We start from the raw sequence: 288,358 nt of genomic DNA, 5'->3' as shown, positions 1-288,358 counted from the left end.
TGCAACCCTCAAGTTCTTTAAATATTGACCGAGTAAAGAGGAACCTGAAGAAAACACGCCAGAATCCACAATGCAGCTGCAGAAGGACCTCCTTCAAGCTTTCCATTAAGCCCTTCTTTTCTGGCCATGTTACCTGGCATGTGGGATCTCAGTTCCCCAAACAAGGATTGAACCTGCACCCTCTACACTGAAGTGCAGTCTTAACCACTGGACCGCTAGGGAAGTCCCTCTATTAGGCCTTTCTTAAGCCATCTCAGACGATGAAGAATCTGTACTTCTCTTAAAGAGATCAGGAGAATGATTCCATAGTCAACCACAGTCATGATTTTCAGCAGGGTAACACTTTTCATGGTAGGAAATTCTTCCTTATAGCACTTCTTAATCCCTCCTGGTACAACTGATGAGCATTTCTTTTGCCTATACCCATTGTTAATAAGCAGAACAACTGTTCTACATTTATCGGAATGGCTTATTATCTCCTTTCAACTGTATTTCTGCCAGGGTAAATACTCCCAGCTGCTTTCATCTTTTCACAGGGGTATTAGAGTCACAGAAAATTGTTCAGAATGTCAGTAGGATGAAATTCACCCTTGCCCAAAGAAGTTTTAAAACCATGAAAATGAAAACATTGATCCCTTTTCAAGTCTCTAAAAACCGAACGCTCTTGGTGAATAAGGTCATGCTGTAACCAATCACATCTGCCAGGTAACCAGCTCCAGATATGATGCTGGACTCAAATATCAGTCCTGGGGAGATCTGTACACTGTGATTTGGATCTTTAAAGAATAAAGAAAAACCAAAGTGAATGAGGCACTAAGGAATAGAGATACCCCATGAATTGGGACAGAACTGAGCAATCAAGGAAAAACAGGCAGGAAGGCAGGTGTGGCTGGAATGGAAGTCATTCATTCCTTGCTCTGGAGTTTGGGAGATTATCTAAAGTCAGCAGACATTCATTGAGTAGATTTTTTTCTGATTTTCTTTCAAAATTGACTCTTTTTTAATTTTATATTTTAATTGAAGGATAATTATTTTACAGAAAAAACTAATTTATAGTCAAATTTTATGGATTATAACACATGCATTTACATAGCTGGCAAGAATCATGATACACAACAGTTCCATCCCCACCAAAACAAAACAAAACAAAACAACACAACTGTTCAGTCTATCTCCCTGTAGACACATCCTCTCCTGGCTCATAGACCCTGGCAGTCACCGACCTGTTTTTATCTGTAGCTTTCCTTTTTTGATATGTTATAACATCTAATATGCAACTTTTTGAGGTTTCTTCTTTCATTCATCCAAGTTGTTGCATGTTTCAATACTCATTCCTTTTTATGGATAAGTAGTAGTCCTTGTAAGGATGTACCAGTGTTTGTTTAACCATTCACCCATTGAAAGATTTCTGGTTTATTGCCAGTTTGGGGGTAAATATGGAGTATTATAAATATTCACATATGGATTTGTGTGAACATACATTTTTATTTTGCTAAATAGTAAGGAGTTGAGTTTCTGGGTCATATGGTAAGCATATGTTTACATTCATGAAAAACTACCAGACGTTTTTCAAGTGGCTATTCCATTTTGTATCCCCATCAGCAATGTTTGAGAATTCTAGCTGTTTCACAGCCTTACTAGTAATGGATAGTGACAGTATTTTGTCCGTTTTGTTTTAATTACTATTCTAGTGCTACCACATTGTCATTTTAATTTGCATTTCCCTAATGGCTAATGATGGTGTGCATATTTTAATGTGATTTATTACCTTGTCTATATCCTTTTTGGTGAAAGGCCTGTTTAAGACATTGCCTATTTTTAAACTGGATTGTTTGTATTCATACCAATGACTTTTCAGTTTATTTTTTAAATATCTAAATACAAGTCCTTTTGTAGATATGAGACACAAATATTTTCTGTCTGTTGTGTATCTTTCTCCTCCCTTAACAGTATCTTTCACAGAACAAAGGTTTTTAATCTTGTTAAAGTCAACTTATCAAATATTTCTTTTCTTTCTAGGGGTCATATCTAAGATGTTGCTGTTTAACCCCAGGTCATGAAAACTTTTTCCTATGTTTTCTTCTAAAGGTTTCATAATTTTGGATTTTTATATTTAAGTTTATGATCCATTTCACACTTATATTTGCACAACATGTAAGGATTAGGTTGAGGTTCCTTTTATAAACATATGGATTTCCAATTTTTCCAATAACCATTCCTTGGAAAGATAATCTTTTCTACAGAGAACTGTCTTTATATCTTTGTCAAAAATCAATGAGTATATTCGTGCAGTTCTATTTCTGGATTTTGAGTTCTGTTCCATTGATTTATGTATCTATCTCTTTAATACACTATACTGATTACGATGAAAGTAAAAGTGTTAGTCATTCATTTGTGTCCAATTCTTGGTAACCCCAAGGACTGTAGCCTGCCAGGCCCCTCTGTCCACAGAATTCTACAGGCAAGAATACTGGGTGGGTCGCCGCTCCCTTCTCCAGGGGATCTTCCCAACCCAGGGATTGAACCCAGGTCTCCTACATTGCAGGCAGATGCTTTATGTCTGAACCACCAGGGAAGCCATATTGATTACTAAAACTGACAGTAATTCCAGTATTCAAATTGTTTCAGAGTTTAGAATATGAAATTTCCCAATTCACTTCACCAAGCCAACAAAAACCTTGATACCATGCAATACACAACACAAATTTAAAATACTCTCAACTATGAATGTAGAAGGACTCCAAAATTCACAAATCACATTTTTAAAAATCAATATTTCACCATGAAGTACGATGTTAACTGTAAGTTTTATGTAGAGGTCTTTTATCAACTTGAGGAAGTTCCTTCCATTCTGAGTTTGCTGAGAGCTTTTTATCAAAAATGAATGTCAAGTGAATTTTGTCAAATGACTTCTACATTAGTTGAAATGATTTTTTCTTTTTTAAACTATTTATTTGGAGGAGTATGTTGCTGTCTGAATATTAAACTTATTTTCAATTCCCAGTCATGAGTATTTAAAAGTTTGTTAAATTTCCAGATGTCTGGAAACTTTCCAGGTATCATCAATTTCTAATTCAACTCCAATATGAATAGAGAGCCTATTTTTTTGTGATTTTATTTCTATTAAACTTGTTAAAAACATTTTTTCCTCATAAAAATTAGGTCTACCTTGGTGGGTATTCCATGTGCAGTTGAAAAGAATGTATGTTCTATTGTTTGGGGTTAGAATGTTAAATAAATGTCATTTATGTCCACTTGGTTGATACGAGTTTCATTCTCCCAGTTTTTCAACATACTACCAGATTTTCTACCTAATATTTCTACCAATTTTTGACAGTGTTTTTGAAACCTCCATCTATAATAATGAATATAACTCTTTCTTCTTTCATCTGTATCAGCTTTTACTTCACATATTCTGACCCTCTGCTGTTGGTTACACACTCCCTTAAGATTATTACACGTATCTTATTGGGAAATTGTTCCTTTCACCATCATTTAATTTCCTTTTTATCTCTGGTCATTTTTTTCCCCCTAAATTCTATTTTGTCTGCTATCAACACTGCAACTCAAATTTTCTTTTTTGTTTAAAATTTCCATGGTTTATCTTTTCCCATCCTTTTACTTTTAAAATAGCTAGGTCATTGTTTCAAACTGAGCTTATTTTACACAGCATATTGTAGCATCATGTATTTTTCCTTATCCACTCAAAAATTGATTTTTAATTGTTTTTAGACCACTTACATTTAATGTAAGACTAATAATATGCTTGAATTTAAGTCTACCATTTTACTATTTGCTGTTTGTTCTTTCTGGGTTTTGCTCCTCTCATTTTCCTGCCTTATTTTGCATTCCTGGATCTTCTTTTGGTGTTCCATTTAAATTCATCTGTGTTTTTTTTTTTTACCACACCTTTTTGTGTACATATACAATTTATTTTGTGGTTGCACCAGGGATTACAATATGCATACTCAATTTTCATCTTCTATTTTGAATTAATATTTTATACCTCCAAATAGGATTTAGAAACCATATCTACCATCAGTTAGACTTCTTTTCTATGCCCGTCTTTCTGTGGTAAACATATGAATTATATCTACATATAATGAAGGCTACATCAGATATCAGTTTTTACTTTCAGCCACTCCTGGAGCTTTCTGTTCATGCTGATTATTCCACTTATCAGTTTCCCCAGGTCGAAACTGAGTGTTACCCCAGAGGAAAAACACAGGAAACTCACCACCCCCACTACAGTATTTTCATTTCTGTTTTTTTTTCAATTTATGTGTGACTCTTTACTTCTCAGAGTCTTTAAATATATAATCCACGCATTTGATCCAGGTTTGATAGTTGTATTCAGTGGAAGAGACAGGGCTCAGACCCCTTGGACTATATGTAACCTGTCAGAATCCTTCGTCCATGGAATTCTCTAGGCAAGAATACCGGAGTGGGTAGTCATTCCCTTCTCCAGGGAATCTCCCCAACCCAGGGACTGAATCTGGGTCTCCTGCATTGCAGGCAGAGTCTTTACTATCTGAGCCCCCAGGGAAGTCCCTGTTTACTCCATCTGCCCCAAACTGGAACCTCACTAAAGAGTTCTGAGTAGAGAAAAATATCATAGTAAAGTAATAACTTAGAAAACTGGATCTTGCCATACACAGGCATTTTTGTAAAGAGACTAAAAGACAAAAATCCAACTCTTGCCTTTAATCTTCAGTTGTCAACTTCAGTCACAGCAACCCTTTCCTTATTTTCTTCTAAAAAATAATTAAAAAGTACATAACAATTCTAAATAACTGAGTGTTCTATATTAAAAAATGATTCATCAGGATTGGGAAGTTAATTTAGAATTTTACTCATTGTAAGATAACAGAAATTTCTCAACAATACCATTCATGTAAGCACCAAAGTAATACATAGTAGCAATGGTCATGGAATTCAATTTTTAAACTTCCTGCCTTTAATAGAAAAAATCCTCTTCAATCATCCTTCGTGACAATTTTCTAAAGAAAGTTCAGCAGTACAAACACACCTTCAGTGCTCAAATAATCTACCTTTAAATCAAGTTCTTTTTATATAAGCCTAAATTTAAAATTGTTGTATGCATGTGCGTGTATAAAGCCAGAACATGACCAGACAAACAAACAAACAAAATGTCTTACTAACTGGGATTAATCATTTGTTTGCAATCTGACAAAGGCCACGACAATAAGAGCTGAGAAGAATGAGAAAAAACAATGGGTGCTGTGCATATAGCCAATTTTCTCCTTCAATTGTTCAGACATTCACATGCCAAGAAACCAGTGTTGCCTAAATTTCAGTTGGTAATATGTCTTTTAAAAACACAATAATGCACTTTGAATTCCACTAAATGAAAGCAAATTTTCATTCAGATTAACCTAATACTGAAGAGCTATTATTTATAATATTTATGAGAACTTGAATTAAAACATAAACAGCCATTCAGGTAATAAACTTTAGATTTATTATTAATACTTACAAGACCATTTGCAAGTTTCTTGGACCAGCTCTTGAAATTTGTTAGCATCGTGAGAATGATGATTCTTTTCTTAAACTGGTTTCCTCCAGCGCAGAATCTTTCTTGCAACTGTGACCTTTATGAGGCAAGAAGCAGGTGCTGCACACCAGGATATGAGTGAATGAATCTAGGACAGGAGTTTAGAATGAGTCTGTTTTCTACCCCTGGTGAGTTCAGGTAAAGAGCAGTTTCTGGCCCAGAGAAGGTGCTGAATAATGCTTGTTAAATATTATTACTTTTCAAAAAGTTTAATTTCTACATGAGCCCTGGTATCTATCACATACATCAGTACAATCTCCCTTTCTCGCTTTATACAGCAAACCCTGAAAATAACAGAAACCATTCATATCTGTTTCTAGAAATGTGCTTAAAAACAAAACCTAAAACCAAACCTCTGTGTTTCCATTTTGACCATTCACTGGCAGTTCTTGTGTGCTAAAGCAGGTTATACATTAAGCAAACACACCCAATGGTTTTTTCAGTGTGACCTTTTCTACTGATCTCAACCAAACACACGAAATAAAACAAAATCTAGGATGTAAGTTAAGTTCTTTGAGACTAGATACTAGATTCTGACACTGCATTCTTACTAGAATGATGATCATAGGGTAAGATATACAAAAGGAGGAAAAGACTAAACATCTCTTGAATGAACATTATATGACAATGAAATACTAGTTGTTTCTTTTGCAATATCCGCCTTACTCCTCACAGTAAGCCCTTGAGTTATTTTTAACAGAATTGTACAAGATGCTGAGACTCAGACAAGATAACAAGTAAGTGAAGACCCAGTACATGAATGGAAAATTAAACGAAAAGCAATTTTCATCTTCAGTTTTCAAAGACACAATAATAGAAAGTCAAAATAAACGTCTTACAACTTGGTGATGCTTTGTGACTACAACTAACCATTGCAGATGACTTCCTCTGCCTGTGTTCAAAGCAATGACACATCTCTAGATGGGATTTCTCCCTTCACGTTTTTCTTAGGGGAATCATTTTTCCGATGCTGCTCAGAACGAGAGAAACACCCACCCAAGGAGAAACTTCCAGGGACAGAATTCCTGTTGCACGCCAGCAAAATGAATCTGAACAACAGGTGGGGCTACTTTCCTTCACAACAGATGTGAATTCTCTCTGCAGGCCCGATTGCTCAGAAGAGTACCAAGTCCTTTCTCACTCCTCATCCTTGGTAACAGCAAGACACACTCTCGAGTTTCACAGGCTTCTAAAATCCGTATTAAGTTCAGATGTCCAAATCTGGGGTCATATTTCTTAAAACAGACAACCGTACAGCAGTGATGCATAGTAAATATAAACACTTACTGAATACTACCTACTTCCTCTAATTTCATTAGAAAACACAATGGAATAAAAAAACAAAAACAAGCTGTCATCACGATGATGTAAGCTTCTGTGGCTTGTCTGCTCAGTTCTGCTACTAGCAGGATCTGCAGTATAAACTCAAACTTAGGTTGTTCATTTAAATATTAAGAAGATTGCTACCCAGTTGGAAAAGAAAGCCCCACAAAACAGATAGTGGAGACTGACACTCCACCCTTAGACTTAAGGCTGCAGGAAGAGGGAAATCGGGAAATCGACAGGGTGTGAGACATAACCATGGGGAGGGGAGGGCAGACAGCACTGCTCCTATGCAGTGAGCTCCTGGGGCCACAGAACACAGATCAGAGTTGTGTGGGGACCTCTCTCATGGTTCAGTGGTTAAGACTTCACCTTCCAATGCAGGAGGTGTGGGTTCGATCCCTGGTCAGGGAACTAAGATTCCACATGCTTTGCAGCCAAGAAACCAAAACATAAACAGAAGCAATATTGTAACAAATTCAAAAAAGACTTTAAAAATGGTCCACATCAAAAAAAATCCTAAACAAAAAACAAAGAGCTGGTCGGGAATGACTGTGAGGCTGCCGCCTTTATCTCTGTAGAGTTTTCTCTACAACTACAATAATTAAAGAATGGGGAGAAACTACCTGCCCATCTACAGAAAGAGAGGCGAGCCTGAGGTCTGGGGTGTCCTGGACACAGAGACAGAGGTTGCTATCCCCAGAAACAGAGCTTGGGTGAAAATAAATATGGTGGCAGAAAGCTTCCAACAATGGATGCTGGCACCAGGGGCCAGAGCTGTTGCCGAGGCCCAGTGGGACCACAGCAGCGTATCCCCCGTGAGCCAGGTGCTATCAGGAAACCATCAGACAGCCTTGGCATGGCTTCCTTGGTGGCTCAGTGGTAAAGAAGCTGTCTGCCAATGTAGGAGACGTGGGTTCAATCCGTGGTCCAGGAAGATCCCGCATGCCACAGAACAGCTAAGCCCCTGTGTTGCAACTACTGAAGGCCGAGTACCCTAGAGCCTGTGCTCCACAACAAAGAAGCCACTGCAATAAGCAGCCCATGCACCACAACTAGCGAGTAGCTCCCACGTGTCGGAACTAGAGAAAAGTCTGCGCACAGCAACAAAGACCCAGTGCAGCCAGAAATACATAAATTATTTAAGAAAGGGAAGACTTGGCAGCCAGGAAAGTGATCACTCCAGTGTTAGGGCAGCCAGAGAACCTGCTAGAGGTTTTGATCCAGAAACACAGAATCCTACCAGATATGCTGACCTGGGGAGATATCTGTAACTAAGCTTTGTTAGTACATACGTTGGCAGTTTAACTCCTGCCGGCTCTAATCTTAAATGATGCTGAAGTATGATGGAGGTACCCTGCAGTTTCATCCTTTCCCTACTGCCAATGCTCATTCGCTTGATCCACAGACTTAGTGGAAGGAATCAATCAGAGGCAAAGAGGTAAGAGTAATTCTACATATTATCATCCTCAACCTAGGCCTGAGAGAGATGCTGGCCCCTCGCTACCTATAGACTATTCCTTAGTAGGTTTTTAAAAATCCTCCTCAATAGTAAATGAATATTTCTTGTGAAAGAGGCAGAGGAAGGTCACAGAGGAGAAAAACTGCACAAGTTGCTAAAGAAGTAACATAATTCATATTTTACAAGCAAGGGCAAACTCAGTTGGATGTTAGTACCAGTGTCTGGCCAAAATTTGTTGTTTTCAAATTCATTCTTAGCCTATAGATAACAGAATAGCCAAATTCCTACATTGATGACATTCCAAACTGGAATACTAATAATACTAACAAGGCATTTAATAATCCTAACAAGGCATTTACTGACATTCCCTGCCAGTGGGCAACTGCACAGGGAGCAGAATAGATCTAATGAGTGGAAACCGTTTTATGTGTGGTATATGTTGAAACTGGCCATCAAATTGAAATACAGATGTGTACTTAATATTTGAAGTTTAAAATGCTACAGTAATTAATGACAACTATGAAAGCTGTTAAGTTTAGGTACAAAATCATAATTAAGGACTTTCAATATAAATAAGTAGGAAAATAGATTTAACAGTTAAAGCGACTATGAAGAGAACAAGCTTTATAGATAACCTTAAGAAAAGTATTTATCCTTAGAGATAAATGTCCATGAAATTTCCAAATAACATAACGCGGAAAAATAGATATCAGATTATATCATCATTTAAAATTTTTTTGGAACGTTCTTCATGAAAAACATTCACAATTTTAACTATAATTACCCTTGAGAAGATATTCAATTTTTAGGTATTTAATACCACTTAGGTCATAAGGTTTTCAAGAAAAATCCCTGCTTAGGATTTTTTCATATCCATGAGAAAAAATTAATGATGGCAGAATATGAACTGTAGAACTCAAAATTTCATTAGCAGGAAAAACTAAAATTATGCATGACATCTATCAATACAACATCTTTGATCCAGATGTCATAAAGGATATACAAAATATAAAGAAAAACACATTAGAGAGAAAAATGAGATACCCAAAGAATGTTTTGCTTCTTTAATGAATTTTAAAAAAACACACTTAGAATGGCTTAGAAGACACTTCTTGAAAGTGCTGTGTCTATGGAAGGGAAAGTTTTTACCAAACCTTTTACTGTTATAGATGAATATCACTTTCAGGATTTAATGATATTCTGAAATTCATATTCCTTAATTATGAATCCTGCTACAGAGTTCTTTCTGTTGCAATAAAACATGTTTACTGGAAAGCTATTTTCTCATTTTATTAACTACATTATATAATATGTGCAGTATAGTATATATATTATATAGATGGGTTAGTGACATTTTTAAATATACCAATTGAATATGAACACCTACTTTATATCACAAATATGCTGTGTTCCTCTTTCTACCGCAGGAGGAATCTAGCAACTTACAGTGTTGAAAAATGCTGGTTTTGCACTAGAATGCCAAACTTGAAATTTAACCAACAAAAAAATTAATAAAAAATTGTAGTTATTAATTTTAAATAAAATTTTAGCTATTAATATTGCCAAGGTTAAACTTCATCAATCTTATATTGATCTCACCCAGCCATGTAACATTCATTCATTTGGTACATTTCTAAAAGCCAACCCAAATGTTAATTCCAAATAAAAGTAAAATAATTCAAAACCCTCAAGTAGTCTTTGAAAGTATGTAGACAAATTTCTTATTGTAAAAATAAGGAAACTGAGTTTCCAAATCAAACACTAAATGGCAGAACTGACATCATTATTATTAAAATTCCTGTCCTGTCATTTTATTAGGTAAGTTTCTTCCTTATAGTCAGAAAACAGTTTTTTAAATTCTTACAGCTTTCCCCCACTGAACTGTTCTACATATAATTGAGATGCCTATTTCTAATTGTTTTATGTTTGCTCATTAGAAGAAGGAAACTGTATTCACCAATAGTGCAGCCAAAGTATATGAACCAAACAAGCCATTGGTAATTTTCCTTTCCCAATCATAAGAGCTGTTCTTTAAAATTTTAGTGAAAATTAATGAATTAGAAACAAAATATTAGTAAAAAAAAAAAAACTGGATTATTAAAAACAAACCACAACTAAAACTATGAATGCTAGCTCATTAAGAATCATGCTTTAGAAATCACTGTCTCCTAAAAGGCATGGCAACAAAATGGGGAAATAAGTAAAACTTGATGAGAAGGAAGAAACTCCTCTGTTAAGCAACTATATCTTGGGCCTTACCTGTTATTGTAGCTTAGCCTCTCCTACCCTGAACAAGACATTAGCTGGCTCTGAAGAGAGTGAAGAGTCAAGGTTATACACTGAATTTGAGAAAGCATTCATTATCTTAGTGTATCTTCCCAGGAGACTGGAATAAAACCCATTCTCCAGCGTACCACAAAAAATCATGAGACACAAAAACAACTTCAGGGTGTCTGACATGAGCTCCTCCCTTCTTCATTCACTGTTCCTTAGATTACAGACAAAGAAACAGCCTGCGAAAGAAAATCCAGTTCTCAAAATGTACACTGAATGAAGAAAACCAACAGTATGCAAGGAGGAGAAGCAAGAATCCACCCACAGGATATCAGAGCTAATAAGTTAAATTGACAGATACACCCAAGAATGAGCAGAAAAAAAATGAATGCTATGACAACCCCGATAGCTCAGCTGGTAAAGAATCCGCCTGCAATTCAGGAGACCCCAGTTCAATTCCTGGATTGGGAAGATCCCCTGGAGAAGGGATAGGCTGCCCACTCCAGTTTTCTTGGGCTTCCCTTGTGGCTTAGCTGGTAAAGAATCACCTGCAATGCAGAAGACCTGTGTTCAATCCCTGGGTTGGGAAGATCCCCTGGAGAAGGGAAAGGCTATGCACTCCAGTACTCTGGCCTGGAGAATTCCATGGACGTAAAGTCCATGGGGTCGCAAAGAGTCAGACACGACTCAGCGATTTTCACTTTCACATGACAACTATGTTTGAGTGCCAATATGTTTCACATGCCAATATGTTTGAGTGGAGAAGGAGAGAAGGGAAGGAAATGTTGTACAAAAACTACAAATAAAAATACAAAATAGGAGATGCTCAGTTAAATTTCATACCAACAACACATAACTTTTAAGTATTAGAAGTTTCTAAATATTGCATGAGACCCATTTAACTGAAACAAGCTGTTTACTGTTTCTCTGAAATGCAAATTTAGTAGACAACTTTCATTTGACAACCATACTCCAAACAGCTTCTTCCAAAAGAATTTAACAAGAGAACATGAGTTCACTAAGGCAAGAACTCAAAGGCAAACTGATAGAACAACTGAATGAGATGATAAAGGATACAACTGATTTGAAGGGGAAAAATAACTAAGACCATAGCCCTACAAAACTAATAACTAGAGTAAAATAAGATATAATTAAAAATTAAATTATTGACATAGAGGAATGGCTTAAGATAATTATAGTAAAGGAAGATGAATGACAGATTACAGCAATTAGAAAAAAGCTAAACTTAAGACAATCAAACATGAAGCTAATAGGTATTCCTGAAGTAGGGAATTTAACAAATGAAGAAGAGTATCTATTCAAATAAATAATCCAAGCAAAATTTCTTGCAAAAACATATGAGTTAGCTAAATCTTTAGATTGAAAAATCACTGTTCCTAGAAAATCTAGTACAAAAGAAACACACAACTTTCAGACCTAACGGAGCTCAGCTATCATGCTTTAAGTGAAAGTGTTAGTCCTCTGTTGTGTCCGACTCTTTGTGACCCCATGGACTGGATAGCCTGCCAGGCTTCTCTGTCCATGGATTGTCCAGACAAGAATACAGGAGTGGGTTGCCATTTCCTTCTCCAGGGACTCTTCCTGACCCAGGGATCAAACCCAGGTCTCCTGCATGGTAGGCAGATTGCTTACAATCTGAGCCACCTGGGAAGCCAAGTTTTAAGGATAAAGTATTTTAGGCATCCTGGCACTGAAGAGCCAGTCAACTAAGAGGTACAGACATTAGTTCTACTTCAGTTGTACTTCCTGCAAAACTGAATATAAGAAGAAAATGAAAAATTGTCCACAAATCAAATGAAAGGAATTGTAAAGGACGGGCATTACTGGAACCTAAATTGTGAGAGAAGCAAGCAACAAGTAGATACTGTCAAACATGAAAATAGCCCATTTAGGGGGAAAAAATAACCAAAAGACTAGGATCACAAAATTCAGGCAAAGAAATTAATTCACTTAAAAATTCAAGTAGCCAAGGGACTGAATGGTGGAGAACACCGAACCCATTTGAGTTTATCATGGCTTGGAAGATATCATCATGGATGATAATGCATATGTTCTAAACTTGGAAAATATAAACACTAATATCACAGCCAATATGAGAAGTATGAGAGTGGCAATACCTTTACTTTCATAATAGGGAGTCAATTGATCTTTGTAGGTTAAAAAATGTAAAAAAAGAAAAGAAAAAGAAAAATGAACGCGCTCCATGTTTTTCACTAAGTTAATTTTGCTTGACTCTTAGGTAAATCTTTTAAGAAAAGATATCTCTTGAGGTGAAGAGATTATTATTTGAGGCCAATAGTTTTCTCTGAAAGTAAAACTTTAGTTTGATTCTTCTGTTAAATTAAAATATTGACTCTGCTGTGAGCTGTGTATAAAGATTGAGCTCACCTTCCTCCATCTACCTGTTCCTGCACATCTATTTGTCTGTCAATCCACCCATCCCCTGTTCATTCATCTATCCATCCTTTTATTTTGTGTGTGTGTGTGTGTGTGTTCAGCCACGCCTGGCTCTTTGCAACACACCAGGCTCCTCTGTCCATGGGATTTCCCAGGCAAGAATACTGCAGTGGATTGCCATTCCCTCCTCCTGGGGAATCTTCCTGACCCAGGGATCAAATTGGCATCTCCTATGTCTCCTGCATTGCAAGTGGATTCTTTACCACTGAGCCACTGAAGAAGCCCATCCATTCTTTTACTGATGAACATACAAAGAAATATGTCACAGAATTTTATGCATCCAGTGTTAACTGCAAGTCTGTGTGGTTTGATTTGAGTTTTTGTTTTTTTTACTAGCTTTAAGTTTAAACTGTTTTTAACAAAATTATACAAGTTTCCTAAAAGAAACAAGGTATGCAAGCAAATATGCCCAGATGGTAAATAAGTTTAATTTTGAGAAGAATGTAAATTAATATTTTAATTTAGATGTATTTCAGAATTTTAAACATTAAAAAGCAGAATGTTCCCTCAAGCTCACCAGAGAAATATAAAATGAAATGTAACAGATCTTCTGTATCCTACACCGGAATCCTATTCCCAATCTCCAGAAGTAACTTATGTTCACTTTGCCCTCTTCTTTCTAGAACTCTTCTATGTGTGTATACATAAATACACAGCTATCAATAACAGATATATCTGTTTATATAAGCCAGATCAAACAATTATCAAAACACTTTACAAACAAAATTAAAATGTTATATGAATAGAATTAATATCTTTACTATTCTTTATTTTCTCTACACTTTTTGGATCCTTTTCAGTCATAGTTTCAATGAGATGCTGGAAAATACATGTATTAAAGAACATTTTCTTTCCTAGTCTTTCTGTGACTGGTTTTCCATTTGATTTCATGATTCTGAATTGTTGATTCTTGTCTGCCTCCTGGGTCCCACAGGAGTCTCAGAAATGCCAATTAACTACAGTGCTTGGTAGAGATAGAAAATCAAGTTTGAGGGAATCCTAATTTAATAAATTTCCATTCACTCCCAAGGCACATTCCTGTCCTCTTTCCAAACACACAGGGTAGTGTATAACATTTGTTCCATTCACAGTAACTTCCTGCCAGAATACATTAGGAGACAGGAGAATACTATAGACTTGCTTCATTCCTTCACTCTTCCCTCATTTTTCATCAATGAATTCTCTCCTCCTTGCCCATCACTCAAAACTTAGAAATGGAGTTCCAAGACTTGGCTATTATTCTTTGATTTCTTGAATGCTTTCAAAGTTTCACTTTGGAACTTTCTATCTACTCCTTTTATCAGCAAGGTTCATATATCAGTAGTCTGGGGAAGAAAAAGTCTGTGGCTATAGCTTCTCCCTTCAAGAAATTCATGTAATAGAAGTGTTCACCTGGGGTGAATTACAGAATGAAACACAAACTGCCTGATACATATGATCAGAGATTGCATTTGGGGTCAGAGAGTGAAGCAGAGCATCAGCCCCAAAGATGACCGGAAATACCCATCTATGGGAGGAAGCAGCCAGCATGGCCTCTGGGCTATGCAAAGATTTCCGTTTTGTTTCCTACCAGGAGTTCCTTCTACACCTTGGAGTCCAAACACACAGAACAAAATCCCAACCTAAGTAGGGGGATAGGTGAATGTCAAATCAGTAGTGGCTGCAAGGTTAACACCTCGGAGTTCATGTTCTTCTAGAGAAAGGTTAAGATGAACATGGTGCTACATTCTTCAGCCAGAGACTCTGATTTGACCCTAATTAAAATGAAGCCTAAGAATCCTGCTTCAAGCCTTTTCTCTCTTCTAAGAAGTCTGAGTGTTTGCTTGTCCACATCAAGGCATTGTCTGCTGGTGTCTCAGGAAACTCAGGACCAGCTGGGCTCTGTCTGGGTCAAGACACACTTTCCCTCTTTTCAATCTTTCCCCTAAGACTCTGGAAGGACCCAGAGCTACTCCCGATTGGCTCCCTGGGCAGCTGGTCACCAGTGGGTGCACTTCAGCAATTAAAATGCCAAGCCTGGTTCCTGGAGGGAAGCTGGTGAGGCTTAGCCTGCAGCTGCCAGCTGAACAGATGACCGACTGCTCTGCCTTGGACATCTTACTCAACTGCAGCTGTTAGCAAATTTTGCTTACTTCCTTTCTGCGAATTCCAGGGGTTCTCTGTTGCACTATAAATCAAGTTTCATTCCAACGTTGTTGAATTTTCACTTTTGATATCTTAAGGAATAATGAGGTAACTCTATGCTTAATGATATCTTTCCAGCATTTTCCTTTAGCCATTTCTTTAATCGCATGGCCAGGAAAACAGGACGATGCAATTTAAAAGTAATCTGAAGGGAAATATGAGACTATAGGTGTAAAATTTCATTACCTACAACATCAATTAAAGTGTTCCAAATGTAAGTTCTAGAAATTCCCCGAGATGTGGCTTACTTAAGTATCCAGATTACTTGACAGACAGGACAATAAATGAATTTCCAACACTGAAAATATGCATGCAAATATATATATATACATACATCTGTCTTGGTATTGTTAAAGGTGTAAGGTATAAATGTAATAAGATAATCCATAAGGGTGTAATGAAACAAATTTTGAAAGCTATGCACTCATGCACATTAAATTGTGAGTTTTTTAAATCCCCTAATGTTGTTAGAGTGATAATAACATTTAGCATAGACTCTGAGGTTCAATGGCTAAGTGTATTAAAACAAAGTGTTTTAATATTGTGGACTCATTCATTTCATGTGGAGAATATAAGGTTTTGAGCTTCAGTGAAGAATATAAGGTTTTGAGTTACAATTCGTTTTAGTCTAAGCACTGACATTTATACACGTCCAGGTGACTGCATATGTCATATTAAATGGAGTGGTAGTCAAATAATGTGCCAATACGATTTTAGATAAACAAATACCGCCCTACTTACTCTGAATAGTTCCCTCTCCCTTGCTGTCATTAGTTTTTAGAATAAATTTTCTGTCATGTAATTTGAACATACTTCAGACTACCTAATGGAGCCCTCTGATACTAGATTTACCTTGAAATGTCAAAATTTCAGCATTACAAGTGTATCTACCTATGTATCTCTTGTTAAATAAATCACCTGATCTTAAGCAAGGCAAAGAGGGAGAAATAAAAGCCCTGTTTAAGATAACTGACAGACTGGCTAGAAGTAGTGCTGTCTATATACTAGGGATATTGACTAATACGTGTTTTTTAGTTATTTAGATTAAGAGAAGATTCAGGACACACTCCTATGTCTACCTCTACCTGGAACAAGGATTTAAGTAAATCACCCTCTCTACCTAATGTCTGCCTCTGAAATTCATAGGGAAGTTACTTTCTTCACAGGATTTAAAACCCATAAACAATATCCATAAGATTAAATACCCTTTAGTATATAAGATCAAAAGTAATGTTTATAAAGGTATTGCAGATCTGATATAACAAATGTACCTACGATTTCACTTAAAATTATAGACCTAGGTTTATAATATAATATTTTCAAACACCACTGTCCCCAATATTATACAAATTGCCATGCTAACCAGGGAAATCAGACAACATGGTTAATTTATGGGTAAATAAGAAAAACAAAAAAGAGAAGGAAGGAGGAAAGAAAGAGATGAGACTAAGAAAAGTTAACATTTTTCTCTATGTTTATAGTAAAGGAAAATTATACCAATAAAAATTAATTTGTATTTTATTTTAAAATGTAGAATAAATTCTGTAGTCCATGTGATCAGGTAACAGGAATTTGGTATACTAATATGTAAAGATTGATAGGTACATGTTCTGATGATTACAAATGTATTCAGGAATCTTGTTATGTTTCAAAGCTATGTATGTTTACTTGTCTGGTTACATAATAGTTTATGCTGAGTTAATATACTTTTTAATTGATATTTTTCCAGAAAAAAAATCAACTTTGATTATATTTTGACTATTGACTACAGCAATAATATAGTAAAATGTAGTGCTATTTAAATGGTGATTATAACCAACAAGCAAACTCCAGGAGATAGTGAAGGACAGGCATGCCTGGCACATCGTAGTCCATGGGATCACAAAGAGTTGGACATAGCTTAGCAAACTAAACAACAACAACAATAATGCAATTTTAAGTTTGAGAATAATAAAAAGAATTTATTTTCTCTAAAACAATCAACAAGTATTTGCTGAGAGAAGGCATTCTAATAGTTGCCATTGGGTTCAAAATAAATGTGACATGAATGCTTGCTCTCTTTGAAACTATGTACAAATGTGGTGAAGAAAAATATTTATACAAAAATTGCCTACATTTTAAAGCAGTCACAAATAAAGAGGTATGAAAGCATTGCATTTCATAAATTATGCTTAACACAAATTTTCTAGAATTGAATGTGAAATACAAAGGTCTCATGAAATAAAATTATTTGCTTTCTAAACAGTGGAGTTTGTCATAAATTATATTTGGAAATCATGTGGAGATCAAAGAAATTCAGTTAAATGTGAAATAACCAAATTAAATTGTTGTGTTATTACAGATACAAAGTATGGTTTGACTAGAGAGTTAACAAGATGATGACATGCATTGAGTAAGCCTCCCATTTTGGAAGCATGATAGGAATGAATATCTGTGATCACCCATTCAACATTGCACTGGAGATCTAGGTGAATTCTTTACCTGCTGAGCCATTGTGGAAGACTGCTGGAGATCTTAGCCACTGCAATAAAGCAAGGAAAAGAAAGAAAAAAAACAAAAATTGGAAATAAAGCACTAAAACTATCAACTGTTTACACAAGACATGGTTATGATCAGAAAATACAGAAGAAGATACAAATGAATAGATGAACTTAACAATGTTTTAAGTTAGATCAAAATGCAGAATTGGGTGAATTTCATTTAACAGCCATAAAATTATAATGAAATAAAATATCACTTAATGTAGCATCAAAACTATTAAATACTTAGGTTTAAGTTAAATTTAATGATAAAGTAAATTGAAACCATGAATTTGACACCACTTTACACCTACCAAAATGGCTAAAATTTAAAATATTGACTATATTAACTGTTGGCCAGGACATGGAACACTTGGATCTCTCATACATTGTCAGTGTGAATATAAACCAATTCAGCCACTTGTTAAAATAGCTTGTCAATATCTATTTAAGTTAAATACGTGTCTATGTACAGAAATCCCACTTCCAGGTATAGACCCAAGAGCAATAAACACATACGTCCTCCAAAAGAACTATACAAGAATGGTTGTAGAAACTTCATTTTTGATAGCCCCAGACTGGAAGTATCCCATATGTCCACTGATATTCAATCTGCAGTTTAGCCATATAATGGAATATAACAGAGAAATAAAACAGTACCGATGCATCAAACAGGGCTCCGCAGGTGGCATTATTGGTAAAGAACCTGCCTGCCAATGCAGGAGACATAAGAGATGCAGATTGGATCCTTGGGTCGGAAAGGTCCTCTGGAAGAGGGCATGACAACCCACTCCAGTATTCTTGCCTGAAGAATCCTATGGACAGAGGAGCCTGGTGGGCTACAGTTCATAGGGTTGCAGAGTCAGGCATGACTAAGTCAACTTAGCATGCATATGTCAAACAAAACAGATGGAATTAAAAGGCATTATGCTCAAAGAAGAAAGATACAAAGAATACATATTTTTTGGAATCAACTTGTTCTCAACTCATAAACAAAGCTACTACAAGAGTGGAAGACAGAATGGTAGTTACCTTTCAGAGAGAGGGTGATGTCTGGTAAGGAGCTTAAGGGAGTATCCAGCATAACAGAATTACTCCTTATATTCATCTGGGTGGCGACTGCACAAGTGTAAATATATAAAAACTTTTCAAGATCACTTCACATTGGTGTACTTTACTCAATATAAATGGCATGTCAGTTAAGCAAGAAATGGGTTTAAAAGAAGAGATAGTATGTTCTATCAGTTGAAAACATGAGACACGAATAGTTCAGTGAGTCCAGTTTTTCCCCAATGTTCTTCTGTATCTAAAAGACATATATTAGCTAGAGCTATAGGAAGAAAGCACATAAGGGAAGAGCCTTGGTTGAAATTCTTTTTATCTTCACTTAGAAAAATTGAACTCTGTGTGTATGTGTCCTACAATATGATCGAATGTCTCAGCTCTAATGCTATTTCTGTTGGTTCTCTCAAATTGCAATCACACACAGAAACACAGATAAAGCTTTCCACTTACCTTTTCTGAACCTCAACTCTAAAATGAAGGAAATAGCTGGGCTCTTAGAGTAGACGCTAGCCCTAAATATGAACCATTCCAACATTTTCCTCTAAACTGTGATGGTTTAATGTCTTCTAAATTAAGAGTCTGGAAGCCTACAAATAAGTGTACTTTTGATGCCACTTCTTTTGGGAATCTTGGAGAGAAACATAAAATAACAAATCATCACATAACTCATGCAGTAGCACTGATGCTGGGTGTCACTGCAGAGACTGCTAATTTACAGGCCATGTTCACACAATAGCCACTGATTGTGACCATTTTACTGTTATTACCAAGTTCCATTATCCACCTCCACCTCTAATCACTTTCCTTAAAAGTTTTGTTATTCAGAGAATTGGGGCTTTAATTGTGTTGATGATTATGTACAATACTTTTTAAAAATTAAATTGGGAATGAAAATGAGAACAACAAGGAATACATATTTGACAGCATAGAGAAATTTTTTTAAAATGTATTGTTATAATCATAAGAGAACATTAAAACACAAAAAACAGGATAAAATTGTGTAACCAAAGTTTGCTATGCTTTTAGCATAACAAAATTTAGACAATCTCTTGAAATTTGTTGAAGTATAGTCTGATCTGTTTTGCTCAAAACAGTTTGATAATTATTTTGTGACTATCTTTTTTAAAAAAAGTTTGATGTCTATAATATATTTTTAAAGGATTGCATTATTTCCACCTTCAGGATAAGAAAAATGAAGAAATCTATACATCTGCTTTTCTAATGACAGACTTTGACAGAGCTGTTGATACCTGAAACAGCCCACCTCTCAAAAGAGAATGTCCATCCCTAGCCATCTTAATATTGCTCGTACCTTATTTTCCTATTTTGAGTTGGGTTTTCCCAAAGAATATAAAAGGATAAAATTTTCATTTTAGGGTTCCCTCACTCAATGCATACCTTCACATATTCTATCAATACTACAATGTAAATTACAGAGTTATAGAGTTGCTGTAAGTGAAACATGATTTTTAATTAAATATTTACATTTTAAAATGTAATACAAGTTCAACAGATATGTGTGTGTGTGTGTGTGTGTGTGTGTGTCTGAGTCCTTTTGCTGTCCACTAGAAACTATCACAACATGGTTAATCTCCTACACTCCAAAATAAAGGTAAAAAAAATGCAATGCAAGTTTAGATTAAAATTGACTGATATATTCAAGATAACTCAGAATTATCAAAAGAAAACCAAGAGGAAACTTCTACTGTGAAGCAGCAACTGACTTCCATTACCAGATTTACTTAGGTTCTGAGTAGAGGAATAAAATGGCAAATACATAGAAAGCACAGCAGACAAAGTAAACCCATCACTTACAAAAATGAGGTATACCCATTCTTAATTTCTTGTTATATTTAGCTTTCATATATTGATAGGGCTTCCGCATTGGCTCTGCAGTAAAGCCTCCACCTGCAATGCAGGAGATGGGGGTTCGATCCCTGGATTAGGAAGATCCCCTGGGGGAGGGCATGGCTACCCACTCTGTATTCTTGCTTGGAAAATCCCTTAGAGAGAGGAGCCTGGCGAGTTACAGTTCATAGGATTGCAAAGAGTTGGACATGGCTGAAGCAACTTAGCACACATGCATGCATGTTGATAAGATTTGCCATTTAATAAAAGCTATTAAAAAGACAAGTTGCATTGCACACTACTTCAAGTTGGCTATGGATGTTGGCTATGGTGGACACATTTTCTGTCTCCAAGGCACTGTATTTTTCTCATGACTCCCTGCCTTGGTGTGGTGTTGATGATGGTGGTGGTGAATGGGGCAGAGGGGGACTAAAATAAGCTCCATCCATCAATGTAAGTCAATCCAATAATTAAAAACAATCTCACACTTCCCTTTCTCCCTGTGTTCCCTCTAAGACTGCAAGGGGGACATGGAAACTGCAGTGAGTTTTAAGACCTCAGAATGGGGGACAGATTGGGTCTCTGGATCTATGTCGGACTGGGATGTGGCATCATGCCAATCTCTGGTGTGGGCTGTCTCCTGAATAGTGCTATCTCTGGGATCTGATGCCAGAGTCTGGCAGCCAGTCTCTTGGAACCCAATTAGGGATGAGGGATGCTCCTTGGGGCCCTGGCCTTCCTTTACTTCTCACAGGTCCAGCCTAGTAGTCAACACCTGGGTATCTCATAGAGGGCACAAAGGCACTTCTCAGCTCCATCCATGCCACCATTACTAGCATCATATTCCAGAAAGCTAAACATGAGCCCTTCTGTGCTTGGCTGCATTGCATCGCCTGGTTCACTGATACCCTCTCCCCCTGCACCCAATGGGTACAGAGGTACCCAGCAAAGTGAGTTCCTCCCCTTGCTGCTGATATTCCTTTTAATTAATATAAAATAGCTTCCCCAGTCCTGGACAACATCTGGAGAAGGAAGACTGCCCTGACTTTCCTATCTTCCTCTCTCCTTCTTGTAGTCCTCAGACTAGAAGGGATGAACTTTCTCTCCTTCTTTTTTTTGTCTAAGAAGATCCTCTCTTACGTAAAATGCTATGATATAGTCTGACTTCCCAGGTGGCTCCGTGGTAAATAATCCACCTGCCAATGTAGGAGATGTGAACTCAATCCCAGAAGGAGGAAATGGCAACCCACTCTAGTATTCTTACCTGGAGAATCCCAGGGACAGAGGAGCCTGGCAGCCTGTGGGGTCGCGAAGAGTCAGACGTGACTGAGCACTCACACAAGGAAGGATGATCCAGCCTATCCACTAGGATTCCTAGTAATGAATTTAATAAAGCTTTCCTCTGCTCACAGTCTAACTTTCCTTTCTACTGTCTACCTGTTCCCTGAAAATTCCCATGAGGGACATTAAAAGCTGAATCTCATCTCAATCTCTTTCCATTTCTCCAGGAACAACCCTACATCAGCTCTCTCTGTGATGGACGCCTCAGCTCAGGGGGATGAAAGTCACACATTCATAAAAATGCAAAAGAGAAAGCAATTTACATCTCTCTCTCACACACACACACACCGTCAAATACAATTTCCACAGCACAATAATAAACTATATCATTTCTTAAGCATGTGCTTGCTGCCAAAACACTATGCTAAATTCTTGACTTATATTATCTCATTTAATCCTGGTAATAACTCTGAAATATTGGACGTTTTAGTCCCATTTTTCAGATGAGACAATTGAGCCTTAGAGGAAAGATACTGTTTTTCCCAAGTCAAAAGCAAGTAAAGGACATATGTATACGTGTGGCTAATTCATGTTGATGTATGGCAGAGTTCAAAACAATATTGTAAAACAATTATCCTCCAAGGGGGGGGGGGGAAATAGTGAAACAAAAAGTGAAACCTAAGTAATTCTCTTCTATTTATTTAAAGACAAAAAGCTACACATATCTAAACAGTATTCTCCCTTCTGGTCTCAATATAATTCTTAAAAAGGTGATAATCCGGTAATGGAATCCTACAGAGTCATTCCTAATCTCTCCTGAGATTGATACTGTCCCTGAAACTGTGACCAGGGATTCTCTCCCTGATGTCACCTTGTCCCTAAGAACTACTGGCAACTCTCCCCACTTAATCTTTTTTTTTTTAACTAATATTTATTTATGTGGAGAAGGAAATGGCAACCCACTCCAGTATTCTTGCCTGGAGAATTCCATGGATGGAGGACTCCAGTGGGCTCTGGTCCATGGGGTCGCAAAGAGTCGGACACGACTGAGCGACTAACACACATTTATTTATGACCGCACCATGCAGCATGTGGGAGCTTAGCTCCCCAACCAGGGGTGGGACCAACACCTCTTCATTGGAAGGACAGTCTTAACCACACGGTCCTTCATTGGAAGGACCAGCAGGGAAGTCCTGCCCGCACTTAATTCTGACACTGATACACGTCTTCTCAAACATTGAAGATGAATTATCATGGATGCCCTCTTGCCTAAGCACTTTGTATACCTAGTAAATATACTTGCCATCAACAGCCTATTAGCATGCAGCAGCTGCAATAAAACAAAAATGAGGAACAAACAGTTGAAGCTCCAGAACTTATAGAAGTCCGTAAACAAAGGGACTGACAACGTGCGGCCGGCTTGCCTCCAGTACAAGCTTCTTGCTTTCCTCCAAAGGTCAACTTGCTTACCATAATGTAGCATCTATAATTTCAGACCCAGCAGGAGGACTTTAGGACTTTGCCTAAATTTCTAGTGACTCACCAAGTTCTTCCTCAGTCCCTTCCTCCCACAGGCATATATGTGTGTGTGTTATATGTGTGTACTTATATGGGAATATAAATAAAACGTATAAGTAAATAGGCAAGGCATATCTAAGTATATAAACATATTTATATACCTTACCATATACATATATATATACATATATATGTATATATATATACATATATATATATATGCCTTCAGTTCAGTTCAGTCGCTCAGTCGTGTCTGACTCTTTGTGATCCCATGAATCGCAGCACGCCAGGCCTCCCTGTCCATCACCAACTCTCAGGGTTTACTCAAACTCGTGTCCATCGAGTCGGTGATGCCATCCAGCCATCTCATCCTCTGTCGTCCCCTTCTCCTCCTGCCCCCAATCCCTCCCAGCATCAGGGTCTTTTTCCAATGAGTCAACTCTTCCCATGAGATGGCCAAAGTATTGGAGTTTCAGCTTCAACATCAGTCCTTCCAATGAACACCCAGGACTGATCTCCTTCAGGATGGATTGGTTGGATCTCCTTGCAGTCCAAGGGACTCTCAAGAGTCTTCTCCAACACCATAGTTCAAAAGCATCAATTCTTAGGCTCTCACCTTTCTTTACAGTCCAACTCTCACATCCATACATGACCACTGGAAAAACCATAGCCTTGACCAGACGGACCTTTGTTGGCAAAGTAATGTCTCTGCTTTTTAATGTGCTATCTAGGTTGGTCATAACTTTCCTTCCAAGGAGTAAGTGTCTTTTAATTTCATGGCTGCATTCACCATCTGCAGTGATTTTGGAGCCCAAAAAAATAAAGTCTGACACTGTTTCCACTGTTTCCCCATCTATTTCCCATGAAGTGATGGGACCAGATGCCATGATCTTAGTTTTCTGAATGTTGAGCTTTAAGCCAACTTTTTCACTCTCCTCTTTCACTTTCATCAAGAGGCTTTTTAGTTCTTCTTCACTTTCTGCCGTAAGGGTGGTGTCATCTGCATATCTGAGGTTATTGCTATTTCTCCCGGCAATCTTGACTCCAGCTTGTGCTTCTTCCAGCCCAGCGTTTCTCATGACATATTCTGCATATAAGTTAAATAAGCAGGGTGACAATTTACAGCCTTGACGTACTCCTTTTCCTATTTGGAACCAGTCTGTTGTTCCATGTCCAGTTCTAAGTGTTGCTTCCTGACCTGCATATAGGTTTCTCAAGAGGCAGGTCAGGTGGCCTGGTATTCCCATCTCTTTCAGAATTTTCCACAGTTTATTGTGATCCACACAGTCAAAGGCTTTGGCATAGTCAATAAAACAGAAATTGATGTTTTTCTGGAACTCTCTTGCTTTTTCGATGATCTAGCGGATGTTGGCAATTTGATCTCTGGTTCCTCTGCCTTTTCTAAAACCAGTTTGAACATCTGAAAGTTCACGGTTCACGTATTGCTGAAGCCTGGCTTGGAGAATTTTGAGCATTACTTTACTAGCATGTGAGATAAGTTCAATTATGAGAGTCCCTTGGACCGCAAGGAGATCCAACCAGTCCATCCTAAAGGAGATCAGTCCTGGCTGTTCATTGGAAGGACTGATGCTGAAGCTGAAACTCCAATACTTTGGCCACTTCATGTGAAGAGGTGACTCACTGGAAAAGACTCTGATGCTGGGAGGGATTGGGGGCAGGAGGAAAAGGGGACGACAGAGGATGAGATGGCTGGATGGCATCACCGACTCGATGGACATGAGTTTGAGTAAACTCTGGGAGTTGGTGATGGGACAGGGGGCCTGGCGTGCTGTGATTCATGGGGTCGCAAAGAGTCAGACACGACTGAGGGACTGAACTGAACTGATGTGTGTATATAAGTAAAATAGGTAAGGCATATATATATATATGTGTGTGCAAATATATATACACATATACATACATACATACATATATATATATATATATATATATATATATCTTACCTATTTTACTTTTTTTGTTTTTTGGTTTGCTGTTTTCATTTTTTACTTTTTTTTTTCATTTATTTTTATTAGTTGGAGGCTAATTACTTTACAATATTGTAGTGGGTCTTGTCATACATTGACATGAATCAGCCATGGAGTTACATGAATTCCCCATCCCGATCCCCCCTCCCACCTCCCTCTCTACCCGATTCCTCTGAGTCTTCCCAGTGCACCAGGCCCGAGCACTTGTCTCATGCATCCAACCTGGGCTGGTGATCTGTTTCACCCTAGATAATATACATGTTTCGATGCTGTTCTCTCGAAACATCCCACCCTCGCCTTCTCCCACAGAGTCCAAAAGTCTGTTCTGTACATCTGTGTCTCTTTTTCTGTTTTGCATATAGGGTTATCGTTACCATCTTTTTAAATTCCATATATATGCGTTAGTATACTGTATTGGTCTTTATCTTTCTGGCTTACTTCACTCTGTATAAGGGGCTCCAGTTTCATCCATCTCATTAGAACTGATTCAAATGTGTTCTTTTTAATGGCTGAGTAATATTCCATGGTGTATATGTACCACAGCTTCCTTATCCATTCGTCTGCTGATAGGCATCTAGGTTGCTTCCATGTCCTGGCTATTATAAACAGTGCTGTGATGAACATTGGGGTGCACGTGTCTCTTTCAGATTTAGTTTCCTCGGTGTGTATGCCCAGGAGTGGGATTGCTGGGTCATATGGCAGTTCTATTTCCAGTTTTTTAAGGAATCTCCACACTGTTTTCCATAGTGGCTGTACTAGTTTGCATTCCCACCAACAGTGTAAGAGGGTTCCCTTTTCTCCACAGCCTCTCCAGCATTTATTGCTTGTAGACTTTTGGATAGCAGCCATCCTGACTGGCGTATAATGGTACCTCATTGTGGTTTTGATTTGCATTTCTCTGATAATGAGTGATGTTGAGCTCTTTTCATGTGTTTGTTAGCCATCTGTATGTCTTCTTTGGAGAAATGTCTGTTTAGTTCTTTGGCCCATCTATTTTACTTTTCGTTTCATATACAATTAGGTTGACAGGATGCTATTCCACAGACTCTCAGAGTTCATTCAAAAAACAAAAGCTCACATAAAAGTAAGCATAAATTATGAATAAATGAGTGAAGAAAATTTCATGTAATAGTATCTTTTAGAATCAGTTACTTGGAGTCCTCCAGCTAAACTTCCTCGGCTCCCCAGTCAAGCAGCATAAAGACAAAGCAAGGCTCAGCCCCTCCAGGTCTCGGGATTTCCTCCCGCTTTCTCCTCCACTGTCAATGCTCGGAGAGAAGATGGAGAGGCCTCTGTGCTCAGCACTGTCCACAAACAATGTTTTGTAGCCTCGGAAAGCAATTTGGACAACAAGCAATTGTGATAACAAGGTACAATTTCTTGACAAAAAAAACCAGTAATAGTCAGTTGCAAAAGTGACAGGTTGCAGCTAGAGAGAAGAAGAGATTAAAGAGGAGGGGCTGATAAAAGGGCTTTTAGGGTTGTAATTTTAATCATTCTGACATTTTGATGAATGCCTACCCTCATCAAATAGGAGAGGTTGAGGTGTTCATCACGGAACGTGGAAAGGTGGTAGCTGCTGGCTTGGAGACTTCAACAAGAACATGCAGCAATGTTCTGGGAGCTCAGTGCTAAAGTGCTAGCATCACAAGCAAATCTCACTAATACTTAAATGTTTGCAGTTGCTGTTGTTTTGTTGTTTAGTTCCTAAGTCATGTCTGACTCTTTTGTGACCCCATGAACTGTAACCTGCGCAGGCTTCTCTATCCATAGAATTTTCCAGGCAAGAATACAGGAGTGGGTTGCCATTTCCTTCTCCAGTACTCATCTGACCATCAACTACCATAATATACAAAAGAAAAATAAATGCATGGGCTCTGCAGCAGAGGTAGACACACCTTCTTTTTTTTTTTTTTTCTCAAACCACCTTAATGATATCATGAGTTAGGACCTAAAGGGCTGTGCCACCACAAAACAGCTTTATATGTAATGTGTTCATCATTTATGGCACTGTGCTATCCTATTAGCATGGTGTGGCCAACCAGTGATTTCAAAGATAGCTTTGTCATTACTTTTCTAATATTTTATTTCAAAGCAAATGCCTACAACTCTAGTTGAATAAGGGAGATTGCTTTCTATACAACTGAACATTCAGCTTCCAGTTGCAAAAAATTTCCATCATCCCTCCCTCTAAAACATTGTAGGACATCCTTTTACTGAGACTTGAAAAATAAAACAGATTCCTTTTACTCTGTCAACTGTAACTTTCCAAAGATGATATCAGGTACATTTAACATCAGACATTCCTATAACATATCAATGCTAAGGGATAAATTATTTTCCAATAAAACAGATCAGCTGGAAACAATGCGATGATGGGCACTGCTGGGTGGACCAAGTCATTGAAATGAAGGCAAAAACAAAGTAATGACAGTTTCAATTTCACCAATTGACATTCTTAAGCAATAAGAAATCACATTAAAGACATGATCAAGTCACCATTCTTCTCTGTTAAATCATGTGAAGGTTAAAAAAATACAGCAGGTATATGCTTCCCTTGCCTGAAATTAGTGGCTAGTTTAAAAGAAAGCAAAAACTGTATACTGTACTTTTCTTCATTGCCCTATTTGTAGGTATAAGAAAAACTAATAGATAGGGGATGGGGAGAAAAGAAGTGAGAAAGATGTATCATCAATCTCCTGCCAGCCTCACCTGGATGAGGTCCCAACATAACCTAATGGTTTATTCAGTGTATATTATAATACACATAAATTGCTTTGTTTTCTTTTCAGGTATCATCAACACATACTGAAATCTTTCATGACAACTTGTGTTACTCTAATTATGATGTGATTCCTTCTGTGGTAGCTCAGATGGTAAAGAATCAGCCTGCAGAGCAGGAGAACCAGGTTCAGTCTCTGAGTTGGGAAGACTCACTGGAGGAAGGAAATGGCAACCCACTCCAGTATTCTTGCCTGGAGAATCCCATGGACAGAGAAGCTTGGTGGGCGACAGTCCATGGGGTCGCAAAGAGTTGGAAGGACTGAGCGACTAATACTTTCACTTTTTTTTTTTCTTTCCATAATAACAAAAATATATTTAACCTACCTGATTTGGGGTGTCGAGTAACTAATAGTAACTCAAGCTATTGTTGCAAGAGACTTGTCCATAGGAAGTACTTAGAAATGCTGTGGGACTGATCAGGAGGGGAATCTGGGTTCAGGTAGAATTGCAAGCCGAAGGTAACTTCCTTTCAGAGACGTTTGGTCACCAGCTCTTACCATGAATGAGAAGGCCATGTTGATCTCAGCCATAATGCAAAACTGATAAAGGAAACTCAGGAACAGAACACTGGGTGGAGGGGGCAGGTGAGGGAAGGAGGGGAAGCAGAGTACATATGTTCCCTAAACAGTTCTGTGCTTCTGACATAGGTAGATACACTGATCATGAAGAAAGATAAGCCTCAGCAGGAATCCACTGAAAGAGGATGAGGCATTTGAACACATTTCTAAACAATGGATAAGATCTAGTATGAAGAGTCTAAGATGACAGCTGGACATTCAGGCCCATAGAGGACTGCAAATCATGTATGAGACACTCCCCAGAACCTAGAAAGAAGATCACAAAGGGACCAGAACCACTCCATTGGTCACAGTCATGAAGGTTTTTCAGGGATTACTAATGAGGAAACATTACTTTACATTAAAACTTACTCCATATGATAGTGAACCAGCCAATCTCAGAAACAAAACCCAGCAAACCTGAGTCCCATCATAAAATTCCAAGTAGAAAAATTACTTTAGACATTGTCACATTATTTGACAGCAAGACCAAGTGAGCACTGCTCACTGCTATGCTAAGATCTTAGTTTCCAGATTGTACCAAGAAAATCAGCCGCCACGCATACAACTCTGCATGTGGCTTATTTCTGACAGGGTTTGTGGCAGTGTCTTTCCTACACTGATTATGAGTGATTTTAATTAATGGTTCTGTTTTACTGCAGCGTTTTTCCCATCTCATTAACATCTCCATCTTTCTTTCTTTTTTTTTTTTCTTCCTATCTCCATCCTTCTAGTCAACAGGACCAAAACTTTGGAGTCATCCTGGGCTCCTTTTTCACCTCAAATCTCACATCTAAACCATGAGCAAACCTTCATGGCTCTACCTTAATAACCACAAGCTGATTACTTATTTTCACAGCTACTGTGTTGGTCTAAATCACATTTTCCTGAATTTCCTCTTTCCTGAATTACTGCCATACCCTCCTGATTGCACCCACGATTCCACCCTGCTCCTGCCCCCAACATGCTTTCTCAACATGGCCAAGAGAGTGAGTCTTAACAATATGAAGCCAAATCGAGATTTCTTAAAAAACTGGAAATAGAACTGCCATATGACCCAGCAATACCACTTCTGGGCATACACACCGAGGAAACCAGATCTGAAAGAGACACGTGCACCCCAATGTTCATCACAGCACTGTTTATAATAGCCAGGACATGGAAGCAACCTAGATGCCCATCAGCAGACGAATGGATAAGGAAGCTGTGGTACATATACACCATGGAATATTACTCAGCCGTTAAAAAGAATTCATTTGAATCAGTCCTAATAAGATGGATGAAACTGGAGCCCATTATACAGAGTGAAGTAAGCCAGAAAGATAAAGAACATTACAGCATACTAACACATATATATGGAATTTAGAAAGATGGTAATGATAACCTTATATGCAAAACAGAAAAAGAGATACAGATGTACAGAACAGACTTTTGGACTCTGTGGGAGAAGGCGAGGGTGGGATGTTTCGAGAGAACAGCATGTATATTATCTATAGTGAAACAGATCACCAGCCCAGGTTGGATGCATGAGACAAGTGCTCGGGCCTGGTGCACTGGGAAGACCCAGAGGAATCGGGTGGAGAGGGAGGGGGGAGGGGGGATCGGGATGGGGAATTCATGTAACTCCATGGCTGATTCATGTCAATGTATGACAAAACCCACTGCAATGTTGTGAAGTTATTAGCCTCCAACTAATAAAAATAAATGAAAAAAAAAATATGAAGCCAAATCGTATTCTATTCCCCTACAAACCTGCCAAAGGCCCCTTCATTTTTCATGGGATCTCAAAGACCAATACAGCCCAGCAACTCCTCCACTGTTCATCTATGACCCCAGTTCTTCCTATCCTTTCCTATTGCTACAGACAAGATGGCTCCTTACAGTTCTTCAGACATACCTAGCATGCTTCCCCCTCAGGACTTGGCACTGGCTTCTGCTTTTGCCTGGAATATTCTTTTCTGTGTACCTGCATGCCTTGCTATTTTACCAGCTTGCACATTTTTGCTCAACCATTACTATCTCAACAAGCAGTTATCTGGACCATTAAATCTTTTTTCTATTCCCTCTTCCCCCCAAAACCCTACCTCATTTCCTACTTTATCTTTCTCAAGAGTACTTATGACATCCTAATATATTATACTACTTATTTCCTTATTGCCTTCCTCCTCCCACTAGAAGTTTTGTTCCAGCAGAGCAGTGGCCTGTTTTGTTCATTGCCTGCCCCCTAGCACTCCAAACAGTGTCTCTCAAGAGCAGACACTCAAAAACTGATGTGCTGGTCAACTGAATGAATGAAAGTAAACGTAACCATTGTATACACCACTGGGAGTAAAAATATATCTTTAGGTCAACAGACTAAGTTTCATTCACCAAAAGAGCAGGGGAAGATGAAATGGTTAGAGAGCGGGGAGGGATGAAAGCAAGGGGAAATGAGATGTCTGAAACAGCTACTAGGTTCTTGACATCTACGGGGATCTTATATGGTCATATTTTCCATGATGAATTTCTCAAGAATCTTAAGAAGTACACTGTATTTATCATCTTGATTTTACAAAAGTGTCAGAGGAAGCTCTGAGAAAAGAACCAGCAGGACGAAGGCCACCAGAGTTCGATGCGGAAGTCATCCACAGAGCCATCTAATCTCCAGCCATGTGCGGAAGACAGAGCATCTTAGAGCTGTCCTACCTGTGATCTCCTGGATATCTGAATATACTGGGATGATGGGGAGGGAGGCAGGCTGGGTGGTAAGCACACTGTCTCAGTGCTTGGCTAGCTAACACACTGACAGTGATGAAAAGAACCAGGACACAGGATCAGAAAGCACTATTCAACTTCCCAGACTTTTCTGGTGCTTTGAGTCAAAGTGAAAAGGCATTTCTCAAGACTTACACAATTCCCCAGGAAGCTAGAGGATGGTCTGCTCCCTTCTGTCCCGAGGTTGATTAGGATCATACAAACCATGAACCTGACATATTCTGGCCAATGCATTTGTAACTAAAAGTGTCACTTTCATATTCAGAGGCACTGAAAAATTTCAATATTTTTTAAAAAACACTCTCATCTTTTTCATAACTGTCTCACACAGAATATATATATATATATATGTACATACATACATACACACATATACATATAATGTATAGTGTATGTTCACTATTTATGTAAAAACATAATACTTAACATAAGTACTTAATATTTGAAATAGTCACTCTGAGAAACAGAACTAGGTACATCAAAGCATAACGATGAATCAATTCCCCAACAAAGCTGTTTTTTTTTCCCCCTAGCAGTACAGAAGAAGAAATGTTTCCTTTTGTTTCTCTTATAATTAAAACTTGTTTGAAACTCCTGAAGAGATGTGAAGGGGAGGGTTACATATGTCTAACAGCTCCCTGGCGTCTGGCCCTCAATGGATCTCAGATCCGGTGGGGAAAATATCTGAGTTTAAACCAGCTTCAAAAAAAAGCCAAGCTTCTACACATCAGGAAAGCATACTCTAATAAATACATGAAAGAATAAAGCAAGCTGACATTCATCTTCACAAAACAACATATAAGCCAAAGAAATAGGATATGTCTTAATGGTTCAAGGGACTTAAGCAACAGACACATTCTTTAATGTGCCAAATAGATGGAGAAAACAGCAGAAGTATATCGGCCACAGTTGTTCTGAGGGCAAGGGAGGTGTTTTATTCCCAGAGCTATTTTTGGACTTCATGACTCAGCATATCTTCTCATGGTTTCTCCTAAGCCCTGTAAGGTTTGGGAGTCAGGAGCGGGCAGTGAGTAAGGGACTAAACCATTGTTTAGTCACACATAACAGGATTGGCTATAATTCCCATCCTTCAGGTATGTAGCATCATGGGTTTCCCTTCCAACCAAGCTTAACACAATTCTGGAGTCAGACTAATGTTAAAATGACTCTAAAAACTGGTAGCCCCAGGGACTTCCCTGGTGGTCCAGTGGTTAATACTGGACCTTCCATTGCAAGGGCTGCAGGTTCGAGCCCTCATCTGGGATCTAAGATTATGCCTTACGGCCAAAAAAACCATAACACTGAACAGAAGCAATATTGTAAAAAAGACAATAAAGACTTTAAAAATGGTCCATATCCAGAGAAATTAAAAAAAAAAAATTGTAGCCCTGGAGAATATCATAGCTTCACTCTAAGTCATGGATATTCCTGCTGGAAGCATAGTGATAACTCAGTAGTTGTGAATATATTTTATTTCTCAAACTGGTGTAGGTGCAAGTTCTATAGAATTGATACCTGTCAGCACAATTTAGTGTAAAAAAATACTGGAAATCAAGAGACTCACATTATAGTTCTCACTCTGCCATGAACTAGCTGGGAACATTTGAAGTAATAATGGCACCTCTTTGAGCCTCGTTTTTCTCAACTGCAAAGGATGACCTTGAATGAGCTGCTCGTTTTCTCTGGACTTTATTTAGTTGTCCATTAGAAGCAATGTTCTTTTATGATGCTACTAGGGAGACTCATAATAAAGATTTTTAAATCCTGTCTATGTCTCTACCCTTCAATAGATGCTTAAAGAGGATTCTGTGCAGAATTAGCCAAATGATCAAACAAGTACAGTATCTCTTTAGAGTTGGGATTATTTTCTTAGTCAATGAGAATAGGCAGCTCAGAGGCAATGTGCCTTGAGGGGAAAGGTGACTGAGTGAGAAATTCTGCATCATGGCTTCTAAGACCAGTTTTACTTCCTGCTACCTGTATTACTTAAGTAAGTGGTTAGATTTGCAAGACCCCTTATGAACAACAACAACAAAATATTTACACTACATATCTTAATAACTGAAATTTTAAATGACTTTTAATCCTTTCTGTGATGTCTGAGGGAGCCTGTTTTAACCAAACTAAAAGTAAAGTCAGTGGGATGTGAGGAAAAATCGGCAAGCACTCTGAAACATCAAACACTGGAATGGGATTTTCTTTAGCACCTCAAACCATCAATGGCTACCTGTCTTAGATCCTGTATTCACTGTCCACTGTTACATGACCAATTCCCCAAACCTTAGCCCTGAAAACAACCCCTATACATCACTGCACAGTTCTGTAGGTGAGAAGTCCTGCAGGGTGGGCTCAGCTGGACTTTGCTCAAAATATCTCAAGGTCAAAATCAAGCTGCTGACAGTGCTAGGCTCTTTTATCTGAAGGCCGTGGAAAAGAACCCGCTCCCAGCCCCTCCAGGGTGTTGACAAAATCAGGGCGACCTGAGGCCCAATATCCTCTGCTAGCTGTCAGCTGAGGCTCGTTCTCCCAGGACCTATGGCCACCCACATTCCTTCTCATGAGGCTCTTCCATCTTCAAATGGCAACAACAGGTCAAGTCCTTCCTACATTTTGAATTTCTCTGACTTTCCCTTCTTCCCTCTTCTGCCACTTGCAGGAGAATGGTCTCTGCTCTTGGCAGCGATGTGATTAGATTAGGTCCACTGGGAGACTTGACCCTTTTTAAGGTCAACTGTGCCATATAATGTAACATAACTATGGGAGTGATAACTCACCACATTCAAAGACTCTGGTATTAATCATGTGAAATTGGGGGGCCGTTTCTAGACATTTTCCTTAACATATGCTTTATTTATATTTTTTCTAGAGTCACAAAGCCTGAATAATAATGACTTTTTGCCAGGCTGTTAAATATAAATTTTTTTGCAAACAATAAATAGTGTTCTGTCCAGGCAAACAATGATAAATGAGTATCTTCTATTTTTTTGTGGAATTCAGAGGTTCTGACCATTTTTATGACCAGAGCACATTGCCTAGTAGGAACTTTAAACAAACATTCCCCAGCTCACCCACATCTAGTCCAATCAGGATTCAAAAGCAATTCATGTTCACATAACCAACATCAAATTAGGAAGTCAGCGAGTATCAGAGAATATGATCCACACAAGTAACCCAGTTAAATAAGTAATGTAAAATATTACACCAGAAACTAATACAACACTGTAAATCGACTACACTTAAATTTTAAAATTAATATGAAATTAAACTCCTAAATGTTTTCTTTCCTAAATGTATGAGGTCATTATCTTCTGAACAGTTATCTGAATAATTTCCTTAAAACTCTCTACTTTAATTTTTGTGGATGCAGCCAAAGTATAAAAAACGAATATCTAAATCAGTGAATTGGACAGTGAGAAAATCAGAGAATTTTAAACACATATGAATTATAACAAAGAAGCTTCTGGTGAATGGGATTTCAAAAACTCCTTTTAATGCTCCCATTAGTGACCTTTATTGTATTGGAATACTTGTGCACACATGTAAAGGATGAAATGGAAATAATACCAGCTTATGGAGTTACATAAGAGCAGCCAAAGTTCAGCTCATTTTTCTACTAAACAATAATAATTTAACACACATCCCACAGAACATTTTGTTCTGTTCATCTGTTTCAAGGAGGCATTTGAATTCTTGTAGAAAACTTATACTGTCAGTCAAGTGTCTGAAGTATCACACCAATTGCCTCTGAAATATTTTAAAGATAAATTAAGTAAAATATAAAAATGCATAAAAACGTCTTTGATCCTTACCAAGAATCATCACTCAATAACACTACTTGATAGCAATGCTAGCCATTACACTAGATTCCTCAGATGACTGTTTCAACAATTATCATTTTGAAAAATTTTTCTCATACAAATCTCTCATATTCATTCACTGTTGACCAGTCTAACCATTTTTATAGGAGTGGCTCACATAGAATTGCATACATACTACAAAAAAATAACAAAACAAATAAACAAACCAAAAAAAAAAAAAAAAAACTGTTGCACAACAGATCCAAGTTCTAAGATACCTTCCATTGACTTTCAATTACAAACTTCACTGACAACTGAAGAATCTGTAAGGCTAAAGGACTCTTCAGCATCTGCCCCTCGTGTTAAGCCTCGTCACTCCCATCCCCTCAATTCACCCAATCTATAGAATAGCTACACACCTGCTCAATACTTTCTGACCATGTTTGGACTTCCCTTCCCCTCTCATTTCCCCTGACTCCTTCCCTCTCTCCCCCCACTTCCTCCTTCTTTTCCTCTTTTCTTTTTTCTTTCTTTACTTTTCTTTTCATGAGACATAAGTTTTGTTCTAGTTTGAGAGTTGAAATCTTCAAATTTTATTCTTCCTAAATTACTCCCATTTTATTCAGAAAATACTTGTGATGATTTTCCTTACCATTTTTATACATATTAATACAATTCTACGTTGCACCTAAGTCAAGTTCCCTAGTATAGTCTCACCTCTCTGAGGGCTCCTCATGCTGTTTCTTTCCACACTCCATCCCATTCCACTAAACTGGATTTTTATCTCAAAAATCTCTAGATTATTTTAGATATAGCTTTTTTTCTCTTGGTTCTTGTTAATTTACAAATCATAAGCCTTACTGGTAGTTTTCTCATTCATAATTCCCATATTTTCTTGTGTTCTGGATTTTTTTTCCTGGAATACATTTTTTAAATTAATAGGCTTTTAAAGAACAGTTTTAGGTCTACCAAAAAAATAAAATTGAACCAAAAGTAAAGAGATTTCCCATACATGAATACTTCCTTCTCCCACAGCACAGTTCTTCCCTATTACGTATATCTTACATTAGTGTAGTACATTTGCTACAACTGATGACCAACTTTGATATATTATTATCAACTAGAAGCCCTGGTTCATGTTACGGTTCACTCCTTGTGTTATATAGTCTTGTTGGTTTTAACAAATGCATAATGTCATGTATTCACCATTATAGCATCATACAGAACAGTTTCACTGCCCAGAAGTTTCACTGAGCTCCCGTATTCATTCCTGTCCCTGCTCCTTCACCTGGGACTCCTGGACAGCACAGATCCTTTTACTATTTCTATGGTTTCGCTTTTTCCACCTTCACTATAGTAGGCAGCTTCTTCAGACTGATTCTTTATATTTATTAGTACACACTTAAATGTCTCTGTTTTCTTCACAGCCTTTTAACTCATTTATTTTTATCACAGAATAATATTCTCTTGTATGACCATTCTACTCTCAGTGGCATTTTTAAAGAATATTTTGAGTGGTAAAACTAATCATTTGTTTTATATTCACAATCAAGTATTTTGATCAACAAATTTCCATGAAATCCCTTTCCTTGAACAATATACTACTCTCACGTATTCAGCATAAAAAGTGAGAAATATGATAGCACTCTAACTCTTGTTCCTTCCTAGAGGACCCACTGTTCTCTTTCCTGGGAAATTTTAGTGTATTCTCTTTGTCTTTGTTGTCCTAAAATTCACAATAGTGTATCTATCTATAGGCTTTTCTCGCTTCTATTTTGTCTATATTGCCCTTTAAGAAACCTTTCAGTTTGTATTCTTACTCTTTATATCGGTTCATTTCAGTCGCTCAGTCGTGCCCGACTCTTTGCAACCCCATGGACTGCAGCACGTCAGGATTCCCTGACTATCACCAACTCCCGGAGCTTACTCAAATTCATGTCCATCACATCAGTGATGCCATCCAACCATCTCATCTTCTGTCATCCCCTTCTCCTCCTGTCTTCAATCTTTCCCAGCATCAGAGTCTTTTCCAATGAGTCAGTTCTTTGCACCAGGTGGCCAAAGTAATGGAGTTTCAGCTTCAGCATCAGTCCTTCCAATGAATATTCAGGACTGATTTCCATCCAACCATCTCATCTTCTGTCATCCCCTTCTCCTCCTGTCTTCAATCTTTCCCAGCATCAGGGTCTTTTCCAATGAGTCAGCTCTTCGCATCGAGTGGTCAAAGTATTGGAGTTTCAGCTTCAGCATCAGTCCTTCCAATGAACACTCAGGACTGGTCTCCTTTAGGATGGACTGGTTGGATCTCCTTGCAGTCCAAGGGACTCTCAAGAGTCTTCTCCAGCATCACAGTTCAAAAGCATCAATTCTTCGGTGCTAGGTTTTCTTTATAGTCCAACTCTCACATCCACACATGACTACTGGAAAAACCATAGCCTTGACTAGATGGAATAATTTCAAAAATTAAAATCAACATTCTTCAAATATCTCTTACTCTTAATTAATTTATTGCTGCTTCTACTTTATGGATATGAATGTTTTAAGATATAGCTTCTATGTCACCTTTATCTTTCATTTATTTATCCTTTCTGTATACTTTCTAGAAAAGTTCCTCAAAGTGATCACCATTCCTTTGAATTTGTTAAGGCATGTTTAAACGGTCCTGTGTACAATCTACTTGGTGAATTTTTCACACAAGCTTAAGAAGAATGTGCATTCTGCTGCTATTAGATGGAGTAGTGTACATGTGTCAATTAGATCAAATTGATTGACAGTGCCGTTCAGCTCAACTTACTAACTGTATATCCTTACTAATTTCTTTATAGTGCACTACTGTAAAACCTTAATAATAAGAGAAACTGAATATAGATTATATGTACTACCTTTGCAATTTTTCTATAAATCTAAAACTGCTTTAAGAAAACACAGAGCTTATTTTAAAAAAGCAAGAAAGTGCATCACAATGTTATTTGTAAAAATAAAAAAAAAAAACTGAAAGCAACCCCAATATCCATTAAAGAAATTGGTAAATAAATCATAGCTCACTGACATAAAAAAGCAGTAGTGTTCTATTTTTTTAAAAAGGACTTAAGTGCCATATAAATTCAGTGATCAGTATAGTTTTCTCTGGAGAACAGAAGCAAAAGAACAAGCAGGAGAGGAGACTCTGTTTTCAGTGCAAGACTGCACTATTTCATATCTTAATCACAAGCATATGAACTTGTCAAAAATAAAGTTTGTTAAGAGAAAGCTAAGATGGTGAGGATGTCAGAGTCACTTTCAAGGATAAGCTGTCATGAAGGTATTTCATTAAGGTAGTGGCCCTGCAAAAACAGGCAGCAACTCTGGGCACGTGACAACAGTCATCCCCAGATACTGTAAACTTACAAAGCTTGTTCTAAGTAGTTTGTCTCAAAGTACATCATTAGAGTTCAAAATCTGTATTGTTCGCTTCTACTCACATAATACAGTCCATGCATTTCGTAGGATTTTAAAGAATTTTCCAACCTGATTTCAACAAGCCTTTTCCTAATGATCTCCTATCTCGCTGTCATTTGCAGAGCTGTACTTCAGCCGTTGGCATTCAACATCTGCCTTTCCAAACCTCGGCTTCTTTTTTCACAGTTCTCTTTTCCTCCAATGTTTCCTTCACTTCTCCAGTTTTTAAAATTCTGCTCAGAGTTCAATTTTCAGATCAAACTTCTCTTCAATAAATCTCATTTAGATTTCAGCAAATAGGGGGCAAGTGCCCTCTTTTTGTTCACATAGCTCCTACTTTTCAAAAACATACAACAGTTATTTTAATTTATTCTACTTTAGAATTATAGTCTACATATCTACCTCCTCACTTGATTTGATTCATTTGATTGTAAAGGTCCTGTTTCTTCATCTGACTGTAAAGTCCAGTGGCATGAAGCTATCTTGTTCATCTTGCTATCCTTGCTTCCTCTTTAACTAGTGCTTTATACAAGTTGAGACCAATTAATGGTGGTGATAACACACCTGAATTCACTGAAATGGATTCCTTTGAAGAAATTACTGGTGAACCTATTTTCTGGATTTTACTAAGATAAGCTGCCAAAGTCAAGCATATGGACGACAATCTCCTGCCTCTAAGTTCCCTGAAAATGAACACTGAAACTTTTCAACTAGTACATCTTTTGGGAATTAAATTGTACTTCCTCTTTGGCATATGTCAAAATCTATATATCCACTGTTAACTTAAAACTAGTGGATCACTTGATTCTGACCAAGAGACGTCTTAAAGAGAAGATATATTTAGACAAATGACTTAGGCTTATTCACCTTTACTCCTCAGCTGCCACTGGTAGTTTGTAGGAAAAATGAGTACAGAGTTGCTTAAGTGTGATGAGGACACTTAATAAGAAATGAACTGCAAACAAAATTCATTCAACTCTTGAACATAACCTTGAGGCTCGGAAATGAAAATACAATGTTTTCTTCTTAATCATGATTCTTGACAGTCTAACAATATACCTGTCAATTCCCACTGGAAAATTCGTCTAGTGTTGTTTTTGTAGAAGAGCAATCAATTTCAGCAAAGAAGTCCTCTCTCGTGATGTTAACAAAAGAAAGAACAAGCTTAGGTTTTTAAGAGCCACTGATCAAAAACATTCTCCAACAAATGATGTGAAAGTCTCATCTCTATTGCCCTTGAATTTCCAGCTTAATAAGCAAAGTGAGAGCCACAGAAATTCATTCAGAATTTATATTGATTTAACAGTAATCAAAATGAATGTTGGGTGCTTACCAAAAAAAGATATAAAAGTAGATATAAATAACTGCAAGAATTGATTCTTTGAGATGGGAAAGATTTATCCTTCCTAATATGCCCAATTAAATACTCAGGAGAACCCTTCTTCAACAAATGTCAGTGCAGTGGTTTCTCTAAGCACAGAGTGCTTTAAAATAGATGTACTTTATTTTCACAATCACATAAAGTCCCTACTGATTCATAAAGTAAGTTCTGTAAACTTTATACTTGATGAAGTATCCCCAAAGAACCCATATACAGTTACACCATGTACTATAGTTTGCCTTTTCCTCACTTTTACCCAAAGACTAGCTCTAAGGCTACTGTTTCCATCAAGTCTCCCCTGTTTTCTCCATATTAAGGGAACTGTGCATGTTTCCATGAAGTTTTCTGCCTTTAGTGGGTTTAACAAGTACCTGTTCAAAAGTATTTCTTTTATTAGATTTTAGGCTTCACGTGGATATTATCCAAGCACCTACCACAGCCCTTGAACATAAAAAGTTTCAATAAACATATGTATAGTTGACTAAGCAACTGATATACTACAGTCTTAGTCTCAAAACTGGTAACTATATGGCAATAGCATTATTCTTCATACCTCCCAAGATCTAAATTCTAACAGAACACACATTTCAGTTTGGTTTATCCACTAGGAAATCATCTTTTTTGGAAAGTGGTCCAATATAATGATTACTGAAATTCTTATTGGTATAAGGAGTATCTAGAAAGTCATCACCAAAACCATGCTGTTGATGAGAAAAGTTATTTATAAAATCTTTAGGAAGTTACCATTTCAGAAGCAAAGGATGGCGACTAAGCATATGGTCTCTCAAGGTAAACTGAGACATATTTATTCCTTTTACTGGCTATGAGACCTTGGGCAAGTTATTTAAGTCCCTTGTATATAGAATAGAGAAAATAATCTGACATGTCTTATGAAAGTGAAACTGTAAAGTGAAAGTGAAGTCACTCAGTCGCGTCCGACTCTTTGCAACCCTATGAACTGTGTAGCCCACCAGGCTCCTCCGTCCATGGGATTCTCCAGGCAAGAATACTGGAGTGGGTTGCCATTTCCTTCTCCAGGGGATCTTCCTGACCCAGGGGTCGAACCCAGGTCTCCCACTTTGCAGACAGATGCTTTAACCTCTGAGCTACCAGGGAAGTCTTATGACATGCCTTATAGGTGTTATGCAATACATGCAAATACTTAGAACAGTAAGCACTAGGTATTCTAAGGCAGCATGTTAAGGACACTAACTAGTTAGTTCAACAGGTTAGAACATAGTTCAGGAGAAGACGACAATGTAACGATGTATTTTTTGTTGTTTGGTCGCCCAGTCAGGAAAGACTCTTTGTGACCTCATGGACTGCAGGCCCACCAGGCTCCTCTGCCCATGGGATTTGGGGACCCAAAAGTTCATTCAGGTTTTCCTCTAAGCTGTTACGGAAAAATCTGAACAAATTTTTGGATCAATCCAATAGAGAGGGCCCTGAAACAAAAGTAAGAAAAAAATGGATTTAAGCCCTGGCTCTTACATACCATGTCTTCAGCCAAATCATTGCTTCCTTGAGCATCAATTTCCTCATGTTTAAATGCAGAAAATAATACCTAATTCACAGCATTGTTTGTGCAGATTAAATGAGGTAATGAATGTCAAAGAGCTTTGTGAAATATTTTATAAAAAATGAAGTGTTATCACTATTTTCTCGTCAAATGCATACCAAGGAACACTGGCACTCTATTGTCTAACTGGGAAAAGGACAGTAAAGGTCTGTGCCAAGCCATCCTGCTATTAGTTCTGCTATTAATAGTTAATGACAGCATAGACATTTTAAATCCAAAGGAAATACATTCTTTCTTTGGACTCTAACAAGCCTAACAGACACTCTGGAAAGTGAACTGTGAACAAGCACTAAAAATAAAATGAAATTAATGCCTTCATAGCAAAAAGGCAGTTACCACAACAAGGGTAGTATTTTCTCAATATATTTTGGCCAACTGGTAAAAATATATATGTATTACCTTTCAAATAATTTTAAAGATTAAAGGAGGTAATTTAACCAACATGGAGAAAACTCTTGAGTTTTCATTTTTATTTAATGATAAAGTAGAATAGAAATAAGTGATTGCATTAACAAATGTGACATTCTGATTGGAATCTGAGAGAATCACTATACTAATTATATATGTAATCTGAAAGAGAAAAACTATTTGGGTACTTATACTCCCTTCATAAAGATGGGGTGTGGGGTAGGGCAGCTTCTCTTAACCAAAATACAGCCTTCACAGGTCTTTTATACAATTGTCCAAATGGTAAAATGTGGATAGATTGCTGAATCAATGCAACCCTTTAAGGTGATTCATATTCTTCACTTAAGACATTTAGTCAATTGAGCTAAGTTTATGTGTTTTCAAGTAGGTCAGAAATCACTTGCTTCCTCTTTATGCATTGTTTCGCTCTCCTAAATGCTTCTTTCTCTGATAACAAAATTTATTCTCAGTCTTTCATGCTTTCTGCGATTTTTACTTCAGGTGTTATCTACTGTCGAGCATTTGTGTCTTGCATCTGCTTCCTTCCATGGAAATGAAAGTTTCTCTAAATATTACTCAGATGGGAGAGATGACAAATGGGACAAGAGAATCTTCCCAAAGGAGGTGATATTCTCTGAAATCCCACTGAGAGGTCCTTACTCTTTGTGAAAGTGCTCATCACGTTTTCTGTGTGTGTGCATTAGTCGCTCAGTGATGGCCGACTCTTTGCGACCCATGAACTGTAGCCCACCAGGCTCCTCTGTCCATGGGATTCTCCAGGCAAGAATGCTGGAGTGGGTTGTCATGCCCTCCTCCAGGAGATCTTCCCAACTCAAGGATTGAACCTGGGTCTCCTGCACTGCAGGCAGATTCTTTACTGTCTGAGCCACCAGGGAAACCCATCAAGCTTTCTACCATCTTCTAAACATGCCCTTTTGTTTATGTGGGATGACAATACAAAGCATATGGAAAAGATGTGGTCTTAGCCCGTCAGATGCCCATGACTTAGAGTACAAAGACTTCATGAAAGAAAGTGGACTCTATTATTACTGGACTCCTAACAGCAAAGAGATGAAGTCTGTGAAATGCAGAGGCGAAAGCAAATCATAGGGGAATAAGCAAAGATGCAAGCAGGTTTCATAGCTAAGAAAATGAAGAAAAACATGCACACTTCACGAGAGATGAAGCAGGAGAAATGGGTACAATGAAAGAGCAGAAGATGGACAGGTTCAGAGTACTGAGAAAGTAAAACCATTTTTCATTATAGAATTTCAAAAGAGTCTTGAAACAGACAAATTAGGTCAACACAGAGTATGCAAATAGAAAAAAAAAAGGTAATTTTGTAGGTAAGCTGTCTAGGAAAAAAATAAATGTCGATAAGATAAAGGTAAATCAAATAAAAAGATATTTATATGACTAGGTAATTGCAATAATAATATTAGTGTTATTCTTCCTAAATTTATTCCCTCTCCAAGTACACTGCTAAGAAAAAGGTACACTCAACCCTCCATATCCACAAAGTCTGTAATCAAGGATTCAACCAACTACAGATAGAAAATACTAGGAAAAATATTCCAGAATGTTCCAAAGAGCAAATCTTTCATTTTCCATGCACCAGCAACTACTTATATAGCATTTACATTGTATCAAATATACGTAATCTAGAAATGATTTAAAGTACATGACAGGATGGGTGTATTAATAGGTTATACAAAAATATTGTATCATTTTATATAAAGGACTTGAGCATCCTCAGATTTGAGTATTGGGAGGAGGTATGGTCCTGGAAACAATCTTTCATGGATACTGAGGGACAACTGTACCTCTGTATTCATAAAATAAGATTCAAAGGGAAGTGAATTATTTGAGAAAACAGAAGTAAAGCAACTGCTTTAAAGTCTCCAAATTTCAGACATAATGCAAATGCTCTGCTGTCAAAATCAGGTCCAGAAAGAGAGCCTCCAGCTATGACATATGTGAGGATGAGACACAGTCCAGAGAACTCTTGGTACCCCCACTGCTGCAAGGGTATCCCAGGTAGACAACTGCTATTATATGATTTTCAATGTGATCTTTATTTTAGATAAAAACAAACCCTCAATTCTTTAGTGAAAAAGTTTGAAGGATTCTAGTTTTCAGAATAAAATCAAGGGAGGAATATAAGGAGGATTTACCCAAGAAAGCAAAACACCTCATAAAATAATTTTTCAAGTGCAGTAACAGCATTACATATACTCTCAGTATACACCGAAGTGAAAGGGATTAATTCAGCTTGGGATAAAGGACAGAGCAAAGAAAGCTGCATAGAGGATGTGATAAGAAGTCAAGCTTAAAGTCTTAGCAAGACTTTCGCTGGTGGAGAAATCTCTTTAGCACCTCCCGCTGAACTTCTAAATGAAGAAAGATGCTGGTATTTTCCCTTCTTTCCAAACTCAGTCTTTCCAATGGATGTTTCCTCCAGCACAGGCAGCAGGAACATGGCCAGAAACTGAGCCATACCTAAAGGGCTCACAATACCTTTAGAATCCAGATCAAAATGATTTCATTTTTAATCAAATGGGAACATTGAGTACATAAAGCACTGAGAGATGTGAGCTATCTTCCCAGCACCCAAGAATTCAACGTCCATGGCCAATGTCCATTTGGCCATGGCATCAAGACAGCTCCTGTAGGCTGATATCTACTAATAACAAATAGGTATGTGAAGATCATTAACTGTTTCAGGAAATTTTCTGAACACTCATAGCATGAGAAAATATGCAAATTATGATCCATGTGTCTATTACATGATTTATGCAAGTGAATATGAAATCAAAGATCCTTTTAAGTCCTATGGTTTACTCATAAGGAGGGAAAGAAAAGGTATATGGGGTAGGTTTTGAGGAACTCACTTGTATATCACGTTTCTGTATTTATAGCCTAGCCTCCTACAAACCACTGGAGAAGAAAATGGCAACCCACTCCAGTATTCTTGCCCGGGAAATCCCATGGACAGAGAAGCCTGGCGGGCTACAGTCCATGGGGTCGCAAAAGAGTCGAACAGGACTTAGTGAACAAACAACAACTCTTACAAATAGTCTACTACTTTTCCAGCCTACAAATTTAAGAAAACAGAGTAACAAAGAGAAATTGTTTTTGAACATAAAGGAAAAAATAACTGAACCAAAACTAAAGGGTAGGGTAGTCACTCTAATTGTTACTCTAGTTGTGAATTAAATTTAGCTGTGGACTTCCTGGTAGCCAAGGAAAAATGAGAACTCTCATGGATTACTTACAGATCACTAATGAATGAAAACTTATGAGACTGTCTGTAGGAATACGTCATTTCTGGGCATTAAGTCCTTGGAAAATATCATCATGCAAATCTTTGTATAAGGAATTTTCCATCACACTAAACAAAGTCTTCAACTGCAGTTTTATAGAAAATATAAATTGGCTCTTCCTGTGCTACTTCGTACAGTGACCCCATAAAAAATCTAAGGACAAAACATTAAAGTGTTAACTCAGGGAAGGAATTTCTATGAGGATGTAAAGTAAAATATATTGCTCTTTGGTAATATAACATAATTCAAGAATAAAACTTAGAAAAGCAAAAGATGTTATTAGATAACATGTCACTGAGACGTTCAGAAATTGTTCAGCTTAACCAATTCAACACTTGAAGCACTGGAGCTCTTCACTGTAAAAGAAAGACCTTTAACTATAACATATTAATTAAAAGCTAGTGATCATTTAATATTTTAACCTAAAGCCAAGAGTCTTGATTTGTATTCTCAAGAGAGAAATCTTGCCATTTCCAAGTCAGAGTGATTCACATGTTTTCACCCTAAAGATTTTTGAGGCCACCCAAGTCCTCAACTGCAAAGTGAAAAGCCCAGAAGGGAAAGAAAAGGTATTATCAACCAGTCTTCTTTTAGGTGAACTACTGGAGGCATCTAATCCATCAAACTACTTTGGGCTACACTTAGCTATGTTAACATCAAACTTAAATTCATTCCTAACTCTGCCCTTGACATTCACATCCCGGAGACCTTCCACTGATCCATTCTTAACTGATTACTACCCCCTTACCGTCTGAAACACTCTATTGAAGAAATAAGAATACTCTTCAGACCCACATCTTATAAATTCATGTGGTCCAATAACTTCGTTTAAAGCTCACTGGAATTATCCTCAAACTTTCTCTTCTGTCTTGCTACAAAGCTCTCTAAATAGCACCATACACGTTTTAAAGAAGGCAACCAGCAACTGGAAAATTGAATTAGTACATCACTACTTTTAGAATTGTGAAGACTAATGTTTTAAATCTATTAAATCAGAAAATCTACTCTCTATCTCTCTGCCTATTTCCTCTGTTAGGTTTGAACCTCAACTCTATTTGGATTCTGGCACAATCACTTCTTGTTTTAATGGAGTCAATTAGTTAGTAGTGTTGGTTGTGAGCTATCTGGTCCATGTCACTGCGTCAAGCTATAAGATACAGCACAGTAAGCAATTCCATGGGTGCGCAGTTGTGTTTATCACCAACTAAAAGAGGCCACAGGGCAGGTACTCTGTTTATTATAAGACCAGTGAAAGTATAAGTGATTTTGTGGCAAAGTCTTTAGTCCACAGATCCAAAGCGGATCCAAGAATGAGACAAGCAGAACTCAAGGTCATAAATGAAGCTCTCCATTCTTTTTCTGGCCGGCCTTGTATTTATAGCATCTTGCTCACGTATCTTTCCTGTAAACCTTCCATGTACCCTAAAAGAGCATGCCAGTTTTCTTGGTCTCCTAAATCATCAAAACCCTGCTCCTTAGATTTCAATTCCCTCTGGGATCCAACTTCACTCTACTTCTTTCATTTTGCTTTTCATCCTTTCATCTACATTCTCCTTCTTGCCTGCCCTGTTCTCGCCTCCTTAAGCATACTACATTTAATACCACTAATGGGACTGCTCACATGGCATGAACTGAGACGGCCCTTTTCTCAGTTCACAGTTTCTCACCTGTCCAAGCCCTTGATGAGTATGTTGAAGTGTAGGTTTCATCCATGAAGCTTACTGCTCACCCTCTACTTAACTCAACAACACATGCTTTGTAACTCAGGTTCAACCTCAGTTTCTGTGCATTGCTCCTGTTGCTCCTACTAGAATGTAAGCTCCCCTAGGGACGGTACTAATTTTTATAATTCATCTGTATCCCACATCACAGTTAAAAGTGTGAGCCTCAATAATACACATGGGCTATTCAGTTAATTAAATATATTGTGGAGTAATACAATGATAACTTGTTATTCATATCATTTTGGAAGAGATGGCACTTGAGTTTCTCTGAGTTTCTGAAGACTTTTAAGTGCTTCAATACTCAAACATTCTTGGGAAAACTAGCTCACATTTGTCAACATTTTATATTCAGTTGTAATCCTATTTCATAACGAAGCTGCAAATTGCACCTGCCAATAATTATGACAAATGTACTATCTTATGTAATATCTTTTGTTCATCACTGAAATTAGAAGTATAGGTGGCAACGATACTTTCAAATGTGGGACGAAAGTGAGTGATATATGACGAGAATGTCTTTCAGAAGAGATGAAATCTTTTTAGCTTAATTAATGTAAGTAGGAGTCAGGTAGCAAAAGCCTTTATTTCCTATGGAAAATTCCATCCTTTCAACTCTAGTTCTCCTCCTCCCGCAGTGGGCCCTGCCTGTACTTGGCTCCTGGTTTTATCATCAAAAGTTGTTCTTACCAGTTATCCTTCCCCCTCTCTCACATCTGGGAGATGATACACATGGTTAGTTTAGCATCGTACAAGCAGAGGTGACGTCACAGCAGTGCAGGCATCTTCAAAGGGAACATCAGACGCTCCTGTTCTTAAACACCATTTTGGTAGAGCAACATGTCACTTGGTTCAGACACTCCATTTTGGGGGGACGCTTTTCCTTTCTGAAATCTAGCCCAATTCAATAAAAATTGAATCCCTCCTATTTTCTTTTTGAAGCAAACCATCTCTTGATCGCCCTTCCTTGAATGTTTAGAAGCTCTTGGTAAACTGCAGCATGTCATGAACTTGGGGTCTTACACTCTCTCCTTTCCCTAGTAGGTCTACAAGGGAAGGGGACAGTGAAAGGGTGTTATTTTATCTTGGATAAAATGTCTTACGTAGCCCAGGGCAAAAGCATGGAGCCATTTTCAGTGATGTATTACAGGTAATCAAAACCTTAAAAAAATAAAAAGCTTAATTTTAGAAGTAGATGGTCTTCTATCTAGCTGCCATACAAGGAGCCCAGCCCGGTGCTCTGTGATGACCTAGAGGGGTGAATGGGAGGGGAAGGGAAGCTCAAGAGGGAGGGGAGATATATATAAATATGTGTGTGTGTGTGTGTGTGTGTGTGTGTGTGTGTGTGTATTTACAACAGATTCACATTGCTGTACAGCAGAAACCTATACAATGCTGTGAAGCAATTATTAACCAATAAAAAATAAATTTTACATAAACTGAATAATAAAATAAAAAGTAGATGACCTTCCTTCTATCCATGGGTGAGGGAGAAACTTGAAACACACTAACAGCATATGGTTTGAAAACAGCATGGGCTTTCAAATCTGATAGCTCCGGTGTCAAATTTGAGTTCCATCAGAATGTTACGTTGAGCCTACTTTCTCTCTCAGACTCTAAGTCCTGTATTTCAGCACTTGTGTTAAAGAACGGTGTAAAGAGTAGAATGAAATCTGTAAAGATCTTGGTGCAGCACGTGGACACAGAAAATGCTCACTAATTGGCCACTGAAATGATTGTGGTGATGACAACGCTGCTAATGTCAGAATGAAGTGATTTTGTCCCTGAGAAACAATTAATATACAGGAGGCTGAGGGAGTTTGTTTACTCAACATTTATGAACTTGTCCTCCAGCGTATAAATAACTCCCTAGGATGAAAAGGGTAAATGCTCTAGGATCTAATCTTACATAGAGGGTTGTAAGCATTCCTCTAGATTTATGCGATGGAGGACCCCTCATCAGACAGAAGAGAGAATGCTGTCCTATGGTTATGCGAGATGAAGAAGCTTACAGTCAGGGTGAAATAAACAGACATTGGCAATTTTTAAAAATTGTTTATTCTTCCTACTAGAATTATTGCAACATATATTTTCTTCCTGAAGCAGCAGCTAACAGGGAAGGTGATAGGAGGGAGCTAATAACATTTCTAATTGACCTGTAAACCCATGAATCAGGATGGTTTAAAAAAACAATTATATTTCAATTTAAAAAACAAAAATTAAAAGTAACAATCTAGGAGTACCAATTATTCCTTGGCTAGAACTTGCCCTTCTCAGTTCATTAATTTTTTTATTTTTTTTTATTTTTTGGCTTAAAACAATAGAACTTTATTCCCTCACAGTTTATAGGGCCTGAAAATCCAAATTCAGTGTTGGAACACTAAGCTTCCTCTAGAAACTCTTAAGGGGATAGTCCATTCTTTACCTCTTTCAACTTAGAGTGGCCGTCAGCTTTCCTCGCTTCCTTGACTTGTGGCCACATCCCTCCAGTCTCTACCCTGGACTTTATGTTGCCTCCTCTTCTTTTTTTTTTTTCTTTTCATCTATTTTTGTTAGTTGGAGGCTAATTACTTTACAATATTGTAGTGGTTTTTGCTATACATTGACATGAATCAGCCATGGATTTACATGTGTTCCCCATCCTGAACCCCCCTCCCACCTCCCTCCCCATCCCATCCCTCTGGGTCATCCCAGTGCACCAGCCCCGAGCACTTGTCTCATGCATCCAACCTGGACTGGCAGATGACATGATCCTCTACATAGAAAGCCTTTCTCAGTTTAAATGATTCTCATCCTACCTGATGGAAAGATAAAAAGGAATCCCATCCTGCAGTTTCATCTGAGCCCAGGGTAACCATACTAACATCGTCTCCTCGGTGACTTGACAACCATGTGTGACCCTCTTTTACAAGAACAAAAAAACATGGCAATCTCAAAGGAATTTTGATAAGAACCCATGTCACTTCGTATTGATACTTCAACCCTGTCCAAATCTAAGATGAGGGTTAGGATGGTCACACAGAAAGGAAATGGATGTCACTTGATGCCAGGCAGCTTAACAGACAGAAAGCATCTACCACAACATGTTCTTTTTAGAAGATTTGTTTTGCCTTATGCTAAATATTACCAAAAAAGGGAAAACTTATTCAAGGCTTACATATTTTCCTTGTCTAATACCGCCTACCACTAGAGTGCAAAACTGCAACTAGCAATATCCTGTTCTTAGCCACAAAAGTTCAAGGTACAGTAACCCTACTTGTATTTATCAAAATAAATCAACTAAGCATTAATTTCTTTCAGGTCTGTCTTGTCTGCACATTTCTACCTATATCACCTATAAGACTCTCTCTTCCATATCATAATGGAAAAACTTCAAAAGTGATACGTATGATTAGCAACTCAATAACTCTTTGATAAATGCAACCTAAACTGAGTATTTCATTTATAATTCAAATAAAGTAAAATGTAACATAGCTTGTTGAAGCAGCATAATCTAGATTAGGATATGCAGTTTTCACTAGGGTATCTGCCAGTTACTTGCTTTATCACTTAACTACAGTTACCGGCTCTCCATCTTCCCATCTGTAAAACAACATTTTTTAATATTTGAATTCAGAAAGCCACACAGGGCTCAATGAAAATAAATGAGATGTGTATTTGGTACCATGAAGTCCTTGGAGTTACAAATTTGGACATTCCCTTGTTGCTAGGTAACATCAGAATGGATAACAAATCAGAGCCTCAAACAGCACTAATCTGACTATATTTTAACACATTCATAGGATAACTGCACAGATACAATTTATGAGAAATTTAATACCTTTGAGATGTAGAAAACTCACAAAGAGTCCAGAATGGCCAGTGCATATATCAAGAAGCAGGAGGGATTCCAGTCGTAAGCCAATCTTTCAAAATGGTTCAGACTCAGTCAACTTCATTGGCCTGCCGTGGAATAGGAGGACTAATATATCAAACAGAAAGGGGTCACAAGGGCCTTGAACGAAGAGTAAGGCAGAGGGGTTTGCAATGGCATCTTTAGGTTAGATGACTATTCTCTCCCTGTGCAGACACAATTCTTTTTTTTACTTAGAAATAGCCAAATTTCAGATCTTCTTCCAAATTTTGTCAAGAGTGATCCAAGAGGACCATTTGAAGGCAGATACTTAAAGGTTAAAGGAAGTTTTTGAGGCATAACAGCTTCAGAAAGGTACTTGGAGAATCTATCATTTTCGCCTGATGCTTCATGAAAAGTGATGTAAACTGGACTGTCTACCTAAACAATCATGGTAAATGTGACTGGCACTTAGAAAACAAATATTTGGAATGTGACACCCCTGTTGAGAATCTCTAGGCTTTTCCCCATACACCCAAGCATATTAGGTTTTCTTCTGGCATAAGCAAGGTGTCATACAGGCATCTTCAAAAAAAAAAAAAAAAAGAGGACAAGTTACTATAAAGATCCTGTGATAGTAAAGATTAAGAATCTCACTGAAACTCAGGATGGATAAATGGGCACACCCAGACTTCTTGAGTAGAAATGAAAGAATACAGGATGTAAGACATGCAGTTATACAGGCTAACATCATTCCCTCAGAATCATAAATGTACTGCTGCTCCCTTTTGTGATAGGCAGTTTTTCAATGGGCCTCTGGTCTCACCACAGCTGTTTTGTCTAATCCATATGCATGTGTGCTTAGTCATGTCTGACTTTTTGTGACCACACGGACTGTAGCCCACCAGGATCCTCTGTCCGTGGGATTTCCCAGGCAAGAACACTGGAGTGGGTTGCCATTTCCTCCTCCAGGGGATCTTTCTGACCCAAGGATTGAACCCAGGTCTCCTGTGCCCCCTGCATTGTCAGGAGATTCTTTACCACTGTTACCACCTGGGAAGTCCTGTATCTAACCCACATCACTCCCCTTGAAAGTGAAAGCATTAGTCACTCAGTCGTGAGCAACTCTTTGCGGGCCCATGGGCTACAGCCTACCAGGCTCCTCTGTTCATGGGATTTCCCAGGCAAGAATACTCTGTATATATTACTTTACTGCCTAATCATTCTGTGTGGGACTTCTTACGGCCCCCTGCTACCTTGAGGCCTCAGATTTCTTGCTTTCTTTTTGTGTATTTATAACACCATCATAAGAGAGAATTTGATTGGCCCAGCTAATTAATTGCTCATCATTCCAGTTTAGATAGAAGTTTTCATGGTAACCTACCTTTAGTGTTTTGGTCAATCTACAAACTGACTGAATGGGTCACTGACCTTGGCTCACTCACTAATAGGGGTGGTTACATGAGCAGAACCTTCAGTGGAAACTGTGAGTCTAGCATTTTCTATTTGAAGACGGCATGGAGAAGATGGTATTGGGTTTGAACCATCCAAACACACCATCCCTCACAGTGTTCATCTCTCTTATGGCCAAATTTTGAAAAGTAAGAGTGCCAACCAGTTTCCAGGGATGAACCCAATTGTCTGTGGCTTACCTACTCTGCACAAGGCACTGAACTACATATGTCAGTTAATATACCATTTGCTCTTAGAGATGAAAGTCAAGTTTCTTGTTTCCTAATATTTAATAAGAAAAGCTAATACAGAAACATCTGGATTAAAGGATGTGAGTGATTCTAAAATGGAAGTCAAAGATATTATTATAGTTAGTGTCCTAGGAGGCAGTATGGTATGGAGGAGCAAGTATTGAATTTAAAGTTGAGATCTAAAATTTTGTCTCATCTCAGAATATAAGGATTTTTGCCCTAAATTTCAGAGTAACCTTAAATAAGTTAATTTATCCCATGACGTCTAAGTTTCTTCTTCTTAAAATGAGTGTGAAGACCTAAAGGTATAGCTTAACTTTTTGAAGATTTTTTGGCATTACTATTATTACTTATCCAAACAGGATACTGAAAAAATCCTTTAAAATGCTGATGTTACAGAATAATTTCACACCTATCTTCTAGGCAAATTACATCATATCATAAACTTACTGTAATCCATTTCAATTGCCTGATTTTTTTAACAGTATATTTTGATTCTTATAGTAAAGAGTTAGGTTGTAGTACTCTACTAGAATTGTCTATTTATGACTTTGGCCTTTTGAACGTAAAAGTCAACTAACTTAATGCATGATTCTAATTTAAAGAACAGCTCAAACTGAAATGCATACCATGGTTACCTCAGGTTTAGATTCAAAATAACTCAAGTACTGAAATAATGAGTCAAATAACTCAAAATACTCACAAATGAGTATTATGGCTGCCTCAGGATTAGACTCAAAATACCAGAGACACACAGAAGCAGAGAGTGTATTTGCATCCCAGAATGAAATGGTCATAACGTTTGGTCCTCATATGTGCCTTATTTCAGCCACTCTGCTTGTCTTATGTGTGCAAAATGACATAGACAGCCAGACAATTTGTACTAAAATCACATATTCATTTCTCATGCTGTTGTTTAAACATTAACCAAGAAAACCAAGTGAAGTCAATACTTTGATCTGCATAACTAAGAAATATTTCGTGTTCCACTGTTTCCAATCACTTTGCAGAAAAAGTGTGATGTTTAGGAGCCAGTCAGAACTGTGTCAAATGCCAATTTCATCATTTGCCAATTGTAGAAAGTGTCTTGGGCAAGTTACTTGAAACCTCTGGTCTCTGATTATACCCAGATTTCAGAGTCATTTCAAAATGTACAGAAGGCAACATGTGCAAGGACCTGGCAAGATGTAAGCTGATCTGACTGTGTGCAAGTGCTTCTTCCAAATCCTCTCCCATTGGTCTACCCACCTTTTTCATTCTTCACAAGCCAACGATACCCACTGACCCACACTTTACATAAATCACATCCTATCCCATACTCACCCCTGTAATCTGAGAAATCTACTACAAGAAAGCTGCCTCCCAGTTACATGGAATCCACACAAGATGGTTAAATGAACTTCACAGAAACCATCCAACTGAACCACACAGCAGCCCTGAGAGCCAAGCAAAGACAGTAATTGCTACAAAAAATTTCATAGACATGAAACCAAGACACCAAGTGATTGATTGAGATCACTTAGAGGGTAAGTTATAAATGGATATCTAATAATATAATTTACTAAACGAGTCAATGCAATGGTATTATAGAGCCATTTCCCCAGAAGGTACACTGAAGAGTTCAAATTAGGAAGCACTGTTTTGCCAAGTGCCATACTGCAGACCCAGGGTACATCATCAATAACTACAAAGAAATGCAGTATGTCTACAACAGTGGATGATACGAATTCTGTAATCATTAAAAGACAATTGGAAATCTAATCTCTGCCTTTTAAAGGCCATCAGTGGATTGGATTTTTTTTTAATGTAAAATAAGTGTACACAGAACCAACTAGAAATCATGAAATATTTGAAACTGTTAAATTTGATATTTTTCTTTTCTTTTGAGGTTGGAAGTACTCCCAAATGTCTTTATAAATTCTACTCTTAGTATCTAAAGTTAATTTTTTTAAAAAGCCATCGAAGACTGAAAGACGATATCAGTTCAGTCGCTCAGTCGTGTTCGACTCTTTGCGACCCCATGAATCGCAGCACACCGGGCCTCCCTGTCCATCACCAACTCACGGAGATTACTCAAACTCATGTCCATCGAGTTGGTGATGCCATCCAGCCATCTCATCCTCTGTCGTCCCCTTCTCCTCCTGCCCCCAATCCCTCCCAGCATCAGGGTCTTTTCCAATGAGTCAACTCTTCGCATGAGGTGGCCAAAATATTGGAGTTTCAGCTTCAGCATCAGTCCTTCCAATGAACACCCAGGACTGATCTCCTTTAGGATGGACTGGTTGGATCTCCTTGCAGTCCAAGGGACTCTCAAGAGTCTTCTCCAACACCACAGTTCAAAAGCATCGATTTTTCGGTACTCAGCTTTCTTCACATTCCAACTCTCACATCCATACATGACCACTGGAAAAACCATAGCCTTGACTAGATGGACCTTTGTTGGCAAAGTAATGTCTCCGCTTTTTAATATGCTATCTAAGTTGGTCATAACTTTCCTTCCAAGGAGTAAGTGTCTTTTAATTTCATGGCTGCATTCACCATCTGCAGTGATTTTGGAGCCCAAAAAAAATAAAGTTTGACACTGTTTCCACTGTTTCCCCATCTATTTCCCATGAAGTGATGGGACCAGATGCTATATAGAAAAAGTCATTTCTATTCATCTATTTCTGGTCCTCTTAATAATAAATAATAACAACTGATATTAAATCACACCTTTCTTTTGGTGGCCATGATACGTTCCTAGAGTTTTTTCATGAATCTTTAGAAGCACCAAGTATATTCAACTCGGAGAACTTTGTGTCTCTTTCTATAAAAGCTTGCTTGTTATGGATACAAAAGCTAGGCTAAAATTTTGTAACTCCTTTACTTTAGAGTCAAATGCAAGATGCATGAAAAAAAAACAAAAATAACATGGAGATTCCTGAGTGCTTGTTGCAGGATCAAACTGCCCTACCTATTAACCTCTCTTCTTTCTCCTTTTCTCTTTCTCTTCTTGTAATAATCCCTTCAAGTAAATATCTGCATTTTTTCTTGTCTAAATAAAGCTCTTAAATCTCACAATTCTTCTTTATAAACACTATGACACTTGAGTGTTAATAATTATTTAGCAATTCTCTCTATCGCACTCAAGATCATCTCTTAGTTAAAACAAACCAGAAAAAAAGGAGGATAGTTTCATCTCATTTGCAGAGTCTGGGATGGGTAAACCTCCAAGGAATGTGTAGCTTTAGCAAATAAGGTTAAAAAATAATTCTTCTCTTTCCAAAAATGACCCTCAGTGTCAATGCTGTTTAACAGCTAATTTCACTGCTGAATAATCAATATGAGGCAGAATAATCCAAAATTCTTTTTTTTTTAATGTATCATGTGCTTACAATACAAGATGTCAAATACCTCCTTCATGCTTTCTGACCAAGGTACATGGAGGCAATGAGCCTAATGCAGAACGTGCAGTGCACAGACTTATCATGACAGTTGCCTCTTTTCTCTTGACATACTTGACAGAAAGAATTGGAGAGACTAAGCTGAGTGGTTTTCAGCAAGCACCAGCATCCCAGGGTACAGATTTCACCAAGACCCCAACCAGGGGACCTGATGCAAACATGATCTCAGGTTTCCCTACACAGGGACACTAGAAATGGGACCAGTACTGCTCTGTTCCTCATTTTCAGAACAAAGCTATATCTTACCCAAAATAACTTTATTATACCTCAGCATTCAGGATGAGTTCCAAATGTCTTAGGGTCACCATCTGTCTAGTTTTAAAGGAGATAACCTGCCTGCCAATGCAGGAGACATAACAGACATAGGTTCCATCCCTGGGTCAGGAAGAACCCTTGGAGAAGGAACTGGCAACCCACGCTAGTGTTCTTGTTTAGAAAATCCCATGGACAGAGACGCCTGGCGGGCTACATTCCATGGGGACACAAGAGTCAGACATGACTGAAGTGACTTAGCACTTCTGGCATTTCGGGATTCTAGTAGAGATATATCAAATAGGCCTTGATAAAGGCCAACTACAACCATGAGGATGGAGACCCATGAGTAACTGGGGTTCTGTTCTGTGAAAGGTAGCTCAAAGAAAAACCTCTCCGAGTTTCCATAGCCTTTTTAAGGTTTATATCATGGCAATTATTTTACAGTTTTTACACTGCTCATAATTCAATCAGAACTGTACCTTTCAAAATTTCCTATTCTACACTTTATCACACTTATTCCGAGTAAAAATATTTCAAGGGTATATCACTTATGTCTCTTTGGTCTTTGTAAGATTTTAGATTTTTTAAGGATTTAAAAGCTATTTATCAGAGACTCCTTAATTTGGAAGATAAAACCCTTGATAATACGGCCTCTGCCCACTTCCACAGTTTTTCACACTACTCAACAATTTTGTCATCAAACTTACAATTGCTTTATTTTTCTCTTTTCCTTCTTCAGTCTTCTATAAACACTCATTTTTTCTTTTTTAAACATGGCAATTTCACTTCAATCTCAAAGACTCACCTAGAGATCACTTCTCTTGTATGGCCAGCTCTGACTCTTCCTGGTTAGATTAGGATTTTCTCCTGTATGCTCCCTTAACATCTTGTGTGGGTCCTTAACCTAGCCTGTCTCAGTACCTGCTTTTTTGGATTATTTCCCTCATCAGTTCACTAGTTCTCCTTGAACAGTTATGTATTATTTACTCACTTTTATTAGCATAGTCCAGAACTGAGCATATAGAAGTCATTCCATAAATGTTTACTGTATAAGTTAATCCATGATTCATGATGGAAGAATTTATTCTGATTTTTAATATTTAATTAAATATCAATAAAATGTGGCATAGATGAGGAAATTAAGACTTGTGTGATTTAAATGACTGGTCTATAATACAAAACCTAGAAGTCAACAGATCTGGTCAGAGCAGGAATTTAACTCCATGGATTGTAATTTTACCATGTTTGTTGCTATTGTGAGTTGCTCAGTCATCTCTGACTCTTTGTGACCCCATGGACTGTGGCCCGCCAGGATCCTCTGTCCATGGAATTCTCTAGGCAAGAATACTGGAGTGGGTAGCCATTCCCTTCTCCAGAGGAATCTTCCTGACCCAGGGATCAAACCCAGATCTCCCGTACTGTAGGCAGATTCTTTACTGTCTGAACCACCAGAGAAGCCCAGTTTCACCATGCCACTAGTTAAATACCTTATAGCAGAATTCGGCAGTTAAGCACAAAAATGTTTTCTACAGATGACTAAATAATGAACGTGAGGAAATACGACTACTGAACTCCAGAGGTGCTTCAATTATTGACTTAATGTTCTGAAAAGATTCCAGGAATATATGACCATGTCACTAAAATATAAATATTCTACAGATTTTGTCCGGGCACTAGGTGACCTCTAATGTCCATTTTAGGCTTAAAATTTCATGGCATTATTTATATAAATGAATGATACTGTGCGCCAACCTTGAGTGAATCACTCCAGAAAGAAAATAACAGCCCAGCCCTCTCCTAACAGAGGCAAAAGTTCTCCTTCTTCAGTCTTTAATAACTCCTGCCAGGTTGAAACTGGCACTGATTATTTGGCAGCAGTAAATTTCCATCTTGCTTTGCCCAAAATAATCATGTTGGTTATTAACAATTACTTACTAGGCATCTATGCCCAATCGCCTCTGGGAGCTAAATGAAAGATAATTAAAAGTCTTAGACGAAAAATGGCTGTTTCTCAATTAATTTCATATGAGGCATGGAGCAAGAGTTGACCGGGTACTCTTGTTCATAACCAAACCAACTAGACAATAAAAGAAAACAACAGACCATGGATTTCAGGTGGAGAAATAGAGAAAAGAATAATCTTTCAAAGTCTGATCATGTTACTAACTTAACTGAGACTCTTCAACAAGTTTGCATAGCTCTATCTTCAGAGCTATGGACATTGATAACTAGATAATTGATAGAATTCTAACCAGAGTCTACAAGGCACCACATGACCGTACCAGCTCTTATGTCACCAGCTCACTTAAGTCCCTTCTCCTACCTTTCCTTGGCTGTGACCGTAGTTTTCTTTTCTCAAAACCTCCATGTCCCTACCTACCATGAGACATATTGATAGACACTGTTCCATTTCATGACAAGACCTTTTCTTACCCATCACCCCTACCACTTTGATTAGATAACACCCATCTATTACCTAAATATCAACCCATCCCCAGCACATACACACCTGTTAACTGGTTAATATCCCTTTGTCTAGGTTCTAACCCCCATAACTCCTTTATTGTAAGCTCTTATTTAAAACTACCTTTAATTATGAGATTAACTGATCATTATTTGTGTCCCTCACAGGGCTATAAGCTCCAGTAGAGCAATGACCATGATGTTTTCACTCAAAATTTCAATAGGCCAGGGCAGAATACTGGTGAAAGAGACAAAGGATAGATTGAGGTGAGAAATATACAAGTCAGGAAGACCAAACTGGAGGCTGCCATAATATTTAAAGGAAAAAGGAAAGAGTAGTGAACAAGGCAGGTGTTGGTAACAATGGAGGACAGACAACGGAGAAAAGGAAAGGATGTTTCAGTAAGATGATGATTGACAGAGGACAGAAGGAGAGAGAGTTCAGAGTTGACTCAGACTCTAAGCTCATACCACTCTTATGGCAGAAAGTGAAGAGTAACTAAAGAGTTTCTTGATGAAAGTGAAAGAGGAGAGTGAAAAAGTTGGCTTAAAACTCAACATCCAGAAAACTAAGATCATGGCATCTGGTCCTATCACTTCATGGCAAATAGATGGGGAAACAATGGAAACAGTGACAGACTTTATTTTCTTGGGCTCCAAAAATCACTGCAGATGGTGACCGCAGCCACAAAATTAAACGACACCTGGTCCTTAGAAGAAAAGCTATGACAAACTTAAACTGTATTAAAAAGCAGAGACATTACTTTGCCAGCAAAGGTCCATGGGTTTTCTAGTAGTCATGTATAAATGTGAGAAGTGGGCCATAAAGAAAGCTGAACACTGAAGAATTGATGCTTTTGAACTGTGGTGTTGGAGAAGACTCTTGAGAGTCCCTTGGACAGCAAGGAGATCAAACCAGTCAATCCTAAACGAAATCAATCTTGAATATTCATTGAAAAGACTGATGCTAAAGACTAAAGCTCTGATACTTTGGCCACCTGATGCAAAGAGCCAACTAATTAGAAAAGACCCTGATGCTGGGAAAGATTGAAAGCCGGAAGAGAACAGGATGACAGAGGATGAGATGGTTGGATGGCATCACCGACTTGATGGACATGAGTTTGAGCAAACTCCGGTAGATGTTGAAGGACAGGGAAGCCTGGCATGCTACAGTCCATGGGGTTGCAAAGGGTCAGACATGACTGAGCGACTGAACAAGCAAGCTCACAAGGCCAGGAGAATGATGTTAAGTCTGATTAACAAATAGAGAAAAACAGAATAAGGAAGTAGTTTTATGAGAGAAGTGAAATAACCACATGTAAATTTCTAGCACACAGTTGGAAATCTTGATACAGAGAGTTTATTTTACTGGCACAAATGCTCAAGACATGGAAATGAATAAAATCACTATGAAGAATTTACCAGTGTCCCTCAAGGTGGTAGTCATATTGTTGAGGGAATCTGAAAATTATCAGTCCTTCCCTGTCTCCATTAAACTTTTACTATGGGAGAGGAGTGTTTAGACATGTGTGCTGGTCTAAAAAAGTTTCAGTACATTCTATACCCTCAATCACCTCCCCATCTAATCCAATGCCCAGATTGAGAACTGCGATATAAAGGAAGAAGAACAAGAGGCTAAGGGCCAACATCCACATTTAAATCAGAAGACACACAACCAGTGAAAAACTCAAGAAAGAAAGATCAGGGAAATAGGAAAGGAGTAAGATAACATAGTGTACTCAAAATCAAGAATTTTAAGACCAAGAGTTCTTAAAAGAATATCATATTCACACATACATGTGGGATCTTGAAAAATGGCACAGATTAACCTATTTGCAAAGCAGAAATAGACACACAGAAGTAGGGAACAAATGTAAGGACATCAAGGAGGGAAGAGGGAGGCGTGGGATGAATTGGGAGATTGGAAGTGACATATATACACTATTGGTACTATGTATAAAATAGATGACTAATGAGAACCTACTATATAGCACAGAGAACTGTACTCAAAACTCTGCGGTGATCTAAATGGAAAGGAAAATTTAAAAAAGAGGATATATATATATATATATATATACATATATAGCTGAGTCACTGTGCTGTACAGTAAAAACTTACACAACATTGTAAAGCAACTATACTCCAATAAAAAATTTTTTTTTAATTAGGGAAAGATCATGTCTACTTATCAACTATTACAGGAAACTCTGAAAGTGAAAATTTGAACCACTGAGTTCAGCTGCTGGGAACATCTTACAGTCAACAGATGGAACTTGCCCATGGTGGGGAGGTGAGAAGAATTCAATGACGGATTTCATATGAAGTCCTTATCGATGGATTAGTCACTCAACAAAGAAAACAGTCCGGTATAACCTTCCATCTCCAAGTGAATTGCTGCTTAGAAAGACACACAATTTGCAACAACAGATTTAGGTATCCTGAACAGAAGATTTCACTCTTGGCATAGGCATTAAATCACAAATAAAAATTTGGAATATCCACGATGCTACATCATGGAACAGGCATTTTGTTGTTTTTGTTGTTCGGTAGCTCAGTCATATCTAAATCTTTGCCACCCCCACAGACATTGCCACTTTGCCACTTCCCCACAGGGAAGCATACCAGGCTTCCCTGTCCTTCACTATCTCCCAGGGTTTGCTCAAATTCATGTCCATTGAGTCAGTGATGCTATTCAACATTCTCATCCTCTGTCACCCCCTTCTCCTCCTGCCCTCAACCTTTCCCAGCATCAGGGTCATATTTTAGCTTTTCTTTCCCTCTCCACGTAAAATGCAAAAATATCCACTCCATGGTTCACTCCACAGATCTCAAGACAAAGATGTAAATGTCTTCTGGGTTAGCACCTCAGCTCTAGTACACAGGAACCATTAGTTGAGAGCAGTTGGTCCAATTCTCCACCTCATAAAACACTACTCTTTGGTGCAGTTAGTGGATAAAAGAAATGTTTTCTCATATACATAATTAATAATGCCTCTTCAGTCATTTTTACATTGCTACCTACATCGAACGCTGTCACTTTGCATTATGAGGAAATTGCAACATGTTAACTCTTTGTAGATAACTACCCATCAGTTCTTTAAATTCTTCCATCTAGAATGAAGTAAACCATCATGAAATATGTATGTGTGTGTGTGTATGTATATATATATATTTATTTTTTTAAATTTTTTGGCTGCACCACGTGGCATGTGGGATATTAGTTCCCTGATCAGGGATCAAACCAACACCTCTCGCATTGGAAGCACAGAGTGTTTACCACTGGACTTCCAGGGAAGTCCTATGAAATATATTTTTAAGAATCAGGAATGCAAGAGTAATATATTACTCTTAATAATGATTATGCCAAAATCTATGAAATATCATAAAGAAAACATGGAAACTCAAAGACTTCTAACTTCCAAAGAAGACTGACTGCAAGTAATTATCTAATCTAGACGTAAACCCTCATGATGATTTTAGAGAAAACTAGGAACATTACTGATAATAGAATTAACTACATTTGATGTTTACACTATTTTAATGTTGCAACTAATACTCAATTCCACACTTTGGTTGCAAAAACACAGCCAGTCTACACACCTGAATAAAAGTATTTTTTAAACTAAATTGCAATTTTCCTTTAGGTATTAGGAAATGTTAGCAATTAAGAACCATAATCTTGTGCTTAAAGGGAGGAAATTTTTTATAAAGGACAAAAGGCTAAGTTAAAAAATTCAAGGAAACCTACATTTCAAAAAAAGGGAAAGCAGGAAGAGGAAAACAGATTCTGAGAAGATGGGAATAGCAGCCTGAACTCAAAAAGTGAATCTAGAACCCAAGGAGTGATAAACTACTTCCCACCATTGACAGAAAGGGAGTCCCAGGAGATTCATAAGTAAGGGGTGAGTGGTGATTAAGCCAACAGAATTTGGAGATAATTTTCAATGCTGATTAGTAAGAGGCAGAACTGCTTCATTCATTATTTAGGGAAATTCTGTCCAGTTTATACACAGATGGAAAGATAATATGTGCTCCATGAGAAGAGTGGTTTTAAAGAAGAGGGCTGGGCACAAATGGTTCCTGTGGAAAATTGGGAGTCATTGAAGAGCCGATAATGGTTGCTTGCTTTTAGGCTGAACCCCTTTTATGTTGATTGCTTCAAAAGACGCTACTCTTTTATACAGGACATTGGGCATGATAGCATATCATGAGAATGGTGGCCCATGGCAAAATGGTCATCAGAAAGGAAAGTCTCATAGAAGGTGGATTAGACAATCCCTTAGGCTTTGAATTCCTGTCTCTTCTGTGTATACCAATGAAGCCCTGACATAGTATCTTAACTGTGTATTTATTTCTTTTTACTAAAAAGTAAATGCCTCGTTTTCCTTATGTGATTTAATAGTCAACCTATAGGGATATCATAAACAGAGAAAGAAGCCTAGTTCTCCGAGAAAGTCACTGTCTAAATCCCACAAGCACAGCTGTTACAAGTGAAGGCTCAAGTCGTGACACTGACCAGCTCTGTGATTCTGGCCAAGTTACTTCTCAGCAAAGCAGTTGTCTCGCATATAAAATAGGGATGGTATTAATAACTGTACACACTACAGAGGGTTGACTTCAGGATTACTTAAGGTAACATTTGTAAAATGCATAGACGAGTATCTAGCACATACTGCACACTAGCATTTATTAAATTAAAATGCCACTGATTCAAACCAGATGATAAGGAAGCTATAAAGAACGAATGAAAATTTTTGAATAGAATGCTTTACTGAAAAGGCACGTTATACTTAAGTTCTTGTATCTATTTTAAATGAGTGTAGGAAAACCCTGGGACCCCACATTTATTGAAATACAACATTTATTAATCACAGTGTGCCCAATCTGGAGCGGATGCATAGGTAAGCTTGGTAGGGCAAGATCAATACTTCCCGCCATGTAAGTAAACAGAGCATGTCAGTCATCAGCAATTACAGCTACGGGGCAACAGTGAGCCCTGAGGGAACTCAGGAAGGAAAAGAATGCAATCCATCCAGCAACCATCAGACTGGAGCCACTCTCTATGGTGGTGAATCCTGAGGATGTGAAAACACAGGATGCTGGCCCCTGAGAGCTGAGGTGCATATCAAAGGAATGGTTTCAGTGGGCCCAGACATTTGCATTTTCCCATGCAAAGAAAACTTCAGATTTCTAGTTTTCTTTAATTAACAGTCATCCTTTGTTCCTACTCCCTGTCCTTTGTTTCAAAACTCCTATATACCCTAGCATCCCCTTCACCTTTTCCAAGTAGTTAGTTCTCTCGGGATTACTTAAGATGCTGCCTCTCCGGCTGGGCTTGAAGTTCTAAAAATTCCAGCTGAATAAAACATAACTCATACCTTTTAGGTTGTGAATATATATTTCTTAGTCTGGGCAAGTAAGATGAAGCCTCTTCGGGGGAAGATCTTGAATGTCAGGCTAAGGAGTTCTGACTTTATCACATAGGCTATCAGAGCCACTGAAAGGGGTGTGTGTGTATGAGTGAGTGCGTGTGTGTGTTAAAGGGAAGAAACCAGAAAAAAATAATATAAAGCAAGGGACAGACCACTCTTTTTCAACGGGAGACCTGTGAAAAAGTAGGAGTTGGCAACAACCTAGCACTTAGGAGATTTAAACTACAAGCTTAATTATGGTTCTCATAAAAATTTTATCATGTTCTTAATAGTTCTCACATTTTCAAACATCTTACACACATAGAACATGTAGAGTGGATAGGGTGTTATTCAGTTCAGTTGATTAATTCACACATAATTTGCTTATTAGTGCCTTATATTTTATGACTTTATAGTTCTTCTTATCACTGCTTTATTGTGCCTAATAATATCAGTTCACACAAAATAAACTAATGACTCAAAATCAATCCATTGAGCATATAAAGTACTAAAATATGAAAAGACTCTTATAAATTATGTACTATAGTATGGCATAAAGTTGTCAAAGTAAATAGAGACGTTTTCAGAAAGAAGAGAGTGAATCTGTGCACAAAACAAAGTTCCTGAGCAATGCATGATGTTCCTGAGTAGTGAAGGAGTCTTTGGGACTAGAAAAGAAAACCACGGTCTCAAAGGACCTTGCTGAATCACCTAACTTTGGAGAAAACAAAACCGAACTTTAGGTCCCGCCCTGATGCTCCAGGCCAGTTGCATCTATCTGGGACTTATCAACCCCTGCCCAGAGGACTTCTCACCCCCTGCCCAACTCCAAATGCCATCTCAACTAAAGAATACCCAAAACATCCCTTATCGCTTCCACACACCTCCCTTTAAATATGAAGCCTCCCTGATCCCTCTCGCGCTCAGCCTGGTCCTTAGGCCATCACCCCTCCTTGCCTGAATAAAGGTAACCTATCTCTGTTGAGGTCATCACTCCTTCTTTTCTGCCTTGGCTGGAACTATACCTTACAAGTAGGGTGAAAAGAAAATTGCAAACAGGAAATAGAGCAATGAAAATCTCAAGACTGGATCTTCTGGACCAGCTATTTTTCATCACTGGTCCTCACTGTGCTGCTTGTTATAGAGTTGGATAGTGGCATGAAGACATTAAAGCTATATGGTAATTTTCAAGGTGGGGTTCAGGTAAATCTATGGAGTTTTTCCAAAACAAGTGAAAAGTAAAAGCTTTTAAGTAAGATACTGATGAGCTGTCCCACTAAAGGCAGAAAAGAGACTATAACTAAAGAGGCATCATTGAAACTTGCCAAGAAGTTCAATAGCAATTAGCAATACCCAAGAAAAGCAAAACTAATTTCAAAACCCTCTATGAAGTGACACTGTTAGAAGATGAATATCATCAGTGGAATGCAATGTGAAAGAACATTTACTATTTATCATTATGTTTTCACTAGCAGATATTTTTCTTCTGAGCTGTACAAAATCATAGGTTCACAGCATAAAGCAGACCATGTGTGTAGAAGGGAAAAAATGATAAAGGATTACTTGTTTTCTTTCATCACTGAGACTAATGCCAGAGTGTAAGAGATTTCCTGTTTGTTAATAATTTTGTCAGCCCTGATGTAATACAAAGTGCATTGGGATCGATATTAACTGAGTACCATCACTGTGTACAGCAAAGTAAAATGTCACCACATGAATGACAGAAACTGGACCTCAGGGCAATCCAATACTTCTTTATTCACAGTTGGCAATGTTTGCCTCCTGAACTTGACTGAAGTTTCAACCAAACAAGGAAAGCTGTGAATTTGATCAGATCATCGCCAAGAATTTTCAGCATGCTGTGCAGAAAAAAATGAGTAAAGAACAGAAGAGTCTATTTCTTCACACTCAAGAACTCTGGCTGTCAAGAGTTAGGCTCCTCAAATAAGTTTTTGCAAGAATAAGTGAAAAAAGTCCAGTAAAACTATTTCTTTAATTTACAAAGGCTTCTCAGTGGTATATTCACTACATGGAGGGGCCTGAATCTATTGCTTCATAGACAAAATACCAAAAAATTTAACACTTGTGAAAAGAGAGGGAAAGTTCCCAAGAAGGTTGACTGTTGATAAAAATGGATTAGTTAGCAAAGGTTCTTTCTTACTATTTAGAGATATCCAAGCTTATTGCAGAAAGAAACCAGTGCTGTTATTAGCCATATTTAATGCATGTGAATGCCATAACTGAACATCAAAAATAATTCCCACAAACAAAGCTAACTAAGAATTCATAAGAAATCCATCTGCCAGTTATCTTCTCTGTTGATACATCAATATTCCAGCCACTTTTGAGAAATGCGTTCCCTCAACCTAATTAGCTCCCAGTAGGGCAATGAATGTCTATCAGTGAAATCTCTGTAATATCTGATTCCTTGCATAATCCGAGAAGCCAGAACTTGCTGACAGACCACCGAACATTTGCTTTGCTTCACAATGACTTGTAATTGAAGACTTTCTGTATAAATAAAAAATAAAGGAAGAAATAGACTCAGTAGAAAGTATAATCTGTGTTCAAATTCTCTTAAAGCTGGTTACCTGTATTCTGGCGAAAGACTGAAAACAGTCTCCTCCTCATTAATATAACTATTGCCTTTTTCACTATTATAATTTCTATTATTACCATTTTAATTTGTGTGTTACTGTTACTTTTTAAAATTGCGGCACATACTTTAAGAATTTTCTATAATCACCCAGGTATACCCCAGATGTCGATTAAGTGATTTTCACAAGTCAAAAGATGGAGTAACTGATGCACCGGAGGGATTGAAGGAAGAAAAATGGTAGGCAGAGAGATGAAAATAAGTCCAGGGGGTTAGTAGAGGTCTGAGATGGAGGTGCCAGAAATGAAGCTAAAAATATAGTTGAAAAACAGTATTTCTGGATATTGTGACAGGATGGATATGCTTAACATGAGAGGGTTCATAGGAAGACTTTGAGTTTCCAAAGTAAGAGGTACAGTTCTATCAACAATAAAAGGGGTTAGTGAGCAGATAAGACTCATTTATCCTAGAAACAGGGAATTTTAGGGTAAACATGTTGGGTTTGAAGTTAACATGATAATGTCCAAGTAAAGAATATTTTTACATATAATTAACATAAACTTTGTTGGTATATAGAAGCTTCTAAAATGTTTGAAGATGGTTTTCTGAATGACAGTAAGCAAATTACATTGATCATTTGCCTAACAAACTGGCTTCATAAACAGACAAAGATAAATAACAGCTCATACACCAAATTAGCATGGTTGAAATTTAAACAAATATTGCAAAGGAATCATCATTAGAATTAAATGTTATTGTACCATAATACAAACATTTAGTCTTCATAAATAATAACATTGCCCCTATTTTGAATAACTCATATAAATCTTTACAGTTTTCAGGATTTTATTTGTAGGTTTCCACTGATGCTTTCCAGTATTTTTTTTCCTAGCAACAGATAAGAAATTCTCCCCAACAGTTGGCAGCAATACAAACACCACTTTACATTCACTGTGAAGTGTCGCCTGTTTCCCTTCACTTGATCATTTGCCTTTCTGAGATAATTAACAACCATCACACACACACAGCCATTTCAGATCCTGGCCCACTGACCCCAAACAATCCCACAACGTGAAAAGAGCTGAGATGGAGTAAGAATTAGTGAAAAGCGTTAGTCTGCTCAGTCGTTTGCGACTCTTGGTGAGCCATGGACTGTAGCTCAGCAGGCTCCTCTGTCCATGGAATTCTCCAGGCAAGAATACTGGAGTGGGTTGCCATTTCCTTTTCCAGGGGATCTTCCTAACACAGGGATCAAACCCAGGTCTCCTGCATTGCAGGCAGATTCTTTACTGTCTGAGCCACCAAGGAAACCCTAAAGATTAGTAGTAAGAGTAAAGTTTGGGCTTCCCTGGTGGCTCAGGGGTAAAGAATCTGCCAGCAATACAGGAGACACAGGGTTCAATTCCTGGGTCAGGAAGATACCTTGAGGAAGGTACGGCAACCCATTCCAGTTGCCTGGAGAATCCCATGGACAGAGGAGCCTGCTGAGCTACAGTCCATGGGTCACAAAGAGTTGGACGTGACTGAAGCAACTGAGCATGCACACACAAGGTTAAAGTTATAAAACAAAAGGTTTCCCTCTAGATGGATGGGCGATTTCTTCAATACTTCGATATTTCTTTCTAAAAACATCTATTAAAATAAGCTAATTTCATCTCCTGTAACTGAAGTGAAGTGAAAGTCGCTCAGTCGTGTCCGACTCTTTGTGACCCCATGGGCTATACAGTACATGGAATTCTCCAGGCTAGAATATTGGAGTGGGTAGCATTTCCCTTCTCCAGCGGATCTTCCCAATCCAGGGATCGAACCCAGGTCTCCTACACTGCAGATGGATTCTTTACCATCTGAGCCACAGGGGAAGTCCTGTAACTGAGTAGGACCCTAGGCGGCCTTTCCAAGACAGGCCTTCCCTCTTATCCTCTGCTTTAGCTCCTCTCTGAAGTACCTATTTAATTGATGTTGTTTTTCAGTCATCCAGTCATGTCCAACTCCTTGAGATCCCATGGACTGCAGCACACCAGGCCTCCCTATCCCTCACCATCTCCTGAAGTTTGCCCAAGTTCGTGTCCATTGCTTCAGTGAAGCCATCCAGCCATCTTATCTCTAACGCCCTCTTTTCCTGCCCTCAATCGTTCCCAGCATCAGGGACTTTTCCAGTGAGTTAGCTGTTCACATCAGGTGACCAAAAGACTGGAGCTTCAGCCTCACCATCAGTCCTTCCAATGAGTATTCAGGATTGACTGAATAGATAACAGTATTTAATGCACATTTCCTGAGTTGTTTTACAGATGTGAAAACCCCCCACCAAATGGAAAAGTTTAACTACTTCATGACCATGAGGATATGTCCCCAGGCCTCTTGGAGCTTAAGGACTGATAGTGTTTACTCCTGTGACACCACTCTGTTCCTTCACTATAAGCCAGTCAGAGAATTGTGCACAAGCTGATATGTTCCCTGAGATTCCCCCTCCCTCACCTGGCTCTTAAAAATGCTTTGATGAAAAGCTTTGAAGAGTTCGGGGCTTTTTAGGGCATGAGCCACCTGTCTACTTGCAGGGCCTTGCAATAATCTTTCCTCTCCTCCAGACTCTGACATTTCTGTTTGGCCTCACTGCGTTGGGCACACGGACTTACACTAACACTCCTACCAAGACCCACATGCACCATGTCAAGAGAGGATGATGTCATTGAATGTCCAGTGCGTGGGGTCTTTGTCACTGGACTCTTCTCTGAGCACATGGTGAATATATGGTATTAGCTTCCTAGGTGAGTAAGCTAATATAAAATAGCTCAGAAACCTCAAAGATGAAAGGAGACCCAGGCTGAAATAAGGGTAGGGAGTGAGGGACTGAGGAATTATTCAGGCATGAAATCTGTCATGTTAACATTAACCAAACAGTTGATTTCATTACCAAGGAGCCCAAACTGGAAGTCCTAATCTTTTACCCTATAGTGGTCCTTAGCCAGAGAGCAGCAGACATCCAGATTTGTTCCACATCTAATATGGTAACCTTCAAAATGAGTTCTCTATTAGAACACATGAGAAATTACATGAAACTCTATATACAATGTCTCATCTAAAAACGATTTAATTCTGGCTCTATCACAGAGTCACCAGGTAGCCCTCAAGGGTCCCTTTGTCTTTCTGAGGTTGTTCCCTCATCTTGAATACATAATGCGGACATGATAACACAAATCACCCACGAATCTATTGCTAAGGAAACTTTGAGGAATACGCATATAAAACAAATATAAGAGCTAAGCAGAACTGTTAAGTTTAGATGTGAATAACAATACTTTGATTTATATCATACGGTCTCCTGAGAGACTTTCTCACCTGGAAGTATCAATTTAGGGCACTTTCTCTGTAGACTCTGGCTATATGTAGAAATAGTTAACTAAAGAGATATAGAGAATTTCTTGCTCACTGAAGGCTGGGTTATCTGACTACCCAGAGGACAAGTATTGGATCAGCCATAAGTACCCTAGAGAGATTTTTTGGCAGGACTGGAAATTGTAGTTTTATTTCTTCTTCTTCTTCCTTTTTTTTTTTTTTGTAAACTGTCACATTATCTGAAGTCAGTCTGCTCTCCCTTTCCACGGTTCTTTGCAGTACTTGTGCAGAGATGGCATTCAAAAGAAAATTCCAGCTCCAGGAGACCACTCATATCAAGTAGGACATCCTCTAAACATTCAAAATTCAGCTTTTAGAAGATTCTTCTTTAAAGATTTTTTTTAATGTGGACCATTTCAATAAAGGCTTGAAAAATGGCTTCAAAAAGCCTTTATTGAATGTGTTATAATATTGCTTCTGTTTGTTATATTTTGGCTTTTTTTGTTTTGGCCGCCAGGTATGTGGGATCTTAGTTCCCCGATCAGCGATTGAATACACACTTCCTTGCATTGGAAGCACAAATCTTAACCACTGGACCAACTGGGAAATGCCAAGGCCCTCCTTTGACACTGACCCATGAGAACATAATCCCAGTCCCACCTGCAGCCCCCACGTCCTAATTCTCCTCTGTCCCAGGGCTGGTGGGGGTGACGTGTGCAGTGCAATCAGTCTCAACCCCAGCTTTGGAGACATGGGAATCTGGACCTCCTCCCTGCCCCGTGTAGTTCTGTGACATGATGTAAACCACCTCACCTCCCCGGGGCCTCCTTTTTGAAGTGAAGATATAGTAACAGAGGACTGGCAAGGTGACTGAATTAGAAAATGTCTGTGAAGTGGCTAGTAGACAATCTGACACCTAGTAGGTATCTACTGAATCCTAGCTATGATCATAATTTACATAGAACTGCAGAGTCCCAAAAGGAAAAGATAACATACACAATAAAGACCCTGAACCCAGTACTTTTCTGAACTGCCCCCAGAAAACCCAGAATTGAAAGCAATTTTTTTTCCAAATGACAGGTATCCTGTGATATAAAATCGCATCACACACTGACAGAGCTGAGGTGTTCCTGGGTGGCGAGGGGAGGGCGGGGGGGACTGTCTTGAAGTGTCCATATTATACATATTCTGATGGAATTATACCTTCAAGGACTCTCTTCAAAGAGTTTTTGGAATGCATGCAAAAGATCCAATCAGCTTCTTAATAACCAAAGAATTAGCTGGCTTGAAGAAACGTTGTTCATTCTCCTCTGTTTTCAATGAAGGTCATGGAGTCCACACTGAGTTATCTGGAGGGATGAACACACAGGAGATTCGGTGGTTTCCTGCTTGGACATGGAAGGCCCACACATCAGATTCTCCCTTTATTCAGCCCCTGGAATCGTGCTGGCATAGAACAGATGCCCGACAATTATCTGATGACCGAATGAACACAGTGGGATTCAGGTCAGTTTGGAGACAATAGAAGAAAGCAAATGCACAAAAATCTGGCAGAGGATAACATTTGACAATTAGATCCACAGAAGCCCCATTACGAATTGTAAATGGGGTAGGATGGGCGGGGGGGGGAGGGAAGGCCACGAGGGAGGGGATATATGTATACATATGGCTGATTCGCTTGCACTGTACAGCAGAAACTAACAACATTGCAAGGCAACTACACCCCCATTAAAAAAAAAGTTCTGGGGGCTCTCCTGGTGGTCTAGAGAATCTGCCTGCCAATGCAGGGGTCACGGATTCGACCCCTGGTCTGGGAGGTTCCCACGTGCAGCAGAGGAACTAGGTCCCGTGTGCTACAGCTACTGAGCCAATGCTCTGGAGCCCATGAGTCACAATTACTGAGCCCCCAAGGTACACATACTGAAGCCCACACGCCTACAGCCTGTGTTCTGCAACAAGAGAAGCGACGGCAATATGAAGCCTGTGCACCACAAGGAAAAGTCCCCCGCTAACCGCAACTAGAGAAAGTCCGTGTGCAGCAATGAAGACCCAGCAGAACAAAAAATAAATGTTAAACAAAAAAATGTGATGTATTTGTTTCCTCCTATGAACACAAAGGTTCTCATGTGTTGCCATAAGTTTTAGCATCTTGGGCGACAGCTTCCTTTCCCTCAGCACGGGCAAGGGGCTCCAGCTGAAAGCTCAGCCTTTCCAGATGTGTCTGAGCAGCCAGAATGGATCTTCAGTCACCTTCTACCATGATTTTCTCTGGGAAAAGAGCGCTCTTCAGGTGGGGAGGGAATTCCTTTCGTAAGATCTCTTATGTAGCTCTTCAATTCAAATTTCTCTTTTCTATTGATGTCCCTTCAAAAGCTGGGAGGTCCTAATGAGTCTCCACTGGTTGATAAATTTGGTTCAATAAAAGCAGTTTGCTCTGTCCACTGAACTGCTCATCACTATACTTCCCTACCTAAGGCCAGAATATTTATCCTATTTTGTAGCATACTCTCAACTTCAGGTGTCAGTAACTGTCAGACAAGACTCCCACATTAATTTATGGGATTTAGTATTGGTTGGCCAAAAAGTTTGCTCGGGTTTCTGCATACCATGTTATGGGAAAACCTAAACAAACCTTTTGACCAGACCAATATATAGTACAATTGAAATAGTGCTGAACTTGGAGACCACAGGAGCTAGGTTCTGACATGACACCAGTTGGCTGCATGACCATGAACAACTCATGGATACTTATCAGGCCTTAGTTTTCTCATCCATTCTATGGGAGGGCTGGACCATGAATCTCTTTATTCCCTTTTCAATTCAGAAATGTGAATAAATCTCAAATTAGAATGCTCATTGTAGATGCTCAATAAATGTTTATTGAAGTGACAGCATTAATAATTCAGAGTAAAAATGATTTGGAGTGATTTCTGCCACTTAATACACAATGACAAATACAAGAAACAGACAATGCATATTTTAAAATCTCATCTTTTATAACAATGACCAAAAAGCCAATACAGCCACAGTGTGCATGTATGTATGTACATATATATGCACATATATGGATGTTTATGTGGGTGTGTATATATCTTTATTAGTTCCCCGGTAGCTCAGCTGGTAAAGAATCCACCTGCAATACAGGAGATCCCAGTCTGATTCCTAGGTTGGGAAGATCCACTGGATAAGGGAGAGGTTACCCATTCCAGTATTCTTGGGCTTCCCTGGTGGCTCAGCTTGGAGAAAAACATAGTATATTTATATCTTTATGAGCTTGGAGAAAAACATATATTCTAGGTTATTTAGTTGGGGGGGGTTATTATATGTTTGTGAAGTGAGGGCTGATATTGACACAGAAAAAAGAGGAAAAAGTGGAAACAAAACCAAAACAGGGAAAAACAATCAGAAAGTCTGCTCATCTCTCCCCACCACCCATATTTTCTCATTTCTACAAAATTATCTACTACTTATGCGCACACGTAGAGAGAACATTTTAAAAGCAGTTAATTTATCGCCTTCTCTCAATTAAGAGATCCCATCCATTTCAGGGCAGCATTTCTGATTCTGAGGCATATAAGTGAGCTCTGTGAGCAGCATGGACTTTGATGACCTGCCAATCACACCAGAATGGCAAGTAAGATGAACACTGTCAACAGGAATTACTCATTCCCTCACTGTCTTTCATTTTACCAGTTGTTCCGATGGGTTGCAGGAGTAGCGAACGTCACTAAGAGACCTGATGCAGAGCTGGGGCAGGCATTGCAAAGAGGATGAGTTGAAAGGTCAAGGGAGCCAAGGAGGTGATGAAAAATAAATTGAAGTGATCAACCATGAGGTCCTGAAAAATGAAGCCTAAAGGGGCTTGAAAACAGGGAGAGATGAAAGAGTTCAAGACTGTAAATACATAAGAGGTCAAAGGGCAGGTAGGATTGAGAGGTTCTTGCTGAAAGAGTATAATAGGTCCAGGCCCGGCTTATGACAAGTCACTGAGGAAGCAGACTCCTGTGGATCTAGGGAGATAAAGGTCCCTAGAGGAGGGACATGGCAGAACCATACAGCTAGGCTGCTCAACGGATCATTCCAAACAAATGAAGAATCACACACAAGCACATCAGAGATTCAAGCAAGACCATGAACCTGTTGCCTAATTCACTTGTGAATGTTTATTTCGGATATTTCCAGGAACTCAGATGTGAGTCACAAGAAGGGATACACTGTGTACAGCCCGGCAAAATCCCTTCAAGAGGATAATTTTTTTCAGACACGGTCATAAGATGGCAAATATCTGAAGATGCTGATGGGAAAGAAGAAAGCCTCCAGACTAACCACTCCCCAATCTAACTGCAAGTGCATGGGTGTGTGCTGGAGGAAGGGCAGCTGGTCTGCAGGAAACCCGTGCCCTTGAAGGAGCCCTAGGTTTCAAAGTCAGGAACAAGGTGTTGAGAAAATAGAAAATTGTGTTACAAACTCAGGAATAAGAAATCTCAGGTAAGAGCTGGGTCAGTGGTGAAGGATGAGTGCAGGGCAAGCTGACCTAAAGATGAAAGCTGAAGTTTGCTAACCGAAAAGAGCCTAAACCCCGCACAACACCTGGGGCTTTAGGGGGTGAGATAAAAGTATATATAAATGATGAGCTTAAAGATTCTTCAAACTGTTCAAGTTTTTTTTTGGGGGGGGGGCGGGTGGGTATGTATGGGGCCTTTGTTGCTGTACCCAGGCTTTTTCTAGTTGGGTGCAAGAGCTTCTCATTGCAGTGGCTTCTCTTGTTACAGAGCATGGGTTGTAGGGCATGGGGGCTTCAGTAGTTCCTTCAAGTGGGCTCAGCAGTTTCGATTCGTGGGCTCCAGAGCTTGGGCTCAGTAATTGTGGCCCAGATGTTCCCTGGCACGTGGGTTCTTCCCAAACTGGGGACCGAACCAGTCTGCACTGCTAGATGGATTCTTAACCACTGGACCACCAGAGAAGCCCTGAAGTTTTTTTTGCTGCTAAGATTAAGGCTCCAGGAGATGGTACAGCCTGGAAGAATCCCTAGGGGTTCAGTGGTCCCCACCTTTGTTCCCTGCATTTGGAAAGGATGTTGAACCGAATGATTGTCCCCATGATCCACATGGAGTGGCCAGGAAGGACAGCGGAAAACCAGCTCAAGAGGCCCTCGGAGCAGTAAGGTGAGTGGTCTGATGCAGAGCCAAAGAAAGAAAATGCTGAGGTGGAACTAAGAGTTGAACTAAATATGCTGGGGAAAGTTCAGGTGACTTATGTTCATGTCCAATCCTGATAGCTGTTGTAGGGACCTGAGAACCTTCCTTCAAGACCATCACCCTGCCCAGACTTCCTGCCAGAACTCTTCCTCCCACCCGACCCTAACTTTGACATGACCACCAGCTTCATCTATCGTATTGAAAGGTCGTTGATCCTTTCTTTGTAGCTCAGGGAAGGAGAAGGTAGCCATGCCTGGGGTTTCCCAGGTAGCTCAGTGGTAAAGGATCCGCCTGCCAATGCAAGAGACCCAGGAAATGCGGGTTTGATCCTTGGGTCTGGAAGATCCCCTGGAGGAGGAAATGGCAACCCACTCCAGTATTCTTGCCTGTAAAATCCTATGCACTGAGGAAGCTGGTAGACTACAGTCCATGGGGTCACAGACTCAGACATGACTAAGCATGCATGCACACAGCCATGTCTGCGAGGTAAGAGGAATTGAGAGGGAGGAAGACATGGAAACCATTTAAGTAACTGGCATTTGGAAACTCAAAATGCTAAGGGCTAAGGGTAGCCCCTCTCCATCATATTCTGAAAATGGCCATTAGCTGTATCTGGATTTACTGAGTAGTGTGTATTTTCAGAACCTTTGTGGAAGATGAATTAATTTCTTCACTAGGAAATAGGCCAGATCATATTTTTTTATAGCCAGGACAGTAAAATAATGAAAGTTTGAAAGAAATGCTTGACAGCCACTCAAGGTACACTATTATTAGCCCCAAGATGAAATTACTATACACTTGACCCTTGAACAACACAGTGGGGTCAAGGAGCAAGTGTAACTTAGGTCAGTGCTCCACACACACGGTTCCTCTGTATCAGAGGTTACATATCTCCAGACTCAACCAGCCAAGGACTATCCTGGAGTTCCATAGGATTTACTATTGAGTGAATCCACATGAAAGTGGATCCACACAGTTCAAACCCCTATTTTTCAAAGTCCACATGTATCTGCTTTATCTGTCAATTATTTTATTCAGATTTCATTAAAGGAAACAAATCAGTGCATCACAGACTAGCACAGATGCAATCAGTTCACCTGTCCAGACCTCAGTTTTACAACAATAAAGTGGGAGTAATGCCAGGCATGTTTTGTCTGACTGATCCTCGTCAGACACCAACACCACCACTCTGCCTCTCACACACTCACAAGTGAATATACACACACACATATTTTTTTTTAAGTGGCAGAAATAGATGTCCTAATTCTTGAGAGGGAATTTTTTGGTTGCTTTATTGACTTTTTATGAAATGACTAACTTACGAGAGAAAAAAGAAACTAGGATTCCCTCTGCAAAAAGGTGGAGCAGAGGAGAGAGAGAAGCAGAACAGATTCATAGGTATAGGACGGTGTGCATACATAGTGGGTAAGTAATCACTGCATGCTTGCTAAGTCACTTCAGTCATGTCTGACTCTTTGTGACCCCAGGGACTGTAGCCCACCAGGCTCCTCTGTCCATGGGATTCTCCAGGCAAGAATACTGGAGTGGGTGGCCATGCCCTCCTCCAGGGGGTCTTTCCAACCCAGGGATCCAACCTGTGTCTCTTCAGTCTTTTGCACTAGGCAGATTTTGCAGATTCTTAGTGTTTCCTAACTGGTAGGCAGATTCTTACCACTAGTACACCTGGGGAGCCCAAGTATCCATTGGGTCTTATAAAATGAGCTTCAATCCTTGCCTAGATCCAACCAAAGCAGAGGAGAGGAAAGGTGGTATTTGGTAAAATGTACACCAGCCGGGGCCCTTTGGAGATCATCAGCCTCAAACATGCCAGGATTTGCTAATGTACCATCAGTAGTAAACCTCTCCCTCAAAGCAGCCTGGCATGGTTATGCATGCTTCACTGCGATCAAATTCTCCACGTTCCTCTGAAAAGTGAAACACCATGAATAAAAAGGCTTTTATCGCTTTAGAAAATGACCCCAAGAGAATGCTGGTATTCAATTCTGAGAATTTAGTGTTTCCTGAGGTTTTCCTATCATCTAAGTAAAAAAACTATGGTAGGTTTGAGAAGAAACTCAACAGTTCTTTCATGTGCTATAAAAAGTTAATTTACAGAAAAACAAACTGAAAGTTGACAGATGGAAGGGATGCCACATGGGTAAACAGAAAACATGGAAAATCCTTTCTGCAGAGGAACTAGGAAGGACTGTAACCGACTCTCTGGAGGTGCTGCAGTGATGCGGCAGAGTGGGGAGAGAGGGCTGCAGTGATGCGAGGGTTAGGGGGCGGGGAGGTGCTCAGAGCACATGTCACCCCCCCAACACAGGTGATGGCAAAGATACACAGTTAAGGCCCCTACATACGAACCTTCAAATTGTGAACTTTGAAAGAGGTGAACGTGTGTTCTCATGCCCAATCACGTAAGTTACGTCACGTGTCTGGGGTACACTGTCACATGTGTGCACCCCTACAAGTGGCTGTGCTCTCATGAACTTACTGGACACTGCTGGATACAGTCCAGTAGGAAAGTATCTATTTCAAGCCCGGGATGTCTGGAGGAGAGCACAAAAGCAGCGGTGATGTAGCTGGCACTACTAAGAAGCGCCAGCTCTTAAACTGTCCTACTACACTTTCCAAGGGACCATGCTCTAAGAGGCAAAATGTTTTCTTGGACTTCCCTAGTGGTACAGTGGAGAAGAATCTGCTTGCCAATGCAAGGGACACGGGTTTAATCCCTGGTCTGGGAAGATCCCCCACAACACAGAGCAACTCAGCCCCATGCGCCGCAACTGCTGAGACCTGCACACTTCAGGGCCTTTACTTTTGTTTTTTATCTGTTATTTGTGTGAAACGTGTTATAAATCTCTTACATGCTATATAGCCGATTGTGTTAGTTGAGTACCTAGGCTAACTTCTGCTGGACGTACAAACAAACTTGACTCTCGGAATGGACTTGTTAGTATGTGTAGGACTTACTGTAGTCACAGAATAGGCCCTATCGTCGATAATGCCTTTTTGCTGCCTCAGAGAAAAGCCTCTCTGGTTGTGTCAATTACCACATTGTATGCCAGCTGGCTGAACAAGAGGCATATTCCTTAAACTAAAATCCAGTTTGCCACCCCAGCATAACTCTTTGGCATATGGATTAGTTCAAGCTGAAAACAATCAGTTCAGTTCAGTCGCTCAATCGTGTCTGACTCTTTGCGACCCCATGAATCGCAGCACGCCAGGCCTCCCTGTCCATCATCAACTCCCGGAGTTCACCCAAACTCATGTCCATTGAGTCAGTGATGCCATCCAGCCATCTCATCCTCTGTTGTCCCCTTCTCCTCCTGCCCTCAATCTTTCCCAGCATCAGGGTCTTTTCCAATGAGTCAACTCATCACATCAGGTGGCCAAAGTATTGGAGTTTCAGCTTCAACATCAGTCCTTCCAATGAACACCCAGGACTGATTTCCTTTAGGATGGACTGGTTGGATCTTCTTACAGTCCAAGACTCTCAAGAGTCTTCTCCAATACCACAGTTCAAAAGCATCAATTCTTCAGTGCTCAGCTTTCTTTATAGTCCAACTCTCAAGGCCCCCAAAACTCAGAAATTCTGACCTCCCCCCTAACCGCCTAAAAGAAGAGAGCCTGTTCTCAGCATAGAGCTATCGGCACCAACAATGGAAAAGAATATGGACCAAGTGTGGTGGGGGAAACCCCTAGAGATCAGCGTCCAATCTGGGTCCCACTGTCTCTACAGGTCCAGCAAACATTTATTTACCAAACGTCAGCTTTTCCATCTCCCTGTGAATTGCCCTCCTCCCCTCTGAAGTCCCAAACCACACCCCCCCCCCCAACATCCTCTTTTGTCTTGAGCTGAAGATGGTGTTAAGGTGAGGGCTTGGGCCTGTTTAGTGAGTTAACTCAGGCTCCCTGGGTCTCTCCCATGGATCCATGTTATTCAGCTTTTGTGTGATTTTCTCCCACTGATATGTTTCATGTCAATTTAATTCACAGACCCGCCAGAGCACCTAGAAGGTAAAGAAAATGTTCTTCCTCCCCAACAGCCCAACTTGATACCACTATACAGACAGATAAAAAGGAAATGCTGATTCTTCCTGGGTTTACCAAACTCAGGAAGCCACTTCCTCTAGTATAATACAAGGGTACCTGCAATTTTAGAGACAGGATCCATTAAATGAGAGCAAGAAGTCAGGCAAACACCCAAGGGGTTGGGACATCACATCTCATGTCCTGTTCTAGACACCATGGAACAAGACAGAGATGCCCTTGTGGAGAGTACGTTCTAACACTAATGACATAATAAGGCCCACAAAAACAAAGTGATCTTTAGTTTATACTGGCTTTTTGGGAATAAGGTGAAGGGTGGCAAATATGAAGCCGATTCATCAGCAAGTATAAAGCTGATTTCTCAAAGCTCCCCTTTCCTTCACCCCCGGCAGGAATTTGGCAGATCACTGATGACATTCTCGGCAGCTGAACCCTCCACAATATGGTACTCCCGACAGCCAAAGATAATTCATCAGTGTCAGCCCATGAAAACCTAACCCGGAGTTACCTTATATTTGACATGCATACCTATTTTCATCCATCTTCCTTTCCTTATTTTTGTTTCTGTTTTTATTACTTGTTGAAAAATGTGAAACTCCTTGTCTTAGCTGGGCTGGAGGAAAACAGGGAAAGGGAAGGTTATGGCTCCCCTCTAGCCAGTATTGGAAAAGGGATCTTGAAGAATCCAGGGAGTAGATCCAGTCTTGTTTGCAGCACTGGGAACAATTTAACTTGAAAGCTGAGCCTCCAGGTGGTGGAGCTGGGGCAGACTGTATAAACATGTTCATTCTCCCGCAACTTTCTCACGTTGATGTTTCCCGGGAAGGTTTGCAGCTTTATTTGAACAACTGTGACCAGTGCCTTAAAAAGAGCACTCAGGTGCTTTGGACATCATCTTCAATCTAAGAAGTGGTGGACCATTTATTTTGGTAGTGTTTTCTCTTTGGCTCCGATTGGTTCTGCGAGGGGTCGGGGACTGGAGGCCCCGCTCACTGGTGGCTTCTTGGCTTGAGTGGAATCTTGTCTCCTTGGGACACTCCCTTCTGACTGCCACTCTGTGTCACTCTACACAACATGTGGCTGGTCCCTGTGTCTTCCTCATCTTGTCTCTAGTTTTCATGGAACTGTGCATGCCTGATCACATGCTAAGACTTTACCAAGTGCCTTGCTTGAATCTCTGGAAACTGCTTACCAAGTCCTCTGTCCTTGCTACTTGATTTCGACCCACTGCCTGGCTTTCACTCCTGCCTATTGGTATTAGAATACCTGATGGCCCAGACTGCTCCTAACTCCACTGGCTGAGGCTCCTCAGACCTTGGTAGGCCTCAGTATCCAAGGCCTAGCACTAATGTATTGGGTTGGCCCAAAAGTTCCTTTGGATTTTCCCATAATATCTTACAGAAAATCCCCAAACGAACTTTTTGGCCAGTCTAATACTTAGTTGTTCTCTCTTCTTTTGAGTTACTTCCTATGCTTCCAAGAAAAGAAGGGAGAGAGGGGAGGAGAAATAAGGGGAAGAAGTAGAAGGGGAAAGGGAGGAAGGAAAAATAGTTTCATGCAACTGAGGTCCTACAACCATATGTCAGCTACTCAGATCAGGCTTATTTCCTTGAGCTTTGAACTGTTCAGCCTTTCTTTGTGTAAACTGCTGGGCATCTTCCCCAGCCTGATTTGCCAACATAGCCCTGAGACTCCTCTCTATCAGATAGCACATAATCACTAAATACAAGTTAATTTCAATATTTTCCAAAACAAAACATAATTAGCAGGGCAATGTGCTGTGAAAATTATCATAAAAAGCGTTCAAAAGTCAAGTATAAATACATTGGAATTATCTATGGTTTAGGAGTATTTGTGCCACTGTTCCTCTCCATTAGGGCAGAACCAGAGTTGACTTTAGCTATGATTTCATGGTCTATAAAAACAACCATTGAGAATTGGGAATGGACTGCAGTTGTATTCAAATATTGCAGGAATCTTCTTCAGCATCAACATTTACTCAACTCCCTCCTACTAATGACAGCCCCCCATGTGACTTCAGTATAATAGACACAGGTTACCTTTCCTAGATCCAGAATGTACCAGAGATATCAGTGGGAAAACACAAATCAGAGTTAGCTTCTAAGATTGAAATGTATTAACTCCCTTAAGAAGCACTGTGCAGTGAATTGCAGTGAGGAAACTATAATAACAAATAATAGGAGAAATATTTCAAACACCAGGAGGTACAACTTCAAATAACGGGACAAAGCTATAGACCAGCCTAATATGCAGCCTTCAGAAATAGGGAATCTCTTCTTGAATTTGGACTATTAAATGCCTTCATGTAAGGGCCCTTGAACTAGAAAGTCCTGTGCAATTATCCTGTAGACAGTTTTAATGACAATGATAAATATGCCTCTAATCTTGATGTCTTTGCTAGATTATGGCCCCAGAATACAAAAGCAGGTCTAGGAAAGATGAGTAGTCCCCTGAATCTTTCTGGCGTAGGTGCCTAAATTCATGTATGTTACAACGTAGGTAAGTTTCAGAAAGCACAGGCAAAGTTACAAAAAGCAAAGAATCCTTCTCTTCTATTGTGTTTTTTAAAGATAAAATATGGACATGATTTTTTTAATGCAACAGTTCAAAAAAAGCATAGAGTAAAAAGCAAGCCTCTTTTCCACTCTTGAATAGACAGAAAAATACAGACAAAAACATCCTCCTTGGAACAATGTAGAGCTTGATTATTCTTCCAACAAACATTATCTTTTACCAAAAACATTTTCAGAACGATATCTCCTTGACAGGGTCACATTGATTTACTCACATACATTTATTGAGTGTCTACTCAGTACTAGGTCTGAATTTTTTAGACATTTGCATTTTTCTACTACTTCTCTTTTTAGTTACGGTCCTTTGCCTCAGAGGATATCCAGCCATTCACCATTCTTTAGAAACAGTTCTGTCTGTGGCCAGGAAAGACAAGCTGTTGGTCAAAAACTCAGCTCTAGGGGCTTCCCTGGCAGTTCAGTGGTTAAGAATCTGTCTTCCAATGCAGGGGGTGCAGATTTGATCCCTGGTCAGGGAACTTAGGGGGCTTTCCTGGTGACTCAACTGGTAAAGAACCTACCTGCAATGTGGGAGACCTGGGTTCAATCCCTGGATTGGGACGATCCCCTGGAGAAGGGAATGGCTACCCACTCCAGTATTCTGGCCTGGAGAATTCCATGGACTGTAAAGTCCACGAGGTGGCAAAGAGTCAGACACGATTGAGCAACTCATTTTCAGGGAACTATATCCCACATGCCTCATAGCCAAAATAAACAAAACATAAAACAGAAGCAATACTGTAACAAATTCAATAAAGACTTTTAAAATGGTCCATGTTAAAAAATCTTTAAAACAAAAACTTAGCCCTAGTACTCCACCACTGGGCCCAGTCTGATCCTGTATTTTGGCCCTAACGATGAAGCTTTTTTATCAGGTGTATTTTTTTGGTTGTTCCAGCTGCAGCTCTGCTTTATTCAAATGTGTCATAGTCAAAGCTTTCACAATCTGCCCAGCAGAGGATCATATTAATAACCATGAGTCTTGAAGTCAGATGATTTGGGTAGGAATGTTTACTTTCTTACTTAAAGTTTTTCCTTCCTAGAGTCCCACAGAAAAACTTTCATTGGCTGTTTCCTCCCCTGATAAATGAAAATACTATCAGTACAAACTTCATAGTGTTAAGAGAATAAACTAACCTCTAAAGTTCTCAGCACCATTGTCTACGATTGTGCCTCTAGTCATCAAAGGGACTGGGTCCAACAATACTCTTGAAAATTACTCTACTGAGACTAAAAGACTCAGTTTAGAATAGAACTAAGATTCAATGGAAAAAATCCAGAGTCCTTTCTCTTTATAATAAATGTCGCTGATAATGCTCGTTTTCCTGTATCTCCAAAGACGTCTACTTCATCTCATCACCTTTCTGACTGACAGGGCACTTTCTCATGTCTTCAAAGGCATTCACGATGTATATAGAATCCTTACTGATATCTGTTTTCCATTTTCACAGACACTGTATATCACATTCTAGCATCCTCATTAAAATTTCTTCTCTGCTTTTCGGCTGTTTTTCCAGTGCTTTCCCCTGATGAACACCAGTTCAGTGCCCATGTGGGTTAGAAAGACAGACAGCTCCCAGTCTGATGTATCCTGGTTCATGCCAGAAGTCCGGGGTGCCACATGGCACCTAATGCTCACTGGGAAGGTAACATCCCAGACAGCGATGGTATGTGTAGGTAAGAGAATAAGTTAGTTTGAAAATCCTCAGTTTCCTCCAATGCATTCCCTACCCATTATCAGAGGTCAACTTTATCTACAGACATCAATCTGAAATCAATTTGCTCAGACAACTCATCTGTTAAATGACACATTTGACCTAGAGATCAGTTAAAGAAATAATCCCAGTGCCAAGCTCTCTCAGCCGATGACCTCCTCCACTCCAGTTTTGGCGACAGGTTATGGTTTGCTGAAATGCAGATAGGAGACCTCTGATTAAGGACCATAAAAGACAGGAGACCTCAATTAAGTACCATAACAGCACAAACTTTCATTTTCTCGGGTTTCATGACTGGAAAATGAAACTACAAAGTGTATGATTGTATTGTCAAACTGAAAGGAGACAAGGGTCACACCTTTGAGGATGAAGTAAATAATTTCTTTAGCAAAAAGGACAGAGGTAACATACAATTATCATAAATAAAAACTGGCTCACCTTATTTGGATTTTGAAAACCACCATATATGCTACTTTCCTGGTGACCCAGATGGTAAAGAATCTGCCTGCAATGCAGAAGACCTGGATTTAATCCCTGGGTAAGGAAGATCCCCTGGAGAAATAAATGGCAACCCACTCCATTATTCTTGCCTGGGAAATCCCATAGACAGAAGAACATGGTGGCCTACAGTCAATGGGGTTGTGAAGAGTTGGACATGACTTAGCAACTAAACTCAACAAACACATGTGGGAATATTAAGGCACCTTATATACCACAAGTTAATTTAGGTTATGCAATAATTATTGGTTTTATTGGCTCACAATCTGTTAATATCTTATTTGTACTTAGAGGCATAAATTGATTCTATGGCAACCCAGAATTTTAAAACTCAGACATTCAAACTAGTGAAATTTAAAACATAATAATATAAAAGCATAATTTACTCACTTGAAGTTGTAGAACAAAATAATTTAGCTGATCTATTTTGTTGATTAGAATATGAGGATAATGAAGTCAGGATTCATTTGTACATTTGCTAACAAACCTACTGACTTACTGATACAGCCTGTAAAGCTTCTAGTTACAGATTCTGATTTTGTCATCATTGGCCACAACTGGAATTTTCACATCAATGATAGACAACTACAACCAACATCAGAAAAACACATTGCAGAATTTTTTTCTTCATGTAGGGAAACAGAGAATGGATTCAGTTGGAGATCTAAAACATCTCTCCAAGCCAACTAATAAGATGCTTGGGAACAAGTAGTCACTTCCCAATCATTTTCTTCATCCTTCACTGTCTACATGATATGTTATGTCCATTTATACTCTTGTCTCCTTTCCCCTTTAAATATAAATGAAACTTCCCAAAGAGATATTGATTCCCTCAGAAAAGGTTTTAATACGCTGGGCCTAGTATGTCACCTCTTTTTATATAGACACAGCTTCCAAGCTGCAGGGAGAAAATAGATCTAAAAAGATGGCACCTTTCCCAAAGTGCTTGAATGTAAGAGAAATGGCAGCAATGCCAGGCTTATACCCAGCAGGCCTGGGAAGAAACAGGACTTAAATGAATTAGATATTGATTGCTTGAGTATTTTTGAAATTTCCTTTAATCCGAATTGGTTTCCCAGACAAGGGATTAGATTTGGACGATAAATGACACTGAAAATAATTCTTGAAAATATAGAAATTTCAGTTAGAAGGTTGCTTAAAGGTCATTTATTCTAAGCTTCAATTCCCTCCACTTTACCCATTCAGTGATTTTTCAAACCATCGCTGAGCACCTCTTGATAAAGAAAAAATTTATTAACTAATGAGAATAATTTACAAGGTTAGAAAGTAAGAGTTCTTCACTAAACCTTGATAATCCCATAACTATTACTATTGGAAAATTACAAGTCATTTATTTCCTTTCTGACAGCTATCCCTATGGGGTCTGAAAATGAACATGACTTTCCAAACCTCTCAGTAACCAGCTTTGGGACTTTCTTTTAAACATTCCAAAAATACATGCTGAAGTTGAGTGCTTCTGAGCAATGCCTCTATAACGTCCCACTGGAATGAAAGAGGGATGGACAAAGGATATGAAAATAAATTTCAACATGATATAATATTAGTGGGGCTATATATATTTCCTTCATAAGTTTAATTGCAGCACTTTTCAAACTTTATATATTGTTATGTTTGTGCTAGATTGGTTACTGTGCCTCTCAAAAGATTTGGCCATTTGCACAAGTGAAAGTGAAAGAGACCATTCTTTTAATTGTTTTTAAACCTTAGACTCTCAGAGCTCCTAATTTTCCCTTTATGTTTCATTTCCTTTACCATATTCAAATCTCAGTTGGAAGAGCAAGGATATTCCCTGACTGTCAAGAAAAGCATCCTTCATGTTGCTCTGAGTAAGAGATATTCCCAATGAAGCCAACACACGCTGCCTCTCCCTCACTCTGCTGGGAAAGATTGAAGGCAGGAGGAGAAGGGGGTGACAGAGGATGAGACGGTTGGATGGTGTCACTGAATCAACGGATATGAGTTTGAGCAAATTCTGGGAGACACTGAAGGACAGGGAGGCCTGGCACACCACAGTCCATGGGGTCACAAAGAATTGGACACAACTTAGCAACTGAATAAAAATCTCATGTACTGCTCCTTGAAGCTTTGAGAGGGAAGTACTTCTACAGATGCCATTGAACTGATAAGAAAAGGGAGGCTCAAAAAGGTCAGTAACTTGCCCAAGGTCACACTGTTAGTAAATGGAAGAGCCAAGACTCTAAGCTCATGCTCCTAACCATGGCATTCCCTGAATATGTCGTTGTTTAGTTGTTCAGTCCAGTTGGACTCTTTTGTGACCCCATGGACTGCAGTATTGGAGTGGGTCTGCATTTTGAATATTGGAATAGTGGACTGGAGAATATTGGAGTGGGTCTGCATTTCCCTCTCCAGGGGATCTTCCTGACCCAGGGATTTCACCCATGTCATCTACATTGTAGGCGGATTCTTTACCACTGAGCCACCCCATGGCTTCCCATATTCCCTGAATATATCCATTTGTATTTCTGATATATTCTGATCAATTTACATTTACATACTCCATGGGCTGAAAAGATGAGGTCATTACCATACTGAAGAAGTAATAGAACCCTCTTTCTTTTAGACTACTTGTAGTCTACTGTGGACAAAAAACACGTTGCTTGCCATTTCAGTAAACAAAGAACGTTGCCTGCCATCAAGCCAACAAACCAGCAGCCACTATAGCATGTAATGGTACTCCCTGAGGGGATTCAGGATAGAGGAAAACAGGACACTGGCCCTAGATAGTTAAGATGTGTATCAAAGGAGTAGTTTCAATGAGTCCAGACTCTTGCATCTTCCCACACATAGACAGGAACTAAAATCATTCAATTGAGATGTCTGTTCCGGGGTGACTAGCAGTAATCCTTTGATGCTTGACTGCATGTTTTCAACACAAAATTCCTATATATCCTCGCTCCTTCCTTACTTCTTTGGAACAGTCTCTCAGTGCTAAGAGGCTGCCTTCCCAGACTACAGTCCTCAGTAATGCTCCAAATAAAACATAATTCTCAGATTTTAGGCTGCACAGTTTCAGTTGACATTACACAAACTATTTTTTGTAAATAAGCAAGATACTACTTTTGTAAAGATTCAAATAAGTGATTACTTTAAATTTTTAAAATGAAGGGCAGCACCTTAATTCATTTTTTAGTTAAGTAAATGCATTTCTTCTTAATAATGTAAAGAAAAATGTCTTCTTAATAATGTAAAAACAAATGTCTTTAAATTGAGGGTAAAGTTTTAAGAATTAATATGCAAAAAACACATTTCTTTAAATTTTTTTCTAGGATCCAATATGTTCTACCTACAATGATTTGGATTCTCTTTCAATCTTCCAAACCCTTCAGAAAGGAGCAGCAAGAAAATAGTGGATGGATGTTTTATGCTCTATGCATTGATTTACAGTGATTTCCAGAATGAAGCCTGCCTGTCTCACCCAATTTAAATGTACTAGACTTTGCTACTGAGTAAATGATGCTTCTTTTAATTTAAACCCACACAAACCTCTTAACGCAAACCATCTCGTCTTGCTTCTTTAAACTATGAAAAAAAATGTTTTCAAGGACCAGAAGTCATCACTAAATTGCACTGAGAGACACCATTACAAACCTACTAACTAGAAATAGCTAAAGCAAACTGAAGGCAAATAAGTAGGAATTGAAGTAAAACAAATTATTTAAGTGCCTGCGAAGAGAATCACCATTCTCTTATACAGTTTACTAAATCACACTGTAACAGTGCCTATGTGGGATTTTAGATATACACTCTTGCCTAGAGGGGCTTCCCTGATGACTCATATGGTAAAGAACCCACCTACAATGCAGGAGACCTGGGTTTGATCCCTGGGTTGGGAAGATCTCCTGGAGAAGGGAATGGCAATACACTCCAGTATTCTTGCCTGGAGAATTCCATGAAGAGAGAAGCCTGGTGGGCTACAGTTCATGGGGTTGCAAAATCAGACATGACTGAGCTGGCGCACACACACAGAGTACTCTAAAATTATCCCTCCTTTGACAATGAATGAGCTTCCAAAAGTAAATCTCTAAAAACCAAAATCACTGAGGAAGGTTCGCAAGAGATACAAGATTTGGGGAAAATAAACTTAACTATTCTGAAGTCTAACATGACTCAGAAGAGCAGAGTAAAATAAGCTCCCAGGTTTGATGATCAAACTTTATTAGAGGGAAGAGCTTTCCAACAACAACTGGCCCAAGGCTGTGGGCAATTCAAAGAAACTGGAAGAAATGGTAACATCCCCAAGTGTCTCCTTCTAAATCTTCTTCTCATTCTTGAGAACTCATTGTCCCCATGGTGAACTCATCTGTTCCCATGGCTTCAGCAACTGTCAGAGAAGAACCCCAACTTCATAAAGAATAGCCCAGAATAAACACACGACAACCCCCGTAAGTGTTCATAGTAGACAGCAAGAGGTAATGGATCAGGGCAGCACAGATTTCTTCTCTGTGACATCCTCATCTAACCTGTCATCAGTAATCCTGCCAAATCCACACCTTCCTCCTCATTCCCAGTCATGCTTTATTTCAAATCTCACATGATTTTTCACCTGAATTAGTTTGCAACACTGCAACTGCAGACTGGTTTCTAAGGCAGATCTGATTGTCATTCTCCCTTCCCAAAAACCTGCATCATGCATAATCTAAAGTGGGAGCTGCCCAACTGGAATCTCTGCTCTCCTGGGTTTTTTCAAAGTCTCACTTGGGGCCAGGAAGCTATTCTCAATATTTCCAAAAAGCTTAAAGATAATCTTGAATTTATCTGGATGCGGCTGCACAGATTAACTATGTGATGTGCTTAATCACTCAGCTGTGTCCTACTCTTTGCGGCCCCATGGACTATAGCCCACTGGGTTCCTCTGTGCATGGGATTCTCCAGGCAAGAATACTGGAGTGGGTTGCCACGCCCTCCTCCAGGGAATCTTCCCAACCCAGGGACTGAACCTGGGTCTCCTGCATTGCAGGCAGATTCCTTACTGTCTGAGCCACTAGGGAAGCCCATGAATACTGGAGTGGGTAGCCTGTCCCTTCTCCAGGGGATCTTCCTGACTCAGGAATCAAACCAGGTTCTCCCGCATTGCAGGCAGATTCTTTACCAGCTGAGCTACCAGGGAAGCCCTAGATTAACTGTAACTATGAAATTACTACAACTCAATATGGTACCCACTGTTCTTCTTTAACCCATCAACACAAGGCCCGGGGCTAATCTGAGTTCTCTTGGGATTCTGAACCTCTTCCCAACTCTGCAACACAAGGCTCACTTGACATTGCCTGGTAACTTTGATTCACAGGCAAGACTAATGGAAGACTCCTTTAGGGCAATAGCTATTATAATAATTCACTGTTGTGTTTCCAGAGCCTGGCACTGAAATAGAGTAAGTACTTACTAGGTATTTGTTTTAATGACATTTTAGAAATTTGACTGACAGCTTTTTTTTTTGGGGGGGGGTGGGCTGCACCACACAGTATGTGGGATGTTAGTTCCCTGACCAGGGATCAAAACCGTGCCCCCTGTGCTGGAAGCATTGAGTCTTAATCATTGGACTTCTAGGGAAGTCCCTGACTGATAGTTTTTTATTTCTAACAGATTAACTGTATACTATTTAATACAAAATTAAGAAGAGGATAGAGAATGTTAAATTAAATCCAGTCTGTAGGCTGCAGAACTGCTCGAAAAACAGGGTCACAGGAACATAGAAGCAACAAGAAGCTCTTAGAGGCATAAAAAGCAAAGGCACCAGCCAGTGTTTACTAAGCAACCGGTATTCACCAGGCCCTGTCCCAGACAAATTAGATAAATGCCTTCATTTCCTCCTCACAGGAAAGCTGAGAGCTGATGTTTACATCTAACAGATACAAACAAAATAAGATTCAGAGAGACTGAGTGATTTCCTAAAGTCACAGAACAGCTAAGGTGTAGAAGTGGGGTCTGAACACAGCTGCCAGACAGGAAGTCTACTGTTCCGCACCTTATTTTTGTTGCAGGGAACTAAGCATCCACAATAACAAACCCAGAGAACAGTCTGCCTAGTTCTAATTCTGTTTAGTTTCCTAAAGGAATCTTGATAAATGCATCCAGGAGCTATAGAGGGAAAACTTGATGATATCGTGGGTCCACAGGAAATGACCTGGATTTTTGTATCAACTTCTCCTAACTTCTCCATGGGGCTGTCCTAGAGCATTCACAGACTTCACATATATAACAGTTAAGCATATTTTCCCAAAGCTAAGGCTCATGCCACTCTCCTGCACAGACTTGCATCAAGACACTTGGCTCAAGAGAATGCCTTAAGAAGCTTCCTGCTAGACAAGACTGTCCATTCAGGGCAGTAGCACAGCATTCTCACTACATAGGTTGAATCCCTAAAATCCTACACCTGCTTCTCTCTCCTTCGCCAAGTACACTTCTCTGTAGCTGTAGCCCAACAACTGATACATTTTAAAGTGTAATAGTCAGAGAAAGAAAAAGGAATGGGAAGAACTGAGCTCTCTTATGCATGTGCCTGGGCAGGATGTGGGGGTATCATAGATTTTTTTTTTCTTTAAGTTAGAGAAAGTCAGGAAAATAACAAAATATCAACTGAATTGACTGCTTTCATGAACAGCTTTACTCCTATTCTCTCTTACATTGTCTAATTTTAGCCTTTTAGTTCTGTTTAAAAACACAAACTGGTTTTTATTGGATGTTCATTTCATTTACCTATTATCTTTAATCAGAAGTTTCAGTGTATTGCCTTCTGGGATATGAGCCAATTCCACAGGTACTTAGGGATATAGATAGATAGTGTCTATTGCTGGGTACACAGGTTGTAAATGATGTAATATTTACAGAGCTGATAATGATGTAATTCCTCCTGGCAAAAAGAGGAGGCAGTTCCCTTCAACTAAACACCACGCAGACGTCCTCTCTGAGGTCATCAAGTCGCACATTCCTCTCCAGATTCCCTCAGGTTCTCTGATGGAATGGAAACGGTGTGCCCCCTCTACAGGTAGATGGATGGGGTAATGGAAAATATAGACTGCGTTCAATGAACAGCGAGTGCATACTTCCCTGGTGTAGACCCGCACTGACCAACAAAAGTGCTAATCAGATGTGTCTCTTGCCTACTGAAATGTGACTTAGCTGAACTGGTCTGTGCTTTAAGTGCTAGACTCACACTGGATTGTGAAGAGTAGGACTGACACATATACCCTACCACGTGTAAAACAGACGGCTAGTGGGAAGCTTCTGTCTAACACAGGGAGCTCAGCTCAGAGCTCTGTGATGACCTAGGGAGGTGAGAGGGGTGGGTGGGAGGAGACCCAAGAGGGAGAGGATATATGCAAACACATAGCTGGTTCACACTGTTGTACAGCAGAAACCAACACGATATTGTAAAGCAATTATCCTCCAATTAAAAATAAATTTAAAAAAAGAATATGGTAGAAGTGTCACTAATAACGTATGCTAATTATATACTGAAAGGATAACTCGATACATTACATTTTGAAACCTGGCTACCAGAAAATTGAATTTTGTATATTTAAACAAAATACAAAAACTTATATAAATTTAAAAACTGTATAAGTAACATTATTTATAATAGTTATAAATTACACATACTATTGAATTATTCTTCTATTGCTCAGTGGCTATTCTTTCTATTCTTTTTTAAGTTTTTTATTTTGATGTGGACCATTTTAAAAGTCTTTACTGAATCTGTTAAAATACTGCTTCTGTTTTGTGTTTTGGTTTTTTGGCCGCAAGGCATGTGGAATCTTAGCTCCCCAACCAGGGATCGAACCCACAGCCCTTGCACTGGAAGGTAAAATCTTAACCACTGGACCATGAGGGAAGTCCCTGCTCCCAATATTCTTGCCTCTAAGCTCTAAGACAAGTTGGGTAGAGTGGAGTATGGTGGTAATAGACTAACTAGGGATATAAAAACCACTTTAAGAAAAAAAAAAAAAAGGCAAATTAGGGAAGTGAAAGACCTGTGAACCATATTTGGCTGACTCTTATCTTTGAGTCATAAGATCTGGCAAGAAGGTGGGCATGTGACAGAAGGTTAACACATGGGTATGTATGTCTTGCACTAAAAATTGCCTCTAGATCTCATTTCACCTCCTCTCAGGGACTCCCTTGCAAAACCTGCCAAAAAACAAAAAAAAACTATGGATGTCAATTGGCCCGTGTAAGATTCATAATTTTCTAACTGTGAGTTCCCAACAATTTTTTTTCCCCACAAGAAAACATCTTGGCATTTGACAAATCTGGCAACTCCCAATCTCTTTCAACATCTAAATTTGCCTTATACCCAGCAGCCAATATTCCCCCAACCTAGATTTCTCTTTTTTTTTTTTTTCCTCCATTTCTCTGTGGTACAAATAATATGGTTTGCCTGGTTCTCATCAGGGAACTGAACAATCAAAATTCATGCTTATTCTCCATACCTCATTTTAGCCAATAGTTTCCGTCACAGCACTTAATGCAGAACAAAGTATGCTGGTTTGAATGTCAGTTTATTTTACATCTTTCACCCTCCTAATAATTGAACAGTCATGAGCCAGAAGGCACACAGCGTAGGTAATAGAAAAAGAAAGGGAATCGAAGCCATACAGATGTGGGTTCAAATCCCAGCTCTCTCGCTTAAAAGAATCACCATCATTATCACTATGTTACTTTGAAGGGCTGTTGTGAGGATTAAATTAACTAATGCACATAGAGCACAGTGCCTGCCATACAGAAGATTCTCATGGAAAGTCAGCTTCTTCTTCCCTTTCTTCTGTTATTAAGCAATTCAGTTATTAAGTAACCTGGTGTCTCCATAGTCACTTTGCATTCCATTGACAGCATTGATTCTCTCTCAAAATGCTGCATTGGGCAAACCACAACTATGGTCCATTTTATCAGCTCATTCAGTTATTAAGGAATTTGATTTTCATAATTAGGCTTCCCAGGTAGCTTAGTGGTAAAGAATCTGCCGGCTAATGTGGGAGACGCAGGAGACCTGGTTCGATCCCTGGATCAGGAAGATTCCCTGGAGGAGGAAATGGCAACCCACTCCAGCCTTCTTGCCTGGAGAATCCCATGGACAGGCGAGCCTGGCGGGCTCCAGTCTATGAAGTTGCAAAGAGTTGGACACGATTGAGCACACATGCACACATTTTCAAAATTACAGCAATGATGGGCATGGTACAGGAGGCAGCTACAGATGTGTCCGGGGTTGAGATTTTAAAGACATTCTTTAAGTAGCTGCCTGCTTCTTGACTAGTCGAGGCTGAGAAAAAAACAGCAACAACGGGAGCATCATTTACTTCCCAGAGTTGCAAGGGCTCCCTGACTTCCTTGTGAGATTCCCATTCCCTCCAAAGCTCAGACAGCCTAGATGACTCCATAGGCTGTGCTTCTGCCCCCATCTCTCACAAGACCTCACTTGCTCACCAATAGTTCTTTTTAATCTGATCAACAGAGCAAACAGCAGTAAGTTCCCAAATAGAGCATGGCTCTGACTTTTTTTTTTTTCCTGTCCTCTCTTAGAAAGCAGGCTCTAGCAAGCTTTCTAGACCTGTGTATTCACTCTTCTATTTATACCAGTTTCTCAAATAAAGTACAGAAGGATCTGAATTGCATACCATAAATAACCTTACATGTTTCTCTGCACTGTTGCTTGAGGGAAACCCTCTTTCTTTCACTGAGCTTTACCTAGTTTATTTTACCTTAATTCAGCTTAACCCTTTATGTTGTGACATTTATTTTTATAAAACTTAATAGTGTCAAGGACCCATTAAGTCAAATTTTTCTGCTAAAAAATCCCATCAGCAGTTTTTATTCATCTTTTCCTTCTATCTTTTCCTTTCATTTTCTGTCTTCTCCTTTCCTTTTCTCTCTCCTCTTACTCACTCTCTGTGTCTCATATTCCCTTTTCCCCTCTCCTCTGTGATAAGAAATAGTCTCCCCTAATAGAAGAACCACCATCTTACCTCTGAGTTGAGCTGTCCCATCAAAGTTCTTGAGCTCAAAGTACAGGCCATTGACTCCAATATCCAGAACCCCCAGAGTGTTTGAACCTTAGTTCCCAGCTGTGAATCTTCAAATCCCTAGAGGCCACCTCTTTCTTGTCAGGGGGATCTCTATCCCCCACAGATCCAACATGATACACAGAGACAGAAATAGAGAGACATTTCTAGAATACTCATGCTATTTGCAAAAAGAGGGAAGCCATCTTTTCTGCTTCTAATTCCACATAAACCTAGGTGGGCCTAAAAGACACAGATTGTATAGATTATAGATACTGATCTATAGTTAAGTGGCTCAGTGGTAAATTATTCACCTGCAATGCAGGAGATGAAGGTTCAGTCTTTGGGTTGGGAAGATCCCCTGGAGAAGGAAATGGCAACCCACTCCAGTATTCTTGCCTGGGAAACCCCATAGACAGAGGAGCCTGGCGGGTTACAGTCCATGAGGTCACAAAGAGCTGGACATGACTTAGCAACTAAACAACAAAAAAAGAGAAGTCATTAGAATAATTTAATTAATGGGGCAGTCACCCACATGGCAAGATTCAACCAAGCCCTTCAGACAGTTTAACTCAGGAGCGGTATGGTGCAACATTCTGCAACACGTCCTTCTTGGGAATCTTCTAGTGCATTACCTTTGCTGTTGTTCAGTCACCCAGTCATGTGCAACTCTTTGCAACCCCATGGACTGCAGCACGCTGCATTTAGATACCCCTAACCACATTCTCTTCTAACCACATGAGCATATACCTAAGTATTTTCTCTCTTACTTCCTGAGAAATGCTAACATATTTCCCAAGGAATGTCTTTCCTTCTACCTCTCTCTGCAGTAGAAGCTTTATTACCCTATGTATTCCTCACTTGCCATGGACTAGCTATGTCACTTCTTTTAATCCATCTCAGTCTCCTCATCTCTAAATGTGAGGAGGAGAATCTGTCCCAAATTTGTGGCAAGCTCTGTTCCAGCTCCAAGATAGTGATGCTAGAACTATACTAGGACCACAATAGGGGCACAGGGCAGGAGGAGAGAGAAAGGCAGCTGTCAAGCAAATCTTATGACTGCAGAAAAAGTGAAAGTGTTAGCTGGTCAGTCGTGTCTGACTCTTTGGGACTCCATGGGCTGTAGCCCACCAGGCTCCTCTGTCCATGGAATTCTTCAGCCAAGAATACTGCAGTGGAATAGTCATTCCCTTTTCAAGGGGATCCTCCTGACCCAGGGATCAAACCCAGGTCTACTACCGGCACTGCAGGCAGATTCTTTAACTGGACCACCAAGGGTCTCTGTCAAGCAAATCTTATGGCTATCGATGGGTTAATTTATTTTTTGATTTGCCACTTATTCTTCCTCTCTATGTGAAAGATATTAGTGATACTTCATTAAGTCTTGCTATTTAACAGACAATCGGTTAACAGTTTTTATTTACCAAATTTTACAGGTGAAACACCAAGGCACAAAGAAGTTAGGTAACCTGCCCAAGACCCCAAGATCACAGAGTTCCTAAGTGCAGCAACTCAAAGCACTTTAAGACCTCCATTCACTTTATCACATTACTTACTATCTTTCTCTATTTCTTGACATTAACCTTTCTGAAGCACTTCCTCTCAGAAGCCCCAATGCCAAGCACCATGGTTGGAGTATATGAAGTATTTAATATATGTGGAAATGACTCAGAAAGCAGAAAGTGCCTTATCTGTGAAGACTTCAGGCAGTTTACAATGCAAAATAACTCCAAAATATCCATTTATATATTGCTGAGTGGACAAAAGATTGAGCTCTTTCTGAGCTAGCCTTTCCCCAAAATGCCCTTTTTTTCTTACCTGACAGATTCATACACTAATGGTGAAGAAAGACTGTATCTTTGGCTCAGAGATGGAGCTATTTACTTATGTCCTCATTTTAGCAAGTCAGAAAAATTTCTCTTCATTTTCAGTATCACCTAATGTTTATCCAAACACCTCTACCAATTTTGGTCTCTGCTATCTTATCTGCCCCCAATAATATAAAAATTTCAAACATTCCATGCAGTTAAAATAAATGTATAATCCATACCCATGTTCCCACATCTCAATTCTACTGTGAACACTGTACTATACTTGCTTTATAACATAATCACCCTATCCATCCATTAATCCACTTGGTGATACATTCAAAATAAAAGGCACACATCTTCCTACTTCCTTTACATACTCCCACATGCATGTCTATGCTACATTATTTTTTAACAACAACATGAAAAATTTGTATAATTCATATCCTATAGAATTGTAAGATATAAACTCTTTGTTTTCTGTGGATTTGAGGGGATTGCTTGCTACTGAAATTGAAGATCAAAACCTACAAATTATTGCCTGATCTAGAGGAAAGTGAGTTTAAGTAAGACCAGGAGAAGGAAAGACCTCAACATTGTCAAATCTATAAAGCTGTCTTGAGTAAACGCTGCATAAAATTAAAATTCCACTCTTTATTCTTCATTCAAGGAGACAGTGACAATCCTATTTGCATTTGCTTCATGACTTTATAAATCGACAGATGACAACATAGCATATGAGATCATTAGAACATCATTACTGAGACTTAAGTCGATGAGGCTTCTCTTGTGAAGGCAACTATGACCTTTTTTTTTTTGGTCTGGGTCAAGTGTTTGACAAGGGCAAACCTCCAGGCCAGTACCATCCACCTGTTTATCAAATGCCAGCTCACAATGGGCACAAGGCCAAGATAGGAAATAATACAAACAGTAATTTTCAGAGTTAATGATCTAAAATAATTATAGCAAATGTAGCAGTTGTTTGCAAGTTGTTTGGCAAAGCTAAAAAACCAAGCAAGGAAAGAAATTTATTTAAACCCTTGAAATAATCTTGTTAAGTCCCCAACGCAGGTAGTATTTTTCCTACCTCAGAGTGGGGAGAGGCTTCTCTGGTGTCTCAGAGGGTAAAGAATCTGCCTGTAATATGGGAGAACCAGGTTCGATCCCTGGGTTGGGAAGATCCCCTGGAGAAGGAAATTGCAACCCTCCCCACTATTCTTGCCTGGAGAATCCCATGGACAGAGGAGCCTGGTGGGCTACAGTCCGGGGGGTCACAAAGAGTTGGACACAACTGAGTGACTAATACTTTCACTTTGACCTTGGTGCCATGCTGATAGAGATAACCCTCTCAGTCTGATAAAAACACTCCTCTCTTATTACAAAGTGGGTGTTCATTGTATCATCTCAGGCACAGATTCTGCTGCTTGCATTGCAAAGCCTTCCTGGTCTTTCCTCAGCAGAAGCCTATCTTCTGTTTATTTCTCATAGTAACTGCTCATGTGTCAATGATTATGTTTATGATTTGATTTATAATGAGTTCATTACATGTACATCTGCCCCATTATTAGTACATGGTGCCTCCCTCATTTTTGAAAATGCCAGTCATGAGACTTGACTTCTGCTAGATGCTCAAGGGATGTTGAGCAAATTAAAGCTGAAGCTCATGTCACATCATTTCATGCCAGGTGGTGTGGAGGGGACACCCTGCAGTTCTCCTTCTGAGAATCCACTGACCAACTAAAAAGAGACAGCAATAAAAGCTTTGATTCTGAAGTCCCAAAATGCATCAACAGTCTGTTTTTTATTGAACCCCCCCCCCCAATTAATAGATCCTTCTTGAACCACATGTTGCCCCTGAAATGCACGGCTATTCAAGTGAATTTTTATCTTGGCCAAAGATTATTTTAAAAGAGTTCCTTTTTTAATAGAAAGAGCAAAAATATTTTACAGGAGATAAGATTTGGTTTTATGTCCTGTCATTCTTTTGATCAAAAAGATGCTCTCTGCTTTCTATATTCCTTTTTTCCTCTCCTGCCTTCCACTTCCTACTGTGTTTGAAAAGGGGCACTGGGATGCCCAGGAAAACATGCTCGTTTCGTTCAGCATGTCAGGGGAACAGGCACCAGAGGTCTACGCCATGTTTGGCAATTTCTTTCCCCTCATCAATTTATCACAACAGATCTCCAGCACGACAATGACACCGCTTGCATTTCCCCAGCAAATTTATCAGCTCCCGTCATTATAAATCTGCATTTGGATATTTTTAGCCAGCCTAGCAAGAGAACAGTTCTCCTGAGACTCAATGTCAATGCTGCCGTATGAATCAGTCCCGCAAAGGGAGGGGGAGCTGCAGTCTCAGAGTCATTGTGTTTTGTGTGTGTTTTGGGTTTTTTTTTCCCCTCCTGGAGCTGGAATCACCACTCTGGCTCTCTGCCCAAAACGCTCTGCAGGCTGCTCCAGCTCATGGGGCCCCAAGTGGTGCTCTGTCTCTATCTAGCCCTGCAACGCACCACACAGCTGAACTACCCCTCTGACTTCTGCCTGACGGACGATCATTCAGGTGAAAAGGAAACCCTCGGAAGGCAAGATGAGGAGGCTTCAAAGAACAGATATCCAAACTCAAAGCATGGATGAAGTACAGGAGGCGAACACACCATCTCAAGGGAAAAGTCGGCATCCAATGCATTTCAGTCTGGACCTCTTTTTGTTTTGACGGTTATTTTCCCCAACTACCCCGAGGAACAGAGGAAGAGATGGGAACTGCGACATCCTCAAACAATCCCTTCGACCTGACAAATGAGCAAAATATTACAGTGAAGTTAATAAGAGGATTAACTGTCAGTGAATGCATGGTACTGCATTACCCTAATCACTGTTATTTTCCATGACTCAGATTTGAAGTACTTTCAATACAAGTCCGTTTGGAAAGTGATTTGCACACTGTCCTTTCCTCATAGTTCTGTTTCTTTTTCGGTCAGTTATTTAAAACGCCATACCCACCTTGGGGAGACCAACATGTCCAGGGCTTAGAGAACGCAAGGTTCTGGGAGCCGTGGAAACACGGCCTGCCTTTGCGTCCTCTGGAGTCACCGCGACGTGGAAGGCAAATACCACAAGGAGAGAAATCATTATGTGATTTAGGGTTTGGCTTACACAGGATGATAGGGATTATTCCCATTTAAATGGGGAGTGGAGGCAGCCAAAACAAAAGGAAAAAAAAACAAAAAAACTAGAAACTCAGAATGATATAGAATACTAAGGAAGTTGGCTGGTTGACTCTAGCCTGTCTCAGTTCAAAAGTGAAGGAGCTGCTGGAGGGGACCCTGACTGAGCTGTTCTAGCTGCCACATGATTAAACTGATTCTTACCAACCTGTTTTGTTTTCCCAGTCTCTGGGAGAGAAACGGCTATAGAAAGCTGTTTCGTGGTCAACTGAATCTAGGAAAAAGTCTTCCTACCAGTTTTGTTCACTCTTCTCACCCCTAAGTTCCACCCCCCTGCAAATAATATGATTCAGTGTCTCCAAAGGATGTCATGAAACACAAATCCAAAGGCTAACAAAAAGACACAAAAACCTTTTGGGGGTAACTTCAAGGAACCTCGGTCACGCTAATAGCACTGGTAACTTTCAACTCTTCACCCGTATTTTCCACTGTGGACAACTATCTTTCATATTCGTCCTCTTCCTTCCCAATTCAGGCTGTCTTCACCCTAGCTCCAGTCTTTCCCAAAGTCTTAGAAGAGCACCCTCAAGATCTATGCTATTAATCTCCCCACTCCAAACCTTCATCTATTCACTGAACATCCATTACGTACCTCCTGGAGGATGGTGGTAGGGTGACAAATGGAGAGAAGAGAAAGTGAAAAGTTTGAGACAGTGGAGGCAGAATAGCCAAGACAAGCTAATGGACAGGTTAAGACGTGTATGTGAGAATAATGGAGGAGTCACAGATGATTTCTGGTTTTCCTAAGCAATGGGATTGACAATGGAAAAGACTGGAGGAAAAACTAAACTGGAAACAATATGTCTGGAAAACAATATGTCATGTTTGTATGAACTAAGTTAGGATACATCAAAATATCCAAGGTGTTTTATACATGTAAAAACACAAATCCAATGCTGGCCACAGAAGTACATGGTATCAATAAGGTTTAGAACCCCTGACAGAAGATGTCCCAGGGCAGAAGACTAAAGGCAAGAGCAGACACACCAGAAATCAAAGTAAAATGCTCCAATAGGAGAAGGTAGGCATAAGAAGCGGTATTATCAAGTGGAAAGGAACCGCTAATGATTTCAGAGGCAACACAGGTGACCATGGCATAAGAAACACCATGGCCTGAATGTCTGTATCCCTCCAAAATATCGAGGTTGAAATTCTAATGCCCAATGTAAGAGTATTAGGAGAGGGTCCACTGAGAGGGACTTTAGTCATGAGGGTGGGACCATCATGAATGGGACTAATGTTTTTTTATAACAGAGACCTCACAGAGCTCCCTCACTCTTTTCATCATGTGAGGACATAATGAGACGTCTGTGACCAGTAAGAGGGCCCTCAAGCAGTCATGCTGGCACCTTGATCTTGGACTTGCAGCCTCGAGAACTGTGAGAAATAAATTTCTGTTTTTTCGTAAATGACCTGGTCTGTGGTATTCTGTTATAACAGCCCTGAGGGACAAAGATGGGAAGGAAGGGAGGGTATTGTTTTGAGGAGGGAGTGGTTAATTATGGTGATGGCTGCTGAGAAATCCAGTGACCTGAAGGCAATACACAGGAAATTGATGACCTGGTTAATGATTTCATCTCCATGGTAGTGGCAGATGCCTGGATGAATGGGTTGAAGACCAAAGAGGAGGTAAAGAACAAGAGATGATATATACCCAGAATCTAGAAAAATAGCATAGATGAACTTATTTGTAAAGCAGAAATAGAGAAACTGAAAAGAAATGGATGGAAACCAAGGAAGGAAGGAGGGGTGGAATGGATTGGGAAATTGGGACTGACACATATACACTACTGTGCATAAAATAGGTAACTAATGAGAACCTACTGTATAGCACAGGGAACTCTACTCAGTGCTCTGTGGTGACCTAAATGGGAAGGAAATCCAAAAGAGAGGGCATATATGTATAGCTGATTCACTTTGCTGGTAGAAACTAACACAACATTGTAAAGCAACTATACTCCAAAGAAATAAAAAAGAATGGAGATGATAAATGTAGATCTTTTTCAAGAAGTTAACTAGGAGGAGGAAAAAAATGAGGTAACAGCTAGAGGGGGATACGGAGTTAAGTAAGAATTATGTTAACATGTGAAATTTCTGAATTTATCTAGCTCTCGGTTTCCTCATCTATAAAATAAGTATAACAATAGGATCTAACTCATAAATTTGTTAGGATTAAAGAAAATGATGTGTGTGAAAGGCTTGACACAGTGCCTGACAAATTGTAATTACTCAATAAATATTAGATATTATCATAACCTTTTATTGCACATTGTTCAGATCTATAATATGATCCTTAACCACATATTATAGTTATTTTGTAATGTTTCTTTCTTCTGAATTGGAAAAGACAATAATCACTTAATAATTTTTGGTTGCACTGAACTGCAATTAAATTGAATCAAAACTCAATTCGACTGACAAAAAAAAAAAAGTGAATTCACCTGGAAGGAATCAAATCCTCTCAAGACTTTTGGTTCCAATCTGACCTTGTCTCCAGTTGGCCATCCCCAGCACACACGGCCAGGGGCAGGGGAAAGGATGCTAGCATGAATCACCATGTAGGCAGCCAAGTCACCTCTCATTTAGATTTATGAATGTCATATTCTTTATTGACTCTCAGAAGAGTTTCTAATCAGAAAGATTCCAAACAGGTTTCAGCCATCTCATTAGGCCACAGGAAATTGGATAAAGAGGATAACCTCTGAAATCCTCCCTTAGTCATTGATCTGTGGGAAATTAGCCCTCGATCGCTCTGCAGATTATAAACATGTCCAGTAAACATGACCTCCATCTCGATTTGCCCAGCAGTTGCAACTGTGCTTGGCAGCAGAGAAAACGCCTGCCAAGATCCAAGCAGCTGCAGCAGGTGCTGCATAAATCACTGCAGGAAGCTTACATGTACTCCACCGGGGCTCCCAAGCCTTCCAAGTAGATTATCTGCATAGATCTCAGGGTGGCAAAGTGGCATTATGAACACACAACTCCCATATCCATTTTCTTTCCATTTACCTGAATGTCAGAGTTGTTGAGCAAGAAAACTACAAGGTTCAACACGGAAAAGCTCTACAGCTAAAGTGGAAGATATTTCAATAAGAGCAGTGCTCAAGGAAAAAGAAAATGGTAAGGAGAAAGAAGGTTTAAAGACAGGACGCTCTGGTAAAGACTCTTGTTTACACTATATCTGCTTTATAGAAATATATATTATACAAACACATACGTATGTATATGTATATATATGTATGGGTGCACATAAACATTCCAATTCTCAAAACCTCTGCCCCTTTATAAGTGGATCTACTCATTGAGGTTAAGGAGCCAAAGGATTCAAAACATTACTTCTTAAGGCGAATTTCTACACTCGAGTGGCATGTGATTGAAATGATCAGTGTTTAATATCATGAATGAGTGTGCATGTTGAGTACTGAATAAACAAATAAGCAAACAGCTAGGCTGTTAAGATACAGAGCCAGAGGAATACTGTTTCTTCTCCATGACCCATTTTAGACTTGTTAACAGGGAATAATAACAAAAGCAACATACCTGAAGACAGGAAGAAAAAAACTGCATTTCAGCTTAAGACTGGAAGAAAAGGTTATATGCTAAATTACAACCATTCTTTCATAAACAAGTGCACAAAATATTGTTTGGATTTAGCATATGATTAGAGAAACAGAAGTTAGATCTATATTTATTCTATCTGCTGAGAAGTACCATGGCATGGATGAAACTTTACTGGTTTTCCAAATCTAAATCTTTTAATAGGTCTCTTACTCCACTTCATTTAAATGCAGGGGGAAAAAGTCAGAGCTTCCACGTACATTTGGGCAGGTTGTGCTCTAGACAAAGGTATCTGAACTAAGAAGAGGTCAGTGGGTCCTTAAAACCTGGCTGGGCTCTGCTCTCCCGGCCATGTGTCCAGGCATCAGTTGCATCTTTCTGCAGATGATCCCTTTTTCCAATTTCAAAGAGGCACCCACCACGCTCCGCTGTTCATGGGATATTCCAGGCAAGAATACTGAAATAGGTTGCAATTTCCTTCTCCAGGGGATCTTCCCGACCCAGGGATTGAAACTGCATCTCCTGTGTCTCCTGTATTGGCAGGCAGATTCTTTACCATTGTGTCACCTGGGAAGCCCCCGAAAACATTTTCTTTTCTGAGTTGCAGTAATCACAAAGAGTGATACATATCAGGTCGTATCATAGTGCCAGGCACATCATAGATATTCTCTAAATACACCCATGGTTCTTCTTTGAGCCCCTTTTTGGGGGGAGGGGGCAAGAATACTGGAGTGGGTTGCCATTCCCTTCTACAGGAGATCTTCCAGACCCAGGGATCGAACCTGGGTCTCCAGCACTGTAGACAGACTCTTTACCGTCTGAGCAACCAGGGAAGTCCCTATGGTTCTTATTTGGCTTTAAAAATCTGTTCATTTTATAAGTTGGATATAAATCATCATCACTCAAAATCAGAGACAATTGCTGAACATTCGGATAGAAAGACAGTTGCTAACTCCTTGCAAGCACACGCCTATGTGATCTTTTTGGCCCTCCATGTGCATTCAGGATTTTAAAACAATAATAAGCTGAAGAGGAAGCAGGGTGGGCACACGCACTGTTACACAAAGCTTCCCTAATCCAGAGGATAATGGAAACTGTCAATAAAAGTTGGATGTCCTAAAGGATAAATGCCTTATGTCAGACAAACCTGATGAATTGTTTAGACGATTATGAAGTGGTGCAGGAAAAGCACACGTTACATAGTCACTTGGATATAAGAGCAGCGTGCTCAGAGAGGAAACCAGATGAAACACTGGCCAAGAAAAGGAATAAGGTACAATAAGGTAATGACCATCAAGTTGTGGGGGCAGTCTAGAGAAATTCCACAGATGTCTGTGTTAAGTCCTCTCTCTGTTTATTCATCTTTATTAATGATCTTCAGAAGGCAGTAAACAGCATGCTAATGAAATCTGCAGACGATAGTAAGCTGTGGAATGTTGCAAAACATCAGCAAGGACAGAGAAATAATACAGATGGTCTGAGAGGAGTTACAGATCCTGGGATCAAGTAACAAAATGAGAGTCAGGTTGGGAAAAGGCCAGCTCATACACTAGGGGAAAATGAATGAAAACACAGATATTCACAGGGAAGGAAAAAATGTAGAAAGGAGGTCTTCTGAGAAGGATCTGTTGGAAAGCTGAGGCTGGACCACAGCTACCATCCAGATGAGTCTGGGCAGCAAAATGGCAACCCAAATGGAAGTAAAACAATGAACTGCAGATGGAAAGACATCACAGCAAAAGAGGTGCAAGTTATTTCTCTCCACTCAATTCTCAAGTGGTTGCACCTGGAATACTGCTTGCTTTTGGTGTACCAGAGACTCTGGCCCAGATTGAGAGCATACGAGCAGAGATGCAAGTAACAGGAAGCCTGTTAAAACAGAAGATTAGAAGAGCAAAGTATAGAGGACTTGGCTAAAGGAAACAGAATAAAGTCTGGTGACAGTCTATAAACTCTGGAAATAAAAAAGGAAACTGGGATGGTAAAAGTCAAAGTAGCAGAGTGAAAAAGAACATACTAAGTTAAAGGGAGAATGCAGCTTAAATCATGGGGCAAAATTCCAAGTACATCAACTATGGAAACGGTGTCATGAATTGTTCTGGAGAACACACAGGATCAAGGTCAAAGATTACTCAGAGTAGGAAGCTTAAAATGGTACAAAGCATTTATGCTAAGGTAAGAAAGACCTCAGGGAACGTCAATCTACCTATATGTCTCTGGACAGGAGTACATCTAAATCATCCCTAATAAATTATAATTATAATTCATACTATTTACAAAGAATTCAAGATAAGGAGTATGTTGGAAGAAAACTGGTCAATAGAGAGATTTTTGACAAGTTAAATTTCTACTTGACATATTGGGAAACCTAGTTGCTTTTGACACCAAATCATTCTGTGACCCCCCCAAACCATTCATTTGAATACTACATATATGTGGTTTTTCACAGACTCAAAGTCAAAATATAGAACTACTCACCACTGAACAAAAATTTGTAATGAATTAAATACTTAAATATAAGACCTGAAATTATAAAATCCCCAGAGTAAAACATAAAAGTTCCTTGACATAGCTCTTGGTACTTTTTTGGATGTAACAGCAAAAACACAATAAAAGCAAAAATTAATAGTAGAACTACATCAAAATTTAAAGCTTCTACACAAGTAAAAGAAACAATCAACAAAATTAAAAAGAACCTACATCCAGTAGTCATGTATGGATGTGAGGGTTGGACTATAAAGAAAGCTGAGCCAGGAAGAACTGATGCTTTTGAACTGTGGTGTTGGAAAAGACCCTTGAGAATCCCTTGGACAGCAAGGAGATCAAATCAGTTTATTCTAAAGAAAATCAGTCCTGAATATTCATTGGAAGGACTGATCTTTAAGCTGAAAGTTCAATACTTTGGCCACCTGATGTGAAGAATTGATTCATTTGAAAAGGCCCTGATGCTAGGAAAGACTGAAGCTGGGAGGAGAAGGGGACGACAGAGAATGAGATGGTTGGATGGCATCACCAACTTGATGGACATGAATTTGAGTAAGCTCCGGGAGTTGCTGATAGACAGGGAAGCCTGGAGTGCTGCAGTCCATGCAGTCACAAAGAGTAAGACACGACTGAGCAAATGAACTGACTGACTGACATACTGAGAGAACATGTTTGCAAATCATCCATTCATAAAGGGTAAATATCAAAAATATGTAAAGAACTCATGCAACTCAACAGTATCAAACAAAACCCACTAATTCAATTTAAAAATGGACAAAGAAACTAAACAGACATTTCTCCAAAGAATACATACAAATAGCCAACAGGTAAATGAAAAAGATGATTGACATCTTAGCCATCAGGAAAATGCAAATCAAAACAACTGTGAGATATTACCTCACACATGTTGGAATAGTTACCATAAAAAAACACAAGAAATAAGAAGTGTTGGCAAGGATATGGAGAAAAGGAAACCTTTGAACCCTGTTGGTGGGAATGTAAATTGGTACAGCCACTATGGGAAACAGTATGGAAGTTCTTCAAAAATTAAAATAGAACCACAACATGATTCAGGCTTCCCTGATGATTCAGTGGTACAGAATCTGCTTGCCAAGGCAGGAGACCCTGGATCAAACCCTGGGTTGGGAAGATCCCCTGGAGAAGGAAGTGGCAACCCATTCCAATATTCTTGTTTGGAAAATCCCATGGACAGAGGAGCCTGGCGGGCTACAGAGGTTAGGGGTCACAAAGAGTTAGACATGACTTAGCAACTAAACAACAATAGCAACAATCATATGATCCAACAATTCCTCCTCTGGGATAGCCAGATGAAGTGAAAACAGGATTTTGAAGCATTATCTGCACTCCCCTGGTCATTGTAGCATTATTCACAATAGCCAACATATGGGAACGACCTAACTGTCTGTCAACAGATAAACAGATAAAGAAGACGCGTATACATATGTGTATGTGTTTGTGAATGAATGTTACTCAGCCAGGAGAAAGAAGGAAATCCTGCCATTTGCGATAACTTGGATGGAGCTTGACAGTTTTTTTATAGAAAATGAAATAAGCAAGACAGAGAAAAACAAATACTATATGATATCATTGATATGAGGAATCTGAAACAAAACTCACAGAAAAAGAGTAGAATGGTTGTTGCAAGGGGTTGAAGGGTGGGAGAAATAGGGAGATGGTGATCAAAGGGTATAAAATTCCAGTTTTAAGACAAATAAGTTCTGGAGATCTAAAATATAACATGATGATGATAGTAATACTGTATTAAATATTTTAAAACTTCTAAGAGAGTAAATCCTAAATGTTCTCACCCCAAAAAAAGAAATGGCAATTATGGTGACATGGTGACATGATGGTGGTGTTAGCTAACACTACAAAATAATTTTGACTATGTAAGTGGATGAAATCAACACATTCTGTACCTTAAACTTACACAATGTTATATGTCAGCTGTATCTCAATAAAGCTGGAAAAAACAATGAAAATAATATATAAATAAAGGAGACCCCAGAGAGCTCTCTTAGCCTTCTTGCTATCTGAGAACATAGCAAAAAGACAGCTGTGAGCTCATGACCTCATTTAAACCTAATTATTTCCCCGAAGCTCAACTTCCTAAAACCATTAGTTTGGAGGAATAGAGTTTCAACATATGAACTGCATGGGGAAGGATACAAACTTTGGTTGATATCATTGGTGTAGGAAATACAGTGACAGAAAGTACTTGCAAAAATCCAGTACCCTGAAATGGACACAGGAGGTGTGGGTTCTTATTTTAGCCCTTTCACTAACTTGGGAAATAAAGAGCTGGAGCCAGAAGGTCGAGAATTAAATCCCAGCACTATTTCTCACTAGCTGTGAGTTCTTGGTAAAGTCCTCTCATTTGTAAGGTAGTTGCAATAATGGTACCTGCTGTGTACGATCTTTGGGATGATTAAATGAGTGATACATATTAAAATGTTACAGCTGTCTGACAAATGGTATGCACTCATTATCACTACAGGCAATCTCCATTTTTCAAAGCTTCCTTCTTTGTAAAATTAAAGGCCTGGATGAACTCAAGCTAGCCTCTGAGTTCTGTATTCAGAGTTGTTCTTTGAAGTCAGAACTTCTAATTAAGCTCGAGAGACAAAATTAACATTTGTGAAAGAAAAAAGGGCTAAAGAGTATGTCACTCTATGTAGTGCTAGTCACATGTGCCAAATAAGGGAAGAGAAAAATAAATCAATGTTCACTACAATGGCTGGAAAAGGCATGTGGAATTAGAACTGAAGAATAGCTATCACTTGGGTAAAGAGTCATGAGAATATCTTAGACTGAGGACTAGTTAAAAAAAAAAAAACTGCCACTTTGGAGAATGTGAGGGGATTGAAACCAAATCATGAGAACATTAATATAGGAACAGCATATGGCCTTGGAGAAGCAGGCAATGAGAAACATTTATGGCTTCCCTATGGATGTCTTCTCATTAAGGTTCTAATTCAATTGTACATTCCTTCATCTCACATTTAGCTGGAAAAATGATTATGCATTCAGTTACCTCAACGAACTTGGCTCCATTTATCCATATCATTAGAGGGTGAACAACTCAGCATGTCTTCATCTCACCACAATCACACTGCCCTTTTCTTCACCAGATCATTTTATTTCTCTTGCTTCCTCACCAGATACTTCTAGTTCATGCCTTCCAATTTAGACAAATCTGTTTGCAGTCCAGTATTTCTTGCCCTTTTTTTTTTCTTGCCCTTTTAAAATGTCTGGCTTCTTACACATCATCCCTAACATCTAAAATGTCTTTTATTTATTCTATGACCCCAAGTGTTGTCTTTCTCCTTTTCCCTTTAAATGCTATTAATAATTTCACCATTCCTAGTACATTTTCTCAAACACCTTCAAGATTTCATTTAATTCACCCAACAGAGAAAAGATCCTAGCATTTTGTTTTGGTCCATTTTCTTTTTTTCTTCTAGGAAAAAAAAAATGAGTGTGTAAGTTGTGATGGGGAATTGGTGGCAAAGTGGGAGGTCAACCAAGATGGGACCATAGGATACTACTAGAAGAGAATAAAAAGAAAAGTGTGGGATGCATCTGCAGAAGCTTATAGAAGTTCATGTAAAAACCTTTCCATGATGTCAATGAAAAATAAACTGAAACCAATTGACCAAAATGTTCTGAAAAGTCTTCCTACTGCCTTTTTAATTTTTAAATTCTGATCCTTAAATTAATGTTAAGTATGTCACTTGTAAAATGATTAGTATAAAAGATAAGTTTCACTGATTACATTTACTTGGCAATAAGGACCTCTGAACTAAATTAAAGTTTTTACAGCGATTTTCAATATGATTCAGATACACCCCAAAAGGTCCATTTACATCCACTTCAATTCAAGGACTTAGTGATCTACTTTGATTGTATGGGCTTATTTGTATTTATCCAACAGCCTGTAAGACAATGAGGATCTTGTTAAAGCAGCTAAAATTGCACCCTACAAATGATGTGCACTGAAAATATACCAACAACAGCTGTTCTCATCCCAAAATGCACTATTATACAGGCTTCAAATCCAGTATACATTTATCCATTCTTTAAGAAATTAAAATGAGTTTTGCATTTTAGATAATTATTCTGAGGTAGAACATACTTATGTAAATCAGAAATGTATTACAGGGCTGTACAAATCTGGTCATCTTTTGGGATTTGTTGCTTTGCTCTTCTTGAACCAAGACAGTGGTGGTTTAAATGCAAATATTCTAGGTTAATTGAGAAGAGCAGAAATACTCAAAGATCACTAGAAATCGCCATGCTTGCAAAAGGGAATATAAAGTTGAACACTTATTCCTGGATATCGACCAATTTCTGAGAAGCCTCGTAACTCTGAAATCAGAAACTATTTCAAAATAAAAAACTTATAAAATACGTATAACTATCTTTTAGGTTTCAGTCCACTAAACAGTTTTATGTCTCTAAGTTTCTAGAACATGCTGGTTACTCAGTTTCAATCAATATACATTTATTATGCACTACTACATACCTGAAACTTTAACATAAGGAAAAAATTAAAAAATTATTTGCCACTACTTTTTCCCTATGGAGGGAAAATATTTTCCCACAAATTAAAAGAAATTAAAACTCTTACACATTTCCTGTATTATTTGTTTGTTCTACCTCCTTTGTGACCCCTGACTGCTGTCTTTCCATTTCTCAAACCACTATGCCATTTCTCTTTGCTTACTGCCACATACTCTTCATTATTATCCTCTTCCCTCTGTGACTTGGCCTTATTCTCCTCCTAAACCAAGGAGCAAACAGAAGCCTTCAAAAAGCTAAGTAAAATATTTTAGGACATTTACTCTAAAGCAATAGACCAGGCTCTTATGGAGCCCTCATGCAATAACTTATCATAGGAAGAAAAACAGCAAAAACTCTGAATTTAGTCAGGACTGTATAATCATGAAAAGACTAGAAACTCTTATGGCCTCAAGGAACCCAGAAGCTACTCCCTTCCAATGTCCTGAGAGGCTCGGTAGAGATAGTCTCACATGGTGAGTATGGGCTCTGGAGTCAGTTCAACAGATGTGCCACACCTGCTTCTGCCCTTTAACCAGTCGTGACAGTGGGTCAGTAATCCATGTTGTCTGAGCTTCCAGTTTCATAAGTGTATCTTACAGAGATCTTTGGATTCAACTCTGAAATCAAATCCTGAGTGCCCACATGTGCATGGAGCATTTTAAGTGCTTGGTACATCAGCGAACAAAACTAGCGAAACCTCTGCCACCATGAAGCTCAAATCTTACTGAGAAAAATAAGATAGATATACAGGCAGGCAGGCAGATGACAGAGAGGTAAGAGATCCCGACACATAGAAAAGGTTCATTAAATGTAGCTACCAGACTCACCAACTCAATGGACATGAGTTTGAGCAAATTCCGGGGGATGGTGAAGGACAGGGAAGTCTGGCGTGCTGCAGTCCATGGGGTCACAAAGAGTCGGACACGACTTAGCAACTAAACAACAACAATCAGCCTATCTATGCATAACTCATCCAGAGAGATGTCATGTGTACTTCCTTGGATGATAATCAACTTTTGGGGGTAGAAACACAAATTTCTCTCACCATAAAATTTCTATAGTAGGAAGTAAAGATATCTTAATTTATGAATATTTATAATAGTCAAGTTCCTTGCTCATAATCAAGATTAAACCACGTGAGGGCAGGGTATATATTTTAACTTTGTAACTAATTCAATATATATAAGAGTTTGTTAAATTTCAAATGTCCCAGACTAAGGTAGTGAATTTTCAGCCTATTCTGTGATGTATATATAGGTAACGTATAAAATATATTGTGTGCGTAGGTTTCCGGTTACAGTAATATAACTCACTTCACATTTGTGACTTTTTTGATATTTTATAAAATATACACGAGCTGTATTCTAACTGTGACCAGACTTAGTTGCACGTACTCAGGCTCATGACTGCATCTTTCCTGGCACAGGATAGGCCCTCACATTCTAATGTTGGTGTTAATAAAATTTAGGAATATAACGAGGTTACTACTGACTCCTGGTTTAGACAGCAATAACTAATAACTACCCATGATAGAAGGCCAATACTATTAATGTTTAGACCAGTTACAGTATGTAAAACATAAGTAATAAGACTTATTCTAGTGAAGTATTCAAGAACACATGGATTGGAACTAGGCTGTTTTGAATCTTAGTTCTTACACTTTCTAGCTTTGTGATCATAAACAATCTATCTCTCTATTTCAGTTTCACCTCTTCAATGGGGATAGCAGTAGTAACACCTCATAGGGTTATTATAGGGATCAAATAAGTTAATATACAGATCTACATAAATGTTAAATATCATTGTCCTTTAACAAACAAAAGTAGATTGTCATAAACAAGAACCTAAACTCATGAATGGTCCTGGAAAATAAAGCTTTTTCCTTTCTTAGAATAAGTCAGTACTTAATAGCTAGAGTTGTGACTTTAAAACTTTATATAAAATTTTGTATAAAAATAAAACCATTTTTCAAACAACAAAATGATTTTTTTGTAAAAAAAAAAAATTCAAGAAGCAAGTTTATGGTGAAATATATTTCACAATAGAGGTAGATGTTCTTGAGGGCCTACAGTCACAGCAGGACTGTACTACATTTAAACAAGTAATTCAGAGTTACACACACACACACACACACACACACGTGTGCATGCACACATATACTCCCTCTAGAGCAACCAAAAGTATTTCAAAGCTAACAAGGTTCAATACTCTGATTTTCAGATGGTGCAAACCTCAGACTGGCAATGAGATAACATAATCTTAGCCATGTACTCCCCATGAGGTTTGTTTTATCTCAACATACACTTTAATGTGAAAAATGAGGATGTTAAGAGAACAAAGTACAAAATTTCTGTAGAAAGTATTCTAAGTACTCCCATTTGATGAATAAAACTTTTCAAGTTTAGACCAGAGAAAACATAAGACCAGTCTATGTCACTCCTGAAGATTTTGCAAAAGCAACCTTTAGTGAAATACTTCAAAACAAGAACATTTCAACTCATTTAGGATCTTGGAACAAGATGATCTCAGAGGAAAAGCATAACTATTCAACCAACGATTTGGCTTGGCTCTCTACTAGCATCATCCAAAAGTGTGGGTTCTTCTTTTGACACCACTGTCAGGCAGCTGGCTCTATAAATCTATTAAATGCACCAGACACTTGCCTTAAATGTATACTTCCAAATTTACCTAAATAAAATGTGTTAAATGAAAAACACTAAAAGGATCCAAGATCAAGGGCTTCTCACAGTGGAATATGCCAATATTATTTACAAATCACATTTAACTTGAGACCCAGGAACTGGTGATTTGCAGCACATGTCATGACTAGTAAACTTGAACGAACATTTGAAAAAGGAGTTACAAAAGGACTTTCCCTAAAGCTGGCAAGATGAGGGAAAAACTCAAATCTTCCTTTTCAGGTGTCCACCTTTTCAGATGATCCATTCAGCTGCAGGTATAGAATACTTCATCTCTTCTGGTGTGAAGCCTTCCCTGACTCAACAGAAGGACAGTTCTGGCCATCACTCCCTGTTTGGGGGACTTGCTTTTAGAGCAAGGACATTCACATGGCACGTTGATGGTGCGTGGCCACTCAGAGTGATAAAGGAATTAGCAGAGTGACAATCTAAGCTTTTACTAAAGTAATTGAGCAGATGACAGGACTCAGACTGACCTCAGACTCCACTGGTAGAACATCCTCTCATATCTATGGTAGGAACAGGGACCACTTCCTCTCCACAGCAACTTTATGGAGTAAAAGCAAAAGCACTAAGAATTCTGGAGATACAACAAGTTTAATTTTTCATAAATTGAAGTACAACACTCTCTAGGGAGTATTTTTATGTGTTTATTTCTTCAGCTAATATATATTAAGTATAGAATATGTGCCAACACTGTGCTAAGCTCTTTGGGACAAATATCATATGTGACTTTCATAACAAAATAATAACCTACTTACTCTTATCATAATACTGACCACAGGAATTTCACAGGTTAGGAATTTAAGGTGCTGCTGAGTTCAACAGCTTGCTCAAATCACACACTCAGCAGGTAACAGGGCTAAAAGTCACATTATGATGTGTTGGCTATCAAAGGTTAAAGCCTTCATTTCAGGCTTTTTTTAGTCCTTTTCGTTTTGGTTGTTTGTTCTTTTGGGGGATCCCACCAAAGGGAAGCTTATGGTAGCAATCATCCAATTAAAAAGAATCACTGCTTTCCCCTTTACCCAAGGTTTAGATGAGGGAGTCAGTATACTCAATATATTGACTATTAGGAGAGAAAAGATAATAGTAGCCCTCACCCTATCAGGGGATGGGAGAGAGGGCTGTTTTTCACCATTCTCAAGGGAGGAAGTGGATGAGCAACAGTCTGTGGGAAAAGCCTTCGACCTGAATTGAATCCAAACTCTAAAACATCTAGCATTTATTAAAAAAAAAAAAAAAAAAAAAAAAAAAACCTTACCGAAGACAGAGAAATAATACAAATCCCGAGAAACATAGACAGGAACCAACAATCACATTCACCAGAAGGAAAGATGAGCCCATAACATCTGGAGAAACTATCTAATATTCAGATATGGCATTCAAAGCAAAGGAACATTTGGAAAAGAGCAATTGCAACGAGTGATTATTCATTCATATCTACTGTGGTTGAAATTTTATAAAGTGAGCCAGCAGGATACCCTAAAAAAAAAAAAAAAAAAAGGCAGTGGTAGTTTCTTGCTATCATTGCTATACACTTAAGACATTACATTTCAGAAAAATTTGAGGCAATTATGAAAGTTCACACAAGTTGCCTCCAAAACAGATCCTGATTTCTCAGTTGTTCTGCCTCAAAACATCAATATCACTTCATCCCCTTAACTAACATCCACTCATCATAGACTGTGACTTAAGGGTTTAGAAGAGCTAGCTGTTTGTACTTCTTCAATAAAGTTGTTTAGAAAGCAACAATCAAAAAATAATCACCAAAGGCAGTTAATCAAGGTAAACAAAGGAAGAAGCAATGGACACCTAAAGTCACTGTGAATTACTTTGCCATAATATCGTATTGATGTGAAATTCTAATCAATGAAAAATCATCTAAGGAGTGCTGGAAACTGTATCACTTGCTGGCATTTCTAGGCCTCAGTAAGGTTCACATCTGATAAAAAGTCAAAAGAATGTCTTTAACACTAGCTAGTCAACATAGGTAGATAACAGACAATCAACAAATTAAAAAGTAAAGGCTTATCTTTGTCTTTCAAACCTTTAATCAGTTAAAAGTTAACCAGTTAACTAGAGTTACTATTTGTATCTCTTCAGGAGTCACAGCACTTCTTTGGACTATGAAATTAGGATCTTTATGTCACTGATCAGACTCAGAAGAATCCTGATCACAAGCTCCAGACTGGACAGGAACCTCCACCCTGCATCATATGTTAATTTCCGGGTCTACACATCTGTCCTAACAAACCTGGAGAGCAATCCATCCCAGGCAGCTACAGAGGGTCGAAGGCCCACTGACAAGAGAGAAACAGATCCTACAGGGATGCTTTGCTGGGAAATATATAAGCAGGAAAATATTTATAGTCAGGTCACAGAGAGGCATGGGGTATATGAGATGACTATATCTTCCCTACCTGACAGGCCTATAAATAACAATGAGAGGATCAACAGGTAGGAACGGTAAAAGAATAATATATGTATATAAGATATGGAATTTAGAAAGATGGTAACGATAACCCTATATGCAAAACAGAAAAAGAGACACAGAAATACAGAACAGACTTTTGAACTCTGTGGGAGAAGGTGAGGGTGGGATGTTTCAAAAGAACAGCATGTATACTATCTATGGTGAAACAGATCACCAGCCCAGGTGGGATGCATGAGACAAGTGCTCCGGCCTGGTGCACTGGGAAGACCCAGAGGAATCGGGTGGAGAGGGAGATGGGAGGGGGGATCGGGATGGGGAATAAGTGTAAATCTATGGCTGATTCATATCAATGTATGACAAAACCCACTGAAATGTTGTGAAGTAATTAGCCTCCAACTAATAAAAAAATTAAAAAAAAAAATAAAAATAAAAATTAAAAAAAAAAAAAGAATAATATATGTATATAAGACAGTTTTTAGAAATAAGAAGGAAGGGAATGAAACACAGTAAAGAAAAATTTAGGTGCATTATCAGGAGTAGTGATAGGATAACAGGAAGTTGAATGTCTTAGTTTGACAATTTATAGCCATTAAAAAAATATTTTCTACAAGGAATGTTATTTATGATAGAAAATAAATCCAGCAATATGGAAATAGTTAAATATCCACCTAAAAAAAGTACAGGTCTGATTACAAAGTGTTATGTATATGCTGCTAAGTCACTTCAGTCGTGTCTGACACTGTGCGACCCCAAAGACGGCAGCCCACCAAGCTCCCCCGTCCCTGGGATTCTCCAGGCAAGGACACTGGAGTGGGCTGCCATTTCCTTCTCCAATGCATGAAAGTGAAGTCGCTCAGTCATGTCCGACTCTTCGCGACCCCATGGACTGCAGCCTACCAGGCTCCTCCGTCCATGGGGTTTTCCAGGCAAGAGTACTGGAGTGGGTTGTCATTGCCTTCTCCTATACCTTCATACAATTATGTCTACACCAAGGGTTTACAATAACATGAAAAGCATTGCACATAATTTAAATTCAAATTTTGAAGCAATACACAAAAACCCAAATGATGAATGATCCAGCCTCATAGAAAAATATATAAGAAGGAGATGAAATTGAGAAAGAACTACAGATACTCCTTTCTTATTCTATTTCATTTTCGTATTTTCATGTATAAATACCATATACATTATAATAAACTTTCAAAAATGGAGGGCAGTCTCTGTAAATAAGAAAAGGCAGAGCTTCATTGCATCTGAGGGATAAAAGCAACTTTGCTCTATTTTCCAAGGACCCGAAATTCTCCACAACATTCTCTTTGCTTGTCTCAGACCCAGAACCACACTTGACTGCAGAGTCGTCAACAGCACTTTGAAGTGGAATTTAACAAACACTAAGAAAGCTTCCTATATGGATGTTCCTCTTCAGTAGAGCCTAAAATGCTATTCTGCTTTTTGTCCACAACCAAATCCTGCTAAGTCCATAAGGGGAGCTTGCTCTTTGCTACAGACATGTGACATTACACAGTCATGCCATTATTTCAAGCTGCAAAATGCCCCAGGGTTTTCAGTATTAGTAACTTAAAAGTTTGGAAAGATTAGGCTGTGAGGAGAAAGACGAAGAACACCTTCATCCTCGGTGTCTTCTTGTGTGGCTTCTTTACTGCATGTGTCAGCTTCCAGCAGCATCCTTTTGTTTCTGAGCCCTGGATGTCTGGACACCAAGACTATTTTCCAGTAGCCTAATCACTCTCTTCTTACCTAGGTAGATGCCTCATTTCACACCCTCTTGTATTCATCCTCTAAAATTAAGCTCCATCCTGCACCCTTTCTTTTTTCCCACAAACACATTTAAAAAAAAAGAAAAAAGAAACTCATGTGCCTCCGGTATGATTGTTTTATTACACAAATTTATTTATTTATTTATTAAGTGAATTTATTAAGCAAATTCACTCTAAGTAATAAGAGCTCCTATGTATAGGGAGGTAATATGTCATCATCCAAAGCCTTAAAAATGTTTTTATACACAATGCTCAATGCCCAACCATGGTGGCTCAGATAAAGAGTCCACCTACAATGCAGGAGACCTGAGTTCGATTCCTGGGTCAGGATGATCTCCTGGAGAAGGGAATGGCTACCCACTCCAGTATTCTTGCCTGGAGAATTCCATGAACAGAGGAGTCTGGCTGGCTACAGTCCATGGAGTTGCAAAGAATCAGACATAACTGAGCAACTGATACTTTCACTTTTATACACCATGGTCATCAATATCCAACCCAAAATTACCAAGCACACAAGAGACAAGATAAAATGTCTGGATAAAAAAGAAACCAGGACAAAAGAGAACAGAAATGGACCTACCAAATGGTTTAAATACAGCAGTTACCTATAAACATGAAAATAGATGGCATTAATATATTTAATAAAACAGATGACAAGACAGAATTTCAGCAGAGAACTGAAATCAATGAAAAAGAACAAAATGGAAACTGTAGAACTGAAAGTTATAGTAATTGAAATTTAAAGTTCAGTGGATAGGTTTAACTACAGAATTGACATAGAAGAAGGCTAATGAAAAAGAAAGCATGAAGAAAAAATATCCTGACTGAAGAATGGAAAGAAAAAAACTGAAAACTCTAGAAGAAAAGAATATAAAGGTATTATGTGAGGTAGTAATATACAAGTGATTAGAGTCACAAAATGAATGAAGAGAAAGATTTGGAAAAAGAAGAAATATTTGAATATATATTGGCCAGTTTTCAAACCATGACAGAAGACATCAAATCATAAGGTCAAAAAATGCTACTAAATCTAAGCAGAGTATATGTATCACATATCAGTAACTACATCCAATTTAAAAGGATTGATTAATCTAATTTGAAGGACTAATTACTGGTTTATGAGTAACAAATTAGTAATTCAAAGAATTACTAGGGATAAATTTTTAAAATTAATAATGGTAAGTCATACCTCCAGAAAGACATAAACATTCTTGATATTTGTATGCCTAGTAATATAGCTTTAAATTATAAACAGGTAAATCCACAATGTTAGAGATTTTAGCATACATCTCCTTATAGTTGAGAGAATGGTCAAAATTAAACTCCGTAAGCATATACAATATTTGACTAGCATATTTTACAAATTTGCTATAATTAGCACTTATAATGCACTACACTTAAGCAAAATACATGTTACTCACATGTGTACATTGAATGTTTATCAAAACTATACCACACGGTGAGTAATACAATTCTCAACTTTCAAAGCACTGAAGTCACACAATATATGTGCTATGCTCACCGTGGAAAAAGCTAGAACTTAAGTATACAAACACAACTACAGAATCTCCATATGTTTGAAATTAAGTACCACACAAATAATCTATGGGTTAAAAAAAAGTCCATGAACTTGAAAGTTAGGAAATAACTTCAGTGTAAGGATGTTGAAAATACTCATATTAAAACTTGGGGAATTTAGCTAAGACTCTAGAGAGAAATGCATAATTTTATACAGGCATACATTAGGAAAGAAGGAAGACTAAATGTAAAGAATCTAAGCTTTCAACACAAGAATTAAGAAGGATGGAAAAATCAAATCCAAATAAAGTAAAAATAGGAAAAAATAAAGAGTATGAATCAGTAAAACAGAAAATAAAGCCAGCAACTTGTTCTTCAAAAGGATTATTTTAAGTAAAAAATTTCTCACAAGGCTGATTAAGTAAAAAAATTACAGCACAGATGATCAATATCAGGTGTAAAAACAAAACAGATATATAATTAGAGTTCCCACAGACATCAAAAAGAGAACATTAGGCCAATAAATTTGACAATTTGTATAAAACGGATAAATCAATTCCTTGAAAAAATCCAAATTAAAACCAACATCAGAAGAATGGAAAATCTGAAGAATTCTAAAACTTTTGAATGAACAGAATCAGGAATTTAAAACACTTCCACGGTGGAAATTAAGGGAAAGATGGTTTCACTGGTGAATTCTCTCAAATATGTAAGGAAGAAATTATAGTAATGTTATATGAAAATTCTTAACAACAAAAAAAGAAAATTCCTCCAAGAAAGAGGGGGAAATGGGAACCGCTTTCTAATGTATTTTATGTGGCTATTATAACCGTGATATCAAAACCCAACAAGAATATTCTAAAAAAGAATTTACGGGACAGTTTCTTTCATTAACATAGACTCAGAGACCACACGCATGTGCTCATGGATGCGCACACACACATATTTAATTGTAATTATACGTGTGTATATATATGTTTTCCAGAAAGATAATGTTGGAAATATGAAAATGTGAAGTTATATTTGAAAATATATCTCAGACCTCTCTGCTTGTCTCCCTTCTGTCAACTCTTCCATGTTCAGCACACAGTCATCTCTTCTTAGAAACCTTCCCAGGCTCAGCAAGACCAGGTTCCACTTCCCTACCGTGTGTTTTCTCAGCTCTAGGCTAGTCTTAATCTCACTCTGTTATTCAGTTCAGTTAAGTCGTGTCCAACTCTTTGCGACCCCATGAATCGCCAGGCCTCCCTGTCCATCACCAACTCCTGGAGTTTACTCAAACTCATATCCATTCAGTCAGTGATGCCATCCAACCATCTCATCCACTGTTGGCCCCTTCTCCTGCCTTCAATCTTTCCCAGCATCAGGGTCTTTTCCAATGAGTCAGCTCTTCGCATCAAGTGGCCAAAGTACTGGAGCTTCGGCTTCAGCATCAGTCCTTCCAATGAATTTTCAGAACTGATTTCCTTTAGGATGGACTGGTGTGATCTCCTTGCAGTCCAAGGGACTCTCCAACTTCTTTTTCTGTACTGTTATTATTACCTGCTTTTCTCTTTCCCACTGAACTCCAAGCTCTTTCAAGGCAGAATAGCGGCTTGTTTACCTTCATATCTTCCAGTACCTAATACACAGGAGATATTTGAAACCTGTTTGAATAAGTGTTGAAATATGGAGTGAACCATCCACAGTTCTTCTAGATAATGATTGGAAATTTGGACTAGAACTTAGTCTCTTTACTCCTACCTAGCCCAGTTAGCTACTTAACCTCTAACTAACAGCACAACCCAGCATCTTTCCTCTTTGTTGTTCCGGCTTATCATTTCCACATATTGATCATAGCACAAATCATTAGGTCCTAAAGTTTTAAAAGTTTTAGTTTTTATTCTAATAATGGCACTAGCATATCAGTGTGGCATATAGTTCACCACAGTACTGATTTCTATGGTGAGATAGGTGTAAGATAGATTCATCTATCTATATTTTCTTTCTTTCTTTTTTGGAGGGCTGGCTGTCAATCAGTACACCACTGGCTGTTGCCTAGCTTAAAAAACATATTGAGTCCGCTGAGATATTCTAACATCACTCTAACATCATCTCTGGTTATTGACCACCATGTCTGCCATAACAACCACCAAAGCTATGACAAAGTGATTAGAAATAAAATAACCTTTTGGAGGTAAGCTTCCTATTCTCACTCTGCCAGGCTCACCTGCCCCTGATTTAGGTAGCTTTTGTCAAGATGTTATTAAAATGCTTTTTTTCTAATCAGCACTGAAATTCTAGGGCTTGCATTTCCATGGAAATATTCTGAAAACAAGACTGCCACTTGGCTCACTTAGGAAATGGTAAGTGATCACGATGTGTACTCAGGGAAATATCAACTAAGAGTTTTCTTTTCCCTTATAGAATAAAAAAATTAAAAACCAAGAAAATTAGCCAAGTCTCAAATAGAAGGGACATGCATATTACAGGCCACTTTATTCCTCAGTTTAGGGTTTAGATGAGATGGAAATTGATCTACCAACATCTCCATAATTGCCTGCAATACTACAAAATAAAATTCTGAGGGTTCACCAATCATATTTTAGTGCTGAACACTTTGTACAAGCAGCTGTTAATGATGCCAAATATAGTTTTCACAGCATGCAAAATGAGCTAATGACCAAGCCTACATTTCATATTTCAGAGAGCTTCTCCCAGTGCCATTAATCCCCAATTCTGCAGAGATTCCAGTCTGCAGAGTGGCACAGAGGTCAGAAGGAAGGATTGTTTTTGATGTCAAGCGACTAGCTAACATGTTCTTCCTGTTGCCAAAATTAAAATAACCAAGACCTTTTTTTTTTCCATATGAAAAGAAATATGTATGAGCAATCTCTGTCCTTTGGGACTTTTACCACATGCCCTGTGTGTGATCATGAGAAAGATCCTCCCCAGAATTCTACGGGCTGGGTTTAAGAGTCAGCTGGGATGTTTAATGAGCTGGCACCAGTCACTACGGCAACACAGTGGGGACCACAGCTGGCCCTTCCCATCACTCTGGCCCACAGACATTGTAAGCTGGGCAAATTTGATTTGTTATACATTATACTGCGGTGATTTTCAGGAAAAGTGAGATGTGGGCTTAAATTAAGTATGTCTCTGTATTTTTAAAATTGATATATTTCACAAAGAATAGGAAAGCAATATTAATAATGGTAGTTAGGAAGCATTACTGTATGCCTCAGTGGGGAGGTATTATACATAACAATTTTGTAGCAGAAAATTCCACATAATTTGATCCCCTGTAATTATTTAAAAATTATTCTGTAAATTTATAGCAGGATCAGACTGTCCTATACTTTGACCATGTATAAAAAAACTCTGAGATGAGCTTTTGCAACGTTGTGGGAGAGAAACTTTCAAGTATATGGTTTTTATACCTATCTATCTCTCTATTGGCTTCCCTGCTGGCTCAGATGGTAAAGAATCTGCAATGCAGGAGACCCGGGTTCGATCTCTGGGTTGAGAAGATCCCGTGGAGAAAGGAATGACTACCCACTCCGGTATTCTTGCCTGGAGAATTCCACGGACAAAGGAACCTATACAGCCTATTTTTAAATGGTCAATAATTGAGTCCTTAAAGCTCGCGAAACTCTGTAATGACTGACTTGTACGTGTATTATTCTTAGAATATCTTCCCCACAGTCCTGTGAGGTGTGTACTATAATATTCGGCATTTTACAGATGGAAAGCAGGCAAAGCAGCTCGCCCAAGGTCATAAAGACAGTGAGGAGGAAAGCCTGGATTTGAACCCAGGCCGTCTGTCGCCAGAGTCTGGGATCATAGCCACGGCAACATAAGGCTTTTTAGGAGCCAGATGGGCCCAGAGTACACCAGAAGAACCATTTGGAGTCATTCAGAATCAACCAGGTTACATCAGTCACAACACAATTTTTGGCAACAGAGCAATGGCAGACAACTCCATGTGTTTTGGCTTTTGATTCTATTGAATGAAAGATACCACATATTCATTAATAATGATTATTTATTTCTATAAAATATCTGTCAATTATTCCTTTCAAGATTAACATATGTGGGCCTAAAATTGTCTTTACCATTTATTTAGAACATATGCATGACTTTTTAAAATTTAAAGGACAAAAGAGTTTTCAAGCATTGACAGTGAAATTCAAAATATTGACATATTTTGAAAGAGCACGAGTATCGTGATTCTTCTCGATTTCAGTAAGAAAAATAAAAACAAAATACCAGATCATGTGACAACCTCCCACCTTTTTTTTTCTTTTAACATCTCTACAATTTTTCCAAAACATTTGATCGTTGAAATATTTTAAGTTAGTTTTAATAAGGACCTATTTAGCTCAACTGAAAACAATTAGGAACATGTATTTAATGGCAATAGTTTCCCCCATTGTAGCAAGTGGCCTGCATAAAAGACTGTGTAGGTTTCTGCATCCTCTTTTATATATATCATAGATTATGCATATCTACTTTAAAAAGTTCTCAATTTCAAACCACATTTATTTTTTTCTTCTCTACCCCATCGAACTTCATATTGCTTACAAGACACTGTGTTATCCCTGTTTGCCTTTTATGGACTCATATATTTATCTTGCTTCTTCTACTGAAGTATAAGCTTATTGAAAACAAGAAAACTATCTTACTCATCTCCCTAGTCCCTGAGTGTCTTGTACCACAAAGATGCTTACTGTTGTCCAGACAACACTGCAAATTAACACGTAGAATCAGAGTATCCCAAAGTCATTCATGTGTCTTTTGAATTTTTTTGATATAATTAACGGGTAATCTTTTCTTATGTGTCAAATTTTAAGAGCTACTTTTAAAAAATCTATTTGCAACAGGATTTCCTCAAAACACATTCATAAATTGCCACTATTATAAAATATACAAGCATGTTTTTAAAATAGAATCACATACTAAAGATAGCTGACTTCTTCTGAATCTAATATTTCAATGATAAAGTGAAGAAAAAATATTTTAAAGAATTATAGCCCCCATTCTTTCTTCATTGTATTTGGTTGAAGAGTAAAAATAAAATTAAATACTCAAAGAAACCACAACTTAAATACATTGCCCTTCTTCAAATAATACCACAAATATTTAGCCAAGAATTTTAAAAATAGACTAAAATATTGGGAGGGAGTTGTATACACAGCTATATTTAAAATGGATAACCAACAAGGACCTACTATATAGCACAGAAAATAAAATAAAAATACAAATAGACTAAAATATACTGGGCCTATTATGCAATTTTCCATAAGAATATACTTTTAGACAATATAGCCAAACTATTCTAGTATATCTCACGTGCTATTTTCTATTTGGGGATATCAAAACTGCTGGAAGAAATGAATGATCAACGCCCTCCTGTTTCCTTGGATACTTCAATTTCCCAAGAAATGTGCTTAAAGAGAGAAAAATAAAGCTTCAATGTCAGAATATGTCAGCATTAAGGACCATACATTTAAGAAATGTGCACTAAAAACATCCTTACCATTTAATGTGTTCCTAAAAAACTTTTTTTAAAATAAAAGGGGGTATTAAGTTGATATCAAAACCCATAATATTAGAAATGTGTGCATAATAAATATATTAAGAAAATGCGTAAATTAAACCGGCAAAATATGTCATCTCCAGTGAACTGCTAACCGTTAGAACCTACGCTATCAATCATGTCATTGATACTAATGGCTTTCTTGGATCAGGAATCTAGGAAACAGCTTGTAAAGGACATAAAGTGAGCCTATATTTATAGAGATGTATTCTGTGTACTTTTTATAACTACCTTGCAAAACTGCAGGTGGAAGATTGTGAAATATCCAATTTAAACAAAAATGGTGCACAGCGATTAATATTTAGGTTCTCTGTAACTATTTTGGCACTGTTTACCCAAGTGAAGTTAAAGCATAATTCAGTTTCTATCTGTTCTTTCAGAGGAATAATGCGGTCAGTAAAGAAAAGATAAGTTGACAGAGCTCAGTGTGATGGGGATGTTTTTCAAGACTATAACTTACACAAGATCCCCCAAGGAATTAATGTAGAGATGAATGCACCGGAGCTGACATGAGGATGAAAACAATATTTCATATAGTTCTGTCAGCAAACCATGTGCCTGCCATCATAATTTATGGTCTCAGCTATCTTGCCCTTAGCAAAAATAACTATATGCAATGTAAGCAATTATTTGGGTATTGAGCAGTATTTTGAGTAGAAGTGTTTTTAATTAAAATTAACTAAAAACAGAGTTTTGGAATCACCAACCTCCAGATGAACAGCAGGTATTACAATGCTGTAACGATAATTTAAAATAGCATACTCTCAATTTCTAAGTGACTTTAAGCCATTCCATAAATGGAAGTCTGAATAAAATGAATGATTTGGAAATTCAATAAATTATGAAAAATAGTCTCAAGAAATTATTAAGATATAAATAACTGATAATTGTGGACATTTCATAATTTATACCATATGATGACCTTTGAAAAGAGCAAACAATGCCAAAAAGAAACTATCGTCAGTCGGGCAATTAAATATATTTCATTATGCTAAAATTCTAACCAGTTTTTTGCCAAATAATCAAACTGCCATGGGAAATAAAGCTCTGAGACATTTTGCCCATCACCAAAATGATAATACATGCTTTAAAAAAATCCAGAAAATAAAATTATTTGATGAAGTCATGAATACCCTGATTGGAATAAACTAGTCTTATTTTCAAGTAATTTTATTAGCTATTAACATTTTCATGAAAGTGAATGCAAGCCTATGTGTGGTTGCCTTAAAATCTAACAGTTGTCTCAGGTATTCAATAATCTTTCCCTTCACATACCCAGTACCATTAGCTGACCTACAGTGGACTAATACTCAAACTGCAATAGAGCCTGTGTATCTCATATCTGGCAGAAGACAGGTTGCTACATCTACTAGGTTGCTACATCTACTAACCTTCCAAAATTACATACATATTCTCTCAAATGTTGAAAACTCCTGCAACTGTCATCTTCAAAATATCGGTCAGAGAACGTATTTGGAAATTCAAAGCTTTTTTAGTGTGACTCCAAAAAGCAGCACAGGATTTCAAAGAATAAAACTTGTTGCAAAACTGAGAGAAAAATGACATATAATAATACTAATCATGTTTACTGGAGCTTTGTATAGTAAATGGAATTTAATTATGTCTGAATCATAGTAGCTAAAAAGTTGCAAAGGAGTTATTTATCTACATGAACCAACATAGAAACTTCTGAATGGCAGAATCTCTTCCTCTAAGAAGGACATCCCGTTTCAATAAGATTCCTATTTGGTGAGAAAAAGCCACGTTGATGGAAAGGTCATACCCAATTTGGCCAAATATGTACTTAGATATCAAATGAGTGATGATTTTGCCAGAATTCAAATTAGTGGACTGCCATACCCTGTTGGATCTTGACCGGTTTTCTTCCTAGATCTGCAATTTTTGCTAAAGAAACCACATTCTCTTCCATCCTGACAGAGCTTTGGAACTCAAGGAAAATGAAAACCTGCTTAAGATGTCTGTGGATTACTGACAGTAAAAACAATATTATAAACTAAACCTAAATGTGTCTTCATCACTTCTTTCCTGTAAGAACTGGGTTTCGGACCACCCCTCAGACTCCTTCAGTGCAGAGACTGCAAGAGACTGCATTCATTCTACTGGGATGGCCAAAAAGTTCTTTTGGGTTTTTTCATACAGTGTTACAGAAAAACTCTTTTGAGCAAATGGTTTGGCCAATCCACTAGAAGGCATCATGGTGTAAGAGGTATGTGGGTGGGGTGGGGATTAAGTTTGAGGGAGAGGAAAGACCAAATGTGAAGCTTCCCTCTTTTGAGTCTTTTCAGACTGGCTTATAGTCCCTTCTGTGTGCATACAATGTAGAATATATCCCTCACTTTCTATTGATACTTCACTATAATTGTCTCTATATGTGTTTGTCTTCTCCAGTATAGTTCCTATTCTCAAGGGATTCAAAACTTATTCTTCTTTGTAACCCTACATGACCCAGTCTCTAAATGTTAGATGAAAAGTAAATAAACATGATAAACTTGGGCAAACTATTCAATTTCTCTAAGGATTTCCTGAAAAAATAGTAATCACCTCTCTAAGCAACACAGGGGTTTAATACTCATTTTGGATTTTTTTTTTTCCTGAAAATCATGAGAAAGTATTTGCAAAGTAACACGGCACATGGTATGTGGCCAGTAAATGCATTTTCCTTCCCTTCCTCCTACTCTGAACAAATATATGAATAAAAAGGGCAGAGAACACCTGTTCAATTATAAATAGGACCTAGAAGATGGCTCTTTCTAAGGAATAGAGATTGTTTTAAACCATAGTGGCTCAAGAAAGGGACTGGAAGGCGGACAAACCTAAGTTGAAACCAGGGCTCTACTAGAAAACTGGCAAGGTAAATTAGCCTCTTTAAACCTCAGTATTTCAATTACCAAAAGAGAAAATAAACCAACTTCCTAAAGAGCTTGTATGAAGTTAAATAGTAAAATGCCTGAACAGAGCTATTACAGAGATTAATTTTAAGTGCTCAATAAATGGTGGCTAAATCTAGCTAAACACCTATCAATCAAAATAGCACAAGAGCAAAAAGGTGAGTTTCCTAGAACCTCCATATGGAGACATAACCTAGAAACATTTTAAAAATCACAAATAGCAACATGTGTGAGGCTTAAAAAGCAGAATTAAAATAACAGAAAATGGGTTTAAACCTTAGCATCCCTCTAACAGATATGATGAAAGATGAAAGCTTTTCAGTTCCATGGATATTTGTTTTCTTCCCTAGAGGGGGATTAAAAGACAAAGGGTTGGAGAGAGAACTACAGAAAGCCTATCGAAATACTGGGAACATTTTTCTCTTTCTTCTCTTACAAAGAACATCTCTGCATAATAGACAAACTTCATCCCTGTCTTTTACTCATAGCATGCCAGGCTTCCTTGTCCTTCACAATCTCCCAGAGCTTGCCAGGCTCATGTCCACTGAGTCAGTAATGCCATCCAACCATCTCATTCTCTGTGGCCCCCTTCTCCTCCTGCCCTCAATCTTTCCTAGCATCAGGGTCTCTTCCAATGAGTCAGCTCTTTGCATCAGGTAGCCAGAGAACAGGAGCCTGCTGCATGGTACGCCCAGTTTCTCCAAGAAAGGTCATCTACCTTTGCCTGATGCTTCTCCCTCAGCCTGTCCAGCCCTCCCTTGGATTTCCTCCTCAGAGCAGCTGCCTTCCCGGCTTCCAAACCAATTGCCGCCTGTAGCTCCATCTGCTCCTCTGCCTACGCTCCCAGAGCCATCCTCTTTCCTGGCTACCCACCAACTCACCCACAACTCCTAGATAGTAAATAGATCTGCACCAAAAAGTAAGGTGGTGCATCCCAAATTAAAAAACTAAAAAAAAAAAGAGTTATCAATGATAAACACATCCGCACATTTTATTTCATGGTGTTTGTAAGTTAACAAAGCCCTTTTCCAACCCTGATTGCATTTGGACCTGTGCTAACTCCCAGTACATTTCTAATAAAAATTAAATGCTGCTCACTGGGTGCCTCTTAAGCCATGTTATTTTAACCTTTATGACAAGCCTATCAGGCAAGTCTAGTTTTCACCATTTTCAGATGAGGAAATTGGAGCTTGGGTGCTTTGGTGATATTCCTGGGTTTGGGCAACTGGGTAACTAATGGACCTGGGATTTCCATCCAAGGGCCTGAATTGTAGTTCGATGCTCTCACTCCTTAACTAGAAAGTAGGAAATCATAGATCAATAACTGAAATCTAAAATAAATCCTCAGAAATCAAAGACTAACTAAGGATAGTTGTTTAACTTGAATTCCCACCCAATGTTGAAGTATGGTCCCACTTCAGTTACTCTTTGCACGTTATTCTCATTATCAGGGGACACACAAGAAATAGCTTCATCATTTTTTCAAACTTAACTACTCTTGAAAACCAAAGACTTGGGGGTACTGCCTGAGCCCACCGGCTGCATTTTGCTTCCAAGGCTGACAACCTGACAATCTGGATCTTCAGATTCCTCATGAAACTGAGCAAAGTAAGGCAAAGAGAATTGCCTCAAAAATTACTAATGACAGCACTTCATGATGATCCTTGAACAACCTGATAATTATCATGTCAGCTCTGTTGGTCGGCCTGCCTAGGCTATGCTGACTTCTCAGTATCATCCAAGCCAGTGACCCACTCCTTCCTTTCTACGAAATCCTTTTCTCATGGACAGAAGAAACCCTCTTCTCTGTGACAACCCCATTTCCTCTTTCTTCACCTCCCCCATTACTGACTTTCCTCCAGTTTTACTTTTTGTCCTATTGCACCATATTTTATCTTTAAAATTAGAGTTTTCTGAAGTTTGCTCCTGGGACATCTTCTTAAACTGATGTATCCATATATGGTCAGCACCAAAAAAATGTCTAAACCTTCCTAGACCACCTCTCTGAACTCCAGACTTTTATATATAAAGAAGAAAGTAAAAGTGTTAGTCACTCAGTTGTGTCTGACTCTTTGCAACTCCATGGACTGTAGTCCACCAGGCTCCGCTGTCCATGGAATTCTCCAGGCAAGAATACTGGAGTGGGTTGCCATTGCCTTCTCCCAGGCTTCAAAGGACACTTCAAATCTTCTTCTTAGACATCTCCTGAGCATCTCAAATGTAACATCTCCATGTTGGAACCCTTGTTAAACCCTAATATCAAAAGCAACCTATTCCTTAGCCCATCTTTCCTATAGTAGTCAATGGTGTTGCTATCCCTTCGTTTATTAAAGCCAAAATTTGGGAGCCATCCTCTTTTCCTTTTGTCCTTCCAGCTCTCACTCCTTACATCCAGTCCATTGGCAAGGTCTGCCAATTCTACTTCAAAAACATGTTTCGTTTTTATGCTCTTTTCTCCCCAAAAGCCACCCCCATGTTCAGTTGCCTCCTAAGTGGTCTCTTTCCTGTTTTTTTCCACCTATATCAAATAAAATGATCTTTTAAGATTATGTCAGAATAACTCATCACCATGCTTAAACCCTTTAATAGGGTTTGTTTGTTTGTTTGTTTTACTGTCTTAGAAGTCAGACACAGGACAGAGCTCTCAAGATCTGGCATCCTTTAGACCCTGCCTTATGACTTCTTCTCCGGTTGGTCTGATAGCCCGGAGCACTACTTCAGATGACTCACTGTCATCCACTCTCAGTTTAAACATTATAGCCACTCTATCAAAATAAACCAGCCTCTGTTTTATCGCAATATTCTTTTTCTTAACAGAATCTGCAAAGTTTTCAACCATTGCTTTTGGGTTTACATCTTAATGGCCCCATTTTCTGCACCAGTATGTCACCTCTGCAGGGAAAGGGGACACATCTGCCTTGTTCACTGTCTTATTCTCAGCACCAAGAAGAGTGCTGAGGGTGAATTAAGTTCCTGGAGGGGATGAATGAAAGAAGCAGCAGAGGATAGACGGGGAGGTGCTAACATGGTTCCAAGAAGAAAAACAAGACCAGGGACCTTCCCTTCTATGTGCAGAATGTGCTGTTTGTCAGCAAACATTCTCATGAAAAGTTTTATCAAGGTTTCTAAAAGCCACTGCCACCCACAACCATGTGTGTGAGCCACAGGTCTATGTTTCAATGTTTATAGCAACAGTCACACTCTGCCTTGGTCATTGCCGGTGTGTATGTAAAGAGGAAGGATGTGATGGCATACAGTCAGCTAAGAATGTTAGAAAGAACTCACTCCCATTCAGAGAGAGATTCCTGAATTAAAGTGAACAATTTTTAACTAGTTGTCTACATACACAGTGGCCAAACTAGACAGAAAGTGCTAGAGTCAACTTATCTTGAAGGCTGTCTGACTGATAGACTGTATCCTTGGGCAATTCTATTGCAATAATGTGGAAGAGCTCTGAATATCAAGGCAGAGAGCCTGGCAAAGGTTCTGCTACTTGCCAGATGGCAGTCACTGACCAACCCTGACCCTGTGTCTTCATCTGGAAGAGGTCTTCCTTGCCTCCTGTACAGGTTTGTTATGAATTTCAAGTTTAAAAAAATGTAGTTGAATGCCCTTGAAAACCACACCATGTTCTACAATCATAAGGCAATATTGTTTTATCTCTCAAATAAATACTAATGAAAATTGAGCATATTTTCTTGATTAGCTGAATGTAGAGATACATTGTATAAGGTCATATGATTATCTGCTACGCAAAAATAGAATTAAGTATTGATTTATCCCTATTTTGGATACTGAAAGTAAGTAACATCAATATTTGCTGTGATGGAATGTCTTGAAGGGCAAATTTTTATCTAAACAGGACACTAACTCCACTGAGATGACCTACAGTTGAAGTCTGATCATAAGTCAACTGTTGGTTTTATCACTTCTATTGAGCTAGGGAATTCTCTGAGATGAGGACCAGTGTTGTCTTCATTTTATATAATGCACAGAGTTTGAAAAGATACTAGCATAATCGATGGTTACTCAATCCATAATTATTGAATGATTCAAGTGAACAAAGACTTAACATGTCACCCCCATTTCTCATCTTCTCTGGAAAATCAATTTGGGCATTTTAAGGTAAGCATATATTGTTACAATCAGCTCACAATGAGACTACACACTCACCTCAAAGCCCCTCCTCACCATGAACCATGTCTGTCAGCAGGCTTACCCCTCTCCTGTGTACAAATGGACCCGAACAACATTTCCCCAGAGAAGCCATGTAGCGTCAAGTTTTGAGAGATGATTCAGATGAGGAAAAACCAATCCGAGTGATGCAATTTCATGTCACCTTACAATTTCATGATTTTCCCGTGGGCTTAAGAATTGGTATGGGCTTATGACTTCCCTGGTGGCTCAGACGGTAAAGCGTCTGCCTACAATGCGGGAGACCCGGGTTCCAACCCTGGGGAAGATCTCCTGGAGAAGGAAATGGCAACCCACTCCAGTATTCTTGCCTGGAGAATCCCATGGACAGAGACGCCTGGTAGGCTACAGTCCATGGGGTCGCGAAGAGTCGAACATGACTGGGCGACTTCACTTTCACTTATGAATTCAGTGTTTTGCACTTCAACTCTTTTCCCTCCCCTCCTTCAGGAAGGGGTAGTAATAAGTAGAGAAAGATCACTGAGTCTAGACCTTGATCAAGTTCAGAAAATGAAGTTATCCATTAAAGACTTCAGTCATTGTAGTCTTTTCTGGAAGATCCGGACTCCAAAGTTGCCTATGTATGGATAAAATAGGGGTGCCTTGGAACAACAGGAAGGAAAATGGAATGCAAACTGCAGAATTAGATGGTAGTAACTCTCTACATATCCTTCAGTGTAAATTAACAGACATCTGCTGAGCATCTCTTACGTGCAAAGCCTTGTGCTAGGAAAAAAACTAGGGATAAAATGATACATATGATGGTTCCTATCTTGGAGAACAGGAAGGTGTGTGCTAGACCTTGGACTGGCAAATAGAGGTCTGGGGTGGGGGGTCAGTGTGCCTCAGTTTCCTCCCCAAGAACAACTGAATTTTTATAATATCTGAAAATTGAGAGGGCTTCCCTGGTGGCTCAGTCAGGAAAGAATCTGTCTGCAGTGCAGAAGATGTAGGTTCAATCCCTGGGTTGGGAAGATCCACTGGAGAAGGAAATGGCAACCCATTCCAGTACTCTTGCCTGGAGAAATCCTTGGACAGAGGAGCCTGGCGGGCTACAGTCCATGGGGTTGCAGAGTCGGACACAACTGAGAGACTCACATACACACACATACACACCTTCAAGTAGTTTTCAGTTTTGAGAGACACCTTCATCACAAGTCCATGAGTATAGCTATAATTAGGATATCATGTGCAAAATTAATCAATCCAAAAGGATGTACTGAGCTTTGATTGTATCATCACAGCTAAAGAAGGACTGAATTTAACTACTTTTTTCATTTCACCTTAACAAGATACAAGTTTATGATACAGCCCCCATCTCACTTAGAAGTTTTAACTCCTGAAAATACAGGGATCAACATCATTTGAAAAAATAATATTCACCATTAATAATAGCTACAAGATACAAAGCACCTAGAATGTGTCAGAATTTGTGTTTTACATAGGAAGAAATGAGGCTTTGACAGGCCAGTAAGCCTCACAAAATGTCACAGGTAGTCAGGATCAGAGCCAAGATTCAAACCTAGTTTTCTATAACTCTGAAAAACCATGTAACTTTGTTTAGGATGTTTTAAAAAGCCTACAAACTAACACACATGCTTTTTGATTGAAGAGACCTGAGACTGGTTTGTGTATTAAAAAAATAACAGTACAGTGCTGTCTGCTTTGCTAAAACTTGTCAATTTAATATTATCAATTCTTGGTCTCTTCCTTCAGAAAATGGCTAAGAAAAAAAAATAAGGCATGATCTTCCTGGAGCAACTTCCCATCAGGAGTTCAAATTCTCTCCTTGTCCTTTAAGTTAGAGGATGTTTCTGATTATGAGACTCATGAGAGCACATTTTGAATGTTTTTCCTCCACAGTGCCCTAAAGCTCTGTGTACACCTGGTTTTCCTTACAGTTGGCCCCAAAACACTAAAAACATTTTGCACAAAAAATTCTGAGATTGGTGTCTTTTTCCCCTATTGGGATCCCTAAGCTTTTTGCTCTGTATTTTATACTCTGACTTTTCTCATTTCCCTCCTAAAAAACAGCATATGTTTTCTGGGTATTTTTACTGCAGCTTTATTCTAACTTATCTCTTTTTCACAGACTGATTATAGCCTTTTTTTTTTCTTATTGTTTGTATTTTCTCTCTAGACTTTGTGCCATATTTGTGTCCACTTCACTTGACAAACTTCACAGAGATAGGTTTTTATTTTTGTGACAGAACCTGGAAGAGTGTTGTTTTTTTTTTTTTAAACCTGGCCCTCCACAAAGAATAGAATATTCTAACAGAGCAATGAAGTTAAATCTCACCGCATGTCATGCTAGAAAGTGATGGTGAATGATTATTGTTTTTATACACTGGGGAGCTTTTCCTCACATTAAAAGGAAAGATAATTCTTTCTTAAAAGAACTGCTCAGTATGAAAATTGAGGTGTAAAGAAAGAGTAAGTGCATATGAAGAACATTATATTGGGATATGTTCAATCTAGGCAACGACTCTGTTCAGTCACAGGCAGGATGCAAAAATAGGAACTTCAGCAAGAGACGCAGCTATGATAACAGCCTCTAAGATGGCGCCCAATGGCCTCCATCTGCTGGCTTCCCACCCTGTGTTGCCCCTCCTACACTGACCAGGGTTGATTCCATGAGAGTGATGTTTGCTTCCCACTTCTGAGAGATATTACAACTAGTTCTTGCCCTCTCTCATATGACTGTCTTCACATGAGGGGAGCCATGTCCTCAGAGTCTTACCAAGGGTTCCACAAGAGAAGGAACAGAAGACTCCTGTCAACAGCCAGGTGAGTGAGCTTATCTCAATCAACCCTTCAAAGACAAGCCTTGGCCAACAGCTTGACTACAATACCATGGGAGGCCAGGAAGTGGAACTGAGTGTGAGATAACGTTTGTTATTTAAGATGGTAGGTTTGGGGGTACTTTATTATAAGGTAATAAATAGCTAATATAGTCAGTGGGAAAGGATCCACCTGCCAATACAAGAGACTCAGGAGACGTGAGTTCGATTCCTGGGTTCAGAAGATTCACTAGAGGAGAAATTGGCAACCCACTCCAGTATTCTTGCCTAGGAAATCCCATGGACAGAGGAACCTGGGGGGCTACAGGTCATGGGGTTGCGAAGAGTCAGATATGACTGAGCATGCATAAGGTACAGACATAGGCATAGATGAGAGCTTAATCAGATTCCTTATTGGCATAGGTCTAAGTGGTAAGATGCAGAAGTATTCTAGTGAATGATGACAATGATGACAGTAAAGAATATGATGATAAAAACTCTAATAGTTACAGCTAATGCCTATTTAGGATTTATTATATATCAGCCCTTGTGCCGTGTCCGTCACCTACACTGTCTCATTTAATTCTCACATAAACTTTTTTGAAATGAGAATGATGAGAAAACCAAGGCTGAGAAAAATCAAATAAGTTTTCCCAAGTCATAGATTAAGGGATAGAACTGATATTTTTATAGTCAGGTCTGTGTGACTCCACATTCCCAAACCACCTCATTAATACATGGCAATACAGGATTGGTTGAGTTGGTGTCAAAAGTGGTCATAAGGACAAGATCAGAGGGCAACACTGACCGAAGCCTGGTCAGGAAGCCCAAGTCTGGAGTTACCCACAGACAGTATCAATGTATAGGAGGAATCTATTTTCATCAATATCTCTTGGCCTAGCCTAAACTCACCAGGGCCTGGTAAGGTGAAAAAATAGATTTTTCACTTGCACCATCACAATCTACTCAGAAAGAGCTCCCCAAAAGTACCATCTGAGCCATGTACAAACTCATGTCACAGGGAAAAAACATATAACAAGTAAACATTCATGGGAGACCCACAGTGAACTCAACGCCTTGTGCCACGTGGAGCACCCACCAGTACTGAGTTACTATTGAAATTTAATCTTTGGTCTGCTTCTGTACAAAGTGCTTCACAGTAAATCCCATAATATTTTTCTGTGAAGAAGTCTATACATACATGAGAAAACAACATTTTGGTTTGTAAGACTATGACACAATTTTGTGCCCGCCCAGTTTCCTCAAAGAATTCAGGTGAAAGGGAGAGTATTAGTCGCTCAGCGGTGTCTGACTCTCTGCAACCCCATGGCCTGTGGCCTGCCAGGTTCCTCTGTCCATGGGATTCTCTAGGCAAGAATACTGGAGTGGGTTGCCATTTCCTCCTCCAGGGGATCTTCCTGACCCTGGGATCGAACCTGGGTCTCCTGCATTGCAGGCAGAGCAGATTCTTTACCAGCTGAGCCACCAGGGAAGCCATGTATCATGGAGAAAATTTTAAGAGAGAAAATTGACAAGTAGTCTTTGCTTTAAGGATGCAGTATGACATTCTTTATCCATGCTATTCATCATTTCAACCATTTTTCAAATATGTAGAATGATAGATGAACTCTATTTCCCCTGCAAATTTTGCACTTATATACAATTAATAACCTTCCACTTTTTAATTTGTTGAATAACAAAGATATTTTGCTTACTTGATCAATGATCAGTAATTTTGAGGGTCTACTAGGCAGCATTGTTTATTTAAAAATGTTGGTACTTCAGTGTCAAGCATTAATGTAATGCTTGCCATTAACCTGTAAAGAGTTAAAACAAACACTCATTTATCCAAGACAAAGACAAAGGAGGTCCCCATTCAACAAACAACCTGGTTTGCTCCAGCTGAGTTCATGATGAAGCCTACTCACACCACCATCTTGTTGCCAAAGAGCATGATTAATCTAAAAACTGGGGACATAATGTAAGAGCAGAATTATACTACTTATTAATAAAGTATATGCCCTCTAATGAGCAATACCTGACACATTGCCCTTGACTAATATAACTGTTCCCAGATTTTTAAAATAAATCATATATAAATGTGCCTTCACTAACAAAATGACAAAAATATACATAATAGCTTGACTTTCTCAGACAGGGAAATTGTGCCTCTAGAAACATAGGTGATTTGGCCCTGAAAACAATTAGGATTTTCATGTTGTTGTCATATAAAGGAGAAGATCAAATCAAAATTAACCTCAGTGCCTCATCTTTTTCTTGAAACACACATACATATATTTAGGAGGCAGAGACTCATTTCAAATTATTTCATCAATAATTTGGCTTAATCTACTAGTTCTTCGGGAAAAGAAGAATAAATCTTGAGGAATGTAAATGAATTATTTCATGATGACATTTCTGGTTTAGAGAAAAAAAATTTTTTTTTAAGGTAAGCATACTCTAAGAGAAGAAGGCAATGGCAACCCACTCCAGTATTCTTGCCTGGAAAATTCCATGGATGGAGGAGCCTGGTAGGTGGCAGTCCGTGGGGTTGCTGAGTCTGACATGACTGAGAGACTTCACTTTCACTTTTCACTTTCATGCATTGGAGAAGGAAGTGGCAACCCACTCCAGTGTTCTTGCCTGGAGAATCCCAGGGACAGGGGAGTCTGGTGGGCTACCATCTATGGGGTCGCGCAGAGTCGGACACTACTGAAGCGACTTAGCAGCAGCAGCAGCATACTCTAAGAAAGGGACTTCCCTATAGCTCAGATAGTAAAGAATCTGCCTGCAATGCAGGAGACCCGGGTTCGAGCCCTGGATCAGGAAGGTCCCCTGGAGGAGGAAATGGCAACCCACTCCAGTATTCTTGCCTGGAGAATCCCATGGACAGAGGAGCCTGGCGGGCTACAGTCCATGGGGTCGCAAAGATACAGACACGACTAAGCAACTAACACATACATACACTATACACTAAGAAAATAGGCAAATATACAAATATTTTACAGATGAGGACTATAATATAAAGCTTAGTAATTATCCCTAAGAAGGCAAGATCATTTTTACTAAGGACTGAGGAAAATGTTCCCATTCTGCATAAGCTGAAGGCCTTCCCCTGCTACAATGATTGGCTTTTACATGAGAGCAGTCACCTGGACAGACTGTAATTTCTGCCAGAACTAAAGCCACAGTTCCCAACATAAACTCTACTAAAATGAGTCTTCCTGCTATAGGAAAGCATTTGCTCCTCCAGCTCTTTAACATGTCTATAGGGAAATGAAATCCAGTGGTTTCTCTTCAACTGGATACATTATTGACCAAAAAAAAGAAAACTAAAAAACAAACAAATTAACTCTTTTGCTAAAGAGCCAGAAAGAGTAGCACCATGGTTGACAGCACTGTTCCCCAACTTTTTACCCATGACTCCTCCCAACCTAAGAAGGGAAGTTAAGCATTAAGAAGTAAGATTTTGTAGTTGGTTATCTTCTACTATACAGACAAACCTATCTGCAGGGCAGGCATAGAGACGCAGACATAGAAAACAGACTTTGGACACAGCGAGAGAAGGAGAGGGTGGGATGAATTGAAGAGAGTAACACTGACATATACACTATCATGTGTAAAACAGCTAATGGCAATTTGTGGTGTGGGCACGGGAAGCTCAGCTCAGTGCCCAGGGACAACCTAGAGGGATGGGATGGGATGGGAGGGGGGGGGGGGGGGGGCGCGGTCAGGAGGAAGGGGACATGTATGTACTTGTGGTGATTCATGCTGTTGTATGGCAGAAGCCAACACAGTATTGTAAGGCAATTATCCTCCAATTAAAAATTTTAAAAAGTTTTTATAAAAGGACGATTTTTGTCAGAGTTGATATTAGACATTACTGATAAATTGTATGTAAGATTTTTGACCCCTTCCCCTAATAAGAGTCCATTTTCAGCCCCTTGGGAATTATATGCCCCCCACCCACTCGATGGACATGAGTTTGAGCAAGCTCCGGGAGTTGGTGATGGACAGGGAAGCCTGGCGTGCTGCAGTCCATGGGGTCGCAAAGAGTTGGACACAAATGAACAACTGAACTGACTGAAAAATGTATAGACTGTGAAATTTAGTTCAAACTATTTCACCCATAAAACCAAATTTATGTCCTATGTCATTTCCTCCCACTGTAACATTGATGGTCTTGTCTACCACCCAATGCAGAATTTTAAAGTGAAAGATCCTGTCATTCATTATGGTAATTCTAGGATCTAGCACAGTGTAGAGCCCATATGTTGTAGAAATCAATACTTTCTTGTACACAAATGAACTTCACAGTTCCCCAGATCTACCAGACTCTTCCAGGTCTAAACACATTCCATACACATTCCCCTTATCGGAGTTTTAGAAATTCCCTGGTGTCAAGACTGAAAAGCCAGTCAACCAAGTTTTTTGGGGGGTCCGGAATTTATTGGAAGGATTTGGAGGGAAGTGCACAGAATTAAAAAGCAAGAGTGATAGTCAAGGTGGCAGGAATGGGACAACCTCTACCTTATGCCCTGACCTAGGACTCCTCTCTACAGACCATCTGTATCAAGTCCACAGTGTCGGCAACCCCAAGCCTACATGATCTTAACAGTTAGAGCAATAATTTCTCTCTCTCAATCTCTGCTCTCCTAGTTCAAAATCTCAAAAGAGAGATTCTGATTGGTGGCACACAATGGCTTCACTCCCTGGAATAAGTTGTTCACTGTACTTGAACCCAACGGCCATGGTTCAGGAACCACCAGCCACTTGTAAGCCCTTTATCATTTTTAACTTTATTCATTTAGCTTTTTTTTTTTTTTTGCAGGAAAATTGTTTTAAAATTTTGTGTTGGTTCCTGCCATATAATAACATGAACCATTTATAATTTTATATATATATATATCCCCTCCCTCTTCAGCCTCCCTCCCTTCCCCTGATCCTACTCCTCTAGATGTGGTACACACACACACACACACACACACACACACACACATATATATATATAATGGAATATTACTCAGCCATAAAAGGAACGAATTTGAGTCAGTTGTAGTGAGGTAGATGAACCTAGAACTTTTTATACAGAGGGTAATATGCCCTTTAACAGCATCCACGAGTGAGCACAGGCATTCTGATATGAGGATTCAGCATGGAAGTAATGACTGGCAATTTAGTGCAAATAAACTCCTTGAGTCCATCTCATTTCTAAACTCCTATTCCTCCTCCAAGATGTAGTTCACAAGTTAAGTTTCTGAGGGCTGTTGTCAACATGTAAGTTACTGCTGGATAGTTTTCAGCAGTCAAGTTAATATTTTCATGCATGTGCAACCTTATCAAATAAATTAAAACAGGAAAACATATTTTAAATGTTTTTCCAGAGGTTCTATCATGATACACTTTCTCACCTGCCCTTTCATTCAGCACACAGTGGACAGACTCAGTGGTAAAAATGATGCCCATATATATATGTATGTGTAAATACACACACACAATAAATGGATAATCCATGTTTATTTATATTACAGTGCTATCACTGAATGGGATAATGTACTTACAGGCTCATTCCAGCTAAAGATTTTTCTTAATTTTAAGTAGCAGTATTTTAAGGTATATTTCCATTTTCCACCAACACTTGTGGAAACTTCAGCATGAGCCATGGAGAAGAAAGGTCAGCAGATTCTGAGAAGGTTCATTCAGTCATTATTTTTTTTAATTGAGCACATTACAAAAGCAAGGAAATTGCACCACATGCTAGGGACACAGTTGAGTTTTAAAAACCATTTTCTAAAATTTTAGCAAAATGATCAGTCCACTATTTGGAAACTGAGTTTTCAGACATACAGAAAGATATTTTTGAAAGTGAGGTTATGTAAAAGAAAGTCTTGAGTGAATAACTGTAAAGTCAGCATAAACTTAGGCATGAAAACTTGATTGACACATTTTCCGGTTACTGCGGCTATGTAACAAGTTAATAACCTAGTGTTGTTATGCTGGTGGACTCTGAGGGTCCGGTGTTCAGACAGGGCAGAGGGAAGGTGGCTCATCTCTCCTCCATGATGTCTGAGTCCTCAGATGAAAGACTTCAGTGAAAGACTAAGGGCTGGAATTATCCTTCCTCCCTTTCTTCCCTCACACATTTAGTGATCAATGCTATAATAAATGTCGGGGGGGGGTCCCCAGTTTCTCTCTGTGTGGGTCTCTCTTTCCGATTTCTCTACATGGGCTAGACTGCACTTTCTCACAGTATGGTGGCTGGTCTAGGTTATAAGATCAAGTGTCCCTGAGAGACAGAACCAGGTGAAAGTTCTATCACCTTTTATGACTTCAGGACTATTTCTGTTCCATTCTCTTGGCTAGAAGAGAGCCTGAGGCTTGCCCATATCAAAGACAAAGGAAAAAGACCCCAATTCTCAACGGAGGACTGTCAACATTACATTGTAAGGAGGGTCACGTGGGGGGCATTTATTGACGTAGCCATCTTTGGAAAAGATCCACTACAATATAAATTAGATATTACCAATTTTTATTTTGGGGGGCTCCAAAATCACTGTGGATGGTGACTGTAGCCATGAAATTAAAAGACACTTAGTCCTTGGAAGGAAAGTTATGACCAACCTTGATAGCATATTAAAAAGCAGAGACATTACTTTGCCAACAAAGGTCCGTCTGGTCAAGGCTATGGTTTTTCCAGTGGTCATGTATGGATGTGAGACTTGGACTGTGAAGAAAGCTGAGCACCGAAAAATTGATGCTTTTGAACTGTGGTGTTGGAGAAGACTCTTGAGAGTCCCTTGGACTGCAAGGAGATCCAACCAGTCCATCCTAAAGGAGATCAGTCCTGGGTGTTCATTGGAAGGACTGATGCTGAAGCTGAGACTCCAATACTTTGGCCACCTCATGCGAAGAGTTGACTCATTGGAAAAGACTCTGATGCTGGGAGGGATTGGGGGCAGGAGGAGAATGGGAGGGATTGGGGGCAGGAGGAGAAGGGGACGACAGAGGATGAGATGTCTGGATGGCATCACCGACTCGATGGGCATGAGTTTGAGTAAACTCTGGGAGTTGGTGATGGACAGGGAGGCCTGGTGTGCTGCGATTCATGAGGTCGCAAAGAGTCGGACACGACTGAGCGACTGAACTGAACTGAATTTTTGTATAAAAAGATGCCTTAAAATCCACACACACAGAAAAATAGCTTTCTGGAATCTGGCCAAATAACGACAACACTTGTAGCTGTCGTTCAGTCGCTTAGTCATGTCTAGCTCTTTGCAACCCCATGGACTGCAGCATGCCAGGTTTCCCTGTCCTTCACTATCTTCCCCTTGTACACAAAAGTATAAAACAATTGTATTGCAATCGGTACTTTTTTTCTTACCGTAAAATAACTTTTCATACTCATTCATTTCATGGTAACGTTCCATCTTTTGCATTTTCTCTGGCAATAATAGCCAGGTAGGCAGTTCACTTCTAAAACTAAGATAAGCAAAATTTTTCACCAAAATATTTTTAGGCATGAAGTGGTTGCCCAGCAGCACATAAGGGAACAATTACTGGTTACTGATTATCTGGCAATCAAAGCTGATGTATACAAGACAACTGTCAACTTAAAAAATAGTCACAACTTAGAAGATGAGAGTTATGTTTTATTTGGTGGGAATTTTTAGGACTTCAAGCTTGGGAGATAGTATCTCAAGTGAGCTGAACTGTTTTGAGGAGGCAGGGGAGGAGTCGGTTTATACAGAAGTTTGCAACAAGGGGCAGGTAGGCTGAACTTCAAAAGATTGCTGTTAATTAAGGAAAAAAAGATAGCTCAAGTTAAGGAATTTAGTACTTTTTTACGTATGGGAAGATGCAAGAGTCTGGGCTAACTGAAATTATTCCTTTCATATGCATCTCAGTATGCATTCTCAGCTTTCTGGGCCAGCATCCTGTGATTTTATTTTTCACATCCTTCTTTCCTACTCACCATGGGGAGTGGTTGATGTCTGCCAGATAGCAAGCAGGTTTTCCTGGACGTCCTCTGGACTCAGATATTTCCATTAGGAGGGCTGGAATCAAGGATGGCTGTGACAGCCCTGTTTACTGATACAGCAAGAAATATTCCATTTCACAAAAACCAAGAATCAAAAAAAATCTCAGGTAATGAACTAACCTCATCATGTTAAGTTCTCCCAGGATCCATCCAGATTCACTTTTGGAAAGACCCTCCTTATTCCTAGATCCTCCCGTTTTTAAGTCCCACTTCCTACTAAAGGTAGCGTTGACTAGACTGAGAGCTTGTTCTGTCTGAACAGTTTTTTTTTTTTCTCTTTCTACTTCAGTGTCACAGAAGTTATATCTTCTATTTGTTTCTCTATCTTCTGATTTAATTTCCCTCCTTAAGTAAATTCTCCACATCCTGGTAGAAGGATAGTCAAGTCCTTCCCCCACTTTATGTAGTCATATACATTAATTAGTACGGTTCTGAATACAACCCATGCATCACTAAGTAATTATCAGCATCTTCCATAATTGTGAGTCAGGAAGATCTCCTGGAGAAGGGATAAGCTACCCTCTCCAGTATTCTTGAGCTTCCCTTGTGGCTCAGCTGGTAAAGAACCCACCTGCAATGTGGGAGACCTGGCTTTGATCCGTGGGTTGGGAAGAAAGGCTACCCACTCCAGTATTCTGGCCTGGAGAATCCCACGGACTCTATAGTCCATGGGGTCACAAAGTGTCAGACATGACTGAGTGACTTTCACTTCACTTCACTTCTATAATTGTAACTGCATCATTCTAAATGCCTTCAACTCGGAGCTGGAAGGAGGGAAGTGGTTGTACTTCATGGAATAGGAGACGGAAGATGACAACAGATCGTGACATCCTTATGGAACTGTCACTGACACAGAAATGAAAAATTCATTTTAGAAACATAAAAATTCTGAAAATCTAAGAATTATGACTCTTGATTCCAGTTTGCGATTCATCCATGATATTAATAAAAATACATGAATTTTTTTTAAAAAACATGAAATTAAAAGCCATGAATTTAAAAGATGTTTGCTCCTTGGAAGGCTATGACAAAACTAGATAGCATATTGAAAAGCAGAGACATCATTTTGCCAACAAATGTCCATATAGTCATAGCTATGGTTTTTCCAGTAGTCATGTACAGATGTGAGAGCTGGGCCATAAGGCTGAGCACCAAAGAATTGGTGCTTTTGAACTGTGGTGCTAGAGAAGACTCTTGAGAGTCCCTTGGACTGTAAGGAGATCAAACCAGTCAGTCCTATAGGAAATCAACCCTGAATATTCATTGGAAGGACTGATGCTGAAGCTTCAATACTTGGGCCACCTGATGGAAAGAGCCAACTCACTGGAAAAGACCCTGATGCTGGGAAAGAAGGCAGGCAAAAGGAGAAGAGAGCAAAGATAGATGGTTAGGTGGCATCACTGACTCAATGGACATGAGTTTGAGCAAACTCTAGGAGAAAGTGAAGGACAGGGAAGCCTGGCGTGCTGCAGTTCATGGGGTCGCAAAGAGTTGGGCAAAATTTAGCAATGAACAACAGCAGCAAGAATTATGACAAGAATCAGGAACTGATATTGAGAAGAAAATAGACAGAATCTTCATGGAACTTTGTTCAGCCACATATATTTCACTTAAAACAGGTCACCCAATCTTTTGAAAAGCTACCATCACCTCAGCAAGATGAATACCTCATCTGCCAGGTCTGATATTCACTCATTTTATGCGAACGTGGATCATTCAGAATCTAAAGAGGCACTGAGGTTATTGAATAAAATGGTTAAAAGCACCTGTTCAAAAGGATGTGTGGCCTTTGATGGAAGACGGCCTGCATGCACGCTAAGTCGCTTCAGGCGTGTCCGACTCTGTGAGACACTATGGACTGTAGCCTGCCAGGCTCCTCTGTCCATGGGATGCTGAGGTGAGACAAGGCAGTTTCAAAAAGGGCAAAGTCTGATTAACCCAGTCAACATCCTTTTTCTACTTCCTATGCAGGACCCCGAGACCAGATGCTTTTGTCAAGCTACTTTTCATTCTCCGTTCACTACTTTTCCTTTTTCACATTCTAAGTCACACAAACACAATTTCATGTAATATTAAAACAGTGTCATAAAAAAAAGCGTCTTCAGAAACAGCTTTCCTCAGCAATAGTCTAAAGCTGACTTAACATTTAGAATCAGGAAGAAGCTATCTGAAGTCCCTCTGAGGTCACACGGATAGATATATATCATCATTTGCTTTTGCAAATATTACCGTATAATGAGTCTTAACTTTCTCCATTATATGTGTAGTCCTTTCACAACTCCAAAAACTCAAAGGCGTTTTCCTTCTCTTTTCCTATTAGAGACATTTGTTCTAATTTTTTTTAATTTTTAATGGAGTATAGCTGATTTACAATGTTGTGCTAATTTTCGCTGTGCAGCAAAGTGAATCAGTTACATATTATCTACATGTATATGTCTCCACCCTTCTAAATTTCTAGATTTTTGTATAGCATTGAAATATTTTTAATCACAAGTTATTTCTAAAAACATGGAAATTTCTGGGGGGGGGGGGGGTGGGCAGGAAAAAACTGTATTTGGAATTTGAATAGGACTAAGATTTCAAATGCTTTCCAGAATCATTTACCTAGGGCTTCAATAGCAACAATTTTGACCTCTAGTTTCAGGAAGGGCACTTACCGCCAGTTGCTCTTATCTAAAATCTGTTTAACAAGAACAGGCATCGAAAGATAAGAAGCAGTGAAATGGTTTCGCTGATGGCAAATTCTTGATTGCTACAGAAAGTGATTAAAAATACACAGCCTGGTAGTTTGGCTTGCTTGAGAGGGGAAGGGGGGTGGAGTGGGAGTTTATATATGCTATGAGTAGTCGGGGTGGGATATGGTCAGGATGTAGTTTACAACAGAAGATGACATCTGTTTCTTCTATTAAAAAAAAATTGGCAAGTTCTAACTTGTTATATGATCTGTCCAACTTATTTGATCATAGCTGATAAAAACTCTGTTCTAGAGTTCATGACAAATAAAAGGATGACTGGTGTCTGTAGGTTCTCTGATTTTTTACAGGTATCTATTTGTAAGTGTCTTAGTAGGAAGCTATCTTTGAAGCCTATACTAGAAGATTAAAGTAAAAATGTATAATAAAACCCTTAAGCTTATAATATAGTGATTTTAATTCTTGGGCTCTCATGGGTGACCATATGGTTGATTCCAATATACTGGGAAAATATAAAATATATTGGAATCAACCAAACAGTTGATTCCAATATATTTTATGGTTTTGTTTTTTTTTTTTCTTGTCTTGCTCCCTTGGATTGTTTTCAGGCTTTACAGACAAAGCAATTCACCTCACTTTTGTGTGGGGTAGCCACTCACTGCCTACGGATGAAAGGTCAACATTAGTGTTAATTGACTTAATTACTCTCACATAATGGACTATGTAGAGGCAATACTAACAAACTGGTTTGTTCCTCACTTCTAATTTTACCCTCTCTTTCATCAAGCCACATTTTTAATTACCTTCTCACAGGGTCTGTATTTATATTTGCCACTGCAAATTTACTTTTATACATCTGAAACACATAGCAAAACAATGATACACACAATGTGTATAAACAACAAGCATTTATGAAGTGCCTAGCATACTTGATCTCAAAGATCCAGTAGAGATTACAGACCAAGATTTAGAAAAAAATAAACAAGAGATACCCAATTCAGCCCATCCCTCACTCTCGTAACTGTTTTTCTTTTATTCTTCGTGGATCAATTCACCACTGGCCCTAGGGTAATAATCTTAAAACAATGGCATCTGTTTTCAAAGTATGAAGCTGAAGTTTGTTGAGTACTTTTTTTTTTAAATGGGCTAAAAATTATGATGGACTTTGTTTTCTTCTGTAACTCAAATTTAAGCTTGGAAAATTTTACAAATGAACACAGCCAGGCATAGCCAAAGGTGTGCACAATGGAAGTACAGAGTAAATCTAGTAATAAATCTCTGGCATTCCAATTCAGCCAGTGGCCCAATAAACAAGATGAAGAGTCCCAGGTACCACTCTTCAATAATTTTTTTTTCCCAATTGCAGAATTAACAAATGCATTAAACACTAAGATTACCCCATAGATAGATAGGAATTAAATCAATATAAATGAAAAAGGATTCCCATATTCATCTTCCTCTGTTAATATAAAATCCATTCATCAGTACCAAACAAAAACACCCAACAGTACAATATGAAGAAAGAAATATATATTTTTTGCCTTTTAAATTATATTTTTTCTTCAAAGTGCTTTAAACAAATGGATAGATAAAGGATACTAAATTAAAAGTCTGGGCCAACTCCTTGATATAATACAATGGTTCTCAGCTTCAAATCAGTAAATGATAAGAAATATGAAATTTACACTTAGTGAATTATTAATGAAATGAATTGGTCACTTCAGGTCAATTTTGTTCTTTACTTAAAAGTGCTCATCTGTTGCTATTCCTCAGTAGAGGATTATTTCAATAATAAATGAAATAAAGAATAGATATTTGACCTTCTAAAATATATCTATCTTATAACTCATGGTGGAAAAAAAAAATCCAATTATTCCCAAGAGAATTTAATTTTCTTGGAAAGAAAAAGACTTGCAAGGTAAAAATAAAAGTGATATTATGATACTGAAATACATACATAAATCAAAAGATTCAAAAAATAAACTATTAAGCTTGAGTACCTGTGAAAATGAATTGTTTTCCCCTCAGCTCCAGAGAACAAAATCACTTACTAGAGATTACCAGTGAGTCCTCAGTTTTAACATCTTCTAGCTTAATTCTTCAATTTGATTAATGAAGAAAATAAACTACAAATGCAGTCAACTGAAGTAAGTTTTGGTAAGTTGTAGAAGCAAAGCATTTGGAGCTACTTCTTCAATGATCTACAGAGACAGGAGAGACAGGGTAGAAATAAACAAGAACTGAAAGTTGGAACTGGATCTGTGTGCAATAAACAAAAGGAAAGAGGAACTGAGGCACAGCAAGACCCCATGGGTGGGAAGCCTGCCCTCCATGTCCTCCACCTGCCTTTTGTCTGTGGAGAAACGTTAGCCAAAGAGTAAGTTATATCGGAGAAGTGAGAAAATACAGAAACAAAGAAAAATAGTCAAAGGAAACCAAATAATAATAATGGAGTCATTCAGTACAGTCAGGAACTTAAGAGTCCTTCCTCGAGGGCCATAAGTAATGTTCTGAGCCATATCCTGTGAACTATCTTATAGATACTGAAACTCCCATCAGGTAGAAATTAACTACATGATGACCAGACCATAGCCATGACATCAGCTGCCACAATGCCAAGAAATGACCTCTAGAAATGGAAACAAACTGACCCCCGAACTGAAGATTAATTGTACTTATCAATGACCAATTTCAAGATGATTGTCAGAACTGACCATGCTATTTCTTCATGTAGCCCTTTTCCTCAGCCTATAAAAGCTCTTGCCCACTGATTGTCAGCTGGGAAGGAATTGGTCTTTGAACAGGTATCCACCATCCCCAATGGTTGCCAGCATCCAAAATAAAGCAAACTCTCCTTTCTACCAACCTGGTGTCTTCACTGGCTTTTTGAGTGGCAAGCAGCTGGACCCCAGTTTTGGTTTCAGAGCATCACTAATAATGCTAACTTGAAGGTCATCTTTTATTTTATCTGAAGACATACTACTAACCTATCATGTTAACATGCCATTAGAGAAATAAGAATTAACTCTGGAGGCAACAGATTGGAACAGATTTTACAGAAGAAAATAATTCAAACCTTATTTTGTACCACTTTTCAGTTATATGATATTCACAAAATCACTTCATCTTTTTGAGCCTCAATTGATCTTTAAAATGGGAATATAACAGTTATGCCATGGGAATTAATCAAAGAATGATAAACTAAAACATATGTAAAGCACAATACCTGGCACATAGTAGTTATTCTGGAAAAAAAAAAAGTTTTTCCATTGCAGTTGTCCTAAAGAAAGAAAAGTTTGACTGGGGAGAAAAGCCACAATATAAAGGAAAACCAGTGAAGCAAAAAATTTATCCTGTACAAGTAACTTAAAATGAACAAATATTTCCAGGCACATTATATAGTCATTCAAATTCTTAGTGAATTTCAGCAGCTACTGAATATCGTATTAGACCATAAGGATCTAAACAAGGAGAATAAGTCTTGACCTTTTTAAGTAAGACAGTTAAGTAGGGAAGACATTCACTAATTGTTACCCCAAAATGTGGTGTAACAAATAAAAGCATGAATGTATAGAGAAAGACACAATGAATTATATCTGTAGTCACAAAAGAACTTACACATCACTTTTGTTTGTGCCTAGAGAATCAGTAGGTATTAATACTTTAATACCTACACTAATACATTGTTTATGAAAGAGCAGTGTCAGTCCAGCAGCCTCAGGATCACTTGTGCATTGGTTAGAAATACAACTTTGAGAGTCCCAGACCTATTGAATCAGAAACCTGGGATGCAGAGCCAGTCATCTATGGTTTAACAAACCTTCCAGGTGATTCTGATGTATAGTAATGTGTGAGGACCACAAAAGGAGGAGCTCAACAAGTAAATGAGGAAGATAACATTTCAGACAAGAAATGTTATCGAGTCCAAGATCGCTCTGCTCACCATACAATAGGCAATAACTCTGAGAGACAAGGTATTGAGGTAAGGAACACTACTTTTCTTTGCCATCTCAGAAGACGGCTGACTAATGTCTCAAAATAACCCTCTTATTGAGGTCTGAATGCCAGGTTCTTTTACAGAACTTATATTTCTTTTCCCTGAAAATTTCTGCACAGAAAATGGGTGTCACACATATATAATGACAGAAAAAATAAAAAATCTTATTAAAGAAGTTTGATCGGGGGCCTAGCCCACCGGGCTTCCGCGCGGCCCGGGCCAACTTCCCACGGCGGTCCGGCTCGCTTCTCCGAGCGGGTCCCGTGGGGAGGGAGCGCGCCGAGGCGGGCAGACCCGAGGGCCAAGACCCGAGCCTCCACCTGGCGCAGGAGCCGGAGAGGCCTCGCCCTGGCCCAGAAAGAAAAAAAAAAAAAAAAGTTTGATCAAAGCATCAATGATATTCTTAAAATGGATCCCACCATGATTAATTCCGTACTTCAGCCTCATTCAAAAACAGCTGTCCTCCAGCATGTGAATGCTGGAGGTGGAAAGACAGGAGCTAGCGATTGCTAACTGGGTACCCTGGGAAAAACCATCCAGTTTTACTGATCTTCAGTTTTCTCATGCGGAGGATGGGCAAAAACCCACTCCAAAAAGAGTTGTGAGAATTAAATGGAACAGGCATGTCAAAGTCACTGTGAAGTTTAAAGAATCAATAGGTATTAATACGATGCATTGTATGGTAGTATGCATTGCAAGGCAGTCTTGTAAATCATATAACTTAACTCTTTACTGTTTCTGTGGAGGAAGTGCCAAACAAGTATTAATATATAAAAGGTATTCAAATTGCTAGGGTGGAGGCATATTAGAAATATTTTTAACTTTTGGAGTTTGGCTGATTAATGGGCTTCCTTGATGGCTCAGTGGTAAAGAATTTGCCTGCCCATGCAGGAGACACAGGTTTGATCCCTGGGCCAGGATGATCCTCTGGAGAAAGAAATGGCAACTCACTATAGTATTCTTGATTGAAAAACCCCATGGACAGAGGAGCCTGGTGGGCTACAGTCCATGGGGTCGCAAGAGTCAGATATGACTCAGTGACTAAACAACAGCTGATTAACAATGTTTTGATAGATTCAGGTGAATATCAAAGGGGCTCAGCCATACATATACATGTATCCAATCTCCTCCAAACTCCCCTCTCATCCAAGCTGCCACATAACATTGCACAGAGTTCCCTGTGCTATATAGTAGGTCCTTGTTGGTTATCCATTTTAAATATAGTAGTGTATACATGTCAATCCCAAACTCTCTACCTATCCCTTCCCCTCATCCTTCTCCCACCCCTCATAAACCATAAGTTCTTTCTCTAAGTCTGTAGTCTGTTTCTGTTTTGTAAATAAGCTCATTTGTACCATTTCTTTTTAAGATTACACATATAAGGAATATCATAAGATAGTTCTCCTTCTCTGTCTGACTTACTTCACTCAGTATGACAATCTCTAGGTCTATCCATATTGATGCAATGGCATTACTTCATTCTTTCTTTCTATGCCAAACAAGCCTTGACAAATCCAAAGTCAGACCCTACCAAACATCAACAGAAGGAAGAAATATCTGAGGGTCAGGTGCTCAGAACTGAAGAGAAAACCCAGATCCTTCTGCCTCTGGCCCCATTTCCTCTGTGGATGTAATTAACAACTGACACCTAATGATAACACAAGCAGAGCTAGGAACAAAATCTGGCCTGCACTAAAGGTAAAAGTCTACAGGTTTTGCACCTGGATGTAAATAAACAGCAGACTAACTGCAGATCCTAGACACAGATAAGAGAAAGCATCCAGTGAATTACATTCAGACTCCAGGATTAGAAGAGTTTCCAATTTCAGATGCAAAAACAGAATTTTACCATCAACAAAGCCAAAGGGGAAATGACATTTGAAAACCAACAGATAGAGTTTTTTGCCTTCTCCTGGCTGAAAGCCAGGCGTTCAAGCCAAAAAGGACAGGATTCAAAGTCAGTTAAAAGTAGAAGGAGTAATTGCAGACATTCTGCCTCCGGCCAAGTTGAGGGTAATACAAAAAAAACCCTTGACTTCTTTGGGGACCTAGTTTTAGCCATAAAACCCTTGAAAAAATCAATGCAAATGAAAATACAGATACAGTGCACAAAACATATCAGAGTCTGTCAGACTACCTCCTACTAACAGAGGACCTCAATCTCTCCTTTCTTCCTTTGTATAAATACTTTACTGTTATTTTACTTGCTATAGTTAATGATGCCAAATCCCGGCAGTGCCAAGTATAATAGATCAGGACAAAGCTGAGATATCACTTGAATAACATTATGGTTTTATTAACTGTTTTAGCTAAATAAATTTATAAACACTTCTGGTGCTTTATGTATAAACATATTTTTAGAGGCTTTTTTCTGATCACAAAGGTTAGATGCTTATAATAAACTGGAATAGTCAGAAAAGTGCTGAGAAAAAAATCACAAGTATGATTCCCTCACTTAGTGGTAATGGTTGCTAACAATTTACTGTATTTCCCTGAAGCTTTTTGACATATATTTATATTGTTTCATCACTTAGCATTTTGCCATAAGTACTTTTCCATATTGTTAAAACAAAAACTCTTTGAAAGATATGATTATCATGCCTGCATAGAACTCTACCAAGAGTATGTGATAATATAAACATGTCTCTATTGATGAACATTTAATTTTCACCCATTATTATGAATGTTGTGATTAATTTCTTTGTGCATAAACCGTTGTTTGCAGCTCATGCAGCTCAATATCAAAAAAACAAACAACCTAATCAAAAAAACGCACAGAAGACCTAAATAGACATCTCTCCAAAGAAGACATACCAATGGTCAATAAATACATGAAAAGATGCTTAACATCACTATTAGAGAAATGCAAATCAAAACTACCACGAAGTATCACCTCACACTGGTCAGAATGGCCATCATCAAAAAATCTACAAGCAATAAATGCTGGAGACTGTGTGAGGGAAAGGAAACTCTCCTACAATGTTGGTGGGGAGGTAAACTGGTTCAGCCACTATAGACAACAGTATGGAGGTTCCTTAAAATACTAAATGTATAACTATCACATGACCCAGCAATCCCACTCCTGGGCATATAGCCTGAAAGGAAAAACTAAACATAATTTCAAACGATACATGCACCCCAATGTTCATCACACCACTATTTATCATAGCCAGGACATGGAAGCAACTTAAATGTCCACCAACAAATATCCAATGGAATATTACTCAGCCATAAAAATAAATGAAATTGTGCCATTTGAAGACACACAGATGGACCTAGGGACTGTCATACAGAGTGAAGTGGGTCAGAAAGAAAAATATATATGTATATAAATAATAAAGTTTTTGGATTCAAAAAAACTTTCTAAACAGTTGATGCAGTATTACCACAAAGCCTTTAATATTTTGTTGCAATGCCTCAAGTCTTTTTTGTTTCATATGCAAGGATAAATTAGATTGAGATCATATTATTATATTATCTGTTTTTCTTCTTTTATATTTATCTATAATGGAATCTGTCAATATCTGTCAAAAATAATTATACTCATTTGCCTGATTCTTTCACTCAGCATAATTTTAGCTTTTTCCCTAAGCACTAAATAGTTTTTGGAAACCTATTTTACCATTTTGGGGTTGGGGGGGGTGGTCGAAGAGAACATTCCAGTTCTACTCTCTCCAGTTCAGTTCAGCTGCTCAGTCGTGTCCAACTCTTTGCGACCACATGGACTGCAGCACACCAGGCTTCCCTGTCCATCACCCAATGCCTAGAGCTTGCTCAAACTCATATCCATCGAGCCAGTGATGCCATCCAACCATCTCATCCTCTCTCATCCCCTTCTCCTTCTGCCTTCAATCCTTCCCAGCATCAGGGTCTTTTCTTAGCCTACTTCAATTATACACACAATGTTATCCACTATAGTTATCATTTTATACATTAGATCCTCAGATTTTATTCATCTTATAACTGAAATTCTGTACCTTATTACCAACCTCTCCCAATTTATCCCATCCCAAGCCCCTGGAAACCACTTTTCCACTCTCTATTTTTAAAAGTTTAATTTTTTTATATTCCACTTGTAAGGAGTACCATGCAGTATGTGTCTTCCTCTGTCTGGTTTATTGCACTTAAGAGTACTGGCCTCTAGGTTCATCTGTGTTGTCACAAATGACAGGACTTTCTTCCTTTTTAAGGCTGAATAATATTCCTAAATGTGTCTGTCTGTGTGTACATAGTTTTCTTGATCCATTCATCTGTAACAGACACTTAAATTTTGAACATCTGTTTTGGAATCACTGCATGGTACTTCATCTCAGGAATTAACATAATAGTAATATTCTTACTATTGGGTAGGTAGGTTAGAACTTGGCACCACTATAAATATTGCTGAAATAAACTGCCTAGTATGTTTTTATATGCATTTCTGATTTCAATAAAGGGAATAAATACTATCCACACTGTAAAGTACATATTTCAAAATGTTGTTCAAAAAGGTTTCATATTCCTATAAGCCACATATTAAATAAATCATTCTTCACAGGTCAAATATGAGTCTTTAAAAAATAGTCATTCTAAAATACTTTTATTTTAGTTTGCATTTCTTGCATTAATCAGTGGTTTAGTGTTTCAAAATTTATTTTGTGATTAAATATTATTTTATTAATCATCTATGTAAGGTGTCTTTTAATTATCTATGTAAGGTCTTCATCTTAAGACATTCACTTTTTTGTTCTTATTTATACTATCATGTTATTACATTATTTATAAGATAAATGAATATTAATCATCATATGTCACCTATCACTAATATAAACATTTACTATTCTAGTAATTTTTAACAAAGTTTAGTGTTTATATAGCAAAATCTTTCAATATTTCCCTTTACATTTTCCCTGTAATGCTTTGAAAGATTTGCTTCAATCTTTTATATGGAAAATATTTATACTTACTTCCAGATATCTTTTACTGTTAGGGATTTTTCTTCTTTTGCATTTAACCTTTAAATTCATACAAGATCTGTTTTGCTGTTAAGTACAACAAATGGCCCAAGTTTACAGCTATCCAATTAGTCTAATATCTTTTATTTAATAATTGTCTTCTACTATGTAATAGCATGTAATAAAATCTATTTATATCATTAATATTTATCAAAACATGTTTTATCAGATAATGTATAAATTAATATAGCATATTACACACAGATTCTCATACAGAGAAGAATCTCTTTCTGAGCTTTCTTTTCTATGATGGATTTTTCCCTTATATTCTTTATTCAGCATAAGATTATTCCAAAAGTTATACTTTCAAACTACATTTTGAAAACTAGTAGTGATAATCCCACACATTCTATTTTACTCAAAAAGTAACTGTCTTCATACATTTGAGATAAATTATATGTATTTTTCAATTTCAAAAACATTCCTGGACAAAATTCTTTCTGGGGATTTGGTTGAAATCACAATCACTGGATGAATACATTAAGGGAAACTCTTATTTTTCTTGTACTTGTGTTCACTAGGGAGACAATGACAAACTGCAAGATTTATTAAAAGTTCACTTCTTAACACTGTCTGTATACATACACCTGCCAGGGAGTCAGTAATTAAATAGCCAACATGATACACAGCAAAATAAGAGAATAATAAAGGGGAATTAGCCAACAACCAGAGAGAAACAGAAAAACCATTAAGTTTGTAACACAGTGGTGGGCTTTTCTAATGTTAACTTTAGCCTGTTCTGAATCTCGATTCAACAAATAATTTGGCCAGAACACTGATTAACTTATACATTAACTACTTTCCCTATAAATTACTCAGATGCAAGAGTTTCATACTATTTTCTCATGTATGTAGATATCAAAATACCCATAGACATTCTAAGTTACCCTAAACTGTTAAAAGCAATCCAGGCCTACTTGAATATTACTTTTTTAAGAGGCCACTAAAACAAAATCCAAACAAAACCGGAAGAGAAGACAAGATAGACAATCGAGAGTTATAAGCAGTTGACTGATTCATTATGTAGATTGTTCTGAATTGTTATTTAAGCTAAAAGCAGCCTGATCAAATGATGAAATGAAGCAGTACCATTTTGTTAAATTAAACTTTTCATTTTGAAATAATCGTCGATTCATAGGTAGTTGTAAGAACAAACACAGAACCCATGTAAAACACAGAAACACAGAATGTACAAACACACACACACACATGTACAAACACAGAATCCAGTTGTCCCAATGGAAACATCTTACAAAACTACAGAACAGTCTTGCACCTGTAGTGCAAACTAGTGCAAAAAAAGTAACACATCCAGGAAATTGATATTGATATAGTCACTCCATCATCACAAGCATCCCTCATGTTACACTTTTATAATCATGATCACCTCCCTCCCACTGGGAGGGCAACCAGTCATCTATTCTCCATGTCTTTAATTTCATTGTTTTAAAATATTATATAAGTAGCATCATATATTACATAAGCTTTTGGGATTGACCCGTCCCATTTAGAATAATTTGTTGGAAGTTCATCCAGGCTGTTAACACGCAGTTAAGAACTTTTTAGTGTTGAGTAGTATGGCACTGGTGTGGATGTGTCATGACGTGCTTTACCTTCACCCCTTGGAGGACATAGCTGCTCTAGTTTGAGGCTATCGCAAACAAAGCTGCTACGGAACATTTGTGTACACTTTTGTATCAACACAAGTTTTCATTTCTCTAGGATAAATGTCTAGGAATGCAATTGCTGGGGCAGATGGTAGTTGCAAATTTTGTTTATCGTGAAGTTACCAAATTTTTCTAGGCTGGCTTCCCTGATAGCCCAGTTGGTAAAGAATCCATCTGCAATGCAAGAGACCCCAGTTCAATTTCCCGGTCGGGAAGATCCCCTGGAGAAGGGAAAGGCTACCCACTCCAGTATTCTGGCCTAGAGAACTCCATAGACTGTATAGTCCATGGGGTCGCAAAGAGCCGGACACGACTGAGCAACTTTCACCTTTTCAAACTTTTCTAGAGTGGCTTTACCATTTCCATGCCCACTAACAGAGAAGGCAATGGCACCCCACTCCAGAACTCTTGCCTGGAAAACCCCATGGACGGAGGAGCCTGGTGGGCTGCGGTCCACGGGGTCGCTAAGAGTTGAACACGACTGAGTGACTTCACTTTCACTTTTCACTTTCATGCATTGGAGAAGGAAATGGCAACCCACTCCAGTGTTCTTGCCTGGAGAATCCCAGGGATGGGGGAGCCTGCGTCTATCGGGTCACAAAGAGTTGGACATGACTGAAGTGACTTAGCAGCAGCGACAATGTATTAGTAACCCAATTTTTCCATATTTTGACAGCATATAGTACTATCACTATTTTTTTTAATTTAATGCACTCTGATATATGTATAGTGATACCTCATTGTGGTTTTAATTTGCATTTCCCCAATAACTAACAATTTTAACGCCTTTTCTTGTGCTTTTTGCCATCCATATATCCTCCTTGGTAATCTAGTCCTTCATGTCTTTTACCCATTTTCAAAACAGATTTTTTTTTTTGCTATTATTAAGGCTTAAGATACTAGTCCTTGGTGGTTTGCAAGTTTCTTTCCCCAAGCTATAGCCTGTCCTTTCAAGACCTTTGGAAAGGTAAATTGATAGTCTCAGATCATCTGAATTCCTTTGAAGACTTGCACTGCTTTCTTTCTGCTGGTAAATGCTACAACTAGTTATATGCATGCATTTAGAGAAAGCAAGCCTGAGCCATTCTTCAGATTTGCAACCAGTGACCTCAATGTTTTTTTGTGTTTTTTTTGCTTCTTACCTTTGCTGCTCTCTGTACCTGCTGACCTGAACTCAGAGCCCATCTCGGCTCCTCCAGCTTTTACCAGTGGCCTCCTCATTCTCCTCGGAAACATATTCTCTATTAAGTATCCTCACTGCCGTTTCAAATGGGATTTGTGAAGGGAGAGGAAACACAAGTTTACCTCAGTCCACAAATGACCTTGAAAGCTCTTCTCATTTATTTTCAAATTAAGGATGTCTGTTTATGAGGTTGTCTTACAAAAGGATACACCGCCAAAAATTTTTAGAAAAGTGGCAGTCATATATGCAAGGAGAAAAGAAACTTCTAATCAATTTTGGATGACATTAAGAAAAAAAATACTGGATTTGTAATATATGGAAAATGATGTCACTTTTCTAGCATGGGCTTCATGTTTAAAATGAGATGGTCTGAATCAAGTAAAATCCTTCTCAGCACAGTTTCTATTATAAAATGTAGCTGCTTAGAGTAAGACTTTGTACATCAACATTTCATCTTTTAATGAAAATATATTTAGTGTATAACTTTCCCTGTGATACTAATGGAATAGTACAAGATACTTCCCTGGGATAAACCAATATTTATGAGTCTTCTTTGTGTAAACATAGAGCTTTCGCATTTCCTCATGCACTGTATTCACATTTTAATGTTTTTCATCAGAAGAAGTATGAATATGTTAGTCTAAAAGTAATTATCAGATGGAGAGAGATGCTAATAACAGATATATTAATGACGGGGCTATACAAAACCTGCCACTAAAAGATCACAGATCATCTAATGGCTTTGTACCAAATGTATCTTATGAAAGATTATTGCTGCTGATTGTTTTTCTTTTGATGGGGAAAAAAATAGATTGGGGAGGTTTATCCACTTGCAAACTGTAAATATTTGAAAGGTAGATGGTCTATTTTTTCTGCTTAAGGAGAAAAACTGAAGGAAAAAAAAAAATACAATGACTTATTCAAGAGAAAAGGCAATTCAAAATCCTGGAAGCCTCCAAATTCAGAGTTCACAGTTGTCAGCGTTAGGAAATGCATCACTGCTTCCCCAGAAACACATTGCTGCCTTCACTTTCTTTTCAGTCAACAAAAGAAAATATTGGAAATGTTAAACTTCCTCACTGCCCTAGTTCACAGAGTAGAGAAAGAAGGTTTATCTTTTTCTCTTTCAAAACTGTAATATCTTTATATATTGATAAAAGGTGAAATTCATTACTAATATCATCCAGTAGTTTGGGATATTATCTACATACTTAAGGCTTCTGAACAGTATCCATAAGGCAAGACACTGTGTTTTTCAACAATGTAGAATAAGAAATATTGAAAAGCACTATGAAAAATAGGCAATGATTGTGAGTCCCCAAATAGTAGAATTATAAGGTTAGCAAGCCTATCGAAGTCAAGGGTATATATAGACACACATCATGTGTGTGTGTGTATATATATATATATTTATGTATATATGTATTAACATTTATGTAAGTGTAAATTTTCATTATTCTTTAATATCTAAACACAAGTAACAAATAATTTCAGCACAATGATTTCATAACCTACTTAGGAAATATATTCCAACATTTAACAATTCTTACTATCAGAACATACTTCCTTTATCTAATCTAAATCCCATACATTGTAACTTAGATCTATTTCTATCCCCAGTAGGGTTTCAGAACAGCTGGTCTGCATCCTTCATAAAATAATCTCTCATGTATTTGACTCTCATCATTAAAGAGCCTCACAGCCATCCTTCCCCAGGCAAAATGACCCTAAAGACCTAACTTCTTCTCATAGATCATATTTTCTAATACTTGAATCATTTTGAAGTTCTATCTTGGGACTGCTCCAAGTTCTGTGCACCTCTCTTTGTTTCCTCTCAAACATCTCTATCTCCTCCTTACTGACATCTTGGTAGTGATCTTCTCTACAAGTACAATTCCACTGTGAAATCAGTACTAGAGTAGCTCTAATCTAAGAATGCAACAATCTTCATTATAAGACTATTCATACCACCCATAAATCTGTGTCAGAGAGCTACAGAATGAAATCCAAATAATAACTGAAAATTAAAATGATCTTGATGTATATTTTTCCCAATATAAATGTGTCATTACTAGTCTTATCTCATGAATTCTTGGGCTCTATCACAGGAAAACCATCTGCTACTTCATTCATCTCTATGACAATTTTTAGCTTTTTCTATAACAGGAAACAGGAGAAACTAACAGGAGTCCTAGAATGACAGGGAAAATCTCAAGAAATCTGCTTACTGATTAAGTTTTCCTAAGTTGATCTAACTAACCCCAAGAAGATCTAGACATAGCCATGTCCCCTGAGTAATTAACATGACAAGAAGAGTTGGAAACAATTGTACAGAAAACCATTAGAGACAACGCTAAAACCAAAAGGAGGGTTTGTAATTCACTGAACCAAAATGACATCTCCATGGAATGTTCAATGGAAAGAAAAATCAACTGCAATCTGAGTATACTGGTTATTAACTGTCCTCGCCAGATAGGTAGAACTGCCGAAAGCTTGGTGATAGATTTCTTATTTGCTTCTCCAAAGTTTAATGACCTGTCATCCAGAGCATACATTCCAATCAGTGATGTACACCATTTCGTATATACTAAAGACAGTGATAACTATATAAAATGAGGCAAAGCACTAAAGCTGAAGGGAAATACATGAAAACATGAACATGAATTATCTCTGATGACAGAATTGAGTGATTATTTGCTTCCTTCTACATTTCTATTTCCATACTGTTAATAATAAGAATATATTTCTTTCACAAGAAACAAAACTTCAAATCATTCTTCCACACTATTATTTTTGGTAGCCACCAAGTGATGCTAAATTAAGGTTAGCACAGCTGTTCCATTAACTCTGGACATGAAGAACTAATAAATAGAGGGATGAATTTTTAATATTCTGCCTTACTGAGGAATATAATTTTAATATTGTTTACTCTTTGTCATGCATTTAGTCACTAAATAAGTCTTACTCACGTCCCAAGCAAGAATCATACTTACTAACCAAAACAACTGTTTTTATATTTCTTGTACTTCCGATAAAGTACAATTTCTCCATACACCTCTATTAGTACATGCTCCAACTTCAGCTAAACCAGCTTGCTGGGTAGATATGACTTTCTCCCTAATTGTAATCAACTAATCCTACGTTTTCACCTCAAAAAATTCAACTACATTCAATACTAAAATGGTATATCCAAAATATGGTTCCTATATTTAGTCCAATACATTTAAACTGTGATGGATAATTGCATAAGAAAACCTCTTCATTTTTCCCAGGATTGGGCAAAGGTCCAGGACATACCAAGGTACTAGGTTGGTTAACCTGCTGAATGAACGACTATGAACAATGACGGCAGAAGTGTTCCTTGCTTACTCTTGGCACTTCTCTCCTTACCTATTCCAAAAATATATGTTAGGCAAGTACCACTGTAAGGGATGGAATCTAGGGGCATCATCTTCTCTCTCATGATGAATTTTGGGCATTTTATTTACATAAACAGACAATTCTTAGCAGGAAATTATTAGTCAACTCTAACAAAATCAATTCCAAGGGAACTTAAAATTAGGCAGTGGGCATCTTTTCTTTCAACAGTGGTTGTATGTATCTTCCACATAATGATCTCCCTGTAACTAAAATATATTTTATAAACAATGAGACTGTATCTTTCTAGATCTCAGATCTTTTTTACCCCAACCATATTCTCCAGTTAGTTTTCATTTACAGCACTGTCACTCCTGCAACTATCACTACTGCAACATCCAAAAATATTTTAAGAGCCAATGATTTTAAAGCCACTTATTTAAAACACATCATTTTATAGATTCTGATTTACTGAAACCTTATCAAAATCCTACTGTGCTGCTACTGCGTATCAAATAGGAAAAGAACAAAGACCAACCACAGCTGCACAGGGAACTGTACTCACTATCTTGTAACAACCTATAACGGAGAAGATTCTGAAAAAGAATAGGCATATATGAACACACATCTATGTATAACTGAATCAATTTGCTATACACCTGAATTTAACACACCATTGTAAATTAACTATACTTCAATTTAAAAAAATAATTATACTGTCTGCAAGAGTCTTCATCTATCGGTAGCATCAAATTCAGTCGCTGACTACACATTCCAGAAGGACATAATTTCATTTTATTTATTCCTTATTTACTTGAGACGAGGTCACTGAAATGGAGACAGAAATGGCAACCCTCCAGTATTCTTGCCTGGAGAATCTCAGGGACGGCGGAGCCTGGTGGGCTGCCGTCTATGGGGTCACACAGAGTCGGACACGACTGAAGCGACTTAGCAGCAGCAGCAGGTCACTGAAAAACTCCATATCCTCCAAACACTGGGTTATAAGACTGATAAGTTGATAGGCATCTTCTTAGAGCCAGAGGTATTCTAAAATTATACATCATAAAGCCTCTTCCCTCCTCTGTGTTGGACACAGTCTCGTAGCCTTTTCTGCCACATTGTCAGTTCTCTTTTCTCTTGTTGGGTCTCTTCAGCATGGTTACTAACTTTCTGAGGACAATGTAAAAAAAAAAAAAAAGTCAAGTACATTACTCTAAAGGTAGGCAACAGAGATTAAATAGAATGTTTGATCCACGTATTACAGAAGAAACTAAAGTGATATAAATATTAATCCCTGACTAGGGAAGTTACACAAGAATGTGACTACCTCCATAGGCTGGCGTTTCAGATAAGCTTAGTGTTCACTATATTTTCATCCATCTTTCACATGTCACTAGATGAAAACAATACAATGGGAAAGACTAGAGATCTCTTCAGGAAAATTAGAGATACCAAGGGAACATTTCATGCAAAGATGGGCACAATAAAGGACAGAAATGGTATGGGCCTAATAGAAGCATTAGATATTAAGAAGAGGTGGCAAGAATACACAGAAGAACTGGACAAAAAAGATCTTCATGACTCAGATAACCACCATGGTGTGATCACAATGGTGTGATCACCTAGAACCGCACATCCTGGAATGTGAAGTCAAGTGGGCCTTAGGAAGCATCACTATGAACAAAGCTCGTGGAGGTGACAGAATTCCAGTTGAGCTATTTCAAATCCTAAAAGATGATGCTGTGAAAGTGCTGCACTCAATATGCCAGCAAATTTGGAAAACTCAGCAGTGGCCACAGGACTGGAAAAGGGCAGTTTTCATTCCAATCTTAAAGAAAGGCAACGCCAAAGAACGTTCAAACTACACAACTGTACTCATCTCACACACTAGCAAAGTAATGCTCAAAATTCTCTAAGCCAGGCTTCAACAGTACATGAACCGTGAACTTCCAGATGTTCAAGCTGGATTTAGAAAAGGGAGAGGAACCAGAGATCAAACTGCCAACATCCACTGGATCATCAAAAAAGCAAGATAGTTCCAGAAAAATATCTACTTCTGTTTTATTGACTATGCCAAGGCCTCTGACTGTGTGGATCACAACAAACTGTGGAAAATTCTTCAAGAGATGGAATACCAGAGCACCTGACCTGCCTCTTAAGAAATCTGTATGCAGATCAGGAAGCAACAGTTAGAACTGGACATGGAGCACAGACTGGTTCCAAATCAGGAAAGGAGTACGTCAAAGCTGTATACTGTCACCCTGCTTATTTAACTTATATGCAGAGTACATCATGAGAAACGCTGAGCTGGATGAAGCATAAGCTGGAATCAAGATTGCCGGGAGAAATAACAATCACCTCAGATACACAGATGACACCACCCTTATGGCAGAAGGAGAAAAAGAACTGAAGAGCCTCTTGATGAAAGAGAAAGAGGAGAGTGAAAAAGTTGGCTTAAAACTCAACATTCAGAAAACTAAGGTCATGGCATCTGGTCCCACCACTTCATGGCAAATAGATGGGAAAGCAATGGAAATGGTGAGAGACATTATTTTGGGGGGGCTCCAAAATCACTGAAGATGATGACTGCAGCCAAGAAATTAAAAACCACTTGCTCCTTCAAAGAAAAGTTATGACCAACCTAGATAGCACATTAAAAAGCAGAGATATTACTTTGCCAACAAAGGTCCATCTAGTCAAAGCTATGGTTTTTCCAGTAGTCATGTATGGATGTGAAAGCTGGACTATAAAGAAAGCTGAGGGCTGAAGAATTGATGCTTTTGAACTGTGGTATTGGAGAAGACTCTTGAGAGTCCCTTGGACAGCAAGGAGATCCAACCAGTCCATCCTAAAGGAGATCAGTCCTGGGTGTTCATTGAAAGGACTGATGCTGACACTTTGGCCACCCGATGCGAAGAACGGACTCATTTGAAAAGACCCTGATGCTGGTAAAGATTGAAGGTGGGAGGAGAAAGGGACGACAGAGGATGAGATGGTTGGATGGCATCACCAACTCAAAGGACATGAGTTTGAGTAAACTCCAGGAGTTGGTAATGGACAGGGAGGCCTGGGTGCTAAAGTCCATGGGGTCGCAAAGAGTTGGACACAACTGAGCGACTGAACTGAACTGAACTGAGATGATAACATGCAAGTCAGGGCAGAAAGAGGCGGCAGAAAGAAAGTCATCACCCTAACCTCGAGGTGGGAGAGCCGGCAAGTCAACGAAAGTGTTTTGTTTTGTTTTTGTTTTGTTTATACTGGAGTATAATTGATTAATATTGTGATTGTTTCAGATGGACAGCAAAGCCATACATATACACGTATCCATTCTCTCCCAACCTCCCTTCCCATCCAGGCTGCCATTTAACACTGAGCAGAGTTCCCTGTGCTATACAGTGGGACCAACCAAAGTCTCTTAAGGGAATTTAAGCTTGAGTTCAATCTTAACAGAGGAAGAAGCACAGCTCAGAGAGCAGGCTGACCTGCCACCTGTATGTCCCCACTCTGGGTGGCTCTCCTATGAATAACAGTTATTGACTCTTCATTTAGAACATTTCAAGAACTATCAACACCACATTTATTCCTCAAGAGGGCTTTTCATGATGTCTTTGTGTTCTAGCTTTCATTATGTATAACTCCTTCAAGGGCCCAAAGTGGATCGAAACACTGAAGCTTATTTTACAAGAGGCATCAAAATAAATAAATTCTCAAGCCACAGATGATGCCCTAGAAATTTGCAGTAAAGCATTTCTAATATTTCAAAGAAAAAAACTGAGGTGCTATGCTATTGCTTTCTAAATGTAAAAATTAGTCAGGCACCAATAGAAAATAGGAGCTAATTTTTTTTCAATATCTAATTATTATCAAAAGATTTACTAATCAACCGCTATATGCAAAATCAGATATTCAGCTTTCAAGCGGCTTTAAGCCAATGGGGCACACAAGATACACAGACAAATTAAAAATACCCATAGTAGAATAATGTAAGTGCCAACTCAAGAAATTACAGAATCACAAAACTATCAGAATTCTATTTAAATACCATCCTGTAAAAAATAAATGCGAAGCACATAAACAAAGATATGCAAGTCTCTCCCCATGATGACTAATAGGTTTTTTAATTTTTATTTTATATTGGAGTATAGGTGATTAACAATGTTGTGTTAGATTCAGGTATACAGCAAAGTGCCTCAATTATATATAAAAATACATATATCTAATCTTTCCCAAATTCTTCTCCAACTGAAGTTATGACAGAATATTGATCAGAGTTTCCTGTGCTATACAGTACATCCTTGCTGATTATCTATTTTAAATATTATAGGATTCTTTTATATCATAGAATTTATGTCATAGAAAATGAGGATTTCAAAACAAAAGAATGTTAGGTACAACTGTCTCTGATGTCTTCTAACAAGCTGAATAGGATCTAAGAACATTTCATTTCAGATTAACCAACTTCTCCTACTTACTGAAAAGAATTATAAATTATTGCCTGAGTTCCAAAGGAATACAGTTACTTAACTGGGCTACTCTGCTTGTTCTTCAATAAAGACTTCTGAAGCAGCTCAACATCTGCAAAAGAAATTTATTTTCTGGCTTTTTCATTCACTACACATCTAATAGATAACTATTTTTAAAATGCACAGATTTGGGGATAGAAATTCTAAAATGTTTGTTGAATGAATGAATGTTGAAGAAGAAATGAATTTCCATATTTGCATGTGAATGTGAAACTCTTTTCAAGCCCCATTACCATCACCAACATAAATTTTGAGACTTGATAACCCAGATTAGTTCTAAATAGATAAATGTGTATGTTCCAGTCTACTGATTTATATCTATATTCATACATTTCAAAGAGATTATTATTTATGCAATCAAGCAGAACTATTCCTTTGAGCCATTCATGTCTTTTGTATAATTAGGTAATTACGACATGCTAGCCATAGTAAAATAATAAGCAAGAAATTCTGGGAATGACTGTGAGACCTTACTTAAAAAATGTACATGACCAAAGAGATTTTGTCTTTGGCAAGGTGACTATTTAAATATTTGTTATTTATGACTCATACGACATTGTGGAGAAGGTTAAGTATGAAAGTCTTTATAACTAATTTGCAATGGTCTATTTTGCTGAAGACTGAGACGGGGAGACGAGATGAACCCTCATTGAGGACCCCTCTGTGTACTGGATGCTTTATATACAGATTCTCACAAAACCGTCACAAAATCCTGTGAGATACGTATTACTGGATCCATTCCTTCACTAGCATAAACAGAAACTCAGAGGGTACCATTTGTATGCTATGATCACACAGCTGGTAAGGAGAATTATAATTTTAACCCCTGACTGCATGCCTCCAAACCCATGTTCTTCCCACATGAGCTATGCTGCCCTTAAAGGAAGAGTCCAAAATGACTAAAATGGTGGCCAGTATCTACTGTAAGCTTCACAAAGCCATATTCTCTGCCTCTTTCCCTCTAAAACAGTGACTGACGTATTGCAACTACATACTAAAAATTTATATAATGAATTATGTTAGCTCTTAAAATGTTTTCTTCCTCCTCCAGATCTGATTCAAACTCTGAATGACCTAAGAACTAGCTTGTTCACCTAGATGAGAAAATTGTAAGTTGCATGAAACATGTATAATCTATCCCTGTATCACTGCATTCTACTTCTGTAGAAATTAGCTATTAAATTAAAACTAGAATTGCCATATGAAGCAGCAGCAGTCCTCTTTCTGAGTACATATCCAAAATAAATAAAGTATCTCAAAGAGATATCTATACACCTATGTTCACAGCACCATTTTTATAATAGCTAAGATATAGAAATAATCGAAGGGTTCATCCACAAATAAATGGATACAGAAAATGTGGCATACTAGTCAGTCTTCAGAAAGCAGGAAATCTCGTCATTTGCAACAATGGAGGACACTGTGCTAAGTGAAATAAGCTGCCAGAGAAAGCCAACTACTATTGCATGGTATTACTTACCTGTGGAATCTCTTAAAAAGGCAAATTCACAGAAACAGTAAAAAAAAAAAAAAAAAAAAAAAAGTGGTTGTCAGAGAATGGTGAGTGGGGGGAACAGAAAGAGTTTGGTAAAAGTGTACAAACTTTCATTTATAAGGGGAATAAGCTCTGAGGGTTTAATGATGACTATGGCCAATAATGGGCTTCCCAGGTTGCTCAGCGGTAAAGAGTCAGCCTGCCAACCCAGGAGATATAAGAGAGGCGGGTTCAATCCCTGGGTCAGGAAGATCCCCTGGAAAAGGGAATGGTAACCCATTCCAGTGCCTGTGCCTGGAAAATTCCACAGACATAGGAGCCTGGTGGGCTACAGTTCATAGGGTCACAAAGATTCGGATGTGACTGAGTGCACACACACAGCTGATAACATGTGAGCCTGGCAGGCTGCAGTCCATGGGGTCACAAAGAGTCAGACATGACTGAGTGACTCACACTATGTAATTAACATTTTCAAAGAGAACAAGAGCTTAAATGTTTTCACCAAAAGAAAAAAATGAAAAAGATCTAACAAGCTTGTACCCTATTAGGATAAGGTAATACCACAGTTATAGCTTGCATGCAGATTGATTGCTTGTATTCTTAACTCAAATACCACAAGCAGTGTTACCTTTGGGCGTCTTACTTTCCTAAATGTTTCTGAAATGTTGAGAGTCTCTTATAAAAGTTCTGAATAAGACAAAGTAACATATTATTGATTTACCCAAGTTGTCTTCTGGAAAACTCAAGAGTATGTTAAAAGTGGGCAAAAACCTCCTTGTGTTTCCAAGTAAAAGGAAATTAATTTTAGGCTCAGATAAATATAAAGTGTTTTCTCACTTAACCTGAAAATCTAGTGGGTAATCCATGTATTTTATGAAAAGCAGGCTGAATCCTAGGCAAGATCGTTTAGTCCATTGCAAGGCATCAGGCATCCTTCCTTTCTGTGAATCATTGTGAAAATAAAATAAAATCCTGATACATATACAAAGCTCCTAGGATGGTGCACCACTTCTGTTAAGAAGCACTGCTCTAGTCAGATCTATGTATGTATGTATGTATATATGTATGTATGTATATGTGTGTGTGTGTGTGTGTGTTAGTAGCTCAAGTGTGTCTACCTCTTTGCAACCCCATGAACTGTAGCCCACCAGGCTCCCCTGTCCATGGAATTCTCCAGGCAAGAATACTGGAGTGGGTAGCCATTCCCTTCTCCAAGGGATCTTCCCAAATCAGGAACTGAAGTATGCTCCTAATCAAAGATTCAGTATAAAAGACATGCATTGATATATGTCACAAAACAAGCTACAGATGTAAGCCTCTAGAATGTTTTACAGCAGTAAAAAAATATTTTAAGCCCAACAAAAATTTCATAAAAAATGATTCTAGACATATAAATGGGGTTAGAGAAAAAAGAAGGAAAAAAGGAAGGAAGAAAGGGTGAGAGACAGACCCCAAAAGTAGTCTGGTGAGTCCTAGTTTACGTAGGATATGTCGAGGATATAAAAACACATTTCAACTCAGTTGCTAAAGTAGATAGCTTTAAGGTCCTTTCCACTCCTGAGGTATAAATATCTGTGATTTCTTAACAGACCATAAATACGCCATAAAAATAATTTGCTTGTTACAACAAAAAACAATCAATCAATAACAATCTTTGCTGGAGTCCTTAGAGTCTAAAATGACTTTCCAAAAGCATTTAATTTGCTCATATCTATAACAAGTACATAAACTTTTAACTGATGCCCTTTCCCCCCACAATAAATATTCTCCTACTAAGCAGGTAATTAAAGATAATGGTGTTCCCTTCAGAGCTACACTCACTGTTGGCATTCTTCTTACAATCATTACAATACTAAAGGCTTCATTTCTTTATGGGATTTGGATGAGCCTCTTGAATCATATTTGGCTGTTCTTTCCTTTGCTCTTGCCATTCCCAAACCACTCAAAAGTTACAACAGTGTCAATGTGCAGAAAAGAAAGGTAAAATAAGCCATCTCAGCCTATGCTAAAGAAAGTGTGCATACGCTTTTAGTTTTATTAGAGATGGCAGTGGCGTTTGTTGACTTTATGCATAAAATTTTAATCAAGTGTCAGAACTACCGTCTTTTCCAACTCTAACTTGTTCTACGACAACCATTCAGCATTATTTAAAAGGGGGTGAATGCAGAGAGCTGTGAACTATGGGGATAAACAATGCTGAATGCAAAACATCTGTCTTTGCAACTGTTTGCCTATCAAGTGATATTTATAATGTAACAGATTTTTAGGGCTCAGATGTCAAAGTGGTAAAGAATCCACCTGCCAATGCAGGCGAGACAGGACATGGGTTTGATCCCCTGGTTGAGGAAGATCCCCTGAAGTAGGAAATGGCAACCCCACTCTGGGATTCTTGCCTGGAAAATCCCGTGGACAGAGGAGCCTGGTGGGCTACAGTCCATGGGGTCGCAAAGAGTCGGACATGACCGCACACTTGAGCACACACAACCGATTTTTAACTCTTGAAATTTTAAATTTTCTCAGCCCCACAATTCCAGTGCATATCCAATCTATAACTAAGAGGGTACGGATATCATTTACTTACTCCTCCATTCATTTCCCCTTTTTAACTGGCAAAGTTTCATTCAATATTTTAGTTAAATGTCAAGTATTCAATTAAAGAGGCTCAAACACATCAATGGATTAAATCAGAATGTTTTGCTTATCTTCAGATGAATAGAAGCTCTGGAAACAAATCCCTATATCAAATAGAAAACAGTTATCTTATTTAATGGTCATAATAACCAGTTCCATGGACAGAAGAGCCTGGCAGGCTACAGTCCATGGGGTTGCTGAAGAGTCAGACACGCCTTAGCAACTAAACAACAAACAAACAACAATAACCGATTAGTTAACTGTCGTTATTTACCTTCAAAATTACAACTCGCTGCTGACCAATCAAAAGGAGAATGTTGGATCCCACCAGAAAAAGACAACCCACGTCCAAGGGCAAAGGAGAACCCCAGTAAGATGGCAGGAGGTGCGAAATCCCATTTAGAATCAAACCCCATACCTGCCAGAGATGCTCGGACGGCTCAAACAAACCTTGTGTGCACCAGGACCCAGAGACCCCACAGAGACTGAGCCAGAACTGTGTTTGAGTGTCTCCTGCAGAGGTACGGGTCAGCAGTGGACTGCCGCAAGGGCCGGGGCTCTGGGTGCAGCAGAACTGGGTATGGCATAAGCCCTCTTGGAGGAAGCCACCAATAACCCCATCATAGAGCTGCCAGAACTTACACAGGGCTGGGGAAACAGGCGCTTGGAGGGCACAAACAAAACCTTGTGCATGCCAGGACCCAGGAGAAAAGGGCAGTGAGCCCACAAGAGACTGACCCAGACCTGCCCGTGAGTGTCCAGGAGTCTCTGGCAGACGCGTCGGTCGGTGGTGGCCTGCTGCAGGGTCCAGGGCTCTGAGTGCAGCTGTGTATGCATGGGACCTTTGTAAGGTCGCCGTTGTCTTCATGACTTCCACCACAGTTTGGCCTCAGGTGAAACAACAGGAAGGGTACACAGCCCCACCCATCAACAGAAAATTGGATTAACGAATTACTGAGCATGGCTCCACCCATCAGAACAAGACCCAGTTTCCCCCTCAGTCAATCTCTCCCATCAGGAAGCTTCCATAAGCTTCTTATCCTTCTCCATCAGAGGGCAGACAGAATGAAAACCACATTCACAGAAAACTAACCAAACTGATCACATGGACCACAGCCTTGTCTAACTCGATGAAACTATGAGCCATGCCATGCATGGCCACCCAAAATGGACGGGTCATAGTGGAGAGTTCTGACAAAATGTGGACCACTGGAGAAGGGAATGGCAAACCACTTCAGTATTCTTGTCTTCAGAACACCATGAATAGCATGAAAAGGCAAAAAGATAGGATAATGAAAGATGAACTCCCCAGGTTGGTAGGTGCCCAATATACTACTGGAGATCAGTGGAGAAATAACTCCAGAAAGAATGAAGAGACAGAGCCAAAGCAAAAACAACACCCAGTTGTGGATGTGACTGTTGATGAAAGTAAAGTCCAATGCTGTAAAGAACAATATTGCATATGAATGTTAGGTCCATGAATCAAGGCAAATTGGAAGTGGTCAAAAGGAGATGGCAACAGTGAACACTGACATTCTAGGAATCAGTGAACTCAAATGGGCTGGAATGGGTGAATTTAACTCAGATAACCATTATTTCTACTACTGTGGGCAAGAATCCCTTAGAAGAAATGAAGTAGCCATCAAAGTCAACAAAAGAATCTGAAATGCAGTATTCGGATGTAATCTCAAAAATGACAGAATGATCTCTGTTCGTTTCCAAGGTACACCATTCAATATCACAGTGATTCAAGTCTGTGCCCCAATCGGTAATGCTGAAGAAGCTGAAGTTGAACAGTTCTATGAAGACCTACAAGACCTTCTAGAACTAACACCCAAAAAAGATGTCCTTTTCACTATAGGGGACTGGAACGCAAAAGTAGGAAGTCAAGAGATACCTGAAGTAACAGGCAAATTTGGCCTTGGAATGCAAAACAAAACAGGTCAAAGGCTAATAGAGTTTTGCCAAGAAAATGCACTGGTCATAGCAAACACCCTCTCCCAACAACACAAGAGAAGGCTCTAAACATGGACATCACCAGATGGTCAATACTAAAATCATGTTGATTATATTCTTTGCAGCCTAAGATGGAGAAGCTCTATACAGTCAGCAAAAACAAGACCTGGAACTGACTATGGCTCAGTCACGAACTCCTTATTGCCAAATTCGGAATTAAATTGAAGAAAGTAGGGAAAACCACTAGACTTTTCAGGTATGACCTAAATCAAATCCCTTACAATTATACAGTGAAAGTGACAAATAGATTCAAGAGATTAGCTCTGATAGACAGAGTGCCTGAAGAACTATGGACAGAGATTCCTGACATTGTACAGGAGGCAGTGATCAAGACTATCCCCAAGAAAAAGAAATGCAAAAAGGGGAAATGGTTGTCTGATAAGGCCTTACAAATAACTGTGAAAAGAAGTGAAAGGCAAAGGAGAAAAAGATATACCCATTCGAATCCAGAGTTTCAAAGAATAGCAAGGAGAGACAAGAAAGCCTTTCTCAGTGATCAATGCAAAGAAATAGAGGAAAACAACAGAATGGGAAAGACTAGAGATCTCTTCAAGAAAATTGAAGAGGACTTTGACCAAGAGAAAATTGACCAAGGACTTTATTTTGGGGGGTTCCAAATCACTGCAGATGGTGCCTTCAGCCATGAAATTCAAAGACGCTTGCTCCTTGGAAGAAAAGCTATGACCAACCCACACAGCATATTAAAAAGCAGAGACATTACTTTGCCAACATAGGTCTATCTAGTCAAAGCTCTAATTTTTCCAGTAGTCATGTATGGATGTGAGAGTAGGACTATAAAGAAAACTGAGCACTGCAGAATTCATGCTTTTGAACTATGGTGTTGGAGAAGACTCGTGAGAGTCCCTTGGACTGCAAGGAGATCCAACCAGTCCATCCTAAAGGAGATCAGTCCTGGGTGTTCATTGGAAGGACTGATGCTGAAGCTGAAACTCCAATACTTTGGCCACCTGATGCGAAGAGCTGACTCATTTGAAAAGACCCCGATGCTGAGAAAGATTGAGGGCGGGAGGAGAAGAGGATGACAGAGGATGAGATGGTTAGATGGCATCACTGACTCAATGGACTTGAGTTTGAATAACCTCCAGGTGTTGGTGACAGACAGGGAGGCCTGGTGTGCTACAGTCCACAGGGTCCTGAAGAGTTGAACACGACAGAGTGACTGAACTGATTACCTCCATATACTTAGATGTGTAAACAGACTCAGCAGTATTGAGCAATTTCTTTGTTTTTTAATTCAACTTATTTTGTTTTATTAAGCTTTATATTTTGTATTGGACTCTGGCCGATTAACAACATCATGACAGTTTCATGTAAAAAGCAAAGGACTCAGCCGTACACATACATGTATCCATTCTCCCCCAAACTCCTCTCCATCCAGGCTGCCACATAACAATGAGCCAGTTCCCTGTGGTCCTTGTTGGCTAGCCATAAGCTTCAATACCTAGCAGTGATCTTAATGCAGATCCTAGGCCAGGCTTATTTCGAACTCTGTGCTCTTATAAGCAGGAGATCTCGGTTGAGAAATATTAAAATAGGTTATATGAATAAACTGATTTTTAATTGGTTCTAGATGATCCATTCTCCTGTGATCAATTCATTTTTTGCCTAAGGTTTGTTTTGGGTATGGCTTTGTTTAGGACAGAGTGATCATAAAGGCAACGTCCACCTCTAGCAGATCTGAATGTGTCACCCACTATTCATGAGTGATACACAGGTTTTTTAAAAAATATTATTTTAATAATAATTTTATTTTTTCCCAAACTTTAAATTTTTTATTTTGTATTGAGGTATGCGTGCCAAGTCGCTTCAGTTGTGTCCAACTCTTTGTGACCCTATGGATGGTAGCCATGGTAGACTTATGTGACCCTATGGATAGCAGCCTTGGACAGGCTCATCTGTCCGTGGGATTCTCTAGGCAAGAATACTGGGGTGGGATTCCAATCCCTCCTCCAGGGATCTTCCTGATCCAGAGAAAGAACCCCCATCTCTTACGTCTCCTCCATTGGCAGGTGGGTTCTCTACCACTAACACCACCTAGGTAGCCTAAGTTTGGGTTTTAACAATAGCTGAAAAGCTATATGCTTCCTCTGGAAGCTCAGAAATTTCTTCTAGGCAAGTTGTATTGAGACATACGTGCTTATCTCAAATTCCTCCAGCAAATTTCATTGTAGAAACAGTATTACTTGCTCTGAGATTAAAACCTAGAGGAAAAAAAGGGTGATAGAAACAAAGCAAGAATTATCATTGAAAAGTCTCAGGAAAGATGAGAAGCTGTTGCACGAACACAATCCAGAAATCAGTTTATACGAACCTCTGATTCTTGTATAAAACTCCTCCTGCAGGTGCCCACAAACTAGCAAGGTGATCATGGAACAGACAAAAAAAGGCAATCACCTGGCCTTGTGGTCTCAGTACCAGGCTGACTGTCTTTTGCTGTGTTCATACCTCAATAGTCAATCAAGTTTTCTCAGCTCCTAAGCTCAAAGGCACAAGTTGGAAGTCTGGATCTTAAATGCTCATCATGATCAAACAAACAAACAAACAAAATGTTATGAAGTGGCCCCTCTTTATTAGAGGAGGACATGCTTTTTCTTTCCTAACAGTGTCACCTCTCCAGGTGACTCTCTCCCCAATCTAGGGAGGGATAGTATTTCTCCCAAGAAAAGAACGTGAATAAACTCAATTCTGCTCAGTCTGCAGCAAAGCACGCCTTTGGCAAGAGTATTGCATTTGTACATTCCCATCATCGAGGAAGTGATGGAGAAAGGGTAGAGGGGTACCTCAAATACTGGATTCCCAAGGACAGGAGTTCTCCCCATCACTGGGCTCTCAACCAAGAGGGGAAAAGAGATATCCTAATTCCATCTCACCCCACAAGAGCATCACTTGGGTAGCCACTGATCAATCCCTTTGTTGTCCTGGAAAACAGTGCTGCCAACTATGAAAACAACAGCTAGAACTCTGGGATGCCCTGTGACTTTTATCTGTGCTGAGTTTTGGTTGTTGTTTGCTCCGCATGGATTCAGCTGGGCAATGCTGACTTTAAAGAGAGACAAAGTCTAAGGAGCCCTGTGTCTCAGAGTGACGTCCGATTCATCACAAAGGATTTCCCTCTTAGTTTCCCAATGAGTCACTGAAACCTGGAAGACATTTCAGCAAAATCAATGAAAAGACTTTTCTCCTATGAAACACGATGCCTCTCATCTCCTGATTTCTCAAAAGTCAGGGCATGCAGATAAAATCTAGTTCATCCATCAATTTAAATTTCAGCATTAGCATAAAGAGCAAATATGCAATTGACTTTTTGGTCTCCTATTTATCACATGTCTTTGTTAAACAAACACCATACTAGTTAAATCCCCAAACTAGACCCAAAGGACACATCTGCTCACCTGGATTTGCAGAAATGCAAAACATCATGATAAGTTGTGTTTCTTTCATAAAATCTCATAAAATGAAAATTATGCCAAAAACAGAGGCATGATTCAGTTCACCAAGATGACCAGTCAAGGCCCCTTTCAGTTTACGAGGCAATGAAAAAGCCATACATGTTTTATCAAAGATTCCAATAGGAAATCTCACTGTAATTGCTACATCAAGGACCACAGGGACAGGAAAATGCAAAGCAAATAGTTATGGTTTAAGAGCACAAAACTTTTATTTAACGAATATTATTTAAAAATGGAAACAATCATTTTAACATAGGTAGACTATCCTATTGCCTCAAATCCACCGGAAACATACTTCAGTAATATTTCACCACTATGGGCATATCTTGAAATCAAACACACTCCTCTGTCCATTAGACTAGTTTTCTGATCAATACTTTCATGAACGTAATCCTGTCCTGAGCCTTGTTCTGCTACTAAGTGGTTATTGTGTGTATTTATGAACATGTGCTGGTCTTGTGTGGCCAGTCACATCCATGTTCACAAGGGACATGCAAGCACACTTCAGGTTCTTATCAGCTTCTCTTTCTGTGGACATCCTTCCCCTTTCCCTCATTGTCTCTAATCCCAATTTTATTGCTTTGACAATGAGATGCAAACCCAGAAACTCCATCTCCATGTCTATCCTATAAGAATCTCTTCTACACCTGATTCTTCCAAAACCTCCTTTCTGCCTCTCCTCCAAATATTTGCTATGTATAATTGAGGTGAACTACTCTTGACTCTTGACTACGTCTTAATATAGGTAAGATTTTAAGTCTGAGGATTGGGGTTCTGAAAAGTTAATGAATGAATGAATTAAAAAATCTGAGACTACTTTACCACCTTTGGAAATTCAAAATCAGGTAGAGTATTTTTAGGACTTTCCTGGTGATTCAGTCCATAAGGAATCTGCCTGTAATGCAGGAGGCCAACTGTCATAGGGAGGAGTCCTGGATTTGATCCCTGGTTCAGGAAGATCCCCTGAAGAAGGAAATGGTCTGGAAAAATCTCACGGACGGAGGAGCCTGGCAAGCTACAGTCCAGAGGGTCACAAAGAGTCAGATGCGACTGAACAACTAAACTATCACCACCAGAGTATTTTTATAAAATCAAATATGTCTTTAGCTGATCAAAGGAAAGTAGAACTCAAAGACGTTGTACTGGTTTACAGAACAATAAACGACCTTCCTTCAAGAAGTGTTAATTTTGTTTTCTTGTTAACAACCAGTGATAATATAGCACTGTTTATATAGCCCTTATGTAGCAAATTTCTCAGGATGCTTCCATACCAATTAGCTATTAATGGGATGAACACTGTATTCCTGTTTCAATATTTGATCCTTATACCCAAGGACTGAATAAATAAGAATTTATTGCAAGTTTTCTGCAGACTTGCTCTTCTCTCTCTCTCTTACTTGTTGATTTTCAAGTGCTGATAAAGCACACTTTATTCTAATGGAAGACGTGTAATTTTTTTTACTTTATGGCTCACTTTCTCACCAAATAGACCATAAAAGAGTTAGTGTTTCCTTGTATTCCATAGTAACTCTGTGGACAATATTGGAAATTCACCAACCTCACTGGGAAAATAAATGAAACATGAAGAACCCTTACTTGTTCTGGACTTAGTTTTGAGACAAGGCTGCCGAACAGAAATAACTGTCAGACTTCCACAGGGTGTTAAGTCTGCAGAATGTAGGCAATGCCGTTTGAACAAGAAAAGAGGGTATTTCAGTATAGAGGGGGAGAAAAGTGCTGAAAGGACCAAAGTGCAGGGGTTATGGGAAAGAGCTTTCTCTCTTAAATAGTAAAATGCAAAATAAACCATGTGAGTTAATTCCCCATTAAATTTAGTTCCTGGTGCTAGACAACAACAGACGTGTAATTAAAAACTTCATTCCCCGTCTCTACTGGATCCAAGGATTTCTTCAAGTGTAAGCTCTCAGAGCTCCTGAGTGAGCACCTACAATGTTGGACATTGTAGTGCTGGCCAAGGGGCATTTCACACACTTCAATCCTGACCTGGCGACAAGGCAGACGCCCAACCCTTCTGCATCTTGATGGCCCTAATGTTCAATGATTAACGCCAACTGGGGTGTTAACGCCCTGAGTAACACCACACCAAATGGGATCAAGTGAAATAAAGTAGCATTATCCTTCTGAATTCACTCTTCTCTCCCTCTTTAATAATGTAACTCCTTCCTGCCAAAGTGATCCACAGTAAAAGCAAATCCATTTTTCACAGAGGAAAAAATACTCACCATGATGGTTCCTGCACCAACAGGCATAGGTATCAAATTGGTTTTTTATTTTTATATATTTTACATTTCTTTTTAAAGAGGAATTGTATATCTGTAGACATAGAAAAAGCTTTTAAGAGTTAAGAAGAGTTTTTGTTCGGTAGCTGCTGATTTTTTAATTGTGAGTTTTTCATTATTTGTTTTGCTTTATAGATAAGAGCTACAATTTCTTAGTGAATGTTTCAGGATGAGAAGAAACCAAGTGGTAATAGTCTAGGGTTGACTATCAATACCCTTCTTGCTCTCTAGAAGATGTCACATGGTGGAGTGAGGTGCTTCTAAAAAATGAGAAGCCCTCAAATCAGGGAACACTGAGGAAAGTTCAGTGCAATACAGCAGGTCCTCTCGCAGGGAGCAATTTCCTGGGAATACTAGATTATGACTGGGCACTGGATTTTATGAAATTCTTTCTGGGGGTGGGTGTCTCCCACAGCATGAAACAATGAAGCAACAGAGCTAGGGTTGAGGTCAAGCCCGTCTCTGTCCACCAGTGCCATAGAACTTTCTGGAAAATGCACACACATTTGGCTTTCTTAATAGAAAGCTCTCTCATGGAGCTGAGAACACATGGGAAAAAACAGAAAAAATCTTCAGCTACTAACAAGCTCTTCTTTTCTGAGTCTTAATTAACAAACTATTTCCTATCATTCAAACACAATCCTAGCACAGAGATATCTCAGAGACTTACTTCTAATTTCCTGTAAGTATTGGGCATCACACAGCAGATGGGGAATTTAACCACTGAGTCCAATGCTGTTTCTGCAGGAAACACGGCACTGGAGGAGGATCTAAAATTCTTAGCAAAAGAAGCTCAGTAAGAGAGAACAGACTTGTGGGTGCCAAGGGGACGGGGGTTGGAGGAGAGATGGAGTGGGAGATTGGGTTAGCAGATGTAAGATGATACATATGAAATGGATAGACAACAAGGTCCTACTGTATAGTAAAGACAATTATATTCAGCATCCTATTATAAATAATAGAAAAGAATGTTTATAAGAATGTGTGTGTATATATGTATATATAACTGAATCATTCTGCTGCACTGCGGAAATTAACACAATATTGTAAATCAACTATACCTCAAGTAAAAAATAAAAAAGAAACCTGATAATCCAAAACAAAACTGTAACAAATCACTAACTTTCACACACACACACAAAATCTAACTCACAAGCTTTACTTTCAAATGACACAAGAAACAAGCCAACCAAAGCTGTGTGATTGATTTTCTGACAAATTTCACTTTGTCATCGACTCTTCTTCTACCATCAAAACCCTATAATCCAGAAGCGCATATAAATGGTTAAAAACAGAGACATGGGATATCTTCACTCACTATACGAAATGAGCCTTTCACTTTCCTTCAAGACCAACATATTTCATCAGGTTTATTTTAGTACCTTTCCTTCTAAGTTTTTAATCTTAAAGGCTCATTTTTCAAATTCCTCCAGAATTATGCCTTTATAGGCATTCTACTTTTGTCTTTCTACTTTTGTATTTTGATCCACCTCTGTTATCAAGACTATCTCATAACTGGGTGCCTTACCTTCTGCTTACTTAAACCTGTCCCTGAATATAATTAGGCTCCACTGACCATCAGATTAAATTTCAGTTTTTTCCCCATCACCATGATCTTCCCAAGCCTTTGGTCCTCTTCTCCTGCCTCTGCAAACAGGCTTCATTTTTCTTTCTTCAAAGTCCTCTTGTGTTCATGGAAAGTTAGGAAGACCAGCAGCCATAATAAGTCCATGCTTTTTTCAAAAACTTAAAAGAAAAGTCTAACTCTCTCCTTTTCCTCAACTCAATACAACAGATTTCCTGGGATTTCAAGTTACTTTGCCACCCACTGCTTTCTGACAAATTTGTAGCTAAACACCAACTGCCTGGTTATTTTTCTTGATTGTATCACTGCTAATGATAGGTACCTGAACATCTGTCCTAATCTGGAGACCCCAAAAGGTAATAAGAATTCGGTAAGGTGACTCCTTGCTCTTTTAAACATACCACTTTCCAATGGATACACACGTTCAAAGCATCCTTAAAGATACTAAGATTTCAAACCCACCTTGATGGGATTTGCTAGCACTCTATGACAATTTAAAAATTCAATCACTGAATGCCTGTCCTAGCTTTTAGATGTGCATTTCAAACTTTTTGAAAAGCATGAGTATTTCAGGTGGGTATTTTCCATGCACCTAAAGAATTTAACACCGAGCAGAAATAACCCCTGAAAGACAAAAATGAGGCAGGCGGTTAACAAGCACCAGACTTTTCTTCCCAAAAAGACACTGGGGAGTGGATAACAGAGCTCTTCCTAAACCAAGGGTAATTTGAAGAGTGAAATCCTACTTAGTGGGAAAGCCTGGACAGAATGATGTATCACTGCACGCCTCACTTTTACCCCCAGTTTGCACAGCGGTGTAACAGTGGAGAACTTGGAGGCCACGTCGGAGGCAATCCACACTGAGAAAGGGGCGTCTGCGTGGCTGCACCCTCAAGATAGCGGCTCACATCTGGGCATGATCAGGAGGAGCTCAGGCTGAAGTTTCCACGGTGAGTCTATGGAGGAACAAGGGTCTTCAGGGACTAATCAGCCTTGCTATTGGACAGAGAAAGACCACCTGCATCTAATGGGAAGCAATCAGAGTGTCAAAGGCAGACTTCATATAAAGGTTAAGTCTTTAGGATAAGGTCACACATCTAAGTCTGATCTAACGTTAATGCAACATTAACCTCCATGACATCCTTGTCAAAGATTCCTGTTTGCTCTCATCACCGAAAACTAATTTAATGGGATTTGATAACTGCTTCATAACAATCACCACGTGACATTAAAAAGTCAAGTTATCTCACTCCACATGTTTTCCTGACCCTCTTCAGAATCTCACAGAGAGCTGTGAGCCAGTACTGCTTTTAGAGGGTATCATGTCAAGGTACTACACATGCAACACAGCTTAAGTACACGGACCAGAGAATCACATCCAGACTGGAGTCAATTTCGGCCTTTACTAGTGATTAGCTGTGTGCCCTTGGGCAACGAACATGTATAAAAGTTCAAGGATCATAACACCTTTGTCATAGCATCAGTGAAAGGATTGAGTGAGGTAATGAAGTGCATGTGGAAAGAGGAAAAACTGTATCTTGGGAGAGAAAAATTAAGAAAATTTTGGAATGTACAAATTAAGGAAGTGACTTGCCAGGTAAAACTCAAGTCAAGTGAAGAGGGAGGAGGAGGAAAAGAGTTATTTAACCATCACACAGTGTGTTATTCACACATTCTTGTCACCTTGCCCCAAGGTTAATAGGACAGAGGCACAAATGTTTGCTTATACATTTTCCATCTTGTGGCTTACCGCATTTAGAAAGGAAGCAATCTTTTCCCCCAACACTGTTCTGAGTTTGATAAAAGAAAACAAAGCAGCAAACATCTTTCTTTTTAAGTGACGGTATTCTCTGGACTGGTTTCCAATGAAGAAGGAGACACAAGAATAATAAAAGGCTAGGTTCATTCACATGACATTGGGACTAGATTTAAATGTCAGCTCAGCCAAACAAATTAAAACTAGGCATTTAAACATGACATCTCAAAGTTGTTATATATTAAAAAAAAAAACCTAAAAATTACTGTGTGATTGAATGCTTTTTGAAGATTAATAACAGTCCCCACCTGAAATGCATTACCTAGATAATTCAATAACTAGAAATCAACATAAAATTTCTTTTATCCTATATTTTTATATACTTTAAAAACCACCACTTTAAACTGAGAAATGGAATAGGCTAACATTTTAAAAGCTACCTTCTCATGCACACATAGAGAGTGCCATATTTTATGAAGTTTGCTTCCATCCAAAAGTAACAGCAAGGCCAGCTTTTAAGCTCTCACAAAGAACAAGACTCAAGGACTGTCTTAACATCATATAAGTAAAACCCATGTTCATAAAACATGCAAAATAAACTTGCCTTTGCAGCATATTACAGGAGAATTTTCTACTTCCATTATAATATGGGAAAATAAATAGCATTTGGGTTCCTCATCAGTACTAGTCTCTGCTTCTCTTTCTTTGCCCAGTTCAATTAGTTCAGTCCCTCAGTTGTGTCCGACTCTTTGCAACCCCATGGACTGCAGCACACCAGGCTTCCCTGTCCATCTCCAGCTCTTTGCCCAAGTGAACCAACAAAAGCCAACAAGAAGTACCCCTTCTCTTCCTCTCCAAATAGTCCTTTATAGGAAAAACATTAGTACTTTATAGTAAGAACACTGATTAAAAACCTGTTTTCTCATTCTAGTTCCAGCACTCTCTTGCTACCTAATCTTTAATACATAATTTCCTTTGTTTTTAATTCAGACAACATTGAGTTTGCACAGTCCCCACAGATGGGCAACATCTCACCTCAATTCCCCCCATCTGCTGTCAGAAATCTGAAGGCTGCAGGACAGGGGTTTCTGTGGAAACCTTACATTTGCAGTCCTAGAAGGGAGTAGCCTGCAGCAGTGGTTGTTGAACCCAAACGAACCTTACAGGAAGGATGCTTGGTATAGAGCAGAGTCAAAACGCAGGAGTCTTTGAGAAGGAAAAGAATTAGAACGAGAGCTGCAGATAAAATCTGAGGCCAAGTCTCTGTCTTCTGACAAGCTTCTCCGGGTGACCAGGGGGAGGAATAGGGCCCCATCACTGTGTAACATCAAAAGGAGACTAAAAGTAGGACTTTCCTGCTGGCTAAGACTTTGCGCTGTCAATGCAGGGGGTCTGGGTTCAATCCCTGGTGAGGGAACTAGATCCCACAAGCCACGACTAAGACATGGCACGGTCAAATATATAAATAATATTTTTAAAGTAATTGAAAGTGAATTTCTTCCCAAGCTTCTATTTATATATATACGTGTGTGAGTGTGTGAAGTGAAGTGAAGTGAAAGTCGCTCAGTCATGTCTGACTCTTTGCAACCCCATGGACTATACAATCCATGGAATTCTCCAGACCAGAATACTGGAGTGGGTAGCCTTTCTGTTTTCCAGGGGATCTTCCCAACCCAGGGACTGAACCCAGGTCTCCCACATTGCAGGTGGTTTCTTCAACAGCTGAGCTATCAGGGAAGCCCATGCGTGTGTGTGTACATATATAATCTTACTAATACTGGAACTCTTCAGTTGGACCTTCAAACAATTTTTCCTTGTTTCTTACAGGTGCAAATCCTCTGCACTTCGGAGGTTCAGCTGTTCTGACAGACTGGACTTTCATGGTCAGGGTTGGGCTTAGTTAGTGTAGGCCAGTCAGTGCAGTTAAACAGCACTGGCTGTTTCAGATCTGCCCAGAGAAGAGGTGCTATGTCTGCCTCCAAGAGACGGATTTCTCTGCACTACCATCACTGACTCTCAGAGGAAGCAGAGGCCTCGACTGCTCCTTCAAACTCAGTCCCTCTCGGAGGCCCCTTATACTCTTTTTTTTAATGAATTAATTAATTTTAATTAGAGGCTAATTACAATACTGTAGTGGGTTTTACCATACACTGACATGAATCAGCCATGGGTGTCCGTGTGTCCCCATCCCTTATACTCTTTTTAACAAGGACAGCTATCTGTCCATCCATCTGGACGGTGACCAGATCCATCACAGACCAGGTCACGGACTCCTCGGGGCCAGGAGTGGTACCAAAAGTGACTAGGATCACAGACAACTGAAGACGCTTGGGCCACAGGAAAAGAGGGTCCCGGTGTGTAGGAAATGGGGAAATCTAAAGCAGAAAGGCATCCCTGACAATCCCAGTTAAGCCAGATCCCATGTCAGCCGGTTCCCATTCTTCCCACTTAGCACACTTACTGAGGGTACTGGTCCGGCGTGATTGCTGGATCACTGATCCTCTCTCGACTGCACTAAGCTGTAAGCTCCATCAGGGCAGGACCATGTCTTCTGTTCTGTTTTACTCATTATTTTATACCTGTGGCCAGCACAGTGCCAGGCACACATGGCGGCTCAGTGCCATGTGTTACATGAACGAGCACAGAAATTAACAGATGAACAATGAACAAACAAACATGAATAGACACACACTCTGGTCCTCAGCTTCCTCAAATGTGGACTGAGGGTTCAGACAAAACAGTATCTTTCACAGTCACAACAAAACTATTCTTTTCTTTCCATGTCTGCATTACCAGGTATAAACCATGCTTGTGTTTAGAATACATTCATTCAGCATTTGTTGAAAACTGGAAATGCAAAGCTAAAAGATGAAGACTGTGCCCTCAAGATATTTCCAACCCAATTACAAATTCAGACAAGTTTATTATGATGCAGAGTTCTGGCAACTCTGCCGTGGGCACATCCATAAAGCTGTGAAGAGAGGCAGGACTCTATCCAACTATCCTGGAGGAGAAACTGGCGGAGAGGAGGGAGGCAAGTGTCTAGAAGGTTTTACAGAAGGTGTGTCCCAAGACCTGAACAATGGGTTAATCAGATAAAGGAAGGAAGGAAGGAGGACTTTCCCGAGAACTGGCATGTGGACAAGGGGATAAATGAGAATTTGTTACTTTCCACATAATGCCTGGAGCTAGCTGCACATGGCTGGATGCATAATCACATGGTTCATCCCATATGATAAACCCACAGGTTCATCTTTTTGGGATCTAAACTGTTTTTTTTAACCAACCTAATGCACCTGAAGGATCTGAAGCTGTGATATGTTTATCATTCACTCTAGAATACAGCTGTGTGATGTTCAAAGCTCAGGGCTGTTGGGAGCCATGTCACTCAACAGGCACATTATCTTGATAAGTGACACTACACACAAAATTTTTAGATGCTTGGGATGACTCTTCCCCTCCCTACCAGAAACACTGCTTGTTTTAGAGAACTTGGAAGAACTGTTGTCCCATTTTGTAGATGGACAACTGGAGGCAGGGACAGACACTTGCCAATATCTTCTAAGTAGCTGATGTTACAGCCATGAGACTGTTCAGTACTTTCAGTTCCCGAGAAATCTCACACATCTGCTTCAAGTTATTGATCTGAGTGTAAATTTCAGGGTTCTTGCTGCTGTTTCATGGACTGGGAACTCTTGAGTAGTCTGAATCTGCTGTCAATCAGCTGATTGACAGAACAAGAACCAATGAGGAGATGGGAGAGGCCAATGAGCTCTGGAGCCCTTCTTTTAAAGTCTGTACTCTCCACATCTGCCTTCACTGCCCACAGCTGGATCTGCTAGGAGCTACCTGGGAGGAGATAAGCAAGCAAGTGACTCAGAGGAAGAAGCAGAGGAACAACCCTGCAGATGCAATAGACAACTCTCTAGCCCATATGGCTTAGAAGGATGCTCAAAGCCATGGGTTACTTCTTACTCAACAACAATGCCTGAAAATCGAGGTACAAAGAGGATTTCCGTGGCATCTCTATATTGCAGCCTCACCTCAAGTCCACATTCACGTTTTTGTTATGAGACTGGCCATTTCTAGGTCAGGTACAGCAGTTTTCACAACTTTGTAAAGGTTGCATATTTGAAGTCATTCTCTTAAAGAACAAATTCAGTTACCGTGCAGGCAAAAAGCCAGTAAAATTATTTTAAATGCTGATATTATTTTGAAAGGGCAAATCAATTTCCAAAACCAAATTAAATGGAAAAGTCCTTAAAAAGTCATGGCAGGGCTAAAGCATGTGTTTAGGTATGCCATTTTAATGCCCAAATCAAGTTAAGTTCAAAAGCAATGATTTTTTGTCTCAGAGCAAATAGTTTACGAGAAGAAGTACAAATATCAAAACTAAAGGCTGAATGTTAGATATTCTGTCACAATCTAGCATTACGTTGTACAGAGTATCACCCACTCCAATATCTGATTGGATATTTCACATTTTCCCTTTCTCTGTAATAAATGTCAGACCCAAATTTGACAAATTCTTTGCAGTTTAAAAGAAATCTTGGGACATTTTCTCTGGTTTAACAATAAATGTGTATACAATTCAACGAAAAGCATTTCCTTGCCACTCAAAACATTTTTCTCCACACTAACAAGTAACAGCTTATGACTGTGTGTGTTAGTCACTCCGTCATGTCTGACTCTTTGCGACCCCTTGGACTGTAGCCCGTAGCCTCCTCTGTCCATGGGATTCTCCAGGCAAGAATACTAGAGTAGGTTGCCACTTCCTTCTCCAGGGGATCTTCTTGACCCAGGAATTTGACCTGGGTCTCCTGCATTGCATGTGGACTCTACCATCTGAGCTACCATGTCTCTGAAGTATTCCATGAGAATAAAGAAATGCTTTCTATGTGCTGTATATCACAACATGCGTTTGCCTTTTAAATCCATATTTTACAAACTAAACATTTCCAAGGTTTTCCAACTCTCCAAGTACAATATTAAGTTTGCTTACATTCCAAACCCAACCAAGAGCTGAAACACACTTTCAGCCTGATATTATATACAGTAATTGTGTGGATTCTACTCAGCTTTGGAAACGCCAAGCCTTGTAACAGACTCCTGTCATCCTGACTCACATCCTTATGAAATGAGAGGTCCTTGATTTTTCTTCTTCAAAGGGCAGGGGGAATTGTCAGGCTTTTCTTCAAGTTATCCGAAAGGTGAAATCTTTCACCTGAAATGATTACCAGATTAACAGAAGAAAGTGATCAAGTACCAGATCAAGCTATCTGCTCATAACAGGTCCTTGTGGGTTTAGGATTTTTTACAAAAACCTCTTGTTCCTTGAAAGGAGAATAAGGAAAGAGGCCTTTGGGTCTCAAACTTCTCATTTCAGGTTCCTCTTAAAGCCGGGCTCTGTCCCTGCCTCCTGCTTTTCATCACACCTTCAGATTCAAGAAAGACTAATTGTAGCTGATTGCATCACAGAAGTTGCAAAATTGTGATGGTCACAGTGTAGAAAGCAAATTTTCCCAAGAGAACTGGAGGAAAAGTCTGTGGTTTTCTTGTTTGAATTGTTGCCTTTTTTTAAAACTATACACAATTGGTTTAGGTCCTAATTAAGGTGAAACTTTTAAATTATTATTTTAAAAGTAGCTCATCAATTTTGCACACTACCTCCACTACTGAATATCTACATTTCCTTGTCAGCATGAAGAGGACATGGCATTAATTATGCAAAATAATCTGTGTCATACCTACAAGATGCTTCATTTGAATAGAGAAGCACTGATCTTCCCTTAAAATGGGTGTTGTGATCTCCTCAACACTGAGGTATCAGGCTAAAGGGGAGAGAAGTGTTCTAAACCCAGTGCATGATTTCATGTATTCTTTTAGCAGCATAGCCTTCATTTGGTCAATCTGTGTTGCTCTTCCTGCCTTGAGCTCTAGACACAATAGGTTTTCTAACAGAATGATATTGACAATGACACATAGGTAATACCATTTGTATTTCAGAATGGTCATTTTACTATCACTAAAGTTCTCAGCTTTATCAGAGAAAAATTCAACAAATTTCTGACTTTGGTGCAGCAGAAATTGCCTCTGAATCTCAGTTTTCTAAATAGCAAACAGGAAAAATGTTTCTCACCTACTCCAAATAGTTATGAAAGTCAGGTGAGATACCATGTGAAAGTGTTTTTGAAACATTTTGAGGGGCAGTCACAAGTAGATAAGAACATAAGCATTCAAGTGAATTGAAATCTCATTTGTCGAATGTAGGTGGAGTAAAATGGAACTCAGATAATTATCTGAATGAATGAAGGAAGAAAGAACAACTTTGGCTATTGAAAGCTATCTTTGCTTTAAATTCCCCAGACTGGTCTTTTACATTATTTAAATACACTGAATAATCATTTTTCCCTCTTAGGGAAAGAAACATCGAAGGTGAAGGTATTATTACTGTGATTATTATTATTATTGTGCAGCTCACCTGCTAGTCACAATTTCCAATACCTACTGAACATATGGCAAATGCTTTTCATGATAAAAAATAATAGGCACATGTTGCCTGGTTAAATGACACCTCTAATAGGTCTGAAAGCTGATTCATAGCAATCATTCACAGCAATGATTGATATTTTCATGATCAAATGCCCATCACACAACCTTTCCTTGATCTAATTCCACTCCACAGAACCCTTTGGCTGCACAGGAGTATTCTTCTAGTCTAAATCATTCTGTGTCTTCAACACTAGGAATGTTTCCGCAGTATGAGCATCGCTGTGCCTGGTTTCAACTCAAACCTGCATCCCGGCATTGTCACAGCTGCATTTACAGAACTTAACAGCGATGAGTCATAATGGTATCTATTTTGAGCCTATATCACAACGCAAACCTGGGAATGTCTGCAACTCTGCCCTCTTGTCTTCACAGCCCTGCCTATCAAAGCCCCCGCTCATCCAACACTCTTTCCATGGCAAACAAACCGGGGCCCACTCTATTTTATTAATTTCCCTGCCAGAACATGGCTATTCACGTCTTGCAAATATCCCTAAAAGGCAAACTGGATACTGTGCTTTTTCCAAAGCAGTTTTGCTAGAGAGGGTGTTATTTCTAAGTACTGATCTGGGAAAAGAACTAAGCAGATAAGAACTGTCCAAATACAGACACACAACCACCCACCATGGGGGAAATGGCCAAGGAGGAACAGGTGCAATGGAGTTCAAGTTCAAAGTCCCAGGTTCCATCTGACTCTGCAAAGCCAAAGGGATGTTATGAAAGGTCACATGAAAGATAAGTCATATTTTCATTTGTTAAAAGAGGAAACAAGGACCCAAAGACGTTCAGACCACCTCAGGGTACTGTTTTGCTTTAGTAGTAAAAAATATAGTATATTAACAAACCAAATTTTGTCCAGCTCTGAGCCCTCACTAGGCAGATATTCTTCACCTTCTGAAATGGTGGCTGTTGTATTCTCTGTGGGTTATACGTAAACCATTTGTAATAAAGCAATTGTAAAAAAAATTATTATTTAAGCTATCATCATAGTAAATATATTTGGTAACGGAAGGTCTGTTTCCTATGTTAATTATATGCCCCTTCCAAGAGACCAGTGGTTTGTGAAGATGCTTCAGATATGGCAGGTAAAGTAAGCATTTGATGTAGACTGCACTGTGATGGAAATAACCTTTCCAAGAAAAGGAGGGAACCTCAGACTTTTCTGGGGAGATCAAAATTTTGATGGACTCAAGAGGTACAACAAATAATGAAATGAAATGGATGTTAAGTGTGGCTCTTGCTTTCAACATAGCGTCATAGACACTTGGTGCTTGGCACAACAGACCCAAAATTAATGACAACTTTACTAACATTAATATAGGCCTTCTCTTTGCATTTTACAATTTGCTTTTCAAATAAAACAACGTTAATGATAAAGCATCAGTCTTTCTACTTCTAAAGTTCATGCTTTTGATTCTATCCAAAGTATAGAAAGAATACAACTGAAATATTATTTTAAATAAATTTCAAACAGTTCAGGGTACATTGTCTTTCACTGAAACACGCATCACAGAATACTCACACAATCCTTCTAAGAAACGGTGTCCATTTTTCACTCCTAATAACCACAGAATATGGAAAACTATTATCCCAAAGACAGACAGTGAACTATTTCCTTCTGCTAGGAAGACTGCTCCCAAGATACCATCACACACTATTAAAATCCTTTAGCAGGCAAAAAAGAGAAAATTAGCTTTTAACTAGCAGTGTGGATTGAAGGTTTTGGCATTTCCTTTGTCCTTTTTCAACATATGTGATAAAGCATCGGGCTTAGTCACACTGAACACTTGAATCACACTTTCTGGTCTACCTCTCCATGAAACAGACTGAATCACTTCATCTCTGAAACACTCCATTTCTCACTCAGGTATCCCACAGCCCTGGGAACACCACCACCATCATTATTAGAGCATCATGGAGGCAAGAAGGGAGAAACTTGAAGGAACGGGTATTCGCAACAGGAAGTACTATGAAAAATGAGAAATAATGTTCAGTTTTTGTAACGATGAGTTTCATTTTGATCCCTCAGAAGATCATTTTAGTTGAGTAAGATGAGCAGATACTGAGCCATGCATGGTGGAAAACAGACAGTAGAGGACAATAAATTTTTTTAAAAAAGTGACAAAGAGTGCATACTCTCTTTAAAAACCTTCTTGGCAAGGAAGCTGGGAGGAAGGTTGCTCATCAAGGGGCAGAGGGAAATAATTAGGGAACTGATGCCTGATGCCTGGGTATCAGTCCAGCAATGACTGAGGAAGCAGCACTGAAATAAATCCCTGGGGGCGGTCCTGGCAAAGAAGGAAGGAAGCCAGAAGGCACATGAATGGTGACAAAACACCCTCCTTGATCAAACTTTAGCCAAGCTCCTCTAAGAACTCCAGACCTCAGCCTCGTCGTGCCAGCATCATCAGTTGTAGCAAGAGTCTTGCTACATCATTTTAAAGTGATCTTCGTATCCTCACTGATCAAACTCCTTACCCCAAATCCCCACCCCTGGTAGCTGATCACCCTAGCCTGCCCTGAGTAGGAATCCTGTTGGCTCTTGTTTAACCAGCCTCCTCCCTGCCCCCAGATGCTTCCTAGTGAAGTGAAAGTGAACATCACTCAGTGGTGTCCTACTCTTTGTGACCCCATGGACGATACAGTCCATGGAATTCTCCAAGCCAGAATACTGGAATGGGTAGCCTTTCCCTTCTGCAGGAGATCTTCCCAACCCAGGGATCAAACCAGGTCTCCCACAATGCAGGCAGATTCTTTACCAGCTGAGCAACCAGGAAAGCCCAAGAATACTGGAATGGGTAGCCAATTCCTTCTCCAGGGGATCTTCCCAACCCAGGAATTGAACTGGGCTCTCCTGCATTGCAGGCAGGTTCTTTACCAACTGAGCTATCCAGGAAGCCCCTTCTTAGTGAATTTCCAACCAATGACTGACCCCTATCCTGCTCCTTGGCTGAAAATCCCTACTTTCTCAAGCTGTTATCAGAACCAAGCCTGGTTTTAAATGGAGGTCTCTTTTCCCTATTGCAATAGTCCTGTAAAAACTATTTTTACTGTTTTAATTACTGTCAGCCTCTGGTTTTCCTTTAACAGGGCGGGGTGGGGGGGGGGTGGCGCATGGAAGACAGGTTAAAAGAGAGGGATCAGCAGGGACTAAATTCAGTGAACATGAGGAAATAAGGCTGAATAAAAAACAGTCAATCCGAAAGGAAATCCACCCTGAATATTCATTGGAAGAACTGATGAAGCTGAAGCTCCAATACTCTGGTAACCTGATGTCAAGAGCCAAATCATTGGAAAAGACCCTTAGGCTGGGAAAGATAGAAAGGCAGGAAGAGAAGGGAGTGACAGAAGTTGAGATGGCTGGATGACATCACTGACTCAATGGACATGAGTTTGAGCAAGCTCTAGGAGTTGGTGATGGACAGGGAAGCCTAGCGTGCCACAGACCATGGAGTTGCAAGGAGTCAGACACAACTGACGGACTGAACAACAACAATTTGGGGAAGAAAAAGTCACACAGGGAGAGCAGAAAGTTTGAAAAATTCTGTGTTCAGACCTCTATTAGATGATCACAGCTTAATGACACTGTATTATTTTCTCATCTTTTTAGACAACAGATTCAACCAAAATTTCCCTCTGCCTCATTTCTCAGAGACGAGGAATTCAAAACACAAATATGTCACAGAGAAGTCCGTTTCGGATCCAGAGATGGAGACAGATGTCAAAATCACTGAATTATCTGCAGGGAAACACAGCAAAGTGTTACTGAACAGGGAATTCAGAATCCTCCGCTCCAGGAATGCATTTATTAAAGCACAGCTAAGTGTGATGGACAAATAACACCTTGTCACCTGTGATGAGAACGTCAAGGATGGGTCAGCCTGAGACTCTCAGGGATTAGGTGGAGCTTGCACTCCCTTTGGGACAGAATGTTAGAAAGAAAAGGAAACTCACTGTGCTTTCTAGTACGAAGCAGGAGGAAAAGATAAAATACTATTCAACATTTGCCTAGCGGACTGCCACTGCTCTAGCCTGGGGACCAAGAACAACAGCATTTTATCAGGGATACTTCTGGTAAAGTTAGAATATGTTGCTTGAAATGAAGTAATTCTTCTCTCCTGAAAATAGCTTCGATATGCTCTCCTGATATCTTTCTTTCCCTTCCAGCTTTATTGAGATATAATTGATATAGAGTACCACCCAAGGTTAAGGTGTACAGCATAATGATTTGACTTTCATACATCATGAAATAATTATCACAGTAAGTTTGTGTGTGTGTATGTGTGTTGGACTCAGTCATGTCCAACTCTTTGCGACCCCATGGACTGTAGCCTGCCAAGCTCCTCTGTCTGTGGATTCTCCAGGCAAGAATACTGGAGTGGGTTGCCATGCCCTCCTCCAGGGGGTCTTCCAGACCCAGTGATTGAACCCTCATCTCCTGTGTTTCTTGCACTAGCAGTTGGGTTCTTTATCACTGTGTGAGTGTGTCTGTGTACGTGTTAAATCACTTCAGTTGTGTCCAACTTTTTGCAACCCTATGGACTATAGCCCACCAGGCTCCTGTGTCCATGGGATTTTCCAGGCAAGAATCCTGAAGTGGATTGCCATGCCTTCCTTCAGGGGACCTTCCCAACCCAGGGATCCAACCTGCATCTTTTACATCTCTGGGATTGGCAGCCGGGTTCTTTACTACTAGCACCACCTGGGAAGCCCCTCTTTACCACTAATGAGCCTTAATTTACTTATTTTCAGGGAGAAGTAAAGAAGAATGAATACAAGGAAACAAAGAGTTCATTCCATTAGAACGCCCAGCATTATATGCATTTCACTTATGATGGTCCATTCCACCTTATGTTACAGTTATTTGCAAAGAAGATTTTCCTATTATCTTGCAAACTTCTTCATCCAAAACCACAATCTGACATCCTCTTTGGAGCCCAAAGTAACAGCTACCATAATGTTTTGTACACATTAGGCATTAACAAGTATTTGCTGAATGTTCAAGTTACAAAATGTTTAATATAAACTTCCATCATCACAATATTATATAAATGTACATACTGAGGAAGGCGCTGGTAATGAACTGCCCTGTGGTATCCAGCCTGAAGGCAGGTTTAAAGGAATTCATCATTTTGTCAATTAAGCCTCAGGATGCACAATATAATATACAAGGAATCAAATAGAATCCTCGCTGACTTCCTCTGCTTGCTCTGTATCACTGTACACAGAAACCAAATATAAGATAACTTTAGCACTGACCTGCTTTAGAACACCCTGGTTATAATGCAGTAGAAATGAACTTTGAGCTTGCCCACCCTGCTATACCTGCCTGGGGTTCAAACCCACAGTTAAGCCTTGACATGAGGATGACTTTTGGAACTCTATGTCATGGATGTCAGCACAAGAAAGCTCTTTGGATCCATCGGGGGGAGAAAACTCATTAGCGTGAGACCCAAGAATGATCTCTCTTATTTTGAACTCTGTTCTATAGATGACATGGTACAATAAGGTCTTGTAAACAGAAAATAAATTAAATGGATACTGCTGCATGTAAAATCCACTCAGAGACTAGAAGTCCAACAGTAAAAAAAAAAAAGAAAGAAAGGAAAAAAAGGCAATAAAGAAGTATGTACAAGTCTTTATCTTTTCCACTTCATCAGTATCAGCTTCAGGAAGGAAGGGATCTCAAGTGTATTAATTTGAAAGCAACATATGGTGACTTACCCCAATGGACCCCCAAAAATCTTTGGTCAGATTGCAATTAAAGAAATCCTAACTTGCTAATTAGGAGCAAAGTGACTTTCTTGGCAAAAGGAAAAATACAGATCTCCTAAATCCATGATCTTTACTCACCTCTGTTGATCTGGGACTATCCAATAGAGCATTTTCTCCCTCCTTGAAAATCAGACTTGTAACTGCTCTTAAAAACCAACTCCTAAATTTCAAGGTTAAGAAACACTTAATCAACCACTGAAGTCCCAAACAGTTAGGGTGAACTGAACTGCAGGGACATTACAACACCACCTCTCACTTAGAAAACAACCTAAAATGTAAAGAGGATCCACTTCAATTACACACAGGGGAAGTTAATCAAGAATAGATAAAAAAGGAACCTCTTGATGGGAGGAATTTTTCCTAACGTATGAACCTCAGAGACTATTGACAGAACTGCATCTAATATACTATGAGTGTGATAAGTTTACACAACTATAAAAATAGTGGCCCCAGAAGAAAAGGTTTCTAGAGAGAAAGAGGTAAGGGAGGAATTCATAGAACCATTGCTCCTCTTAAGCTTTTCTAGGATCCCCAAACTCACTCTTAGCTTTTTTTCTCAGAAGCTACTTTGGGAGAGGAAAAGGAAAAATACAGTCATCAGGCCCCAGAATGTTCTAGATCCTACAGAAGTACTTTGGGAAAAAAAAAAAAAAAAACTCAGTCACTTAATCTAAGTGACAGTCTTTAGAGGGTAGGTTTTATCTCTATTCCCTGTGGTTTAGTTGGTAAAGAATCCGCCTGCAAAAAAAAAAAAAAAAGAATCCGCCTGCAATGTGGGAGACTCTGGTTCGATTCCTGGGTCCAGAAGATCGGCTGGAAAAGGGACAGGCTACCTGTTCCAGTATTTTGGGGCTTCCCTAGTGACTCAGCTGGTAAAGAATCTGCCTGAAATGTGAGAGACCTGGGTTTGATCCCTGGGTTGGGAAGATCCCCTGGAGAAGGGAATGGCTACCCACCTCCAGGATTCTGGCCTGGAGAACTCCATGGACTGTATAGTCCATGGGGTCACAAAGAGTCGGACACGACTGAGCAACTTTCACTTCACAGATGAGTCAAGTGAAGCTCAAAGTAGCTACAGAACAATAGTGATGGTGTAAGTAAAGTAAGATCACCTCGGATAACGTAGCTCCCGAAGCCCTCTCTGAGGATACTTCTTCTGTTGAACTCAACTTTTTCTTTCTTCTTGGATACCTTTTCCTGGCAGGAAAATACTACCATGTCATCTGCCATTGAGTTCCATGGGTTGATGCCAAGAGGCAAAACCGGAGGTGGGAATCATGCGATGAAGGACGCAGACTGGGAGGAGAGAGAGCTGCCCCCCAGGTACGTGTGCGGAGGTGAGAGGAGATTCTACACTGACAAGATGCTGACTGAGCCCTTCAGCATGATGCTGTTCCAGGAGCTTCCGAGATGGGCAGGTGTGAAAACAATACCGAGAGAGCCACCTCCTTTCATTCCTCCTATGGGCAGTATGTTCTAGGGAAGCAGAGCCTGACATCTAGCTGGAGTCAGACTGCCTAGGTAAGAACCTGGTTGCATGCATGCATGCTAAGTCACTTTAGGCGTGTCCGACTCTGTGCGACCCTATGGGCTGCAGCCCGCCAGGCTCCTCCGTCCATGGGATTCTCCAGGCAAGAATACTGGAGTGGGTTGACATTTCCTTCTCCAGGGGATCTTCCTGACCCAGGGATCAAACCTGGGTCTCTTATGTCTACCTGCATTGGCAGGCAAGTTCTTTACCTCTAGCACCACCTGGGAACCTGGTTACCACTTTCCAGTACTGTAACACTAAGCCAATGACTTCATCTCTCTCTACCTTGAATAGCCTCATTTGTACTAACAGTACCAAACTCATGTGGTTGGGGAGCATGAAATGAATTAATATATGCAGAACTCTTTGAACAATACCTGACCAGTGATAATTGCTAAGTCATGTCTGACTCTTTGTGACCCCGTGGACTGTGGCCCGCCAGGCTCCTCTGTCCATGGGATTCTGCAGGCAAGAATACTAGAGTGGGTAGCCATTCCCTTCTCTAGGGTTCTTCCTCACTCAGGGTTCGAACCCATGACTCCTACACAGTTGGCAGATTCTGCATCATCTGAGCCACCGGAGAAGCCCCACCTGGCCAGTGATCACTCTAAAACTCAGTTGTTACCAACACTTATTATTTCTAATACGGTACTGAGTATGAAGCCCCGATGCTGGCTCATTCAGCAAAAGAATACCTGCAGCACACTGACAATGACTTATGAGAAATATAAAACAAAAACAGGGACTCTCCTGGTGGTTAAGACCCTGTGCTTCCAATACAGGGGCTGCAGGTTCAATCCCTGGTTGAGGAACTGTGATCCCACATGCTGTGTGGTGTGGGGGGTGGGGTGTGGAAAAAGGTATCAAGATGAAACCACCCTCCTGCCACACCAAAGGCTACTCATTCACACACCACGTGACAAGAGGCTCCCCTTCGTAATGAAAATGTTAACCTTTTAACTAAAAGATCACAACAGTATCATCAATCGAGGGGAAAAGGTGGAATAACTGGAGACCAGCAATAGATGGTTTAATTTTTTTCCATCATGAGTGTCATATGCACAATCAGGTTATTTGAATTGGACTCACATCGATGACACTATTGTTCCCTCGATCCTCTGTGAGGGGATCAAATTAAATGGAAGAGGATTAAGCAGCCTCATCCGCAGAAAGCACCAGGCATGGGTGCACTTTTGCAAGTGACAAAGCGTGGCCCAATTCTGGCTTTAAAAGACACAGCCTACGGAAGAAGCAGGTCACTGCTAGAGAGAGAGAAAAAGCAACCAATTTCTCATCTAATTATCTGGACACGGGAGTGATGTAAAGCCACATGACAGTTAGTGTCACTACAGATTTCTGTGCAGACCTAGAGCTGAAAGAACAAACTCCCCCACTGCACAGTGGACTTCGGAAAAAAGCGCTGACAACAGTGAGAACGCCACCCCGGCCCTTCCAGCCACGACAGCACTAGATTTATAAAACTGCTACGTCTGTTGCTGGTGAGTAATCGTACCACCTTGTTCCCGTATATGAAAACTAATAGGACAGATGCTGGCTGCAAGGTTCACTGAAATTCAATATAAGTTGGGTGGTTTTTTTTTTTTTTAATGGCAATAAAACAGAGGTAGCCTTCTATGTCCAAACTAAATGCTTATTTAGAAATAAAAATGTTCACAATTTGCTACATCTCCGTGTTAATACACATCATCTATAGTAAATTTTAAAACACAAACTATTTTTGTGTCTTAAAAATCCTGAGACCGTTTCTTATTGTGTTCAACATTCTATGAAACCTAAGATTTGGTAGGATTGTCACCTAGGGCAGCTGCTTGTCCACTAGTAGTTAAAGCTTGCCTGGACAATGCAAAAAGACGAACTGAACAAACAGGAAAAAAAAAGAAGAGGAAAAGCCACCCATACATTTTGTCCTAACAATAAGATCAAAGGCATATCTATGCATTTAGTTAGTCATTAAGATGCATTAAGCAAATTTCCATCAAGTGTCTACTATGTCTCAGATAGTGAGCAAAGTGCCATGGATACAAAGGTATGTTTCCTGGCCTTAAGAAGCCCCCAGTCCAATTGAGGAAGACAACAAATGATAAATTATACTAAAGAAATATGCACTAGGATAAAGGTACAGGATCAAGATTCTTGCTGTGGCACAAAGTGTTTTCATGATTCCTCACTATCTACAAGTTCAAGTCCAAATTCTTTAGAACAGTGTGCAAAGACCCTCCATGACCGAGTACCCTCCACGCCTCTACCCCCGGCTCCTGCAGGACCCATCCCACCATAAGCTACATAATTTCCCTCAAAGTACCATGGTCTTCGAAGCATCTACTATGTCTGACCAGAAGCCTGCCTGCCACTCTTACCTTCCTAACAAATAAGTCACTCACCATTCAAAACTCTGTTTCATCGTCACTTCTTCAGCCATAGAATTGAGCATTTCTCCTTTTGAGAGCCAACTACATCCTGCTGCTGTTTTTGCTGTCCAGTGGCTCAGTCATGACTGACCCTTTGCGACCCCACAGCCTGCAGCACGCCAGGCTTCCCTGTCCTTCAGAGTTTGCTCAAACTCATGTCCACTGAGTTAATGATGCCATCCAACTATCTCATCCTCTGTCACCCCCTTCTTCTCCTACATCCTAGGCAAGCAAATGCTAACATCTTTTCAATTGTACTGCAAATATAATAACCAGCAAACTCTTCAAGAGAAGATTCTAATCTGTCTCTGAATGCCCGTAACCAAGCACAATGCCTGACACCTAGTAGGCGTTGCAAAATTTCTGCTTAGTGTACCTGCAAACCTGAATTAATGAATGCTAAACCCAAATAACTAAGAATAAAAGCCTACGTCACACTTGAAAGAAACATGACTGTGGAAAAGGAGAAGCTGTTTCTCAACAAGGCTCTGCAGTATCCTCCCCCTTCTCTTGTCTTGTGTGTATCCCACCCAGCACCTAGCAGAAAGACAAACCCATCAGGCGCTCCAAGATACTGAATGAGAAGATGTCCAAATGACAGCAAATACATAACCATCCTCATAGTAAGAAAAGTAGATCAGTGAGAATATTTCTCTCTGTATGTGTGTGCGCACTCATGCTTTTCCATCTGACGGCTGGAAAAACCAAACTTCTCGAGCAGAAGATAATGGGTCCCTTCTGATGGGAGGTCAGAGTAAGACTGACTATTTGCTACAAAGGGGATTTGTAAAAGGAAATCAGTCCTGAATACTCATCGGAAGGACTGACGCTGAAGCTGAAACTCCAATACTTTGGCCACCTGATGCAAAGAACTGACTCATTTGAAAAGACCCTGATGCTGGGAAAGATTGAAGGTGGGAGGAGAAGGGGACGACAGAGGAGATGGTTGGACGGCATCACCAACTCGATGGACATGAGTTTGAGTAAGCTCCAGGAGTTAGTGATGGATGGGGAGGCCTGGCATGCTGCAGTCCATGGGGTCGCAAACAGTCGGACACAACTGAGCAACTGAGATTGACAAAGTGGGATGAAAATGAAGAGACTAAGGCAAGGCTCCGGTGGAATGCAGTCAGACTTGGCTGGGGAGGAAAGAGACTGTATTTTGTACATGCTGATATTTCCTGCCTTGGAGGGAATGTTAATGTTTCCATTTTATCGGAATGAAAAGAAAAATAGAAAGATAGAAAATATCCCGTGTGACCTTTTCCTGCTTCACAGATGATTTACCTTATTGAAAGACCTTGCACTTGGGCCAGCTCCGTCAGTGTATCTGCTGTGTTCTGTGACTACAGTTTACTGGCTGGCTTTGTCATCGCGTCTGCAATGGGACCACTGCAAATGGAAGTGCGTCATTTGCCCATCACCTTGATACTAAATTTAGGCCCCATATGTTTTCTTAAATTGTTTACTGCTCCATTTGTTCAGCCGCTTGTCCTTTTCCAATGAACACAGTGTGTGCTCATTTTCTTGGCTTTACGGGGACACTCAGAACATCTGGCTTAGGAGGGATGCTCCCCAAAATAATTCTGAGTTTCTAGACCATTCTTCACCCAGGCCTCGGGAGTCTGCTCACATCTTGGAGACCAATATCAGGCTTCTTGTCCTCCTCGTGGTGAAAGTCACTCAGTCGTGTCCAACTCTTTGAGACCCCATGGACTGTAAAGTCCATGGAATTCTCCAGGCCAGAATACTGGAGTGGGTCATCTTTCCCTTCTCCAGGGAATCTTCCCAACCCAGGGATCGAACCCATGTCTCCCACATTGCAGGCAGCTTCTTCACCAGCTGAGCCACCAGGGAAGCCCAAGAATACTGGAGTAGTTAGACAATCCTTTCTCTAGTGGATCTTCCCGACCCAGGAATCGAACCGGGGTCTCCTACATTGCAGGCGGATTCTTTACCAGCTAGGCTATGAGACAAAAATCCCATCCCTACAACCTCGCAGAAAATGCTTCACTCATGACATTCCTGAGCAAGGCAAGGGAAGATGACTAGAGCTGAGAAGAACACTGAACGTGTTTTGCTAAGTACTTCTATGCCTTAGTGATATTTTTGCCTTTCCTCAAATACATTTTCTGTTTCCATTTGTGACTGACTGGGAATATAAAATGTAATTTTGGTCAAAACAGTTGCAAAGAGAGAGAGTGGGCTACTTTGTGACCTGAAACATCTCGCTCAAAAATAAGAGAATCTAAAGGGAAAAGGCTTTCCAGTTTGGGCACAGAAAAGGATATTCTTGACTTGTCTCCCAGCGGGTTTTACAATTTTATATGGCTAGACATAATTCGCCCTCCCCATCACTAGAGAACTGCATAATAACACAGAACATAACATGAGGAATAATGATCCATTCCTTTGGGGAAATAAAGCACAAACATACACAAAAACAGCAATAAAGGGAAAATGTTTCATTTCTTTGTGGCTGAATTTCCAGCTCTTATCATTTGACACTTTGCTCTCTTGATGTGAACATTTGTTCTGAGTCAGGAAAAAGAAGTAATTACCACTGAATTCACAGAAGGGAACTCTGGGATTCTTACACAGGACAAGAATTGGGAAGGACCAGTAAACAAAGGATGAGCAAAGAATGACTGAAACTGAAAAACAATAAGGCTTTTTAAATTATAAACCTTAAGTACTTAATTTAACATAGAATATAAATAACCCTATGGAGATCAAAAAATAGATGTTGAAACAGCAATTACCAAAATTTAAATTGGTTCTTGATAAAAAATACTTAATAAAATATTTATATCTTAATCTAAAAGGCAGCACTATGTTTCAATGAGATGTCTGAACCTTTCCCAGGTGAAATAAAGAACAACAAAACATTGCCTCAATTTTCTATTACAGTTTAGTTCTGCAGGAAATATTGAATACAATTAGGCCAGAGAAAGAAAGGGCATAAAAATTGAAAAGAAAGAGATCAAATTAACACCTTCTATAGATTTACACTTGGGACCTTGGAAAACATAAGGAAATCAATTGCTAAAATGTTACAAAAATCAAATAGTACAGAAAGTCCAAAGTTAATGTACACAAGTCAATAGCTTGCATTTATACAAAGAACCCACTTCAAAGGCATAATAAGGATAATGTGGGAATAAACTAAACAATAAATGTGTCATATCTATTGCGGAAAACTATAGAACACTGCCAGAGAATCCTTAAACAAAAGATAAGGTATACCATGTTCCCAGACAAGAAACAGTCAACATCACCTGTATATTTCTACATCAACCTTGACATGATCCTAATAAAAATAGCAATAGAACTTGTTTAGGAAATTGGCAAGCCAAGTCTAAGATTTATAAGGAAAAGTAACTCAGAATGGTGAGCAACACTCTGAAAAAGAAATGTAATGGAGAATAGTGCTACAATATACTAAAATATATATTAGATATAAAATAATATAAATAATGCCAGCAAAAGAGCAGATTTCTTGGGACTACAAAGTAAGATACAGTCTCAAATACCAACTGAAATTTGGTATGTGATAAAGGTGTAATCTCAAATATATGGAGAAAAGATGAAGGTGATCTGGGGACAACTGAGCTGTCGTTTAGGAGACAGAATTTATTTAAGTCATACTTTACATCTTTAGGATAAATGCCAAATAGATTAAAATAAGTATTGTTTATTCTCAGAATAAGAAGGATCTTTCAAACTACAACAAAGCCAGAAACTATAAGAATACTGACACAGTTATCTGCATAAAAATTTAAAACTTCTCTATAGTAAATACCAGCAAAAGCAAATTAAAAGGACAAACAATAAACTGAAAAAAAAAATCTGCATTGTTTGCAATACATATATTTTACCCAGTAGATAAAACGAGTAACAACAACAACAACAAAAGATGGAAAAAGGACAAAATATACAAACACATTTCCCAGAAAAACACAAATAATTTAATAGCCATAAAAGATAACTCATTCAAGGGAAAAAAAATGTTTATTAAGACAACATAGACTTGTTTTCATTGTTGTTGTTTACTTAGAATGGCAAGGATCAACCAGTGTGATAACACCTTGGGTTGATAAAGACATAAGATCATATTATATTTATAGATTGCCAGTGAGAATTAAAAAATCATGTGGCCTCTATGAGGAGCAATTTAAAATACTTATCAAATTGTAAATGCACACACACCATTTGACCTAACGCCTTCACTTCTAGGGATTATTCTCCAGATGCGTCTGTACACGTGGAAATTATAAACAAGCAAGGCAGTTCACTATGGCCTAGCAACAGGGATTTCATTAAAGAGACTAAGGCTGATGTGTAAACGGAATTCTGTGCACTCGCTTTAAGAGTAAATTCTGTATACTCGTTTGGAAACTCTCCAAGATAAAATAGTCAGTGGAAAATAAAAAAAGAATGCAGAGCAGTATACAATGATATCCTCATATTTGTTTAAAAAGGGAACATTTTTATACACTTAAAATACCTGAAAAGGTACAAAAGCAAATGATAACCATTACCTTTGGAGAGAGAATTCAATGGCTAAGAAACAGGGATGGGAAGAGAATTTTATTTTGAATCCTCTGATCCTAATGTATATGCAAACTATGAGTATATGTGAACACATGTATAAAGATGTTACCATATGGCCAATCAAGGCTTCCCAGGTGGTGCTAGTGGCAAAGAACCCACTGGTCAATGCAAGAGACATAGGAGATGCAGGTTCGATCCCTGGGTAGGAAGATCCACTGGAGGAGGAAATGGCAACCCACTCCCGTATTCTTGCCTGGAGAATCCCATGGACAGAGGAGCCTGGAGGGCTACAGTCTATGGGGTCGCAAAGAGTCAACACAACTGAAGGACTTAGCACGTGTGCAAATATGGCCTATTCTATAATTATAAAACTTAAAATAATTATAATTAAAATAAGCCACTTTTTTTTTATAAGCCACATTTTAATTCAAGATTTAATTCTGGTTGCAATGCTTCTGTCAATATAAACATGGTCCTAACTCAAATAATCTTAAAATACTATATTTCAAGAAAGCATTTTAAAACTCTCTCAAGTTCTAATGCAAGAAACAGTGGACTAGAAGTCAAGAGGTGAAGGTTCCAGTCTTGGGTTTATTGCTTTTCTTGCTCTAGTTCTACACTCATCTAAAATAAAATGAATATGTTGCATATGGTCAATTCTAAGGTCCCATCCTAAGCTAATATTATGGACCTGTGCTACAAGGTTGCCACGTGGCTATTTCAATTTATACTTCAGTTTAAATTATTTAAAATTAAATACACTTTAAAAGTCTTTTCGTCACTTGTGCTAGCCACATTTCAAATGCTCGACCACATGTGGCAAATGGCTCCCACATTTGCCAATACAGACATAGAACACTTCCATCATCAGAGAAATTTCTACTGGACAGTGCTGTTTTAGACTCTGTAAACTAGGACGAGAGTTCAATATATAACACTGTTTGATACAAGAGAGTTAACGCAAAAGGGACGGGCACATGCCCTCTTTCTTGTATGTTTTACACTGGTTAATGTAGGTGAAACGAATATCAAGGGTAACTATAACGGGAAAAATATGCCATTACAAGAGCAATATACAGCCCTTAAGGGGCTTGTGGGGCAAAGAGGCAAGCCAGGCTAGGTGATTTGATGAATCTGAATCCACTTATCCACTCACCTGGCTCTGATAACCCAAGCCGTGAAATCACATCACTATCCATCATTATCATCCCTGAAATATTAAGCATCTATAGCCCTCACCCATTTCCTTTTCAACACCAGATTTAATGAGGCTAAACAGGATTTTCAGTTTAGGACATAAATAAACAAATAACATTTACACCCTACTATATATACAATAGTTAACTGATAAGGACCTACTGTATAGCATACGGAATTATATACTCAATATTCTGAAATGACCTATATGGGGAAAGAATCTTAAAAAGAGTGGCTATGTGCATATATAAAACTAATTCACTTTGCTGGACATTTGAAACCAACACAACATTGTAAATCAACTATAGTCCAAGAAATGTCAAAAAACAAAAACAGCCTATGGATTCTCAATCCAGTTAAAACACAAAACAATCTTCAAGAGGGTGTACTTTTCTAAATGAGGAGCTACGGAAGGGCACTGCTATTTGATATAAGTAATGATCATTGGGCTTCCCTGTTAGCTCAGATGGTAAAGAATCCGCCTGCAATGTGGGAGACCTGGGTTCAATCCCTGGGTTGGGAAGATCTCCTGGAAAAGAGAATGGCTACCCACTCAGTATTTCATGAACAGAGGAGTCTGCAGGCTACAGTCCACGGGGTCGCAAAGAGTCGGTCACAACTGAACGACTTTCACTTTCACTTCATTTTAATGATCCTTAGTTGTGCACTCTGGGGTCAGGAAGCCCTGAATTCAAATTCTGACTCTACTGTTAATTAGCGACATGACTTGGTAAGTCATGTAACCAGTCACATTTTATAAAATGTGTTAATGGCTCACCTCATCGATTCTTTGGAGAAGAAACACAAGTCTGTAAAAGATGTAGTATGCTGGCATATAGTAAGTACTCATTAAATGGTACTATTAATAAAGCTCCATAAGATGTTTTTTAAATAGATGTCTGGTCCTCATGGCATCAATGTTAATAACAGCATATTTAATACATGTTAACTTTAGACCATTTACAAGATAGAAAACACTATATGTTGCCTTCAAATATAAAGCAGAAAAGACAGTTAGGTGCTGAAAGGCTAAAGGTCCAGTGACATAGCCTAGGTCTACCACATGCTCTTTGAATAAATCTGCTACAGTCAATGGCAATAGGTAGAAGAAAGCAAAAAGAGGCTTCAAACCACTGAACAAAAGGATATTTAGCATTTTTGCTTGTTGATTTATATGCATATAATACACACAACATCTACAGATTAGCTGCCTCAGGCAAGAAGACTGGTTTTTGTCCTGTTATATTAAAAATTAAATAAAAGTGCTGTGTATGTGCGAGAGGGAGAGGGAGATTTTCTTTTTCCAAATCCTTATGAAAATAAGTGGCTTCACAAAATCAGATGAATAATGTGGATTTGGTGTCATATGGTTGGCTGATGTTTAGCTAACTGGCAACCTTCAGAGGGAGATGGCAGACAACAAACATATTTGCCAAGAGCTCATGAGTAAAATTATTGCTGGGACAGGTTTAAATCATGCTTGCTCATGGCGCCTCACATCACTGCACTTATTAAGAACAGGCAACAGTTTCTGAAATATGTCCAGATTTCAAGAACCCACCTGCAAGCCAGCCCAGGAGGGCTTACTTTTACCTGAGCCAAATCGAGTCATGCTGGTTGAAAATATCTCCCCTACTAACTTGCCAAAATGTCTAAAATCTCTACTCTTGGGAAACTCTTTGCCTTGAAGCCTAGGGAAACTTCTGTTAAAGTCTTGAGTTGGTTTTCTGAGAATTAACCCACTCTTACCCGCTATGGAATAAGCAGCAGGATTTTATGCTGCATGCTCAGTCACTTCAGTTGTGTCCAACTCTTTGCGACCTCATGGACTGTAGCCTGCCAGGTTCCTCTGTCCATGGCATTCTCCAAGCAAGAATACTGGAGTGGGTTGCCATGCCCTCCTCCAGGGGAATCTTCCTAACTCAGGGATCAAACCTACGTCTCTTGTGTCTCCTGCACTGGCAGACAGATTCTTTACCACGAGTCTCACCTGGGAAGCCCAAATTTCATATATTCACACGAGATTTTGGAGCACACATAGGACCAAGAAAATCCAAAAATGGCACAAGGGTTTTGCAGTGTAGAGAACAGAACACTGAAGAATTCAAGCGAAAGAGAGCTTGCCCACGCCAATAAGTAATTGGTAACTATAGCTAATGGTTGTTCTTTTGAGCTATCTGGAGAAGGAAATGGCGACCCACTCCAGTATTCTTGCCTGGAAAACCCCATGGACACAAGAGCCTGGCAAGCTACAATCCATGGGGTTGCAAAGAGTCAGACACAACTGAGCGACTTCAATTTCACTCATTGAGCTATCAGTGGTCCTCATGGAACCAGGCACATGGCAGGCTACTCCGGATAAACTTCTGGAAGGAATTCTCAATATTGTGTTCTTATCTGCATCCATCTTGAAAACTAACTAGCCAAAGATGTTCTTTCAGAAATCATAATCACCCCAGACTATTAACACTCTGAGACCAACACTAAGGTTTCAAAAGAGGATCTCTAAATACCAGATGTGACTTCCCTGGAGGTCCAGTGGTTAAGACTTCCCCTTCTAACACAGGGGTTAGGTTTCAATTCCTGGCCTGGAATCTAGGATTCCGCATGCCTCATGGCCAAAAAACCAAAACATAAAATACAAATAATATTTTAACAAATTCAATAAAGACTTTTAAAATGGCCCACATTTGAAAAGAATCTTCAAAATAAATGTCAGGCATCAGTTGCTTCCAGAGAGATGTTCCTGAAACTGTCAGAAGGAACCATATGTTTTTCTGAGCTATAATTGAGCAGTGTAAACTGACACATTGAATATGAACATCAGTATACCTTAAATATAAAAAAGACACTAAAATTTTAGCCTAAACAACCAAAATACATACCCTTCTCCTTCCTTTGCCTAATCTCCCACCCTTCTCCACTGTCGTTCACAACAATGTTCCTTCCAACAGTTTCCTCACTTGTCCATGGTTGAGCTACCTGCTTCTAAAGGGGAAAGGATGAGGATGAGTCCACTGGGGTTTTCAGTGGGTTTTAACCTTTGTTGGAGGAGGATGGGGTCCCAAAACTTTGCAAAGCTGGCTTCTCCACCCAGTGGTTTCTTCCTAAACAGATAAAGCTCTCAGGTTCTCATTTTCAAAGAATGCTCACTTGCCATCAAGTCAGTTTGAAACACCTGCAAAAGGTAAACTGATGCCCTGATAAAATACATAAGAAATTGCCATCTAGTTTAGACTGCTTGCTATTTGAATAAACAGAGTTCTAAGACCATAGGGAACTAAAACTGAATTGTTTGCATGTGCAACAAGGTCAAGATTGCATTGCAATAAAGAGAGACCATTCAGAGGAATCTCTCATATACCCCTGCTCTAATTTTTACTCCGGGAAGAAGTAGGATAACACTATTGAAAGAAATATAAGGGACCAGATTTTATGCAAGAAAGGGATGAGGGAAGACATCATAAAACCATGAAATGTCAGCCATTCTCTGCTATCATGAATAAAATCTACAGCATTTAATGGCTACTTTATTTCCCGTCTCAACTTTTAAATTCAAAGCAGAGTATCACTAAAAATAAGCCTTACACCCCAACTGCAATTGGAGATTCAATAAATCACATCCAGAGATGCATTTCAAGCCAAAGCTTTTTTCCTGACTAGGAGACCTTGGATTGTATGAGATGGATGTCTCTATTAAGGCATTATCACAGAGACAACTATACAGAAATGGGTTAAGGAGAACAGTAAGAGAATGAGATGTGCCCTACGAGAGAGTATCAACAGATTAAAAATACAGTCATCGTTGTCATCCTTTTAAACAGTATGATCTGAACGTACTCATGTCAGAGCCACCTCCTAGCTGACACTGGTAAGCATATATATGGCCTCTGAGTATATGCATCACTAAAGCACAGAGTGTGCATGCCCATCTCAAAACAACACAGCCATGGGGTACTATAATAAAGCTGAAATTTTCTAATGGGAGGAGAGGCACTCTCAGCTACTATTCTGAGTCTTCCTTCCCACCTGGAAAAGATTCCAAACTGCCAACATCAATCTCAGAAGAACCAGTCCTTTTCACAGAGAGAGAATGCCCCAAATGAAGCCTGTCCCTAGCTCCAGATGTTTCTCCTTGTCATTAGCAGGCAACGTTTCACGTTTAATGACTATTACAGTGATAAACCAATTACTTCTCAGAAATCCTAAAATTGTTTCACATCTGTCTTAAGAACTGTTTGAAGCTCTATGACATTCTGAATACAGCTCAAAGTTCTGTGTGCCATAATTTCCCCTGAAATCTGAAGCTCTTTGAGAATAACAAGCAAACGATATACTATTTTTAAAATGAATCTTTGCAGAGGACAGTTGATAGGTTTTGACTGTCTTGTTTTCATGATACCCAAATCATCACTTCAGCATCCCGTCTCCACTTAGTGTTTCAGGGGAAGCTGACTCAAGTTCCAGCTGTAAAAGGTGGAGGTATCTGGGGTGGAAGTCTTGAGCTTAGACTAACCAGAATCAGCCCATCACTAATCACAGTCATCAGTTCATAGACAGGCATATGATCTAAAATGGTCTGATTAGATTGAAGCCCAGAAAGTATTTTCAAAGATAACAGGAAGAAAATGTGTTTTTCCTTGCTGTATTTGAGTGGGATGATAACGACCAATTTAGGAACATGAAGATAAAACCATCATAAAGCCAAACAACCACTAGAGCCAAAGACCTACATTGAAATGGAGAGAAACCAATCTTGATTAGCAGGTTGCAATCACTAAGGCAAGGCTTACCAGAAATGCACTCTACCTCTAGGATCCAATCATCTTCACCAGTTAAGTCAATTTCATACTTTTCTCTTACTTGCAGTTGAAAGCACCCCACCTGATCTAAACATCTAGTACAAGTTTTCACAAAACCAAACAGGTAGTAAACATACACACACACACATATGCACAAATGCATGGTTCAAGAACAAACTTTAAAACGATTAAACAAGGACAAGCCAAGACATACTTATCTTTAACAACTCTTTTTCCTTTTATTTTTAATTTACTTTTTGGTTACCAGCATTCATCATATCCTGGAAAAGACTGACAATACCCTCAGCTATGGGTGACTCATACTGACAAGGAGTGCCTGTGAAGTTTTTTGGGGTGTGAAATGCAAAAATTGCAAGAAAGGTCAAACCACCAGAATAAGAAATTTCCATCTATCAGATCTGGCGTGAACTCTGCACAAACACCAGCTTCCCTGGTGGCTCAGTCGCCTAGCCACTGCCAAGAATTCGCCTGCCAATGAAGGAGACCTGAGTTCAACCCCTGGTGTGGGAAGATCCCCTGGAAAAAGAAATGGAAACCCACTCCAGCATTCTTGCCTAGAAAATTCCATGGATAAAGAAATCTGGTGGCCCGACAGTCAATGAAGTCACAAAAGAGTCAGACACCACTGGGCATGCATGCACACACTGCCCACACACACCTCCCTAGTACCTAGTGAGAAACGCAGGTGTGAAGTCTGATTTGATCCGCTTGGCAGAAGAGAAGACATCCATCCAAACTAGAATATGATAGTGACAAACGGCTCAATCATTCCAGCTGCCTCTTGGGGCCAACCCATCCCTGGCCTCATCACCTGCCAGTCTAGTCAGCCTCCATCAGGCAAGGAGAGCCCCTTCCACAGGGAAGAAGGCGCCTACATACGGACACGTGCCCACGCAGAAGGGCGCCAACATACAGACACGCGCAAAGGCAGAAAGGCGCCCACATACAGACATGCGCAGACGCAGAAAGGCGCCTACATACAGACATGCGCAGACGCAGAAAGGCGTCCACATACAGACATGCGCAGACGCAGAAAGGCGCCTACATACAGACATGCTCAGACGCAGAAAGACACCTACATACAGACATGTGCAGACACAGAAAGGCGCCCACATACAGACATGCGCAGAAGCAGAAGGGCGCCAACATGCAGACACGCGCAAAGGCAGAAAGGCGCCCACATACAGACATGCGCAGACGCAGAAAGGCACCAACATGCAGACACACACAGACGCAGAAAGGCGCTACACAGAGAGACGTGCAAAGGCAGAAAGGCGCCTACCTGCAGACACGCGCAAAGGCAGGCTACCCCTGTGGGGATGCACCACCAGTTCTAGAGGAGGTCGCCCTCCACTCAGCACTAACAGCATTCGAGGACTGCTGTGGTTTTCCATTCAGTCAAATGCCCTTCAGAAACCCTCAGAGGCTGCCCCTACCTTGTTAATAAGCAATTATGAAAATATTCAGATTTGGAAACTAATTGTTGTAACCCATAAGCCTTCAGGCAGCGGGTGAGACTTTAAGAAAAACTGAAAACAAATTCTCCATGGTGTATCACAGATACGGTCTGTCAGTATGCTACTCCTCACTGCTATATGGTGCTCAGTTGCCATGAGAATGCTGTCCATTTAATAGCCTGGCGTACGGAAGGTGCAGAATCTTTTGTCGAGTAAATTTGCCTAGTTTACTGAACACAAATTAAGTGTCTGGCGATGTATTAGTGAAAGTGAAAAGCAGAAATCAAGGTGCCAGGAACACTGTAATCTCACTTGAGGAGCTTCCAACTGAGAGAAAACCTAACCAAAAGACCATGAAAAATTCAACACATTTGCATAAAAGACATATAGATGAACAAGGTTAAAAAGGACCCTGAATGTATTAGGAGAATTCTAGAAAGACAGCCTGCTCAGAGCTGAGAGCGGTTCATCAGCGAATTCTCCAACGAAGGAGGCAAGCTTTTCATTGATTCCTGAAGGTAGGAGGCTTTAGCTGGAAAGTCTAAGACTAGCATTCCTGGAGAGCAAAGAAAATCTTCAAAGAGATCCCATCTCTTTTTTTACTCACCATTATAGCTCCAGTAACTAGCACTCTGTGTGTGTGTGTGTGTGTATGTGTGTGTGTGTGTGTGTGTGTGTGTAAGAGAGAGAGAGAGAGAGACTTCATGGACTGCAGCCAACCAGGCTCCTCTGTCCATGGGATTTCCCAAGCAAGAATATGGGAGTGGGTTGCCGTTTCCTCCTCCAAGTTGAACAAATGACCTGCACCCTGTAGGCATTTTTTAATAAATGAATAAGTAAACAAATTCTCCTGACTAGCAGATATTATGATTCATCTGCAAGATTACCAGGAAATCCAAGCACTGGTTCTAAGAAAAGCTCCAGGATGGGAAGAGTATTGGTAAAGCTGGCTTCAGGCTAAAAAAAACTAGAGTGTGACCTGCAAGTACAAAGGCAGAAGAGTAAGTTGAAAATATCATGGGGGAGGTGAGCAATATGGCAACAGGTGCCACCCACTGTGTAACTCCCAGTGCTGCCCTGCTCTGCTGTTTTGCTCTCTTGACAGAGCAGCTGATGCTGTTGGACAGAGCACCAGTGGTGTTTACACCAGAGGAGACCATCTGGAAATGTAATCAGAGACCTGAGCCTCAGGGGATTATTGGACCCAGCCGAGCACGAAAGGAAGATTTGTGCCCAGAGCTCTCTGGTTCAGTCATGACCTTAGCTCCATGCAGCTATAATTTTGACCCTTTAATGTAACTAAATCAACTATAGTTACTTTCGCAGCCCCATCCTGGTCACTGGTTATCCAAAAATGGGAGTTATATGGAAGAAGGTAACATAGCAGCAGAAAGCAATGGTTATGTTGCAAAGATAAACACTCATCATGAATACGGACCAGAGGAGATTTTGTCATAGAAATTCCATAGAATACATGTGGTTATACCATGTCATAAATAGGCATCATATACAATGTGATTTCAAAATGGAATCATACTGAAAATACCTGTAGGAGTCTTCCAACATATCTGGGCACTCATAGAAACTTTGGACTTTCCTGGCCTTAGGGACACTCTGATAATGCTTTGGCACAAGCAGGTTTCACAGGCTCAAATCTTTCTGTGTTTGCAGTATCATATATTCTCAAGTTCTTAAAATTAAATTTCCTGCTGGCCAAAGACAAGATTCCTTTGGAATATCAACTAATTTCTTTAAATCCTAAGCTAAGAATAATTTTCTGGCCATATCCTGTAGATGTAAGGCTAGGTCTATTATATGCTAAAATGTAGACCAGTTTATGCAAAAAGATTTCTAGAGAGCTGACTGCAAGCACTCAGTCAAGTCGGGAACAGATACAGAACTGGATTTAATGAAACAACAAAAGTCACCTTATCACAACAATCAAATAAAATGAAAAGGGAAGAAGAGAAATTTAAAAAATGGAAGCAGAAATAATTTATCTTTTTGTTGAATGAAATCACCCTAGGAAGGCTACCCAAGTGTTATCAGAGAAAAATGATATTCATGACAGTCAGCCTTAAAATATTCGATTTAATTTCTTGATAGTTCATCATCTAAAAATCATGCTACAAAAGCTTAGCTATTTACATACAGAATTTTAACCATGCTGCTGCATTTATGTTTTCCAAATGACTATGCCAAAGTCTTACTATTATTCACTCATTAAAATTCATACCAAACTCCATGTTATTTTGTAAAGAGAAAAAAAAAATCACCTCCCCAAAAGATGAAAAATAAAGGCCCATTTTCTCCTAGAAACTGTGAGGTACCATATGGAAAAGTCTTATTCAAATGGCCATTACTCTTTCATGATAAATAGCTCACATAATTGAAGCAGTTACAAGAGTACCAAGATACTGGGGGGAAAACTATCCCAAACTTGTCATTTTTTCAAAGAAAATCAGTTCAGTTCAGTTGCTCAGTTGTGTCCGACTCTGCAACCCCATGGACTGCCTGGCCAACACGCCAGGTCTCCCTGTCCATCGCCAACTCTGAGAGTTTACTCAAGCTCATGTCCATCAAGTCAGTGATGCCATCCAACCATCTCAACCTCTGTTGTCCGCTTCTCCTCCCACCTTCAATCTTTCCCAGCATCAGGGTCTTTTCCAATGAGTCAGTTCTTCGCATCAGGTGGCCAAAGTATTGCAGTTTCAGCATCAGACCTTCCAATGAATATTCAGCGTTGACTTCCTTCAGGATTGGATGGTTTGATCTCCTTGCAGTCCAAAGGACTCTCAAGAGTCTTCTCCAACACAACAGTTCAAAAGCATCAATTCTTTGGTACTCAGCTTTCTTTATGGTCCAAATCTCACATCCATACATGACCAATAGAAAAACCATAGCCTTGACTAGATGGACCTTTGTTGACAAAGTGATGTCTCTGCTTTTTAATATGCTGCTAGGTTGGTCATAACTTTTCTTCCAAGGAGTGAGCGTCTTTTAATTTCATGACTGCAGTCACCATCTACAGGGATTTTGGAGCCCAAGAAAATAAAGTCTGTTACTGTTTATATTGTTTCTCCATCTATTTGCCATGAAGTAATGGGATCGGATGCCATGATCTTAGTTTTTTGAATGTTGAGTTTCAAGCCAGCTTTTTCACTCTTCTCTTTCATTTTCATCAAGAGGCTCTTCAGTTCCTCTTCACTTTCTGCCATAAAGGTGGTGTCATATGCATTTCTGAGGTTATTGACATTTCTCCCAGTAGTCTTGATTCCAGCTTGTGCTTCATCCAGCCCAGAATTTCACATGATGTACTCTGTATATAAGTTAAATAAGCAGGGTGACAATATACAGCCTTGACGTACTCCTTTCCCAATTTTGAACCAGTCCGTTGTTCCATATCTGGTTCTAACTGTTGTTTCTTGATGTGCATTCAGATTTCTCAGGAGGCAGGTCAGGTGGTCTGGTATTCCCATCTCTTGAAGAATTTTCCACAGTTCGTTGTGTCAAAAGCTTTAGCATAGTCAATAAAGCAGAAGTAGATGTTTTTCTGGAACTCTCTTGCTTTTTCGATGATCCAGTGGATGTTGGCAATTTGATCTCTGGTTCCTCTCCCTTTTCTAAATCCAGCTTGAACATCTGGAAGTTCTCGGTTCATGTACCTTTGAATCCTGGCTTGGAGAATCTTGAGCATTACTTTGCTAGCATGTGAGATGAGTGCAAATAATCAAATAAAATATCTAACCCAAAAAACACTATGTGCTAAGTCACTTCAGTTGTGTCCAACTCTATGTGACCCCATGTACTGTAGCCCACCAGACTTCTCTGTCCAAGAGGTTTTCCAGGCAAGAATACTGGAGTGGGTTGCCATGGCCTTCTCCAGGGGACCTTCCTGACCCAGGGATTAACCTACAGCTCTTCTGTCTCTTGCACTGGCAGGTGGGTTCTTTACCAGTAGAGTCACTTGGGAAACCCCCCCCCAAAAAAAAAACTACTGCTGTTGTATAAGCAGTTTTCTTAACATTGACTGAAGATACTTCAATTACAGAAGCAATCAGCTCAATAAAAAAATGTAAATGCCCACTTTCTTCTGTGATACTCTGAATCAGAAGAGCCAGGACACAATTCTTGCCAAAGGGTCAGCAAATCCACTGGTCAAAGACTTGCAGGGCTTTCCTGATGGCTCAGCAGTAAAGAATCCTCCTGCAATGTTAAAGATGCAGGAGATGCAGGTTCAATCCCTGGGTTAGGAACATTCCCCTGGAGGAGGAAATGACAGCCCACTCCAGTATTCTTGCCTGAAAAATCCCATGGACATGGGAGCCTGGCGGCCTACAGCCCAAAGGATCACAAAGAGTCGGACAAAACTGAGTGACTGAGCATGTACACAAAGACTTCCATAGGCCCTCAGCTCAGTTTCACTTAGCTTTTAGGTCACTGTCCGTTGCAGCCCAATGAACAATTTTCTTTCCAGTGGGTTTCTAAAGTTATCTTATCAAGAGTGTGCATCAGTCAGGATTAGCTTTAGCATCATATAGCTGAAAGAAAAGGGATTAAAAAAACAAACAAACCTAACTTAAACATAATACAATAGCATTTCTTTCTCATATGAAATGGTCCAGGGCTGAAAGAGGATCTGTTGATCATCCAGGAACCCCCTGCCCCAAACCCCTTCTGACTTCCTAATTCAGGCCCAAGCACTGGTTTCCATCTTCTAGGTCAACTCATGACCCAAAACAGTGACTGAAGCTCCACTCCCATATGGTTATTGCAGGTCACAGGGAGCGAATGGAGAAAGGCTAATTGCACTTCTCCCAGCTGAACCTGATCCTTTGGGAAAATTTCACCAAAGTCCTTCCAAAAACTCCTACTTGGAGGTCACTGAACCAAGTCTCAAGTTTCCCCTAGCTGTAAGAATAGGCGACACAGCCTTTTATCCCAACTGGCAATGCACACAGCTCAAAAGAATGATTCTATTTCTAGGGAAAACAGGCAGTGTGGACAGTGATAGTGAACTGGAATTCTGTGAGTCTATGTCACAGGGGGTGCCTCTAGGTGTGTGGGCAATAGCTAGAGACTAACTTGATTTTATAAAATGATAATATAAGTTGACTTGCCATCCAAGATGTATGTTTCTCTGTCTCTCTGTCTCTGTCTTTCAATCCTTCTTTTCCTTTACCTTACCCTCTTGTGTCTCTTCATTATCTTGAACAAGTTATCTTCATCTCTGTGCCTGTTTCTTCTTCTAGATGATGGGGATAACAATAGCCCTGATCTAAGGTTGTTCTGAAGACAGATGTATTAATGTAGTGTTAGATACTTTTTCTTTAATTTCTCTGCTCAGCTACTCTCCCTCCTCCCCTTTTTGAATTTACTTCCATCTTCCTTAAACCAGCAGCTAGAAAAATATAAGTGGGAAACATTGCAAAAAATAATAATCATCTGTTGTATGCATTAACAGTTTGCATCCCTGTTATTAAGTTTTACAAGTGATTTTTATCTACATGGTTGCATTTAATAAAACAAATAAATGACACATCAAATCTACAATGTGTAATTAAATATGTGCTTTTCATTTCATGTGATTAGTGCTTATTTTTCTTTTGTGGCTCAGTGATCCCCAGTAAAATGTATATATATATTTAGCCCAGAATTCAATAACCAGAAGTTATTGTTCTTAATATATGCATAAAGCATAATTATAGCATATATTTGGTCACTATGCTATCATTTTCAAAGTGTCATGACAGTTTTATTTGTTTAATTTATTGTGGATAAGATGTTTCCTTAAGTCCAAAGGTGTGTGTCAAAATTTGCTCTACACTTTTCCTGTATCAACACATTTCCAATTATTGAACTGACCTGACCAGAGGTTAAATATGCCACAAGATGAACAGAGATGATGCTCGTTTAAAAACAAACCAACTATTCCAATAAAAGTTCTTCCAAAAAAATGGAGTGTCCAAGTTGCCAGCCAGCTACAGTTCATACTGTTATAATACAATTGAATTTGCAACGAATCACTGTATTGAACTTACAACAAATTCAACCACTGCAGGTCAATGGGACAAAATTTAAATTTTCCATAACCAAAGTTTTCTTGATGTGGGGGTAGCATTACTATTAACTATAAGATGCCTATAGCAGACCGTTAAATAGGTCAAGGATCCGTATGGGGCTACTGAGTTAAAAGAGATCCTGCCAATACATCCTTAACCCACTGACAATGTTTTGCAAGAAGCAATCAGTCACTTGGTGCTAAGACTAAGAGGAAAAAAGAGGAGGAGAACAAGGATTCAAGAGAATATAAACAAAACTACCACAAAAATACCCTTGGAAATAATTGTGAGAAAGTGTTCCATCTCTCCTGGTTGTCAGAGACTCTGTATTTATTTGCTTCTGTATCTCTTCTGCAATTGTTCCCTTAAAAATGTCAGGGCTAATATTTGTAGCCACCTCAATTCATAAAACATGGCCCCCTCTGTTGGCTCCTTGAGTACCAAGGAAAATATTGACAGTAAAGCCTTGCCTGAGATTGCTACTAAAAATAAACTTCATAAATTTCTCAGGCCATTGTTATTTGTCTCCTGAGACTGTTTCTATTTGCAAAACAAGACACCTTCCTCTAACACGCCTGCATATAAAACTGAAATCTAGACTTCCAGAATAAAAGTACAGAAATAAGAATTCAAGAACTTGGAGTTTGTTTCTGGCTTCTATATTAAATCAATATTTCATCACCAGTAAACCAGGACCTGCCTTTTGCTTTAAATGTCAACTATTACATAAAATGAACTAAAAACACTTCGCCTTTCAGAAGTCTCTAGTACGACTGGCAGGCACAGGCGCGGCTGTGATATTACTGTTGACAAATAATCACTGTCCCTCCTTGGAGAAGAATTCTACTTCCTCAACCTATAAATGTCAGGTTTTTCCACTGGACTTGTTTAGATCAGTGGAATGTGAGCCGAAGTGACACATGTCGCTCCCAGGACAATGCTTCAGGAGTCTCACAAGGCTTGTTTCTCTCTCTGCCATGACTAGTAACACTTAAGACAGTGGCTGCCAGGTCAGACGAGGTCTAAGAGTGAAGATGACAAGTATCAAGGCTACAGATGACCCATGAAGGACTCGCAGAAGTCTTTACTTATTTGTGTAAGCCACCATTTGTAACCATATGCAGGAGGCATTTGTAACCATAGTATTATCTAGCCTATAAAAACGTTAACACTATTCAGAAGAACATGGCCTCTGTATTCAGGCAGATGTCAATTCACATCCTGATTTTCACTTTCCTATGTGACCATGATCCATTTCTTAACCCATTCCCATCTGTAAAATGTGAATACCTATCCCACTAGTTTTCTTACAATGCTTATAAAGCTCAGCATAATGCCTGGCTTTGTGAAAGTTCAATAAAGTTTAGCCATTACTAAATAAGGATTCTGTAATAGTTTCTTTAAATACAGGTGCATTAACAGCCTCTCCAAAGATCTCTACTTTGTGAAATCAAATCAAATCCATGAAAGACACAACTAGATACCACAAAAAAGCCAGGGAGCTCTTTCTATCAAGTGATTGCCAAAGGTACCAGTTAACCAAAAGTCTAATATTCTCTATTGTGATCTGAATAATTATGGGATGGTTTCTGAAGCTAAAAATAATGGGAATAAAATGATCATGTGATATTATAGTAGTTCCCACTATGTGTATGTTTCAGTCTCTAAGATTTTGTGCTTAATTCTAGTCCATATTTCTCTGAAGCCATCTTCACCCACGTTGGGGAGTCTAGGGTGTTAGGGCTGCAGGTGGAGGTTCCAAAGCATTTTCCTTCCTTAGAAATACCTTATGCCCCTGACTTATTGTCTTTTTTTTGCACCCAGATCTCTCTTTAAGTATTGGTAAATTAATCTCATGAGGAAATTTGAGTTGATGAGTTCTGGAACTTCCCTTCCTTCCCAGGTTCCTTCTAGTCCCACTGCTGACTCATCATACTGATGAATGATCGTGGTAGTGTTACATTCAGAACAGATTAATAGAGGTGGGAGTGGGGTATCTTCACGGAGAAGCCTTCAAATTACAACATACATGTGTCAGTGTAACTATCTCTCCAAATGCTCTCATCAAAATGAGAACTTGTTGGTTTATGGAAACAGTTTATTTGAGCATCTATACAAAAAGAATTTAATGTAACTGCAATAATTACTCCAGTCTTCTCCACTCTTCTCCCAAGAGAGAGTTCTGATGAGTTATATCCTATCCATGATAATTAGAGTCACAGTTTAGGCAAGTGTTTGAGACAATACTCTATAATAAAGGAAGGTTACTTGGAAATCATTCAGATGATCATGTCTAGTTCAAGCTTTATTTAACATGGTCAATCCAAGGTTTAAAGGATACATTATGCCCAAATCTCACTTAAATCTAATGAAAACTCCCTCCTCTCAGTCACTGACATTGGAAGTTTCACCCTGTTCAAAAACAAATATACATTGTAAATTTGTAAAAAAAAAAAAAAGTGGAACGTATTTTTTTAACGGGGTAAATATAAAAAGGCAGTTCACACTAAGAGACAAGATAGCACATATTAGCCAGGTTTCTAATTTTGGATGTACTTCAAGCCAATGATTCCCAGAATCTACCTTCACCAACATCCCCTTGACACTGTGAAGACTTTAGGAAAAGTGAGAATTCATGCTTCCTGGGTTCTAACACACATACAAAAATGACACAAGTGTATCTGGTTTCCCGCTGTTTTTTCCAATTACATCAGTGATTCAGGCCACCTCCATGGGGGAAAAACTGACAAGCACTGCATTTTCTTGTGAGTAGAGAATCAGACAAGTATTAAAGGAGTGAATCCACTCCAGGCATGAGTTTAGAAAACTGTCCAGAAAAACTAAGGATCCAGAAGTATTCTCACAAAGTTGGCATATATGTACTTGAGCCCAGCAAATGGTTTCCTGATGCTTTTTCAACCGTCTTTGGAAAGAAGGTAACCAAGAAGACCTTCAACTCAGTCACAGTGGGAGTAAAATTATTTGGGTATTGCTAATAGCCACGATGCATATAGTTTTATGACATTTACCAGAAAGGATGAAAATCTGGCTCTCATTCCAGAGTTTGAAGGTGGAGAGCTAGCTGTGACATTCCATCACATAGCTTTCACCAAAGCATGTGTGACTTGAGAACCACAAACACACTACAAAGGTAGAAAACCAATCACACTGAAGGAGGGCATGTAATACCACTTGTCTCATACCTAGCTTGAGTTTGCTTTTACGGAGCTCAATGACTACTGGTCTGCTCAGACAATGTGAATTAGAATCTAGAGATAACTTGCACAAAACATAAAAAACCCCAAATGACTTGGAATACACTTGAGTCTAATCATTAACCAACATAATTATTTTCTCACCAAGTGTGAATGTTCCATTGCCAGTTGATTTATGTCATTTCCAATGCTCATAATTTGAGTGCAAGAGTTCAGTCCCTACCAACGATTTCAACGACATTAAACAAAACTGTACTAGGTACCATGTGCTGAGAGACAATTCTCCATGAATATTTTCACATTTCTTCATGATCTGGGGCTTCGGAGCAAAGAGCTTTGTCAAGGATGGTCCAAGGATGATGGAATGGCAAGTGAGCCTTAGAAGTTAAAGGCAATGAACTGCTCTGCAATGTAGAGACATTTCTGTTATGGAGCCATTTGTTCATGAAATGAAACCTACAGACCTGTTTCCACTCCCCCCATATGCTTACCCTCCTAAATGAGTCTCCATCTCTCTGGAGGGAAGGCAAGGCAGACGTGCTAGTTGTCCTAGGTAAGCTCTAAGTCTCATAAATTTCTGGGTTCCTCGCATGTAGAGCAACACTGCTCCACACGCAGATGGATTCTGGCTCTCATCCATCACCCCCTGGGACTGGGGCCTGTGAGACCGATCTAAGATGTTCTGGGAACAGAAAACAAACTGCACTTGGATCCAGAGATCTTATACTTCTTTATAGCATAGATACACTTAACACCCTTCATCACGCAAAGGAAGTACAGATGGTCCCCAACTTGTAAAGGTTCAACTTTGGATTATTTTTGACTTCATGGTGGTGTAAAAGCAAAATACATTTGGTAGGAACTCTACTTTGAATTTTGATCTCTTCCTGGTCTCATGGTATGTAGTATCACTCCCTCTCTGGCGATGCTGGGTGGTGGCTGTCTCAGTGAGCAAGAGAGTAAACCACCCACACACTTACAACCATTGTGTCCTGAGAACCATTCCATTTTTTACTTTCAGTATAGTCATCAACTACATGAACTAGTCAACACTTTATTATTCAACACATGAGATATTCTAACATTTTGTGTTAGATGGTTTTGCCCAACTATAGCCTAAAGTGAGTGTTCTCGGCATGTTTGAGGTAGGCTAAGCTATGACATTTGGTAGATTTTCAACTTAGAATATTGGGTTGGCCAAAAAGTTTGTACTTTCAACTTGTGATGGGTTTTTTGGGACATGACCCCATTACAAGTGAAGGAAGATCTGTATCACTTATGACTCAGAAAGGCATCGCTGCCTTCCTGCCCAATTATCTTATAACCATAGTTGGTTGAACCGTATTGTGAAAAAGAATGGGTTAAACGGAGTATAGAGACAGGAAGCTTGAAAAAACAAAATAATAAGAATTATGACATTTCAACATGACCTTGAATTTGCTCTATCATATAATAATGTCAATATCAATAACCTCAGATATGCAGATGACACTACCCTTATGGCAGAAAGTGAAGAAGAACTAAAGAGTCTCTTAATGAAAGTGAAAGAGGAGAGTGAAAAAGCTGGCTTAAAACTCAACATTCAGAAAACTAAGATCATGGCATCCGTTCCCATCACTTCATGGCAAATAGATGGGGAAATAGTGGAAACAGTGGCTGACTTTATTTTTTTGGGCGCCAAAATCAATGCAGATGGTGATTGCAGCCATGAAATTAAAAGATGCTCACTTCTTGGAAGAAAAGTTATGACCAACATAGCAGCATATTAAAAAGCAGAGACATCCCTTTGCCAACAAAGGTCCGTCTAGTCAAGGCTATGGTTTTTCCAGTGGTCATGTATGGATGTGAGATTTGGACCATAAAGAAAGCTGAGTACCAAAGAATTGATGCTTTTGAACTGTTGTGTTGGAGAAGACTCTTGAGAGTCCTTTGGACTGCAAGGAGATCAAACCATCCAATCCTGAAGGAAGTCAACGCTGAATATTCATTGGAAGGTCTGATGCTGAAACTGCAATACTTTGGCCACCTGATGCGAAGAACTGACTCATTGGAAAAGACCCTGATGCTGGGAAAGATTGAAGGTGGGAGGAGAAGCGGACAACAGAGGTTGAGATGGTTGGATGGCATCACTGACTTGATGGACATGAGCTTGAGTAAACTCTCAGAGTTGGCGATGGACAGGGAGACCTGGCGTGTTGGCCAGGCAGTCCATGGGGTTGCAGAGTCGGACACAACTGAGCAACTGAATTGATCTGAATGTCATTAAAACCCTTTCTCACATCAAAGTTAAGAGACTAATTTTTAAATGTCAACTTATGGGAGGCTAGGTTGAGTTGTTCCATTTCTAGAAGTAAAAAACATGCTCTGATCAATTAATTTATTATCTTTTCAGTTTTAAGAACTGCTATTAATACTTAAGACCTAAAAGAAGGCAAGTACATTGAATAGGGTGAGATTTCTCATTCATTACTCACTGTCATTATGTTATTTCCTTGAATTTTGCCAAATTCAGGACCTAATAACTGTGTAGGGAATTGAAAATGTAAAAATTTGCTAAAGTTTGGGAAGAGAAACTATTTGCATTAGGAGGGTGTGGTCATTAATAACTGCAAAGGGAGGATTACCTTAAAAAATGGGTTATTTTAGCTAAAATACTAAATAAAGCATATATCCCCAAAACTGGAGGTCTGTGCCAAATTATACCATGGAACTCCTTAGTGTAGCAAGACTAGGAATTCAGTTGTCTTTCTAAAGATATGTTTTTCAGAAATACCTGATAGATTTTATTTTGCATTTAAATCATCATAGAATCCTTGGAAAAATTTTAATAATAAAGAGCCTATACAGTGGTATACAAGCTGTAAGGGCAAGGGTCCCCAGTCTCTGAAATCTAATGCCTGATGATATGAGGCTCAGCTGATGCAATAATAACAGAACTAAAGTGCACAATAAATGTAATACCCTTGAATCATCCCCAAGCCATCCCCCATCCCTGGGCCATGAAAGAATTGTCTTCCACAAACCCAGAAACCAGTCTCTGGTCCAGAAAGGTTGGGGACCACTGTGTTAGGGTATTGCTTTTCTCACACAATATGTACACAGCACCATAAAAAATGTTTTTGGTGGAAAGAATGCTTAAATATAAAAATCCAAAAACTATTTTAATGTAAGTCGAGATTGAATCATGTCAAAACAGCTTTCCAATGTAACTTGACCCAGCACCAGGCCACAAATATGTACTCAGTAGTGGAGTGCCAAGTCAACATCGACGCCGCTTTCTCAGTGTCATGAGTAGAATTCAGATATGTATTCGAGTTGAGCTTATGCTTCTTTCTTTTCCTTTTTCTGAGATAGACTTGATAAAGGTCTTTCTAATAGCATCCATGGGAATAACTTACTTGCAGGCACAAAAGTAGCAACAGCAAATTCAGAAATTGTTCCAAGAAATCACTTCCCTCTCCCTCAAAAAATATCTCAAACTAATGTGTAGAGAGAAGAGTAGGTCTACAGAAACTAATTTAAAAATATTCATTATTCTTCATGCATAATGGGGATTTTCTGAGGGATGTAGATTCAAGAATAAAATTTATAATTCAAGTGTTCTCTGTAATATCTCACAAAAGAAATTTCAGATGGTGAGACTGATTTTAAAATAACTGAACTTACACAATGGAAAACATGTATTTACCTACACTGCCAGTGAAAAGGAAAAACTTTCATTTTGCAGAATGCATACTGTTTTTGCTTAGATTCGAAAAATAGCTCCATTTCTTATCAGATGCTGCAGTGCTGGGACATTTTAAACGCAGGATAAAGAACCAACTAGAAAAGGGGATATTCCTGGATCTACTATAATACAGCACACAATGAATTTTTTGAAGAAAAGAAAAAACGCAAATATCAAGATTCTCTCATTTATCTAAAAGCATGGGTCCCCCATTCACACGTGAATACATTCTGTCGATTCTGACTTTGCACCAGTAACAGATATTATATGAGAGAGGGGTAGTGTCCCCTTCCAATATGCCTGACTCAATCATTTCAGTAGCTAGAAGAAAATCAAGAGTGTGTAACAGAGCGTTTCTGATCCTCCATAATTGGTCACCTCAGTGGAACGCCTCTGGTCACCCGCTGACAGACTCCTTCTGATGTGCGGGCCAAGACACAGAACTCCAAGCCTTTGGAAGGCAGCAGGAAATGCCAGGGAGGGACAGAAGTCATACCCTGCAGTGAGAGGGGCTGAAATGCTAAAGAGAGCATTTTCAAATGTCCCTAATACAGAATTTCTCACACGGTCTTAATGTGATCATTTTTGTTCAACCGCATTTGCCAACTTCTTTAGGCCTTAGGGAAGTGCTGTCTGCTTTGGTAGAAACTAAATGCAAGAATGATTTAGAGGTACATCATGTCAAAAAGATATAACCTTATAACTAGTAACTCTTTTAGAATTTTTTTTTTTAACAGGGGATGGTTCAATTTTATACCTAAGGTTTTTAACTTATCACAAAAAGAGAAAAGCAACATTTAATACATATAAAGATATATAGGGCTTATCTTCTGCCTTTTGGAACCTAATTTACACAACCTTTAAATCAGTCAGTAGGAGAATAAAAATAAAATATGAATTTTTATAGATGTCAGGAAGAATGTCAATAAAACACTTAGCAGGGCTTTGTGATAAGAGCAGAAGAGGAAAAGGTATTAGTCTGGGCATCTCATCTAAGGATGTCCCGGGGAACAATAGAAGCCTCAGAGAGCAGACACAGCCGGAAGACCTGAATTCTACTCCTGCTTCTGCTCCTTACTGGCTGACTCAGCCCGAGAAAATCAAACATCCTCAGATATGGGATTTTAACACCTGCCTTGTAGAGTCCACAAAGTGAGGACCCTGAGGAAAAACATTCCCCAGATTATTTTAAAACTCTTAATGGGTCATATAAATGTAAATGACGTCAGGCCCACTGGTTGACATAGAATTAGTGGTAGGGCAAGGCAGAGGGATGAAGGGAGGAGGGGCAAATGAAATGAAATAAAATAGTCCGGAAACTCCTCACATCAGGTTATCAGGCTTCAGAGTAAGAAGTGATCACTAAGTTATCCCTAGGAATCTCTTCTGGGAGATGCTACTAATCCAGCAGCTACCCGGGTGCCCTCCCTGGACCAGCCATCTCAGCATCACCTGGGATCTTGGTAAGAATACTGTTCTCAGGTCTTGCCCAGCTTCGTAACTCAAATCTAGGGGTGAGGCCCAACAAATTGTGTATTAAAAACCTCTCCCACAAACGGATGGACACCAAGGGGGAAAGGGGGGGCGGGGTGTGAACTGAGAGATTGGGGCTGACATACACATACTACTGTATATAAATCAGAAAACTGACAGGGGCGTTGAAGGGCACCATCCAAACTCTGAAAGGGATGGGGTACCAGACCACTGACCTGCCTCCTGAGAAACCTGTATGCAGGTCAGGAAGCAACAGTTAGAACCGGACACGGAACAACAGGCTGGTTCCAAATCAGGAAAGGAGTACGTCAAGGCTGTATATTGTCACCCTGCTTATTTAACTTATATGCAGAGTACATCATGAGAAATGCTGGGTTGGATGAAGCACAAGCTGGAATCAAGATTGCCGGGAGAAATATCAATAACCTCAGATATGCAGATGACACCACCCTTATGGCAGAAAGTGAAGAACTAAAGAGCCTCTTGATGAAAGTGAAAGAGGAGAGTGAAAAAGCTGGCTTAAAACTCAACATTCAGAAAACTAAGGTCATGGCATCTGGTCCCACCACTTCATGGCAAATAGATGGGAAAGCAATGGAAACAGTGACAGACTTTATTTTGGGGGGCTCCAAAATCACTGCAGATGGTGATTGCAGCCATGAAATTAAAAGACGCTTACTCCTTGGAAGAAAACTTATGACCAACCTAGACAGCATATTAAAAAGCAGAGAATTACTTTGCCAACAAAGGCCCATCTACTCAAAGCTATGGTTTTTCCAGTAGTCACGAATGGATGTGAGAGTTGGACTATAAAGAAAGCTGAGCACAGAAGAATTGATGCTTTTGAACTGTGGTGTTGGAGAAGACTCCTGAGAGTCCCTTGGACTGCAAGGAGATCCAACCAGTCCATCCTAAGGGAATCAGTCCTGGGTGTTCATTGGAAGGCCTGATGCTGAAGCTGAAACTCCAATCCTTTGGCCACTTGATGCGAAGAGCTGACTCATTGGAAAATACCCTGATGCTGGGAGGGATTGGGGGCAGGAGGAGAAGGGGACAACAGAGGATGAGATGGTTGGATGGCATCACTGACTCGATGGACGTGAATTTGAATAAGCTCCAGGCATTGGTGATAGACAGGGTAGCCTGGCATGCTGCAGTCCATGGGGTCACAAAGAGTCAGACACAACTGAGTGACTGAACTGAAATGAACTGAAGTGAATGGCGACACTAGTGGTAAAGAACCTGCCTGCCAATGCAGAAGAAGTAAGAGATGTGGGTTTGATCTCTGGAGTCAGGAAGATCCCCTGAAATGGCAACCCACTCCAGTATTCTTGCCTGGAAAATCCCCATGAACAGAGGAACCTGGTGGGCTGCAGTCCATGGGATCCCAAAGAGTCAGCCAGGACTGAAGATGCATGCACGACAACAATGAGAAGCTACTCTATAGCACAGGGAACTCTACTCCAAGCTCTGTGGTGACCTAAACAGGAAGGAAATTCAAAAAGAGGGGATAGATATGTAGACATACAGCTGATTCATTTTACCGTACAGCAGAAACCAACACAACATTGTAAAGCAACTTTAATCCAATAAAAAACACTTAAAAATAAGAAAGTAAAACTTCTTCTGACCTTTGTGCACAGTAACCCCTCAAACTATTTTTTCCTAATTAATTTTAAGAGCAAGCTTTTAGACATCTGCAATCTTTAGTACTCTATATTTAAGCAACTAATCCGACATTCTATCAAAGATCAAAAATACCCTATAATCCACTGCAGAGCCTGAAATTTCACAGCTGTTATATATGGGGTATATGTGATACTCTAAGCCCCCACATGTTCTATTTCTATCCAGAAGGTCATGAAGCAATTTTAGATTACAAAGTGGCAGAAATGACCAGAGCTCAGAGAGAGAGCTGCAGGGGCAGAGGGGTATGAGATCTCGCTAGTAACTGTCAATTTGAGGTACTTCATTCACTAATATAGCAAGAAAAACAGAAAATCAGTGGGACTATCTAGCAGTCTAATTAATGTGTGCATCATAATGCAAGAGACCAGGTTCAATCCCTGGGTCAGGAAGATGCCCTGGAGAAGGGACTAGCTACCCACTCTAGTATTCTTGCCTGGAGAATTCCATGCACAGAGGAGCCTGGTGGGCTACAGTCTGTGGGGCTGCAAGGAGTTGGACATGACTTAGCAACTAAACAACAAATAAAATAAAAACGACGGAGCTAGCTCTCGAGCTACATTTAGCAAACCACAAAAAGAAAACAGAAGACCAATAACATGTCACAGAGCCAGAAGAAACAGAATTTAAATGTGGGACTGAACATAGACATCTACGCCAAATCTCACTGAAATTAGGAAAAACCATATTTTGTAACAAGTTAATGCCAACATTGGAGGAATCTTTTATGTATCAGTAGATAAGAAATTTGGGGAAAAGTTCCTAAACAGATGGGATTCGCTGAAGGAGAAACAGAAGTAGAGGAAATCAAAGCACAAACTTAAGTAGGAGAAACCTACTCTAATGCGATCAATTCTCTCTAAGGAAACTCCATGTTTCCTTAAAGAGAAAGCTCTAAAAGAGGCATGCATCGGGGTCAACCAATATCCAGCGTCAAGAAGTAGTAACCAGGATAATTGTGAAAGAGTCATGGTGTGAACAGCTGTGGACAGTTTGCTGCTTTCCCCCATGTCCTTGTTTATTCTCTGACCAGCAGCCCCAGTACTCAGCACTAGCATGAAGTCCTAAAACCTACTTTCTAAATCAAGTTAACCATCTGCCTTGGGAAGGCTCTAAGCCAGACTATAGGGAAAGACAATGTAGAGCCTGAGATACTCAGAATCATTCAGAACGGCAACCTCCTTCAAAAGGATTTATGCCAAGACTGTTGTATTCAACACCCCTGACCGCACGGTTGGACACTGTGGACTGCACCCTAGTCATCAGACACATGAAACCTGCCCATCACACCATGCTTTTGTGGGCTTGAAAACAGGAAACACGGCTCCTGAAACTTGTCATGATTACTAGGGCTGTTATTGCTGGGAGGCATTGAATATGAGAGTTTTAGGTTTGCTTTGTAGCAGAATCCACAATTAAATATAATTATCAGGAAGGTCTGAATGGCATACTTTTGATTCTGATTTTTATGTAAAATTATTTGATTTTTACCAAAGGCTTTATGTTGCCAACTTACTTGCATTTTTGTGTGTGGGTGACATTTCTGGTATTGTGTATGTCTGGGTTTCTCTTTACACTGAAAATAAGGTCTGACTAATATACATAAAATTGAATATTTTCTTATTTGTGCTTTAAATTACTTGTGGTGTCACAGATTATATAACAGTCAATGAAGAACAGAAAAATTACAAGGACTATATTCGGGGCCTTGGGGATTTTTATATTATCATTTACTTCTCATGAGATATCTGTAGGTAATTATTACAGATAAAACAGCATAATTAATTTTAAGTTTGTTCAAGATAAACCTGTTACATCTTTTTCATAAGCACAAAACTCCCTTGGTTTTCTTTGAGACATGGACGCCATGTCTACTCCTACTGTATAATTGATAATTATGAGTGTATTAGCATTTCTGCATGATATTGCTTAAAAACCTGCCTGGAAACATTTAAGTGAAATATACATACTTACTTTGCATGCTAGTGCCTGCCCATCATTGCCAGCATTGCCCTCTTAGAAGACATATAACCAGAGTTAAGTTTTTTAAAATATTGAAGGATAAATGGTAAGATTATAAAGTTCAGCTAGAAGAAATCATATAGGATTATCATTAACTTGAAGTAATTTAGATTCAGGAAATTGTTAAATCTTGACTATAATAGTCAGAAAGGAGAGGAGCATGGTAATGATATAGAGGTAGACCATACATGCTGTCAGCTGAAAAACTGAATTGCTAAATGTCTTAAGTATACTTGTTGCTTAATCACAAATCTAATTTCTTCAGCAAAAGGTAATGCTGCTTTACATGAATGTTGAGTAATTGAGTACTAAATGAAAACTGCTACTAAGCTAAATAAATTATTGGCATACAGTGTCCATTTACAAGTTAATAGTCTTACCTCTACCATCATTTACAACTGAATTAGGTTATAAATATATTAAAGTTCTACATTTTTTTCAATATTCCTATCAATACGGAGTTGATTCCATTACAATGTAAAGTAAGAAAAAATTGTATAACTATTACTTCTGCTTCAGAGAATATAAATTACTTATCTTCTGGTAAGATCCTGTAATTTATTTAGATACCTGCATGTGTGGGATTGATTTAAAAAAATTACCTAACCTTATGCTCGCTCATCTTTGCTAATTCCTGTGAGAAAAGAAATCCCTTTAATCAAAACATACATTGACAGTTAATCAAACTATGAAACATAATAACTAAGCCATTGATTGTCAGAGATATATTAGTAAGAAACTTTTATTTGAATTTAACTCAGTAGATTAGGTAGTAAAATGGAGGTTGTAACTATGTAATTTTACCTTCTGATAAGACAACTGATTCAGTTGCATATAAATATGTCTGTATTCAATTTAACAACTTGTGAACTTAATATATACTGAGTTGTTTTGTGTAAATAATTTGGTAACTTTTATAGACTCGACTACAAATGCTCCTCAAATTTAATATACCTAAGAATCAAGTCTGCATCTCCTCCTGAAATTACTCTTTGCTAGATTTTCCTGATCTAAGTGAATAGCAGTTTCATTTATCTACCTGTTTAACCCTGAAAACTCAGACTCATCCTGATCCTCTCATATCCCATATACAATTTCTAAGTGAGTCTTTAGGCCTTTATGTTGATACTGTATGTGGACATTAACCACTTCCCACCACCTCCATTCCTGTCTCCAGCCAAAGCTCTCAGCATTTCTCCTTGGAATATTCCAATACCATCATAACTAACCTCCCCACCTCCACTCTTACCACACAAGTCTTTTCTCCCCACAGCAGCCTGACTGACATGATATAATGACAGCAAACACACTCAGCGCTGCTATGTTCCACGTGCTGATTAAACCCTTCATGCATATTAATATACTCAGTCCTAACATTCATTCATTACTTTACTATTCACTTGTTTCCTTGATGATTACTTAACTTTATTTACTTAGTAATTTACATCCTTCTTAAATTATTTACTAATTAACATATTTGATCCTCAAAGTTAACATGTATGATTCTTTATAGAGCTTGAATCATTCAAGTTGAAGCCATGTCCACAATTATCACCGCTTACCAAAAATAATTATTTGATTATTACTTTTTGATATCTCTTTTTGTTCTTGAGATTTTTGAGCAATTTATTTTAGGGGTATTTCCAAAGAACCAGATTTAATTTTATTCAGTCTGTTTTCCTTTATAATTTTTAATATCTGCTTTTATCATTATTCCTTCTTTTTAAAAAATTTTAAGGTGATTACTTAGTTGACGTATTTTCCCTTGCTTTCATGTATCATGCATGTAGTTAAAGCTATTTCTATTTTTTCAAATACTACTTTGGACAAATTCCACAGATCTTAACAAAAATAGAAATTTTTGTCTCTTGTAGTTATAATTTTAACTTTATTTTCTTCTTAATTCAAGCATTGTTTAGGAAATTTTATTTCTAATTATGAATTTATTTTTGCTATTGTTCTGTGATCAACTTCAAGTTGTATTAATTGTCATCAGACTATATATTTAAATACATACTTGTTTTTACTTATATTTTTTCCTGATATTAATCATGGCACGTTTATTTCTTTGTATAAGCTCATGTTTGGAAAATATTTTCTTAACTGTTTAGTTTCACATCTCGTCTTTGGTTTTAGTTGTCTGTCTTGTAAACAGTATATAGCATCCTACCTACTACTCAAATTTAGAATTTTAAAGAGGCTAAATTTTAAGACATAACAAATTTAATAGATTTGACCCATTCACATTTGTTGTAATTCATGATGTTTGTATCTGTTCCTTTCCTTTTAGCTTATTTTTATGCCTCTTTACTGCTGCTCTCCACCCCTGTCTTCCACACTACCGTTTTCTAAAATTGATGTTCTTTGTGTTGCTGTTCTTTCATCATTTTTCTTCTCATTAAGCTCAAGATTTACTTCTTTTTTCTAGTGATTGCCCTTCATCTTTTGAGAAGTATATATAAACACATTTTATGTCAGTGTCCAGACTTAATCAGTACTAATATCTTCTCTTGGACAGGACTTTGTCCTTAGGATACTTTCCCTTTCTGCCACATCTTGTTTTAAATAAGCAGATATTTGATCCAGAGTGCCATTATTTTGCCTCTAAGTTTTGCCATAGATATTTTTTGATATGAACACAAGTTGTTTGCGTCCCATCGTGATGTTTCACAGTACCCACGGCTCTCTATTTCTTGGACTATTGTTTGTTTTGTTTTGTTAAATGCATAATTTTTTTCAGGACAAGCTTATAGATATTAGATTTTTGAGCACTTAGGCATCCCCAGATGTCTTTGCCCTTATATTTGAATGATGGTTTAGCTAGGTTTAGAATTTTTAAAAATTTAAGGGTTTTTCTATGCATCTGGGAAGGCATTGCTTTATTTGTTTTAGCCTTACAGATGTAATAGCAATGCCAATCTAATTTCCATTCATTTGTAAATAATATGCCTTTTCTCCCCCACTCTGCAATATTAAAAAAATTCACTCATTACTTTTTGAGTTCTGGAATTTTATCAGAAGATGTCTACTTGAAGGTCACATTTATTAGTTCTTCTATAGCCAAAGGGAGTTTTCAATCTAAAGATACATGATTTCCTTCAGCTCTAAAATATACCTGTTCTCTTGTTTGACTACTGTCTTTCATCCAGTCTCTTCTGCGCTTTTTAATGTCTTATTAGACAAACGATGAAACTACCACTTACATCCTCTATGCCTAACTTTTGTACCTTCATTTCTTTATTTGTCCTATAACCTGAAACAACCCCAAAGATCAAACTTGTAACTCACAAAATTTTCACCAGCCAGTTTTCTATTTATCACAAATAATAATTTTTATAGGGGTTATATTTTTGGTGTTTCTTTCTGTTATACTTTGTTATATATCAAATTCCTTAAGATAGTTAATTATTCCTATCTCAAAATTTTCTTCCATTTATTATTAGTAACTACTTTCTTGAGAGCCAGTGTTTCTGCTTGTTGGATTGGGATGGCAGAGACAAGTCATGTGTCCTGAAATCCCATTTTACCCTTTCTCCTTCAGCCTCCCCTGTGGTTAAATGGGCCGTGTACTGAATTTTGGCCAGCAGATAGAGAAAAGTCACTTCCAGGCCTTGATTCTAAAATGGTCCCCAGGAAGGAGGTGAAGAAGAGGCAGTGTGCATTCTCTGTGTCCTCATCACTTGATTGCTGGCAGTATACACCATGGCAGACTCTGAGTCATAGATGTTGGCAGAGCTACGAGTTACAGGAGACTAGATCCCTGAATGATTGTGGACAAAATCTCCCTTTCCATCTCACCTCCCATCAACCTGTAATGAACTGTGATGTATGTGAAAAGTACACTTTACTAAGCCATGGATAGCTTTATGTACATGATTCAAGAACTATCCTATTCTGATTACTGTTTGCCTTACTTTTTAGTCCTCATGTATTTGTTGATATTTGGTTTGCTGTTTTTGTTTAAGGGTCTCAATTGCATTTTTTTAAATTGGGGTATATAATTGCTTTACAATGTTGTGTTATTTTCTGCCGCACAGCAAAGTGAATCAGCTAGATACATGCATATATCCCCTCTCTTGCGAACCTCCCTCCCCACCCCCATCCCACCCTTCTAGATCATCACAGAGCACCGGGCTGAGCTCCCTGGGCTATATAGCAGCTTCCCACTAGCTAGCTATTTTACACATGCATGACTCAGTTGTGTCCTACTCTTTGCACCCCATGGACTGTAGCCCACCAGGGTCCTCTGTCCCCAGGATTTCCCAGACAAGAAGACTGGAGTGGGTTGCCATGCCCTCCTCCAGGGGATCTTGCCAACCCAGAAATCGAACTGGAGTCTCCTGCACTGCAGGCGGATTCTTTACCAGTTGAGCTATCAGGAAAGCCCATACATGTCAGGACTGCTCCCTTAACTCGTCCCAATCTCCCTGCAATTTGTTTTTATTCTTCGAAGATTTCTATTTATGCAGGTGCCTCTTATGGCTGAAGCAAAGGGCAGGAGCTTTAGTTGGGTAATACATACAAAAAGCATGCCTTCTGGGTGTGGGGACCCTTCATGGGCTTCTCAGGTGGCACAAGTGGTAAAGAATTCACCTGCCAATGCAGGAGACGTGGGTTTGATCGCTGGGTCGGGAAGATTTCTGGGAGAAGGAAATGGCAACCCACTCCAATGTTTTTGCTTGGGTAATCCCGCGGACAAAGGAGCCTGGCAGGCTACAGTCCATGGGATAGCAAGAGTCAGACATGACTGAGGACACAATGCACTATTTTTCTGACCTCAGTGCTATTTTTGTTTTGTTTTGAGCATTTCCTAGAGTCAGAACTTTCCACACACCATCTCTGCCTTTAACCTCAGGCTCATGAATCCAACTACATCCTCAATACTTTCCACTCTGATGTCTGTCTGAATGGCCTTTCAAATGGGACAGACCACACACTGACCCACCACAGAGCATGTATGCCTCCTCCCTAGTGCCTTCCCATCAGGAGATTCCAGGTGATACCATGGACCCTACTGTTTATGCCAGCCTTGGAATCATCGTTGTCTCCTCCATTTCTCCTACATCCTACACCTGATGCTGCCTTCAAACAAGCTGCTGTATCTGACCATCTGTCATCACTCGCCAGCCACGTCCCTAATCCAGGTCACCAGCATCTCTCACCTGTTCCAGTGCAATCATCTCCAACACGTCTCCCTGCTTGTTTTCTTTCCACTCGATGCTTAATTTCTACTCAGGTTATCTTTTAGAACATTAATCAAGCCCCTGAAAAAAAATTACAACAAGTAAAATCCCAATAATAACAACATCAAACTTTCTCATGGCCCTCAGTACAATAAATAAATAAAATCCATAGTCCATAGCATGACTACACAGTGACCCTTGGTGGTCAAGCTCTTGCTTACTTCTGATTTTATTTCCTGTCATATCTTTCCTCTGCATCATCCTTCACCATGTTCCAGGCATACCAGCCTTCTTGCTGTTTGGGGAAGTATGTTCCTACCTCAGGGCCCTTGCACCTTCTATTCCCTCCACCAAGGCTGTTTCTCTAGATAACACTTCAGCTGGATCTCAGACTAAATGTACTTGCTATGTAATTATCATCCATGGTCACTCTTTATCCCCTCTCTGACACTCTTTTTTTGTGGTTATTGTCTTTTTCATAGCACATAAACTGCCTGATGCGATTGATAACCACTTCTTCATCAGGGTCTTCTGCAACGGTGTTACTCAGTACATCCAGAGGATATACTGAATACTTGCCTGAGGCAACAACAGATCAAAGGGCTATGGTGAGTGGTAGCATCAGATGACTCTTTTCTTTAGCCTCAGGTCAAACTACAGGGAGGGAACTCAGCCCCACCCATCAACAGGAAATTGGATCAAGAATTACTGGGCTGCCCATTAGAGCAAGACCCAGATCCCCCCACAGCCAGTCCCTCCCATCGGGAAGCCTCTACAAGCCTCTTAGCATTATCCATCAGAGGACAAACAGAATGGGAACCACAATTACAGAAAACTAACCAAAATGATCACTTGCATCACAGCCTTGTCTAACTCAATGAAACTATGAGCCATGCCTCATGGGGTCACTCAAGATGGATGGGTCATGGGGGAGGGTTCTGACAAAACATGGTCCACTGGAGAAGGGAATGTCAAACCACTTCAGTATTCTTGGCTTGAGACCCCATGAACAGTACAGAAAGGCAAAAAGACAGGACACTGAAAAATGAACTCTCCAGGTTGGTAGGTGCCCAATATGCTACTGGACAAGACTGGAGAAACAGCTCCAGAAAGAATGAAGAGGCTGAGCAAAGTGAAAACAATGCCCAGTTGTGAATGTGACTGGTAATGGAAGTAAAGCCTGATGCTGTAAAGCACAATACTGCACAGGAGCCTGGAATGTTAGGTCCCTGAAAAAAGATAAATTGGAAGTGGTCAAACAGGAGATGGCAAGAGTGAATATCAACATTTTAGGAATCAGTGGATTAAGATGCACTGGAAGGGGCGAATTTAACTCAGATGACCACTATGCCAAGAAGCCCTTAGAAGAAATAGAGTAGCCCTCATAGTCAACAAAAGAATCCAAGATGCAATCCATTTGGGTGCAATCTCAAAAATGACAGAATGATTTCTGGTCATTTCCGAGGTAAATCATTCAATATCATAGTAATCCAAGTCTATGCCCCAACCACTAATGCCGAAGAAGCTGACATTTAATGGCTCTGTGAACATCTACAAGACCTTCTAGAACTAACACCCAAAAAAGATGTCCTTTTCATTATAGGGGACTGGAATGCAAAAGTAGAAATCAAGAAGTACCTGGAGAAACAGGCAGATTTGGCCTTGGAGTACAGAATGCAACAGGGTAAAGACCAATAGAGTTTTGCCAAGAGAACAGACTGGTAATAGCAAGCACAGTCTTCCAACAACACAAGAGAAGACTCTACACATGGACATCACCAGATGGTCAATACAGAAATCAGACTGGTTATATTCTTTGCAGCCAAAGATGTAGAAGCTCTACACAGTCAGCAAAAACAAGACCGGGAGCCAACTGTGGCTCAGATCATGAACTCCTCATTGTGAAATTCAGACTTAAATTGAAGAAAGTAGGGAAAACCACTAGACCATTCAGTTATGACCTAAATCAAATGCCTTACAATTATACAGTGGAACTGAGAAATAGATTCAAGGGGTTAGGCTGGATAGACAGAGTGCCTGAAGAACTATGGACAGAGGTTCGTGACACTGTACAGGAGGCAGGGATCAAGACCATCCCCAAGGAAAAGAAATGCAAAAAGGCAAAATGGTTGTCTGAGGAGACCTTCTAAATAGCTGAGGAAAGACGAGAAGCAAAAGGCAAAGGAGAAAAGGAAAGATATATCCATTTGAATGCAGAGTTCCAAAGAATAGCAAGGAGAGACAAGAAAGCCTTCCTCCGTGATCAATGCAAAGAAATAGAGGGAAACAATAGACTGGGAAAGACTAGAGATCTCATCAAGAAAATTAGAGATATCAAGGGAACATTTCATGCAAAGATGGGCACAATAAAGGACAGAAATTGTATGGACCTAACAGAAGCATTAGATAGTAAGAAGAGACGGCAAGAATATACAAAAGAACTATACAAAATAGATCTTCACAACTCAGATAGCCACAATAGTGTGATCACTCACCTAGAGCCAGACATCCTGGAATGCGAAGTCAAGTAGGCCTTAGGAAGCATCACTACGAACAAAGCTAGTGGAGGTGATGGGATTCCAGTTGAGCTATTTAAAATCATAAAAGATGATGCTATGAAAGTGTTGCACACAATATGCCAGCAAATTTGGAAAACTAAGCAGTGGCCACAGGACTGGAAAGGGGCAGTTTTCATTCTAATCCCCAAGAAAGGCAATGCCAAAAAATGTTCAAACTGCTGCACAATTGCACTCATCTCACACGCTAGCAAAGTAATGCTCAAAATTCTTCAAGCCAGGCTTCAACAGTATGTGAACCAAGAACTTCCAGATGTTCAAGCTAGATTTAGAAAAGGCAGAGGAACCAGAGATCAAATTGCCAACATCTGTTGGATCATCAAAAAAGCAAAAGAATTCCACAAGAGCATCTACTGCTCATTGATGACGCTAAAGGCTTTGACTCTGTAGATTACAACAAACTGTGGAAAATTCTACAAGAGATAGGAATGCCAGACAACCTTACCTGCCTCCTGAGAAATCTGTATGCAGGTCAAGAAACAACAGTTAGAACTGGACATGAAACAACAGACTGATTCCAAATGGAGAAAGGAGTACATCAAGACTGTATATTGTCACCCTGCTTATTTAACTTATATGCAGAGTACATCATATGAAACAGTGGGCTGGATGAAGCACAAGCTGGAATCAAGATTGCCAGGAGAAATATCAATAACCTCAGATAGGCAGATGACATGACCCTTATGGCAGAAAGGAACTGAAGAGCCTCTTGATGAAAGTGAAACAGGAGAGTAAAAAAGCTGGCTTAAAACTCAACATTCAAAAAAAGAAGATAATGGCATCCAGTCCCATCATTTCATGGCAAATAGATGTGGAAATAATAGAAACAGTGAGAGACTTTATTTTTTTGGCTCCAAAATCACTGCAGATGGTGACTGCAGCCATGAAACTAAAAGACGCCTGCTCCTTGGAAGAAAAACCATGACCAACTTAAGACAGTTATTAAAAAGCAGAGACATTACTTTGGCGACAAAGGTCCATCTAGTCAAAGCTATGGTTTTTCCAGTGGTCATGTATGGATGTGAGATTTGGACCATAAAGAAAGCTGAAGGCAGAAGAATTGATGCTTTTGAACTGTGGTGTTGGAGAAGACCGTTGAGAGTTCCTTGGACTGCAAGGAGATCAAACCAGTCAATCCTAAATGAAATCAATCCTGAATATTCATTGGAAGGCCTGATGTTGAAACTGAAACTCCAATACTCTGGCCACCTGTTGGGAAGAACTGACTCACTGGAAAAGACCCTGATGCTGGGAAAGATTGAAGGTGGGAAGAGAAGGGGACGACAGAGGATGAGATGGTTGGATGGCATCACCGACTGGATGGAGATGAGTTTGTGTGAGCTCCAGGAGTTGGTGATGGACAGGGAGGCCTGGCGTGCTTCAGTCCATGGAGTCACAAAGAGTCAGACACGACTGAGTGACTGAACTAAACTGACAGTACCCAGTTACTTTTTGGTTTGTTTTCTAAAATTTTTATTGGAATATAGTTGCTTTGCAATGCTGTGTTAGTGTCTACTGTACAGCAAAGTGAATCAGCTAAACTGGTTTAGCTGATTTATTTAGGGTAAATAAATATACCCCCTCTTCCTTGGATTTCTTTCCCATTTAGGTCGCCACAGAACACTCTGTAGAGTTCCCTGTGCTGTGCAGTAGCTTCTCATTAGCCATCTATTTTATATATAGCAGTGTATATACTGCTATATATATATATATATAGCAGTGTATCTCCCAATCTCCCAATTCATCCCGCTCCCCTCCTCTCCCTTGGCATCCATGCATTTGTTCTCTACATCTGCATCCATTTATTTAACCAAACATTAATCAAATGATTTTGTGAAGGTATTTTATAGATGCGGTTAACATCTACAACTGGCCTAACATAGAAGAGATACTTGAGAGTGTCATTCAGCCAGCTGGAAGGCTGTTTCCACAAACACAGGTTTCCCAAAGAAGAAGATACTACTCAAGACAGTAGCACCAACCCCTATCTGAGTTTCTAGCCTGCAGGCTTGCTCTATACATTTATGACTTGCCAATGACATCATCACATGAGCCAATTTCTTAAGTCAAAGTTTCTTTTATACAGAGACAGATAACAGGTTCTAAAATAAATCATAGCTTTTCTGATCCTGTGACTCTATTTCCTGCAGGGAGAGGGGTTCTGATCGAAATCAGTGGGTGAGAGAGGGACATTTGATCCAATCTAAGAGGGGTCTTAAGAAAGACAGGAGACAAGCCTTTCCCTTTTGAGTATTAAGGAGCATTAACTGAGCATCACAACTACCAAGAATGCCAATTAAAAGTGACCTCAGATGGCCAAGAGAGCAAAGGTTACAGTAGGCAACTGGACATGCTTGGAAGCATATTTTTTATATCTACCCAAAATCCAACAAATAGTCCAATTTTACGGAGCTTATTACCTAAAAACCCTTTTAAGGTTTTCATTTTCTTTATTCATTCAACAAATATGCATAGATTGTTCACTGATTACTGGAGACCCTACTGTGAATAGGATATCAAGATCTCTCTGTCCTCATGGATAACATATCTAGTTGGGAAAAGACAATTAATAGATAAAGATACAATTAAATAGCCGTGCCACAAAGAAAATAAGTAGCATAATGAAAGTATGGAGGGAAGAAAGAAAGGCTTGGGAAACTGCAGAAGGCCATAAAGGTTGAAAGTTCTAAATACTTGGGAGCTTCAGGCAGAGAACAGCAAACACCATGCCCTTGAGATGGGAACGGGCTCTCAATCTGGGTCAAAAAGGAGGCCAAGTGGCTGTAGCAGAGTGCACACAGGACAGAGTAAGAGATGAAGTTTCAGGGGAAGACAGGAGACAGAGCACACAGATCCTTTTGGTGGTGGAAAGAAATTGAGGATTAATTCTAAGTGCAGTGGAAACCAGTTTATTATTTTAAGTAGCATACAACCAGGATCCAGCTAATACTTCTTAGGGACTCTGAGATCAACATGTACACACTGCTGTGTTTAAAATGGGTAACCAACACGGTCCTACTGTATAGCACATGGAACTCTGCTCAATGTTATGTGGCAGCTTGGATGGGAAGGCAATGTAGGAGGAGAAGTGATACATGTAGATGTATGGCTGAATCCCTTTGCAGCCCACCTGAAACTATCACAACATTGCTAATTGGCTAAACTCCAATACAAAATAAAAACTTTGTGTAAAACTTAACCAAAAAAATAAAAGATCATTTTGTCTCTTCTACTGCTTGTGCAGGAAATTATGGAAGCTCAGACATCAGGGAGGAGACTTATTTCAATGTTCAAAGCATACGATGATGGTGGGTAGCAATGTGGCTGCAGAGACATAAACACACAATGAGACTCATGTTGAAAGCAAAGTCAACAGGACCTACTAACAGATTTGGCAAATCAAAAACTTATCTGATGTGATGCCTACACTTGCCTGCATTAGGTCAAACTTTAAGTAAAACTGAGTAGACTAGTAAATAGAAGGTGGGGGTTCTATGTAGAGCTTGCCTTTTTTTTTTTTTTTTTGCAGCTTTGAGCAATTATTCTACATTATGGTCTTCAGTTTTCTCATCCATAAAATGAAAGAGTTGAACAAGATGAATTCTATAGTTTTGTACAGCCCTGATATCTCAAGAATCTGTGCAAAGATGTAATTGCAAGGACACTGAACAAAGACCTTTTTAAATGCCTCAACATCTGGAAAACAGGATCCTTATTCTGGTTCTTTATTTTTAGAATATTTCTCTCACTGGCAGATCAGACTAAATTCAATAAAAAGAAAATTTTCCATGCATCATCTATCACTCTGAATCATCATTTGTGACACTCGTGAACACTCCCAATGATCATATAGGTGATATGTGAGCAATGCCAGAATGCTTAGCTAGGGCGGTTCTTCTGCCTATGGTTGCCACAAAAAGGAACAAAAACAGTCATGAGTGACTTCCCACAATTGACTTGAAATATGAGAAAGATCATGGACAGTTTATCTCCTTTTACTTAAAAATCTGAATATGAAAAGCAGGATCTTTGCTATTCTATGAACTCCAATATTCACTCAAGCATCACAGATCCATATCATGCCCTGCATTTTGAAAGTGATCTCAGAAATAGCCTATTGGATTCAAGCACTCAGATGCCACTTTTTCCTAGAACCATATCCTTGATCCTGAGGCTACAGGTTGCTGACTGGTCTTATGGTCCAAAAGGGTGAAACATAAGCACTGAAAATGTGAACCATTGTACCGTTCTACCCAGTAAAATGTGGTTTCATAGTTATGGTGTTTATAGACATTGAGTGACTCTAAGAAGCAAGAACTAAGAAGCATCAGAAATACCAGCATATGAATAACTCCAAGTAGAAACCAACTTTTTCCTGTGCTTTTTTTAGAGGGGTATGGGGAGCTCAATTACAAAAAAAAAAAAAATTTAACCCACAACTCTCAATTTCTTAACTCCATGAACAAACGGCAACTCCAAGAATGTGCCTGTGTGTATGAGGGGTTAGAAGACCAAGTATAAGATGTATTTTTTAATGACACATTATGAGGGGCATCCATTCTTTGAAACGCAGCATGAAGTAAAATCAGAAGAAAAATGGAAAATGGACATAACTTGCTTGCATTCTTATCTGTAAAGACATGTCAAGCTTAGAAAATCTTTTCTTAAAAGCATACTGGATATAGTCCATGACTAAAAACAAAAGCCTTATACACATTTGGAAAATATTAGTGAAGAAGGATTCTAATATGCTATGAATTTGGAGAATAAATTCCTGTTGGCATTAAAGCTTTCAACGAGATAGTAAAAATAATGAAAACTGATTAATACAAGTGATCAATTTTGATGCAGGATGTTTCCTGGAAGTTAGTCTTACAGAGAATGGATCATGGATTATGGAGAGTCCACAGAGTCTGTCTTTCCAGTAAAGACAGCATCTGCAGATTTCCCACCAGTAAATCAAATCCAGGGTGGAAGTTGAGTCTCGGTGTGGAGGGGGTTAAATTTTTAGTGCAATGATGGAAAGGCTACGAAAGATGCAAATAACCACTGAAACAACTGATAAATTTCTTTCACTGAGCTGGAAGAGTTTTAGGAAATAGAACATCAATTGTTACAATTTCATGTTAGGTTGTCATAATGACTTCTATATTTATAAATGTATGCCACAGGGTAGGTTTAGAGATTTTAAAAAGGAGAATGGAAAGCTCAAAGCCTGAGATAATCAAATGATTTTGAAATTCCAAACACTGTTTCCGTGTTTCAGCCATAAAAACATGCAATATTCTCTGATGGCTTTGGGGGGGGCAGGGGTGGGGAGTCCAAATCTCTGCATTTTAAAGTTGAGAATTACATGTTACAATAATAAATGAGAAAAACACCTGGGAGTGTAAAGAAAAAACAGAAATGACTGAATAATTTTTATCAGGTACTAAAAGATATAATCAATTCACAATTGAATAGAGGGCAAATAGCCAATAAACCAGGAAAATGTCAACCTCACTAGTAACCAGCTACTAAAAAAATCAAGCAAATTGAAACAAGATGTGTTTTATCTACAAAACTGGCTGATGTTTCCTAAAATAATTTTGCCAAGTGCTAACCAAAATAGCAAGCTGTAAAACAATATGTATGGTTTGATTCCAATTTTATTAATAACTGAACAAAATTTAGATAGAAAAGAAATGAAAGGGGCTCCAATCAAAATGTTGACACTGATTTATCTAAGTAGTTGCAGTTCATTTAACTTTTTTCTTCTTTGTAGTTTTTCTCATTTTTCCAAACTTCTTGGAATAAGAAGGTTTTAACTGGAGGATAATAACAATATTGTGATGGTAAAAACCATCACAATATTATAAAGCAATTATCCTCCAATTAAATACATTTTTAGAAGTTGTACAGTTAAAATATTGTTAAAAAATCAGGTTAAAACTAAAAAGCCTACTGTGCTATTGTGAGTCATTTAAATTTATCAATACTCTTAGAAAATTTTAATTACAAGAGATGCGCATTCCAGGAGCACAATTACCATTAGAATATTTATCTCATTTGGAGAAGGTAATCTAGTAGAAATACGCTCAATCTTACTGAGATGAACACAACAGAAAAGTCTGGTCACTGAAAGACATGTCTTAAAAACATTAAAGCAAAACAAACAAACCAAAAAAAAAAAAAAAATGAAAGCATTTATACTTATATGTGGAATCTAGAAAAATGAACTTATCTGTAAAGCAGAGCTAGAGGCATAGATGTAGAGAACAAATGCATGGATACCAAGGGGGGCAAAGGGAGGATGGGATAAACTGAGAAATTGAGATTGACATTTATACACTATTATGTATAAAATGGATACTTAATGAGAACCTACTGTATAGCTCAGGGAACTCTCCTCAATGCTCTGTGGTGACCTAAATGCAAAAAAAAAAAAATCTGAAAAAGAAGGGATATGTGTAAATGTATAATTGATTCACTTTGCTGAATAGCAAAAATACAACATTGTAAAACAACTATACTCCAATAACAATTTATAAAACAAAATAAAAAAATTATTTACAACCTAAAACTGTTATTGAATATGATCCCAAAGATATTAGGCAATTTAGAAATGTAATGCTATCACCTGGCCAGAGGAAAACTAATAATTGTTTCCTCCTTAGCTCTTACATCAGATGTCACCTCCCATCCTTGCCCTAGTACCATCTGCTCTATTGTTTAAATCACACTAGTAGATCTCAGAATATTTTCCTATGAAAATAAAAGGTAGAGAGAACTCTCAGTTTTTGATATGAGAATTTATAGGGCTATCTAGATTAGGCTGAAGATGATATTAAAATAAAGAAAAATATTGCTAGGTAAACTAAAGGAGAAAAGTAGGAGACATGATGAAATTACTGAAAGAATGAATGAATTTATTAGTTGCTCAGTTGTGTCAGAATCTTTGAGACCCCGTGGACTGTAGCCCGCCAGGCTTCTCTGTCTGTGGAATTTTCCAAGCAAGAATTATGAAGTGGGTAGCCATTGCCTTCTCCAAGGGATCTTCATGACCCAGGAATCCAACCCAGGTCTCCTGCACTGTAGGCAAAGTCTTTACCATCTGAGCCACCAGGGAAACCTGATGAAATTACCGAGGGATTATTTTAAAGTTTTTAAGACACTCCTGGCAAACAAATAATGTTTTCCAGTTAACTGTTATCTATTCATTAGCACAGGTTCAGCATTATTTCAAATTTCTATTGGAAAAGCAGCTCCAGTTGCTATATACAACACACACAAACACAAAAAAACTATTTCGAAAATATGAATATCTTACTTAAACGGATCCCTTGATTAGTCCTAATATATCAGGTTTCAATATGTGCATAGTCTCCTCAATAAAATGAGTAAGTTGTGATGACACTTAAAGAAATATAATGGATCTTTTTTTAAAACAAAACAAAAAATACGTATGTGTATATACACACAGAACACATAAATTATACATACATCATACACATGAGTAGAGAAACTCAAAATAGAACTGGCCAATAAGTTATATTATATCTCCTTGGAAGTCACAGAAATGCAAAATAAGACAATGCTATTATATTAAGTAGAAAATTGGAACACAAAGTTGTATATAAAAATATATGTTAAGTCTTGTGTGTGTGTCAAAAACTGAATGAAACACAGCAACATATTAACTGGTTGAGGTTATGGATGTTTACAGATATACGGTTATTTTATTTGAAAATTTCTTCATAGAATCTATAATGGTTATATATTATTTTTGTAAGAATTTACTTTGAATTTCTAAAAAGGAGTAAGATAAATGCTTGTGTCAAATGTCAGCATACTCTAATTCTGAAACAAGTTGAAAAAATATTCTCTCAAGGCATTTGGCAAGTATTGCCTAAAACTAATCATCAATAGAGAGGTCACCTAATTATGTGTCCATCTTCTCTAGTAACCACACTTTGGGAACAAATTCCTATCAAATGTTCAGACATAGGAACAACTGAGTGAAAACATATCTGTTTTGGCTTTTTCTCTGAATATTTCCAGTATTTGTTAAAATCACCGAGATCTTTGTATTAAACTACACACACAAAGAAGCCCTACCAGGCCAACTGTTAAAATACAGCATGTGGCAAACCAAATATATTTCAAGACAATAAATTAGGTACCTTCAGAAACAACTTCATTTATTTTAAGCCATCACGATAAAACTGCCAAATAAAATCATGTCCAACTTTTATTCTAAAATGTTTTAAATTTCCCTAAAGACCTCAAAAATTTCCTATTTCCTCAGTTAATAACCATTTCTATATTCTGACATGGCACTTTTTGTGGGCAGTAAAGAAATACTAAAGCAAGCAGAAGAGAAAAGTGATTAAAAGCAGTGACTAATGTCAGCAAGAACTAGATCTGAATCCTCAGTCTTGACTCCTAATTCTATGGCCATTAGAAATTACTTAAACTCCCCTGAACATAACCTTTCTCACATATAAAATAGCAGTAATGACAATGCACCATAGAATTAGAAGGTTAAGCCAGATCATGTATATATCACTCTTAAATACTACATTAATTATATTAAGAAAGCAAAGCTATGCTAACTAAAAGAAAACAGCCAATGGTATTGAATCCCAAGGAAATGGAGGGAATAATGAAGGAATCTTTCAGTTTCTTAACAACAGTCGAGTTTTTCTGCTTGTTTAGCCTATTTCTACCTGAATAAGTCAAAGGCAAAAAATAAATTAATCATGAAGTCCTGTCTGGAGATAATGTAAGAAAGCAAGAGATTATACTACAACCAAGGCATGCAACTCAGCTGCAATCAACCAATAGATTTTAAAACAAACTTTGGGTCTGGGTAATAAGTAGGAAAACAATACAGTGGCATAGGTCTCTTGGGTCTTTGCCAAAAGCCACAAATTCTCACAATAAACAGTGACTAAAGAAGTGCCTATCACTGCCCTAAGGAATGGGAAATAAAAGCTACAGGCAGAGAAACTACCTCTCGGAAAGAAGCTTATTTTGGTCAATCTTGTTCAACCTCAAATTTTGATTTCTCACTGAGATACCAAGAAAAATGGTTGAGTTTGGTAATTCCATGAAACAATGACATTTTCAAGTCAATCATGATAGAATTTGGACCTTACCAAGTTTCTAAATATACATTTTGGTAAAGAAAAAAAGAGCATATCACAGAAATAGATGTGTGTAGTGGCAAATCGCTATGTTAGAACACTGAGCCTGATTGAATTTCAGCCAGACATTTTACATTTTGCTCAAATTCAATCCATATCAGATATTTACTGAGAACAACATTCAATTAACACCAACTTGAGGATGAAGGATTTACCCTACTGACGCATAAATGACAAGCCTTGAGAAAACCAGGAACATGATTGATTCTGTACCCCCACTGAAAGAAACCAACATTTCCAGGGAAGTCAAGACCAAATTATTTTGCCAAATGCTTAGATCTAGTAATTACGAAAAGACAGTTTAGAACACACTCCACCTTCCTGGGTCATGTATTGCTATCAAAGGAAAAAAAAATTTTTTTTTTAGAGGGGTAGGGGTAAACAGGTGTTGTTTACCTGGATACAGAAAAGACTAGTATGAATAAAACAAAATGAAAAGATGGTTGATAAAATATGTAAGTAAAAAAGCCTGAGTTGGAAATTTCTTCCCTTTCCTGCTGGTCAACCAGTAATTTGGTCCTATGTATATGAAAATGTACCAAAATTTCTACTGTACATTTCTTAAGACTATGTGCATGTTCTAACTAAAGTACTTAGAGCAAAATTTTTTCTTATGCATGAAAGTATTTTTCTTCAAAGAATTTTTTATGTGTAGGTTGAAAAGAATTCTGTTCCTTTTAAAATGGCATAGGAAAACATCCCATAAAATAAATCTGATCATCAGTGGAATAAAATTTCTGTGGTATCTATTATATGCCAGGGGCTATTCTAAGCACTCTAAACAAAAGTAAACAAAACACAACCTTTGGACCAGAAACCAGGTTCTTCAAACAACACTTGAAAATCTGAAATCCTTTAGTTACCCTATAAAATTTGTTCCTTTAACCCAAATCTCACAAATAAAGCAGAAATAGTCATAATAAATCTGAGTCCTTTAACCACAATAAAAGTATCTAGCATACAGAAGGTTATATCTAAATATTTGTTGAGTGAATAAAAGATACAAAACAAGAAATGAGCCGCTAAAGCTGGCTAAGACTAATGCAAGAACAATTATCAAAAATATGTGGGTGAAAGAATTTCTCTAAAAATATAAACAAAGCTAGGTTTCTAAATGTCTGAACGTTTGTTTCTCTGTGTTAGAAAGCAACACAGGAACAGTGGTTCAGCACCTTGGATAGCTCACAGAGGCGCACTTTCTCAGGTACAGAATTTACTTAGTTGCTGGTGTCTTCCAACTGGGATTTCCTTGAACACAGAGTTCTGTCTCTTTTATGCCAGATTCACTCCCCGTAAAAACAAAATAGACTCCTCAACCCCATCCTCACTCCAAAAACACATGCAACAAGTACGCACACAAAGAAGTCTGGTCTATTCATTAAAAGCTGCATTCCCTTCTGTCCTGACCAGGGGGTAAACCTGTCACTTTAGCAAATTGATTCAGGAAATCTTATCTCCTGTTGTGTGACCGCTCATCCTGAGGAGGCTCACTGCCCCTTCCCCCACCCTTACCCCCAGATCTACAGCAAGGGATCTGACAAAGTGGCTATCTGAAAGCTGAAATAAAATGTATTACCAAACCATAATTCAGTGGGTTTTTTTTGGGTTTTTTTGGTTTTTTTTTTTTAGTTGGAGGCTAATTACTTCACAACATTGCAGTGGGTATTGTCATACATTGACATGAATCAGCCATGGAGTTACATGTATTCCCCATCCCGATCCCCCCTCCCACCTCCCTCTCCACCCGATTCCTCTGGGTCTTCCCAGTGCACCAGGCCCGAGCACTTGTCTCACGCATCCCACCTGGGCTGGTGATCTGTTTCACCATAGATAATATACATGCTGTTCTTTTGAAACATCCCACCCTCACCTTCTCCCACAGAGTTCAAAAGTCTGTTCTGTACTTCTGTGTCTCTTTTTCTGTTTTGCATATAGGGTTGTCGTTACCATCTTTCTAAATTCCATATATATGTGTTAGTATGCTGTAATGTTCTTTATCTTTCTGGCTTACTTCACTTTTTTTAATTCAGTATTATAAACAAATTAATGAATCTCTTTCTGAAGACAGCTCTACTGGAAGCATGCTACCTCTCCATAACATTTGCATAAGTGATCCAACTTAGCCAGGAGCACTGACTACAAAGTAATGATGATGCCTATAAAGTAATAATAAGAACTGTAAAGTAAAATGACAGTTTCAAAACTATAGCTCAAAACTATACAGAGCTAAAGTAAAACACAAATAAAAGATTCTCATCTTTACTGTTCTACTTATTTTGCTTACCTACTTATATCTTTGCTTGTTTCTATACTGTAGCAGTCATCTTAGAGTTGGGTATTTATTTGCAGTTTCTCCTGTAGGAAATTGCAAATTTCTTGATAGGAGGGATCATGTATCATTCATAAAGGTTATCCTGGACACAGTTAATGTTCAGTAACTGATTACTGAATTAAACTGAGTTGAAGTAACTCATCTCTGGTTTATGAAACTTCTGTTTCCATGGTGATAGAAGTGGGAGCTCTCCCAGTACATGATCATGTCACTGCAGAAAAAAAGGAAGAGCTGTTGTTTCTGACAGTAAACATAACAGATTTGGGGCATCTGGAAATATTTACCCTCTAAGTATCCTATGAGAGAAAGTAATACAAACCATACCTTCTTTTCTGCTGAGAAATCACAGAAGATTCTATTTATGTTGTATTTTTAAACTCCCCAAGTATTTATTATGAGGAAGAGAAACAAAGAAAAACAATTGACCTCTTGAGGCAAACACAGGTCAAAAGAAGAGATTCCTTTTAAAGAAAAAAAAAAAAAAGGAGGCAAGGAAGAAAAACAAGTGGGAGTAGGGAGTGGAGGGAGGGAAGAAAGGAGAAAAGAAGAAGATGCTGTTAAATGTGATACTGGAGAGTAATGAAAGTTATATCTTGACAGATGGTGAGAAGTTTAGAAAAAGCAGCATCATTCAAAAATTGTACAAGTAAAAAGTAAACTTATTCTTGTTGGCCCATGGATTCTATTACCCAGACTAGAGGAATGGTGGGTATGGGTCTTGGGTAAATGCATCCAGAAAACACTTTGAGAGATTAGATTGCTTGCAACAGATTCTCAACTTCTAATAATCTCAAAAATTATTCAAGTTTTCCAAGACAAATCCACATGGCATGTTCAGTCTCATCAAATTCAAGTGTGCTGTCAACTTTTACTCTTACATAGAATTTATCCTCCATGAAACTATCCAGTGTTTTAAAATAGCTATTAAGAGTTTGGAGCACTCATGCTAGGAAATTAAGTGTTACCAAGTAAAGTCCCTTTGGAATTCAGGACATTTTCCATTTTACTGGGAATCCATTCTATCTGGTGTTTCTAATTCAGCATTAAAAAAAAAAATTCTACAAGGCCTCTGATCTTGTTTAAACACTAAAATTACATAGTACAGATCCAAATTTCCCTAAAAATGATTCTGCTAGTGAATTCATTTCATTGTCCCCTACATCTGCAAAGAATAGTTTTGTTTTTCTTCTCTAGCTCAAGAACACCTAATCCTTACATTTTAAGAAATAGAACTTGAGTGCTTTAATTGCCAGAAGTCTCATTGTAATGCAGATAGAATATTCCCCTGTGAGTACTAGTTAGCGCTATTACTTGTTCACACATACTTTTTTAATTTCCAATATGATTAGTTATAGGCAAGTCACTGAATATTTCAATTTATTACAGACAGGTTTCCAAACTACCTGTGAACAGCAGCCTGTAAATTAGAGGGATTATGAGAATCTGAAATCTGAGCAGGGCTGTCTAAACTCTGGAGGCTGTTCATTATGCTTTCTTCTTGACTTATAACACCTGCTCTCTGTAGAACCAGAGGTCTGTGTGAGGTGGTCTCCTGAGTCTTAGGTTTTAGGCTGGGGTGGGAGTTGTAACAACCTCACCAGGAAGGTTTGGCATGTTCTAAGCTCCCCTGTCGCTGAGAATAATTTGAAAGTTGAAACAGAGCTGGGAATAGTAGAATCTTCAAAGCCCAAAGAAAAGTCCAGAGACCATAGGGAGACTTCAATGCCCATTAGAGGCTTAAAGAAAACAATAATAAAAATTTGGATTGACAGGGAAGGCTGGCATGATGCACTCCATGGGATCATGAAGACACGGTGGACATGATTAAGCAACTGAACTAACGAACTGAAAATAGTACTGACGTGCTAAAACCCAGAATGAACAATGGTACTAAATTTTTACTCAACTGTGACTCAAACCTTAACCAAAACCTAACTTATCAGTTGACAAGTGAACTAAACTGTTCTAAAACCAGAAGTGGTAGAGCAGTATCAGATAATATGCATGAGACCAAAACTTATCAAGTTTTGGATTCTTTTTTCCTATTCTGTTTCTTCTGACATGTACCATCAAGCATATCACTTACCCCTCTAAGACCCTGAATTTCAATTTTTTCATCTGAAGAAAAAAAAAAGAATTTGGACCAGAAAATAACTAAACTTGCTTCCAGAAATAAATAGACATTTCATGTCATCTGACTTATTATACCAGAACAGTTCTAAAAAGACAGAATATTTCCTATCTTTTATAAATGTGTTGTAAGTTTCAGAAGTTAAACTCCAGTACCTTATTAGAGTAATCTACACTTTTTCTCTCAAAACGATTTCAGATGATGAGGATGAGAACAAAGACCTGAATAAGTGAATGTGTGTGTGTCTCTTGTTCCAGAGTATATACTCATTTTCTTCCAAAATCCTGCAAAGTTTTTGTAAGTAGAGGGTAAGGGCCAACATAGCTGCTGCTCGTTTGAGGTATGCCTCCTTCACAACTCCTATGAGTGAAACACGGAGCCAGAACATGTCAGCAGCAAGAGAAAGCTTCCTTCAACATCACACATGAAGAGGCCCAATTCAAAGTATACAACTGAGCTGCCAAGAATTGGACTTATGTTGTCAAGGTCCTGAATGTTCATTGGAAGGACTGATGTTGAAGCTGAAACTCCAATACTTTGGCCACCTGATGCAAAGAGCTGACTCACTGGAAAAGACCCTGATGCTGGGAAAGACTGAAGGTGAAAGAAGGGGATGACAGAGGATGAGATGTTTGGATGGCATCACCGACTCAATGGACATGAGTCTGAGTAAACTCTGGGAGTTGGTGACGGACAAGGAGGCCTGGCGTGCTGCAGTCCACAGGGTCACAAAGAGTCAGACACGACTGAGCGACTGAACTGAACTGTCAAAGCCACAGAGGACAAGGTATCTGCCTTTCCTCTCCTACTGTATACCAATGATCGTATGAAAGTCAAAGTGTCAGTCGCTCAGGCGCATCCGACTCTTTGTGACCCCACGGACTGTAGCCCCACCAGGCTCCTCTGTCCATGGGCTTCTCCAGGCAAGAACACTGGAGTGGGTAGCCACTCCCTTCTCCAGGGGATCTTCCTGACCCGGTGATCGAACCTGGGTCTCCCTCACTGCAGGCAGATTCTTTACCGTCTGAGCCACCAGGGACACCATGATCTTATAATGAGGGACAAAACTAGAGCCAGTCTGTACTCAGGGCTGTGGTCCTGCCCTGCACCTTGAAATCCTAGTCGGATAGGCCACCTGATGCTAAAGCAAAAGTCTAAAACACTTCGCAGCGTAAAAACTGACAGTTCATTAAAACCCAATGAGGATCCAAGCATTGAGAATGACGTATTTCCTAATGATAAAATCCAAGTTTGCTCCACTGAGACATGTTTCTTCACTTAGACAGAAATACCTTGAGACAACATTAATATGATGAGTGATGGCAGTTAAAAAAAATAAGGCAGAAGAAACACTGAAAGTTCAGTCTCACAGAATATGTATAAAAGCGTGGCTTTGAGAAGAGGCGCAAACATAGGTGTTACTCCCCTACGCTGTTTACATGGCAAATAGCACTAATCCATGATACTGGTCTTTTCTACAATATTGGGGTGGCCAAAAAGTTCACTCAGGTTTTCCCGTTACATCCCATGGAAAACGCAAACGAACTTTTTGGCCAACACCTGGCTCTCAGTTCTACAGTCTTTCTCAACAGCCAGGTCCTACTAATCAACCAGAATTTGCATAAGAAAGACAACCTATTTAACATTTTTCCCAAAGGAGAAAAGAGCTCTCTGTGGGGAGAACTAAGGAGACTTGCTAGTCCTTTGGGCTTTACATTAACCAGCTAGGAGAAGTCACTTTTGTAAATCAAGACCTCTGCACCCTTAAAATTTGGACGGTCTCTGTTTCCTTTCTGTGTTTAAACTGTACACATGTATACCCTTGGGACTGACATATGACTCAGATGCTAAAGAATCTGCCTGCAATGCAGGAGACCCAGGTTCCATCCCTGGATCAGGAAGATCCCCTGGAGAAGCCAATGGCTACCCACTCCAATATTCTTCCCTGGAGAATTCCATGGACAGAGGAGCCTGGCAGGCTATATACAGTCCATGGGATCGCAAAGAGTCGGACACAACTAAGCGACTCACACTTTCACATTTTGACTCTGAAGCCATGGGGAGTATCTATGAATGATTGTAAAAACTTAACTATCCCATAACTCAAAGAAATAGTTACTCATTGAAGTTATAAATTTTCATTGCTATTTTTTATCCTTCCTAAATAGCTGCAGATACTAATTATAAGGTTCTTTGTCCAACAGTGGTTATCTAAGCCAAGAAATATATTCTCATCCAACTCCTTCACAGATGAGGAATTATATGTTCAGAGAGGTTAATCGATTTGCATAACATCATGTCAGTAAATCTGCATACTTAGCTTATGATTATCAACACCAAGGCATTAGCACAATTATTAGTTTTTGTGGAGTCTACAGAGGGATTTCCAAACTGCAAACCCAAATCTACTGACAAGTCAGAATCTTTCTTCCATCACTATTAGTCTTCATGGTCTATTTTTTTTTAACTGGAATATAATTGTTTTAAAATGTTGTGTTAGTTTCTGCTATGGAACAACACGAATTAGCTGTAAGAATACATACATCCGCTGCCTCTTGAGCCTTCTTCCCAGCCCACCATCCCACCTCTCCAGGTCATCAGAGAGCACCAAGGTGATCTCCCTGTTCATGGTCTCTTGTTTGTGCTAATTTCCTTATACTTGAATCCATTAAAGGTGCCTACATTCTTCCAATTCCTTAGGATTCTTTTTGTTTCCTTAATCACTGAGTACATTCATACCAGCAATCTGTAAGTTTCCTGAATTAGAATCTCTGAGACGTTTACTGGTGGGGAATGTATGTACTTCCTTTACCACTTAACAACTCTACTAAGTAAGCCCTTACCTAACGCAAACCCAAACCCTGAGGAACCCCAAGGGTGGCCACTTCCTGCTATCTTTTTTGTCGATTATCTTTTACCTGCATATACTTGCTGTATATGCTGCTTTGAGTGTAAATTCTTTAACTGTCAAAAATATCACCATGGTATGCCATAAAATGATCTTAATATGTCACTGTGTCTGTTGTCTAAACTTGAATCCAATTTTCAAGGGCTTTATGTGGATTTGATAATAATACACAGTGATTTCAGGCATGAAATACAGTGAACATAAATTCACTGAGATGAGTTTAAGTGGTGAGTTAGATAAGCAGGCAGGAGATCCACATTTCATCCTCAACTTTCACACTATAGTACAAGCTTGCACACTCCTCTTCCTTGAGCCCCAACTATAAAGTGAGGAGTTCAATCATGTTCATATGTATCATTTTATGACTACCACGGGCAGCCCCTGATGTCCCCTCCCCATGCCTCTTCTGGGCAGTGACATAATATTTGACGGGACAGCGTATAGCAGTCACTGGCACCATGCTTAGCCAGGACCGCCCACTGCCGGCATGGAGGGCACAGCCCCCTACCCTGTGGCTAATCCCGAGCATCCTAGGGCAGCAGTCACAGCATCCTGCTTCCACAAAGCCTAAGACAGCAAAACTTCTGGTCTCCAGTCTTCACTTCACTTGACAAATTTAAGAGGTCAACGACTACTACTTCCTCCACATTTCATAAAGCATCCAAAAAGCCCCAATTCCATAGGCGTGTATCACTGAGCTAAGAAGGGACTTTAGAGATTTTTTTATATTAAAAACTGAAGACCCACATATATGCACTAATACACGATATCCGTTTTTCTCTGACTTATTTTACTCTGTATGACAGAATCTAGATTCATCCACATCACTACAAATGACCCAATTTTGTTCCTTTTTTCATGACTGAGTAATATTCCACTGTATATATGAACACATGTAGCTGATTCATCCTGTAAAACAGAAACTAACACAACATTGTAAAGCAATTATATTTCTTTTTTTTTTTAAAAGAAGACCCAGAGAATGGAATGTTAGGACTAGAACTACATATTCTTGATTCCAAACCAGTGTGTTTCCAAGGGGAATATATGAAAGTGAGAGAGAATTAACAACTTCTCATTTCAGTGGGTTTTAGTGGGTGTTTCTACAAGAAATTACATGATACACTGTTTTCTTAACATTCATGCTGCATATTTTAGAAGTTTCCACATTCTGATTATTATAGTGAGGTAGGATAGTAATGAGACAAATGATTTGTTCTAGAGCTAAAATCATGTCTTCTTCACCTATTGTTGGCCAAGTTAAATTCATTGTCCTTTTTGTTGTCTGAAAGATGGCATTATGAATGCTTCCAAATTATTTTTGAAAGTTACAGACATTAACTAATGTAGCGTTACTCACACTCTGCCTTCACACATCCCCTAATGGATTCAAAAGATGTGTTGTCTGACGTTCACAACAAATCTTACAAATTAAAGTATCTCTTCAGGGTGGCCTAATACCAAAATGGGTCCTTGAGATGACATCCTAAGATGCGCCAGTGATGTTGAGGACATTTCCTACAATGGTACTGTTATTTGCTTCCAGGACTCTTGGAACCACACTGCATGGAACTACACCTGGGGATTTGAGAAGGTGTTAGGTTTATTTAAACTTGTTTTTAAAAAACAAAAGTAATGGCAAGAAAAGAATATTCTTTTTTTAACTCAAGATGGCAAAGGAGAGGTTTCAAATGTACCACTTCCTGAGGGTAATGGAGAAATAATTTCTGAGAACATTAATCTCAACACAGCATTCTAAACTGACACACCTGTGTATTCATTATATTAAAAAAAAGAGAGAAACAAGTATCAGTCGCAAACAATATTACTCAACATAGGATGAGACTATTTTTCAAATATGTCTTAAAGTCCCACAACTACAGAGAGCATTTCCCAGTTCGAATGTAGCCTACTGTCCCCACATGTCGTCCATAACGGGGAGTATGACAGGGAAGAGCGAAATTTGACTTCACACTGGATCTGTTTCTTTTAACCATTGCTTCTTGCTGCTTTTGTTATTATAATCATGAAGAGAATGCTGCCTATAGTTATAAGCGCATGTAATGCCTGCTTTAAGGAACCTAACCCCTGTGCCTGAATGTTACACTTAAATGACTTCATTTAGATCACAGGAAGACAGAGTGACCCTGCCCACCTGTGAATAGCCGCAGAAAAGAACTTAACACATCCACTCCCCAATGCTGGCCAAGCCAAGATATATTTTGCAAGACTAATGACTTTTGTTTAAAATTTATTTTTAATTGGAGGATAATTGCTTTACAACATTATGTCGGTTCCTGCCATATATCAACAGGAACCAGCCATGGGTACACATATGTCCCCTTCCTAATGAACTTCCCTCCTATCTCCCACCCCATCCCACCCTCTAGGTGAGCACCAGGTTTAAGCTCCCTGCATCATACAGCAAAGTCCCACTGGCTATATATTTTACGTATGGTAGTATATACGTTTCCATGCTACTCTCTCCATTGGTCCTACCCTCTCCTTCCCCCAGTGGGGCCACAAGTCTTTCTCTATGCCTGCATTGCCAAGACTAATGGCTTTTTAACTTGACTTCCGCACCTTCTCCCCATCTCTGACCTATAAAAGAAAGTGGCATCCAGATCCTGAGAAGATGGTACTCTAAGGTGCTAGCCTGCCATCTTCTCAGACTCTTGGCTCTCCCAATAAAGTCGCCATTTCTTGCCTCATCACCTAGTCTCCCGATTATTGGCCTGTCGTGCAGGGAACAGACCCAGGTTGGATTTGTTAACGGGGCAGTGAATCCATCACGTCTGCAAAAGTGCTTTCATTTGCAGTTTGCAGCACCATGGAGCTAAAAGGAGCCTTTAAGATCACTCATTACAGATCCTTCATTTTAGAGATGAGAAAATGGAGCCTGAGAGGTTATGTAGTTTTGTTTGTTTGCTAAAATTAGAAAGGCAAAAAAAAAAAAAGAAGCTGAGATGGGCAGAATTGAATGCACATCATGAGGTGTCTGGCTCACTGTTCTTCCCAGGTCCGTGTGATCCAACTGTACACTATACAACATGCAGAGTTCAGGTTTGGACCACATCCCTCTACCTCTGCGTGTATCATTTAAATGAATCCTCATGTCTGTCAAAGTTTTCTCTCACTTTTGTTAAAACTGAATAGTTTTTTTAAATACCTTTTTTCTTTGGAGGTTTTTTCAAAAATATTCTTTAATTGCACTCTGTCCTGAGGGTTAGTAAGTACTAAAAAAAAAAAAAAAGCAATGGTTTCAGACAGCTTACACATTGTTTCTTCTCGTCCACTGCCAGAGATGTCCACAACTCTACGCATGCTTTCCCAATAACTTGGGGCCTAATTTCAACAAGTATCTAACCAAAATGCATGGAAAGAAGAATGTGTGATGGCTCTATGTCATCCTAGTAGGATACTGAGAGTTTTGTTTTCGCCAATGGATCACTGAAAATGTTCTAGGAACTAGCCCATGGAAATGGTACCACGGAAAAAAATCAGTTTAGGGATATTGGGGTCAAGCCAGGGAAGAGGATCGATGTTTTTTGTTCCTTTATCAAACCAGAGAAGTAAAATTCTCATTTCAGATCTCTATTGAATATTCCTGAATTAAATCATGATGCTGGCGTTGGAGAAATAGTTTCCTCAGTGGAATCTCTTAAAAAATCCAGAGAAATATGGTTTTGATGCACTTTAAGCTTATACTTATTGTCAAAATAAAGTCAGATAACTGCTGGTGGGAGGTTCTACATGCATTAATCACACATAAAATAAACAATGTGAAGTCTTCTTTATAAATTCCAAGCAAGTGAAATAGTTGTAAAATAAACATTTATAGTACATCAAACAACTTTACAGGAATTCCATTACCTTGTTGTCATTGTTTTTAAAGCTATAAATCATGATTTATCATTCTTTAATTCCGCATATTAGTACATTTTGTGTCATCAACCCCCTGGTCAATGAATCCTGTATTTTGGTCAGTAAGCAACTACTCTGAAAGTGTTACTTAAATTCTATACATATTCATTGGAGTAGAGCGAAATACACTTAATGATGATAATACAAACTAATATTTACAGAAGGTTTACTAGAAATCAGACATGTATGGAACTTATTTCAGGTAATCCTTGTAACAACTACATTTTACAGGTAAGAAACTGAGGTTAAATAATATTAAATAATTTGCTCGAAATTACACAGCTAGAGAGTAGCAGATCCATGATGGTATTTCAGGTCCATGCAACTCCAAAAAGCATATTCTTGAACCACTACTCTTTATTTCCCACAATTTAATCTTCCACTAATGATTTTCATGAAAATATTACTGTAATTTATCACCAAGGACAAAAATCATCATTGTGGAGATCTCCAGAATCACTGGATACAGGGGGTAGGACTAGTGGACTAATAAATAAGCCAGGGGTTGTGGAATCATGTTTTTACAAAGATAGCATATCTGTAATAAAAATATGGGAGAAGAGTCTGCTCAAGAAGAGCATTTCTTAGTGAAAACACCGTAGATTCAAAATCTTAATACAACACAAAATAGTGTGCCTGGCATCTTCCTAGATGACTAGATATATATTAAATGAGGAGGCCTTTCGACATCAACTGAGCCATCTGAGCCATTTTTCAAAGTAGAATCATCCCCTGAATCTGACTCAAAATAATGAATACAGCCTCAGCCTGAAAGATTCTCTTTTTTGTTACCTTCTTCTAATCTAAATTACAGTTGTGAGGAGCATGTGAGCAGATACAGATAACGTAAAACAAACAAGTTGAAAAGGAAAAAAAAAATCAATTGCAGTTTGAGTTTCATTTATATTTTCATTTTTAATAAACTGTACACTTGACATGTTACCTATTAGTGTTAGGATTCTACTGAAAACCTTGCTTTCTAAAAACAAGAGGTAGAAAATAAATGAAATGCTCAACAACAAGGAGAGTGTAAAAAAATTCCAAACATGCCTATCTTAATGTAGTCATTAAACATCATACTAACATAATATGGAAAATTTTTCAAATATTACACTGAATGAAGTCATTAAAATGGTCATTAGAATATGGCCCAAATTTTGCATATGTGTCAAAAGGCAAAAAAAAAATGTCTCAATGTGGGTAGCTCAAAATGTTAAATATGGTAAAATTGTATTTCCGTTGCTCTCTCTCTCATCCTCACCCCATGACCCCTCTACCACCAACCTACCTTTCTTCCCTCATTTCTTCCTTTTACCAATTTTCATAATCTGAAAAATAGACTCTATCTAAGTACATTTGACTTGGTTAGTAACTATACTAATGCAGGATAGAGGAGTATCAATTTTATAGTCTATCTGGATTCAAAACCTGACTATCACTAACTAACTAAGTTACTAAAAAACTTGAAATTCCACTTTCTTCATATGTAAAGTACAAGGCTAATATGTTTCCACACAGCAGATCCACTGGGGGAATTACATGAGCAAACATATATAAAATGATTAAAAGAATGCCTGGCACACAGTCAGGATTCAATAAATGCTAGGTATTACAGTTGCTGCTGCTGCTAATTTTATTACTAGAGAGTATTCAGTCAACCAATGGCTCTGCTGTAAAAATGAGACACATATTTTAATCAAGATAAGATGTTATTAAAAACATATGACTGCCTTGATGAGAGCAGTACATAAATAACACTAGTATATCTGCCAAACAAGCATTGAGTCTAGATTGACTATTCTGTGGTTATGAAGATAAATTTATTACAATTCTTAACAATATTAGAATTTTTAAATAAGCATTATTATGTATCTGTTTTTCTTCTCCCATCTATATTGATCGATAAACCTTTGTGGACTTCTCTAGGTTTGTCAAACTCATTCTTGTCTTAGATAAAACAAGATGATTTGGGGACTAGGTAAGCGGTTAAAGGACAAGAGAAATTTGACACCAGACATGTGGTACATGCAAAGTCCATACAACCCAAAAATGTCTGTAAGCAAAGGGATAAGAACTTCACTAGGACATAGATAATCAACACTTAAGGTCCACCATCACCTCAAGAGAAAATTTAAGCTTAGGCCACTTATTTGACATCAATAAGGGTGAGCAAACCCATTTTCAACATGCACTGGACTTCTTTCTTGCTGTGATGAGAAAACATTCCCATCATAATTTATTTTCCTTACCACTGAAATTGAAGCCTTCATGATATCAAACTTCCCTTCAAGCCAGAGCTTAACCCAAATATATGCAGGTACTTTTTCTTCTTCATGTCTCTTAAGCAAAACTAAAATGATTCTTTCAGAAAATAAGGAGAAAGACATATCCATTTGTCTCTCTACTTCTACCTCAATACTAAACTCCCAAACATCATGAATATACCTTGGCATACACTAGGTTCTTTTAGGCTAATGTTTTCTGAATAAGGCTCTGATTTCTCACAACTGCATAAATGCAAGAACCTGAAGATATGTGCATCATAGTAATAAACTGTGAAGTGGCATTCTTTCCATCTGAAACATTAGCATCATATGTAGTTCTGAAGGATGATTTGAGTGAGAGGTGAGGTGGCCTGACCAGATTTCTGTGGCCAAGAAAGGAACTACACAAAGGTGACCAAACCTCTAATCTGGGCACTATGCAATATTATTTCCAAAAATAGAATTCCTCAGGTCATTTCTTCAAATATGCAATTAGCTACCTGCAAACCAAATTTTATTGCATGTTTAAGTTAGATTAAAATAGGATAAAAATAACCCAAAATTGTCCTAACCACACTTTGAAAGCAATTTTCAATTTAATGACTAAAATGAATTTAAATCAAATGAACAAGGACCTTACTGTACAGCTCAGGACTTAGTCACTCAGTCGGGTCCGACTCTTTGCAACCCCATGGACTGTAGCCCGCCAGGCTGCCCTGCTGCTGGAATTCTCCAGGCAAGAATATTGGAGTGGGTTGCCATGCCCTCTTCTAGGGGATCTTCCCAACCCAGGGATCAAACCAAGGTCTCCCGCATTGAAGGCGGATTCTTCACCCTCTGAGCCAGCAGGGAAGCCCATAGCTCAGGGAGCTCTGCTCAGTATTCTGTAATAAGCTAAATGGGAAAAGAATTTGAGAAAGAATAGATACATACATAACTGACTCACCTTGTTGTACACCTGAAACAAACACAACACTGTTCATCAACTATACGGCAACATAAAATAAAGATTCTAAACATCAATGAATCAAGTGAAAAAACAGGGACAGGAAAACAAATTTGGGATGAAAAAGGCACATCCAAATATTACTGATCTCTTTCAAACCCAGTTCTACATTTGAGAAACTATCTCAATGAAGAGTCTACAGAGGCAATCCATTCCAATACACAGCTGACCATTGAACAATGCGGCAGTCAGTCCATATATAATTCACAGCTGGCTCTGATATCATGGTACTTCCACATCCAGGGGTTCTACCAACCACAGACTGTGTAGGATTGTAGTATTTACTACTGAAAAATATCCTTGTATAAGTGGACCCGCATAGTTCAAACCCACGTTGTTGAAGGGTCAACTGTAAGGCCTCCTTTAATCTCTCTGATGCTAAAAACACACAGTTGTCTTCTGCATTCTGTTCCTCCTTGCTCTCCGTCACAAGGTGGCCTTTCTCTTTTAAACCTGGACTCGTACACGGCATAGGGTCTTCATGGTTCCATGTTCGGTCTTCCATCCTATATGTTGACATCTCTTGCTCAGCAAACATCCATCCGCCAGCCAAAACAACAACTGTAATGCCCTAGAATTCAGCTCCTACATCCAAACCTGGGGTTCTCTGTGGACTCAAAGTCACAGTCCTTCATCACCATTTGTCCAGCATTTGTTCACTTGAACGGCCTCCCATCACTCTCAAGTTAAAAATGCTTCAGTTCAGTTCAGTTGCTGTCGTTGCGACCCCATGAACCACAGCACACCAGGCCTCCCTGTCCATCACCAACTCCCAGAGTCCACCCAAACCCACGTCCATTGAGTCTGTAATGCCATCCAACCATTTCATCCTGTGTCATCCCCTTCTCCTCCTGCCCTCAATCTTTCCCAGCATCAGGGTCTTTTCAAATGAGTCAGCTCTTCACATCAGGTGGCCAAAGGATTCGAGTTTCAGCTTCAGCATCAGTCCTTCCAATGAACACCCAGGACTGATCTCCTTTAGGATGGACTGGTTGGATCTCCCTGTAGTCCAAGGGACTCTCAAGAGTCTTCTCCAACACAACAGTTCAAAAGCATCAATTCTTCTGCACTCAGCCTTCTTTATAGTCCAACTCTCACATCCATACATGACCACTGGAAAAACCATAGCTTTGAGTAGAGGGACCTTTGTTGGCAAAGTAATGTTTCTGCTTTTTAATATGCTATCTAGGTTGGACATAACTTTTCTTCCAAGGAGCAAGCGTCTTTTAATTTCATGGCTGCAATCACCATCTGCATTGATTTTGGAGCCCAGAAAAATAAAGTCGAACACTGTTTCCCCATCTATTTGCCATGAAGTGATGGGACCGGATGCCATGACCTTAGTTTTCTGAATGTTGAGCTTTAAGCCAACTTTTTCACTCTCCTCTCTCACTTTCATCAAGAGGCTTTTTCGTTCTTCTTCACTTTCTGCCATAAGGGTGGTGTCATCTGCATATCTGAGGTTATTGATATTTCTCCCAGCAATCTTGATTCCAGCTTGTGCTTCCTCCCACCCAGCGTTTCTCATGATGTATTCTGCATATACGTTAAATAAGCAGGGTGACAATATACAGCCTTGACGTACTCCTTTTCCATTTTGGAACCAGTCTGTTGTTCCATGTCCAGTTCTAACTGTTGCTTCCTGACCTGCATACAGGTTTCTCAAGAGGCAGGTCAGGTGGTCTGGTATTCCCATCTCTTTCAGAATTTTCCACAGTTTATTGTGATCCACACAGTCAAAGGCTTTGGCATAGTCAATAAAGCAGAAATAGATGTTTTTCTGTAACTCTCTTGCTTTTTCAATGATCCAGCAGATGTTGGCAATTTGATCTCTGGTTCCTCTGCCTTTTCTAAATCCAGCTTGAACATCTGGAAGTTCCAGATGTTAGCACCAAACAAATCACTTTTCCTTCATCGCCTTTTTACTACAGGCTTCACCATTTTCATTAGACTCAGAAAATGACTGAGCAGTCTTCTGGTGAACTGAACACAGTGTCATTTGGACCCTGAATGAACCACATCCCTGTTCTCAATAAGGAATGAGGAGTCCAGGAGGTGAGAGTAAGGAGAAAAGGCAATGACAACAAAGATTTCTCACCTTTATCTGACTGATGCCATCTTGGGGCTTCCTTGCGGTGGCTGCCCAGCATCTCTGAACACCTGCCTACATTTCAGAATCTTTCACACGTGGTGAATTTCACACAGAAGCTGAAGCCAGAACCTTAGATACTACCTTACATCCAGGCACCAAACCAGGGAAAACGAATGCATTGGCTGGAGCATCTGAGGAGGCATTCAGTTCTTTCCTAGAGAGGAGATCGTTGCAGTGGCAGGTGCCAGGGAGCCATATGGTCAGAGACAAGCCCTGGCTGTGGCATGTCACCAGAGAATCCAGCACCTTCCCAGAGACCCCAGGTGCTAATATCTGTTGATACTCTTTCTTCTGGTTAAACTGACCCATGCATATTCTGTTGTTTGCAGCCAAAGCTAAAAAAAACAAAAAAACGAAAAAACAAACCCTGTCCAAGACAACACATTAATGTATTGAAACTCCACTAATTCTCAGAAGCACAAATTAAGTATTAGGGAAAAGTGGTTGATTTCTAAAACAATTGCATTTATACTCACCCCAATCCGTTTGTGCATACCACACTAGTTTTGTCATGCTATGGAGGCAGATAAAATCAGGACTTCCATGATACGGTCATGCTGCAGCTCTGAGCTCATATAAGTAAAACTTTCACCATGAATTCCTTAAAAAGTATATTCAGTGTTTCTTCTGAAGATAATTTAGAACAGGTAAGTGGCTGACAGTAAGTCTATAAAAATTTGTATTTTCTTTACCCCTGAGCATAAATTAAGCCAAGAAGCTTTAAAATGTAGTCTCCAAAATACACGTCCCAAAATCATCAGTATTCAGTGTGCTGTGATTCTGAATAGAATTCAATAAACAACAGCAAGAGTTCTGGGATCAGAATATCCACGTTTGAACCCCAAGTCTACCATTCAGCAGTTTTATCACCTTGAAAAGGTAAATCACATATCTACACATCAGTTTATCTGCAAAAACAAAGGTAATTTAGCACCTACATCAGTAAGTCTGTTAAGTATCTCTTATACAGAAAATACATGCAAAATGTTTAACACACTGACTAACATTCATTAAGTACTCAGCGTTATCCACTATGCTTATTAACAGCATTATTAGCAATTATGCTGGCAATGACACCATCACAATGCAAGGGTGTCTAGAAATGAGCATCTTTGAGTAAGCATTGCTCTGGATGTTTATCTGGTAGAACCATTCAACATCTCAGTTCTTCCAAAGGACTTCTCTTGTTCTTGCAGGGGGTTAATATTTCTGAAGCTCAATTGCCCACACTCCTTGGCTGAGAAGAGGGCACCTGGGTCTAAGTTGCTTGACTAAAAGAGATGACAACTCCAACAAGAGCTTTTGGCTGATGATGCTAAAGAAACTTTACATATCAATTCCAAACACTTGATGACTGCTTTGTTACAATGGTGACAAAATTAAAACACAGGTTTGCAAATACTTCCCAAGATTGTGTTCTAACAGCAACATTCTTTTTTAAACTGAACAAACAACTAACTTTCTAGGTTAACATTAACCAGAGATGATCATTTTCCCAGGGACATATTAGGTGAAATCATTTGCAAATAGCTTGGAACCCAACAATCCCAACACAAACATTTGTTTCCCCTGGCCACAGGAAATGGACCCCAGCTGGAAACATTGGCTAGAAGTGAGCGACTGGAAATACAGAAGCTCTCTATAAACACCAGTGCAGTAGCTCAGCGTCCTTCTAATCAGAGGCCGAAAGATCCTCAAAGGGGCACAGATAGAGAAAAGCTGTTTTCCAGCACAAAGCAAATAGCCCATCAAGAGTTACGTAGTCAGTCAGTCAAGTAACTTAGCCCCAGGCACACTCTTCTCAGCCAAGGAGTGTGGGCAATTGAGCTTCAGAGGTATTAATCCCCCGTAAGAATAAGAGAAGCCCTTTGGAAGAACTGAGATGTTGAATAGTTCTACCAGATAAACATCTAGAGCAGTGCTTACTCAAACATGCTCTAGATATCCTTGTATTGTGATGGTGTCATTGCAAGCATAATTGCTAATAGTGCTGCTAATAAGCATAGTGGATAATGCTGAGTACTTAATAGATGTTAGTGTGTTAAGCATTTTGCGTGTATTTTCTGTATAAGAGATACTTAGCAAACTTACTGATGCAGGTGCTAAATTATCTTTGTTTTTGCAGATAAACTAATGTGTACTTATGTGATTTACCATTTTAAAGCTTCTTGATTTAATTTATCCTCGAGGGTAAAGAAAACACAAATTTTTATAAACTTGATGTCAGCCTATTCTAAATCATCTTTGGAAGAAACACTAAATATTCTTTTTCCAGGAAATGATGGTTAAAGTCTTACGTATATGAGCTCAGAGCTGCGGCGTGGCCGTTTCACGGAAGTACTGATTTTGTCTGCCTTTGTAGCATGGCTAAACTAGTGTGGTGTGCACACATGGATCAGAGTAAGTATAAATGCAATTGTTTTAGAAATCGATCACTTTTCCCTAATACTTGATTTGTGCTACCGAGAATTAGTGGAATTTCAATTCTTGAATGTGTGTCTTGGACAGGGCTCTTAGTTGCAAATAACAGAAGATGTACAGGCTAGTTTAACCAGAAGAAAGAGTATCAGTAGATATCAGTACCCGGGGTCTCTGGGAAGGCGCAAGAGAACTGGATTCTGCAGTGACGCAGCCACACCCAGGACTTGTCTCTGACCGTACGGCTCCCCGGCACCTGTCATGCCAGCAATCTGCCTCCCCTACTGAAGAACTGAATGCCTCCCCAAACGCTCCAGCCCAAGTACTGGGTCTCCCTGATTTAGTGCCCGGATGTAAGGTAGTCTCTGAAGTTTCTGGCTTCAGCTTCTGTGTGAAATTCACCACGTGTGAAAGATTCTGAAATGTAGGCAGGTGTTCAGAGATGCTGGGCAGCCACCGCAAGGAAGCCCCAAGATGCTGTAAGTCAGATAAAGGTGAGAAATCTTTGTTGTCATTGCCTTTCCTCCTCACTCACCTCCTGGTCTCCTCATTCCTTATTGAGAACAGGGATGCAGTTCATTCAGGGTCTAAATATCACTGTGTTCAGTTCACCAGATGACTACTCAGGAATTTTCTGAGACTAACGAAAATGGTGAAGCCTGTAGTAAAAAGGCGATGAAGGAAAACTGATTTGTTTGGTGCTAAGCATTTTTAACTTGAGAGTGATGGAAGGCCGTTCAAGTGAACGAATGCTGGATAAATGGTGATGAAGGACTGTGACTTTGAGTCCACAGAGAACCCCAGGTTTGGATGTGGAAGCTGAATTCTAGGGCATGACAGTTGTCGTTTTGGCTGGAGGATGGATGTTCACTGACCAAGAGATATCAACATACAGGATGGAAGAGTGAACATGGAACCATGAAGATCCCATGCTGTGCCCCAATCCAGGTTCAAAAAGAAAGGCCACCTTGTGAAGGAAAGCGAGGAAGAACAGCGTGCAGAAGACAACTGTGTGTTTTTAGCATCAGAGAGATTAAAGGAGGCCCTACAGTTGACCCTTGAACAACATGGGTTTGAACTATGTGGGTCCACTTATACAAGGATATTTTCCAGTAGTAAATACCACAATCCTACACAGTCTGTGGTTGGCAGAATCTCTGGATGTGGAAGAACCATGACATCAGAGCCCAGTAGTGTATCATACACAGGCTGAGCCCTGCATTGTTCAGGAGTCAACTGTGTATTGGAACGCATTGGCTCTATTAACTATTTGTTAAGAGACAGTTTCTCAAACGTAGAATTGGGTTTGAAAGAGATCAGTGATCTTGAGATGTGCCTTTTTTGTTCCAAACTTGTTTTTAAATCTCTATCATTTCATCTGATTGATTCTGTAAATTTTATATTGTAGCATAGTTGATTAACAATGCTGCTAGTTTCAAGTGTTACAGCAAAATGATTTAGTTATACAAATACATCTATCTATTCTTTTTCAAATTCTTTTCCCCCATTTAGGTTATTACAGAATATTGAGCAGAGTTTCCTGTGCTATAAAGTAGGTCCTTGTTCATTTGATTTAAATTCATTGAAATCATTAAATTGAACAATTCTTTCTGTGTGTAGTTAAGACAACACTGGGTTATTTTTATCATATTTTAATCTAACTTAAATATATAATAAAATCTGGTTTGCATGCAATTAGTCACATATTTGAAGAAATGACCTTAAGAATTCTATTCTGGGAAATAATATTGCATGGTGCACAAAGTCTAGGCCTGGACAGCTCTGTGGAATTTCATTCTTGGCCACAAACTGAGACCTGATCAGGCCACCTCACCTCTCACTCTAATCATTCTTTAGAACTAGATATGGTGCTAATGTTTCACATGGGAAAAAATACTTCTTCATGGTTTATTACTAGTAATACAAAGCACATGTTTGCAGGTTCTTGCATTTCTTCAATTGTGAGAAATCAGACCCTTCATTCAGAAAATATTAACCTGAAAGAGCCTAGTGTATGCCAGGGTGTATTCATGATGCTTGGGAGGTTTGGTATTGAGGCAGAAGTAGGGAGACAAATGACTAAGTCTTGCTCCTTATTTTCTGAAAGGAATTGCTTTATTTGTGCTTAAGAGACATGAAGAAAGAACATGTATATACATATGTTTGGGTTGGGCCCTGGTTTGAAGGGAAGTTTGGTATCATGGAGGCTTCTATTTCAGTAGTAATGAAAAAAAAGTCATGACGGGAATGTTTTCTCATCAAACCAAGAAAGAAGTCCATTGCATTTGAGGATGAGCTTGATCATCCTTTGTTGTTGTTGTTTAGTCGCTGAGTTGCGTCCAACTCTTTGCAATCCCATGGACTGCAGCACACCAGACTTTCCTGTCCTTCACTATCCCTGGTGTTTGCTCAAACTCATGTCCGTTAATACGGTGATGCTATTTAACCATCTCCTCCTCCACCACCCACTTTCTCCTTTGGCCTTCAATCTTTTTCAGCAGCAGGGTCTTTTCCAATCAGTTGGCTCTCCACATCAGGTGGCCAAAGTATTAGAGCTTCAGCTTTACCATCAGTCCTTCCAATGAATATTCAGGGTATTGATGCCAAATAAGTGGCCTAAGCTTAGATTTTCTGTTGAAGTGATAGTGGACCTTAAACATTGATTATCATTGTCCTGGTGAAGTTCCTATCCCATTGCTTACAGACATTTTTGGACTGTATGGACTTTGCTTGTACCACATGTCTGGGGTCAGATTTCTGTTGTCCTTTAACTGCCTACCTAATCCCCAAATCATCTTGCTTTGTCTACGAAGAGAATGAGTATGTCAAACCTAGAGAAGTCCACAAAGGTTCATCGATCAATATATGATGGAAGAAGAAAAACAGATATATAACAACGCTTATTTTTAAAATTCTAACATTGCTAAGAATTGTAATAAATTTTCATAACCATAGAATAGTCCATCTAGACTCAATGTTTATTTGGCAGATATACTAAGTCTTATTTATGTACTGTGCTCATAGGGGCAGTCATGTGTTTTTAATAACATCTTATCCTGATTAAAATATGAGTGTCTCCTGTTTTCACAGCAGAGCCACTGATTGACTGAATATTCTCTAGTGTAAAACTAGCAACAGAAACTACAATAGTTAGCATTTATTGAGTCCTAACCCATGTGCCAGGAATTCTTTCAATCACTTTACAGACGTTAACTCATCTGATTCTCCCAATGAATGTGCTGTGGAGAAACATATTATCCTACTTTACATATGAAAAATATGGGACTTAGAGGTTTTAAGTAACTTAGTCAGGTTTTAAATCCAGATAGACTACAAAATTCGTATTCTTCTATTCTGCATTAATATAGTTAATATAGTTCCTAACCAAGTCAAATGTACTTAGATGGAGCCTATATTTAGATTATGAAAATTGGTAAAAGGAAAAAATGAAGTAAGGAAGCAAGGCGGAAGGAAATTGACAGGGGAAACATTCTACTCCTGTTAACATTTTGAGCTATCCACTTTGAGACTTTTTTCTGCCTTTTAGCACATATGCAAAGTTTGAATCATATTATAATGATCTTTTAGTGGTTTTGTTCAGTTTAGTATTATCTAAAAATTTTTCAATCATATTATTTTAGTATGACATTAATATAAGCATGTTCTGTATTATATTTACACACTCCCTATTGTTGAGTTTTTAGCTTATTTTCTACCTCTAGTTTTTAGAAACAAGTTTTTCAATAGAATCATAACAATAACATGCAAAAAGTATGTGTACAATTTATTAAAAATGAAAATATAAATAAAACTCCAACAGCATGTCCAATAAATTACCCATTTATTGGCAGTGTGTTAGTCAGAAATCTCTAAAATCTAGCTCTTTAGTTTTTCCCAGAACAATACTTGGCATCTACAATAATGACCTTGGCTTTATGAACCCCATGTATAGACACTTCAGAACCTTGCTACTCAAAGCATAATCCTTGGACTGGCAACATCCGCATCACATGGGAGCCTGTTAGGCATGCAGAACCCCAGACTCCAACCCAGTATTGCTGAGTCAGAATTTGCCTTTTAATAAGACACCCAAATGACACACGGCTTTGAGCTCATAAACAGTTGCTTCAGAACCTCTGATCTCACAGATGCTTCCAATGCTTGAGTCACAAGTTAAGAGAAGTTACAATTCTGTCTTCTCAACAGCCCCAAAGTGACATATATGAACAAATACAAATTAAGTGCTAATCGTTTATTCATTCACTTTTCAACAAATATTTATTGAGTATCCATGATGGGTCAGGCATTGCTCTAGGAACAAAGTGTCTATCCTCATTCTAGAGGGAGAATATAGATAATGAACAAACATGCCAGGAAACAGGTCATCGTGTCTGACAGTAATTAGTGCAAGGAGGTAAAAGAGGGGAAGATGAAGGCTATAGGTGATGCTGGTGGGATGCTGCTTCTTAAAAATAGGGCAGTCAAAATGGCTTCTGTTCATGGGGTTGGGGAGAGTTAATAAGAGCCTAGGAGTCTGTATAAAACCCAGAGGCTTGATCTGCATTTTATTTTTTTCATCAAAGTTCATCTGTTTATCCGCACTTCATTTTGTTCCATTACCATATGCTGTTTGCTGTTGTTTAGTTGCTAAGTGGTATGCAACTCTTTTGTGACCCCATGGACTATAACCCACCAGCCTCTTCTGTCCATGGAATTTTCCAAGGCAAGAATCCTGGAGTGACTTGTCATTTCCTTCATCAGGGGATCTTCTCAACCTAGCGACCCAACCCATGTCTCCTGCAATGGCAGGTGGATTCTTTACCATTGAGCCGCCAGGGAAGCCCTCTATTACCATATGTATCATTAATATTACAAAGAGTAATGTTACTTAACCTTTGGTGCCAAAGTCAAATGATGCTAAATCATATTTATCAAGTCAATTCCAATAGCATAAATTTAAAGATTAAAAAAAATAGAGTGGTCAAGGAAAACTTGACAAGGAGAAGACGGCTTTTGAGCAAAGACTTAAAAGAAATAAGAGAAGTGAGAGCTATGCTACTGAAAGGAAGAACTTTCCAGCAGAAAGGGACTAGGTGCACCCAAAGACCAAGGACGAGGCTAGCGCATCCTTGGAGAAGGTGAGATTAGGGAGGTGGGATGAGAGTGGTCACACAAGTTCTAATCATCACAGAGCATAAGTACCAACTGTTGTAAAAATATTAGGAACAAGACCACAGGGCTATAAATCTGGTTGGATTCAGTGGAGAAGACCATGCCATCTCTTGCACTAAGTTGGGTAAGGTCTCTCCTAGAGGAGATGGGGTCTCAAACACTGCTTGAAATATGACTTACTCCCATCAGAAAGCAATTTATGCTTCTTTCTCTTTTTTTTTTTTTTTGGAATTTCAGCTTAAAATATAGTTGCTAAGTACCTCTGGCAAAAACCAGATTTTGTTTCAGAGGGTCTGGCACATACTTGGCAGGAAACATACTCAAGTGGAATTAAATAATAATCCCATGACTGGCTATCATTCAGAACTGTATCTTGGCTACCTTTCTAGGCTTATGTTCATAATTATTCAAGACTGCATTTCAACAGTACTCTAGCCATCTTGCCTGAACATCTGTTTCAGGAACTACTCTGCCTTTGGCCAACATGTACTCTCTCTGCAGACAGCATACCAGATGACCAGTGCCATCTCCTTAATATCGTACATCCACATCTTCTGTCTTTGAGCCTGTGCCAAGTTCCCGTTGGGAGACATGCAGTTTTGGTAATGAGGGACACGTGCTCCTCTCGCCGCCACGTGTAAACCATATGAAAGAAATCATGACTCTATTGCAAAAGAAGTCATGCCAGCAACTACAAAGATCAGCCCAGCCTCCAATAATGGCTATCAATTCATACAACCTCTGTACACAGGCTAACCTAATCCACACTAATCTCTCCGTTATGCCGATGAAGACACTACAGTCACTCCTCACGCCGAACAGCTTCAATCAAATTAATGTTCCATGTCGGCTCTATCTTAAAATATTTCCTCTTCTTCATCCAGAATGAAGGATGAATAAATCTGTCTATGCCGCATATGCCTCCCAAGGATTTGCCATCTAATCCAGCCAAAATGAAATTTATAAGTAAAAAAAAAAAAAAAGCTAAATAAAAACAATAAATGGGTGATATTATTCACTTACAGATAGGTATAATCCACTTTAAGAAAATTAATTTATGAGAAGAAAAATAGCAGGATTATTATTCACAGAAAGTTTCCTTTTCCCACTCAATTATTTGTACAACAGTGAAGCCAGACAGGACCAATGGAGGTCATTATTTACAGATAAGAAAATGGTGAGTTTAGGAGGCAAAAAGGCCTTGCTCAAAGATGCACAGCTCTGTGGTGGCAGAGAAAGCACTAGGAACTAAGGTCCTTTATATCTCCTAGACAGTCCACCACACCCCACATTCAACCCCATCCCCCTCACACACATACACACCAGGACTGTCTGCAGGGTTACAGTATAGAGAAATTCCTGACTTGCTTTAATATTTGTTTATGTATCATTAACTACTTGGGAGGGTGGGGAAAGGAAGTATGAAATCCAGAGTTAAAATGGCAGGAACCATTATTAACTGAAAATCAATCAGAAATGAAAAATAAAGCATCTTTGAAATTCTAATGCAAGTCAGTGGGAAAATTGGATTTGATTTTTTTTAAAAATTAATCTTTGCAACTCTCAGGAACATGTCTACTGTAGCACAAGTGAAAGTGTTAGTTGCTCAGTAGTGTCTAACTCTGCAACTCCATGGACTGTAGCCCGCCAGGCTCCTCTGTCCATGGGATTCTCCAGGCAAGAATACTGGAGTGGGTTGCCATTTCCTTCTCCTGGGTTGGGGATCTCCTGGGAAGACCTCCTGGATCTTCCCAACCCAGGGATCAAACTCAGGTCTCCTGAACTGCAGATAGATTTTCTACCATCTGAGCCATCAAGGAAGCCCACTAAAGCACCCTTGTATATTGTCAGTGAATAATTCCAGGAAATCATCCAATCCATCCATTCCATACTTGACCAAGCTCAACTTTTCAGGCGGTTGCTAATACAGAGAGTAGAAAATGTTATCACTCAAAATCCAACTTTATTAAACCCTAAAACTTTCATAAAGATAACTGGCACAAAATGTGGCTTCACACTTGCAACTGGAATATTGGGGAACTAAGAGTGCCAAGAAGAAGTAAACAAGCTAGCTAACCCAGATTTGTTTTTCTATTTGTCAACTTGAGTTTAAAGAGTTTTGTCAACCCATAAAGTGTTCCTCAAGAAGTGTGTCAACCAATAAAGTGTTCCTCAAGAAATGTCAGTGCTCAAAGTACGTGACAGGACATCCATAACACAATAACCATATTAAAAACCTTGTTGATGAAAAATAAAATAAAATAAAAAAAAATAAAAACCTTGTTGATGGATCCCAGTAAATCCTCTACTTATAATGACTCATCTTAACTAGCATGGGATGCTCTCCCAGGACATAACAATGACCCTAAGATATTACAGGATTCCCAGGTGTCTACTTTTGTATCACTCTGGTGCTGGTACATTTTCTTGGGTTCTGGTTGTTCATATCAATATCAGTGTGTGTGTGTGTGCATGTGTGTGTGTGTGTGTGTGTGTGTAAAACCACCTGATTCAAAGAGCCTACTCATTGGAGAAGACCCGGATACTGGGAAAGATTGAAAGCAGGAGAAGGGGGTGACAAAGGATGAGATGGTTGGATGGCATCACTGGCTCAATGGACATGAGTTTGAGGAAACACCAGGAGATGGGGAAGGATGGGGAAGCCTGGCGTGCTGCAGTCCCTGGCATTGCAAAGAGTCGGACATGACAGAACATCTGAACAAAAACAACAGAGAAACAGAGAAACAACAGAGAAACAAAAGCACATTCCCTTTGCAGTTATCTGCTTGGTAGCATCTTAGGCACGCTGAAAGATCCATTCACAAATACAGCCCTCTTACTTGACAGACTAGAAAACTGAGATGTTTAATGATTTGCCCAAAGGCTATTATAGCTTATTCGTGCAAATCCAGGCCAGGAACTCGGGTCTCCTGGCTCCTTATCAGGGGCTGTTTCCACTCTGTCAAGCTCCCTCCTCTGTGAGTCACTCCCCACTGAAGGATACAATCTTACTTTATCCTCCAAATCCAATTCAAATGGCCCACATTTTAACTCACCCATAATTGCTAAATTGGACCAGCAGTTTAAAAGCAACTGCTTTTTCTATTATAGTGGAAATTTTGGCTCAATAACTATAAATGTCTTACAACGTTGTACAAAACGCCAGCCTTTCCAGAATGTGTTTTGGGTTTGTTTTCTTTTTCCTTTACTGTTCTGGGCTGTCTCTGAACAAGCAATTTCACTGCTGTGTGATACAGCAGGAAGGCTGCAGTCTAGCAGGAGAATACTTCATGACTTTTGACTCTCATTTCAAACCTATGGCTTATGTGGGTAATGTCAGCAACACAGTTACAGCCAAGCTTTACTGAGTGTAGACCCCAAGCCGTCCTCACTAACCAAGTCCTTTGCACACAAAGCATCTCACTTAACCTCCATCACTACCCTGAGAGATGGTGACAGTGAACCCCACTCAACAGATGAGCAAATTCAGGTTCAGAGATCTTAGTCATCTGCCAAGATCAAACAGAGAGTAGATGGAAAATTCAACACTGAAGTTCTCTGCTCTGCTAAAATGTTCCTGAAGAGTATCAACAAAATACAGCTCCCATTCTTCAGCAGAGAATGCACTCTTCAGGCCCTGTCCTTTTCCAGGATCTAAAACAGAGAGAGTTTAAGTGGAAAACACTGATACAATTCTGCTAAGAAGCAGATTACTTCAGTTACATATGTCTGCTAAATCAACCTCCAGCCCACAGAGATAGAATCCCATTTTCTAAGCCCCAGCTATTCCAAAGCACAGCAAAACGACTTCTGCACATTTCTGCTTTTACAGTAGTGAAACTAGGCTTTATCCATGGGGTCACAAAGAGTCAGATACAACTTAGCAACTGACCAATGACAACAACAAACCCCCCAAAAAGCAATTGTTGCCCCATGGAAAAATGAAGTTCATAATAGCTATGCTCAGGGCAGTTGAGAGGACCAAATGAGCTATAATACTACATGAAAAACCCTTGAATCAGGCCACATTGTAAACTCTCTGCAAATGTCAGCTGCTACTCTCATTGTTATCTATAACTTCATCAAACTAACCAGCCAGGCAACAACGTATTTTTGTATCTTGGGCTGATCATTCAGCTTACGAGCAGTTGTTTAACAGTGACTAGGTGTGGGGATCTGCAACAGGAAGTGAACAAACAGTCATAAAGGGAAAAACAGATTCACTCCCAGCTCTACAAGCAATCTACTTGAGGGAAAAAAGATAGAACCAGATGAGATTGAGAACAAAATGTAACAAACATTTCCATGCACGGTGTATATAACAAGCATTGGGCCAGTGGTGGCCAGAGACCAGCCTACTTCACAGAGCCAGCAGGATGGCCCTGGACCAGAGGAGGGCTAAGCCCAGCAGAGCACAAGGGGACTAACTGACAGGCAGTGTAGAGTCGGTGGTGGCAGTGGACCATACCAGAAGGGTATGAGCATCGCTGGGAACATGAATAAGTACTTTGGAAAGCACAAAAGTGCTCACGTTTCAGATATGATTTCCAACACGATTGGCTCCGATCATCTAAATTTTTTTATATTGGAGTAGAGTCGATTAACAATGTTGTGCTAGCTGCAGGTATAGAGCAAAATGATTCAGCTACACATCTATCTATTCTTCTTCAAACTCTCTTCCATTTAGGTTATTACAGAATATTGAGCTGAGTTCTCTGTGCTACACCGTTCAGTTCAGTTCAGTCGCTCAGTCATGTCCAACTCTTTGCAACCCCATGAATCACAGCACACCAGGCCTCCCTGTCCATCACCAGCTTCCGAAGTTTACTCAAACTCATGTCCATCGAGTCGGTGATGCCATCCAGCCATCTCATCCTCTGTCATCCCCTTCTCCTCCTGCCCCCAATCCCTCCCAGCATCAGGATCTTTTCCACTGAGTCAACTCTTCGCATGAGGTGGCCAAAGGATTGGAGTTTCAGCTTCAGCATCAGTCCTTCCAATGAACACCCAGGACTGATCTCCTTTAGGATGGACTGGTTGGATCTCCTTGTAGTCCAAGGGACTCTCAAGAGTCTTCTCCAACACCACAGTTCAAAAGCACCAATTCTTCAGCGCTCAGCTTTCTTCACAGTCCAACTCTCACGTCCATACAGGACCACTGGAAAAACCATAGCCTTGACTAGACGGACCTTTGTTGGCAAAGTAATGGCTCTGCTTTTTAATATGCTATCTAGGTTGGTCATAACTTTCCTTCCAAGGAGTAAGAGTCTTTTAATTTCATGGCTGCAATCACCATCTGCTCCTTGTTAATTATCCGTTTTAAATGTAGTAGTGTATACATGTCAGTCCCTAACCATCCCTCCCACCTCCACTCTTTCCCACTGGTAACCATAAGTTCATCCTGCAAGTCTGTGGGTCTGTTTCCATAAAAATTTTAACCAATTTTATTGGTGTTCACAACTCTTGATCGGACCAAGACCTGCATGATTCTGTCTCTGAGAGTTTCACCTCTTGACGCAAAAGAGCTAGGATGTCTGGGGACACCCAATGGCCAGCGTTGGCCCCACCTCCATCTCAAGACTCCCATCCAGGCTGCTGCATCAGACTGAGCAGAGGGCCCTGTGCTTACAGTAGGATCTTGTTGGTTATCCATTTTAAATGTAACCGTGTGCACGTGTCCATCACAAACTCCCTAACTATTGCTTCTCTTAGTTCCGTCATAAGGTACGTGGATCTGGGATCCAGACGACCTGAGCTTGGGGCTCTGCCCTGCCGCTGACTGACACTGTGACCTTGGACATGTCCCCTCTGGGTCTCAGGGATTCCTCATCTGTAAGAGGGAGCTAATAATAGCTATTTCCCTAATAGAGATGTTGTGAAGACTCAATAAATCAACAGATGAACAGTTCTTGGAAGAGTACCAGGCACCTCGTGAGTATTACCCATATATCAGTGCTGACATGATCTTCACGACTCGGTTCTATGAGTGCTGGTCTGTCCTGCTCGAGCTCTGATTATCCCGCCTGAGACCAGACACCCAGTAGGCAGACCTTCAGTGCCGCGTGCACCTGGTGGGACTCCAGGGACTTAGAAGTGGTCTCATACAGAAATGAGACAAAAGTGGACTGTGAGGCTTTGATCTTGAAAAACAGACCAGGCCAGAACAAGGGTGAGAGGGAGACAACTTCTCCATTTCTTTCCAGGCTCTAACACTTGCTGAAGCAGGAGAACTAGTATTTTTTTTTCCCCCATCCTTCCCAGTGCAGAAGTCTGGGCATCCAAATGCAAGGAGAATACACTCAGTGCCCTCCCATAAAATCCACAGACACCCCAAGACTCTTCTCGGCTTGTAGACGAGAACCAGACCTGGGAATTAGGAAGTCTAAGGACAGCTGTTGTTCCATTTATCCATTTTTCATTTTGCATGGACACAGCCCAGTGGTTGTCAAAGTCACGGCCTACAACCCTCCAAGGGCTTCAACCAGCCCCTTGCGCTCCACAGCACCCTGTCACAAATAGAGAAAACCAATAAGGAAAGACCCCCGAGTTTCTAGTCCATTTCACAGGAAGTGCACACAAACAGCTGCGTGGATTCACACAGAGGGAATATTTGTGGGCGACCCACTCTGTGGCAGGCTTTATCTATTGCTTCTTTTATCTTTTTTATCTTAAACCTTTCTTTTTATTGGAGTATAGCTGATTAACCAGTGAACCAGTGAAGTTGCTCAGTCGTGTCCGACTCTCTGCAACCCCATGGACCAGAGACTACCAGGCTCCTACATCCATGGAATTTTCCAGGCAAGAGTACTGGAGTGGGTTGCCATTTCCTTCTCCAGGGGATCTGCCCAACCCAGGGATCAAACTCAGCTCTCCCACTTTACAGGCAGACACCTTACCATCTAAGCCACTTGTGATATTTCCGGGTGAACAGCAAAGGGACTCAGCCATACATACACGAGTATCCATTCTCCCTCAAACCTCCCTCCCATCCAGGCTGCCACATAACATTGAACAGAGTTCACTGTGTTGTACAATAGGTCCTTGTTGGTTATTCATTTTAGACATAGCAGAGTGTACATATCCATCCCAAACTCCCTAACTGTTGCTTTCTTTATTTAGCTCTAACAACCTAGGAAGAAGATAGCACAGGACACATTTTAAAGCATGCAAACGAAAACTTAGCAAGTTGAAATAGAAATGCTTCATATTCCAATAAAGAGCAACTTGATAAGGTTTAGATTTGCCTTCAGGCATATTTGACCTTCACTGTAACTCCTTTCTCTGTTCACTCATTTTACAAATACTCATCACAAACCTATTCTGGGCCAGATGTCATTCAAGGCAAGGGGATACAGCAAGAAAAAGACCATGACCCTGATCTTAAGGAGTTTACGTTCTATAAAAGAAGAAAATAAACCCAAATATAGTATGATCTCAGAGGACTAAGAATAATGAAGAAAAATAAAGCACAATTGGGAACAGAGAGTGACTAGATGGTGAGGGGTCAGGGAAGGCTTCTCTGGGGAGGTAGCATTTGAGAAGATGCTTAAAGGAAATGAAAGAGTCAGGCAGGTGAAGATCTGGGGGAAGGGAAAGTGTCCAATAGAGGTACCAGCAAGTGCAAAGGCCCTGAGGCACGTCCAAAGAAAAGCAAGAAAGTCAGTGTGATTAGAATGAATTAAGCAAAGGGGACAGTGGTAGGTAAGACATGATTTTGAAGAGGATGAGTCAGGCTTGATGACACCAAGCTCTGTTAGGCCATGCGAAGGCATTTGCATTACATTTGATTTTAAGAAAACCAATGGAGGGTTTTGCAATGAGAATCCTATTTTCAAACAAATTATATTTTGAGAAGATAATTTCTGGCTACTTTGTGGAGAACTGATGTATAACAGAAGCAAGAGCCAATGCAGGGGACTAGTTAGTAGTAGTCTGGATAAGAGATTCTGACAGCTAGGACGAGGTTTGTAGTTGAACTCATAATATATCTTGAAAATGTTCTTCCTGGTATGGAATCAGGGTGGTCCTCAAGGAATTCTTGCAGGAGAATTCTTTTGAAACGCAATTTGAGGCATGTTGAAACCCAGACTCACGAGACACTTTCAGTCTGTCACAACCATGACTTAAACGCGATGTTATCACCCGTGTGGCCGTGTATCAAGCATGTAATCTACCAGCCCGACAGCGGTGAACGCTAAACCACACTGACAATGTCACTTTAACCTTTTTAAAAGGTGAAAGGTCTCACTTTCCTTTTAGTCATCCATCAGCCAGTTCCAATTTTATCTTGCTACACAAATAGGTTCTGAAATTCCAAACTTTTAAGAGAATCACAGGCTTCCCACATTTCTGCATTAGAGCAGTCAGCTCCGCCTGAGCCAGGACACTACAGATGCATGTGCCATGTGGTCAATCCGCTCCTTCTCTCAGACAAAACACTTTCTGAAGGATCCAAGTGCTACTGTCACTACCTTTTCGCCCACGAGAAGATTAAAACAGATTAAAAATATGTGGTTGGGGCTTCCCTGGCGGCTCACTGGTAAAGAATCCACCTGCCAATGCAGGAGACATGAGTTGGGTCCCTGGTCTAGGAAGATCCACATGTGGGAGAGCAAGTGGGCCTCTGCACCAGTTACTGAGCCTGTGCTCTAGAGCCGGGGACCCGCAACTACTGAGGCCTCTGCACCCTAGACCCATGCTCCACGGCCAGAGAAGTCACTGCAATGAGAAGCCCTCACGCTGCAACTAGAGAAGAGCCTCCAGAACAATGAAGGCCCAGGACAGCCAAAAAGAAAAAATACATGTGGTTAAACAGTATCATCAGAGTTACTATTTTGTGCTGCAAACCAAAGGTGGCTTGTTGGTGTACCTGGAATGGACAGTGACATGCTCCCCATATCCTATCTAGAGTTTTTTGTTTTTTAACATTATCTCCCCGTGTCATCTCAAAAAATCCACATGGAAACTTACATTACCATATGTAAAATTAGATAGCCAACGGGAATTTGCTATATGTCTCAGGAAACACAAACAGGGGCTCTGGGAGGGAGGTTTAAGAGGGAGGGGATATATATAAACCTATGGCTGACTGGGCTTCCCTGATAGCCCAGTTGGTAAAGAATTTGCCTGAAATGCAGGAGACTCTGGTTCAACTCCTGGGTCAGGAAGATCCCCTGGAGAAGGGATAGGCTACCCACTCCAGTATGGTTGGGTTTCCCTGGTGGCTCAGCTGGTAAAGAAGCCGCCTGCAATGCAGGAGACCTGGGTTCGATCCCTGGTTTGAGAAGATCCCTTGGAGAAGGGAAAGGCTATCCACTCCAGTAATCTGCCTGGAGAATTCCATGGACTGTATAGTCCATGGGGCTGCAAAGAGTCAAACATGACTAACTTTCACTTTCATGGCTGATTCATGCTCAGGTTTGACAGAAAACAACAAAATTCTGTAAAGCAATTATCCTTCAATTAAAAAATAAATAATTTTTTTAAAAAAAGAATCCTAAAAAAAAAAAAAAAATCCAACAGGCTGCATAGGCTTTGGCATCCACCCAGTTTTTGGAATGAGAAAGCAGAAAGCATCCTCATGATCATGTATGGAGTTAGAGGCAAATAAAATACCAAATCCCAGGTCTTCTAGTCAGAAGGGCACATTTTATAAGACCAACCTAATTACCAACACGATACATGGTTTCCCAGAGGATTAGAAAAACTTAAAGCAATTTTATTCTTTAAAAAAAAAAGAAAGAAAACTTACTATAAGAAAATAGATACTATTTATTAGCAGATCCAACAATGGTTGAGAAAAATGCAGGAAATAACCCCGGGTGAACTCCTCAAACCCATGTTAAGCTTGTCCCCAAAGGGAGGCATATGTCCCTTCCATGAGTCAAATTCCATACAGATCAATCCCTTATGACAGAGTCCTTATTTTGAAGAAATAGAGGAGGGACTTTCCTTGGGAGAGGCAGGTGCACATATCTGAAGCACAAGTATGTAGGTAGAGAAACATGAACAGAAATACCTGAATCTTTATAGAAAACTTCTTGGCAAAAATAAAAGTTCAGCTTTGAAAGAGGAAGGAGAAAATGGAAATAGCTTTTCACCACGTTGAAGAGAAAGTAACCCAAGTAGAGTGAATGGTATGGACCAAGGCTCACAAACGGGATGAAACCTCCATGTACTCAAGACATTTAGTCAAATAATGACTCTGGAATTCATTATTTGATTGAAACATGGCCTGGAAACCGAGTGCTATAATCAAGAATAATTGCTTTGGCTTAACCATGTTGGAGAGACTTGAGATGGATACCATCCAATGTCAATATCCTTAAAAAAGCAGAGGAACTACCGAAACATACTAGCACCTGAATCAACGGAAATGTTCACACCTGTTTTTGCACCGTGCTTGCATTTTTCTCTCCAATGTGCTGAGAAAAGAATGTTGGAGGATGAAGGTCAAGTTCAGAAAAAAGTCTGAGAAAAGACTGAGGTTTGCGACCAACCCTCAGGTACAAAGAGCTCTGGTACCACCTAATAAAAGGGCACCAAAAACTACAGCCATGGACCAGTCTTTTTAAGAATTTTGTGAGGTTTTTAGAATTTGGACATCCCTCCTATTTTATGATTATTGTCTGTCTACTTTCCTGTAATTATTAGCATGATCGTGACATATACAAAAAATGAATTGATACATATTTTATTTGGCTAAAACCGAATCATTCCAGTGCTTTTTGGGAAACTGGTAACCTGCTCTTCATCCTTTTTAGTAACTTATTCCACATGGAGTGAAGTCCTAAAAATATAGATATACTGTTAGAATTCATATAATTGGGGAAAAGAGTAAAAATTCAAGCTTAGTAATTAAAACTGGACAAAAAAAGGCAAATGTCTCTCAGAATAAATGGATAAGCTGTGGTCTATGCATACAAAAAAATACTTCTCAACAACTGAAACACACAACTTGGATGAATCTCAGGGTGTTATGCTAAGTGAAATAAAAGCCAATCTCAAATGGTTGCAAAGGTTATATTATATTCTCAAAATGACAAATTTTTAGTGATGGATCTTAGTGGCTGATATTATTATAAAGGAGTGTCAGTAGGGAGCTTCTCTGGCATAACTGGAAGATTTTGTATCCTTAATGTGGTGATGGCTACATGTGATTTCACAGAATTATACACCCCTCTTAAAAAAAAAAAGTACCTGTAAAATCTAAATAAGCTCTCTAGTTTAATTAATAATATTTTATCAGTGTCAACTGATAAAACCGGAAGGTTTTCATCATTGTGGTACAGTTACACAATTTGTTTTCATGGAGAGAAAATGGGTAAAAGATAAACAAAAGTGTGAGTGAAACTGTTAGCCACTGGGTCGTGTCCGACTCTTTGCAACCCCATGGACTATAGCCCGCCAGCTCCTCTGTCCATGGCACTCTCCAGGCAAGAATACTGGAGTGGGTTGCTATGCCCTTCTTCAGGGGATCTTCCCAACCCAGGGATCAAACCTGGGTCTCCCACTTTGCAGGGAGATTCTTAAGAATCTGAGCCACCAGGGAAGCCCAAAAAATACACAGGAATGTCCTAACATTTTTACAACTCCTGAGTCAAAAATTATTTTAAAATTTGTTTTAGGTTTTCAAAAAATATAACCTCATTGAGTCCCTTTCCTCAGGTCATTTCAGTATTACTTCCAAAAGTTGCTGAATTTTTACCTAATCCATGTAAGTATCTGGGGCAAGAAATGGCAACCCACTCCAGTATTCTTGCCCGGGAAATTCCATGGACAGAAGAGCCTGATGGGCTACAGTCTGGCCAAACAGTTGGGTACAACTGAGTGATTGAGCATTCACACTATGTAAATAACAAAACAGGAAAAATATTTTTTGCTACAGATATTTTGAATTCAGGTTTTTTACTACTAGATTTTTAACTATAAATAATTTCCTACTGAGAGCTATTTTAGCTCACAACTCTTTTTTGCGTGGACCTTTCTAGCTCAAGGCAGACAGAGAGTACATGTCAGAGAGGTAACAGAATGTCCCCTTGGAGTGCCAGGAACCTTATGTGGACAACTCCCTGCCAAGCCCCAAGGGCTGTTCTCTGTTCCCAAGATGATTTCTCATGTTCCCCTTTATTTTTATTCTTAAGACTCTAGAGTACTGTCTGCCTTCCTCTCTTTTAAACAGATGCCAACATCTATTTCTTGGGGATTTTCTCTCCCCATTGCCTCTCCTTGGGTCTGAATAAGGCACATCTCTGGAGCTTTGATGTCCTGGAAATGAACACACCAGAGCTGTTCTCCTAAGGGTTCTCTGCCTCTCACTAAAGTTATAAGGATACCAAGTACCTATAAATTTTTCAATATAGTTGTCCTTGGCCTATTTTCCTGTTTCCCTTTCTAAATATCCATAAAACATTGATGCTTCTGAGCTTTATTTTTAGTGGTGATCCCCATGCTCAGCTTTCTCAGTCATAGGAAAATCCTGTTATAAATTATTTCACCATTGACGCCTTAAGCAATTTACAAATAGGAAGGCTCCCATCTCTATACTCCCACACTTTGAGGGGCACTTGTTCTCAAGGTCGGCACCTCCTTTTCCCTTCTCCTTCAATATGTGTGTTTGGCATATTTGATAACTTCTATCTATTACTTCCTTAGTGCCTGCTCTTGACTCTTTGACTTCTGCAACCCTGCTTTTTCTGACCCCAGTGAAAAATTGTGGGTAGCTGTGGTGCTACTAGTTGACAAATCAAAGAAAGTTAACAAGTTGTGGCAGAGACTAAGAAGCTGTGCCCTCAATGCACAAGACATGACCACGTGGTTCATAAAACGTGATCAGCTTGAACTTGCGCTGTCTTTCAATGGGCTAGGTGCCCTTGCAAGACCCTGAATTCCTGGCTTATGGAAGAGGTTCAAGTTCAAGAAGTTAGACAAGATAGCTTTTTCCTGGGTCATTATAAATTGAACTCTCAGCCATGGGTGGAGGCTTGACTAGACATCCTCTAAGATTTCTTCCACTCAGATATAGGTATAAGTTTATCTCTAAATCTAAACTTTCAGATAATTCTTCCATTTACTTTCCAAATTTGAGTTTGTTAGCCTTCTTTTGAAATTAAAGTCCAGATTTTTAACCACTGGACTGAATGCCTAATATCACACAATCACCAAAAAGTGGCTATACAGTCAAATGATCATCAGTTCAAAATTAGTCTGATGCTTCACACATAACACACTCCATATATATCTTCTGAAAAAAATGTTGAGTGACTGTACATTTCATACACCAAAAACTACTTCTGTGAGAAGAGCATGGTAACCATGTGAGAAAGGAAAGATTTCTGTAAATGAATTTTAAGTACAATGACAGGTTTTTTATGAACCAAAAAGTTGGGCAAATACTATCATAACGGAATGAAACATTTGAAATTCAGATCATGCAAAAACTCAGAACTTAGGGTTGCTGTTATTATAATTTACTGTGTGTCCTGCACACTGTGATAACTCTATAATAGTATAGCAAGAGTTATAAATGTATGTATATACACATATTGTTGGCGTTTAGTCACTAAGTCATGTCTGACTCTTTTGTGACCCCATGGTCTTCTGTCTATGAAATTTTCCAGGCAAGAATACTAGACTGAGTTTGCCATTTCCTACTCCAGGTTATCTTCCCAACCCAGGATCAAACCCATGTCTCCCATGTCTCTTCCACTGGCAGGCAGATTCTTTACCAATAGGTGTCACCTGGGAAGCCTCATACTTATTCCCTATTCAAACTTCCCCAAATTGTTTCTAAGTTATCTTTTTAAATTTAATTTCCTTGCTGCTGCTGCTGCTGCTGCTAAGTCGCTTCAGTTGTGTCCAACTCTGTGCAACCCCATAGACGGCAGCCCACCAGGCTCCCCCGTCCCTGGGATTCTCCAGGCAAGAACAGTGGAGTGGGTTGCCATTTCCTTCTCCAATGCATGAAAGTGAAAAGTGAAAGTGAAGTTGCTCAGTTATGTCCAACTCTTCGTGACCCCATGGACTGCAGCCTACCAGGCTCCTCCATCCATGGGATTTTCCAGGCAAGAGTACTGGAGTGGGTTGCCATTGCCTTCTCTGTTAATTTCCTTGAATTATCATCAAAAAAAGACTTACATGTTGTTGTTTGTTTATTTTTTACTTGAAGGTTAATTGCTTTAGAGAAGTTTGTTGGTTTCTGCCAAACATCAACATGAATATGTTGCTTTGAATTATCACTTGATTCTCTTCAATCTATAACAACCCCTTCCTTTCCACCTTTCGTACTATAATTTATCGGATAGTACTGGGCATATTTCCTGTACTCACTTTCTGTTTGGTTATTTCCTGTGGTGTTGTTTAATGTGTTACTCTATCCTCAGTGTTAGCAAGCTCCAGAAGATAGTGAAGGACAGGGAAGCCTGGCGGGCTGCAGTCCATGGGGTGGCCAACAGTCAGACGCGACTGAACGACAATGTCTGAAAATTCCACTAGGCGGTGTTATTAAGACCAATCCCTGGGTTTAGGGTTTACAGCCCAAACCTTCAGGCTCCTCTAATGGTTTCAGTTGGCGATGATAATTGCCTAGGTTAAGGTTTTATTTTTAAAGTGTTGTTGTTTAGTCACTAAGTCGTGTCTGACTGTTTTCTGCAAACCTATGGACTACAGCCCATCAGGCTCCTCTGCTCATGGGATTTCCTAGGTAAGAATATTGGAGTGGGCTGCCATTTCCTCCTTCAAGGGATCTTCTGGACCCAGGGATCGAACTTGTGTCTCCTGCATCAGCAGGCAGGTTTTTAACCACTGAGCCACCAGGAAAGCCCATTTTCATGCTCAGTCATGACACCATGTGTCACCAGTTGTGATACCGTGGACTGTAGCCCTCCAGACTCTGCTGTCCATTTTAAAAGTACCAGTCTTCAAAAAAAAAAAAAAAAAAAAATTAATTAATTAATTAAATAAAATTAAAAAATAAAAGCTCTCCAGGTGATCCTACTGTGTAACCAAGGTTGAAAACCATTGGTTTTCATCTGAAAATGACACACCCTTGAAGAAATAATTTAGCTATCAGAAATGGGAAAAGCCACTTTAGGTACATGGAGCTGTGCACATCAGAATGAATAGAGACATTTAATTGTTTCTGTGTTTGGACAAAAAAGATCAGTCCTGCAGATGAACTAATGTGTGTCTGAAACTCAAGGGTATGAATACACAGGATCTGATGTGTATGTGTTGACTGGGAGTGTCAGGCCCTTCTACATCTGATCCACATATAAACATTCCCGCTGACTTCCAAGCCTGTTCCGTGATCAGATCTACCCCAGTGGGAGAATTTAACAAAATGGAAAACTGTCCCTGTCTCTTCTCTCACACCTTCCAGTTATGAGAGTGCCATAAAAGCCACTCAACAGGAATATACTTGCTCAACTCCCAAAGAGTTACTACATCCTACTATGGCACTGTCTCAAAGGATCCCTTTGACACCAGACCAACTTCAAAAATAAAATGGAATTTGTTCCCTACTGCTATTTTTCCCTTACCCTCTGCCTTCTCCCCACTGGAAACCACTACTTTGTTCTCTTTATCTGTGGGATTATATGAAATCATGTGTGTCAAACTTGAAAACTGTAAGGCATTACAGAATTTTTTTAAATATTTGTTTGTTTATTTGGCTGCCCTAGGTCTTGGTTGCCACATGCAGGATCTTTAGTTGTGGCCTGTAGTGTCTAGCTTCCCGACCAGGGATCGAATCCAGGGCCCCTGGGTTAGAAGCATGTATCTTAGTCACTAGATCACCAGGTAAGTCCCCAGAATTTTTTTTTAAGATAATTGAAAGAGAAAAACAGCATATTATGAAAAACTAACAACACAGTTCACAGAGAATAGCTTAAAAATGTGTCTTCCACATACTCTCTTTTAGGAACCCCAAATCACTTAATCACTGCTTATTATTTGCTGCTTCTCCCTCATCAATGTCAATGTCCCTGGATCCATCCTACTCCTTTCTCTAATAAAATCTATATTCTCTATACCTCATTCTTTATAATCTCTATAGGGTTCATCTGTTTACCTGATCAAAGGCATTAATTTACTAAATTGACCTGTTAATCTACAATCATGGGAAAGGTATAAAGGGCTACTTCAGGGCAGGGTGGCTTCCATGGTAGCTCTGTTGGTAAAGAATCTGCCTGCAATGCAGGAGACCAGGGTTCGATCCCTAGGTCAGGAAGATCCCCTGGAGAAGGAAATGGCAACCCATTCAGGTATTCTTGCCTGGAAACTCTCATGGACAGAGAAGCCTGGTGGGCTACAGTCCATGAGGTTCCAAGGGTCAGACACAACTTAGCGATGAAATGCCAGGGCAGGGTAACAATGTGATTTGTTTTGTGTTTTTAATTTTTGGCCTCACCCTGCAGCATGTGGGACCTTAGTCCCCTAACCAGGGATTGAACCCATACCCTCTGCATTGGAAATGGAGTCTTTAACCACTGACTGCCAGGGAAGTCCCAACAATGTGCATTTCAAGACAGTAGTCCACAAACTGGAGCATTGCATTTGCTGACAAAACCCTTGATGTTTTAGGTAGACAGCATAGTACAAGCAGAAATATTCTAAGATCATAATCTTTGAGTTTAATTAATTGGTTCTACCAGTTATCTTATTAGGGAAAGACATTCTACCTCTCTGAGCCTCTCTCTCTTGTTATATAGTACATTTGGTTGAGACATTCCATGGACAGAGGAGCCTGGTGGGCTACAGTCCATGGGGTCACAAAGAGTCGGACATGACTGAGTGATTTCACTTTCACTTTGGTTGAGACACAATTTAACCCTAAACTCTTAGTTTGATGAATGGTCAGTCCAAACCAGACAGATGATTGCTATTATAGAAGGTCATCTAAGAAGTATTCTTTTTAATAAGAATATGAGAGACACAGTACTCATAAAAAGAGATGAGCTGCCACAGGTATTACAGACACAAAAAATGAACCTTAAAGGAAATGACTAGTAATTAAAAACTTACATAAATAATTTAAATCTTTATTATGTCTTGGATTACTTTAAAATATTTCAGCAAAAAAAAATACTATGAATGAGAGAACAGATGAAACAAACCTGGCAAAGAATCAAAAATTGTTAAAGCAAGATGGTAAACATTGGTGTTCAGTTGCTCAGTCGTGTCTGACTCTGCAACCCCATGGACTGCAGCACGCCAGGTTTCCCTGTCCTTCACCATCTCCCAGAGTTTGGTGAACATTACTTCTTTCTAATTTGTACATATTTGAAATATTGTATAATATAAAATTTAAAAATCTCATACAATTGCAGCTCCCTCCACCAGTCTTACTGTGGAATGATGAGACATTGAACCACAGTTCTCCAACTAGAGTTACTGATGAACTCTGGGGTCAGTTACAGGAAGTGGCGTAACTTCGTGATGTCCACAGGAAGTGGAACAGAGTCTATAGACAGTGATGTGGATTCTGGGATACTCCCTAAATGCTGAGTTTTCTCATGCCAGTGTCTTTCTCTTCACTGAGATACTACTTGTACTCATAAAGAGCTAATTCTGCTGAAGAACCCAATTCACAGTCATTACCAGATAAGAACGTCAAGGCTGTAAGGAAGGAGAAAGTGTGCTTCAGTTCAGTTCAGTCGCTCAGTCATGTCCAACTCTTTGCGACCCCATGAATCGCAGCACGCCAGGCCTCCCTGTCCATCACCAACTCCCGGAGATTACTCAAACTCATGTCCATCAAGTCAGTGATGCCATCCAGCCATCTCATCCTCTGTCTTCCCCTTCTCCTCCTGCCCCCAATCCCTCCCAGCATCAGGGTCTTTCCCAATGAGTCAACTCTTTGCATGAGGTGGCCAAAGGACTGCAGTTTCAGCTTCAGCATCAGTCCTTCCAATGAACACTCAGGACTGATCTCCTTTACGATGGACTGGTTGGATCTCCTTGCAGTCCAAGGGACTCTCAAGAGTCTTCTCCAACACCACAGTTCAAAAGCATCAATTTTTCGGTGCTCAGCTTTCTTCACAGTCCAATTCTGTGTGCTTAGGTTTCCCTAAACGCAGTATCCTGAAGATATTTTAACCCTAATGGACTCCAGTGAGAAAACACAACATGAATAAAAGAAAAGAAGCCATAACATAAGAACCTATGGTTAATATGTTTTGGGTCAGGTTGACCACAGTTTAAATTGCTCACTAAGGACTGAGCACCAGTGGACAATTTATGGACTCTCTCAGTTCCTTGAATAATGTTCAGCAAGTCACCACTGCAGTGGGCTAACACTCCAGGATTAGTGCTAATGGATAATGCTCCAACCACCATCCAGAGCGCTTCAACAGTAAAATAATTCAGCTGGGTCACCATAGCAACTCAAGATAAGGTGGATATTTTTCTATGCACCTAAAGAGCTTGGTAAACAAAATTATTCTAAACCATGTGTTAACTGAAGGCCTGCTTCACTCTAAATACAGATATGCTCTTTTCAAGGCTATAAATATGCTAAATTAATACCTTCTACGTGAGGAAAGTCAGATACCTAAAGTGGTTATTAAAGTGAATAATTCCGCAAGGGGCATTAATTTCAAGCACAGAAATTCCCACCAGCTTATTGAAATGAAGACATCAGATGGGGTAGAGAAGTAACTCTTTTCTTCTCCTCAGTTGCTTTCAACCTCTGATGCAATGGATTATATGATGTGACGTCAATGTATCCCAGGAACACGCACTCCAGCCCTGACATAGAGACACAGATGTAGAGAACAGGCTGTGGACACAGCGGGATAGAGAGAAGGTGGGACAAATTGAGAAAGTAACACTGAAACATACACGCTACTACGTGAAACAGATAGCGGGTGGGAAGCTGCCATAGAACACAGGGGGCTCAACCTGGTGCTCTGTGATAACCCAGAGTGGGTAGGGAAGGGAGGCTCAAGAGGGAGGGGATGTGTGTGTATTTTTGGCCAATTCATGTTGTTGTACCACAGAAGCCAACACAACATTGCAAAGCAATTTTCCATCAATTAAAAATAAATTTAAATAAATAAAAATAGGATAAAGATAAAGGTGGACCTCTGTTTCATTTCAGTTGTTCAATTATTGCTGAATAAAAACTAGGGAATTTGGCCCACACTGGCCAATTACAGAATTCTTCTAAGTGCAATAATCTGTATTTTAGCTTACACCATTTACTTACGAAGATTCCTCAAAGGCTTTCTTTAATGCCACTTACCATGATGAAATTGCACAAGGATATAGGATATACCCAAAGTGGGAGAATGGTAAACATGTTTTGTTAAACCAAGAACTTAAGTGAACAGAGATAAAACCCTGGGGGATTGGGAAAAAAAACAACAACAGAAAATCTGTAATTCCTATGGTACAGGGGTCTGGTTTCTTCATAATCTGTGCTTGATAACTAAACATTCTGCCACAAATTTAAACAAATTAATCAAGTACAGTTTTCAGACTGATCAACAGACTTTGATCAATCATTCTGTTCCTGGGCTGTTTATACTAACTAAACCAGGGCACAATGTCTGCTATGAAGGCTGCTGAGAATTTCTCTCTCTTTTCTTCATTTTAAGAGTAAAGTCCAACTTAAAGCAAGGTCCTGAAATAAAAAGAATGACCTGCTGCTTTCTCCCTTTAGGGTACAAATCAAGTAAGTGTTTGAAAACATTTATGGAACAGTCCTTCTTGATCCATGGAAACAAGAAATAAAACTTCCTGGAAGGATATAAATGCTCCATTGGGCATCCAATGACTGCTTAGAGCAAAGAAGATGCTTTTACCAAAGGGAAGGAAGTAAGCACAGATGAGAGTTTATGTTCTACTCCAAGGTACAAGATGATAACAAGTGGTGATTTAATAACCAGGAAGCCACCCTTCAAATACGAATGTATTTGAATTATTTGGTGAGCTAGCACAGAGACTCAACTAGAGAAATTCTAGAATATTGCTCAAGGTAGAAAAACCATTAAACACAGAAGTACTTGGGTTAATACCAAAGCCTTTAGTTTGTTTCCACAACACTATTCCTTTCCCTCTATTTTACAACATGGGGTGGGGACAGCTATGCAGGCATGCTGTGCATCAGAATGTACACCCATTGAGTTTGGATCCAGCTTATGGATGCAACAGATAAACTGTCACAAAATCATAAACGGCACTGCCAAAATGCTGGGTTTCAGGAAAGTCAATTTTTTCCTAACACGTGAAAGTGAAAGTTGCTCAGTCGTGTCCAACTCTTTGAGATGCCATGGACTATGTAGTCCATGGAATTCTCCAGACCAGAATACTGGAGTGGTGGTAGCCTTTCCCTTCTCCAGCGGATCTTCCCAACCCATGTATCAAACTCAGGTCTCCCACACTGCAGGAGGATTCCTTACCAGATGAACCACAGGGAAGTCCAAAATACTGGAGTGGGTAACCTATTGCTTCTCCAGCAGATCTTCCCGACTCAGGAATCAAACCAGGGTCTCCAGCATTGCAGGCTGATTCTTCACCAACTGAGCTATCAAGGAAGCACCTTCCTAACATGAGGTCATAATAATGCAATAATGCCTTCCAAGAAGCTTGCAACAACAGTTGTATATGCTTTTATTAATAATAAAAATATTAGGTGAGAGCAATATCTACCTTACAGAGAAACATTTTACTATTTCATTACCAAGTATGATGTTAGCCATAGATTTATTTTGTTGATTCTCTTTATCAAGTGAGGAACTTCCTTTCTATCTCAAGTTTGCTAAGAGATTTCATCACGAACCCATATTACAATTTTTTCAAATCTTTTCCAGCATCTCCTGAGGGGATCATATGATCTTTCTCCTCCATTCTGTCAAACATGATTTATTGCACTTACTGACTTTCAGATATTAAACCAACCTTTCATTCCTTGATAGAAACATGTTATTCTTTATATATAT

Source organism: Cervus elaphus, chromosome 32 (assembly GCF_910594005.1).
Source record: "Cervus elaphus chromosome 32, mCerEla1.1, whole genome shotgun sequence".
In the NCBI taxonomy this organism is placed as follows: domain Eukaryota; kingdom Metazoa; phylum Chordata; class Mammalia; order Artiodactyla; family Cervidae; genus Cervus; species Cervus elaphus.
Note: the sequence above shows the minus strand (reverse complement) of the source record.